This window comes from Myotis daubentonii, chromosome 7 (genome assembly GCF_963259705.1).
Source record: "Myotis daubentonii chromosome 7, mMyoDau2.1, whole genome shotgun sequence".
In the NCBI taxonomy this organism is placed as follows: Eukaryota; Metazoa; Chordata; class Mammalia; order Chiroptera; family Vespertilionidae; genus Myotis; species Myotis daubentonii.
The window spans coordinates 27,156,046-27,444,403 of record NC_081846.1 but is presented as its reverse complement, the minus strand read 5'-3'; the positions used below and the strand labels follow the sequence as shown (position 1 = coordinate 27,444,403).

Genomic DNA, 288,358 nt, shown 5'->3' with positions numbered 1-288,358 from the left:
ATAGAATAGTTTATATGATGATCGCAAATGCAGATGCATATGTCATTGATTAATAAAGTGACCTTGACTAAGATCTCATGCCTCTATGGTATGAGTGTCATAGACTAGAGTCATATTTTGGAAGGGTGGGAATCTGTAACCATGCCAGAATGTGGGTCTACTGTTACTTACCTCTTCTACTATTTGCATGAGCTTCTAAATATCTGATTTTACATTTAATCTTTACATTTTCAAGTTCTGATTCAAATTTATAAAGCCCCATAACATTAAAAAACGTATCTTAAGCTCAGATTTGCTCCTCAATCTGTCATTTTTTTCAAACTCTAAATATTTTCATGGGCTAAGTCCACTTAAGTATTTACCATGTTGTTTATTGTGCATATCCCCAGGTAAAAATTATGTTGCTGCCATATAAATAAAACTACTTTTTTCATATTAATTTATTTTCTGTCATTACAGAAAATTAAGAATATAAGTCCTGGTTATCCTAAATTGAGTAGGAATGCTAAAAAGTGACTATAGTAAGTGTCTCTTACTTATTGCTCCTTTAAGAAGGAAGAAAGTGGGGAAAGAAAGAAGGGAAGGAAGAAGGGCCACCTTGACAGAGAATGCTAATCTTCAGAAAGCTCTCAAAGATAGTCAGAAGCAAGTAGCTCTTTGATGAGACTGTATATGACAGCATGGTCTTAAGGTTGCAGGTTACTTAGCCTCAGGACATGGGCTGACTATGCCAAAGCCAGGGGTGATTCCTCTTCTCTTAGCAAGGGTGACCTTGGGGGTAGCTCACTTCCACCACCCATGGCAGGTAATCACATAAGCATAAGATTATTTTCCCTTCTTCCTATTTTTTTCCCAATATGCCCATAACTTTAAAAAGCCCCAGGTTATAAACACAATAAAGACATTAATTAAAACATTTAGTTGAACTGATAGCAACATAATACAGTATATTTCATACTGCCTCTTCATCTTGGCAGGGCAATTAATAAGGTAAGTTTGTTTTATGTCCTGAAGATTAATAATCTGGGGTTATAGCAATGTAATACTCAAAGGTGGTTTGTATTAGAAATTGTTTTGTTTCTGTTTCCCCAAAAGTATGCATAGGCTGCCTCAAATCTATTTCAAAAAGTAGGCAGAACAGATGTGAATCAATAAACAAAATAAACAGAATAAGCCAGGGAATTATTTGTAGGGTACAAGTCAATCAACTGTCTTGAAAGAACAAAGAGAATGAATGTATCTTCTGGAATCCAAGAATTAAACCACATGGAGTCTTAGTGACATCTTTCTTTTAAGAGCATCTGTGGGTATGCAGAAACTAAGCAATAAAAGGTAGAAGTAACAGGCACAGTGCGATGTGGAGGCCAGTGCCACCCTCTGGTATGCTAGTCTGGTTTTGATCCTCACACGGTGGCTGATGGAAGTCTGCATTTCCTGGAGGTGTACAGATCACTTTGATGCTGGGATCTGCCTTCCCCGATGGCTCCTCCGGCCTCAATCAGGAGCAGACTCTGCTATAAGTCAAAATTGTGATCAGAGACAGAATTGGTTAACCAAAAGTGATACTTGGGATAGAAAGAGAAATGTCTGACACTCCTTTGTAATCTTACAATGTTTTGTTTTTCATTTATACTATCTCAAAAGCTGCATGTGACCATAGTAGTGTCATCCTATAAATGAGGATCTGAGGCTCAGAGGGCTAAAAGGACTTGTTCACAACCATGGAGACAGCAGCTGAGTCAGATGTTGGGCTTTCTGACTTCAATTTCTATGTGTGTGTGTTTCAACTCCCCAAATCTATCTGTCCAAAAACTGAGGTAAAAAACAACAACACTGTTATTGAAATAATGGTCCCTCAGGGTCTCCAATGCCCTGTCCCTGTATCATTTTATCACTTCCATGTCTTTGCTCCATAATACACAGGAGCATGTTGTTATGTAAACACACCAGCTTCCTTAATCAGAAAGGAAGGAGTATGTTTCTGAGAAGAGGGAAAGTAAACTGTCCAAAGTGAATTAATCTGGGAATTAATGGAAGTTGGGGGGCTTGCCTAGCCATGGGGATTTGGGCACTAAGGACTCTGAGATACAGCATGTAACTTAGGTGCTGGGAGACTTTTTAAATTAAATCCCTTATTCTGACTTTGTGCTCTGAATAGATGGATTAGCCATTTGCTGATTTCCAGACAGAAGCCCCATCACTATGGTAAACATCCACTCATTCACACAACAAGCTTGTCTTTACAACTCATAACACTAAATACTTCCAGGTCTGTGACAGACACTGATGCTACAGAATTGACAAGGACAAGGAACTCTCAATCTGATAGGACAAGGAACACTTCGACAGGACAGCTTGTAAGAAGCCAAGCTTCAGTGCATTCATCCCCAATTAATCTGATAACATGTTCCCATTTCACATGCTAATCAATCAAGGGCAGCAACCATATTTTAATTATCTATAGTCACCAAACTCGCATGGAATTGTTGTAAAATTAAGCGGGAAAAGTTGATCTAACTATAACTCACATAGTATTGCAATCTACTCCAGCAAACTAGGAGTCACTCCAATACTATGTGTACACATCACATAGAACAAACACTCACTTCTTCACAGTTTTAGCACTTTTCCTGAGCTTGTGGTTAGTATGAAGGGGAGGTTTGTAATCACAGTAGCCTCACAAGGTGAACTTCCCCACAGACGATTCCCTCTGGCTAATCTTATCATTATTTGGTGTAGTGTTGAATGGTCATCCCCCAAAAGATAAGTCTACATTCTAATTCCCGGAGCCTATGAATGTGATCTTATTTGGGAAAAGGGTCTTTGCAGGTGTAATCAAGTTAAGGATCTTGAGATGAGGGAGCTCTGGATTATCTGGGTGGTCCTAAGTCAAATTACAAGTGACCTTAAAGGAAAAAGGCAGAGGGAGGTTTGAGTCAGACACAAAGGGATAAGACACAGACAAAGGGGAGGAGACAGCATGACCACAGAGGGGGAGATTAGAGTGATGCAGCCACAACTCAAGGAGTGCCAGCAACCACCAGAAACTGGAAGAAGCAAAGAATGGATTTTCCCCTAGAGACTCCAGAGGGAGTGTAGCCCTGCCAACACTGACTCGGACTTCTGGCCTCCAGAACTGTGAGAATAAATGTCTCTTGTTTGAAGCCACCCAATTTGTGGTCACTTGTTAGAACAGCCACAAGAAACTAATACACTTGGTTTTATTCTCTGGTTTCACCTCATGATGATGCCAGTGCATTTCTGTCCTTTCAGAGCAATGAACTTAAGAGTCTATGAGTTTTGTCTTAGTTTGCTAGTGATGCCATAACAAAATTCCATAGACTGTGTGGCTTAAATAACAGTCGTTTCCTTCTCACAGTTCTAGAGGCTGGGAAGCCCAATATCAAGTTGCTGGCCAATGAGGCTCACAAGGAGAGTCTTCTTCTTGGCTTGGAGACAGCCACCTTCTTCCTGTGTCTTCATATAGCAGATAGTGGGAGCTCTGGTGTCCCTTTCTCCTCTTATAAGGAGGCTAACCCAATGATGGAAGCACACCCCCCCCCACCTTTATGACCTCATTTAAACTGAATTACCTATCAAAAGCTCCACCTTCTAATACCATCCTATGGAGTTTTGGGTTTCATCACATCAATTGGAGCTAGGAACACAAATATTCAGTCCATAACATGTCCCATATTCCAACTCACATCTATGCAAACTACATTCACTAAGATCTTTTATTCTTAGTGTTCAGAGTTGTCATTGTTTCTTTGGGGAATGCACATTTAGCTTACAAGAACCTTGCCCAATGCTCAGCAGATAGCCACTCTGGGAAACAAATTTCTTGCTTTTTCATGATTTGAGAGTTACTCTAATAATTCCTAGTAGACACCCACATCCATGGATGCAGTTTTGAACCATCATTGTACACTTTCACTTGAATAGATATCTGGCACAGTGTTTGCTTATTTCTTTTAGTGAAGGGGCACATATTGTAGAAGCCTCTATGAGATATTCAGTCCATTATTGACAGAATGACATAATAAACAAATGAATATTTACACAAGCAGTGTCTACTCCATGGGAGAGCATACTTTTTCAACACTCCTCTATAAAAGGCAACTTTGTTTAGATGCTGGAAGTGGTCTCCAACACTCAGGTAGCAAGATTAAGTCTCTGCTTCACCACCAACCATCTGTGTAATCCTGCTTATGTTACTTAAACTCCCCTTGCCTCAGTTTCCCCTTCAAGAAAATGAGTGTAACAATAAGAGAACCCATAATAAGACTAGCAGCACTGTCAGGATTAAAGGTATTAATCCATGTGAAGAGCTTAGAAAAATATTTGGCACAGAGGAATATATATATATATATATATATATATATATATATATATATATCCTATCTAATAAAAGAGAAACATGGTAATTGGCGTACGACCGATACCCTTTTCATTGGCTAATCAGTGAGATATGCAAATTAACTGTCAGCCAAGATGGCGGCCGGCAGCCAGGCAGCTTGAAACTAACATGAGGCTTGGTTGCTTCAGTGACGGAGGAAACCAACGTTCCCCGCCTGCCGCTGCCTCTGAACTGGCAGTTTAAGAAACATTGTAACAAACATGCCCAACTTCAGCCAGCAGATTCGCAACATTGTAAGCAAAGGCCAGAAACCTACTTTCAGCCGGAGGCCTAAGAGCTGGAGCCAAGCCTCAAGCTAAAGCTGGCCCAGAATTAAAAAAAAAAAAAAAAAAAAAAGGAAAAAAGGAGCGGTTGGGAACTTCAGTCACTCCCAGCCTGAAAACAGCCCTCAGCCCCTCATCCCCTCACCCAGACTGGCCAGGCACCCCAGTGGGGACCCCCACCCTGATCCAGGACACCCTTCAGGGCAAACCAGCCGGCCCCACCCGTGCACCAACCCTCTACCCTATATAGTAAAAGGGTAATATGCCTCCTGGCACCGGGATCAGCGTGACAGGGGGGCAGCACCCAAACCCCCTGATCGCCCTGCGGCTCTGTGTGTGACAGGGTGCGGCGCCCCAACCCCCCCGCCCCCGGCCCTGCTCTGTGTGTGACAGGGTAGAGCCATAACCTCCCCATCAGCCCTGCCCTGAGTGTGAGAGTGGCGGCGCCCCAACCCCCTGATCCGCCTGCTCTGTGTGTGACAGGGTACAGAGCCCCAACCCCCCTGATTGGCCCTGCTCTGTGTGTGACAGGGGGTTGCTCCACAACCTCCCCATCGACCCTGCCTTGAGTGTGACAGGGGATGGCGCCCCAACTCCCCAATCGGCCCTGCTCTGAGCCCGACCAGGGGCTGCACCTAGGGATTGGGCCTGCCCTCTGCCACCCGGGAGCAGGCCTAAGCCAGCAGGTCGTTATCTCCCGAGGGGTCCCAGACTGCGAGAGGGCACAGGCCAGGCTGAGGGACGCCCCCTTCCCCCCCGAGTGCACAAATTTTTGTGCACCGGGCCTCTAGTATATATATATATATATATATATATATATATATATATATATATATATATATATATATATATATATATATATATATGTCAGAATCAGTTGCTACTACCCATTATGGAGATTTTATTTCCCACAATCTGTAATTTTAAAAGACTACTTCTATTGGGTCAGTACAGTAGACATGGAATCATATGGGATCGCATCCTCCAAGAATGGACACACTTCATTTTACCACCCCATACTGAGAGTTAACTAGAGGCTGAGAAGCCCAATATCAACCTGTGATCTGCTTGGCATTCAGGCCACTTTGAAAAGTTAAAAATGATCTGAGGAAAAATATCGCCTCTTTGTTATTTTGTACCCCTCTGTCAAGTATAGGACCCTGTCCCCAGTTGCTTTGAATAGATAGATCTTGAAATGAATGTATGGATTAGATGAATTCTTCTTGAAAGTTTTTTCTAGTAATTGTCCCAAAAACTTGTTGTAACTTCCTGGGTTTTTTAAAAAGACGAGTGGTGAGTGGTAATGATGACTGCTTTTGAAAGGCCGGTTCCTTGCCTGTGCTCAAAAAATGTGACTTGGGGCTAGTGGGGAAGTACTTTGAAGTGAGACAGAATAACTTGAAAGCTATGATTAAAGAAGACTTGTTTACAAAATAAACTTCAAGATTATAGGAAAACTTCCTCAGTGACTTTTTTAGGTCTTTGATTCAATGAACCAGATCCTGCTTTTCTCCCATGGGGTGAAGCTGACCTAGCCCACAACAGAGAAAGTCTGGCAGATAAGCTTGCCAACTCCATGCCAGAGACAATTAGTGGGTAACAAACGATTGCCTTTAAAGAGCAGGTGGAGGAATGAGGAACAAAAACAAAATCAGTCCCTGGGTCTATCTCCTTTCTCACTGACCATTCATGATTTTTTGCAAGCATCTAATTAAAGAGAAGCCTTTTTTATTTTTCATCCTGGAGCTATAAATAGGACCCTATCAATCATAGAGGTTGTTGGGGCAGGTGATGAAACTGAAATGTCTAACCAAAGAGGAAAGCCTTTGAGTGTCATATAATTTTGAGTCCTCTCCTCTCTCACTTTTGTTATTTTTGTTCTTTGTTTTTAACTTCTGCCTTGTTTCAAAGATGGTATTCGTCACTGAACCACACTCTCCATTCCTGAGGGTCAAGGATCCTCGAAGGCTGTTCTCAGAGGCAACTGAGAAGGATGTTTTGCTTGGAATTGTGTTTCCAGCTTCTAGCTCACAGCATGAAATATTATTAGCACTTAGTAATTGTTGAATAAGTAAAATAAAAGCCGTTAGGCTTTTATCTTCAAACTAGAAGCCGGGTGCACAAAAATTTGTGCACTCGGGGGTGGGGGGAGGGGGTCCCTCAGCCTGGCCTGTGCCCACTCGCAGTCTGAGACCCCTCAGGAGATAACGACCTGCTGGCTTAGGCCTGCTCCCGGGTGGCAGAGGGCAGGCCCAATCCCTAGGTGCAGCCCCTGGTCGGGCTCAGAGCAGGGCCGATTGGGGAGTTGGGGCGCCGCCCCCTGTCATGCACAGAGCAGGGCGGATCTGGAGGTTGCGATGCCACCCTCAGTCACACTCAGGGTAGGGCCGATTGGGGGGGTTGGGGCACCGCCCCCTGTCACACTTAAGGCAGGGTCGATGGGGAGGTTGCGGCGCCACCCCCTGTCACGCACAGAGCAGGGCCAATCCGGGGGTTGGGGCGCTGCCCCCTGTCAAGCACAGAGCAGGGCCCATCAGGGGGTTGAGGAGCTCCCCCCTGTCACTCAGAGAGTAGGGCCGATAGGGGAGTTGGGGCACCGCCCCCTGTCACGCACAGAACAGGGCGGATCAGGGGGTTGGGACGCCACCACTGTCACACTCAGGGCAGGGCCGATGGGGAGGTTATGGCTCTACCCCATCACACACAGAGCAGGGCCCGTGGGAGGGGTGGGGGTTATGGCGCCGCCCTCTATCACCCACAGAGCAGGGCCGATCAGGGGGTTGGGGCGCCGCCACTCTCACACTCAAGGCAGGGCTGATGGGGAGGTTATGGCTCTACCCTGTCACACACAGAGCAGGGCCCGTGGGGGGGGGGGGGGTTGGGGCGCCGCACCCTGTCACACACAGAGCCGCAGGGCAATCAGAAGTTGGGGAGCTCCCCTGTATCAGGCACAGAGCAGGGCTGATCAGAAGGTTGGGGTGCCTTCCCCTGTCATGAATAGAGCAGGGCGGATAGGAAGGTTGTGGCCCTGCCCCCTGTCACACACAGAGCTGCAGGGTGATCAGGGGGTTTGGGCGCTGCCCCCTGTCACGTTGATCCCAGTGCCGGGAGGCCTCTCGGCTCTGCTGATCCCGGTGCCGGGAGGCATATTACCCTTTTACTATATAGGATAGAGGCCTGGTGCATGGGTGGGGCTGGCTGGTTTGCCCTGAAGGGTGTCCTGGATCAGGGTGGGGGTCCCCACTGGGGTGCCTGGCCAGCCTGGGTGAGGGGATGATGGCTGTTTGCAGCTGGTCACACACCCTTCAGGGTTAGGGTCCCCACTGGGGTGCCTGGCCACTGTGGGTGAGGGGCTGAGGGCTGTTTGCAGCTGGTCACACACTCTTCAGGGTGGGGTTCCCCACTGGGGTGCCTGGCCAGTCTGGGTGAAGGGCTGAGGGCTGTTTGCAGCTGGTCACACACCCTTCAGGGTTGGGGTCCCCACTGGGGTGCCTGGCCAGTGTGGGTGAGGGGCTGAGGGCTGTTTGCAGCTGGTCACACACCCTTCAGGGTGGGGGTCCCCACTGGGGTGCCTGGCCAGTCTGGGTGAGGGGCTGAGGGCTGTTTTCAGGCTGGTGGGTGACGGAAGCTCCCAACCGCTCCTTTTTTTCTTTTTTTTTTTTAATTCTTGGCCAGCTTTAGCTCTGAGGCTCCAGCTCTTAGGCCTCCACTGCTGAAAGTAGATAATCGAAACAATGTATAACTCCAGCTCTGACTCCAGCTCTGAGATCCCAGCTTGCTGAAAGCTGGTTTCTGGTGTTTTGTTTACCTTCTATATTCGTTACAATGTTTTTTAAACTGCAGGCTCAGAGGCCTGCAGCGGCAGGTGGGGAACGTTGGTTTCCTCCATCACTGAAGCAAGCAAGCCTCATGTTAGTTTCAAGCTGCCTGGCTGCCGGCCGCCATCTTGGCTGACAGTTAATTTGCATATCTCCTTGATTAGCCAATGGGAAGGGTAGCGGTCGTACGCCAATTACCATGTTTCTCTTTTATTAGATTAGATGCAACCCATTTTATTTGTTTCCTTTCCATCTGATAGATATAATGACATATGAGTAAAGCTGTGAATAGATATACTTTAAAATTAGCGCATGTAAAAATCTTTCCAAGGGTGTCTTACACTAGCTTCCTCCACCTTGAAATCTTGTCAATCAACAAGATTTCTCTGATTACTCTATGCACTGCTGTTCATGTTCACTCCACTTATTCTCTACTGTATGCATTAGCTTTTTGTCTTCATCATACTTATCGTATCACTATCAAATTTACATGCTTATTGTCTGTTTCTACCTTTAGAAAACAAATCACAAGGCCTAGGTGGCAGGGACCGGGCCTCCCTCATTCAGGGCTCTACTCCCAATACTTATCATAGCACCAAGCCTATATAAGAGCTTACTAAGTATTTGTTTAACATTAATTACTAAATATAAAGAGAACTGCATGTTTAAACTCATTATAATTTAGAATTCATTTTTAATTTTAAGACAACTTTTTGAAAACAAATTTTAGTTCACATGATATCATATATTCACATGATATCAATTATGCCATGTAAGGTATAGGGACTGCAGAACAGGAAAGAAACATGTGATATCATTTCAACTGATCTATTTGATTTTGAATTGAGGTTTGTTTCAATTAATAAAACTTTATTCTGTTACATGTACTATGTTCACATTGTCAGCTAAAATAGTCCCATATTAGGAATTTGCTTTACGGTAGAAATATCGGGGATGAACTGTCAATTACATTTGCCTTAATACTTATTGACACAAAATTTCTATGAGTAGGTATCATTATAAGTTTTGGTGTGGTGAAAATAACATGAGAAAAGATAAAATGCCAGAAGTTACACCTAAAATCAGAAAGGGAAAGAGGAATCATATTTTTAAATGTTTCACTTTTTTGGCAGTTTTTGTGCTTTTTGGTGTGTCAAACTAGACCATTAGCCTTATATAATATGATTTTATTTAAATGTAATAATTATATAAATAGTAAGATGACTTATCTAAATCATCAACTTTTAACATTTTGTAATGTTAAGTTGTTTTTAAATTGAATTGAAACTATTCCTTTGTAAGTCTTGGGACTAGATGTTTGTAGAGTTTATAGGAAGCAGTGAGTGAAAGGCTCCTTAGAGTGAACCATGGTAGTAATAACAAAACTTTCTTTCTTGCCATGTAATTTCACTCTTTTTCACCCACCAAAGAGTTTACTTTTCCAAAATTACTACCCCATTAGCCACACTCCTTTATGTTATTTTCCTTTCCCAGTAAACATTACACATTTTAACTGGAGATAGTAAAGGCCAGTACTGCCCAGCTGGTGTGACTCAGTGGTTGAGCATTGACCCGTGAACCAGGAAGGCACAGTTCGATTTCCCCTCAGGGCACATGGTCAGGTTGTGGGCTCGCTGCCCAGTAGGGGGCTTGCAGAAGGCAGCCGATCAGATCAATGATTTCTTTCTCTCTCTCTTTCTCCCTTCCTCTCTGTGAAATCAATAAAAAAATTAAAAAAGAAAAAGAGCAGTGCCACCTACGGAACATTCAGCAAAATTTTTTAAAAATTCTTCTTTGCCCAATATGGTGGTCAACAGCCACATGTAGCTATAGAACACTTGAAACGTGATGAGTGTAACTAAGAAAATTAATTTTTAATGTTATTTAAATTCATGTTAAACACATGGCTAGTGGCTACCAGATTGGACAGCAAAGCTATATATTATGCATTTGAAATACTTTCCTTGTTTTCCTTTTTCAAACCCACAAAGGGTAAGTTTCAAAAGACCCAAGGACAGTGGCAGCTCTCAGCATACTAGCATCTGGAGTTCACCTGGTATAAAGGCTGATCTATGTCAAGTTACAAACCAACCATATTTCCCACCTAAGGTTTCCCGGGCTTCTCTCTTTTCTTTACTTTCGCTCTTCAGTTTTGCTGAATGTGGAGCACAGGGCCTGATTTCTCAGGATTCCCAGCTGGGGGTGGAAATGTTCCTATGAGCACCAGAGAGCTCCTGACACAGCCAGCACTCAGGAGAGCCACTGCCAGATGCACCAGGCGACGAAGGGACAGAAAGACAGAGACAGAATGTCAGACAGAGTCAGACTAATAACAATCTTGTTTAGCCATCTCTGCAAGTTCGATTGAAAAAAAATTGATCTGAGGTTTAAATTGGGCAGTCATTTCACTGTGTAGCAGACATTTTTTGGAGTTTGAGAGTGGGAAAATGTATAGGCAGGAAAAAATAGGATGTGAACTATAAAGATTTTTGGAGATCTGGGGAAAAAATTTGTCTTTTTTTTTTCCTTCCAGCAGACATAACTGTTATTTTAGTTTCCTGTAAATCATAAGGCTTGGAATATAACACATTATATTCCAAATTGAACTACATGCATTTCAAATTGCTTATTTTCCTAAGTATCATTACCCATTTATTATGCCCCTGAAACAGAAACAAATTAAATTTGTGGATTTTCCATCACTATAAAACACATGTATTTCTAATAAGGCTCAACTCACCAGAGGGGTACCAAATATCTACCCCATTGGACTTCAAGCACCCATTAATTTCTTTCGTGTTTTAGCAGATTACACAGCTGTAAACTATGTCTAGCAGGTTTGTTATGCAACAAAGGAACACATTTTTCAAGAAAGAAACATCTTTTGAAGCCGCTTTCATCTTTTTCTCATGAACACCTTTTCCTTCAAGCTTGCTTTTGGAGTTTGGAACTCCAAATGATGGAAAGAGAGCTGTCTGCTATTGTGTAATGTAGCTAATCCATAGGGGGAAGTAGAGTGAAATCAGAACCTCGGAAGCCAGCTTCCTGCACTTCATCACTCTGCAAAGGAAACAGATTATATATAATGCATGCAATAAAGTCTTGGGGGCCAGAGACAAATAGCTTGTGCTGTATATCCCATTTTCACTGGAAACATTATGTTAGAAATACCACCACATGAGCAAACATTTTAAATGCCTTAAACAGAAATCAAGGAAAAGTGGACATCTTCAAAGATAGAGCTCTCTAGTAGATGCATGAATGAAATACTCATTGAAAGGGATTATAGAAAAGGCCTTCAAAAGTCAGAAACCACCTAATTCATCATCCAAGCTGAAATGCATTGGAGAGTGAAAGTTGGTGCTATTAATAATTAAGTTATATTTCCGGAACAGCCAGGACTTGTGGTTGCCTTAGCGTGAGTCTCCTTTTGTTCGCCAGTTATTCACCCACCGGATACATCTCCATTATCCAAACACCACGCAAATTTTAAGACCTTGTTTTATTCCCAATGTCTCAATAATACTTTCATGACCTCTTAAGACCTCTATTCCTACATTAATTTGGCACTTGTAATTGGTGTCATATATTACATTTATCATTCTCGTGTGTTAGTTTTCTCTCAAAGCCTAAATCAATCCCTTGGAAATAATTGCTCAAAACATTGAATTATCTGCTTGTTTCCTATATTTTGGAAGCCAGGCTCAGGTCTTTTCTCCACCATGTGTTCTTCCTGAATCAAAGCAGCAGTAGTAAGCACCCCTCCTCTGATTGACTGTGGATGTTACTGACTGCAATACTCAGCCTCATAAGGCATCATCTTATTAATACCGATCACTCTATATAATATACTATCTTCCAGCTGGATCACACGGCTATTGAAGATAGGCATCATCTTGCTCCTTTCTACACCTCCAGCATCTAGCATTGTACTTATATTGAGCATGGCTAGTACAACATCTGGTACTGGACCCTGTACCATATCATAGTCTCTTACCATGTTCCACCTCATTACAGGTCACAACGCAGCAGTACCTGGCTAGGCCAGATTAAGGACAGATTGCCCAGATACCATAGAAACAAATGCATCTTGAGTTGTATATCTAGCTCCTGCAGTAAAGGAGAAGCTCTGGTCTGAGGTGCACTGGGATAAGCAATGAGTAAGGCAGGAAGCTAGTAGTTCTAGGTAGACGTGCAGTTCTTCCCTTTTATCCCCTATACTTACCTCAGCACAGGGCTAAGGGCAATCCATACGCTTGTCTAGTCTGATTCTGAAGTGAGGATGTAGGTGGTCCAGGGCAAGCTCAAGCATGGCTCAGGCAAGTGCAGTACAAAGTGGTCCCATGGTGATCAAGTTAAGATCCCATGAGGGACTAGTCACTAGGAGGAAGGGCATTGCATGAAGAAGGGATGAGAGAAAGTACTTCACACAAGTGAGTGATTGCCAGTAACATTCTCATTATGTAGAGTGAATAAGAATTAATAACCTTGAAATTATTTAGGAAATTTACAATTTTGAAAAAATTCCCACTCACTCAATTTACTATTTCCCTCTCCTAAATACACATAACATTTCAAAGCACAAAGATCTTAACCAATAGAAAAACAATGTGCAAAGATCAAATCAAACTCCAGACTTAAAATAAGGAAGAAATGACCACATGAAAAGGAACTCGTCCCTGTACTGAGAGGAATAGAATGCTTTCTCTCACTCTAAGAATGTGTTAAAGAGAAACCACCCACAGTTTTCCATCGTTTTTTTAACCTGACTTCACCATGAAGCCATCCAGTCAAAATATAAAGTTATGGCAACGTGATTTTCAGCTACACCCTAACCCTGGAGAAATAAATGTTATTCTAAATGTATTATCTCATTAAGGACAAGGACTACCTAACAGGTCCAGCCAAATGATCTGGTCTTAGAGGCCCTATTACTGACAGCAATGTTGTTTACTCCCTCCACAGTCAGCAAAGTATCCACATGGGTTCTGGTTCACTCCACTGTAATCCAAAGAACACAGCTTGAGCAAAGAAATCACCCTGAACCACAGCTACAGATTACTAAAATTAAAAAATAAAACTTGTGAAGAACAAATATGAGCACTGGATTTTCTGATGAACTGTAGGTAAATGAAAACATGGTAAAATGAAAACACATAGCTGATCATCTGAACTTTGGGTTCAGAGGCCCAAATCATTAGATGTAGTGATGTTCCCTGGATTCCTTCAGGTGTTTTTGCGGTTGAATTGAAAAGAGTGGTTGGCAGTAGGTCTGCAACTCAGACCTTAGTTCATGCAGTAATCAGCTAAAGATGAAGTACTTTATTTCTCTAACATTGAACTTCATGTACAGCTTTGATTTCTTTTAACTTCAGTGAAGACATAATGAATAGGGAAAGTAGAATAATGTTCTAGTTACTCTTCCAACTAAAAAAAGGGTTATAAAAATACTAAATATTATTTTTTAAAATTCCAAACCAAAATATGCAGATATTCTCTCTCTCTCTCTCTCTCTCTCTCTCTCTCTCTCTCTCTCTCTCTCACACACACACACACACACCTCCGTCTAAAGTAAAAATGAATATAGAAACCACAGGTGTTGGATTATTTGAAATATAAAAAGAAAGCCCCAGGTTAAAAGTCAGACACTCACTAATGTTACTATAGTCCCTGTTAGCTTCCTTAATTAATAAATGAGGATAATAACACCTATTTCAAAATGATGTTGGAAAATAAAGAGCACAAGCTTTGTGGTCAAAAGGCTGGGTTAAACCCTGGTGCTAACAGGGGTGGGCAAACTTTTTGACTCGAGGGCCGCAATGGGTTCTTAAACTGGACTGGAGGGCCGGAACAAAAGCATGGATGGAGTGTTTGTGTGAACTAATATAAAGTCAAAGTAAACATCATTACATAAAAGGGTACGGTCTTTGTTTTTTTTTAGTTTTATTCATTTCAAATGGGCCGGATCCAGCCTGCGGGCCGTAGTTTGCCCACGGCTGTGCTAGCCACTTCAAACCTGATTCTCCCCTCTGCTTTCTAGGATAGTGACAGGATAATAATACCAACACATGTAACACAAGGTCTGGAACAGGCACTCTGGTCTCTTGCTGCCACCTTGACATTGCCAGTGCCAAGTCAACACTCACAGGCCTCATGAAAAGGAATTCTTGTTGAGATCCAGCATTATCAGGTTTAGATGACAAACACCCTACAGTCTTCATGACATTTTCTGAATCTTCTGATTTATAGAGATTTTCACCTGTGTGCTTCTACCAAAGCTCTCATGCCCACCCTGCATTGCATTCTTCTGGTGTCTTCTTCCAGGTTGACCGCCCAGGCACTGCTCTTATTGGTGATGATCCCACATATTTGCATACAAAGATGCTCTGGGACAGAAATCTCATTCAAAGAAATGATTTATATTGGAGCCGCATATTGGTCAGTTGTTCAATACAGTTCTTCCTTGTTTTGGACTGACCTGTACCTGCCACTTAGCATTCCTGGTCCCAGTTTAATAAATGCCAGGAGCTGTACCCACCCCTAAATCTGGGGACAACTAAAAATGTCTATCCCTATCCAGTCCTAAGTGCCTATAGGATCATGAAGTAACTGTCACCCAAAGTTAAGAAACACTGATTAATTGTGGCTCAAAGCCTTAGCACCTTGAGGGATGTTACTATTTTAGAATATAAATTAGAAAGAGCAACCTTGATGCCCATGATAAGCAGAAGTTAAAGCTTGCCAATTTTTTTAAGCATTCCATTCTGCAATTAGCCCTCAACAATGCCCCCTGAATTTATAAAGTATTTCATAAGTACTGTCAGAGAGAACACACATAATAATGTTTGGCTTAGGGTGTGTGTCTCTGATCCAGTTCCTCAGAGTGTGGTCCAAGACCCCATGCATCAGAATCACTGGGCATGTTCAATAAAAACTGATAGCTGGGCTACTTTTTTCTGCATTATTTATGCATTCTGTGTCTTATTCAAGAAATATTTTTCTATACTGTTAAGAGGTAAACTAAGCCGCATTAAATTTTTCAAGAGTTGCCTAGCTGGAGTGGCTCAGTGGTTGAGCATCATTCTATGAACCAGGAGGTCACAGGTTCGATTCCCGATTGGGGCACATGCCCATGTAGCAGGCTCAATCCCCCGTAGAAAGCCTGCAGGAGGCAACTGATTAATGATTCTCTCTCAATATATATATATTTTTTTCCTTCCTCTCTGAAATCAATAAAAATAAATTTTTAAAAAATGTTTTTAAGAGTTTATTTGAGTATACATTGCTTCAAATAGGGCAGTGCCAGACCATAGGTGGTTAGGAATGCTCCACAGATAGGAGCTAAGGAAGAGGTTTTTACAGAAAAGACTCAGAAACAAAGAAAGAAAATTATTCGTTGGCTGTAGCTTAAGCACTTGCCTTATTTGGGAAAGCCTAGTTGGCTGTATGTGAATGGTTGGTCTTATGTTTTATTTTCTCAGATATGAGGGCATTGATGCTGGCTTAGGTTTCTGTTTGCCTGTTGTAGGCTACTGAGGTCCTTAGTGACACCTCAGTCTAATGGTCTCCTTGTTTCATTACTGTAACAATCATTAAATTAAATACATTCTCTGTATTTTCTTCTATGATTTAAAAATTCTGCATTTCATACTTAGGCCGTGAATCCATCTTGAATTTATGTGCTGGTGTGAAGTAGAAATCACACTTTACTCCCAATGGAAACATAGAGTTGATGGGTGCTATTCACTGAATGTCTGTGCGTGCCTCCCCCGCAACCAAAAAAAAAATGTGTATGTTAAAACCTATTTTTCAAGGTGATGCTTTTTGAAGGTGTAATCAATAAAATCCCTAAAATGTCCATTTAAAAATCCTAACATATAACCTTTCACATTTCCTTCAGAATTCCATGGGCTTCTAGTATAATTCATTCTCCTTGATTTCCTAAACATTTACAGTCTGTCTAAAGTTCCTTATTCTAAGTCTCAAAAGGGAATTTTGCTCTTTAACTGTCTGTACTATACTAAAAATTAATTCAAAGAATTGACCGCTGTGTTCTCAAGAATTGAGTAATAAACCCTCTTGTATCCATTAAGGCCCTTTCAGAGTGAGAGTTCCCCCAAAGCACCAAGGGGCAATTATTGTAAATCTGCCTAGACAGGGCTTCCAGCATAGAGAAAATTTAATTCTCAAAGCCTACTCAGAGACAAAAAAAATAGGCTGACTCCGAGGAATAGCCTTTCTGAGAGTGCCAGCCTGTGTTGCAGCAGCCTTCACCTGACAACTGAGCATGGTGTTTGAAACGAAGACCCTCCCTGAAAATGTGTTCACTGTGGTTTCCATTCAGCAGTGCTTAGCCTATTTATTGCCTGAGTGAAAACATGAATAATTGAGTGAATTAAAAATCATCTAGTTCCATGGTTCATGAACTAGATTTAAAGATGAATAAACAGCAGTTCAGCAAAGCTGGCGGCTCTCTCAGAGTTAACTTTACCCCAGTCAGTCCCAACTGAAGGGCGGAGATTTCAAGAATGAAGCAGCATTGAATCCATTATGTTTAGAACTTAGCTCAATTCATCTCAAACTTGAACAGGTAAAAGGCTGCTTAAAGTTCACATTCTCACTGAGTGAATCCTGTGAGTCCAGGGATCAGTTTTTCTTGCACATCCCAGGTGATTCTGATGCGCATGGTCTTGGACCACACTCTGAGGAACTGCATCAGAGGTACATATACTAAGCCAGCAGTCACAGTTCTATCTACTCACAATGAAAAGATTCACCACATGCTATTAGAGAAACCCTGTGTGTTAGCTTCATTCTCATGACAGATATACTTGCTTGCCATTAGTCCCTACACATGAACCCTCTTGCTGAGCTAGCTGACTCTTTAAACAGTTTTTGCAGTTCATTCAGGTACTAACCAGTGGTTCTAAATGCTTTCCTGTCTCCATACACCTTAAGGATGTAACACTCTCACACTACTTGCAGGGACTCTTTCCTGCAGAAAATCACAAACAGGGATTGTCCAGCCTTGGACAATCTTAGGTGACCAGGAAGAGGGGTAGATGGCATTTGAAAGAAACTCACAGTTTATTCTAATACCCATTAAACTTTACTTGGATTACTGTTGTGAACTAAGAGTTAGAACATGCTTCTCATGCTTCTAACATTTACAAGGATTCCCTTCTTTTTAAGTGTTTCTAATCTCTCTTCAATACCCTGCTTAAATTTTGCCTCCTCTGTGATATCATTTCTGATTCTTATCTGTGAAATTATTCTCTTCATTTATGTTCTACAGAACTTTGACCAAACCTCTGTATAGCATGATCGAAATTGGAACATTTGTTCACACGTTGTTATAGACTGACTGTATGTGTATCTCCAAAATTCATGTTAAAATCTAATCTTGATGTGATGGCAGGCATTTGGAGGTGATGCCTTTGGGAGGTGATTAGGTCATGAGGGCACTGCCCTAATAAAAGTCCCGTTCCTCCATTCAAGGACACTGAGAAGTTTCTGTCTATGAACCAGGAAGCAGAACTGAACCTTTTAGTGCCTTGAACTTGGACTTCTTAGCCTCGAGAATTGTGAGAAACGCATTCTGTTGTTTATATGCCTCCTCAGTTTGTGGGATTCTGATACAGCAGCCCTAACTAAGACACATGCACACTTCCTCATAGGATCTAAGAGAAGCCTGTCTTACTCATCTTTATATCATCTTTTAGCAAATTACCTGGCTAGAACAGGCTATCGGTAAATATTTATGGAAAAAGGAAAATAGGCAAGCAAGCACACATACATGTCTTAGTACTGATGTTAATAAATCTCTGCCCATGTTTTTTAGTCAGTGAACATAGACAAGGAGACCTGAAAGAAAGATTCCTCTTAATGTAATCATCAAGAATTTTTATTTTGATAACATTATATATTTACCTGACTTCTCATGTTTTAATTTAAAATATATTTTGTAAAATTAAGAGAGCATTGAATTACAATAATGAAGGACATGTTGGATAAATTACAATGTTACTGGATAAAAGACTATAGTTTCAGAATTTTACTTTAACATTTTTAAGATCGGGAGCATTTTAAAAATGATATTTCAGAACAACAAAAAGCCTTCTCAAACTTGTACAATTGTTGGCACTTATCTCGCCATCATGTAAAAACTCTGCAAATGTGTTTGTATTGTTTAAAGTCTGTAAAGAAAACACATTATTTAGATTGAGTCATCAAACTGGTTGCAGTAATGGAATACTGTACTACTTGTTTCAGTATTGGGCCCTGAAAATCAATTACAGGGCACTGAGGCCATTATTTCCCTGTTGTGAACAAAGGTTCTTTAAATTCCAGTACTTGCACCCCATATTGGAGATGATGGACCGAAGCATTGCATTTAAAGAGGGTATGCCAGCATTTGTCCATTTGGATTATCTGAAAGCCATAAAATTAACATTGGCTCATTCTGAATTTTCTACTTATACTCAAATGAATACATTATTTTTGGAGAGAAACAAAACGAGTCTTATGTTTACAATGGCATTGAATTGCATGCCAATTCCTAAAATAAGGCTTTTACTAAAGTTGTTTCAAAGAAAATCTAAATTGTATGAAGTATCTTAGTCCAAATGGTTTAGAACTAGAAAGGCGTCTCTCCTCCATGGGTGCTACTTGGCTGCAGTTAAAGAATGTTTGGGCCTTGTGGAATTTCCAGTTTTAGCCACTTAGCGTCTGACCAACCTGCCATCACACAGGTTTCAGTAGTACTTACCAGATTCTTTCAAAACAGAGTTGTTCTTTTTCTGGAAAGATCACTTACAATTATATCCAAGAAACAATGCTTAGAGCTTATTTTTAAAAGGAAGAGGAAGTTTAGGTCAAGATTAAAGTATATACCACCATGAAATCTCTACCCAAAAAGACCTTTTAAATCAAAGTTCTAGGCTTTTAAACTACATTTACTCAGAGGGTGATTTGGAGTCCTTGGTTTCTTCCTCTACAAAGAATAAAAGGAACTTGATGGCAAAATTAGGCTGAAAACCCAAACATTAAATCTTCAAAATCTTCAGGGACATAAACCATGGAAAAGGCGAATGTTTAATTAGGTTTTAAGATTCTTAAAAATCAATCATATGTTTGGATAAAGAGTTATAAGTAAGGAGTAATGCCTCCACATATTAGAGTTAACTCCAAAAGGAATGATCATTGGTAATAAGAGTATAACTTGATAGAGAATGCCTTTACTGTCTCAATAGAGTAAGCAACCATGTGGACAGGAACTGCTGGTAGCCTCTAGGAATTATGGCCTCTGGGAGCTGAGGGTGACCTTTATCCAACAGCCCTCATAAGCCAGGACCTTCAGTCTTACAAACGAAAGAAATTAATTTTGTCAGCAACTTGAGTAGCCATGATTGCAGATTCTTCTCTAAATGAGCCTATCTATGAGAATTAGCTCACCCAAACTTCACTGTAGCCTTATGAGACCCTGAGTAGAATACCTAACTAAGCAGTGACTGGACTCCCAACTCACAGAAACTGTGAGGTAATAAATGTCTATTGTTGTAAGCTACTGAGTTTGTGGTTATTTGTTACACAACTTGGAAAACTAATACAGAGGTCTACCATATTTTTTCCTGCTACATAGCATTGTCTTCTACACATATGACATATACAATTTTTAAATTTTTAAATTTTACTGTTGATAGATATTGATTATACATGTCCATTTGGACATAGTATACATGTACTTGTAGGATTGTCAATAGTAAGATTATATGTTAAATATATGCTTGTTAATATTTTCATTGATATTGCCAGTATACTTCTAATAAAAAAGTATATAATTTTATGCTTTCTCCAGCAACATGTGAAAGTTCCATTCATCTTAATGGAACTTTCTTGCTGTTTTTATTTTATTTTTCTAATTTTGAAAATACTAATAATATATTTTTACCGTTATAATACTAATAATGTAGTACATTTTAAAAATAAAATTAGATGGCTAATTATCTAACACATGATATATCAATAAATTGTTTTTCCAAATTATCTGTCTAAAGCCATGGTTACACCCAATCAAAAGCTCTAAAACTTAGCAAAATGACTTGATTTGTATAATTGTTCTGTTCTTATAAGATATTGCTAAATCTATCTGGTCTATTGAACTACAATGGCTTCAAAGAAAGAGGCATAGTGTTTCACTAAACTATTGCCATCTTCTATACTATTGCAGGTAGAAATGTCAAACAGTGCTGATACATATAACTCAAGACCACAATTTCATTGAGCAGTTTCCCTGAAGATGTACAAAAACCCAGTATATTTTCAATGAACTTGTCTTTTAACTTTCAAGAGCAAGAGAGGGCAAAAAAAGTCTTGGACAAATGCCCAGAATCATTAAGGTGACAAGAGTCAGGAATCTCAAGATAACACCTCATAGACCAACGTGCACAAAGAACTTATTATTTTTTTTTAAACCTAGAAGTTTACTGTATGCTCAAAGGACTTATGTTAGAAAATGATTATGATAATGAAGAATAGAAAATGGTATTATATATGTGTGTATGTATTTACATGCAGTTTTGCTCAAATAAACTCGTAAAAATTCTCTTAAAAAATGCAAATGAAGAAGACCTTAGAGTCAAAATTAAAAACAAAATTATAGGCAATTTTGACTGTTTGCATTTTGTCCATAATGACATTACAGAGAAATATTATAAAGTTTGTTAATGTTTGGGAGTCTCTGCATAGGTAGTTGTTACATTGGACACTGATAATTATAATCCCAAATTTCTATATTGATATAAAGCATTCATGAGTTATCTCACTTGTATAAATTATATGTGTACAGTGAAAATATAAAGATTCTGAGAGTCTAAAATATAAAAGGAGTGAGTTTGACTTTCCATTTCAAGTCCTTTAACCAATTATCTGCCTCATTTACTTAATATAAATGTAATTTCAGATTAATGTGATTTTAAAGCTCTTGTTAAGTGGGATTTGTCTTCAGAAGAGTTTTTTCCCTTCTGTAAGTTTGAAGGTGGTAATGATTTTTAATCTATTTTGAAGGCATGTAAGTTTTATTTTTATCAAAGAGTTAAAGAAGAAAACAAAACAGGTGGCAAGCTATGCATTCAATAGGTTCCATACTTCTCCTCCATCCTTTCCAAGTTCCAGCTGCTATGGTTTTGGCACAAGGTAAGAGGACCAATTCCTTGTTGCCATTACTTGCTGTATGAGTTGTGAAGCAAGAAGAAAATGAAGGGCCATTTGTATATATGCTGTGCATAAATTCTGCCCTGATAACACATTGTGGTCCTGGGTGGCTCCCTGATGCTAATGTTTAGATTTTACTTGGCTCCATATACAGACTTGAAGACAGGATCAAGCTTCTTTTGAACCTCAATAAATTGATGAATTTTTGTTTAATGAATTCTGAAAGATGATAATAGATGGGATTCTGTATGCTAATGATTCCAAAAGTCTAGCTTTTGATATAAAAACATAAGGAGCTTAGTAAAATGCAGATCCCTAGGCTTTAACAAGTGATATTTCAAACCAGCAGGCTTGGGTCTTGACAGGGAATCTGTACTATGAGCACCCCAGGTGATCCTAATACTAACAGTTCAACGATCACAACATATGGCATTGTGAGGAAGTCATGAGTGGGAAGAAGTGAGATGCTGTTTGTTTTTTCCTAAAATGTTTCTGACTCCTTCTAGACCACCAGCCTATCAAATGACAAAACTCTCTCACTTTGGCCAAAATCCAGAAGCAAGTTATGTTAGATTCCTATGGATACTGTAACAAAGTACCAGAACCTGGGTGGCTTACAGATACAGTGGGGCCTTGACTTACGAGTTTAATTCATTCCAAGACCGAGCTCGTTAAGGAGCTCATTAACTCAAATTACTCTATCAACTCAATGCAAAAAATCGGCGGAGAGACAGCTGGTATCTCAAAAAACTCGTTAGTCGGGACACTCATAAGTCAAGGCCCCACTGTATGTTGTCAGACAGTTCTGAAGGTCACAGTTCAAGATCAAGGTGTTGGCAGGGCCATGTTCCCTCCTCAGCCTGTAGAGGAGGATCTTCCGTTGCCTCTTCCAGCTTATGGAGCCCCAGGCATTCTTCAGGTTTGGCTGTATAACTCCAACCTCTGCTTCAGTCTTCACGTGGCTTTCTTCCCTCTGTGTCTCTGTGTCCCTTCTCTGCGTCTTACAAGGACATTAGTCATACTGGACTCAGAGCCTGTCCTACTCAAGTGTGACAGTTGCTTAACTAATTATGTCTGCAATGACACTATTTCCAAATAAGGTCACCTATTGAGGTTCCAGGAAGGGCATGAATTTTGAGGGGACACCATTTAACCAAGCACACAAGTCTTAAACTATTTAATTAGATTACCTTGAAATAATACATTATTTGTAAGCAAATGAGAAAATACCCTCCCTGTCCTAATTTTCTTTCATTTCATTAAGATTCTCTTTTATTCCTGTTTAAAGGTTTTTCCCATTTGTAAAAGGAAACAACTACCATCCACTGTAGAATTACCTCATTGCTACCTTGGCAAGATTTGGCACCAGAGATTCCTTCAATAATATTTCCACAAGTGCATGTATGTTAGGAGAGCAGAATAAAAATTTGCTAGGCAATCAATGCTTCATTTTCCTTTGATATTCAAACTAAAGACCTCTAGCAATGAGTTGAATGAAATGACTTGCAAAGGAATAAGGAATACGTTTCTAACCTTTTTAAAAAAACAATTCAAATCCGATGGGTAGCACCTATTAACTTGCAAATAATAAAAAACAAAGTTGATGGATAGCAATTTTAGAAAGGATTTTTTTTATTGTTGACAATATTTCGGATGTCCCTCATTTTCCCTCTCTTTGCTCTCCTCCGCCAGCTTCTGCCCCTCCTTAGCCTTCACCACACAACTGTCTGAATCCGTGGGCTATGCTTGAAGGGGAAGGCAAGAGAGACCCTAGAAATTCCAGCTGACATTTTGGCTTCCTGAGTCCAAGAGATTATAATAATTATGGACTGTGTCAGACCCAAAGGGCTGGGCTCTCCATGGTAGCATTTTTAGGGTGGAAAGAACATCAGTGAATAATTACTCATAAGTCGGCTTTTCCTTGATCTTGCCTCATTATCACATAACTTCATTCTTTTTAAAGAATAAAGTTCAAGTTTGACATAACTCAGAAAAATTCCCCAAATGGTGTTTCAATTTCTGTAAGCCAAATTCAATCCTTTGATCTCAAGCAAGTACATTTCTTGCACAAGTCTCCATGAAGTCTTCGAGGCCCCCAGCTGTCTTGTTGGGACTTAGTCCGGTTATGTATCCAATTTCACTATAATCTACTAAATTACATCCATTAAAAAGCTGTCTCAGAAACTCAATTTTTAAAAAATGCACTGACATATATATGCAATGTAATACTACTCAGCCATAAAAAAAGTTAAAAAATTGCCATTTGTGACAATATGGATAATCTTGAAAGTATTATGCTAAGTGAAATGTCAGACAGAAAAGGACAACAACCATACAATTTCACTCACATGTGAAATATAAAACAAAAAGGAACAAACCAAACAAAAACAAATTCACAGACACAGACAGCAGTATGGTGGTCAGCAGAGGGGAAGGGGTGTTCGGGGAATGACAAAGTGGGTAAAGGGGTCAAATATATGGTAATGGAAGGAAGCTATACTTTAGGTGGGAAGCCTGCAATCGAGGATACAGATGTCACATAATCTTCTATGCCTAACAATTATATAACATTATTAGTAAATGTTACCTCAATAAATTTAATTTTTTAAACACAGAAATTATACTTAAACAACTTTCTCTTGCTTGGATTTCTCACTAATGGCTTCAGTAAATCTTTTATATCTATTTATTCTTTTAAAAATGCACTGACAAATACACTATTTCATTGTGATGTTGAAGTTTCCATGCTATTTCTGATCCTATTGCTGCCAACTGTTGCTGTTTATCAACTGGATCGGCACTGATTAACTGCCACAACCAAGCATTTATGAAAGACATGGATGTGCCCTTGTAAATTGTTTTTAATAATAATTTATAGACTTGGATACTGAAATACTCTTATAATATTTGCCAAGTGGTCAGAAATATGTGCATGTTAGATAGTTTAATGATCATGGCTCCTAAAACTACTCTCTCTTTATGGACAAGAATTTTCCATTTATGGGTAAGAAAAGATGATCTGGAATGTGAACAATTTTTTTTTTATAAAAGAAAATCTTCCACCAAAATGTTCAGACCTTATCAAGAACAGGAAGAGTCTGATGTGAATGATAATAATTCACTATGCTTTTGAAAAATACATACATTTTTAGGTAATATCAAGTAGAAAATAATTGTTAATCAGATATAATCCAAAGTTCCTATGGCCATCAGTTTGTGGTGTATACTCCAGCTACTAGTAAATATACCTTCTTCCACATATTGAGTGCAAGGATGCTACCTGAGGCATGACTTGGTTAAAATATCAGGTAATATTCATATTGAAGGTTCTTTGGGTTAGTACTTCTGAACCCTTGCTATGCTTTATACTCAACTGGGAAGCTTTTAAGAAGTTCAACTGGCCCCGTCAACTAAGGAATAAAGGAAAAATTGTGGACCTTTCTATATAATACTGCTCAGTATTCTTCATACATTACATCTGCCACTACAATGAATCTCAAAAATATTGTGCTATGTGAAAGAAGCCAGGCACAAAAGCCTAAAGAAATCTTTGATTGCATTTACATAACATTCTGGGAAAAGTACAACTATAGAGATATAAATTACTTCAAAGTGGATGAATTTTATTGTATGTTAATTGGAACGTGAAGCTTGGGAAAATTTTAGATACCCATAACTCACCCCCAGAGAGTCTAATTCAGTAGTGGTCGAACTCAGGCAAGGGCAATTTTTAAACTCTCCTAGGTGAGTCTAAGAAAGGACGTGAAAACTACCACTCCAGCATGTTCATATTAGAAGCCCCAATCCCCCTCAATTTTGACATGACAATCCTATGCAATCAAAGATTGCTACCCCAAATAGTAATGTTACAAGCATCCTCTCTTTTCTACAAATAGAACCACAATGCAATTTTCCTTATCAATGAACATCTTTTACTGACTTGTAATGCACTCATGGTGCAATAAGTGGTCTCTCTGTGTTTTTTCCTCTGTGAAGAGCTCATTCAGTCATTTAACTTCATTCATGAGCATTGGTGAACATAGGCAGCCCATAGAGACTTATTAAGTCTATTTCTTTTATTACAACATATAGTTTCAGTTAAAATCAGACTAAGGTTTCTATGTGAGTCCAGATTATGATGTGCATATTCATGAGCTAAGGCAAATTCAGTTTAACAGGAAGGATATATTAAACATCTACTATTGAAAAGGCACCACCACTTCAAAGGACTTTTCATGTCAGTATAAGAAAGAGGGCATGTGCATTCAAAATTAGAACACAGGACAGGTATCTACAGCCAGGCGATGGAGGTAAAAGATCTCCCACCTGTAATGCTCAGACCTGCTTACCCTCCTTTCTTTTTCTCTTGCATTAAATCCACCCATCTCCTTCACAACAAATCTGTTCCTATAACATCACTTGAAATCATTCAAAGGTGCTTCTTCACTCATAGGCTAAACATCAAATTACAACATGTTGTAGGAAGGTTTGCATGGTCTGAGCCCTGCCTGCCTCTGACCCCAGCTTCTTCTCACCTTGGCCCACCCCCTCTCCCCTGCCACAATTAATTTGTGTTCCAAGTCCAATTAACAGTAAATTTGGGGATAAAAGAGGGAAAACCTGAATGCTTGTTGGCAGCATGCACATTACTCTGCAGTGAGAATTGCACTAACGCAGAGCTGAATTCATGGACATACACCTGTGCAGTAGTACCACAGGTCCTCCTCTGAGAAGACCCCACATTTGGTTTAACGATCTCTTGTTGCCATCTTGAAATTCTTAATACTTTTATTTTTTACTTTTTAGTTTGGACTTGACATCCCACAAGACAAAGGAGCATGTGTATGAGTAGAGGCGATAACCCGGGCAGGTGGCAGTGTGTGCACTTCGTGTGGCCCAGCAGCCATGGGCACACATGCAGACATAAGTAGTCTTGGTTCTGTGTGCTCACTAGACCTTGGGGTAGTCCTGGGTGTCACGGTGTTTGTGCAATGACGTTCCTTCTGTTTGGGATGCTCATCTGTAACCCCCTTCTTACTTGCTAAGTTACCTTCCATTACCTAAATATTGGAGAAACTCCTATGCATACTTCAAGACTCAACTGAATGATCAGTTCTTATATGAAACTTTCCCAAGCCCTGCAAGAGTTCATTATTTCCTTCTTAAGCCACTATCAGTCTTTCACTAACCTCAATTCTAGCATATATACTGACTATCACACAATTATTCACAGATATTTCAGTCATCACTAAGTTATAGATTCCTAAAGGAAAAAAACAAAACAAAACTCTTTTATTAATCTCTGTATATCCCTGATGGCATTTAGCAAATGAGCTTCCTGCTGATGGAAAGTCAGTGTGGGCCAAGGCCATCTTTTTTATAAGTTGGGAAGAGTGTAGGAAGAAGGAAGGCTCTATATATTGGGGGGGGGGGGTCCTAAGCTTTCTAATAACCCATTAATACCTACCGTGATGAGCCATGTCTGGTTCTGCAATATAAGCCTCTTTTTTCATCTGCTCTTTCCTCATTGTTTGCCACTTATTCTCCATCTCTTTTATGTGAAATTAGACCCTCTATGAAATACACTTGGGGGTAGTTTTTCCCAGATGATTGAGTTTAATATAGCACTGTTTACTTTCTGGCTTTTTGTTAAGTATTTCAATCCAGGTGTTTACAATATAGTGTTCTTTTGCAACTTTCGTTTTTTTCCAAATCCATTTTTCTGAAACAGCTGGTGGTGCATATGTAAACAAAATCAAAATATTTGTTTAGGTTTTCCTAGGGTTTTGCATCTACTGGACCTAGTGACAGAAGATGTTTACTTTACCGTTGATTGTGGATGATGTCATTGAAATTGTACTGCCTGGGAAATAAAAAAAAAACACACTGAGATGAAATTTATAAAAGCACATTCACTATTAGGATATATTGGTATAAAACAGAGAATAATTATTGGAGTAGATCTTAAAGCTAAAAGAAAAGACATGGATATTGCTATAGGTGATACATTTTATTGAGCAACTATTATGAAATACATACTAAGTTCAAACCAAGAAAATGTATTATGTGTTTTGTGGGATTAAGAAAACCATGCATTTGGGGTCAGATTGTACATTTGTAATTTATTTTTGTCATCTAGATATCATTGATCTTAAATGATACCTTCTCATCATAACTGATTTTCTTAAAATGTAATGATCAAATCCTCTTTTAAGAGAAATTTTTTCTTAGGAGAAAGGATAGGTAGCAGCCAAAGAGACAGGAGAGGGATATGTGTAGGCAGATGGGTGGGAATGAGCCAGACTTCTTAGACATTATCTGAATATAACCATTAACTTAGCTATGTCCCAGGCACAGCGCTAGACCCTAGAGCACAGTGAAGAATGAAACAGACGTGGTTCTTGCCTCTGAGTGTCTAGAATAGTATTAACAACCACATAGTTCTATGTAAAATTGCACCTGGGGAAATGCAATGAAAGAGAGTTATATGAGATGAAAGCCTGTGCTAGAAAGAATGGCTATAATCAAGAAATCTGAGTGAGGAAATCAAATAAAGGGAACAGCACATACAAAGAAGAACAGGTTTAAGGACTAGGGTTAGACTATGGGGGAGCATCTTGTAGAGGGAGGCAGGGGCCTGTAGGACACAGATAATTGTGGTCTTTATGTGAAAAGTAATGGGAAACTTTGCATTTAGCAGCAAAGTAAGCTGATCAGACTTGATAAAGTCTGCAGAGGAGGAAAAAGATTGGAGAAAAGTGGGCAAGAGAAGCCTCTCCACTATTCCTTGTTCTCCTCAATAGCCCCCATCTAAACCCAGAGTCAAAATGTAATAGATAGTGAAAGGGTCAATGTTGGATACTATCATACATATAAGATGGATGGATGGATGGATAGATAGATGAATAGACAAACACATAATTTATTATCATTATTAATTATTCAGCTTTCCCTTCCTCTAATATATATATACACACATACACTAGAGGCCTCATGCATGAAATTTGTGCATGGGCGGGGGGGTCCCCTCAGCCCAGGCAGCACCCTCTTCAATCCGAGACCCCTTGGGGGATGTCCAACTGCCGGTTTAGGCCCAAACCCAGGGATTGGGCCTAAACTGGCAGTCGGACATCCCTCTCACAATCCTGGACTGCTGGCTCCTAATCGCTCACCTGCCTGCCTACCTGGTCGCTCCTAATGGCGCCTCCCCACCAGCCTGGTCACCCCCAATGTCCCCCCTGCCAGCCTAGTCGCCCCTCACTGCCCCCCTGCCAGCCTAATTGCCCCCAACTGCCCCCCCTGCTGGCCTGGTTGTCCCCAACTGCACCCCCCTGCCAACCTGGTTACCCCTAACTGCCCCCCCTCCACCAGCCTGGTTGCTCTTAATGCCCCCTCCATTGCTGGCCTGGTCACTCCCAAATGCCCCCCACCCCTGCTGGCCTGGTCATCCCTCACTAACCCCCCTGCTGGCCTGGTCACCCCACGCAGCCTGCTGTTCAATCATTTGGTCATCCCTCATTAACCCTCCTGCTGGCCTGGTCGTAGGAAGCCATCTTGTGAAGGTGTGAGGGTTAATTTGCATATTACCTCTTTATTATATAGGATATTATTTTTAGAGAGAGAGGAAGAACAAGGGATAGAGAGATAGAAACATCAATGAGAGAGTAATATCATTGATTGGCTGCCCCACCCTCTACTGGGGATTGAGCCCACAACCTGGGCATGTGCTCTGACTAGGAATAGAACATGGGACCTCTTGGTTCCTGGGTTTATGCTCAACCTCTGAGCCACATCAGCAGGTTCACACTTACAATTTTAAAGCAACCCCAAGGACCATAGGGCCAGGGCCTTGTAAAGTCACACAGCTGCTCAGTGGACTGTTTCTATCCTATAGAGGCCCCAGTTTAAGAAACAAAAACAATGTTGGCTGTTCCTTAGTTAGACTTGTGGAGTTTGGCAGCAATGTACAAGGATAGGCCAGCCAGGTTCAAGACGCATCTGTGTTTTAAGGAATGTATAGAAATGTAAGCCAGCTGAGCACTTGATTAGCTTTTGTAGGTTCTGACTGAGGGAGCACATTTCTGTGTGACTGCATATTTTTGCTTCAAGCTAATCAAAGGCACTTGAGTGGGAGAAACACAGAAGTCATTTCCTAATTGAAAACAGTTTGAGAATCTAAACACTGGAGTTGATCCACCCCACCCTCCCTAATGAAGTACTCGAAGTTTTCCTGGCATACAGAATAAAGAGTGGCTGTATGATAACCTTATGCTGGGTGAAATGTCAAACATCACACTGGGAAGGAAGGATGCAACTCATTCCTCATCCTGAATTGCACAGATTGAGGTCTTTCTGAGTGAATTACTAAAGATGCTGATAATGTCAACATGAAAAATATTACTATATTTCTTTGTATAGATCTTTGGGACATTTTAGTCAATCTGGTAATAAAAAAAATTATTACCAGATTTATCTGTTGAGTTCTTTCGTTCAGCCAACATTTCTTGTATACCACATTGAAAACCAGATTCTATGCTATGTTCTGGAAACAAAAGCCCAATGACACACAGACCTTGCCCTTATGGAGCTTTTAGACTAATGGTGGAGACAGACTGGTAAACAAGTAGGACATGTGAGAGTAGGCGATGGTTGTGTTGAGTAGAAAGAAGCACAAGTGAGAGGACTGTACACTGTATCTGAACCTGGTCTTTCCATTGTTTTCTGTTCTCATTATCTACTTGTCCTTTTGGATCAGTGGCCTTATTGCAGATATACACTCTTTCATTTCATCAGGGCTCTGTTTGCTAGGCAGATCAACGTGCAGCAACCTCAGGTGAGAAGACCCCTTTCCATCACCCTTGTAATAAAGTCCAAGAGATGACCCCAGTTTCTCTCAACCCTTCTAATTTTGGAATTTCTCAACTCCAAGGATGACAGGCATTATTTTTAAAAAGGAAGCAAACTCATGCCAAGAGAAAGTAAATTTATAGCTTCTTTCTCATATTTTATAGGCTGTAAAAATTCTGTCTGGCCAAAAACTGAAGAGGACATAATCCCAACTTTCTATTTTAATTGTTTATATAATTTCATACCCATATTGAGTCTTTTTTTATTTGTCACTGTATGCACAGGACCTAGAAAAGACAAATGGAATAACCTCATTAATACATAATCACATTAATAATAATAATATAAAACATTATTGCAAATGAATACTGACTTAAAAATAATTAAGAAAAAGTAGAATGGTACCATATAAACATTACTTGGAAATAAAATATGAATGTCATTGATGTAGAAGAATTAATAATCATGTATATTTATGTGTATGTTTTATGTTCCATTTTTTATTACTTCAACTCTCTTGGCCTTTGACTTTTATGCAAATATGTCAATCCTTCAGCCCATTGTCTTTACTCCTACGTCTTAAAAATAGTGGTGCTAGAGTAGATGGCATTACTGTGAAATTTGGTACTAATATATCATGGTTTTCACTTTCATCTGAGTCCTCAATACCACTTGCCAATCTTTTGTCTCATTGCAAAGACCAGTGTCCCTCTTACGATGAGCTGCAAATACTCTGCCAAATCCTCTCATGGCACTCTATGCCAATATACCTACCCAAAAATAAATGGAACATTTCAGGTGAAAGTCAACCCATCTTATAATATTGCTGTCTCTGAACCAGTCCCTTCCTTTTCAAGCTTTTCTACTTTCTTACACCTATTCCTTTCCTCTTTCTTCATCTTAAAAATTAGCGATATAGAGAGTTCTGTTCTCTCTTTTCTTCTCAATTGTCACTGGGTAGCTTCCCTGGAAAGAAAACTCTGAAATGGAAGTGAGTATTCAGGGACTTCATTAGGACATGATATTGGACTCAATTTTTGTGGAAGAGAAGGGAACATGAGTGGGCAAAGGGATCTTTAAGACCTTCCTAAATTGCCGAAACCAGTTTGGCTCAGTGGATAGAGCATCGGTTTGTGGACTGAAAGGTCCCAGGTTCGATTCCGGTCAAGGGCATGTACCTGGGCTGCGGGCACATCCCCAGTAGGAGATGTGCAGAAGGCAGCTGTTCGATGTTTCTCTATCATCGATGTTTCTAACTCTCTATCTCTCTCCCTTCCTCTCTGTAAAAAATCAATAAAATATATTTAAAAAAAAATACCTTCCTAAATGGAGTAGGAGGGATAGGCTTTTATATCTTCTGGTCAATCTTCATCAGATGCTGGTGCTCTCTGACCTATGAAGGGAATGTGATCTTGCTAGAGCTAGGTTTCTGCAGTAAAGGCAATCTTCAGAGGAGGGTGCGGTGGAAGGTGCCAACACCACTCCTAGAAGTTGGATCATGAGTGTTTATACATGGAGACAGATCTAGGTCATGTGTCACATCATCATGTCATAACATATTACCCCCTGGACAAACATCTGTGTGCTCCCCAACACACACACCAAGTCCTTGTGACTTTACCTCCTGTCTGTATCTCAAATATGAACTACTCTACCATGCCTTTATCCTGTGAAGATGGAAGATATAAGATGTAGGAGCTGATTTTACTGTTCTCCTCATTAGGGAAGATTAATCCATGAGAATGAACACTATGTTCAGAGAGAAGCAGAGATCAGAGTCTGAACCAGTGGTCTGACAGTGTTTACATACTTTATCATGATCCAGGTCTCCCTCAAGTCCAGCTTCCTTCTCATAGTGACAGAAAACTTCCAGTATGTTCTTCTCTTTTTCTTAGCTAATGCAAGTAGTGCTTCTGATGCTTACAGTGCAAGGAGCTCTGACTAATACATAAGGTGACCAATGACTGACCTAAGCCAGATCCTGGTGGATCATCATGTCCTTCAGGTTAGGCGCACTAGCACCTGCCCTGAAACATGTCTTGGTTTTTGTTATGCCTGCCTCACTTGTGCCAATGTGATTAATCCCTACCATATTTTATCTGCCTAAACACTTTTAAAAATATATTTCTTTATTGATTTCAGAGAGGAAGGGAGAAGGAGAGAGAGATGGAAACATCAATGATGAGAGAGAATCATTGATTGGCTGCCTCCAGCACGCCCCCCACTGGGGATCAAGCCCGCAACCCAGGCATATGCCCCTGGCTGGAATCGAACCCGGGACCCCTCAGTCCGCAGGCTGACACTCTATCCACAGAGCCAAGTCAGCCAGGGCTATCTGCCTAAACACTTTTTTCCTTTTACTTTATTTTAATATGCTAGGTTTAAATAAGGAACTGTCTGCATTCCTCATGCAGATGACAGGATGATTCATTTCCCAGAGATGTTTATACCTCTTATCAGAAAGTAAAGAAAATCTTTTGAATTACTTTTAGACACCTCCTTTTCCACTCCCAACATTTAATTACTCACAAAACCCTTAAAGATATATTCTCTATCAGCACATATCTTGCACACAGCACAGCTGAAGGGGCAGTAAGAAGAACACAACTGACTCATCTTTTACAAGATGAAAATTAAGGGAAACACTGCATGTATCTACCTGTGCATGTAAGTTTGCATAGTAATAGGGGCTTTTCAAAGTGGGGAGGCTCAGAAGTGGACTGGATATCTTAACAAGCTTTATCCAGCCAAGAGATCATCCAGTTTCTTGTTAGAGATCAATTGACCCCTATGGGACCTGTGTAGCCATTGTCTTTAAAGCCAAGCTAACATTAAAAGTATCTAATGACTCAATGTTGATTATTGAAAAAACAAAGCAAAAAGATGTAGGGAAGGTAGGACTTTAACTCGCTGACAAATATTTCACTTGCATTCACTTTAATCTGGCTTTCCTCCAGCCACTGAGAAAAACACATTTTCCTAGAGCTTGGGGATCGACAAAAGCACCTCATTGCCACTGCCTCTGTCATTCAATTTTGAACCGCAGCTTAGAACTGGTTTCTAGGAATCATAAAATAAGTGACTCTAGTAAAATATTTTATACTGCATTTTTCACATATATTATTTTCCTTTTTTGGAGCTATGTGATAATTTAAAAAGAAATCACTAACATTCCCAGGGTACAAATTTAAGGCCAAGGGACTTCAAATAAGTGTCCAAGGTCACATTATGAGGAAAAGAAAGGGTTTACATAACTTGAGTTTCCTGATGCCAGAGACTAAAATTCATCTAACAGAAAGTGGTGAATAAATGTGGAAGAGTTGAGTTTCTCTAAAATAACATATTTAAGCCGAAACCGGTTTGGCTCAGTGGATAGAGCGTCGGCCTGTGGACTGAAAGGTCCCGGGTTCGATTCCGGTCAAGGACATGTACCTGGGTTGCGGGCACATCCCCAGTGGGAGATGTGCAGGAGGCAGCTGATCGATGTTTCTCTCTCATCGATCTTTCTAACTCTCTATCTCTCTCCTTCCTCTCTGTGAAAAATCAATAAAATATATTTAAAAAATAAAAATAAAAAAGTAAAAGTTTGCGTTCATAAAAGATATCTCATAAAATAACATATTTAAGTAAGCCCATCAGCAATCCACTCAAAAAATAAGCACAAAAAAAGCCTTTGTTTCTAGGGAAAGAGCTGGGGATAATTCTTTCAACAAATACTTAATAAGTACTTACCATGCACCCAGATATTTTTCCACTGCTCCAAAATCTTTAGATGAAAACTTTGACAGCATTTTTGTAAAGTTGAGTCCACAGACCACTTACACAGAAAGAAAACCTGTAAAAAATTCCTGGTCCGTCAAAAAACTTGGGAGTGAGAGAATTTCACTTTTACCATGTATTCTGGATGATTCTTATGGATGGTAAAGCTTGAAAATCCTGGTTTACAAATCTTGACTCAGATTCCCAAAAAGTTTTGAATGTATCCTATTCTTATTTCCAGTACACAAGGTAAATACTCCCAGAGAAGTGAGTGGCACTTTCTCTTTCTACATTTTCTCATAAATGACCCCTCTCTGAAGCAATGAAGTGATAGGCGCTGGTAATTCAGGACCACAGGATCAGGTCACTGACGGCAGGAGTATTTGAGTTATTTGGAGACACCTATAGGGCGGCCCACCTGTGGGAGTTTTTGTTTGATAGCAGGCCCATCAGTTTGTCTGATTAAACTTTGTGCCTATATCTGAATGACTCATCCTCTCCTTCTGCTCTGTCCTATGAATAGCTTGGCAGAATTTATGCTAACTTGGAACACATATGTCAATGGGGCAGGTATTAGATTGTGAACATGTATATTTCAAGATGAGCATATGCAAACATTTGAACTATTTGTTCTTTTACAGACCTCTCAGGATGAACTGCTTTTCCCACCATCTTAAATTGAAAATCATAACTCAGACATCATATTCTTTAATATCAACTTTAATCTTAAATTTTCCAAATAATGAAATGATATAGTAATAAGCATTGACAGAGATTCAGAGTGACAAAATTTTGTGTACATCAAGAAAGAATACCAGGCTTGCAAAAAAAGATTTTACTGTCTAACTTGAGACCATTGCTACTATCTGACCTGTGCATTCTGCCTTCCAGGGATCCGTTTCCCTGGGATATGAGTCCTTGTAGGGTCCATGTAGAGAAAACAGTGCAAGAACAACTTGGGTCAAGAACTCATTGAGTATATAAAAAAGTCAAATTCTTACCATCAATATGAGACAGAAGTTCCAGACTATTTATACCCCTGACCTTCACCCCTAATGAAATTATCACATCTTCACTCAATACAGATGTTCCTCCACTTATGATGGGTTTGCATCTTGATAAACCCATTGTTAAGTTGAAATAATGTAAGTTGAAAACATTTGACACACCTCACCTACCGAACATCATAGCTTCACCTAGTCTACTTTAAAAGTGTTCACACACTTACATTATCCAGCAGTTGGGCAGAATCATCTCATTGACACTGTCCAGCATCTCCAAAGGGTATGGCCCTGCATATGCTAGCCCAGAAAAAGATCAATATTTATAATTTAAAGTATGGTTTCTACTGAATGGATACCACTTTTGCACCATCATCAAGTCAAAAATTGTAAGTCAAACAACCATAAGTCAGGAACTATCTGATGTCTCAGGCAAATATTCTTCTCTCAAGCAGGGGAAATGTCAGACGTAAAGGAACAAGAGGTAATTGTCCTAGTTCCATCAGTGTGGCAGGTGGGTTTTTATCCCCTTCTACACTTAACCCTCAATCTACCCAGAATAAGCTAATAAAAGTAAAGGAAGCAGACACACTTCTGTAGCCTAATAAGGAAGGGGCACTAGGCAACCAGGTTAATTCTCACTGTGTACAAGTCTGATTGCCACTTGTATCAAAGTCAGGCTATTAGAACTTAGTAAGGTCCTCACACCTTTTCCTTCTTCATATCAAGTTCCAAGGCACCCCTTCCTCCCATGGAGCAGCAACTCTGGATGACCAGGAAATGCCTCGCACACTATATGCTGGCTACAAAAGGGGGTGGACCTCACAGAGGAGAAAGAGGCCAAGGAGAAAGATGGAGACATGCAGAAGAGATGACTCTGCACACCACAGAGTCACTGCAAATGGTTCTTCTATGATCAAATATTCAAACAACAAGCCAGGAGAAGTAAAATATAAAAATGAATATAGTAGAATAAAAAAAAACAACACAGGCTTTGTATTGATTGAAATATTGCCTAGACTGAAATACAACACTGATTAATCAGTCTCCAAATTTTACCTGCAACGCCATTTTTTTTGAGCAATATGAAACCCTACTTTCCATAAGTAGGGGATTATCAACAACTAGAATATCCCAGGCTAATATGCACTTTCTTGTGCTATATTGAACTATCCAAGAGCTGGAACATTAATGTCAGTCCTCATATCACAGATGAGTAATTAAGCTAAGAAATAAGGGACTTGGATAATTTTAGATGATGCCTATAATAAATCCAAAATGTGACACCCCTTTTAGCAGAATCTAATGACCTTTGTTTAGGTTGTATTTTTATTTTAAATAATTTTGCATTTGAAATTGTGCAAGAAAAATTTCTATGCAAAATAATAAAATGTATAGAACAATAGAAAGGGATGTGTTTTAGACAAAGGAGACAGAATCATGTCAAGGGATGTGAATTAGCTTTGCAGGTTGCTCTCAGAAGTATGCTTGTATTTTTTTCAAATTAATCTTTATTATTGAAAGTATTACAGGTGCCCCCCTTTTTTCCCATTGACCCCCTCCATTCTGCACCTGCCCTTACCAGGCCTTCACCACACTATTGTCTGTGTCCATTGGGCCCTGCATAGTTATTTCATCTCCTTGTTTAGCAGATTATAATTGTTACATTTGGATTCTACACAGTCCCAAATGTCCAAATATCCCTTATTGGTGTTGAAGAGGAAACCCCATGGTATATTTGGAAGAATATCACAAGTAAACTCTGTCTCAGACTAATTCACAGGAGGTCATTGCTCTACACTACTCATGGCTCAATAAATACACATTTAGTAATATATTATAATTGCAAGTAGATATATTTATCCCATCCACTAAGTTATGAGGTGCATGAATTACTTTGTCCTATTAATCTTTCAAATATCTCCTCCAGTACCTGGTGGATTTTCAATAAATATTCATAGGAGAAAAACATACTAGTTATTGCATTTTGTTTCAGTTTGGTTTTTGACTATAAGTTAATGAAAGCTTCTTTTTTATAAATTAAGTTTGATTTTTATGGTGTCATGGCAGGGGAAATTTTCCTAGCACCCCTAAATCCCACCAGCGTGCAGACCCATTGATGACAAGAAGAGTTCTGGTAACTCTCACTGTTCTTCAAGTGGCATTGATTCTCCACTTGAGGCCAGGGAATCCTAAGTGCTCATGCTCCCCTTGTAGATATTCCAAAAGCACACCTGAAACTGGATTTTTGCCATATCTACTTCATCTGGTTTCTGGGGTTTGATTTAAATCTTTCAATATTCTAAGAGTCAAGTGTAAATGACATTATGCAATGTGTACCTGGGTGAATTCAAGGAAGCATTTGTTCCCAAGCATATGTAGGCAACATCTTTGTTCTGACAACCTACAAATCTCAGCATAGCCCAATTATTTATGTGAAAAAATAATCTTCTAGTTTCTAGTGATAGTGATTTTTATCTGTCCCTTTATAGAAGAAATGTATCTTTGAACTCTCTTAAAACTTAGTCCTGATGCTAAATTTTCTTCCCTAATTTATAGCATGAGCCCATGCCCAATTATCTAATATCCACTGAAATATATAAATATTAATTATATTGAATTATGTTTACTGTACATCTTTGGTATCATCTATCATGTTAAAGTGATGTAATTTAAACCTATGGTAAATTATCAACAGCCTTACTTCAAGATGAAGGTTTTTCTGGATGAGATCATGAATGCATGATCAGAGCAAAATATCTATATAATCCATCCTTACATAATTTGTATAGTTATAAATAAATAAATACCCAACTTAAAACATTGGAAGTGGGGTGAAAGTGAGAATTCCCTGAGTGAAATTCAGTAGTGTAAAAAGAAAAAGAAAGATGACCATACACTCCGTATTATTCTCAAATGCCAGTTTTGAGGGTTTTTCTGGAAAGCCTTCACAACATGATTTACATATGATCTATTTGTTCACACAAGCCTCCCTCTTACAACTTGTCAAGTTATTTCCCAGGAAGTGAGAATATAGCCATAAACAAGACAGACAAGGTCCCTGCTCCCCTGGGATTTGAATTCTAATGTGGAGAGTCAGAGAAATAAATGCAGAAGAATATTTCTGACAAGTGCATTGAAGATAATAAACACAGTGATACAGAGAGTGTTACTTGGAGCAGAAGGGAAGGAACACATATCAAATGAAGTTCTCAGAGGAGCCATGAAGGTGACTTCTGAGCTCAGATCTGAAAGATGAAAACAAAGGACACTTGCTAAAGAGCAGTTGAAGAAGAGGAAACAGCAAGTGAAATGCACTGAAGAAGAATAAACTTGGCAGAAATAGCATCAGGAAGATGAAACCTTAGTGATCAGAATTTATAGATTAAAAAAGGAATTTATAGATTAAAAAAGGAAATTGGATTTTATGCCAAAGGCAAGAGGTCATTGGTGAATTTTAAGGCATAGAATGCCATGTTCTTACTAATATTTTTAAAATATCTCTCTTTCTGCCAATGTTTAAGTCCAAACAGAACATCCATAGCAATCATAGTTCTTACTCTGGCTGGCTAATTGTCTAACCCATAGCACATTAAGAGTAATTAGCCACTTTAACTGTGGCTTAGTTTTTAAAGGCTATTTTTTTTTGTTTTTTTCTTTTTAGTCATCATCATAATCATTAATGTCATCTGTAATTATTAGGGTATTCCTTCTATACTGCTAAAAACTGGATTCTTAGTAACTGGAGCTTGACTGGACGTTTGTCCCTCAAAAGATAAGCCAAACCAATGGACACGGACAACAGGGGGATGAAAGCATGAGTGTGGAGGGGCGGCGGCAGGGAGGTTACAGGCTGGGGTGAGGACACATTTTGTGCACCGGGCCTCTAGTCTATAATAATAAAAGTGTAATATGCTAATTAGGCCAGACATCCTTCCGGATGAATCCAAGGCTGTGAGGGAAGCCTGGGTCCTGGGTGAAAGAGGGAAGACAGTGCCAGCAGCCAGTGGAAGGAAGGCCTATTCTTGCATGAAATTCATGCATTTGGGACTCTAGTGTCCTATATAAAAAAAGAAAATATCAGGGGAATTAGGAAGTCAGAGAAAAAAGAGATTCCAGGTTATTTTGTTTTGACAATTAAGTGATATACTAATCAGCATTTTCTAAAGGAACAGAACCAGTAGAATTTATATGTATAGATATATAGATATATATATATATATAGATATTTATAACAAATTGGCTCACATGATTATGGAGCCTGACAAGTTCTAAGATCTGAAGTTGGTAAACTGGAGGGAGACCCAGGAATGCCAATGTTTCAGTTTAAATCTGAAGCTGAAGCTAGAAAATTAAATTGCTGTCCCAACTCCAAGTTAGTCAGACAGATGAATTATCTTTCATTTGAGGGAGGGTCTGCCCTTTTGTTCTATTCAAGACTTTAACTTATTGGACAAGGCCCACACCTCCAGAGAGAGTAATCTGCTTTACTCAGTCTATCAATTTAAATGTTAAGATCATTCAAAAACACCCTCACAGAAACACTCAGAGTAATGTTTGAGGAAATATCTGGACACCCATGATCCAGTTAAGTTGTCATATAAAATTAACCATCACAAGTAGTAATGCACCTTTGAAAGCTCACACCAGAATTTATTTACCAGTTGCTTCTACCAATGTTTATTGATCCCCTGATAAGCATTAGGTCTACTCTAGATGGAGGGATCCAAAGAGATTTAAGAAATAATTTTTGTCTTCAGGGCATCATGGCCCTCATACATAAACTAAATGCAGTGAGTCAGTTACCAAAGGGAATGGGTTAGAAGGAGAGAATGAGGTCACAAGCACTGAGTGGGCATTCAAAAGTTTAATTCTAATATTTAGAGAATGGTGATGATGTTATCTTCAAAGAACAGAAAAGCATTCAAGAGAGAGGGAGTGTCCTAAAGGACACATTAGGAAGTGTAAGTGGACTGGGAAACCAACAGAAGCCTGATTGGTTGGTAGAAGCCCAAGTGACAATGAGGGTTGTGCCATAAAAGACTTTGTAGTTTTTGCTTGAGTTTTGACAAAATCTTTTATTTTTTTTTCTGTCCTCTATGACTTTTTAGTATTCATATTCAAATCATCATTTCTTTTTTGAATGCCTGTTAATTAAGCACCACTCATGTCAGGCACCATGCAATGAGCTGGTAACTTACAGTGAAGAGAAAGAGGTGGCCCTTGACTCATGAAGCTGAAGGACTCCTCGGGAGGGAAAAATATAGATAATCATAAATGAAAATATATGGTATTTATATATTTTTATTGATTTCAGAGAAGAACAGAGAGAGAGAGAGAGAAACATCAATTATGAAAGAGAATCATTGATTGACTGCCTCCTACATGCTCCACACTGGGGATTGAGCCTGCAATCCAGGCATGTCCCCTGACTGGGAATTGAACCATGGCTTCCTGGTTTATAGGTTGATTCTCAGCCACTGATCCATGCCAGTTGGGTGAAAATATGATTTTTAAATGTGATTATTGCAATGAATATAAAGTGTAGACTACCTGGTTGTCAAAGCTAAAGTAGAAATCATGCCTAGACTAAAGCATCAAGAGAGACATGGAAATCTTGGGCTATTTTATCTTAGAGAACCAGTGACACCATCACTAGGGGCCAAACCAACTCACAGTTCTGATTTAAAGTACACATAAGCCTATAGTCTTGCCCAGGCATATACCTATTATTTTAACTGTCATCTCCTTCTAGAAACAAGAAAAAAAATTTGTTATTTCTTGACCTCATAATCTGATTCACTCATACATTGTTTCTACCACTGACTAATTTAACCACTCCTTGTCAGTATTGTTGTTTATTTGACATAGAAATCATACCTTGAGCTTATGCTGTCAAAATCCCAGAAGTGACATAAGAAATAAGAATAAGGTTTGTCACAATTTTTGGTCTATAGGCAATTAGATTTTTATAGCATCTTCTTAAAACTAAATGGGAAACACAAATCCTTCAATCAAAATGAGATGAACTCATTTGTTTACCTGAGGATCAAGCTACTTTACATCCCACCCACTTCACTCAGAGGCTCCCAACATCCTCCCCTCAAACAGAAAGCAACAGATGTGTGTCTCCAGTCTTTGGTAAATCATAACCAAAATAGTTATAATTCTGAAAGGGTGAGAAGGAATAAAAGAATCCCAGAAGTAAGATGAAAGCTGATTCGTATCCACCAAGTTCTGGTCCAATTCTCTTGGTTGGCCCATGTATTTAAAACATTTGCAAGCTGCAGTAATTGCAGCCCAAGCAATTTATGGAGAGCTTTTCTTATCTGCCTCATACCCATAGTCAGGTCTTCCCACTGAGTTTTGCTCCTAGTCCTCCTTTTGGTTGGATCCTAGCCATTATCCTTCACCATCCTGCATTAATCACACACCTGTTCAAACTGCCTGGGCCACCATTCACTCTGCTTTACAAAGGCCTGCCTTCACAGCATCCTTGCTCACAGGTGGTGACTAAGGCCTTTATAATTTCTGTCTAGCTGAGATCCTCTGTAGAAAGAACAAATAAAGGCTGAAAAGGAAACTAATGTTTGGCAGTGAAAACTTTTAGTAGAAAGAAAGGTTGTGCATCAGTGGGGTCCCTCGGCCTGGCCTACGGGATTGGGCCAAATCCAGCTCTCTGACATCCCCTGAGGGGTCCTGGATTGCAAGAGGGCTCAGGCCAGGCTGAGGGACCCCACTGGTGCATTATCAGGGCCAGGGAGGGACACAGGAGGTTGGCCAGCCAGGAAGGGACCACAGGAGGGCTCCAGTGTGTGTCTGGGCTATCTTGCTCAGTCCTGATTGACTGGACCCCAGCAGCAAGCTAACCTACTGGTTGGAGTGTCTGTCTCCTGGTGGTCAGTGCACATCATAGCGAGTGGTTGAGCAGCCCTAGCTATCATCAGCATATTACACTTTGATTGGTTGAATGGCCAACTGGTCGACCGGCCACTTAGCATATTAGGCTTTTATTATATAGGATAAAACATTGAAGAACCAAATTTTGGCTCTAATTTTGCATTTACATATCACCTATTTTAAGAATATCTAGACATTTAACTAGACTATGAATTGAAGATTTTAATTCTAAAGTGAGAAAACTCATATACAGCCGGCAGTTAAATTCACTAATTGTATTTAATAGGAGTTCTTTGGCTCAGAATGAACACACATTAATTCATTCATCTGTTTAGCCATTCATGTATTAACTCACTCAACAAATATGTATTTAAAATCAACTCTCAATAATATTCTATTCTAATTGGAGCCCCAAACATAAAGAAAAAGATTGGGTTTTATTTTCTTATCATATTGGATTTGTATGGCAAAGAAAAAAATTGTATAATGTATTTTTGAGATCTTTAGGAGAGAATAAATATCTATTTCTGGTATCAAACAACAGGGTTATTATAGTTTTATAATCTTGTTTATTTATTTATTCATTTGATAAACATATGTTGAAATTCTACTACCTATACTGGATAAAGCTAAGTTCCTTTAGAGATAAATAATTAACTCAATATATTATGCTGGAAAGAACAAGTTTAGCATGACTTGGTCAAGAAATGTTAATGGGGAATGGACTATTTGTTGCTTTCCAAATAAGTGGAGACTTCCTCCTTAGGCCATTGGGAAGCACTGAGGATTTTTATGCATGATGAGGAGGTAACCCATTCAGAAGAGACTTTATGTCTCCATCAACATATAGATTAAAAGCCTAAATATAACAAATATTTACATTTGTGTCACCATTAAATAGGCAAATATAAATCTGTAAAGGATCAGAAATATTGGGGAGTATAACCCAATATTTACATAGCACTTACCATGGCACACAGATTCATTTTCAGAAATTACACCCACATATTAAATGCTTGCAACACTTAAAGGAGGAAGTTACAAGAGAGAGTAAAGAAAATTTCCCAAGCCTCTGAGCCACTAAGTCATTAAGTACTAGATTTAAAATCCAGGTATGCCAACATCCATGGACTTAACCACTACACTAAAAGGCATTATTGCTACTGTCATTAAATCTCTATTATAGTAATTCTTCCTCAGAGTAATATCAAGTTGTACAGAAAAAATGATAATAAAGTTCTGAAATTCTTTCTTTTCTAATCCCATGCTCTACAGACCTTTTAAAATTTCTATTGTTTTTATTTATTTTTATAATGGTTATATTTATTTTTTAATATATTTTTTACTAGAGGCCCAGTGCACAAAAATTGGTGCACTTGGGGGGGTCCCTCAGCCCGACCTGTGCCCTCTTGCAATCTGGGACCCCTTGGGGGATGTCCACCTGCTGACTTAGGCTCGCTCCCCGGGGGATCGGGCCTAACCTGGCAGTCAGACATCCCTCTGGCAGCCCGGGAGCCCTCAGGGATTTCCACTTGCCAGCGGGGAGCAGGCCTAAGCTGCAGTCGGACATCTTTAGTGCTGCTGAGGAGGTGGGAGAGGTTCCCACCACCACCGCTGTGCTGGCAGCTATCAGCCTGGCTTGGGGCTGAGCAGAGCTCCCTCTGTTGGAGCGCACTGACCACCAGGGGGCAGCTCCTGCATTGAGCATCTGCCCCTTGGTGGTCAGTGTGTGTCATAGTGACCAGTCATTCCCAATCGTTCTGCTGTTAGGGTCAATTTGCATATTACCTTCTTTATGTAGGATTGATTTCAGAGAGGAAGGGAGAAGGAGAGAGAGAGAGAGAGAGAGAGAGAGAGAGAGAGAGAGAGAGAGAGAGAGAGAAACATCAATGATGAGAGAATATCATTGATCAGTTGACAGGGATCAGCCCCACACTGGGATTGAGCCTGCAACCTGGCATGTGCCCTGACCGGAATCAAACCATGACCTCCTGGTTCATAGGTTGACGCTCAATTACTAAACCATGCCAACTGGACTGTTTTTAAAAAATATATATTTTTATTGATTTCAGAGAGGAAGGGCGAGGGAGAGAGAGAGATAGAAACATCAATGATGAGAGAGAATAATTGGTCTGCTGCCTCCTTCATATGCCCTTAACCCAAATCAAAACCTCGCAAAACAGGGACCCTTCAGTCCACAGGCTGACACTGTATCCACTGAGCAAAACCAGCTAGGGCTGATTGTTTTTAGATGTAATGGTGGGTACCTTCATAATTTTAGACAACATGCTTATTGATATTTTTAAATAAAAACAGTATCATTTTTTGTCACTATGACAGAATGATTTAGCTTAAATGCATTTTGACCATCCATTGATCTCATTGCGTTTAGCTTTTATATTGCCCCTTTATGACATTAACTAGGGGCCTGGTGCACAAAATTTGTGCACTGGGTGTGTGTGGGGAGGGGAGTGTCCCTCAGCCCAGCCTGCCCCCTCTCACATACTGGGAGCCCTCAGGCGTTGACCCCCATCACCCTCCAATCGCAGGATCGGCCCCTTGCCCAGGCCTGATGCCTCAGCCAGAGGCGTAGACCCCCATCACCCTCCGATCGCCTGATCGGCCCCTTGCCCAGGCCTGACGCCTCCGCCAGAGGCATAGACCCCCATCACCCTCCGATCACCTGATCAGCCCCTTGCCCAGGCCTGACGCCTCCGCCAGAGGTGTCAGGCTTGGACAGGGGACCCCCATCTTCCCCTGATCATTGGCTCTGGCCCCCGCCCAGGCCTGAGGCCTCTGGCCAAGGAATCATGCCTGGGCAGGGGACCCCCATCTCCCTCTGATCGCTTTCTCCACCCCCCGCCCAAGCCTGACGCCTCTGACCCAGGCTTCAGGCCTGGGCAAGGGGACCATCATATCCCCCAATCCCCGGCTCAGCCCCCCGCCCAGGCCTGATGCCTCGGCCAGAGGAGTTGACCCTCATCACCCTCTGATCACCAATCACTGGATCGGCCCCTTGACCAGGCCTGAGGCCTCTGGCAGATGTGTCAGGCCTGGGCAGGGGACCCCCAGCTCCCCGTGGTTGCAGGCTCCGCCCCTGCCCAGGCCTAACGCCTCTGGCCTAGGTGTCCGGCCTGGGCAGCGGGGACCCACAGCTGCAGCGGCCCCGCAATCGTGGGCTCTGCTTTAGGCCCAGGCAAGGGACCCCTAGCTCCCGGGACTGCCAGCTTCGACCGTGCCCAGCTCCCATCGCTGGCTCCACCCCTACTTCCTGCTATCACTGGCCAGGGCGGCAAAGGCACTTGATTCTCTGATCATGGCTGGGGGGCAGGGCCGCCGTTGCCCTGCCCCCCAGCTCTTAGCTCCCCCCTGGGTTTCCGATCACTGTCAGTGGCAGGGGGCTTCTTCCTGCTTTCCCTTTTGCCTCCCTGCATTGTGCCTACATATGCAAATTAGCCGCCATCTTGTTGGCAGTTAACTGCCAATCTTAATTGGCAGTTAACTGCCAATCATAGTTGGCAGTTAACTGCCAATCATAGTTGGCAGTTAACTGCCAATCATAGTTGGCAGTTAATTTGCATATAGCCCTGATTAGCCAATGAAAAGGGTATCGTCGTACGCCAATTACCATTTTTCTCTTTTATTAGATAGGATAAGATACATAAATCCCTATTTCTTATTCCATAGAATTTATATGGTATCATTTTCCCCTTCCCCCCACTAAGATAAGTTGTCACTACTCTTACCTATTACTTATACATATTCTTCACAGTTCCCTTCTTATTTCTTCTCCCACTTTGCCATTGAAATTTTGCCTTTTTAAGTAATTAACTTTATCAACTTTTACACTCTGTTCTACACCCACAACCAAGTTGGCCATTATTTGTCCATTGACTGTAGAGATTCCAGCATCTATATGCCTACATTTTTATTGCATGCCAGTAGTGGTTTTTTGTGGGGGTTTTTCCCCCTCAAACAGTGCATTAGAATTAAATTTTCATCTTAGAAACTTAATCTTAACAACTGTGAAAGATGAAAGAGATTGTTTCTAGTATCACAGTTAAGTTGATTTTATTCTATAATACTAAACCATACTGTATTTTAATTTGCTTCTATGTAGACTATAACTTCTTGTACATTTTAGTTTTATCATTTCCAATTTTCTATTCCTTTTCTATTTCATTCTTTCCCTTCCTTTCTTCTTTTGTTCCTCTCTCTTGTTTCCCTTCCTCTCTCCCTCCTTCTTCTACCCCTGCTCCCTCTCTTCAAATTATGTGCCTGGATACTATCCTGTGAGTTTCCAAATCTCTCATTCAGAGAAGTAGCAGCTACTTCAGGACATTTTTGGGTAGTTTGGGATTCCCCTCTCACTCCCTTTCTAATAGAACACCAATAATCTGGGGACTGCAGGGATGCTCAAAGCATGGAAGAGGGAGGAGATGTGCTAGTCCTTTGTCCACACCTACCCCTCAGCTGAGATGACACAGCCCTATTTGGACCTCCTCTCAGCATGTCAGCGGCAGGTCTCTCATCCTGGGTACTGGCGACGTTCAGACTTCTGCTGCACTCTGTGGTCAGGAAAACTTGGTAGTCCATCCACGTCTGCCTTGAATATCTTCACATCCCCATCATACTCTTCTATTCCTGAATCAAGCATGAGGGTTTCTGTGAAGCTAGACATTAGGGGTTTAGATAGAAATGCTATAAAAAAATGTCTTCTTTTTTTGAGTTTCCCAGACTCTGTGGGAAATTTATCTTAAGCCCAACCCCTCTCACTTCCCATCCTTCTACCCCCACCCCATGTATCCCTAACCCAACCCCACTACACTCAAGAGTTTGGCTTTAGGGAAGAGTAGACAGCATGAGTACCTTTATCAGACCACTAAACAGTAGATTTACTGTTTGCCTTTTTTTCTGAAATTTCACCTTTCTCCCCAACTCAAAGAATTACCTCCTCTACAGCTAGAAAGACCCAAATACACACTAATTTCCCCCAGTCTCTCATTGGTCCAGGACTTCAATAATTAGCTTCATTGATTACTCTTGCCTTTCCCCCCCTTTTAATCCTGCCCTATGTGTAGCTTTGGGCCAAACTTCTCCTGAAAACTGATTCTTCAAATGAATTCTTGGTGATCTCTAGGCTGCCCGCCAGGAACATCTGAATGTCAGTTCAGACTCAAGCTGGAAAACAGTTATATAGACTAGTAAATTTTACCAAACATTAAATGTACACATATTTTTTAAGTAAAACAGGCCAATAAAAATATTTTCAAAATTGAACTTGACCCAAACTGATAAATCTTCCTGGTTCAATTCCAGAAATAAAATTGTTTTGATTTTCAACCTCATCTCAAGATGTTTAAAGATGAAACTAGTTAAAGACACCCATATCTATTAGTTCTATCTTCAAGTCTCTGGCAGATTCTGGGCACTGGAAACCCTGCTGTGTTTATGCCATCACTTTTATCTCAGCCCCTCAGAGATAGGCTCAAAAAACGAAGGGGCTGTTAGAGGAGACTGGGTGGCAGCCTTTCTGGCACCTGGGAGGCTGGGTTCCCAAGAACTACTAACTCCCAAAGGCCCTTCAGAGTAGTGGTCAACCCTCAGGGGCCAGCAAATATCAGACATTGTTTTGTTTCCTCTCATTGGAAGAGCATTTAAGTGGGTTATGGAGGAGCTGTAGTTGTATTTACATTGACATTCTAACAGTTCTCATTAAAATTTAAAGAATCTCCTCAAAATAAGAAAGTACTTATTAGCAGGTATTATATAAATTTTTGAAGTGAAGAGAAAGATGAATCTTTGAAGTGCCTAATTCTTATGCTTAAAAATAGCAAGTACATATTTTATTATTGCTACACATTGCCATACAATAGCCCTTTTGTAATAAATCCTTAGGGAATCCTGAGGAATTTTAAAATAGCATATATTCTTACAACCTGGAACCATTAAGATCAAAACACAGGAAGAGTGCTGGCCAGGTAATCTTGAAAATCCTTCTAATCTTTTAATGCTTTGATTGATGAGTCTGATATGACTTTGCTTCAAGCTTCATAGGTCCAATGGCTACTAATCAGGTTTAATAAATGTAATTCCATTTGAAAATATTAAATACTGTAAATTACTACCTTGATGATTTTTAACAAAGTGCAACCATAAAAATTTCTGACAGTCTTCATGAGCAGTGGTCATTGAACAAAAGTGTTTCCCAGATGGAATATACCACATCCAATTTACTTAAAATTGTATTTTGAGAAGTTTTCCCAGTTCATATGTAATACAGGATGAAGAATTAACCAGGCAATGAACAGTTTTTATAATTCCTTATAATATAGAAATTAACAAAGAAAAATCAATAAGGACTATTTATTCTCTAAAATGAAAATGGAATTTAAAAAGTAAGATGATAGATCGGTTTTTGATAAATTTATCTTTGATAACTTGGTAGCCTATGGGTAAAAATAACCTGACTTTAATAAAAACTTAAGGAATCAATTAACATCCTTAGTGCTTAATGCCACCCAGAGAAATTTCAGAAAAAAGGTTCTTGAAGATTTTCACAATTTATTTAAGAACGGGGTTAATCACTGCAAGATAAATAAAATTCGGTGTAAAGAGAGTTGTCATAACATAAAATATAGCTTCTGAAAAATACACATATAATACATTTTGAGAAGATAAGAATGGTGGCTTATAACACAGTTACACAATCTAATTTTTGGAGAGTTAACATCTAGAAAAACTGGCAGTTTCAGTTGCAAGTTTGTTGTACTGTAAGGTTTCTATGATGGCTAATCTTATGTGTTAAATTCATGGGTCCATGAGTGCACAGATATTTTATCAAATATTGTTCTGGGTATTTCTTTGAGGGTGTTTTTGGATTAGAATAGCGTTTGAATCAGTAGAGAGAGTAACAGATTGCCCTTCCTAATGTAGGTGAGCTGCATTCAATCAGGTGAAGGCCTGAATGAAACAAAAAGGCTGACACTCTCTTAAGAAATAGAGAATTTCTTTTGCCTGACAGCTTTTGCACTGGGACATCAGATTTTTGCCTGCTTTCAGACTCTAATTAAAACACTGACTCTTCCTGGGTCTCAAGCCTGCCAGCCTTCCAACTGTAACACCATCAGCTCTATTGGTTATCCATTCTTTGAACCATCAGCTCTCCTGAGTCTCAAGCTGGACTATTCACTCTGCAGATCTTGGGACTTGTCAGCCTCCATAATTTCATGAGATAATCTCTCTCTCTCTCTCTCTCTCTCTCTCTCTCTCTCTCTCTCTCTCTCTTTCCAATATAAAAACTTATTGGTTCTCTTTCTCTGGAGAACCCCGACTAATACAGTTCCCATTCACAAGTGTGTACCCTGTGAAAATTTACATTCTCATGATTTTAAAGTAATGCCCAGTGCCATTTGGCATTTACTTAAATTAGTATTCACTATGGGTAAAACAAGGTGGTAGAAAGTGAGTTGGTTTTAAAGACATATTTAAATTCCTTGCTCTGCCACTAAATACATAAGTGGTCCTGGGCAGATTATTCTACCACTCTGAAAAATGTGTTTCCTTGTTTATAAAATAAACATTAAAAAATTAAAATTGAAAACTAAACTCCTCCAAGATTGTGTGGTTTAAATGGACAATATATGTGTGTGGTAGAACTTTGCAGATGACCCCAAAAGGTAGGATAGCTCCCTGAGTCCTGCCCATGCACAGCAACTGGTCTGACAGGCTAGCTTTAGTCCCTAAAGATGATAGAAGGCAAAGACTTATGGAAATTAATTTGGCCCCAAATTTTACTGACTTGCTACATTGGTTATTATATTGAGATGGAAGCAAACCTGAATTAGAGGCAGATGAGACAATGTCAAAGGGCTCTGCTTTAGCAAGCATATCCTCCTAAGGCCGTGTATATTATGTTTCTGGTGAAAGCAAAAGGATTGAACTAAAGAAATGGTAACGTTTTCAGTATCTGTAACAAGTGAAGAGCCCATCAGAATACTTCTCCTTCTGTGACCTCAATCTCTAGTGCCTGGCCCTGGAGATAAGGGGATAATATTTGGGAGAAAGTCTTAGCAAAGGTCCCAGGAGTGGAGGGCTGTGTGATGTGTTGGGAATAAGTATAAAGGGCAGAGGAAATTTCAGAATGATAAATGAGTACGTGTGTGTGTGAGTGTGTATGTTATAATCAGTACCTAATATATGTGTTTTCTTTTTTAATCTGGAGTGAAATAGGCTTTTTACAATTTATCTTTATTTTTTAAAGTATTACAGATGTCCCCCTTGTTCCCCCACATTGACCCCCTCTATCCCCTCCTGCCCCTTCTCCAGGCCTTTACTGCACTATTGTCTGTCCATGAGCTATGTATATATGCATACTAGAGGCCCAGTGCAAGGATTCGTGCACCGGTGGGGTCCCTCTGCTTGGCCTGTGGGGATCTGGCTGAAACCAGATCTCCGACATCCCCTAAAAGGTCCTGGATTGTGAGAGGGTGGCTCTCGGGTGATGCACCCTGGAATCGGGCTTGCTCCTCTCTGGTTCTAGGTGGATCACCTGAGGACCACAGCTGCCAAGCCACCGCAGCTCAGCAGCTCCTGCGTTGAGTGTCTGCCCCCTGGTGGTCATTGCAAGTCATAGCTACCGGTCAGCCCATTGCTTAGGCTTTTGTATATATATATAGATAAGTTCTTTGGTTAATCACTTCTCAACCCACTCCCCCCTTCCCTCTGAAATATGTCAGTCTGTTGCATACTTCCAGGTTACTCTTATTTAGTAGATCACCTATTTGTTTGTCAGTTTATCTTTTGCAGTTTTTAATATCCACCCTATGTAGAAAAAATGTTTTCAGTAATACTTATGAAATAAAACTAATAAAAATAATAGCCAGAAAAGTAATGCAGATAGTAAAAAGATTCTCCGATTGAATTTTGCATACATAATTATGTTAGTAAACATAAAGTGAAAAAAATAATTTTTCAGTATAAAAACAAAAATGCACAACTATTTATTCAGTAGTTATGCTTGTTAGGACAGGTTAGGATGAGTGCTAGGGACTGAATATTTGAAAGTCATTCTTCCACATCAATATCTACTCTACCTATGTTCAACATTTTAAAACAACAAAAGGGTTAAATTTAATTTTAAATTAATATTAATAAAACACAATAAAACTGGGAGGAATAAAATCAGACAAGTTGCTAAATTTCAAAAAAAGTCTTCTTTTAATAGCAAGAGATTAAGAATATCTGAATAAAATATATAGGTATTTTATTAAGCTATTTATAACAAGTGACTGGGACCAAACTTGACCAATATTAATTTTGGCTCATAAAGGCCATCACCAATTTCAACGCTTTGCTGTCATCAATATTAAAATGCTGCTATAACATTTTTGAAGCATATATTTATCTTATTGGGGCACTAGACAATAGTTCAGGAAAGTGCTCCTAAAAATGAAAAACAATAATAATAGTAAAAAAAGAATAAAAATTATTGTGTATTTGTTAAGATCCAATCAGCAGATAGAAACCACACAATAATTTAAACAGGGAGTGTTTGATGTAAAGAATTATTCCCTATTACAAGAAAAAAATCTGCACAGTATTAGAGAGAATCCTAAAAATTACCCTGGTGCTGAGGGAGATTGCCCAAGGAATGAACAATTATGGAAGGTACAATTCCTCAATGCTGGAATTCAGTCCTCATTAGAAAGGGTAAGGTTGTGGTCCCCTGGAAGGCAGAGTAGATTGCTGAGTTGCCTTGGGTGAGAGCTGGTCCAGGGGAAAACTGGAGACACCCCTTGGGATGCCACTGAAACTCATGGAGTGGGAATTGCTTGGATCATCCACACACATCCTGCTGGAGGATTAGAGAGACAGTCCCTTCTTCAGGCAGTCTCTCTTCTTCAGGAAGACTCTCTCCATCACCTCTGCTGACAAATCTTAAAAAACAAGTTGCAAAGGAAAACTATAAAAACGGTCCAGATCCATTTTAACACAACAGGCCATGGGGGAAGGGGGGCGGGGGGTGAGGGAGAAGATTTGGAGCTGAGAGGGTATACATTGATTATTTTCACAGTTACATTTAACTTTCTATTATCTACCTACTCATTTCCATGTGGACATATGTGCCTACATTTTCACGAAGTTTAATTTTATTAAAATATAATATACCCCAAACAGCCTATGGACCCATGTGTTTTCTAAAAATCTAAATCACACGTCTCTGAGACGGTTGATAACGTGACTCCAATCTCTTAACTATATATTGATTGATGTATATTTTCTTTTGTTTGAAGAGATGAGGGAAGGGCACGATGATGGAATAGTTCATATATTACTGAGAGGTTTTTTACTGATTTCTAGCAATAATAATAGTAAACAATTTAACATACTAACTTACTATTTGAAGTATAGAAGTATAACTGCATAAATCAGCATGCTAAATACCCCTCCAATAAATATTCTGTCTGCATGCACAGGTCTAGGACTGATGGAAATTTTTCTTTAATGCCTCCAGCACACTTTAGATACATGCTGAGTCATTTAATTGGAATTAGGTGCATACTGAAACACAAGAAATGTCCAGATTCCTCTTATTTAGTAGTTCACCTATTTCACACAGAAGCCAAGTGGTGATTGAGGACAATTGGGGGTCACATAACTAAATTGAAGACCAGGCTCTCAGTGCTCACCCACGCCATCATCCATAATGCACACACTCTCATGAGCAGCTGCAGAAGTTGAAAAATGTGTGCAGTTTTCTTTGAAAGAGTTCTTACTAATCTTGTTTCTTTTTCTTTTTTCTAATCCTCACCCGAGGATATTTTTCTATTGATTTTTAGAGAGAGGGGAAGAGAGAGGGAAAGACAGAAGGAAACTTCAATGTGAGAGAAACACATTGATTGGTTGTCTCCTGCACAGCCCCAACCAGGGCCCAGGCCTGGGAGGAGCCTGCAACTGCAACCTGGGTGTGGTGCCTTTGACCAGAATCGAACCCAGGACCCTTGGGTTCACAGGCCAACACTCTATCCACTTTGCCAAACTGGCTAGGACATAATCTTGTTTCTGGATGAATAAATACCAGCCACAACAAAGTCAATTAATTTAAACTATTGCTTTTATTATAATTACACGGGAGCACAAATAAATAAGCACAAAAGTATTTAAAATATTGTCAATGCACTAAAGAAAACAATTTGTTTTTAAACAACATCTGGTTACTTCAGTAGTATCAAAGTACATTTATAATTACATGTTACCTAAAAAACCAAGTACAAAACTTAAGAGAAATTAAAACATCAATGTTTGTATTATTATGTATATAGAAATGGCTAACAACACACGAGTAGAGAAATCTGTTATCTAATGCTTATTTGCACATTTTTTTCAGGCACATACCTGACAAGTTTATGAAAAATTCAATATGACATTCAGGTTTTTAGATATGGTAAACATGTCATTTTGGAATGGATGGTAAATGGTTTCCTTTAAAAACCCTGTCTTTTAAAAATGTAGTGCCATTACCCACTAAAAAACATATTATTTTATATAATTTTCTTAATAGCTATTTGTTTCAATTTCTTGAAAAAAGCAAGAAAGTAAACATACACTTGCTAAATACGTAAACACATTTTTAGTGCAAGATAACAAGACCTGTGACTTTACTGTGCTTTGATTTGTATAATCACAGTGCACTTTACACGAACTGCTACACTACAAATGTTAAGGAGTTCCAAACCAAAGAATTACTAAACATTTCCCTATATATTATATACAGTATGTATACTGTATGTGGCTGTATACACGAGTAAATGTAAATGCTTTTAGGGTAGGCAAACCCAGTCACATTTGGGAACAACTGAACACTTCAAAAAATGTGTCATATATACTTGGGAGATAAATCCAACAATATCTCTGTAAAGATGTTTCCCCTTAAATTTGAATTTATATAACACTTAAATGGAAATGTACAGACATTATTTTTCCAGATTAAACACCTTTGCTATGCTGTGATTGACCCAAATATCAAAAGGTTATAAATTAATCTAAATCCCAAGCAATAGTGTTCAATTCCAACATAGCAAAACTTGCTATCATCTTACTGATTTTCTGATAGACAGTGGTACATATCCTATGTGCACACATAGAGGCTTACACATAAACATTTTATACTTAGACATTGACTTTACTATGTTTTAATAGTTTATTTTGACTGTACATTGGATTTGAAAGAAAAGAGAATACCATATATAAGCACATAAGTGATGTCAAGCACATGTGATATTGTATATCTTCTTAAAAACAATTGACTTTGTTTTGAAAATATTAATGATTGCATAATTAAGCTTATTAAAGGCAGGGCCACATCTTTTGAATATTTAATGCCAAATACTTCACAAATTTTTTAAATAACTGATACATAAGTTGCTCAACTGTGAACTGTTAAATGAGTAATGGATTAATAAATTGTCCACATTCTACAGTTAACTATCTTAAATACTATAAGTACCATTTTTCTTTCACTTCCATTTAAGTTTGGGACATAATGAGTTACAAATTGCTATTTTATTCTACATCTATTCCTTCACAAAGGTGAATTATTTCTCATCTCAGATTACTGCTTAAATCATAGGACTCTGCTTATTTTCATAGGTAGCCATAATTAGCTTACGGGCTCTTTTCTATAGGCAAGTGGCTCACCTTAACATGTAAGTAATAGAAAAACTGCATTTTATGTGCACTGTTTAGATGTCTTGTTTACTTAGTTAAAATGATATCGTAACAGGGTTGTTCAGTGTTTTTGACTTGCTCATTAACCTCACTCAAAAGGGTCAACCCAAAAGGTGTGTGAGAATGAGGCTAAAGCCAGAATGTAGTAAGAAAAAGGTTTCTCTCCTCTCCAAAGCAAAGACAACTTTCTGGAACCTCAGTGTCTCTGAAGTTCCGGTGTCATTATTTTGAAAAGTGAAGTTCTGTCTGGTTGTATCCACACAATGGCTGTGTATTTGAAGATGTATATTCTGTAAAACTACAAATGTTAACCTCCCACTGTTTTATTTGTTTCACTCTCCCAGCAATTTTATATGGGAGGATAGCAATGCTCATTGACACAGATCAGTCACTTTTCACTCCACACTTGCTTCGACAGCGTGAACACGGGGCAAGGGGGGTAGTGTTCCCATAAAGAACTCTTGAGAGACCTCCAAGTGTGCTGGCTACTGGGACTGGGCAGAAATTCAGGATTTGATTTGTCTCTTCTCAGATAGGAAGTTTCTCACATATAAAAGCATCTGGCTGACAGCCAATAAAATTCTGTGTCTCCAAAATTTGCTGTGAAAAGACCATGTTTTCGTAGGTCTGAGTGCTTTCCACCTGCTAAACATACCAGGATAAGATCTGTTCTTTGGCACTGCGAAAAAGATGAGCATTGCCATTCAATGCTGTTCTGGCTGAAGGTGGATTTTTGTCATAATCTAACCAAATTCATAGACTAAAGTGTCCTAATTGATGACCATGAGAAAGTAAGCTCTTTTTCTTTGTCCTATCCTCCTTTTCCCTCCACATAAAGAAGCATATACCAAGAGGAAATCCATTATAGATTTGCTATTGCCATACAGGCTAAGCCAGAGTAGACAGTAGGATAGGCACATAATAACAGTTCCTGAGCCAAAATCCATGAAACCACTTCTCCAGATCTTTCCATTACTCCCCATTGAAAGCAAGATTGAGAGAAATTAAATGGAAACCATTGCCTAAGATCAGAATTTCAAACAAGTTACCTTTCTAGAAAATAGCTTATTTTAAAAAGGAGTATCTGATGTCCAACCAGTGTTGCTCAGTGGTTGAGCATGGAACCAGGAGGTCACGGTTTGATTCCTGGTTAGGGCACATGCCCCAGTTGCAGGCTTCATCCCCAGTGTGGGGGGTGCAGGAGACAGCCGATCAATGATTCTCTCTCATCATTGATGTTTCTATCTCTCTCCCTCTCCCTTCCTCTCTGGAATCAATAAAATGTATTTAAAAAATAAAAAAAATAAAAAGGATTTCATGAAACTCGGCAACAAGTTGGGCAGAATAAATGGGAATGGCTAAATCCAGCCCAAATCATGTCAGTACCCCTATTTCCTTCTTGACAAATGGCCAGCATTAAAAAAGTCTTCTGCTTAAGTCAGAGAAATATGGAGAAGATCAGCATCTGAAAACGTGCTTACACATGTTACCTAAATATAAGTTCCAGGGAATTATCCAATCATGACCCTATGGAGCCTGAATATAATAAATAAACCAAGATCATAATCAAGATGCTAAGAACTGATGTCTGATGTCTGATTGATTGGCTTGAGTGTATGTGGTCCTAATGACTTGAATCAGTATAACAACTTGGGTTATTAATACATTTTATTTTAATTATGATTTTATCTTAACACATTTTTATCACTCAGATTTGTGTCCCATGAGTTATTGGGTTTCATAACTGGTGAAATATGGCAACAGGGTTTATTTAAGCTCCTTAAGATCCCTCCAAGATTTCCTGAACTTGTGGTTCTGCTTTTTATTTGTTTTTACCACCTCAAGTATACAAGCAAAACCTAAAACTTTAGAAAGCATTTTATGTACACAGTTCTCCCACTGAGTCCTCATTCACACACACATGACAAATACACATGCTCCCACTTACCTTTTCCTTATTTTTTTTCAGAATTCTAATTGGACATCAAAATATACATTAATTATAAAATCTTAAAAAATTATAAGATTTCAAAGGCTTGAAAGGAACTATTACTGATAAAGTATTACTAGATTTTTTAGGAATATAGATTACAAAAGTTCCCTAACTCCTGCTATATTTGGTTTTATTGAGCAACACTGCACTATTGCTGTCAAAACCCTTACAAGGAAAACCACTATGACAATAACTTCAAACACATACCTTGTCTCTCAGAAATATAATACTCAATTGATTGTTAAAGAACCACATACTGTCAATTTTAAGAAGCATAAATAGTAATTTAAATATACAAAATATATGTGATAGTTGCCTTTTTATTCATTTGTGGCAATATTTATATTCAACTAACAAGCTATTCTTAAAAGATATATATAATTTGTTTAACATAAATTTTACCACCTCATAAAGTTCAATCCACCCCGTCCCCGATCCCCTGCATTTCCTGTTTCTCTCTTGAAAGAAAATGAAATAAACAAGTGGTCATAATTCTTTGGTCACGGTGTCATAATTAGTGGGAATGGGTGTGATACTCATGCACAGAAGACTGTGACCCAAAAATGTGGTAATAACTAGGGTGAAAAAATGTACAAGAAATACCATTTTGTTACTAGACCTAAATTTTGAGGAGGATTGACATTTAGTGTACTAAAATCTGTAAACGCACCTGGTTAAATATTTATTTCTCATCTTCTTGGGGGAAGGGGGGTAACGGGGGAGGGGACAGACACATGAGAATTTACTTAGAAATAGTGATTACAGTGGCTGCAATGCCACAGGTCCCAGCTTCTTGAATGTCGTCTCACTATTTATTTAACTTTTGATTCCTTGTTGCTTCCCTTGTCACAGTGAACCCTGGTCTCCTCCAATCAGATCAATGATGCATGGATGGACATCCTTAATGTCATTTCTGAAGGAAAGTTTTACTGCTGGGATGTCCAAAGATACCCTAATAACTTTATGTGGAGTCTGACTAAATATTGTTTAGTATCAAGATGATATTCAATAGAAATTCTTAGAAAGCCAGTGTAGCAAAAATGTTGGTGTCGATGTAATGTGAACACCCAAATTAAGCATCGCATTAAGCATCACACTCACATGCATTCCCTGTCCAACTCTTAAAAACATATGAAACAACATGTGTTCTTAATGATTATGATATTCAACTTATACTTTACTAGCACCAGATCATATATTGTGTGATTGAACATGATTTATAGCTGTGAGCTCTTGTACAGAAGACAAATATGGGCAGAAAAAGGTAGTTTAACTGCAAAATTAATAATAAAAGGCATCAAGGGATTACATATATAAAAGAGAAGATAACAAACCAGTTAATACCAAAATTATATCATATAGTAAAACTCTTGATATTTCTGTCATTTATATACGTATATTGTGTATTATTTCAGGTGTCACCCATAAACTAGTAAAATATGTACATCTTAATCTCTTCCTGGATTCAAAATAATCCGTGATAAATAAGTGTGCCTTAATTGCAAGGAAATATACATTTTATTTTGCACTTGCCATGAGTAAGCGCAGCTTCCCATGAGTTTTTCAGGGAAGTGCTGATGTTCCATTCCAACAGAAAAGATACTGAACAGTTACTTAGCACATAATGAGTCGACTTCCCTCTTCACATTAAGTCATGTGGAACTCAAACCATCCTGTACAAAGTCATATGGCAGTATCCCAGAATACCGTTTGCTGTTTAGAATAGGGTGGAGGGCTGTACTTCTTTGCACCTGCATTCTTCTTCCAGCTGGGCAGGATGGGCATGCTATCCTGTTTGCAAAGACCCTTTTCCGTTTTCTGTCTAGCCTTTATTTCCTTGCACAAGCAACGCTTTTTCTCAATCATCTCAAGCATTGTATGGTCTCCATGAACCCACTGCATGCATGCCACCTAGCAAAAAAGAAAGAGTGAATACAGAACAAAAAAAATGGAATGAAAGCAGGTTTTTGTTGTTGTTTGCACTGTGCTAGTAGTTGTTTTGAAAAATGTCAGCTGCTTGAATGTCTTACAAAGCAAAATTAAAGTATGGAAACTATAAATACATTTTCTACTTAAATTAGTAAACATTATGATATTATTATACAACTAGAGGCCCGATGCACAAAATTTGTGCAAGGGTAGGCTTTCCATCCCCCAGCTGTCAGCACTGGCTTCCCTCTGGCACCCGGGACCCGGGCTTCCCTCTGGCTGCCGGCTTCGTCTGGAAGGATGCCTGGAATGATGTCCAGAAAGATGTCTGGTCTAATTAGCATATTGCCCTTTTATTATTATAGATAACTTAGGCATAGATATTTTCCAGTATATTGTAAAAGTCCACTATATAGAAATAAAACTGTTTTTATCCTTTTAAGCAATTTGCCAAATATTCTATGTTGACTCCATTGTCTTTTAGGTCCCAATATGTCTATGTTTTATAGATTTTAATGAACATTTGCATTCTTGAAATAAAACATGGGCTTGTTTATAAATAGCATAAAGAATTAAAGACAGCAATGTAATTAAGCCATTAATCCAGGATGGGGAAGTTTTCACTTAATTATGTAGCAAATCTACTTTATAACTAGAAAGGGTTAAATAGTTCACTTGGAGTTTCTGAATTGGATGTTACAATTTTAGCATAATAATCAGAGAAAATACTTACCTATTGCTTACTCTATACCATATCCCATTCTAAGTACTATGCATAGCATAATTCATTTATTCCTCACAATGATGATGCTCTGAAGAAAGTACTATTTATTAATCCACAGTGATAAGTAAAATGAAACAGAGAGATATAGTAACTTGACTGAGGTCACAAAGCCAAGAAATGGCAGTTAGGATTGGAACCCCAAAGTTCATCTCCAACACCATGCCTTTGACAACTACACTACACTGACTCAATATACACAGAACTGAAAAGGATTTGGAAGGTAAATTAGCACAATGCCCTCATTGTACTAAGATGAGGACGTTAAGGCTTCAAAAAGTTATGTCCTTACAAATCAAGCACATAGGTTTTGGTGTGAACAAGGCAATAACAAATACCGAATCTTTTATGGAGAGGGCAGGACCGAGAGCTAAAGGACCAGGATCCAGATCTCAGGTGTGTCGAATTTCCTCTATGCACGCCACTTATTGGCTTCTCTATCTAAGGAACTGAATTGATAATATCTCGATTACAGAAGTGCTGTAAGGATTAAATTGCACAATAAAAGTGAAGTGGCTTTTTTGTTTTTATTTATTGATTTTGAGAGAGAGAGAGAGAGAGAGAGAGAGAGAGAGAGAGAGAGAGAGAGGCTTTGTTGTTTCACTCATTTATGTATTCATTAGTTGATTCTTGCATGTGCCCTGACTGGGGATTGAACCCACAACCTTAGCATATTGGGACAATGAGGGCTGAAGTCACTTTTGAAAACAGTAAGGCATTGCTCAGGAATTATTATTTTAATACTGACAAATACCTAGTTTTCCACACTTGCTTTCTGCCAAGCATGTGCAAAGAGCTCTATATGTGTCACATTAAACCCTCCCAGATCCATTGAAAGTTACGGTTTATCTACATACCACAAATGAGCAAACTGACTCAGAAAATTTAAGGCACTAGATCAAGGTCACAGCTTATTAGTTGTGATATAGACATATGATATGTTTGACTGGAAAATTAATATTCTTTCTACTACATCATGCTCTTATCTCCTGGATATTCTTTAGAAATTATAATAATAACTATTGTTGTATGTACTACTGTTCCCAGATGCTACTCAGAATGCAAATATATTTCTGGCTTTATGAGTCAGTAAAAAAGTGCTTATCAAATAAAACAAAATCAAGCAATTTAGCAGAATCCCCAAAATAATACTCTTAGATAAAGTTCTTGTATGTGCCTAGCTTAATATAAAATTCCTTGAAAGGATGAGCTGTATTTTATGCCTTTTGATGTCCTCTGACTCCTAGCTCAGGACCTTGGCCATGGGGGTTCACTTTCTAAATGCAATCCTATGTGTTTGAAGAGTTAATATAACGAACAGGCTTTTGTCCCAATAGGAGATTGCCAAAGCTGCTTGGAAATTTTTCAAAAAGGTTGTAATATTTTATGAATTAATAATCTATGCAATAAAAATACAGCAACTCTAAAATGGTGGAAATACAAACAAAATTTATTATGACAATAAGCTGTTATAAATGGAATTGGTAACACCTGATTCCCAGAAGGTAGGCCCCAAATCTCATTCAGCTCAGTAGCCCCAACATGCTGAAAAGTGATTGAGCTCTCTGAAAAAATTTTATGCATGAGTAGATGCCAACATCACTAACAGTTTCTGTTGCCTCTTAGAAAACACTACGGGTAAGATATTTATAGCACTTCTTCAATATTTGCATTGTATTTACTGCTCCACACAAACATTCACTCATTTATTACTTATTTTTTAATACTTTAGGCTGCAAATTATTATATGTCACTGCAAAATAATTTTCCTGGATTAATTCTCACACCAATATATTTCACAGTTGTCATAATATTTCATATGTGCATAACCATATCACCTTACCTATAATAAGTATGTGTTTTTAGTCCATGAGAAGTTTATGCTGTATAAGTATGTCAATTTGTTAAGAATAATCTATTCTTTAAAATCTCAAAAGAAGTTTAAGTGTGAATTTATAAGGTATAGTTTTTTATATTATTTATATGTTTACTTTAGAATACTTATATATTCATTTGGTTGATTTCATTTAAAATATTAATAGAAGAAAAGCAACCACTTTTTCTTTTTCAGACAACCCTGTCATATTAACCTACTCTCTTTTGGTGGCCAAATTTCAATACAAATTCCACAAGAAAGCATAGTCCAACCCATGAAAGAGAGATACTAGTAAACATTTTAAGAATTCAAAGACAGGTTGTTAGAAAGTAGCCAATTACATTTTTCAACATTTTAAATATTTTTACAAATATATCAAGTGTGATACAGAATTTACTTTTAAATACTACATATTTTTAAAGTATTATTTCCTGGAGGGTACACTTACTTTTTAATTCACCCAAGTTGAACTCCAATGTTACTACTATGGCCATTTACATGGCCAAATCCTCTATAATGTGTCTAAAAATTACATTTCATTCTGATAGTAAGATGTTACTCTTTAATTCATTTATTTAGACAAAATAAATAGTATGTTTAGAAATTATATGAAGTGTATTAAGAATGCTACCCAGGAAATATTTCAGACTTTCTTTTTTTTTGTTTTATTATCAAATTCTTCATATCCAATTTAAATTTAGCCATATAATCCCATTCGACTTCCCCCTGGAGTTAAGAGAACTCTGGGAGTAGATTTACAACTAATTTGAAACTAAGCCCAGCAAATAAACTCTTCTAGTTTAGCTATTTAATCAAGTGGTCTTGTTTCTTGTCTTTAATCCAAATGTGTTTATTATGTACACCATGAAGGAATGAAATAAAAACATACACAGGCAAGTAAGTATACCTTGAGAGGCGATCACAAACAATTGTTCAATTAATATTAACACATACCTCTTGGACAAGATTTTCATATTAACATGATTCATCAGAGGCAATATTCTTGACTCATAAGTCCATAGACATAAAGTCAAATGGAGCTCCTCCTCAAGGAGATGAAAAATAGATCTACGCCCCTTAAGAATAGGCTACACACTGACTTCTTTCCAAAGAGCACAGCATGAAAGGGGGAACAGAGTACCTTCATAGTCGAGAAACCTGGCAGACACAACCTACCCCACACCAGGTGATCAACAATAACAAGTGATATTGAGAGTATGCACCCTTATTGATGTGTTGAGAAAGGCATGTTAGCTCTGTGGTCTTCTTCTCCCAAACCACAACTCTATATAACCATGAGAAAAACACCCAACATACCTAACTGGAAGGATACCCTACAAAACATCAGTCCAACAATCCTCAAAACACTCAAGGTCATACAAAATATGCAAAGTCCAAGAAGCTGCCATAGTCTAGAGAAGGAAAGGAGACATGCTGACTAAAATTAATTGATGTGGCATCCTATAAAAGGAAATCCGAATAAAGTACTATGTATGGGCTTTAGCAATAATTCATCAATACTGATGCATTAGTTGTAACAAATGCATCATGGTAATGTACCATATTAACAATAGTGGAAACTGGGTGTGAGGTATACAGAACCCTCTGTACATTCTTTGAGATATTTTTATAAATTTAAAATTTTATAAATTTTATATATATATATTAAAACCACATTATAGGATTCAATTCTTTCCAAAGAATATATAACTGTAGCTTTCATTCTTTAGGTGGAAAAACATAGTGTAATAGGAAGAGTTAAATGACTTTGAGATCTCGATTGTTTTGTGACATTCTAGTCATATATCTCTCTGAACTTGTAGGTACTTTATACAGCCCTTGTATACATATATTTCACATATACATATACTTATGTATACTTTATAGACTTCACATATATATTTCATGTATACTGTACATACTTCACATGTATATTATGTCAATTGGCACATCATACTTCACATGGCTGTAGGAAGCAGAGAAGTAAAATGTGCAAAGAGACTGAGAAACTGTAAAGTCCGACACATTGTTAATGACTTGTCTCCTGGTCCTTTCACCTCTCAGGAACAGCACAAGTGAGGAGTCTTGAAATTATTTCAATAATTACTTTCCCTAAAAAATAAACTAAGTACTTCCCAATACCAAGGTAAACACCATCCAGAGGACAAAGGAACAGTAATATTGTCCAAAAATAAATCTACATAGTATTTATTTAAATTATTCAATTTTCCAAAATATGTAAATAATAAAGAGAAAATATATACTGAAATAAGCAGTTGGAGCATTTCAGTATTAAAAATGAAACCAGAATAGAGTTACTACAAGCATGCTTGTCTCTGTTGGCTTTGACTTTCTTTTTTTAAATATATTTTATTGATTTTTTACAGAGAGAAAGGGAGAGGGATAGAGAGTTAGAAACATTGATGAGAGAGAGATGAGAGAGAAACATGGATCAGCTGCCTCCTGCACACCTCCTACTGGGAATGTGCTCACAACCAAGGTGCATGCCCTTCACTGGAGTCAAACCTGGGACCCTTCAGTCCGCAGTCTGACACTCTATCCACTGAGCCAAACCGGTTAGGGCTGTTGGCTTTGACTTTCATGCCCCATGAGGTCGCATGTAAACAATAATCCTTCATTCAGAGATTTGGAAGACAGGGGCAATATCAAGCATGTGCCTTGTTGGCCTCAGAATAAGCTCAGCTGTGAGCCTTGATAGTTGTGAATAAAATGTAATGTCTTAAGCAATAGACACGCATCAATATTAATTTCCAGGTGCTCTGAGGGGAAAAGTCTATCAGTTCCATGCTCTCTCCTGTGCCAACTTCTCCCACCTGGATACCCCATTTTAGGAGAAATTATCATTTTCAGCAAGTGAGGAGGGGGGTGGGGGGATGTAAACTTTACTCTGGCTGAAAATGAAACAGGAGTTACCAAATTTCACTGAAATTTTCCCTTATCCTACAGAAAATGTATCCAGGAAATGGCATAAAGGCCAGCTGGTGTAATTCGAGAAGGGGAAGCCACTTCTTCAAGAATTAAGGGAGACAGTGAGTCACCTACATCAGGGCTGTCCCTATCATTAAGGGTCATGAGGCTAGATAGCCAGAGGTGTTAACACTCTCACTGAAAATGTTCTCCCTCTCCCATTTAGTGGGCAGAGAAATTGATTCATTATTAACCAAAAGTACATAAAGAACAAACATATAAGCACCACAGCGTTTTTACAGAGATTGTCAAGGTAACAGACAGAGATTGACAACATACAACCCAGTTCCCAAATACCACTGCCTATTTTTGCAAGAATTTTTATGGTTGGGGGGAAAAAAACAAAATACTATTTTGTGACACATGAAAATTATATGAAATTCAAATGTCAGGGTATATAAAGTTTTACCTAGCACACAGACATGCCCATTTGTTGATGTTTATGGCTATTTGATGCTATTGAATTTAGTAGTTGGGGCAGAGACTATAGAGCCCACAAAGCCTAAAATATTTACTGTCTTCCCCTATACTAAATAAGTTTGCTAACCTACCAAGTAAATATAATTCACCTTTAAAATATGTATCTACTAAAACTGCCTGATTGAAGACAAAAAAAGTAGTGTCACTATTGGTATTATAAAAAGGGCTCTAAAACTAAACCCAGAGCACTGCTTTATATGCCCTCATATATTTTTCATATCAAATTTGGCTCATTAGATAAATTATAAAGAGGAGACTTAGATTTCAAATCAGCTCCGACAATTAGTGTAGACAAATTATTTGGCATGCTAACTATACATTTTATGATTCCATCATTGTAAGGAAATAGAGGTACTGGAATTAAAGAAATAAGTGGATAACCTGGCTTAAATTCTCTAGATTAGGGGTTTGGTCAACCCCTTGTTTCAATAACCCTGTAGTGGTTTTTTGCTCCATAGAACATTTGTTTCAAAAACTTTTTTAAAAAATAATTTTTGTGAATTATTTTTCTTTTCTCTTCGAACTATATTTTGAAAAGGAGTCAACTTTATATAATATAGACCCTCAAAAATCCTTTTGAAATTGACAAAACATTGAAATGGAAGGGTTATAATTAACTGAACAGGTCAGCAAATTCACAATCATGTTATTACTTAATTGTCAAATAAAAAGTGATTAAATCCATATTATTTGATCATTACACAGGAAAAAAAAGTCTTTTGGTTTGAATGAATAAGGCTTTCTCTTTGTATTGGTTATATAATAATTGATATTTTGAAAGCACATACAGGTGACCCAATATCATAATATTTTATATGGCAAACATTTAAAAGGCCCACTTAAATAATCCATATGACTTTATAATTATTATAAACACCACTTATTGAACTTTTAAAAGCATAAATCCAAAGCCAGGAAGATGAGTGGACACTTAACGATTTTTTCCCCTTTTTATCAAGGTCAGAATGAAGCTATTTGAACAGATAACGTAAGTGTGCACATTTGGTCCTGGCTTTCAATCTCACTTTTGTGATGTTGTATAAGTTATTTACCATTTTCTCATGCCTGAGATAGTATGAGAATTAAAGATTATGTAGGAAATGCCCCTAACTTTTAGACATTGATGATATTGCTTGAAATAATAGCACCTTTGGTATAGCTTTTGCTTTTAGCATAGATTTTTGCATTATTTTTTCACCTTTAAGACTGCTATATTGATTAAATATTTTTAAGTATTCTCTTATGATCCTTGCTCATTTATCAGCAATGTTGACTCAGAACCTATGTTTTATGAAATAATTGTTAGACAAGTTTACACCTGAGGCATGTACTGGAATTTCACTTCTAAATTTAGCTTTTAGAGATAGATATATTGATAACATGAGAAGCATGTCTTGAGTGCAGAGTTGCTTTTGAATGTAACACTATGAGTATGTATTAACTCCCTCCTTTCTTTTTCTACATGTTAAGACCCCCTCCTCAGTGTGCCACCTCTGATCAATTACTAGACATGTAATGAAAAACATTATGTGTTGGTATTTTAGACCATATATGTTATTTGTTTTTACACATCTGTGCTTGTTTGCATGATCAATTATGTAAAACTCACCCATCAAAAGATTTTAAACATAAATTAGTAAGTCTTACAATTGCATGGATATAAAGACAAATTAGAGTTTCGAGTTCACATAGCTTGCTCATTTTCTCTGTCTGAAAAATGAAGAAAATACCTAACTCTTCGGTTTTAAAGTGACATCCTTTAATCAAGCCCTGGGTCACAAGTCACTTTCAAGGGCAGACGTTGGTTTTAACTTCCCTGCTAAGCAGTGACAATTACAGCTGATGCCAAGGTCTTCCAATACCATCCCTCTTTAATAACAACAATCCTATTTTTGTGTGCATGTTTTATTTCCTTCTTTCTTAGGAGACAGTAAAGGTGGATACAATGGATAACATGAACTGGTTTTACCACCTAGTTGTGATATCTGGGCTAAGTTGCCTAACCTTCCTGACACCTTGTTTCTTTATCTGTAAAATGAAAACAGTAACACCTCATGTTTGTTGGGAGGACTAATAATTTAGATCAACTACAAAGCAGACACAAAAATATATAACTCCTCTACTCCCTGTAGATTGTAAGTTTTTTGAAGATGGGGCTCTGTTGTTAATTCTCACTTTTTTAGCCTTTAGCACAGTGGAAGTATGAAATAGATGTTCATGGAATGAATGAAAAAAATAAACAAAGAGAAGACTAGAAGTGCAATGCTCTCTGAGTGTTTTCAGGAAAGGGGCTTGAAAATTTTGTATTTAATAAATGCTTTGATTTCACTTTGGTTCAATTGAATCCAACATCCTAACATGTACAAGGTGATTATATATATATATAAAATCTCCTGGGATTTTTGAACCCAAGAGGCATCCACCTTCAAACACAGCCCTCAATGCCATGGGAGTCATAGTATGGATGTTCTGCAGCTGAAAACACCTCCCGCTCAGACATGGGGGTCTTTGAGTCCGTGGGGTCTCAAGGATTCAAAGCCTTTGAATTCTGTGGTCTCAGAATTCTTAGCCCTTTGACTCCGGTTCAGTGACAAGCTGATGCTCCCTAAACCTTAGTATGCATTCAGCCTCTCTTGAGAGTTGGCTGAAATATGAATTCTTGGGCATTATGTGAGTATGTGTGTTCATGTGTGCCTGTGTATGTGCACATGGTAGGCTTCCAGACAGCCTTCAAAAAAAGGTTTTTATATTTGTTTAATGAAACATAATGATTATTCAGTTTGATGGTAACAAACAATACAGTAATCCCCAAACATACTTATGCTTCTGCAAGAATATTCACAAGTATGGTGAGATGTTAGTCTCTTGACTGGGTGGCACAAAAGTGTTAGCTTACTGAGTTGCATTAGGGGGAAAATCCCAAGACAAAGGCTGTATAAGTGCAAAAGGTCATGCCTAGTTTTCACACCACCATGAAAGAAGATGTTAATTGCAGCAAACTGTCATTTTACAAGTTCCTGGTGGTAGCACAATTTTTAAGAATAAAATCTCAACTAGAAAAATGAAGGTTTTAAACAATTAAAATGCAGCACATTTGCCTGTAACAAGATGACCACTAAATGCACAAGCAAATTGTCAAAATAGCATGTTAATTTTGTATCCACAAATGCAAATTGGCAGTTTAATATGATTTAGCCCATGCTTTCTGGTGAAAGACCAGGATCAAACCTCTCTACCCAACAATACATTGTCCATCCAGATGGGAGCAACATGCTGTTTGCATCTTTATACATGCACACAAAGCAGACACACAGATGTAATACATGGATTCTTCTGTGTAAAGAGACAGAAAAACGCACTGACTGAGAAATAATGATAATATTGTGTGAGAAATAGTTGATTTGTGTTATAACTCTCAAATGTCTGAAATTGACTTAAAGTTGCTGCATTAAAATTTGTATAAAGTTGTGAAGGACATCTAATATAAGCATTAGTAATATGTGATATGAAATATGACATCCATGTATCAAAATGCAGCATGGGGCTTTTCAGAGGAAAGATGTCCAAATACAAAAAAAAATATATATATATATATCATGTCTATTTTCCCTAGTCACTACCATGTGTAATCTTAAAAATCATTATGTATATGTGTACATGTATGTAGGTATACGTTCTTGATTTGGCTTTTACTATATTATTAAGAAGTGTTTGCCCTTGGGAAGTAAAAAGGCTGTAAGAAAATTGTGATACATTTTTCCCAATAAAGAAGACATGACATATTTCTCAGCAATTAAACCTAATGACTACAGATATAATTTCAGCTGTTAATTGATTAAGCTAATTGTTTGTAATAAAGGAAGATAAAAAACCTCTGAGCAGGTTTCAGAATTAATTTATGTCTTTAAATGAGCAAGGAGTTTATAAGTAGAATGCCTTAAAGAGACATTCCCTAAAGGAGCAAACAGTATTACAAGATAAAATTCAATTACAACACATGTATTGATGTTTTCCACTAAGTATATTCTGTTAATCACTTAGATTAGCATTAATTTAATTTCAAGTTTAATTTTATTACAAAATATTGGTTTTTAATAGTGCATATAAACTTGACCACAGATAAATTAGGAAGAGACACATTGCAGTAAACATTTGTTTTATCTAGCAAAAGAGAGGGAGGCAAGCAGGATATTCTAATCCTCAAGGAAGAAACTTTAATAATAATCTCTGGAACAACTAACAATCTTCTTTAGTTCTTATAGCTTTGGATATAGCTGGGAAAGTACATGGAATACATTTTTTCTCCAGTATAAGTGCATTGCCCTATATGAGCATAACATGGCTACAGAACCAGAAACACACTGGCCATCAAAGTGATTCGGTTCTGAAGCAGCTTTGCTATTTACTAATTTGGGGCAAGTCACTTCACTTGCCTGGGCCTCAGGTTAGAAAAGACCAGAAGGCGTGAACTGTGGAATGCAGGGCTGAGTCAGGGTCGCCGTTATACTGTGCATAAAGTACACAATATTTAAAATTTTTGAACCAATGTAAAAAAAAACAAATAATTAAATTATACGAGAGAGAGAGAGACAGAGAGAGAGAGAGAGAGAGAGAGAGAGAGAGAGAGAGAGAGAGAGGAGAGGGAGTAAGAGGTAAGAGGAGGCAAAAACATCTAGATTTTGGCCTTTCTTAACAAATAGAGAAGCCTGGGGCCTGGGACAGCAATGGACTGGAGCGGAGTTCCTTTGCCCTCTTTCAGTAAGTTGGTCTTTCCAGTTCAATCTGGTCGCCATTGTCATTCATTGCTGATGCAAAGTGCCACTTGCCATTTTTCATTTCACTGGTAATGCAGCTTTTCATATAATAGGAAAATATGTCCTGTACTATGGACTCTATCAAAATGAGAAAGTGCTCATTTCCAGTGACCCCCAGGCAGCTGCTGGCACCGCAGGCTGTGCTTCCCTAACTGCTCCATCTAAGTTCATGTCCTTTCCTTCTGTGGTTTCAAGTCCAGCTACTGTTACTTAACCCTTGAGACCTTTCATCCCAACTCAAACTCAGCACTTACTGTCTAGGAATCAAAATAACCTTTGTAATGTTGACCATATATTAATTGGACTTTTAGTGTGACTAGATTTCCTCAAAAGAAGCTGGACTCTTTTTTTAGCCAAATTTATTCAGATCTTCATTGGGTCAATGTGGAAAGGCAGGAAGAAATGAACACTTTGCATGAGAAAACCAAAATCAACTTAGGAGCAGCAGCTATTGTAGCCCGTGATCAACCAAGTCAAGAGTGCAACACATGGTCCCTTTCCTTGCCGCCTTGAGGTCCTCGGTCTTGGTCTCGCTTTCTTCCCTCCTGCTTCCCAGGCTGTTTACTTATTGACAAAGAGGATATCCCTTCAAGCAGCAAAAAACAAGGGGTGATAGGCTCACCTAACTGTTGTCTGGGAGAGGCAGGTCCTATGCGCAGTGTTCTGTGCTCAACGGAGAAACTAAAGCCTTCCTGCCAGTGGGATGGCTTAAAGTGCCATTTTCCAGTAATTTGCCTTCTGTTTTTGAAAAGGCTTCTGAGGAGACATACATGTCTAATTAGGGACATGCCCAATATCAGTGCTGAGATTTTCTCTTTACACCAGTTTCTAAATGAGTGTGTGGGTTTGGAACTACAAAACACACCTACCCTTTTAGCAGTCCAAATAGTCCATTTCCCATTTTCAGGGAATAGAACCGCATTGGAGGGACATTGAGGAGGTTATAAAATGCTTCAGATTTCCACTTCATAAAATTAAAATACTAGCCTCTATAAAAATATGATTTTGTGGGGCCCATGAAATATACCGTAGCCTTATAATAAAGTTCTATAAATATAAGATGTTATCTCTGTTATTTAAAGATTTATGTTTCCCATATAATTCCCTGGATTAAAGGATTTTGAAGCTCCTGAGAAAATTGAGCATTAGAACTCTAGAAAAACACAAATTATTGCTGGTAGAATAATGCAGGGAGCAATGCCATAGTTGGCAGTGATATTAAGGCGGACTCTCAGAAAGAGTTGCAAACCCTCCTTGCTGGTGTAATGAAGTCCCAGAATCAGCTCCACACTCTTGCTCTCTCTAAGGCAGGACCTTAAGAGAGCTAGAGTTTTTCCCCATAGTTCTAAACTTGAGCAACAGCTTTTTCTCTGCTCAAAATGCCTATAGAAAGTAAGGAAAATACGTCGTTGTTTGGTCAAACTTTGTGGAAACAACTTTTAGAGGTTTCCATTCACATTCTGATTGGAACCATTGAAGCTTATAGTGGCTGTACTGAGGAATCCAAGCATTCATGGAGTGTGGCAGGGTCTCACACAGCAAGGGAAAGAGCCAGGAGGTCAACTGAACATCGCAGTGTGGTAAAGACTGTGCGGACACCTTATACACCATCTCATCTCGTGTCTCCATCCATAGTCACTAACACAGTTGTGAATGTGTCTCTACTACAGGTGAACACTGAGGTTCCAGAGCTGGGTGGTAAAAGACAGTCCAAAGCCAAGGCTGATTGATTCTACATCCTGCCATATAATTCAATATAATTATCAAATGCTCTAATGAACACTGTGGACAAAATTGTAAAAAATAAAAATAAAAAACACCAAGGCACTCTCTGTATCATATATTATAATTAGTGCAAAACATCTCACTTACTAGCTAGTGTTATTTTTTCAAAGACCATGATTTCCAAATATGCAGTGTTGTTCATAGTCTCATTTTAACCTTTTTTTCTGACATAAAGTACTTGCTTTTTTAAAGCATTCCTTAAAAATGAGAACATGCTTCCAAAAGCAATTTGCAATTATGTCCATACTTGTTAAGCTATGTTTTCCCCTGAATATACATGCCAAGTTTCTCATACAATATATTTAATATCATCCTCTTAGCTGGAAGAGGAATACAATAATTTATTCATTGTCCTTTGAGGGTTGGGAAATGATAACAAAACCGATGATGTTTTCAAAACCATTTTATCATAAATTACCATTACTGTACACTCTTTAGGACTATAATTACAGCTCACCTTAATTACCATCATTTTTTAGATAAGACACCTGAGTCAAACAGGTTAAATAATTTGTCTATGGAACTCAGCAAGAGGATAATTGAGCCAGGATTGAACCCAGAGATTCTGTACATCTGCACATTAACATCCAATCTCACCACGGTCATGAGCAACACCTCTCATAAATCAGTATGTTCCTGCTGAGATTACCCTGGGTCCCCCATGCTTATATCTGACACCTTATTATGCAATTCAAAATATATAATATTCTGGAAAGAAATAAGTGGTCTTTATTTTTATTTTTACTCTCTTTGGTTAAGTTTCACAAATTGCAGGAAAGGTTGCCTCTTTCCCAGGAAATTTTAGAAAAAGTTCCGAAAGAACTTGACCTCTGAAGATAGAAGCCATTAATCTGTTCTAAGGTTTTCGAAAAGCAATTGAAACTGTTTCACCATTAGTAAACATTGAGTAATGCAAATCATTAACTAATCTATGGGGGCCTTGAAAAAAAATTATATTGAGAAGCTGGTAATACATAATCATTCATTTTTCTATAGAAAATAAGAATCCCGTTGTTCTCTCCTTTTACCACATAAAACTAGAATTTTGTCCCTTACTTTTCTAAAACTTAATTTACTCTAAAATCAGTATGTTACTGGAAATATACCTCATGTTCAAGGTCTCTGAACCCCAGTGACACCCATGCCCTTGGCAAACATCAACAAATCTTCAAGACGCTGCAGTGGGACCAGATGTAACCTTTGGTTCTCTCTCAATGCACTGCTCCCGGAAGCTGCAGGGAGGTCAGAGTTAGATACACATGGGGTGTAACAAGCATCCTGCTTGTCAATTTACTAATGGCAAACGTGGAGGGCTCCCTGGTCTCAAACAGAGAAAGGAGACAATTCAACAGAGCAATGACAGGCCAGGGGTCACGGTCATAGGGCAGTACTTCTGGGCTGAGGGCAGGTCTCCATCCTGGCCCTGCTCTGATTCACTTTGCTCACCTCTCATTCCTCTGAGAATCACTATAGCACCATCACTCCTGGCTGCCCTCTGCATGCTCACCAGTAACAGCCCCAGGAGCACACGTGCACACAAATGCTCCTTGTCAATTGTTCCAAACGAACTCTTTCCCCACTCCCACCAAAGCTTCTATATAAAGATAAACTCTTCTCAGAGGGAGTAATAAGCTCTCTGACTATTTTTATCTTAATTTCAAAAAGCATTTCATTTGCAAACACGAGAACATGTAGCCCTCCTAAGCATGGCAGGTCAGAATGCTTTCTAAACCTCCAAATCCATACACCACAATCCTATATAATAAAAGGCTAGTATGCAAATTGTCCCCTCGGCCAGGAATTCGACTGGGAGTTCGACCAGGGGGCGGGGCCGGCCAGCCGACCTCCTGAGTCCCCTCCCCCCAGCCAGCCCAGCCCAATAGGCCCCAATTGGGGCGGGCCAGCCAGACCCCACCAGTGCACAGATTCGTGTACCGGGCCTCTAATCTAATATACATTCAAAGCCTAATATGTCTTCAAGTCACACTCTCTTCAGGACACTGGTCTTCTCATGAAAGTCTTGGTAGAAAAAATGGAAGGGTTTCATTCACCTTTGCTTCTTCTCTGCACCCAGTGGCCCTCAGAGCAGAGAGCTCATTACTGAAACTCTTACTGGACCCAACTCAGGAAAACTGAGACCCTAAGCTTTGTGGCTTCCCCTGACGTCCTCAGTTCACCCACAGCAAATCTATGAGCCTAAGTTCAGTTCATTAGGTAGCGAGCACCTACTTTGTCATCATGCCCAAGATTAAGGGTTAGCAGAGGACTGTGGGTAATGAGGACAGCGAGGGCTGAAGATTGCTTTGGCATTTGCACCCTCTCTGCTAAGAACAGCAGGAGAAGGTTATGCTGCTGGTGTCCCACACTGTCCCTGTTCCACCACGTGTCATTTCTTAAAGGAAACTGAGCTTTCTGACTAATTGCTCAGAAGCACCAGAATTCTGTTACTGGGAAAGTCCCTTGACCATAGCATAGAACATTAATTTGATGCATATATCTCCTCTCACGACTACCTGGAAAATGTTTAGTTTATTATTGATGGAGAGTAATAATCCAATGATCATGTTTATTTTTCTAAAGAAATGGTTATGAAGAGTCCAAATAAATTTTAGGAAATTCGACTTTAATCCCGATCACTGTCATTCCGAAATATACACAAACACTTTTGAATTATTTGGTGCTTCCCAAATAATTGCTGAAATCCTATAGTAGGATTTTTAAGGAAAATACTGAAAGCATTTTCTGTGGAAGGGATAAACTAGGTGAATAGCACCCCTTTGTGGTCATAGGAGGTATACACACTATAGTTAAGACCATTATTTTAGAAGGGTCTTTAGAAAAATTTCCATTATATTCAGAGGCCTAGAGACTCCTGCCGCCCTTTCCCTGGCTTCAGGCAGAGCCACCAGGCATCACCTCCCCAGTTTGGCATTCCGCTGTGGTCTCCGAAGGGACGATTGCATGACCTCTCCCGGCACAACATTCCAGGATTTCACTCTCAGGCCTAATAAAAATACTTTATACACCTGCACGCACCCGTTTCCTCAAGTTAAACCTGCCTCTCATGCGGGGATGAGAACCAGATGGTCTCTCTCCTTCATTCCTGGCGTCTGTGCACATGGTTCAGGCCACCTCCGCAGCAAGATCGTCTGAAATGGATTCAGTCAGAGGAACTCATAGCGGCCTGTCCATAAACCTTTCAAGCAGCAGAGGGTGTGTTTAACAGCCGGGGTGTGCAAAGTCAGGATCTTCCCTTGAAGAGTGTTTCCGCTTTCCCAGGCAAATTACTGCACCCTCCGACCTCGTACACTTCCACACCAACCCCACCTTTCTCCCAGGTGATGTTCACACGGGTTTTAACAAGATATTTCTGAATAATAGTGTTTATGAATATCACCTTTGCACATGAGCAGACTATATAACAGAACTAGGATTTAAATTTTATTTTTTTCTCTTGAAAGTCTAACATAATTATACCTTTCCTATTACTGAACTGAAGGTTACTTTAACTTTTCCCCATTTGACACTTAAAATATTTAAATATATATTTATATATTCATATACACTGAGTGGCCAGATTATTATGACCACCTGATGTTTGTAGACAAATTAGCTATAATTTCATGCTGAAGTTGCTAGAGGGCCAAACCATTATAAATAGGGAAGCAGGCTGTTGACCACGACAGTAGAAGTGATTTTTTTCTGAAGATATGGGTAAACAACATGATTTAACAGCCTTTGAAAGTGAGAGATATTTGAACGTGAGTGGCCAGATTATTATGACCACCCCATCAGTACTTCGTTGGGCCACCTTTTGCCTTCAATACTGTGGCGATTCTTCTTGACATTGACTCCACGAGACGTTGAAAGGTGATGTGAGGAATCTGGCACCATGCCTGATGAATAGCACTGTCCAGTTCTGTGAGATTTGATGGTTGTGGAACCAGCTGCCTGATGGCTCTTTTAACTTCGTCCCACAGATGCTCAATTGGGTTGAGATCTGGTGATTGTGGGGGCCACCTAAGCAAGGTAAAGTCTCCCTCATGTTCTTGAAACGACTCCTGCACAATACGAGCACCATAGCATGGCGCATTGTCTTGTTGGAAGAAACCATCTCAATTGGGATACGTCATCAACATGATAAGATGAACCTGATCAGCAATGATCCTTAGGTATGTTGTGCTATTCAGACGTTGTTCCACATGAATTAAAGGGCCCAAATCATGCCAGAAAACATGCCTCAAACCATAACACTGCCCTCATCAGCTTGAAGAGTTGTACTCATGCATGTGGGGTGCATGCTTTCATGCTGTTTCCGCCAAAATCTCACTCTGCCATCTGCATGATGCAACTGGAAACATGATTCATCGGACCACATGACTTTTTTCCAATGCTTGACTGTCCAATCCTTGTGTTCCTGTGCGAATTGGAGACGTGTTATCTTGGTAACTGCAGACAGCAAAGGTGTTCGAACAGGCCTTCGGCTTCCATATCCCATATGATGCAGTGTACTGCTAATTTGCCTACAAACGTCAGGTGGTCATAATAATCTGGCCACTCAGTATGTATGTGTATATATATATATATATATATATATATATATATATATATATATAGTACCTATATTAATAAAAAGGTAATATGCTAATTAGACTGGACATCTTCTGAACGTTCTTCCTGACAAAGCCGGGGCATGGCCAGCCTGCAAACTGCCCCAGGCCCCTCGCCCAGGCCAGCCCTGCCCCCCAGCGTGGACCCTCTGCCCCAGTCCGGGGTTCCCTTCAGGGCAGGCCAGCTGGCCCCACCCATGCACCAGGCCTCTATCCTATATAATAAAAGGGTAATATGCAAATTGACCATAACAGCAGAACAACCAGAACGACCACTGGACCAGTCACTATGAGGCGGACTAACCATCTCTTGGTCCCTTTCCCTGGCTGGCAGGCTCCGATTGCCTGATGGCCACCCACTGCGGGGGCAGGGCCGGTGAGCGGGCAGGAGCAGCCAACCTCTCGGTCCCTTCCCCTGGCTGTCAGGCACCAATCACCCGATGGTGAACAGGGAACCGGGGGTGGATGGCAGTGGGGGGCAGGACTGGCTCCAGGCAGCTGGGACAGTTGGCCCTGATTGCAGGCCAGGCCTAGGGACCATATCTGTGCACAAATTTTGTGTGCCGGGCCTCTAGTGTGTGTGTGTGTGTGTGTGTATCTCAGAGAGGAAGGGAGAAAGAAAGAGCAAAACATCAGTAATGAGAGGGAATAATTAATTGGCTGCCTCCTGCACTCCTCCTACTGGGATGGAGCCTGCAACCCAAGCATGTGCGCTGACAGGGAACTAAATGGTGATCTCCTGGTTTATAGGTTGAGGCTCAACCATTGAGGCCCCACCAGTTGGGCATACACTTCAAATATTAATATAGTTTTAATTTGTTAATGTCATTCTCTTTAGCACTTTGCAACAATATTTTAAAGTATAGAACAAAGTGAGGTCTGCCCAGTATATCCTGGACACCTGTTTTCTTAGGGTGGACATGAGAGGACTGTGTTTCTGGTTTCTGTCCCCCCCCCACACATACTAAATATAGCATTTCCACTAAATAAACAGTAGGAATAGTAATCCTATTATTTTATTAGTATTGTTACTTTGGGTAATTAAAAATGTAGGCATCTACTTATGTCTGTACATAGGGTTTGTTTTTGTAGCCGTCAGTGTAAAGATTACCTTTGGCCCAAATATTTCCATGGAAGCGAGTTTTAAAGGATTAATTAAACACAGTGATGTTTTATCTGTGGTAGGTAAATATGTGATATGCAGAGACATATTCTGGAGCTTTAATTTTAAAACACTGCATTGTAAGAAAGGCCAAATTCACATTTCATCATGACTTTCCATCTTTTCTCTAGAGAGGAAAAGACACATTCATGAAAAGTACCCATTCCATAAGCACATGTACTATGTTTTATGCTTTAAAATAGGCAATATATACAGTAAACAAAAATCAAGTGCATATTCTTGCCTGAAACCTCACTACAAATTAAATAGGGCTCATATATTCATTTTGTAGTGTGTCGGTTTTTATACTTATCCTTAATCTTATTCTATAATGTATGCAGTCAATTCATATTTAATCTATTTCTATTTTAATCTAAAATTAGCAAACAAAAAGGAGGGCACCAGTTGGGACACAGTAGATTTGTTTATTTCTTATTCATTCAGGAGAAAGGATTGCCCAGCATTGAACTTGGTGACTGTCAAAAGATTTCTAGTCCTCTTCCCCCGACTAGTGGTGATGAATAGTATAAACATTTGTTGTAGGTATTTGCTCTTAAACATCCAGGGAATTCACAGCACATGTCTGCAGGAAAGAGCATCAAGAGTGGGGTTCAAGCCGAAACCGGTTTGGCTCAGTGGATAGAGCGTCAGCCTGCGGACTGAAGGGTCCCAGGTTTGATTCCGGTCAAGGGCATGTACCTCGGTTGCGGGCACATCCCCAGTAGGAGATGTGCAGAAGGCAGCTGATCAATGTTTCTCTCTCATCGATATTTCTAACTCTCGATCTCTCTCCCTTCCTCTCTGTAAAAAATCAATAAAATATATTTTTAAAAAAGAGTGGGTTCAAGTCCCAGATCTGCTATTTCTAACTATGTGAACTTGAGACTTCACTTGACCTTTGTTTTTCAGTTCTTTCCATCAGGCATAGAGTAATGATTACGACTTGTAAGATTATTGCAATTGGTCACAAGAGAAAATGTTAAGTCAAATCTATTTAAAAATTGATGAAACAAAATTAGTGGGTTTTTTAAAAAAAAGAAAATGCAAGAGGCACACTAAATACTGAATTGACTTGATCCTGCAGTGAGACTCAAGCCTCCCCTGACCCTCCTCTTGGTACACAGACTATTTAGAGTGGAGAAACAGCCTTTACCAAGTGATCAAATATCATGTTCCCAGTGACAAAATGTTACACGCCATCTGAGAAGGCCTCTTTCACTTAATCTTTTTGCTGAAAATGTTTAATTCTAATATAACCACAAAGAACCATCAGACAAATCAAAACTAAGGGTTGATCTGAAAAACACACACACACATACACCCATAAAACAACTGTTCTGGACTCTGGACATATCAATGTCTTACAAAAATCAATGAGGATGAGAAATATTTATGATAAAAACTAAGAAGGAAATGTTACATATGATATTTGATTGGATCCTAGATTGGGAAGAGGCATAGTAGTGGGCACTTGTGGAAATTTAAAAATGGACTTTCTGTGAGAACATAGTATTGAATCATTATAATTTGAGTGTGATTGTTTAGAAGAATGTCCTGGCTCTTAGAAGACACATCTTTAAATCTTTAAATATTTGGAGATGAAGTGCCATGGTTAAAATATATTGCCACATGTGCCTGTGTGTGTGTGTGTGTGTGTGTGTGTGTGTGTGTAAAAGTATATAGGTGTGCTAGCTTGCTGATCTTTTTATGATTAAAATTTTTTCAAAATAAAATAAAACAAATAAAAGCTCTTGGACATTCCATCAATTAAAGATTCCTTTGGATTTATAATATTTGTTAATGCTAATTGGCCAGGAAAGTAAGCTCTAGCATAATCTCCACCTTCATAAGAGGCTAAATAGAAATAGGATCAGGTAATCAGTGTTTAAATTATAGAGAAACAGCTCCTGAGCAAATTTCCGCTAATATATTAGATGGATCATTTTCCCTATTTGTAAAATGGGAATAGCAATAATGATCATGTTTACAGTACCTAGTTCTCCATGAACTAGTTCTCCATTTGTTCTTCATCCCCTTATAACTTCCTTCCAATATTTCCCACCTCAACATTTGTTACCACGAGTGTAATGCTAAATTGCTTACATTTCTGTACAAATTGTATGGTTTTAGACTCCTCACTCCTTTGCAAATCATCTTACCTCTAAAAAGGCCTTCTGCCCTCTTATTAAAACACTAGAGGCCCCGTGCACGAAATTTGTGCACAGGGTGGGGGGTGTCCCTCACCCCAGCCTGCACACTTTCCAATTTGGGACCCCTCGGGGGATGTCAGACTGCTGGTTTAGCCCTCTCACTATCCAAGATTGCTGGCTCCTAACCACTCGCCTGCCTGCCTGCTTGATTGCCCCTAACCACTTCTGCCTGCCAGCCTGATCACCCCCAACTGCCCTCCCCTGCCACAACCCGCCTCCTCCACCGGGACCCCGCTTCCTCCACGTGAGGCAATGGAGACGCCAGGACCGGCCTCCTCCACACAGCGCAGAGACGCAGGTCCCCAAGGCCTCATTGCAGGGAGCAGCCACCAGGCCCCGCCTCTGCTGTGTGTGTGGTCATCTTGTGACAATGTGAGGGCATGATGCCACCTAGGCTATTATTAATATAGATTGGTCAAATGTGACATCCTGGTCTATAAAATCATGCCATCAAGACTCACTAAGTTAATTTCTCTGTCTTCTGTACTCTCCTCTAATTACACTAATTGCTAGTGTGTGTACATGTGTGTCCTTTACTAGGCTGAAATTCCTTGGAATTCAATGAGTTTTTATTAAACATTGTGCCTCTATCGGAGACCCTGGCCCTTATCAGGTGGACAATGAAAGTTTTGAGAACTCTCCTGCTGGGACCTCTATGAAAGCAACTTGCACGTTCTAAAGTGCTAATGCTAATTACTGCAAAGTGTCGACAGTCACACCGGCTAGTTATTAGTAAGGACAATTACACTACATGCTACTTAGTTGGCTGATGGTGCAAGAGACGGTGGAATAATGAGGGACATGGCACACACAGGCTGGGTAAGTTTGTGTAAGGTGGAGGCTGGAGGCTTCAGAAAGAGAAGGATAAGGTAAAATGGCCAGAAATTAATTTTATCCACACTGTCTTTTTGGCCAGGACTATTTGCAAGACTAAGACATATAAACTTATCAAATCACTATTGGAAAGTTTGCACCTAGCCATGCCATCCAGTGAATCGTTTCCCTTGGGTCCAGCCACAGCACCCAAAGCTTCCTGGAATAACTGGGAGGCAGAGGAAAGATGATGGATGAGGAGGGAAGAAAAGACCTGATGTGCTTTACTCCAGACCAGATGATAAGGGGGCCTGCTGGGACTTCTACAATCCACCCCTCCTTTTAAAGGAGATAGAAAAAGACGAAATGCTGCCCTCTTCTGGCAGCTTTGGCAAATCTTCACACACAGTTCATTTTACAGGAGAGTAAAAACAGTCCCATTCGGCGACTCATTTTGAGAAGGCATCATAGCATGGACATAGACTTTCTTTTAATATAATATACTGTAGTAGCAAATAGCTCTTTGTCACTGAGAGTTTTCACACTTTTTTTTTAAATTAACTTTGCTCTGCATTTATATTTGGCTGCAGGAGTAGTTTTAGAAATTCTGTGTGCTGAATCAGCCAAGAGACAAGTTATCATGTGCTTAGGGCACCGTCTCAGCAAAACAATAGCCCGGGCTGGGGAGGAGCCTGCAACCAAGGTATGTGCCCTTGACCAGAATCAAACCTGAGACCCTTCGGTCTACTGGCTGACACTCTATCCCCTGAGCCAAACCGACTAGGGCATCTCTACTCTAACTTTTCTCTCTCCTCCCCAACAGCCAGTAAAACTAGTTAATGAACTACCTGATGTGGGCATAGGTGATGACTAAATACAGATTCACCTGTGATTTGTTCTTTTCCCCCTCCCAAAAGTATAGAGAGGTATATTCAAAAGTTAGACAGCCGAAAACTGCAGGAATAAAACAATGGAAAGGATACAAAACAAATATCATCAAAAAACATTTGTTGTGGGTTTCAGTGAGCATGCTGCTTATTATGCCAAGAAGCATATCTTTTCTGCCATAAAGCAGTTTTCTTACATTCAGTTACATATTTTTAAAATCCTCTTACAGATTGCAAGGCTCACTTTAGACGCTAGGTGGCGGTAAGTGTCCACCTAATGCTGTGCTACTTTCCCCAAGCCAGGTTCGCCAGCCCCATCTACAGCTTGACATTGGTTTCAATCCTTACAGACTAACGGGAAGGTTTCTAGAATGTGGACTTCTGCTAATATCTGGCAGCCGAGCACTACCATCGCTTATAGCTCTCAGATGGCATTATCAATCTGTAAAGCTTTAATGCTACTTCAACAGCTATTTGTGTACAACTCAAGCAAGATCTACTGCAATAAATTGGTAACTTGACCTCTAGACTGAGGCAAAGCTTCACTTTTGACAATACTGACATTTGTAATAAACCTAGCAGCTATTTTTGGAGTCTCTATTTTCTAAGTGTTTGATAAAATTGATATGGAATTGGAAACCACAAGGAGTAAACTGTAAGCGAAGTTAAAATCCTCAGCTTTATTTTCCCAGACACACCTATATTATAAGTTTAGTAAACTAGACCACTGTTGGCATTTGCAGAGGAATATATGAGGGCCTGAAAGATATTTTTAAATATATATTCCTTTTACTCTGACTTTGCTTAAGAAATACAAAGGAGAGAGAACAGGTACCCACGTACTAGCTCACATACACTTGGCAAGACTGAATGCTGTTAAAATTCAGGCCTCAATATTACATAACAATTTATAATGCATTACCCTTATTCTTTCTTCATTAAAAGGAAAAATAAAAAACAAAAATGTTAAATTAATGTAATGGGATATAAAATTATCCTGAACATGCTTGTGGGTAAATACATGTGCATATCAGAAAATAAGGCATTTAAAACAGTGGTCTGGGGATGCTCTAAGTAAATGCTGACACTGTTGACAAACTTATCTTGCATCTCCACATCCTTTGTCCTGACCCTTGCAGATAACAGCTTCCTATGCAGCCTTAATATTTCATCAGGTTCATTCATACGTTAACTAAAATAGGAGAGTAAGTTGTATTAGAGAGCAGGAGGCATTTCTGAAATGATACCTTAGTTGATTTCATCTCACTTTGCTTCAAAGCCACACCTGAGACCTACAAGGTGAGAAGAAATGCAGATAGACTTCCTGTTATATGGTAAATAACTGAGTGTCTAATTCCCTATTTGGAAAATAAATAATGAAATAATCATACCAAGGAGGGGATATGAGAAACCATTCTTTCTCAGATGATGGGAAAATGAGATACACTCTCTAGAGAATTTAAAATCAAGTAATTAAATGGACTAAAAAGCTTTTTATTATTACCATGAGCTAGCCGTTCCATACAAGGTCAGTGATATTGGGTGGGTGGAACCACCCCTCTGTGTTCACCTCTTTTGGAATTCCATGGTATAGAATGACACTCACACTTAGGATATTTCGGCCAGCAAGAATGTTGAATTTTTGGAAGAAGGGAAAGAAGTAGAAAGAACTATTATTTTTCTAACAGGTAATGTCCATCCAGGACTTTATGCACATATGTCATTAACCCTCAACAACAATGATGCAAGACAGATAACACTGCCCTCATTTGAGAGTAGGAAAACAGACTTTGAGAAATTAAAGAATGTATTCAAGGTCACATAGCTAATAACTGGTGGAGCCAGGATTTGAACAGAAGTCTTACTTCCTCTAAATCTCATGTGTTCATCCAGCTGAGTAGTTAAGCTTCTAGACTTTGGTATTTAATAGGTAGTCCATGTCCCTTTGGTATCCTCAGTTGTGAGGTTGGATGGTGATTGTACCCACGGGGAAGGACAGGGCAATAGAGCACACCTGCAATGAGGTAGGGAAACTCTCAGCAGGTCCTGGCACAGAGATGACAATAAATGGTGCATGGTTTTCAGCACGCGGACTTCATGTAGGACCCTAAAGAACTTAGTATCCCTTCCACGTGTTAAGGGATGCTAACTACATACTTAAGCTACCTCACACTTTGACTTGTAACCCTGGTGTGTTACGCTGACAACTCTGATTCTGAGAGAGGGACACAGGCAGGTTTTGGAGACAGCAAAGTCAGATGGAGCATACCCTCAAGGTCCATCTGCCCCACCCCAACTCTTGTCTGTCAGTTGGTGTGAGACTTCTTAGAGAACATCCTCATGTGTATTACACCCTGCCTCCTACTCCTAATGAATAAACGGCAAGATTATTGGATTGGAGGGCGGGGGCAGAGGGTTGCAATGAGGACAACGGGATGGTTTGCTTAATTTCATTCTACTCAGTATTGGCGTTATTGAAAGACTGGGACTATTGCACTTTAAAAAGTGAACGACTATTCTGCCACTTGAATTATACAAAAGTTAACAAGCACACAATGCCAACTAACATGTCGGAATTTCTCAGCCCATACTGTAGTCAGTTGTAGAAAGCAAGCTGAGTTCCTGAATTCTTGGCATGAAAGTGCAAATAATGGCCACATTTCATTACACTACTGGGTTTGGCTGCTACTTAAAGGTAATAACACAATCTTGCTTTCCCTTTAAATAGGGCACTAAGTAGAGAGAAACCCACAAAGCACTAAAGCCTCACAATTTTATAAAGGAATTGGACGGGACTGTTGAGAGCACACATAGGTAATGCTTTGGGCTGGTTGACTGGCTGGTTGGTTGGTTGGTTGGTTGGACACCTGCATTATTTCAATGCAACTCTGCCATCATATGTGGCAATAAATCAGCATAACCACTGGCATTCCATTTGTAACATGAATTTATTCCATCTGACACAGGGCTAAATCTAATCTCTGTGATAAATATCATTCCTATAACAAATAACTACAATTTCTCTGTAACGTAATCTTTGTGAACATAGCACTTTATTTCACAATGGGCAGTGCAGGCAAACCCTTCTCCACCATGATGCTGACACTCATTGTAAACTTTGTGGCATTTTCCACATCCCCCAGTTGGGGTTTTTCATACTGGGAATGCTTGCCAGGTTATTTCTACGTGGAATGAAGGAAAAGGGAGTCATTGGACAATCTATGTGTAACCTGTGAGGTGGGAAGCTATGTTGTTGATGTGAGTCAGCTTTTGCTGACTGGCTGTGTGCTGTTTCTGCTCACCCCCTTCCCCATTTCCATTATATCTTATAACCCTGGGCATCTAATCAAGCCAGCTGGGAAAGGTCCAAACACAGTGCCCTCACTTCAGGTCTGAGAGGAGGACCTGGAACATCACAGGGTCTCAACAACAACAAAAATGTCTGCTCAGCACTTGCATGTGGGGTGGTAGGAAAGGGGCCTCTTGGTCAGGTTAAGTTGGGTGGTACATGCCCCCTCAAACATAGATCCCACTCCTTCCTCTTCCTGGTACTGTTTTCTTCCTCCACCACCAAACCTGAACTTCTGGATGGAAGCATTTGAAAATGTACAGTATATACAACTGGTCGATGAAGCCGTGTAATACACTTGTTCTAGCTGTACTGGGTTTAGGGCTGGGATAGAGCACTCGGAACCTTGCAAAACAAATCATATCATCGATGCTATGAGTAACCTAAGAATTCTAAAGAGAACGTACATTTGAAGCTTCTCTATTCCTAATATTTGGCTTTGCTTTTCTACTTGATCCTATGCATTGAAGGTGAAATTAAATAAGAAAACACCCTTTAAGGTTACATTATTCAGCCACGTGGACAGACATTGAGGAGATGACATTAGAATCCCTGTATTTATGTTAATATACTTAGTCTCTCCCTTTGTTTGGAGTCTTCCTCCTGCTCTCCAGACCCCTACAAGTTTCATGTGCAAACATCCTGGCTATCTGGGAAATGAAAGCCCAGAACTCACACGTCAGTGGTCTTAGTAGTCTTCTCAAAGCTTCCGGGCAGTGTGACTGATCAATCAAAGCATCTCACTGTTCTAGAGAGATTAAGAACTAAGGTGGCAATGTCAGCCTGTGTGAGAAAAACACTTTTTCAGGCGTAAAGAGAGAGACATCTACCGAGAGAGTTATCTAGTAAATCAGCAAAAGATCACGAATGTCATACACTGTCTGGGCATTAGACCTGCACCTGTATGCTGGGCCCCGTCCTCGTCACAGAATCCACCTAAGTTCTAACTCTTAGTCTTTCACATGGACTGATCCTTAATCCCTATTTTTTGGATGATTTATCTTCCTTTTTAAAAATGTATCTAGGAAACAATTTTCCCATCACATCCAGAAACACACTCTGGACACGTGTTCAGCGACAGACACTCATGTGTTCTCTCATTATCCGGGAGAGCTGGCCTGATGCTGGTGCGTGGACAGAGCTACGGGGCCTGCAGGAAGACAGAATTGAATTCTGCTCTGCAGGCAGCCCAGGCAGGTGGGGTTGCACCCCAGAGGGGTCATCAAGCTCAGGGGGGTGTTCGGAGCTTGGAGAGAGTTTAAAGAGCTGCCATCGAAAGAAATCAGCGTTTGAGAAATAATCCTAAAGGGCAGGTTGGAAGGAGTTGGGATTGTTCACCTGGATAACAGCTTCTCAGTACCCCGAGGGGACCAGCCCGGGTGAGGCCTGTCCTGGGGGCATGCAGAGGCTGCTCTCACAACACTTAAGGCAACCAGAATAAGAGATAATGGCGAGTTTTAGATTTCTAAAGAGATTTGGGTCTGTCAGACTGGGAAATGTAAGTCCAAAGGAAATTACAGATGGCCTTTTCAACCCTCTCCCCCAAATTAAGGATAACCAGTGTAGAATGATAAGCAAGCCTCGGGGAGCAAATGAAGGGCTTTCAGTTCAACACTAGGTCACTTTTAGCTCTGTGGTTCCTTGATTGGACATGGGGAGCTGTTATTTAAAAAGGTAAAGTGTTTGTGCGTGAGTGTGAAAGTGAGCTAGTATGCATGTGTGTGTGTGAGAGAGAGTTGTGTATATGAGTGTCCATAAGTGTATTGTGAGTGTGTGTATGTGGGTGTGTGTGCGCACGTGTCAGATGATGTGGCTCTCATCTCCTTCCTTCCCAGAAAAGCCAATGCAAACAATTCCTGGAAACATTTCTCCCGGAGAGCTTAGCACTTCTGTTTAGACATACACCCTGGCTGCTCCATTCTTGAATGAAAACTTGGCTTTCATAAGGCCAAATGCATTAGCTGCCAGTCCCTCACCTGCTGCAGGGAGACCATAGATGGTGCCACCCCCAGTGGGATGGGAGTCACTGTAGAGGTAGGCTTTTCTCGGCCAGAGATAGTGGAATCATGGGACCATCACCTGCTATCTATAAAAGCACACACGCCTCTTTCTTTACTACAGAAGAAAAAAAGGAGAAAGTGACATGCTCCAAGTTCAATACATGACTTCTATAGAGTGTTGTTTCTATAACAAAGAAAAGCAAATAGCTTTCTTTCATCAGGCCCAGAAATTCAGTCTAATTTCCAAAGACCTGCATTATAACAAATACCCAAAATAGGCAGCTGCATTGCAGTAAAATTCCAAGGAAATGTCACTTTCCCCTAATTGCCTGTGTCTCTGTTATTTATTCAGACGTGAAGGAATAGAGAGAAAAATCTGCTTCCATCTCTCTGAGTTTCAGAGAGTGCTGCAGATTGTGGAGCAATCTCTAATTGCTTTAGAACTTGTACTTCTTTCCTGAGCTGCTCATTTTCTCTTACAGATTATGAAGTTCTGGTCAGATGAGATTATAGATTTCTACAAATTTTGTGCCTGCTATAGTGAACAGAAGCCAGAACAGATTGCAAAGGCCAGCAAACGTTACCTTCACCTTTGTTTATACACAAATGGCTATGGCCTGACACTATGAATTCCAGCACCCCGCCCCCTCTCCCCTGCCCCCGCCCACCCATGGTCAGTCAGTAACAACTGCCTCTAGGTTCTTTGGGGAGGGCAATGATTATTGGCCTGGGCGCCTGGGGTGAGCGTCAGTCGCCTTTGGCCACCTGTGCACCTCTGCTGGAGCATGTCAGGCACTTCTGCTATTCCCCCTGCAAAGCTTCTTAGCAAGCTCCAGCCATGACATGGAGAGATAAGTGAAAAACTTGAACTGAAAAGAGATAAGAGGTGAACAATCTGAAAGGAAACACAGTCCCTTCTCTGTAATCAGTCATAATGTGGCCAAATGGCTCGGCTTCCCTAAAGCCCGATGCTTCATTAGTTAGCACCACTGGAATTATTTAGGGGTCAGCGATTGGTTTTGCTTTCAACAGGTCATGGAGTTTTTCAATAATTAACTAGTAATAAGTCTATTAACCTGATAGTAAGCATCCTGAGTTTTAATATTTAATGGGAATCCCGGCATTGGAAAAACTGCTTAAAAAGTGATGAGGGTGATTGCTTGCTTGTTTGAAAACACTAGGTGTCCCATATTCTGGTTGGTGTAGGAATAGTCACTCTTAGAATCAACATGTTTACATATCTTTCACCATTGCCTTGGGTTACTGAGGAAAGGGCAGTGCCACCCTGGCGGTAATTTAAAGAGATATCTCAGATAAAAGCATGAGTTGGGTGAGAAGAGGTTCATCAGTAAGTAGCCATTGACCTTAGTTCAATGAGAAGTCATGGGAATGCAGAGCAAGGTTCTTCTGAGCCATGCTGACCCCTTTAGCTCCAGGATATAGGGTTAGGTGAATAGTGCAACTCTCACAAGCCACAGATGAGAGACTCAGAGTCCAGTCTGCTACTTCAGAGCCCTGACAGCCTGTCTACAGTGTGACTGTGGGCCAGCATTTCTGCTGTTCAGAGAGGAAAATCATCGCTTACAAGCAACGTGAGGAGTTTTCCCATGTTGCTATAATTTAAAGAATGAAGAACATTCCACCAGGCAAGGGAAGAGTTGATAATGTAGAGGCACAAAGATTGTATCTTTTTTCTGTTCTGGAAGTTTAAGCCTTTGTAGCCTGCTTTCATTGAGAGTTAAAGGGGCTCAGGATAAAACAAAAATAAAGATAATTAGAAAAAGATAAAAGAACACAAAACCTCTCTATGACACCAAGGGTAATGAGAGGTACACATACTTGGATAATTACTTGTATAATGCAATCCTCTACCAACTAGTAAAAGTTCTATCCTTTCTGTAATTCAATTTTTTAAACACTAAAAATTGGTAAATATGATATTTTTAGAATATTTTTAGTCAAATAAGTTGGTAGTTTATCTTAGTGAAGTTAATTGTGCTATTTGTTTATTAATTCACTAGAGGCCTGGGGCACGAATTTGTGCATGGGTGGAATCCAGCCAGCCTGCCCCAGTGAGGGTCCATCAGGTCAGGCTGGCTGAGGGGAGGGACCATGGGTGGTTGGCTGGCCAGCCCTGCCCCCGATCGGGGTGTTGAGGATGGATCGGGGGCCAGATCAGGCTGGTTGGCTGTTGCAGTGCGTGTCATAGCCACCAGTTGTCCTGGTCATTCTGGTCATTCCGCTGTCTGGTCACTGGGTTTTTATATATATAGATTGTCTTATTGTTTCTACTTCTTTTATACCCAACAAATGTTTGAGCCAGAAACATTTAGTTATGACAACATTTAACATTTTAAATTAAGATGCAAGGAATTGTAGGTGATACTTGAGATGCCCCTGAGAGAAGCTTCTTGTCTCTGTGTTGGTAAATGTCTCATATATTCATAAACCAAATCCTGTGCACATTTAAGCCAGACCAAATTACTAAAAAGCTCCATTTCTCCCATTAGAAAAAAATGCAAATATTTTGCTTATGTTTTAAAAATAGCTTGACATTTTAAATAATTGATGAATATGCAATTTGATCCTCTTTAATGGACAGTTTCCATAGAGGTATTCTCCCTAGTTTTATAATTTACTATTTCAGGAGAGTTTTATGAATGCAAAGATAAAATCTGGGGAGCAGAGAGATACCACTCAGGGTGACAATATCCTATTTAGAACCAATAACAACTAAAGGTCAAAACATTAAGTCAAGTTATTTGAATTCCTATGACATGAGTTACAGATAGCAACATGTAGTAATTTCCCCCCATAATAAATTCCCCATATACGATGATGTACCCAAATGAATATCAGAGCAACATATTGTATTGTGAAGGATTAAATGATATTTCAGCTCATGTCTTTATTTTTTTGTCTCTTTTCCTCAGGTGATAATAGAGATCTCATTTACCATGCATGAATACTTATATCCCTTTCTGAGAACATTTCTGATATTATTGGTATAAGAGAAAAATGTCATTTATTTAAAGATTGCCTTATTAACCTATAGGTCTTGGTAAATACCTAGAATATCTGGTCAGTCAATTTGTCTTTATGGCCTAAGAAAGAGGACTAGCTGCCATGTTCAGTCCAAATCAGTATACGGTATATGAATATTCATAAGGACATCAATAGTCACAGTGTCTTACAATCATGCTCCAAGCTAAATAAAAATAAAAGCAAAATGGCCACAAATATTACAGTATAATAGGATAAGTGCTAAAAGATATGTACAAATTCATTAACAACATCTGTGAAAGTGTCATAGACAAAACATTTAAAAGGAAATCTACATAAAACAAAGTAGATAAATTTATCAAATGTTGATAAATTTCCAGAGACAGTATAAAAGTACACAAAATATGGAAGAGAGAAAGACTTTTTAAAAAGAACCACTAAGCCAATACAGATAGTACAGGTTTACTACATTTATGTTACAGAATGATGGAAACCAGAGACACAAAACGATTTGGTAACAGCAAAGGGAGTTTCACCCATCGCAGGGAAGAGAGACTCTTGTTCGGATGAGAACACAGACCGCCACACTCCTCCCCCGGACCCATACACACAGAGAAAAAGAAAAGCAATGCAAACGTCGTCTACAGCAACACAGGACAGACAGAGGTGGAAGCGTTTGGCATGTTGCATCACAGGAAGTCAATCACGATTGGCTAACGATGATGGTACCTGGCTCTGTTGCAGGTCACTGGCTTGCCTGAGAGGAGTAACTGACGGAGGGGGCACACCTGATGTGGACGCAGACCGGCCTAGTTTGCAGCTTATTTTCGGTTCTGTGGACAAAGGGGAAAGAAAGACCAACTGTTAGTGGAGCAGCGTGGGCAGTGATGACAGTGCTTGCAGACGCCCGTTTTGTGTTGCTAAGGATTCTTTCAATACACGAAATCCTTCCTTCCGATGTTTGCTAATCACTGGCAGGTGACCAGTGTCCTAACAGTTGACTCTAAAACAGAGGCTTGATTTGAAGCTGAGCTCCTGAGCGTGAAGAGCAAATCATGACGTGAAGCCCAAGGCCTCATTCCCTTGCACATTTTAGCCAATTATGGTTAGTTTATATGGAGTGATTACTGGAGCAACAACACCTCTTTAGGGGAAAAGCGAGCGGCATGACGATTTTTGGTGCTTTATTTTCACTTTGGTCCATAGGGCTCCCAGCTCCTAAAACGCCCTTTCACCCTCTCCAAAATGTATCCTCCCTTTCTCCCCTCCTTTCTTCCTGCTCTTTCATTGTGTCTTTGTCTTTCTGATTTTGAAGTCTATATCATTGTGCTTGTGTTGACTACTTCCATCATGTCTTCGATGTAACATTTCTCTCACTTATCTCAATTTGTTTTACATTTTATAACCATGTTCTAAGACTTTTGCACTCTTTCATAACAATAGCATTTTTCAAAATTAAAAGCATTGCCCTAACTCTTCCTCTATTTAAGAAGCACAAATGAGCTGCCTAGACAATTGAGAGGAGACTTTGAAGATTAGAATTTGGAGATGGAAAGAGTTCTCTTTATCCAAGAAACAGAATTTATAGTAAACAGAGACTGTTGAGTTTCAGATCTACCAGAGGATATTTGATAAAGGAGAAGAAAAGAGGGCATAAAAAATTGACATCTTTGCTTTCATTACAAACTTTTATATTAACTGTCAGTTTGGAGTGCCTGGTATAGTCCAGCTTCTGTTTGAACTACACTTAAATTGTCTCTAATCCCAAAGACACTCTTTGGAATTACAGAGTTAGCTGTAAATGCTCCCAATTTATAAATTAGAAACCTGAGTGTTTTCTCTGTTGGTCAGTGGACTTATAACTCTCACTAAGGTGGGGAGGAGATCTAATGTGGAGAGACCCCACATTAGAGGCTATCAGCTTACAGTCTGGGAAAGGGCTAAGCCTGAATCCCTCATTAGGTAGTCAACCACTCATTCTTCAAACCACAAGCATTTCTTGAGCCCCTCTGGGAAACAGGACCCCTTGTCTACAGAAGAAATGAGTGCAGAAACAGCTGTGATAGGGAGGCAGCGGAAGGAACTTCAAGCTCTAGCTTTTAATGAGGATCATCATTTTCGGGGGGGGGGGGGAGAATAAAGGGAGCCTATTGCTTTAAGGAAGACAATTGACAATATTTGTTGACAATGATACATTTGAGCTTTTAAGTAAAATTAAAATTTTGAAAAACTTGCACCCACCATTGTGTGCTTGACAACAACCTAACACTTAAAAGATGTTTCTTATGAGATCAGTGGTGATATTAATAAGTGTGCTGTATTGATTTTTATAACAGAATGTGTCAACATATGGAAGAGTTGCATGAGTTAGTGAACCAATATTTTCTAAAAGCATGATGTTATAAATCATGTATGGGTAAATGTCCATTTAAAGTTCAAGATAGACCGACAGATTCTAATGTAACAGAACATGATGAGTTTATTGATGTGTAACTAACTTCTATGAAGCTGATATTTGTTGACTTTTAGAAGAGTATTAAAGAACACCTACAATTATATGATATGCCTATTAAAATATTTCTTCCTTTTCAACTACCTATATGTATGAGGCCAGATTTCCTTCATATATTTAAATAAAAGCAACATATCACAACAGATTGAATCCAAAGCAGATATGAGAATCTATGTTCCATTGAATTAGACATTAGATGTGCAAAAATGTAAAACAATGTCAATCTGTTCACCATTTCTTATAGTTTTGAAAAATATAGTTTTATGAAAGGTGTTATATATGTTAATATATAATGGTTTTATTTTTAACGAATAATTTTTTCATTCTCAAGTTTAATATGATAAATATTAAGGAAAGCTTTTTTGCTTTCTCAATACTTTTTAAGAACATAAGGGATCCTAAGACTGAAGAGTTTGTGGACTGTTTATGTGTATTGTCTCTGAGTCCCCAATAGTTCTCTTTTTAGAGGTGTAACATTTGATACAGTTAATTTTCCAATGGAGAGTTTTGTTTTGTTTTAATTTGAAACAGGGAAATACTATGTTAAAAACTCCAAGGAATTTGGGAACTGCCAGTTGGGAAATTTTCTCCTAGAAAAACCTCTATGGCAATGTCCAAAAAAAAGCTATTACCTGCCTAAGACCTGAGGGAAGCCAAGAAAATTCTCAAGGAACTTTTTCAACATTTATAATAAAAAGCAAGCTTTAAGGTTCATTCATTGATCCTTTTTTTAAATATATTTTTATTGATTTCAGAGAAGAAGGGAAAGGGAAAGAGAGAGAAACATCAATGATGAGAGAATCATTGATCAGCTGCCTTCTGCTTACCCCCTACTGGAGATCGAGCCCACAACCTGGGCATATGCCCTGACCAGGAATCAAACTGGTGACCTCTTGGTTCCTGAGTTGATGCTCAACCACTGAGCCACATCTGACTGGGCTATTGATTCTTTGATGTTCATAAATGAAATGTGTTGTAGTAATGAAATGACCTCAAAAATCCTCTTAACCCTATATAATAAAAGCCTAATATGCAAATTGACCAGTTGCTATGACGTTCACTGACCACCAGGGACAGACGCTCAATGCAGGAGCTGCCCCCTGGTGGTCAGTGCGCTCCCACAGGGGGAGCTCCATTCAGCCAGAAGCCAGGCTCATGACTGGTGAGCACAGCGGTGGTGGCAGGAGCCTCTCCCGCCTCCACGGCAGCATTAAGGATGTCTGACTGCTGGTTTAGGCCCACTCCCTGCAGGCCTAAGCCATCAGTCGGACATTATCTGAGGGATCCCAGAGTGCGAGAGGGTGTAGGCTGGGCTGAGGGACACCCCCCCCCCATGAGTGATCGAATTTCGTGCACTGGGCCTCTAGCTAATCATAAGATTACTGCTTTACTCTTCCTTTCTGGTCTGCTTTTTATGTTTTAATTTTGTAACAATGTCAATAAGATCTTGCATAGCTCAAGTTTGCTGTTTGCTAAAATTTTCTAAAATTGTCAGCAAAGTTTTGGTTGTAAATGTTTTAAAAATAAAACAAAAATTTATTTAAAAATAAAATTCAGGAGGAGTAATGGCCATCTTTCATTTTTGCCTGTCCAGAATCCATTTCCCCTTTTTCTGGAATAGCAGTTGAATTTCCTTTGGAGAACAATACCACTAGTATTCTTAGCTCTTATGGTTCCACATTAGGAGCTGCCCCCAACACTAGCTCCAGAAGTGGCCTTGTGACTGAGATTTGTGCAATCATTCCATCTCCTTGGCCTCACTGATTGGTTCAGGAATGGACATGTGACCCAAGTCAGTCAATGAGAACTGCCTTCATACTTTTTCTGGAGCTTTTCATGAGAGCTACTAAATTCATATCTTATCAGCTGAATGACAATGGACAAATTACTGGATCTTTTTAAGATTGCTCACAGATAAAATGGGAGAAGTAATGGTTACCTACTTCATGAAATTATTGTAAAAATTAAATAAGATAATAAGTGTAAAGATGTTACCTCATGTAAAAAGTGACCACCATGTAATAAGGTCTCAAGAAATGTTTGCTGTTTTTACTATTTAAAGGCCCCTTTGATCTTTCCGCTCCTCTGCTTATACTATAATGGAGTCTACACTGCTTTCTCTCAGCTGACACAGGCAACCTCATCGACAGTCTCGCCCCTGCCACACAGCATCCTTCCCTCCCCTCCTCTACTAAACTGTGTGTTCTGTGAGGACAGGCATCCTGTCTATCTCGTTCCTTCCCATGAGTGACATGATAACTGATACCTGAGGACTTGAAGTATTTATTGAATGAATTATTTTAAACCATAGTTTAAAGACAAAAGCCATTGTAAAAGAAGATAAATTATTTTTACATTTCTTAGTAATATAAAGAAATTTCCCTCATTTCTTCACCTTTCCTATGTTTCCAATAAAAAGACAAAAATACATTCACCAGTCTTCATTTGAATTTAACAACAAAATCAGGTAGGGGAAATTGCAGTGCCTGTTATGGACAGTAGATGGCAGTGCAAATATTAATTGATAGGTAGTCCAGTCAGTCCACAGAGCTTCCCAGAACTAGTCTCTGTAACAGGCCAGCATAAGTCAGAAAAAAACCTCCTTTTTTTGTAATGTCTTCAATGGCTTTTCACAGAAAAAGAAAGGGCATTCTTTGTGACTATAAGGCCTTTCCAAAGAAAGCCAACTTCTGCCAACTGGGAGCAATGTCAGGGCGAACTCCTCTGAGAGAGGGCAGAGGGTGGGGCCCTGTTCCCTGCAGTGGAGGACTGGGGGAGCTGGCAGACAGTCAAAACTCATGCCAACGTGTTGTCATGTTTTCAAACAGGACTGGATTGAGAGCCTAGTAAGGTGAAGGCACCTTCTGCATTATCTAAATTTGTATGCTTGGTTAATTATTTTTCCCCAGTAGAATCAGAAAAGAGTTGAAAATCCAGAATTTCTCTAATACAAAATGAAATTAGTGTCAAGTTGAATTTTTTTTCCAGTAGTTTTCAGGGTATCTGTGTAATATACAGTGTCATGATTTAGGCATATGTTTAGTAGAAATCAAATTTAAAGGAATATATATATATATATATATACACACACATATATATTTACATATATCATATACATACTGTAGTATATAATAATTTAACTGACTTTGCAAATCTGATCATATAAGACCTTAACCTAAAACCTATAAGTAGTTTCATATGTATATGCATGCAAACACACACACACACACACACACACACACACCCGTCAGTTACTATCACCAAATTCTTTGACTCCAGACATCTCCCATTATGTTGACCATTTTGCTAATAACATAAAGTGGAATAAGAATATACATGGTTTAGAGAAAAGCCTACAACTACTGGACCACCGAGTTCAACCCTATCTCAGTGAATTAGGGGCAACAATGGCTCTGGAGGTGAGATTAAGTGCTTCCATGGGCAGGTAGGCATAAGCTCCTGAGGGCAGAGGTTATCTGTCATCCCCTCATCTGTTCAATCAGGTATCTTCACAGGTTTGCTGAATGAATAATCAACTGAACCAAAGAACAGCAAGCATCTACAATATTGCTATGTTTTAGGAAAAAAACACCACATGTGTAACATGCTTGCTCAGGTGCTTGAAATGGACTTTTAGATCTATCAGATAATCAGTCAAAAACATCTCTTAGGTACAGAAACAGAGAAATTTCATGACTAGAGAGTGGAGAAACACTTCTTTGGATTTATAAGGAAGGTTATGTGTGACAGCATGTATCTTCCTAACTCTGTTTCCCTGGGTTTAGGATGGTAATATATTTACTGACTTTTATAAATCTGGTCCCTGAGTTTAAAATCCCAGGAGTTCAAAGTATAGTTAAAATATGGGTAGAGAACTGTGCTATGGATCAGAAACCCCAAGTCCATTTCTTGATTTGTCTACTACTTTTACCAATGAGTTTGGATAATTTACTGGATTCTTTGGAGCTGAGTTTTGGTGACCTAAATAATCAGTTCATAACACCAGCCCACAGATATACAGGTTTTTGTGAAGATAAAATGAGATAGCACTTATAAAAGTATTTTAAAAGTGAACAGATGGCATCTAAATATAAGACATTATTTTAAACTAGTAACCCAGCGCGCAAAATCACGTGAGACCCAGACCTGTGGAAAATTGCGAGAGACCCAGGACCCCCAAGTCCCAGCGCGCCGCAGGACCCAGAGTCAAGTCCCCGTCCATCCGCACACGCTTCACTGCACATGAAGCCCCATCCACCCTCACGTGCCTCACCACACACGCAGTCTCCTGGTGACTGGTCTTTGGTCGTTATGGCATTACAACCACTGGGTTTTTATTATATAGATGGGGCATAGATGATTTACAAAGGTGAAACATTTAAATTCCATAATTCAGATTAAATGTCATTTGCCATCATCTTAGAGCAAATTTTGTAATTATATCAGGTTCTGTTTTCCTTAAATGTGTGCATTTAACTGTTAACTTCAACACAGTGGACCTTAGTGCCATCAGAAAACAATGTGATTCTCCTCTTCCCCAAAGCAGCCATCAGTGACTCTGAAAATGGTTCACTATTCACTAGACCCAGAAAACCCCACAAAATCATGCAAATCAAGAAACTCAAATCTCCGCATTCACTTTAAGAACACTCGTAAGACTGCCCAGGCCATTAAGGGTATGCATATTCGAAAAGCCCCCAAGTATCTGAAGGACATCACTTTAAAGAAGCAGTGTGTGCCATTCTGTCGTTCCAATGGTGGAGCTGGTAGGTGTGCCCAGGCAAAACAGTGGGGCTGGACACAGGGTCAGTGGCCCAAAAAGAGTGCTGAATGTTTGCTGCACATGCTTAAAAATACTGAGAGCAATGCTGAATTTAAGGGTTTAGATGTAGACTCTCTGGTCATTGAGCACATTCAGGTGCTCAAAGCTCCCAAGATGTGGTGTTGAGCCTACCGAGCTCATGGGTGGATTAACCCATACATGAGCTCTCCCTGCCACACTGAGATGATCCTTACTGAAAAGGAGCAGATTGTTCCTTAACCAGAAGAGGAGGTTGCACAGAAGAAAAGGATACCTGAAAAGAAACTGAATAAACAAAAACTTAAGGCCCGGGAGTAAATTCAGCATAAAATAAATCTAAATAAAAGTAAAAAACAAACAAACAAAAAACCAAAAAAACAATGTAATTCTTATCTCTCCACAAACCAGTTCCAAAGTCTCTGTAAAATCTGGTCTCTAGCCTTTGAGCACCCATGTTCCCAAGCTACAGGCTAGAGATGAGAGTTCAGTTAAGGACAGCAAAACTCATTTTGATCACTTCCTTCGCAGGTTCTGCTTCTGTGGTCTTGCCTTTTGCTTTGGAATGGGAGAGCAATTACCTTCTATTATTTTGTAACTGTCTTTTATAAACAAACACTTTTGTTATTTATATTGGTTAATTCACTCCAAGTCCTCCTTTTCTGGTTTGTTTCTCAAAGCCCGACCACCAGTATTAGGAGAAACATAGATAAAACAATTTCTCTGGGAAGACAAATTCTAGCAGACAGAGGGCAGTTTTCCACGGAGAAATGAAAGTGGGGCTACTGGGAACCTGACCCACACTGCTCGCCAAAGATTCTCCAAGTGAGAATTCTGCCACATGTTTACTCCTACAATGCAGAAAGGGAGCGTTAAGCTCTAGAGTGTGAAAATAGTGGGCAGAGCCTAGCAACAGGGCGTGGCCAATGCTCCCAGAGGAAATAACCAAGCTCCCAGTTAGGCCTGGGGAGGAGAGCAGATGTGAGAACTGCCTGCTGATTCCTGAGCCCACTGTGCTGAATGACAGCCTTGCGGGCCATAAATGACACTCAAGTCCACAGCTGCCTGGGGCCAGAGGAAGCAAATTATTCAATTCAATGCTTTTTTAAAAATTGAGCTATATTTAAAAATTGTGAGACTTCACAGAATGGAACTTCAATCTGGGAGTGTTGAGCGTTTCTCATGGTGAGCATCAGCTGGCACTAGTAGCTTCTGTCCCCTAGAGGGCGCTGTGCCTTCCAGGTCACCTGCACTTCTATCACTCCGTCCTGATGTTGTCAGTTTCCAATAAAATGTCCTTGCAATGCAGAAATATGTCTCCACACCTATGCTTCTAACAGATGTGGACATACATCACTTAGGCCAAAATAACTTCAAGTTTTAAGAAAAATTGCGAAAATCACTTTCTTTGTGAGAGCAAAGGGCATTCCTAGGTATGTAATGTACCAGCTCAACCTGTCTGCCTTGAAGGAGGCACTCTCCTGAGGCACTTGTTCATATCACCTGCCTGTCCTCCAGGCGCCTCAGTTCTCAGCCCGTTGGGACCTTCTTCTCAGAACAGCAGAAACACACAAGGTTGCACACACAGAGGCGGAGGTCTTTTTTAGATTGTTCCACATAGGATTAAGCCAAGGCCTTCTGAGTTAACTTCCAGAAACGATTCTTCAGTCCAGCTGGACAGGCAGGACCAAGTCAGGAGAGATCTATCTCAGCTTTTGTTCGCCTCCCTCATCCCATATGGAAAGTTCCCTCTAAATATTTCTACTCAGTTAATAATCATGAGTTTTTCAAAGACCTGATATAACCTTGGTTTAAGGTTCAAGTCCTCCATTTCTTTCAAGTCCAAACTAATTTTTGTTATTTGAATGATAATACAGTACATCCATAGTCAACAGTAGAGATAATACAGTATATAATAATGATGAAAATAACATTTAATTGTAATCTAATTTTCATTCTATAGTTTTGCTTCATAAAGAAGCATAGTAAGGTCTTTGAGTGACAGAGGCCAGGTTTCATATAGATTATGATGTGTGTGTGTGTGTCCCTCAAAACCATTACAGAGCTAGATATAAGCTGCCTGGAAACTATTTGTTGAGTGACCCAATGGTTGAATTCTGAATTTTTGTCAATACCATACTTACTTGTATAATTTTCACTTTCCCCCATTATTTTCATGAGCATTTGAGCCCCCAGTCCACCATTGCCCCCAAGAATCACCCTTCAGGGAATCCCTCACTTACTTACTAACTACAGTGACTTTAATAATGTGCCACAGCAACCAGTGGCAATGTTAATTAGAATTGAGATCTGACACACTCATTTGTTTTACTTCAGCAATTCCTCCATTCCTCAAAAGAGCTGTTATGAACAACATTATCAAGTGGCTAAACCACTTTTGCTAAAGCACTAGTCTGTGACTGAGAGCAGTTTGTGTGTGTGTGTGTGTGTGTGTGTGTGTGTGTGTGTGAGGGAGAGAGAGAGAGAGAGAGAGAGAGAGAGAGAGAGAGAGAGAGAGAGAGAGATGCCAGGAGCCAGTCCATGCTTGCTGTTTCAAGGGACCTGGCATATATGGCATACTGTTCTTAATATGTTTGCTCACCTTCTTGGCACTATGTGTTTTAACCAAGGTCTCTGAGAAAGGTTGTTTCCCCAGGTAGGGATTTTCCCCTGAAGTTAGGGAGGGAATAAAACCTCTTAACTAAGTGCCAGGCGGGTAATTAATCACTTTAACTACGAACAATCATGCTTAAGCTACATAATCTTTATTCCCTGGAATGGAGATAAGAAACGCCCTAACCTTTGGAGTAGAGATTGATAGGATTGGAATCAACTGGTATAAATACAGATGAAACAAGACAGGACTTAGAAGACAGAACCTACACAGAACCTAGAGACAGAAGAACTTCGCTGGAGAGAACATGGCAAAAGATCCTGGACAGAAACTGGCAACAGAACCTAGAGACAGAACCTAGCGAGAGAACATGGCAAAAGATCCTGGACTGAACCTGACTATAGAACATGGCAAGAGAACCTGACTAGAACCTGGACAGAACCTGGCTGGAGAATCTAGCGAGGGGACATGGCTACAGAACCTGGCTGGAGAACCTGGAGAACCTGGCTGGAGAACCTAGCAAGAGAACATGGACACAGAACCTGGCTGGTGATCCTAACCAGAACTTGGCTAGAGTTCCTGGCTAGGCTGCTGATCAACTGAACGCTGTCTCCGTGTCATTCCTTCTTCGCCGACTCCGTCCACACCTTTGGGGACCCCTGGACCTGCTGGGGTTGGACCCCGGCATATGGCGCCCGAACAGGGACCCCTAGGTAAGCCCCACTCTCGGGATGGATAGGACTCCACCGTAGGAAGAGGGTGGATAGTCTTCGCCGACTCCGTCCACACCTTTGGGGACCCCTGGACCCGCTGGGTTTGGACCCCAGCAGAGAGAGGAGAGAGAGAGAGAGAGAGAGAGAGAGAGAGAGAGAGAGAGAGAGAGATGAAATGCAAGTGTCAGAAGCAAAGTTGACAGACAGGTGGGGATTTATAGGTAGAATAGGTGGAATCTCCTTGCCCTCCAGTGTAAGGTATGGAGTTGAGTTCCTCTGTTGTTTTGGGAGGAGGGCTGTCTGTTCCAGCGCCAGTGTATTTCACTAGGAGACTAGTAGTTCAGTGGCCCAGTGGCAAGGAGACAATAATGACCAGGAAGTGTGAAGAGAAGGAGGAGGAAGAGTAAATGACTCTTTCCCTTCTGTTCCAAAAGAGCCCCGGAAGCACAGAATTCCATATTCACATAGTTGTTTGTTCTAGACAAAGACCCTCTGATGAGCACTCTTCAAGTACATTTTAAGTAATATCCAAGGTGTGTGAACTTCAGATATTTTATTTTATACATTTTTGCTAGTGGAACTATGGCATTTTTTAGAATAGAATTGGCACATATTCGTTTTTTTCTTTTCAGAGAAACAAAAGCTGCAAAACAAACATTTTTTCATTTTCTCCTTTTCCCCCTCAAAACTGGTATAAGGGTAGACTCGATAGATATAAATGTGATGCTATATTTGGGAGCCACTGACTTGTTCTAAAAGTTCAAGTAAGTAATAAAGTAAGTGTGATGCACACTTACTTTTGAGTGGTCATGTCAATGGTTTCACTTTCATGTAAGAAACCCTGACTTGCACTGACATTATGTAAATGACTATACTTTTGCCCCTACTTTTCATATTTCTTTGAATGTGGACTCAAAAACATCTTTATCAAAAATACAACAAAAATATGCCCTTCCTTCCCCTTTGTTTACCACCTTCATAATCTCAGGTGGAGAATGTGAGGGACTCCAGAAATTTATGTCATTTCTTCTGGTCATGAGATGATTTACTGCTCTACAAACAGAGCTGAAAAGACTCAGGAGAGATTTAAAGGCCATAAAGCCAAAAAAAAATGCTTCTGGAGTTTCCGGTGGGAGAAAGTCAAAGTTCATTATAAATTCTGTTTACTGTCTGAATTTCTTGAAAGATTCATGTCACAGACCTATTACCCATTTTTATGCAACTTACTAAGTGTTCAGTAAAAGTGAATTGGGGACCGTATTCATTATTTCATTTCCATTTATTACACAAGTTCTTCATCCTTTGCTCACACATTAAAGTGTTTGGATTCCCCAGGTCTAATCTCAGTTCCCTTCACCTCTGTTTCCTGTTCTTCTAGTTTAGAATCAGCTAGTCTTATGGTGTTAACCATTCCAAATGTCTCTAGTCTCAATCTCTAATTCCACTTAATCTTTTCAGCTCCAGATGTGTAATTCCAACTGTCTGCTCTCTTATCAATCAGATGTCCCAGAGCACTTCCAACTTAACATAGTCAAAATAGAAGTGCTGGCTTTCCCATCTAAACCCTGCTCAGCATCTCATATTAACCACCTCTGTCTCAGCACGTGGCCTCCCAGTCACCCAGGCTTGGAGCTGTGAAGTCATCACTGGATCTATCATCATGGAAACGGAATCACATTATACCTATCTTAAAAATATTTAAATGAATACAAAATTCCACCACATAATGTTCAAAACCTAAACATGATGTGGCAGGTACTGTCCATTGCTTATGCAATGTAATCTCCCCTTACCTTTGCAAATAGTCTGTGGATTTCGTTTCTAGGTATCAGGCAGAGGCCCCTTGCTTTAAGGGAAAGAAGGGCCTTTTCTAAGCCCATGGAAATACCATTTCCTTTCACAAAGTGATTGGTCCAGAGAACATATTTCCCAGTTCCGACCAACTAAATGAAAGGGGCATGATGCCCAGAACTGTCATAGCCAGTTTGTGGTTATGAAAAAAAATCATCAAGGGCATCAGAACAGGAGAGTTAGAAAGCTAGAAAGTTCCTAGGTCCTCAATGACTCCCTGAATAGTGGCAAACACTTGAAGCTCCCTGCCTCCAGATTGGGTGCTACAGAAGGTAACAAAGATCATTATTACTTAAGCCACTGCTAATTGGTACTTTGTGGTTAAAAGCATTTCCAATATACAAGGCCCTTCAAGATTCTTACTACCTGGTCCCAACCTACTTTACAGTTTCTTTAGTCAACCTTCCTCAACCTTTCACACCAAACACACATTCCATCCGTTGCATTTAAGGTTTTCATGCAGAAGGCAGACTTCTTTCTTCTGTCATTTTATAAGCAGCTCTTGATATTTCAAGCTCTAGCTCAAATGTAGCATCCTTAAGCAATTATTAGTTAATCTGCCAAAAGCCCCCGATTGTTCTTGCCAAAATCATACCTGCCATGAAAAATTAACTTCTTATCTGTTTTGCATGTTATTTGTATATAATACATTATATTGCAACGATCCATCTGTCTGTCTTTCACTTGAATTTGAGCACCTAAATGTGAGATGTCTTACTTATCATTGCCAGCTCAGATCTTACAACAATGGTGGTTACATAATATACACTCAGGTAATGCTTTGGTTTTTATAAAATATATCGTTGGTCACAATAACAGATATTGTGCATGTTTTTTGGTTAGAACTTGTATAAATTTATATAATTTAGAAATGCTAATAAGAAACCTAAAACTAATCATAATTCCCAATTAAAGTATGATATTAACCTTCTTTAGGAGTGGCCTTTTTCCCTACAAAATACAATTTGTTCTCTACTTTTCTTTTTCTTTTTAACAAAATGCACAAAATATATTTTTCTCATACACCTATATATTTATTTATACTTTATTATAAAAATATTTCTTTTCAAATTTCTGCTAAATTCCCATAATATTCCTTCCCCCAGGTTTGAACTCATGTTGCTCAAGTTAGTTATAGAGCTGCATCACTAAAGCTGTAAGTTACATTTTAAGTATGGGGAAGCTATTGTTCTGCTTTTCCTGCGTACTCTTCTAGAAATATCCCTTCCCCCGAAACTATTCATCCTGTTTCAATTTTAACTTGTGCATGACCCTCAGAGAGACCACATGCTAAATTAATGTAAATTGCTTTCCAAGGTGAGTATCAGAGTTGAAAAGAACATTAAAGATTGGTCATTTCTTCAGGACCCTAACACTGTTAAGGAATGGAAACCTGAAAACTACAGGCGGCTGCCTGATTATTTGTTGTTTATTTCAATTGACAGTTTTTCGTAAGTCTATCACATAGATGAATCAGTTCAAAGCACGTATATGCTGCTTTTTAAAAATTGAAGTTTCATAACATTTATCTATTGACAATGCAAATTGCATTGCAAATTTTAATTTCACCTTTGAAATTTAAAGGTATATTAGATTATAGTTTTCTATTTTTGACTTAGACTTGGAAACATAGTCCCAGGTAAAATTCTTCAGCTCACCATTTCAAATGCCTCTTAATGTCTACTCCCTCAATTGCCTTCAGATCATCTTTATTACATTTTTTAAAAATATATTTTTTATTAATTTCAGAGAGGAAGGGAGAGGAAGAGAGAGAGATAGAAATATGAATGATGAGAGAGAATCATTGATCAGCTGCCTCCTGCATGCCCCCTATTGGGGATGGAGCCCACAACCTGGGTATGTGCACTTGATAGGAATCAAACCTGGGACCCTTCAGTCCGCAGGCCGAAGCTATATCCACTCAGCCAAACCAACTAGCATGTCTCTGTTACATTTTCATCCTCAATTTTACTTTCTGCTAATTTCCTAGTTTCTTAAAATCTATTTTGAAACAAAAGAGGCATAAACTTTAAATCCCTTGAACTTTATAAATAAATAAATAAATAAATAACTGCTTTAGGTGATGACTCTAGATAAAATTTAGTATGAGATGTTTTGAGTTTTCAAGGCTGCCACATCACACGGCTCCAAGAAACACCATTCACTACTCTGTTGTCCATGTGAATGATGGTCCCTGGAGTGGTCCAATATATTATTACCTCCTGTTATGTGAAGGGCTATTCATGCTGTCTCTATGAGTAGAAAGACATATCTGTGGCTATGGTTCTCCAAGTGATAATTGCATAAGAGCAGTTTCCAGAGACATGAGGCGTTACCATCTATCTGGGAGATCATCTTTCTTACCTGAGCTGTGGTTTCCTGCTAACAAGGTGGGGCTCACAGAGCATCTTCCCAGTCTACTGGTGACCACAGGTGGCCCTGGTGTTCCGTCCCATTCCTGAGCTTTGACAGGCTCTCTGGAAGATGCCCCATGGTGTCCTTTCTCTTTGCTGTCCAGCTTTGGCAGTGGCTCTGTGCTGTGGCTTCGCACTTTCAGCTCCTCTGTTGATTCTGTGTGTTAACCAAAATTGCACACGGTTAAACAAGAGTCAAATACTTCCTAGATTCCTTTAAAATGCTGAAGAACAATTTCTAAATGCTTTCAATATATTTTTAGAAACCTATATGTGTATTAGATATTACAACATTTCAATATAACAGGGAGGAGCTCAGGTTAGTATCGCTGGCAAAGAGCTTTCTCTTGGGAAGAGAAGCTCAGTGAATCTTGAGACTCCTTTAGTAACTCTTCCCTGAGCTCATTTTGAAGAAAATATCTTAAAGTGTTCTTTATATTCACTGTCTTTACTGTCTCATCTTTTTTTACTCCACTGCTCACTGTGACATAATTCATTCCAGCCACACTACTAAACTGCACTTGCTAATATCGCCTTGACCTTTGAGGAGGCAGATTTAGAAGACACTTTAAAGCCATTTGAAAACTCCTTGATACTCTCTAATTTACATCTTCAATTCTCTTAGCTTCCTGATGGCCCATCTTCCTGTGTTGTGTTCTATGTCTCACACCATTTCTGTGTCATCCATAACTTGTCTTCCAATACGCATCCCTTATATGATGGTTGTCCCCATGGTACTAGCTTACCACTGTTTCCTTCATTCTATCTTTTTGTTATTTTTATCCTCCAGGATTCAACTAGCAATTGTCTGGTTGTTAGTGATTTCTAAATATCTTATCATAAGCCTGGACCATTCTCTGGAGCTTTAGACTAAAAACTTCCTGCTGGATAAGTGCCCATGGAAAACACAAGTTCGGCATTTCATACACTGTCTGGCACCATTTTTTACTAAACTATTAGGTCCTGTTGTCCAGCCAACCATCCAGCTTGAAGCTCGCTCTCCTTTTCTTTAATTGCTATTCCCCAAATCCATCATTCAGCTGATTCTACACATTTTATTTCTGAATATCATGCTCTCTTTTCTGTTCCACTTTGTATCATGTCTACTTCAATTTCTATGGTTCAAGCTTGATCATTGCCCTTGAACTATTGCTTTGACTCCTTAAAATATAAACTCCAAATTGCCAATGTGATCTGTTTAAAGTAAAAATATTATCAAGTGTTATTTCAGGGAATGGTTGTGATAGTCATTCTGTAATGCATGTACAGAAGTATTTAAAAAATACATGTAATAAAGATGGTTTTAAGAGTGCTGTTACCTTGCTACTATGAGAAAAATGTTATTTCAGGGAATAGCAATTTATAAAAGACATAGAGAAGTGTTTGAAAAGAAAAACAACCCCAAAAATGCAAATCTACTCATAATGTACCCCTGACCAAAATCCTCCCAGAAGATTCTTGCTACCCACAGAATTATGTTGAAACTCTTTGGTATGACCCAAAAGATTCTCCACCATCTCTCTCTTTCTTTCCTTTCTAAGTTTATCACTTTCCCATAAACAGTGTATTCAAAAAACAACACTAAGTATGTTGTAATGTCTTCTCCATCCCAGCTCTAGCAAAAATAATGCTGGTTTTTTTTTAATGCCCTTATATCCTGTCTTTATTCAGTTAACTCTCCACAGGCCTGGTTACTCAATTTAAGTACTGTCTAAGCCTTCCCCACCCATATGCCACCCTGTGCTGGGGTATCATTTTTCTATGTATTTGCTCTTATCAAAAGGCCCTGTGTTCTTTAAAAGCAGGGTCTGATTTTTTTCTGATTTTTTTTTTTCATTTGGTACCTCCAGCACCCCTAGCATATTGGTCCACAGGCATTTAATGAATTAATTAATTTAGTAGGTTTCTCAACTCCTCCAGCATCTTTCCCATGTGTGTAGGAAATACAACATTCCTAATGGAACAAGAGAATCAAGAGAGTGTTATAAGTGTATTAAAGTGGCACAGAGCTGGTTGCAGTTTCAAAATCTGATTATCTAACAGTCACAAATTGTAAAATTTACTATATTTAAAGTTTCATTCCAATAAAGGATCTTTGAGAAAGACTGAAGTGAAAAAAAATTCACAGAAATGATTCAGAGGATCAGCATTTTGTTTCTTGCTGTGTAGGTTCAAATGCCCATGAACTTTCAGCTATGGGATAGAAATGTCACACTCTGTTTCCCTATTACCTGTCTGTATGGCAGAGCTGCTTACATGGTTTACTAACCCAAGACCATGGTCAGGGCTACAAAGCCGGGCATCTGGGTAAGGAACCAAGATGCCCGGCTTTGCAGCCCTGGCCATGGTCTTGGGTTGGTAAACCATGTCACTGAACACTCAGTTTCTCCTTTTGGAGTCTCATATTTCTTATCTAAAAACTAGAGGCCTGGTGCACAAAATTTGTGCCCAGGTAGGGTCCCTAGGCCTGCCCAGTGATCAGGGCCAATCTGTGGGGTTACTGGCGGGACAATGGGGGCCCCCCCACTGTCATCCACCTTGGCTGGCCTGGGGCCTGTGAACTGGAGGAAGCTCCTGCATTGAGCATCTGACCCCTGCTGGTCAGTGTACATCATAGTGACCCGTAGTTCTGCCGGTCATTCCACCATTTGGTCGATTTGCATATTAAGCATTTATTATATAGGATGGAGATAATACCAGCTCTGCCTAACTTTCCCACTTTAATTAGAAGGATCTAATGATATTCTACATTTTAAGATTTTTTCAAAATAAAGTGCCATACACAGTTAAAAGCAATATTGAATTTAAATAAATTATAGCCATTTGTCTTTTATGAATTTTTAAAATCTTTCTACATTTAGACTAGATGATCACTGAGAGACTGAATATACACATGGAAAACTGCCAGTAACATATAAAAATGGATCTCTAAGCTATTATCTAGAGTAGTAGTGCAGGAAGCCAACCTGCTATCTACAAGTCAGGCTATCTCTCTAGCAACCAAGTCAGGAAGCCATACTGTGTAACAATTGGCCCAAAACAGCCAGGATTTTGGACCCAGTTTCCAATGAAGAGCCAAACAGAGAAAGTCAAATATATACCCAAAATTAATCACATAGGATGCCTTGCTTTTAGTTAGCCTGCCTACAGCTTCCCCAGGCCAACAGTCTCCAACTGGGGCATGTCTGAAACTCTTCTCTTTTTCCCACTATAAAGATTTCTCACTCTTTTCCCTGCCTTTGAGTGCCTGCCAAGTGTAAGTGCTGGTGGCTGACTGCCTTGGTATCACAAGCTCTGAATAAATAGCCTTTGCCTATGCTCATTTTTTGGTCTTTATTTACCTCCACATTGTTATAGTCTCTTCCAACTCCAAGATGCTATACAGCTGTGAAAGCACATGCCATGAGTATCATTCTATGAGCTAGAACTTAAACCAGGAGGGTCATCTCATAGCAATAACCTCAAAACCTGGTCTTTAAATGTGCCTGTATATAAGCCTATGTCCCAGTTACACTGAAATCAAATGTAAGTCAAAATATTTTTAAAGTAATGCACTGCAGCATAACAATTACAGCAAAATAATTTAGCCAGAACTTGCTTTTCAGTGCCCTCAGTCAACTGAAATAAAACAAGGATCATAAAGGAACATCTTAGATTATTTCCAAGCTGTTTATTCACAATTTCAAAGAAAAATGTACTCTGGCTTCCAAGTGTCACAGCCTCAAAGCCTAATGTTTCACCTCACATCTCTTCCAGACTCTAAACAAACCATTGGGATGCTTACGTTTTTACTGACTTCTGTATTTGTTTCCACTATCATTAATAAATATTCCCCATTTTACACACACACACAAACACACACACACACACACGCACGCAACACAGAGTCTTCTATCACTGGACTTAAAACTAATCAAACTAAAAAAAATACCCAAACATTGGGTCCAATATTGTATTTACAGATTAGGACAATTTTGTGTGTGTGTGTGTGTGTGTTAATCCTCACCCTAGGATATTTTTCTGTTGAATTTTAAAAAGAGTGGAAAGGAGAGGGAGAAACAGAGAAAAACATCCATGTGGGCTGGGGAACCTGCAACCAAGGCACGTGCCGTTGACTGGAATCAGGACCCCTCGGTCTGCAGGCCTATGCTCTATCCACAGAGCCAAACCAGCTACGGCTAGGACAACATTTTAAATACAAAAGGCTGAGAATATGTGTCAAGACACCTCCATCAACATCAGTTTCTTTGTTTTCATTCAAATTACTGGCATATACATACCAGGGAGGTGCACTTAGGTCTCAAACCTCAACTAAGTAAAATCCCAACACAGCCATGGAAACAAAATGGAGTCTTTCTTTTTTCTTCTTTGTTTTTAAGTCCCAGGGATTGAATTTTGGTAGACATATTTAGAACAAAAAGATCAAAGAAAGCATGCTACTCAGACTTATACCTAAACATCTGCCTCCTAAATAGAAGGACAAACTGAAAAATCTGTAAGAAAGTCATTAATGTATTTATTGAGCACTTGATTTGAGAATGAATCTGGTTTCCTATATATTTAGGTACAGCTTTCTACATTATGCATTTTCTAATTAAAATAAATAAGAAAATCTTCAAAATAACTGTTGAAAAGAAACAAATGGAAAGTAGACAAATAGTCTAAGAAATATATACAATAAAACATATTGACAGCTCAAAGACATCTATTCAGAGGAATAAGGACATATTTATCCATGTCCATCTATTTTGATATGGGAAAACATATTTGCCAATGTCATATCTGATAAGGGCCTCATCTCCAAAATTTATAGGGAACTCATACAACTTAACAAAAGGAAGATAAACAATCCAATCAAAAAATGGGCAAAGGACTTAAATAGACACCTTTCAAAAGAGGACATTCAGAAAGCCAACAGACATATGAAAACATGCTCAAAGTCACTAATCATCCGAGAGATGCAAATCAAAACAACAATGAGGTACCATCTCACACCTGTCAGATTGGCTATCATCAACAAATCAACAAACGACAAGTGCTGGAGAGGATGTGGAGAAAAAGGAACACTCGTGCACTGCTGGTGGGAATGCAGTCTGGTGCAGCCACTATGGAAGACAGTATGGAGTTTCCTCAAAAAACTAAAAATGGAACTCCCATTTGACCCTGTGATCCCACTTCTAGGAATATATTCCAAGAAACCAGAAACACCAATCAGAAAGGATATATGCACCCCTATGTTCATAGCAGCACAATTCATCATAGCTAGAATCTGGAAACAGCCTAAGTGCCCATCAGTAGATGAATGGATTAGAAAACTGTGGTACATCTACATGATGGAATATTATGCTGCTGTAAAAAAGAAGGAACTCTTACCATTTGCAACGGCATGGATGGAACTGGAGAGCATTATGCTAAGTGAAATAAGCCAGTCAATGAAGGAAAAATACCACATGATGTCACTCATTTCTGGATAATAGAGACCATTATAAACTTTTGAACAATAATAGATACAGAGGCAGAGCTGCCTCAAACAGATTGTTAAACTGCAGCGGGTAGGCCGGGGAGGGGTGGGGGGCAAGAGGGAGGGGGGTAAGAGATCAACCAAAGGACTTGTATGCATGCATATAAGTATAACCAATGGACATAAGACACTGGGGGGTAGGGGAAGCCAGGGGATTGTCAAGGGCGGGGGGAAAAAGGGACACATATGTAATACCCTTTGTAATACTGTAAGCAATAAAAAAAAAACCAACATATTGACAGCTCAAAGACATCTATTCAGAGGAATAAGGACATATTTATCCATGTCCATCTATTTTGATGTTTTCTTAAAGCCTGTTAGAAAAAAATTTGTTTTAGTAACATAAACCTTCCTGGACAAGATAAATCTTAGGTACTGTGGTAGAGTTTTGTGTGAAATCTAAGTTATTTTCACAGTTAAAGCCCCAGTGTGTAGCACAGGGCCAACTACATAGATTGAGCTCTTTCTCTGCTCATCAATGAATGACTGAATGTTGCCTATTCATCTAAACCCTGATTCTCACATTGAAGATGGATCTTGAATTGAAATCTTGCTGTGAAAAATGCATGCATTATTGTATTACATTTGTCAATAAGCTTGTGTGTTCTGCACTTTATTGTCTTAAACTTTTCACAGTGTTTAAGTTTAAAAACCATAAATAAAAATAAGAGACCAGGAACAATCTATTCATGACTGAAATACTCTCCCCAGGATTCCAATCTATCACACCTCATGCTGCTAACTCTGAAGTTCCTTCTCAAAATTTTCCCATTTTATGCATTTTTTTTCTGTCTGTCTCTGGGTCTACATTTGTCTCTCCATCTTCTAACTCAGTCCTCTCACTCTCTTCCCGCCCTGGACCCTGGGCCACTATAACTACTTGGCTCCCTGGTCTGATAGCTTTCATCATCGGGCCTGAACCACATCTGATACTGAGCTTTCCCAGAATCTTTAATCCACTCTTCCTCATCAACATTCACTCCCTCAACAATGAAATCATAGTGAGGATTCTTAAAATCTCCACAACCTAAAGATCCCTCCCAAGCTCTATAGACAAAGAAAATAAAATAGCATATATGGACCTTTACTTAGGTCTCTCTGGGAAACTCCAATATGTTGAAACTGGCAGCATTATCCTTTTCCCAAAGTTCTTTTTTTGGTTGGAAAGGTCATGTGATTGCTGATTTATATGTCTGTTCTTGCCATGTGACTCTAAGGCTCTTAAGACTAAAGACTCAATATCTAATAGAGTCCACAGTGAGAACAGACTGGGTGAATGAACTCATGAATTCCTGATCCGGAAAAGTTAAAGTTAGCTCATCATCTTTCACTCTTGGACCTAACCATACTTTTGGCCCTGACTCACAGGCTTTCTTCCCACCTCTCCAATCTCACAGCACATGGGCCATGGCATGAACAAATAACCCTCACTGACAAACATGAATTCACTACTATAACCAGCATTATTTCCTTTGTTAACCCAGAATGTTTCTAATTAACTTGCTAATGATAGAGCAGAAAACAAAATATTCCCTGAAGAAAATAAGTATTATTTGGAAATATTACCAGCAACACCATTTTTATAGAGGAACATAAGATCCTATTTTTTTTCATTTTTTTTGCACTAAATGTTTAAAAGGATTAATTTGTCATATTATTTAACTGTTTCTTTAACATCTCGATGATTCAGATAATTTAGACAAGAGGCTTTTATATCTGTGGTTTACGACTGCTATTGTTTTTGAAATTTAACACTCTCACAATAGGAATCCCTTGGTTACAAAATATGGGCTCTAATTGTGCCTGGCAATACAGATATCAAAGCTCATGTTGCTGATGAGTATTTGAACTTCCTGTGGAAACAATGAATGCTCCTGAATTGTCCCCTCTTATTGGCATAATCAGCAGGATAAAAGTCCTATTCCAACTGCTGAGCAATGAAAATAATGAAAGGTGATCAAGGTGGATTAATTGGGCAGAAAAGACAATACATTTGAAGTGCTGAAGAAGGCACTGAACTAAATTGCATTATCAGATGGGTATTAGATTCAGTCATCACATTTTAGAGCTGAAAGGGAGCTAGGAAGCCCACAATAGCAACGTGAAAAGCAAGGTGTGTGTATATGTCTTTGCTGAGATGGTGTCCTGCCTTTGGGAGGATAGCTCCAGGGAGAGAGGAGCTCCCACCTCGTGGGAAAGCTTGGCCAACTATGAACATCTTTAATTGCTAAAACCTCTTATACAGAGCTCCAGTCAGCCGCCCTCCAGGAACCACCATTTGCTGGTTGTTGGTATGGTAGTCCTGTTTCTGCAGCAACTCAGAACTAGTCTTTCTATTTTTAAGTAAACGCCCTTCAGAATCCACAGGGGGGGGAGACTGTCTCTCCTTAGCCAAGTCTTCTTCAGAATACAGATGTAGAACTTTCATTTTCCCGGTCACCCTGGCCCAGACACTAATTGAATGTCATGGTGTCTTTTCAAACTATACTGTCTGGAGCTGATCGTAGCCAGACAACCTACAAGTCCAGGTGAACACTGGAGTCCTCTCCCGTATGTCTATTATTCCATCTCCTGAGTCTCCAGGGAAAATAGGGCAAAGTCTCCATGTTTCCATCGTGAAAGGGCACCAGGGAGCAGAGGCAATTTTTAGTTGTTGGTGTTTTTTTTTTAATTATTGCTTCTCTCTCATATGAACTCTGTCATTCGGGTCAGTTATGTCAATTCTAACATCTAAGGGATGCCTTCTCTAAATATAAATAGAGAAAGAATAATAGCTCAGGCATCTGAAAAGTTCATGATTTTAAATAAAATTGGAAAGCAAGTCCATGTTTATGTTCAGAAGGCACATAGGGTAAATCCCTGGTTTTAATAATTAGGTGTGGCACAATATTTAATAAGATAACAAAATAGATGAGGCACATTGAAGTATAATAGAATATGCAAAGAATCCTAATAATTTTACAGGTATAAAAAAGTTCAGATTCTTTACACAACTTGCTCAAGGTCACACAAATGGCAATTAGTAAAGCTCTGATAAAAAGACAGGTTTCCTGGCCAAGCATAGCATTTGCCTCTCACCATAAGTCAGTGGAACTTCCTACTTATATTCAACAGTTCTATTTTGTGGTTGTAAGAAATAACACTCATTCATAGTCATGGAACAATAATTAGAATTCCAAAGACCATGTTTGGTCTTTAAAAACTCTCTATTAAGTGCCCAGATATTTTAATTATTCCCTCCTTTTCATCAAGATGTGTGAGGATTGTAGAGATACAGCCAAATGATCTTTACCTAAACAACCGTCACTGAAGTCATCAGGCATAGCTCCACTGTTGACCTGTTCTAATAACATGCTCTTGAAGAATTCTAGTACTTCAGGGAAAAGAAACAATTTGCTCAGAGAATATGATTTACATTTTCATTTTTTCTTATAATGCAGAAACCAAGAGGACTGTGGACAGAGACTAGACAGAGGCTGACCAAATCTGTTTGTCTCTCTGGCCACCTTGTTAAACCATACTTCCCAGCATTCCTGGCAGTTAAAGGCAGTCATAAAACTGAGGTCTGGCTGTGAGAATGTGGGTGAAAAAGGTGTATAGCATCTGCATCCTCCTCCTGCTTGCTGGGATTTTTTGAGGTTTCAGGTGCTGGAAGAGTCACCAGGTAGAAACTTCCCAATAACTGTGGGGAGAATTACCCATCCTCCACTAAACCCCCTAATTGATTGTCACATGACAGTAACATAGGTCATGGCCTATGGCATAAAGCAGCGGTTCTCAACCTGTGGGTCGCGAACAATGAAAGTACATCCTGCTATCAGATATTTACATTACGATTCATAACAGTAGCAAAGTTACAATTATGAAGTAGCAACGAAAATAATTTTATGGTTGGGCGTCACCACAACATGAGGAACTGTATTAAAGGGTCGCAGGAGTAGGAAGGTTGAGAACCACTGAAAGTCATAGTATGTTAATCCACTGAGGTTTTGGAGTTGTTTGGTATAGTAGTTGGACCCTCAGATTTTTACACATATCATTTCTCTTTTTTTCCCCCTGTAAAATAGTCTAAATATAAAATCCTTGAGTTTCTAATGATGACAATATTTTTATTGGTATACGGACAGAAAAATAAACAGCAGAGAGATTAATTAAATTGCCAAATAGAGTATAAGGATTCAGCAAGCAATGCTTCTCTCTTAACTCTAGTTGTAATAAAAATACTTTACAAAACTGATGAATACATCTTTACTGATTATTTATTTATTTATTTATTTATTTTTAAATATATTTTATTGATTTTTTACAGAGAGGAAGGGAGAGAGATAGAGAGTTAGAAACATCGATGAGAGACTAGGGGGTGCACCAAGGAAGCATAACAAAATGCGGAGACAAAGAAACAGGACAAAATTGTCAATGGAAGAAATAGAGTTCAGAACCACACTTTTAAGGTCTCTCAAGAACTGTTTAGAAGCTGCCGATAAACTTAATGAGATCTACACGAAAACTAATAAGACCCTCGATCTTATATTTGGGAACCAACTAGAAATTAAGCACACACGGACTGAAATAACGAATATTATACAGACTCCCGACAGCAGACCAGAGGAGCGCAAGAATCAAGTCAATGATTTGAAATGCGAGGAAGCAAAAAACATCCAACTGGAAAAGCAAAATGAAAAAAGAATCCAAAAATGCGAGGATAGTGTAAGGAGCCTCTGGGACAGCTTCAAGCGTACCAACATCAGAATTATAGGGGTGCCAGAAGACGAGAGAGAGCAAGATATTGAAAACCTATTTGAAGAAATAATGACAGAAAACTTCCCCAACCTGGTGAAAGAAATGGACTTACAGGTCCAAGAAGCGCGAAGAACCCCAAACAAAAGGAATCCAAAGAGGACCACACCAAGACACATCATAATTAAAATGCCAAGAGCAAAAGATAAAGAGAGAATCTTAAAAACAGCAAGAGAAAGAAACTCAGTTACCTACAAGGGAATACCCATACGACTGTCAGCTGATTTCTCAACAGAAACTTGGCAGGCCAGAAGGGAGTGGCAAGAAATATTCAAAGTGATGAATACCAAGAACCTACAACCAAGATTACTTTATCCAGCAAAGCTATCATTCAGAATTGAAGGTCAGATAAGGAGCTTCACAGATAAGGAAAAGCTAAAGGAGTTCATCACCACCAAACCAGCATTATATGAAATGCTGAAAGGTATCCTTTAAGAAGAGGAAGAGGAAGAAAAAGGTAAAGATACAAATTATGAACAACAAATATGCATCTATCAACAAGTGAATCTAAGAATCAAGTGAATAAATAATCTGATGAACAGAATGAACTGTTGATTATAATAGAATCAGGGACATAGAAAGGGAATGGACTGACTATTCTTGGGGGGGAAAGGAGTGTGGGAGATGTGGGAAGAGACTGGACAAAAATCGTGCACCTATGGATGAGGACAGTGGGTGGGGAGAGAGGGCGGAGGGTGGGGCGGGAACTGGGAGGAGGGGAGTTATGGGGGGGGGAAAAAAAGGAACAAATGTAATAATCTGAACAATAAAGATTTAATTTAAAAAAAAAAAAGAAAGAAACATCGATGAGAGAGAAACATCGATCAGCTGCCTCCTGCACATCTCCCACCGGGGATGTGCCCACAACCCAGGTACATGCCCTTGACCGGAATCGAACCTGGGACCTTTCAGTCGGCAGGCTGATGCTCTATCCACTGAGCCAAACCGGTTTCGGCATCTTTACTGATTATTTAATAAATATATTAAATCCTATGTCTTCAATAAGTATGTGCTTAATATGGAAGTGGATGAGCCTCTGAAGTGGCCATGCAAACAGCTGATATACTTTACTATTCAGTTCAATGAAGACAATGAAATCCAATTTTTTTCCCAAATACTATTCTTCTAAAATAATAGCAAAGAAGAAAATCCCAAGAAATAATTAAAAAATAAGACTAAAACTTTTTCACAAAGAAAATGTTGATGATTTATTTAAAATAAAAAAAATTTAGATATAAATTAGATATATTTGGGGGGAAATTCAAAATAAAATACTTTCCAGAAATATCAAAACAGCAGAGCATTCTGGGATGGGGTTGAGGTGATCTGGGGTTCCTTCTTAGATCAATTCAATAAAACATCTCTTCCTGAGCCTTAGTTTTCTCAGATAAAATTATAAATTTGAAATAAATTATTTCTAAGCATCCTCCGAATGCTAAAATTTAATACCTCTACAATACAAAGCTTGGACAGAAGGAAAATAGATCAATAACATTGTTATGTCTATTCGAATCTATACTTCCACTGTAAATTTCAGAATAAATACCTTCAAAAGAGGGGTGGAGAGGAACAATGGTTTAGGCTGCATAATAAATTTAGCCTGTCTGGAAGGAAGGCTTTATATTAGGAAAGAATAGGGCCAGAATTTACATTAAAAAGGAGAGACAAATTAAGGAAGGTTTTAAGTGACAAGCTACAGTGTTTGTATTTGTTTTTGAGGAGCAGGCATGGTGAGGTCATCAGTATTAAAGGAAGATTCTCCTAGGAAAAAATGTGTAAAAAAGGCCAGGAGGAAGATGTCTGAGGAGTTATCCCAGGTCAAACGCTTATGATTAGCACCATCTTGAAATCCACAAAAGTCCAGATAACACCATCTCCACATTATGATGTCATCAGCTTCTTAAACATCCTTTTCAATGGGGTCTGCTGACATAGACACAAAGATTTGGAAATACAAAATATTTTGAGGCATATTTTTTATAAACAACTAGAGACCCTGTGCACAAATTCATGCATGGTGGGGTCTGGCCAGCCCACTCCAATCGTGGCAGATTGGGCCGGGCCTGCCTGGGGGAGGGGCCTTGGGCAGTTGGCCGGCTGGTCCTGTTCCCTGGTTAAACTCCCTGTTGAACTCTTGGTGAAAGGGACAACTTGAATATAAGCCTTTTAATATATAGGATTTCTAGTGTTTGTATCCAATACAGATGAACTTGAGACTATTTACCAGATGAAGATAACTTTCTGACATTCAAAATCTATCCTCTGTTCAATGATGAGATAATTATTATTTTTAAATTATTAACCAGCCTCTTGTCTGGTCTTAACCCTATGTCAAGATGTAGAGAAATACTAAGCAAGATTATATTGCGAATTCATTAAATAACTACCCTGAACTCATAGTAAATTCTCTGCATGTTAAAAAATAGAATATAATTATGGAAAATGTCCTTATTGTTTAACAATCCTTTTTACTTCAAAATAGTGCATAAAAAATGCAAATGTGCCCCCATAATATACCACATTAAATATTTATGCCCACAGCTCTCCTCAGCCCCTATAATGCCAATGGCTGCCTTTCAGTTTTCTTTCTTATTTAGGACCTGACATTACTGAAGCTTATCTATTCTCTCTACATCAAATTCTTCACATATTTGATAGAGAAACTGCTGATAAAAATCTCTGAGGGGGGACAAATAGAATTCTAAAATACTTTACACACAGAGTTTTAAGGTTATAAAACCTTTATAACCTAGGCCAGGCACACATTTTGACTTAGGATATTTTAAGATATCTGCATCTTTGACAAACTCCAAAATCATATGCCAACAGTTATAGAAGACCTGACAATGGAATCCCATTCTTAAGTAGGACACCAGGTAGCAAATTACAATACTAATAAAGCCAACAATCTAAAAAAGAATCTTCCCAAAGAAAGGAGGCCATAGGGACTCACACATATGTGATTTTTATATTTTCCCTCCTCCCTACAGCCCCAGTCATAGTAATGCTGAAATGAGACCAGCATAGCACAAAGACCTCTGGATTTAATTGTTGGGGAAACTTGACCCTGGTAATGGTTCTGCCATCATCTGGGTGACATTGGGTATGTTTTTTTTTTTTACTTTGTGTGCTTCTTTGTACTCATCTCTCTAATAAGGGACTTAGACCACCACATCTCTAAGATGCCTTCTGGATTTTAAAGTCTGTATATAAAAAACAAACAAACACAAGAAGGGGCTAAATCTTAAAATCAAATACTTAGTTCCCTCAGTTGAAAGTAAAATGGGATTCATGTGCACCTAAATAGCTACATTACAGAAATGGTATTTGGTCAAAATGTCCAAACACAGCCCTAATTGGTTTGGCTCAGTGGATAGAGTGTTGGCCTGGGGACTGAAGGGTCCCGGGTTCGATTATGGCCAAGGGCATGTACCTTGGTTGCGGGCACATCTCCAGTAGGCGGTGTGCAGGAGGCAGCTAATCGATGTTTCTCTCTCATTGATGTTTCTGACTCTCTGTCCCTCTCCCTTCCTCTCCATAAAAAATCAATAAAAATATATATTTTTTAAAATGTCCAAACACAGAAGCCTGATATTCCTAAAACTACAACCCTATCCTGTTTTAAGGAGACTTTCAAACTAATTATTGATACCATAGGACAGAAGAGGGGTAGTTTTACATACAAAATATCCATAGGCAGCCAACAGCATGAACACAAAATATCCTTAGGCAGCCAACAGCATGAACACAGCCAAAATACAAAAGAAAAGATGCCAAGTTCAAGGAGGAGCAACAATGGTATAAGGAGAATAAAGAAACCATGACTATAATTTCAGTTGCCCTTTTGTGAGATATTCAAGGGAATTTGGCTTCACGAGCAGAATCACTGCTTACTAAGGCCATTGGGAGAAAGTAACCAATTATCTATCAGATGCAAAAAATTAATATTAGCTTTTTCTTTTCTGGGGGAAAAAAAGTGGAATTCTATAGATACCTCTAAACATTTCTGTTTTTACCTATTTTTTAAGGGGTGATGTCAGAATAACCCTTTGAACAATAGGAGAGAAAGAATGACTAGAAGATCAAAGCAATATTCTGTTACTAGCCTTTTATAAATTGAGAAGACTTTGTAATGCAGGACATTTTTACATATCCTCAAGACTGAGTTAATGTGCATAGGAAATTACTATTAGGCATTTGGGATCAAAATTGAAGTTCCTGTTGCATGGCATATTGCCACATTTTTATAGAAATGGCTTAGATGCTGTTTGAGGACATAAAACTGTGCTAATAATGCAGTGTATGGATTCATACCAGCAATTTAGCAACCAAGTGCTGAGGGTTCATACTTCTGAGTGCTGTGATCTGGGAAGTCCCAGCCACAGCATGTACAGTGTAAACAGAGCTGTCTTAGGGGTAGTGAGACCCTGGGTACCAGTGCAGACTTAGCCCCTAATTAGCAATGAGGCCTTGGGCAAATCGCTTTCCCCTTCTGAGCCTTCATTGGTTTATCTTTAAATGAAGCATCTGGGATCAAGGATCCTCAAGTTTAAGATTTTACTGATAAATAGCAGAATAGGTTTCATACTAGAGTTTCTCAGTCCGAAATGCTTATTAGAAACAACTGGAGAGCCTTCAAACAGCGCCCACGTCAGGGCCACAATATTACTGAACTGAAGGTGAGGCCTTGACTAGTACACTTGTGGTTTCAAAAGGCTCCCACAAGTTTTGAAAATAAAGATAGGGTTCAGATCCACTTTTCTATTCTTAATGAAACATTTTTAATAGCATTTAATATACTACTCATTATTCTTTTTGTAGACTGGCTTTATTTCCATGGTTTTTCCTATTTTAGCTGAAAGCATCTTAATAATCCTTTCTTAAGAGAAAGGAAAAAGAGTAAAATAAAATAAAAACTAATCTATCTTTTTACTTATTAGAATTCCTTGAAAAAAAAATTTTATTGTTGATGAAAAATGTTTGACTACATCAAATTTTAAAATGACCTTCATAAATGAGAAAAGATTAAACTGCCAAAGCTAAGGAACACACACAGCAACCATTGAGTGGGTGGGTGAAAATTTGTTGTTGAATTTTGATTCTTTTACTTGGCTTCCTCAGCAAGGCTGCCTTAAAAATGACAAGGAAACTAACCATTTAAGAACTATAACCGAGGAGAAACTAAGATGGCGGCATAGATAAACACCGGGAAATTGCTGCTTCCCACAACAATTGATAAATGCATCAAAAACACAAGCCGGACTCATCCAGAACTACAGGAGAGCTGGCTGAGTGTAAATTCTACAACTAGAAGGAAAGAAAAGCACACTGAGAGCCAGAGGAGCTGCAGAGGTGGAGTGCAGAGGTACGGGGGCTCCCGCGCGTGGAAAGGGTCTGGCACCTGAGGACGCGGCTGTCTTTTTGAATCCGGAGGGAGACACAAGCTCCCCACGGCTCTGAAATCCGGTTCCGGGAAGTCTCTGGGGACCCAGCACTCATACGGGGAGAAACTGGTCTCTCTGGCAGCGGGCGATCTTGAGGGCGGCTTTCCCTCAGAGGTGCTTGCAGCCATTGCCGGGACACTGGGACTCGCGACTCCTTAGGGCGGGGCTGAGGCTCCGCCATAGCTGCTTCCTCCGCCCTTTGATTCCTCGAGACCCCGCCCCACCCAGGCTGCAGCAGAGGCTTTTGCATATGAATGCCCCGGCCATTTGCAACCTGTAACTACCTAACCGCAGCCGGGCCAGATAGACCCAGAGCTTCCAAGAGAAGGCCCAAGGCCCCACAGCGGCTTGCATTGCTACACAGCTGAGCATCATCAGGGCACTTCCAAACTCCAAAAAAAGGAAGGGGAATCTGCAGTTCTCTTCGTAGTTCCTGCTGTGTAACCTCAGGCAGAGGTTAAATTAGCACTTCCTTAGATCCAAGAGCCACTGTACCCAGTGGTCAGAGGGGGACCATCCAGATCACAACTCCTCAGATCCATAAGGGACACACTCAGGGTGCAGTCTCAGTGAGCACCAAAGCCCCACTGAAGCAAGTCTTGCCCCAGAAGGGTGTCTTCAGCACAGAAGTTCTCCCACTGCAGACACAGCTGATTCTCACTGCCAATTGCCCTGGAGGTCAATTCCTCCCAGTGAGCCTACAACAACCAAGGCATAGCTACAACAAGACTGTGCACAAAGCCCATAAGGGGGGACACCAAGAGTGTCCACCTCAGGTAACTGGGGAGGCTGAGCCACTGGGCCCTACAGGACACCTAGCACACAAAGCCATTCTATCAACACAGGGAAGCAGCCAAAATGCGGAGACAAAGAAACAGGTCACAAATGGCAGAAATGGAGGAAAGCAAACGACTGGATATAGAGTTCAAGGCCACGTTTATAAGGTTTTTCAAGAATTTTATGGAAACCGCGGATAAATTTAATGAGTCCCTCAATAAGTATAGTGAGACCATGGAGGACATGAAAAAGGACCAACTAGAAATTAAGCATACACTGACTGAAATAAAGAATAATTTACAGAGATCCAACAGCAGACAAGAGGATCCCAAGAATCAAGTCAAAGATTTGAAATACAAAGAAACAAAAAATACCCAACTGAAAAAGAAAAAAGAAAAGAGATTCCAAAAATATGAAGATAGTGTAAGGAGCCTCTGGGACAACTTCAAGCGTACCAACATCAGAATTATAGGGGTACCAGAAGAAGAGAGAGGGCAAGATATTGAAAACCTATTTGAAGAAATAATGACAGAAAACTTCCCCCACCTGGTGAAAGAAATAGACTTACAAGTCCAGGAAGCGCAGAGAACCCCAAACAAAAGGAATCCAAAGAGGACCACACCAAGACACATCATAATTAAAATGCCAAGAGCAAAAGACAAAGAGAGAATCTTAAAAGCAGCAAGAGAAAGACAGTCAGTTACCTACAAGGGAGTACCCATACGACTGTCAGCTGATTTCTCAACAGAAACCATGCAGGCCAGAAGAGAGTGGCAAGAAATATTCAAAGTGATGAATAGCAAGAACCTGCAACCAAGATTACTTTATTCAGCAAAGCTATCATTCAGAATAGAAGGTCAGATAAAGAGCTTCATGGATAAGAAAAAGCTAAAGGAGTTCATCACCACCAAACCAGCATTATATGAAATGCTGAAAGGTATCCTTTAAGAAGAGGAAGAAGAAAAAGGAACTCTTACCATTTGCCACAGCATGGATGGAACTGGAGAGTGGATAAATACCACATGATCTCACTCATTTGTGGAATATAATGAACAACATAAACTGATGAACAAGGACTGATTCAGAGACGGAGAGGCATTGATTGGACTGTCGGGCTTTGGAGGGAGGGTAGGGGAGGGTGGTGGAAAGGGGGAAAGATCAACCAAAGGACTTACATGCAGGCATATAGGCCTAACCAATGGACTCGGACAACGGGGGGGGGGGGTGAGGGCACGAGCAGGGGGGGGGGGGTAGAGGGTAACGTGGGGACAAGGACACATATGTAATATCTTAATCAATAAAAATATATTAAAAAAAGAACTATAACCAATTTTTAATAATAATTAGAAGATAAAAAGTCATTGATCTAAGATAAAAAAAATCATACTTCTCGGTATTGTCTGTTTTCTATGTCTATGAGGTTTTTTAAAGGTCATAGTTCCCTCTTTTAATTTTTGAAGGAATGACAAGCTTTCCAACTAGTAGGTGGGAGCTGTGTGGGTAGTTGAATATATGCACAGGTGCAATCAACTTTAATTAAAACTCAAATCATTTTAACAGGCAGATGGAAAAAATGCTTTAATCTTCTTTAAAAGCAACAGAGACATTCAGGCACTAAAAATATTAATGCATAGGAAGAAAAATATAATTTCCATTCTTCCTAAAAGATTTAATTCTTAAAATACATTCATAAATGTTTCTGAAGCAAATACTGAATGCTAAGAAAAATAATTCCTTCATCATGAAGGGTAATAAGAACATTTCATTTCAATCAAAGTAAATGCAAACTTAGATGCTATAATTACAGTTACTAATAGCTGTATTTGGTGGCTGGTGAAAGAAGTCATAGCTATTATGGCTTTATAAGAAAAGCAGAGCAGGAATATTTAGCCTTCGGGGAAAATATACTGATGGCTACAGAACTGAATATATACAGTACTACATTTCTATTTTTTAATATTTTTAAATTGATTTTAGAGAGGAAGGGAGAGGGAGAAAGAGATAGAAACATCAATGATGAGAGAAAATCATTGATCGGCTGCCTCCTGCACACCCCCCACTGGGGATCGAGCCCACAACCTAGGCATGTGCCCTTGGCCAGAATTGAACCTGGGACCCTTCAGTCCGCAGGCCAATGCTCTTATCCACTGAGCCAAACCAGCCAGGGCAGTACTACATTTCTTGATTATTTTAATTCTCCAATTCTCTAGAGAAATATAGTTAGAGAAATAAAAGATGTCCGGGACTCATTGTTGGCCAATCTGAAAATTTTTATAGCATTCTTTGGGAAAATATATGTATAAATTTGAAGGAAAAAAATAAGAGTTGTTAAGGTAAAGTCTCCAATGAGTGATATTTTATTTTTCTCCCCCAAATGGTATTTTAAATGGTTAGTCAAGAAGGTTAAGTAAAGCTATAGGTAAAATCAATAGAAATATATTTAAATGTTGATATTTAGAGGGGACTTAGGAGAACTAGAACTTGCTTCAGATTGTGCTATTACATAACATTACTTTTTGCTCAAGTAATTGAAGCTCTTTGGATTTCACTTTGTAAATATGGAGTTAAACAGAACTATTTCTAAGGTGTAGCAAATATTTATTGACCTCCTACTATGAGATTCATGGTCTTAGAACAGAAAGTAGGGAGCCAATGACCTTATCCTCCACATTTTTTTTTTTCTGGAGCCAAGGAAGGTAAGATACAAGAGTTCTTCTCTTAGAAATTTAATGTGGCAACATAATTCACTTCTCCATCTCTTCTTCCTTCTCTTTCTTCCTCCCTTCCTTCTTTTGTTATCATGTTTTTTCAGCTTCCTGTCCCCTTATTTCAACTCCTGTCATTCTTTTTTTCTTCATGGTCTTTTATATATATACACATACAAAATGCATGTATGAACTGTATAATCATAAAGTGACTCAGGAATAAAGGTGTTTCTTTTTCTTTTTTTTTTTTTTTTTTTACAAGTTAAGTGAAAACAAAACCAGGGCCTGAATTAGATGTTATTTCTTATTTCTGACATTACTGAGACTTTTTATTACTCTGATATCTTGTTCATAACTTATCTGGTAGCAGACTTTGTGGCCAAATCAATCTGAATGATGAATAAGGCCACAGAGAATTACAAAACCCATTGTTTTGCATTAGGCTTATGGATTAAAGAATAGGAAGAAAAGCAGAAAAAAAATAAAAATAAATAGGTGGAGGATGAAGAGAGAGAAGTACTGTATGTAATACAAGATTTGTAAGATGAAGCTATGATTATGTCTCAAACAAAAAAGCAATCATCTTCTAAGAGTCTCTGAACCCAGGCATTGTAAGCTTCAGAATGTAAGACAGTGTTGTGACACAGTTTAGCAGGGCCGGAATGGCAAGGTATAGAGGCGAGGGAGTAAGAAAAACAGAACACCTTGCTAAAATGCTCAGTTCTAAATCTGCTAGTCTTCTTTCCTACTCACTAGTATATCTTTGTAATAATATTGCTGACTGCCAAGTCTGCCCTCAGAAGGTGCTCTCTCTATTAATAAGTGTACCTCACATCTTCATTTGAATTCTTGACTGGCATTTCAAAATAAAGATTCTGGCCTCTGGGATAGTACCTGGCATTATTTCATAGGTATTTTATCAACATCCATTGAGTGACTAAAAAACTGAATGTGTGCATATACATAGTTAAAATACGTATGTGTCCGTAACATTAAAAAGGATAAAATGAGTGGAAATAAACTTAACCAAGGACATGTGCACACTGAACAGCACTTCTCTTAATTTTACAGGCTCACCCACTCTAGCATCGTACCCTAGAATTTAACATAAGGCTGACCCTCCTCTTCCATCAGGTACACATGGCCCCCTGTGTGGCTGCATGTGACCACCTGCAGGGAACTTGCTTGCTCTTTAATAGGAGCCCCTCACCAGATGGGGACCCTGCATGCTCTTCCCAGCCCTGAGGACTCCTCTGTCTCTCTGGTTTTGTGTTCCTATTTCATGCCCTACAATTCAGGTACCGGACATACAAGTCTTTAGAAAGCTTTGCCAAATACTATATGTTCTTACTTTCAAAAGCCTTGAAACACAGGTGTCTGAAAACCTTATTCTGACGGATTCCGTTTTGTAGGTTGTATTTGAATGCAAGTGGATGCCTTTTCGGCCTTTCTTTTCCTTCCTCGGCTCCAGACCTAGGGGTGTCTGTTAATTGGAAGCCACTACAAATGCAGCTGACACATGAGCTCACAAACCGCAGGGGCACAAAATTCAGGTATGAGTTCCCTCATCAGGCTCCATAGCCTTCAAGGTCTTCTCTATTCTTAGGACTTTTAAAATTCATAAAGACAGAATGCGGAGGCCCAGGGAAACCACACATTTTGCACCAACATAGATTAGGAGCCAACCTTAAATGCCAGCTGCTTGTGCGCCTTTGTCAGTCTCCCATTGATTTCACAGGGAAGTAGGTCAGGCTGCTTTTCACAGGAGAAGCCTCGTGCTGCAGGTTTCACTTAACTATGAGGGGGGAATATTAAAAATTGATGTGCAAGGCAAACCTCTGCTTGATTAGCATCTGGGTAAAGACTTTACTAGGAAAGCCATGGAAGTTAATAACAAATGAGAAAATTGACAATGAAGTATTTCAACAGCTATTTCTGTGCCTGTAGCCTTCCATTTATGAGAAATATTATGGACGTTCACTTCATGCTTTTCTTACTTAGCCTAGCTAATCTGTATTTAGGGGGTTAGCATGCTTTCTATATCTCTGGTTGCACACATGTTTTTATACAACATTTCAGCCTTGTTGTTTTCTGATGTTGAATTTTTCAAATGCTAACTTTAATATTCTTTATCATGAGGACTAACCACTTTAGAAGGAAAGGAGATTTAATTGGAATCTGCTTAGAAGCAACACTTTACACATCACCCTTTTAACCACTCTCCGTCTACATACTAAGTATTTTTTTATAGTAGGTACTTTGGGTCATCCTGGTTTCCACCTTATTCATTAGTTAATACCTCTACCTTTATGGAAGCAAAGCCTTTATTTAAAAATAAATCACTCGTACTAAAAAAAATAGTCATTATATTTGAAAATCACAGTGCCAACCCAGTTACATAGAATTTTTTTTTTTTTTTTTTGCTGATAAATCACCATATTCTCATCTTGTCCACCCTTTTGTACAATGAAGGTGGCCTCTCTGTTCTCAGAGCTATACTTTATAGGGAAAGGGCAGCTGTGCTCCATCAGGTGTGATGTCCCTCCTCCTCCAAGGCTTGTGTATCATCCAGCAACATTAAAACAGTCTGCCTCCTGTGGGAATGGAGAATGCTTACATTCTCACCAGTGCTTCATGCTCCTCACGCCACATATCGGATAATCCACTTAAGATGTCAGATCCTTTACCCAAACTTAACTGAAGAGAGTTGCGTAGACAGCGTGGAATCTGAAAATTTAATTCATATCTGACCTTCCTTCATTTTAAATAAGCTATTTATTCATTCCACAGATATCAAAAAGTCAATCACCCCTTAGAATTGCAATACATTTTACAAGGTTTTTCTCTATAGACAATTTTTCTCGAATGTTTTGCATAAATCCTTTGAGGCAAGTATGGAAATAAAACAAGTGAGACTTGGAGACTTTGTCTTGGCTTAAAAGCTGTTTGGAGGCAAATGCATCTTTGGACCCAAGGACATTTGACTCCCAAGCCTTTCTCCATATTGTTATCTCCAGTGACTCCCCAATCTACCATCCATTACAATGAGACTGTTTTTTAAGCTGGTCAAGCAAAGGACTTTTTAAAATCAAATGAATAGAAATGATGATACATTTTTATTCTCCTTATCATCTTATGAAAATTAAACAGCAGAAGGGCCATACACAATACCATGCACAATCTAGCTGATAGTGTTTCTATATCTAACTTACTATTGGTTCCAGAATCATGGAGTGAAAATCTATGCCATGCTATTTTTCATGGACCTTATTTTAATTATTTCATAAAATATTTAGATTAGATTATGAATACTTGCTTTCATTTTTTCTTGCTAAGTGATGTCTGGTTTCTCCAATCAGTAACAAGACTGATTTCCCTACTGATTATTTTATATGAAAACTAGAGGCCTAGTGCATGAAATTCATGCATGGGGGGCAGTGTGTGTCCCTCAACCTGGCCTGTACCCTCTCCAATCTGGGACCCCTCGGGAGATGTCCAACTGCCAGTTTCCGGCAGTTGGAAATCCCTCTTACAACCCGGGACCACTGGCTCCTAACCGCTCGCCTGCCTGCCAGCCTGATCGCCCCCTAACCATTCCCCTGACAGCCTGATTTATGCCTACCTACTCCCCTGCTGGCCTGATCACCCCCAATTGCCCTCCCCTGCCATGACCCGCCTCCTCTGCCAGGACTGGCCTCCTCTGCATTGTGCAGAGCCACAGGACCCCCAGGCCTCACTGTGTGGAGCGGCCACTAAGCCCCTCCTCCGCTGTGCATGTGGCCATCTTGTGGTGACCATCTTGTGATGACGTTGTGCAAGGGCATCGCTCAAGGGCGTGACACCACCTAGGCTATTATTATATTGGATTATCTAAACCCAGGTTCTTCATTGATATTCCTTAGAGCAGTTGATTCTGAAACATCTAACTAGTGTTGATTTTGGTATCCTGTCCACAACTTAGATTATTTTCAATATTTGGAATTGTGGTAGTTCTATTAGACTTTGCTATTAAAAAATCTTAGCTTTGGCTAAAATAATAAATCCACAAGTATAAATTATGCAAAACACAATCATAGGAGACTATGGACACTTAAAATATATATAGTCTTTGCTCCCAAAAACTTGCCATTTAATTGTGGAGGTTAGATACACACTCATCCATTTTAGTCAAACAGTTCTTGAGCATTCAAGGAATACACATTAAGTGGACTTTGTGCCAGAGAATGTGCACATTGCTGCAATAAAAAGACTCAATGTTGTGTGCTGACAATTTAGTTGGGGAGGCAAACATTTAAATACTATCACAGCCCTGTATCAGTGGTATAGCTAGAAGAGTATACCACTGCTCCTCAAAAAGCAAGCAGAAGTGACAGAGCCCCCAAAGGATTACTAATGAAGATGCCATATTGCACAAAATCAAGAGAAATGTCCTCAGATAGATTAACCAACAATGTCAGACATTCTGTGACATTTAAGAGAACCAAGAGTGGGAAGAGACCAGGGTGAGAGACAAATTAGGAATCCCTGGGTGACTTTGAAGTGAGCAGAAGAGTAAGCTGGGTTGTAAGAAATTAAGGATGGACTAAGAGACAAGAAATGAAGGCAGCAAGTCCAGAATATTCACCTCAGTGGTTTAGCCATAAAAGGGAAGTGGAAAATCATGGTTGGGTGTAGAATCTGCTTTTGCTGAAACATCATGGACAATTTTATTACAGTTTATGTTAAATGGTAATTTATATAACTTGGTTTACAAGCCAAAGTGAATTCTGCAGGCTTAAAGTAAGATCATCAATCAACCAAGGAAGGACTGCTGTGAGGCAATCTGTTTTAATTTTTTAGGTTTGAAATTTCTCTTAGACCAAATTAACAAAAGCTCATCACTTTGACATATCTCTTTTGTCATTAATCCTTGGTAAGGGGTTAATAACTAATCAATGGAAGAATGGAACTAGATTGTAAATATAAAGGCAACTTTGATATTCAGAATGTGATGACTTAAAGAGAGCAATCCTTCACTTCGGCGCTGATCATTTTGTTAGAAGATGCTGACATCTCAATCTTTTCCCAGCCTTCAATTTCTTGGGAACCTAGGGTTTTTATTTGTGTCATAAGAACAAAATCACATTAAAATCACCATCCAATAGTATATAGGGCTGGACAACACATGAATGCCCCATTCTCTACTTGCTGATTCTTTCTACCTATTGTTTTCTATTTTTCTTTCTTCATTTAATCATATCATTTCACATCTATAACAAGGGAATTGATACAAATAGAAAGAAAATGCTATTTTATTTAATGTAACTGAAAGTTGACCAGAAGAAAACATAGGAGGAAGTTTTCCCTCTATCATCAATTGTCCAAAAATATTACAGACTTCTGGATTTAATTTTTTCCCTTTAAGTTCAGCAGTTCTGGGTATACCCAGCTAGACAAAATATGCTGTTTCAAAATCCATGTTACTAACACTCTTTCCTCCCCTCTTAGATTCTCCTAAGTATTTTTACTCCTTTCATTTGGGAATAGCAATGGCCCAGATTCTCCAGTTGATTGGTTAGTCTACCAGGAGTGAAACACTTAATTAACCTAGCTCCCATCAGCTAACAACAATAATGAGTTTGCTTCAACCGAGAAACACCATGCACCACTTCAGACACTTCATTAAATCTGGAATTGCTACCCATTTATTGAGTTCTGAAAAAAGAATATTTTTAGAGTAAAAAAAAAAGTATTTTCAAATGTGTTATAACTTAAATCCATTTTTACCCAGAGCACATGCATTTAAGATCACCAGTCACATAATAGCTCCCTGGATTTACGCAGTGCCTTTCCATCAAAGAGGCAAAATGACTTAGTTGAGTAGGTTTTTCACTCTCTTTGCTAATTGAGTTCTGTGGTGAATAATGTCACTTAGATTGAAATTCCTTCCTTAAAATGTTGGTTTCTATTATTTTCTTTTTTAAATATATTTTTATTGATTTCAGAGAGGAAAGGAAAGGGAGAGATAGAAACATCAGTGATGAGAGAGAATCTTAGATCAGCTGCCTCCTGCACACCCCCTACTGGGGATTGAGCCTACAACCCTGGCTTGTGCCCTGACTGAGAATCAAACCATGACCTCCTGTTTCCTAGCTCAATGCTCAACCACTGAGCCACACCAGCTGGGCTCTATTATTTTCTTTTTAAAATGCGTCTTTTTTTCTTCAAACATTGAGAAATGATCCACTTTCAGAGCTTAATCACTTTTACAGAAACTGTGACAATCGGACACCTGCAAAATGGTCTACATTTAAATGTCTTATGGCTATATCCTTTATATCTTTCCCCTAATAAGTCTGCCTAGGATAGAATGGGCATTCTTTTAAACAGAACACTTCAGAACACAAGCAATGAATTTAGCATTCAGCACAGTTCCTTTTTGGCTAAATAACTATATTGATTTCAGTGTAGAATTTTCTAACTCATAGAATCTGATCTTTTTTTTTTTCATTTAATTGTCAAACATATCACATAGGCTTTTATTTCCTCAAATTCAATAGCCCTCAAAAGTCATTTTCCCTATTAAATCAATAAGTTCAATAAATACTTATCATATATCAACTTTAAGAAACCTTATATTGGGCCATATGTTACATGAAATAAAATAATAAAAAAGGTATGCTTTTGTCCTCCCTGGTCACTTGTCTTAATGGTGAATAAGACAGAACAAACTTTTTGAGACACATACCCTTAGTACAAAGTCCTCCCAGAATTTGAAGGAGAGATTATTTATTTGTAGACAATAGCATTAAAAAACTCTATAAAACAGTAGATAGACTCAGCAGGGGTCCCAGAATTATATTTTGTTTTATAGAGTTATTGGGAAGTTCTTTCATCAAAAGAGAACATCAGTTAAAAAGCCTGAAAGGCAGGTCAGGGTCACTTATTTGGGGATCTAGAGGTCATCCAGATGCATCCAGATGCATCAAAAACAGCCAGAAGAGACTCACAGTTTTAGCATCAAATATTTTTCATTTGAAAGGTGAGAAAAATGAGGCATGAAGAGATGAACTGACTAAACTAAAGTCTCAAAGCTTTTTAGTGGTTGAGCTAAGATGAAAGCCACCTCTTGTGACATCAGCCTCTGTCCTAGCCTCCTACATCATATTAGTCAGAATGTAGGGTAAACATGGGATGCGGGAGATATGGACAATAGATACCCTACTTATAGCTAATATTTAATTATAGGTGTAAAAGTGTGGGAGACACATGACATTAAATATAAATCAGAAATTGAATTTTCTGTTTGAGGTATTCAATAGGAGGAAGAGAAATCTGTCCTACTATATTTCATGTATGCAAAATTAAACTGAGGGAATCTTGATTTAAAAATATAGATTGCTATAGCTTTATTTCTGAATTGAAAATCCTTCTGCATTTTATAAATCTGAAATAGAGAGGCTTCTTCTTAATGGAGAGAATTGCTGATTAAATTGCTGACAAGCAATTGCACTTACAGATTCAGCAGCCAGAGAATGTAAACACAAGGGATAAACACGTCTGCCCGCATCAATCAAAGGCAGCTGCAGTCTCCCCCCAGAAAGGTGAGCAATTATTTATGAAATTATGTCTTCTTCAGTGATTCTATATTTCAATCCTGGGAGGAACTGAATGGGGGGAAACAGACAATGTCATGGTCCCAATTAACCAAGGAGTCAGATGTATTTTCAAAATCAAGTGATTTTGCACATACTCTAGTTAACCCCACCATTCTGAAATGAATTTATTTAGCTTTAAAAATATTAATATTTAAATAGGCCAGGGTGTTTTTGCAGAACTGTTTGTGTTGTGTGGGGTTTTTTTTTTTTTTAAATTTTAACGGTAAGTGCTTGATTCTATCAACTACACATGAACAAAACCTGAGAAAAGAGGCAATACTCAAAAGCATTTTGCATGGGGCTTCTTTTGGAGTTTTTGGCTCCATTTTCTTTCTGAGTGCTGGAAGGAGCCTTGAGGGAGGCAACCAGCAAACATAAGGAGAGGGCCTGACAAAGGTGATGTTTCACAGGTCCTATAGGCCTGGGTCTTGTCAGGCCTTCTGGAATCCTCCTCCTCATGATATCCTATGAGATATCTTCAGGGGTTCTGGGTGTAGCTCAAGTCCCAAATGCCTGTAAAGAATCCCAGCACTCCAGAGGTTCAAGATCCAGCCCTCATCGCTGACCGTGTAGTTCCAAGTTGCCATACACATGGAAGTTCTGCCCAAAGTCAACATGCTTCTCAGTGGGCAGTCACAGGCTGAGGGCTCACCCACTGTCCAGAGCAAATGAGAAATACCAAGTTGTGGGCTCTATTCTCCACCTTTCTCTTTGGTTTCTCTGTACAGTTGGCCCTCTGTGTCCATGGATCCCCCATCCACATATTCAAAAGAATATGGGGCTCATGTTTACTATGTATTTAAGTCTACAATGGCTGTGTCTGTGCTAAACATGTACAGCCTTTTTTTCTTGTCATTATTCCCTAAAAATTACAGTATAGCAACTATTTACATAGCATTTACATTGCACAGGGTCCAGCAAAGTAGGTTTACAGTTGTGAGTAGCAAAACATAAAGTGTATTCTTGTGTTATTATTTACTAACTAGAGGCCCGGTGCACAAAAATTTGTGCACTCGGGTGGGTCCCTCAGCCCACCCTGTGCCCTCTCGCAATCTGGGGCCCCTTCCCCTGGCTGCTGGCACCAGTTTTCCTCCGGTGCCCGGAACCCAGGCCTTCGCTCTTCGCTGGGAGGGGCCCACATGGTGGGCGAGGGGCTTAGCTCTTTTAAAAATACTTCTGAATGTTTGGTAAATAACCCTGTAGGAATCTACTTTCTGAAACATGCTGGTTGTTAAGGGCTGATTTGGGTAATCAACAAAATGTATGTTAAAATCCTAATCCCCAGAACCTCAGAATGTACCTGTATATGGAGATAAGATCTTTAAAGAGGGGATTACATTAAATTGTGGCAGTTCCAGTGGGACCCTTAGCCCATCTCACTCAAGTCCTTATAAGAAGAGGAATGTTGGGGTCCAGCCCCAGCAGGTCCAGGGGTTCCCAAAGAAGGAATGACACAGAGGCAGCATTCAGGTTATCATCATAGCCAGGTTCTCTTTTTATTGTCCTGTTACATCTATATTTATACTATTTGATCCTATAAACATGCCTCTATAAGCTTTTTTTTTTTTTTGCATCGGGTCCATTTATTGGGGGGTCAGTCAAAGGGGGAGCTGGCTAGGGTGGGGTAGGGCAGCAGCTCGTCTGGCCCCTGAGAAACCCAACTTAAGTCCAGAGCCTCGAGGGCTTAGAAGCCAAAGTCTTCCTCCACCTTTATCTGCACGGGGGCCAGCTCCGGAGTCAGTGGGACTCCTGCCCAGTGCCCTTCCTATGGCACTCACCGCCTCTTCCAACTGCTGGGCCCCTCGCCAGGGGCTGGGCTGCTGGCTTCTGTGGGCGCTGGCATCCTCCTGGGCGGGGACAGCCCCTCTTTCTCTGGAGGCTCGTTCTCAGCGTTGCCTGGGCTGGGGGCGTCTCTGCCCTGGCTGCCCTCGTCCTCCAGTAAGATGGTGAACTGGCTGGCCCGGTAGTTGTCACCGTAGGAGTCCAGCACCTTCATGAGGAACCTCCGCTCCTGCTGGAGTCTCCATGTTATCCTCTATATCTGATGGAGCCTGTTCAGGATCCGCTCCTTCGCCTGCTCAATCTCCCTGCAGCGCCGATCCAGCGCCTGGTACTTCCTGCGATTGAGTTCCTGTTGGCGCCGCCCTTGCTGGCCTCAGGCTGCCTCCTCCTCTTCATCTCGCTCCTGGAGGCTGGAGCTGCCCAGACCCCCAGACACGAACTCCACTTCGGTCTCAAGCTCGCTCTCCAGGATGTGACCACCTTCAGCGGAGGCAGCGCCAGCTCCCAGCCGGGAGGTGCTGAGAACTCCTCAAAGCCCACAGCTGCCATGGACCCCTCTCTCTGCTCCAGCTCCATTTCTCCCTGGCTCCCGACGCAGAACTTCCAACCTTGCAAGCCTCTAGTTTAAAGTGGCTTGCGAAACTACAGCCCATCCGATTTCACAGCCAGGCACCCAGACCCTGGCCGCTAAGCCTCCTGGGAGTTGTAGTTCTCTATTTCCGGCTTGCCTCCCTCTCCCCACCCCCACCCCAGTCCCAACTGAAATGCCCTGCTAGCTGGTCTAACCCTGTGGCCAGGCATCTGAGTTACCTCGGGTCTTTATTCCTGTCCCAACACCACGCCATCTGACCATGGAGACTCTCCTCTTGCGAGGCCCCTGGGTCTCCTTCTGGGTCTCCTCAGCCCAGGTACTGGATCGCGTGCCCCAGGTACTGGATCGCGTGCCCCAGCAGCGATACAGCCCTGGTGCCTGGGTCTCCTTCTGGGGCCTGGCTGTATCGCCCCCGGACCGGATGGCGTGCCCCAGCTGCGAAGCAGCCCCGGGCCCTGGGTCTCCTCAGCCTGGGCGCCGGATTGCGTGCCCCAGCAGCAAAAACAGCCCCAGAGCCTGGGTCTCCTTCTGGGTCTCCTCAGCCCAGGCACTGGATTGCGTACCACAGCTGCAACTCAGCCCCGGGCCCTGGGTCTCCTTCTGGGGCCTGGCTGCGTAGCCCCTGGGGTCCAGATGGTGTCCCCAGGCAGCTATGCAGCCTGGCCTCTGGCCCCGCCTCTGGGTGTTCTCCCATCACTGGTGATCAGTGATCTGAGAAGCCAGGCAGACATCCGCCTCTTCCCTGCCCCACCCAGCTTCTCCCATTACTGGCCCAGGGCCGGCAAAGGCGGCCAGGTTCTCTTATCACAGAAGCCGGCAAAGGAGGCCTGGCTTCTCCGAGCAAAGGCAGCTCGGTTCTCTGGCTCTTGGCTGCCGCCTGGGTTTCCGATTGCAGTCAGCGGCAGGCAGCTTCTTCCCTCCTTCCCCTTTCGCCTCCCAGCATTGCGCCTATGTTGGCAGTTAACTGCCAATCTTAGTTGGCAGTTAATTTGCATATAGCCCTGATTAGCCAATGAAAAGGGTATCGTCGTACGCCAATTACCATTTTTCTCTTTTATTAGATAGGATTATTATATTATTTTCCATAGAAACAACTGTAAATGTATTTTTGCCCTACCATGTATTTGGAGACTATTTAAAGTATGAGGGAGGGTGTTCATAGGTTATATGTAACTACTACACCATTACTATATAAGGGACTTGAGTTTCCTTTTGGTATCTGAGGGAGGTCCCTCTGAGATATTGAGGGAGAACTATATCTGCTTTTCCCTACCCACTCTTTGTCAGCCCCTAGTTTCACAGGAATGAAAAGGAAGACAGATAAATTCCTTAATTATTTTGTTTGCTGATTTTATTTTAAAAGAATATTTTAATTAAGCTAAACAAAATATGTAGGTTCTCCTAAAATAAAATAGCATTCACTCTGTGTTTCCCAGGACAGATCAGTTCTTGGAAAGTTGATATTTCTTAAATGAGAGAATTTTTAAAAGGCTGAAAAATGAAACTTAACAGTAGAAAACTCTGTATCTCCATTAATGTGAACTATTGTTGAGTATGAGGAAGCTCTCTGGCAATGCCAGCCCACCATTTTTACATTTTATTCATAACAATACCAGATGAATGGGCCTACATCATTTCTTTTCTTTACACCTTCTTTAGCTCTATTCATGACCGAGGTGTTCTAAAAATTCGAATACAAAGATATATAAAATAAAACCATGCAAAAGAAAGATAAAAATTACAGGTAGAGCCCTGGCTGGTGTGGCTTAGTTCCTTGGAGCATTGTCCCCAAAACCAAAAGGTTACAGGTTTGATACCCAGTCGGGCACATACCCAGGTTGTGGGTTCAATCCCCAGTCAGGGCTCATGTGGGCGGCAATTGATGGATGTTTCTCTATCTCTCCATCTAACTTCCTCTCTCTCTAAAATAAATAATAACATGTCATCAGGTGAAGATTAAAAAAATAATAGGTAGAAAATTATCATTTGAGCCTCCGAATTCACTTTAAATCATGTTTATACTTCACTTACTTTTCGTGTATTCACACAAAAACTCACAGCAATAAAATGCAAGTTAATCACTTCTTACATGCCTCATATCCTTCATCTCTCTGCACAAATTTAAAAAATATTAATAACCAATTCAAATCAAAATTATTATAATTAACAAGACTATCAAATGCCCTCCTATATAGTTAAAGAACATTACAATGTCCTATCAACTTGGAAAAAATGCTTCTGAGAACAATTAATGTGAAGGCTGTATGTAGAAAATTTTAAAGTGAAATGAACTTGATTCATAATCTCCCCACATTGTCTCATTTTATTTCTTCCTTTTGCCCTATACCCGTTAAGAATTGTAAGCTTTTAAGATATGAAATTATTAAATTAGCTTTGTCTTTCACAGTTGATTAAAAATAAGAGTTGAAACCACAAATTTTATTTGACACAGATTTTTAAAAATTTAAAAAGGAGTAAATGTACTTTAAATTGGATACTATAAAATTATCAAAATTGACATTTCCAGTAAAGCCAGAGAGGTATAGAGAATAGACATACCAGTCTAACTCTTATTCCTGAAATGTAAAAAAAAAAAAAAAAAATACCACTTGAGACTCAGGAGTCATGAATGTTATGCTGCTTCATATCATTTATTCTGTCCCTATGGTGTTAGCAGGCGTCTACAAATCCTATCTGGCAAAGGTGAAGAGGAGAGTTGTATCACTGCAACAGTAATTATAGGTTAACTCTCAATTATCATTAATTTTGGATCTACTTTTTGGATTACAGAGGGAATCTGGGAGCCCCTATGATTTTGTTAGCCTCTGATAGTCTTTCTTTTATCTTCCAGAGTCAAAAGTAAATACCATTAGATTATACACTTGTGTTATCAGCATTTTCCCCCCTTCCATTTATGTAAAATTGAAGTTAAAAATAACCCAGGGCATGCCCTTTCTCTGAAGAGCCCACCCATACATGGCTAGCAGCACATGGGAAGAAATTCAATCCTCGAATCCCTAAAAGCTATAAAGGGCCTGGATCATTTTTCCACGTGCAAGCTTTGTTTTAGAAGCATACAAAGCTCATTTTGGAGTCAACTGGAGAAGTCTGTGACATACAACACACAGACTGATTCTAACAGATGGATTTTTCTTGAAATAACTCCATTAGTTAATCACTTCTTTTACATATACTTTTTCTAGCTAATTGGTGTAGCTGCCAGCTGGAGCTATGAAGAATCTTGCAAAGAAGCTGGTAGGTAAGGAGAAAATTCAATAATTTCACCAATTTTAGGATGAAACTTCTATTAATGTCACTATTACATATTTGAAAGTAAAATTGTTTTCTTTATTTTTTCTCTCCACCTTATTCCAAAAACCTTACCTGATCTGTGTTTAAACCAAGTTAATCACCTATAAGAAACTTTAATAAATATAGATCATGTTTTCCCAAACCTGACACTATTGACTATTGTCTTTGTGGACCAGATAACTATATGTGCCGTGGTGTGGTGTGTGTGTGTGTGTGTGTGTGTGTGTGTGTGTGTGTGTGTGTTTGTGTGTGTGTGTGTTTGTCCTGTGCACTGTAGGCCATTAAGCAGCATACCTGGCTTCTACCCACAGGATTTCAGTAGCATCCCCAGTTCTGACAACCAAAAAAGTTCTCCAGACATTGTCAAATGGTCCTGGGGGCAAAACTGCTCCAGCTGAGAACCACTCTTCTAGAAATGGGTTGTTCCTAAATTTTAATTCAATTTTTAAAATAATTTTTAAAATAATTGGATGTACACATGTAATTGTGTATCTAATACCAGACATGTCTAACATAATACGAATTGTTGCCTTTAGTCAGGTAAATGAAATGGGTTTTGAGGGAGGGGGCAGGGGATTATTTAAGCTGCTAACACTTTCATAAATATCTCTGGGTAAAGAAAAAAATAGATAAAATAAGTGGTTTATAAGTACCAATGAATATTAATTATCTAAGGAGTATCATCTTCATCATCAACATTATTAAGGATTTCTTTTTCTTTAAGGAAGGTCCTCAGTCTACATGAATAGATAAATAACAAAATCCTGTGCTGGGATCATTTGAGGTATAAATGGTAAATTATCAACATAGTCGCCTAAGGCATTTTTAAATTCAGGAAAGCAGTGCATTTTTAATGAAATGGACGTTGGGAAAACTGTGTCTGTTTTGACTTTACTCTGAACTTATGGAGTAATTTCAGGTTCACAAAAGGATTAGACATTCAGATACGGACATTTCCGGGTCTTTGAAATTCAGTGGTAAATATAATGTTCCCTACCTATTTACCCTTTAGTGATTTTTCCCTGGTTTATATATGCATGGATCCAGGAAGAGAACCAGAGAAATAAGGTGCTAATTAGCCTGCCTTTAAAAGGGAAACAACCGGCAGTGGTTCTCAACCTTCCTAATGCCGTGACCCTTTAATACAGTTCCTCATGTTGTGGTGACCCCCAATTTCATTGTTACAAATTGAACATAATTAAAGCATAGTGATTAATCACAAAAACAATATGTATTATATATGTTTTTCCAATGGTCTTAGGCAACCCCTGTGAAAGGGTCATTTGACCCCCAAAGGGGTCGCGACCCACAGGTTGAGAACCACTGGTTTAGAGTGAAGGTCAGACTATAACAACATAAAGTATGCAGACAGAATCATTCTTTATGTTTAAAAAGTACTAAGTTCCATCTGAACTGCTATCTTGCCAGCAAATGTTTGCTAACACAGATTAGCTCAAGCAGGCTTTTAATATAGGATAAATTTAACCTTTATCAATTCCATGTTTGAATGTATAACTTCTCCCTCCACCTCAAGAGAGCTACCTAAACATTTCAGTGTCTGTTTTCTTTAGACTTTCCAGAGCCACTGTAAGAATTGAGACTTTCCATTTCATTAAAAAAAAAAAAATCATTCTTCATTTTAAATGAATAGGTTATATTGTGCAGATTTTCCCTTTGGGTTCTAGAGCACACTATTTTCTGTCCCACCAACACGTTTTGAGAATTCAACTAAAAGGACTGGCGAGCAGGTACTACCTCTGTGCGTGATGTGTGCCTAAGAGCTTCGTGTAATTTTAAGCCACACACTGACCCTTAGACTAGCAGCGGATCTGCACAACTTACTCTCTGCGGGTTCCTTTGACTTGCGGCCGCTGGACGACTTCCTCAGCAGGCTTCGCCCCGAGGTAAAGAGGCTGGTTAGTTCTTCCAAAGGACTCGTGGGCGTCCTGGAGCGGGAGCCGCTGGAAGCCGCCCCGTAGGTGCTGACGGAGGCGTTGACCATCTTGCTCCCATCCTGTGACACTGGCCTGGGGGTCGAATGAGGCACTGATGGAGAGCTCCTGGAGAGGCTGCCAGAATGCAGGGCGTCGTAGGGGGGAGGCCTTTTGAGGCTGAGGGGGGTGAGGGACCTCCCCATGCTCACAGGGGACGGGGAGGCCGAGTGACTTTTCGGGTAGCCGTGGGGGGACTGCGTTCGGTACAGAGTGGACGGCGGGGGAGGGGACGAGGAGAGCACGGCGGCGGCGGCGGCAGGTCCCAGGGCCCCGCTCTGGTCCTTGTCCAGTTTAGGGTGGCTGGAGGCGTGGGGGGGCAGCGAGGATGGAGACGCTCCGGCCTGTTTCATGTAAGACACGTTTTCCAGCACCGGGAGCTTGGTGACCTCCAGCGGGGTGAGCGGAGACTCGTCAGAATTGGGGGAGCACTGCACGGGGGCAGGTGGGAACACCAGCAGGGGGGGTCTATGGGAAAGCAGGTTGGGGAAGGGCGGGGGGATGTCACAAAGCAAACCCTTTGGAGTGCATGGCACTGAGGACTTGGCGAAGTCCAAGTCAGGCACGGTGGGAGTAGCACACTGCGAAGAACAACTGTGATGGTCAAGGTCACATCTGGAGTCTGGGCCCAAGTCGTCAAAAATGGGGTATTTCATTTCCTCGTAGACAGCCTCGCTCTGGTCGTCATCCTCTTTCCTGAAGTCTCGGAGGATGTTCCCCACCATCTCGATGTACACGGGCTCCTCGTCCTCGGGGTCCCCCGCGGGGCTGCTCATCTGGGAGAGGGAGGCGTCCCGCGTGAGCGAGGTCCTCCGGGGCGCGTGCTTTTTCATGTACGTTTCATCAAAAGACGTGCTGAGCTGGGTGTTCGGATTCCGTTTCGGTTTTGGAGGAGGAATCTTCTTGGAATACTCGTCACTGTTGGGTCTCGGTTTGGCTGAAACTAAAAAAAAGGGGGGGGGGATAAAATCCATGAATACAACGGGAAAGTTTTCAAAAGTAATTTGCACTTGGGCTTACTATTACACACTTGGGATGGGAGGGGTAGTCTTCTTCATTCCTAGCTTGAGACTTAGCTGGTGTGGCTCAGGGATTGAGCCTTGACCTATGAACCAGGGGGTCACGGTTCGATTCCCAGTCAAGGCACATCAACTGGGTTGTGGGCTTGATCCCCAGTAGGGACAGTGTAGAAGGCAGCTCATCATTGATATTTCTCTCTCTCTCTCCCTCTCCTTTCTTCTCTGAAATCAATAAAAAATATATATCTTTTTAAAAAATCAAGCAAAAGTCCAATATATCCCACAGTTAGGAAAAAAAACAAAACTGGTAATAGAATAATCGTAATATTTATCTTCAAACTCATATTAATAATCCTGCACTACTAAATGCATTGTAACCAGGACTACTTGTCCCTCTGTCTCAGAATTTCTAAATAGAAACCTTCAGATGAAACACTTGGATAAAAACAATCACAAATGTCATAAAAATTCATCTTGAAGAATTAAGGGAGAAACAGAAAAAAAATAGAGTTTCTGTTAGCACAAATAGTCAAAAAATTATGGGGACTGAGTCCTTTTAATGATGTGGCTATTGCACATAATCACATCTTGCTTTCATTTAGGATAAAAATGTTTCAGCATGCTAGACTTAATCTCTGCCTTGGTTCAGACAAATAACTTCTATAGAGATGGGTCTGATACTTCAGGGGAAATTGATGTGAAAACCTTATGAGTCTAGACAAGTTAATCTCCAAATCTTCAGGTATTGTTGATTATGGTGTATTTGTCTGTGTTTGTTCATAAGACTTCTTATGATATCCCAAATGCTATCTTGGAATGAATTTATTAGATATGTCTGGACACATAAAAACCCCATCAAGAGTTTTGCCAGAGAATAATCCAGAGGAGACATGTAAGTTTCAGGAATAATTTTTGGAAGTTCACAGATATGGGGACTAGTGCATCCCACAGCCTGCTGGAATCCCCTACACCCCCCTTGTCTTTGTGATGGAACATAAACTTCTGACACCATACAGTGGGGTGGAACGGGCTGGCTGAACATGTCTGTGACTGAAATTAATTGTTTAGCACACAGGGAAGGTACTGGAGTCTTGTTATCATCTCATTATCTCATTGTGTTGATATATGATTACAGTGATTATCATTATTATGCAATGTGGCAGAATGTAGTTGTTTGTGGTAAATGGTAGCATATAATGTAAGGTGACAGTAGAGTTTCTAAGTGTAAAACTATAAGAAAATTACAGGCTTATTTCTCTATAATTGCAGCCTTAAGGGGGGAAGGTCTCAAGGCACAAATCAGGAAATACCTGAAATCGCTTTTGTTTTTATTGACTAGCATGCTTAAGACATGGGAACTTTTCTAAAACTTACTGAAGGAGAAGCAAAGATTAGTTAGGCAGCTGCTTTATATATCAGTCATGTCTTCAGATAAAGGTAACCAATCAAATATTCTAAAAGTGTATATGTCTCTCACTTTTCTAGAACATACCTGCTTTCAAATATTCTGTTCCATTGTGTCCATGATGTTTATTTTACTGACTACAACCAAAAAATTTTTGAACTGAAGGTTCTTAATGTGTCTAGACATTTTCTTTAACTCATAGTAGAAAAAAAAACAAACACCAAACTAGATGACATTTTCCAGGGGGTATAGCAGTGGAGTCTTTTGGTGCCAAAAGGGAAAAACCTAGAGACATAATTGGGTAAAAGATACTCAAATAATTCTTTAGGAGGGTCATACTGGTTTAAGTTATTATTTTTGGAAATCATTGTATATTTTAATTTTCACAATTGAAATAAGTCATCAGATTATGTACAAAAATCTGAACCCACAAGTAAAGTTATCCTTGAGCAGGGTTGACTTAGTTCTGGAAGGACTTTGAAAGAATCAGAACTGAGAAGAACAAATGCCCACCCAGACTATTCTTCTGAAGCTTGTTTCCTGCTCTTTTCTATCTCTTACCCTAAACTGAGTAATTTGTGCTCTGAAAAAATGTTTGCCTTTGACTACTGGGTTCCAGAGATTGAAAGGTTTGGGATTGGGGGAAACCACAGAGGAAGGGAGTCTGAATAGTGAGGTGATTTATGAATGGAGGTATCCATGTAATGGATAACTTCATTACATGGGAATAATTAAACTTAGAATAACATTTTCATTTATCTCCCTCCTAAATTACAATTCACTTTTGTTTTCTTTGACCCTTCACTAAACTCAGACATTCCAACTTAGATGTGAGTAGTTGCGTGGAGAGAAATAAGGGGACAAACAGAATTTAAACATCTACTGAGCCCAAGCCTAGGTAACAGAACTACATTAGGGAGAGGTCATAGTCCAGAGTCCCAGGCAGTGAGGGGGTCAATGGTAGAGCTAGGAATCACATGATACTCAGGAAAACAGCTTCCTCATAAATAACCCTACATAGACTAGAAGGTGGCCTTTGGAATGAGCAAGACCAATGCTTGGGTTACAGTCAAAATGTCAGCAATTTACATTCACCCTTTTTTGCCAAAAGAAACAGAAAAAATGAAGTAAAGACCCTTCTTACTTATAAAATGATTGAAAAAATAGAAGGTTCTTTTCTAGAACACAATGTAGTTAGAATTAAGGTAGAACAATTATTCATTAGAAAGTAATTTAGAGAATACATTTGTACTGTGAGGATAATATCAATGCCCAACCAAATACAGATATTATCTAAGGGGAATAAAATATAATATGTAACTCTGAGATAATCAAAACTGACAATTGCTATGGATTGAATTGTGTTCCCCCAAATTCATGTTGAAGTCCTAGCTCCCAATGTTATGGTTCTTGGGGATGGGGTATGTAGGGGATAATTAGATTTAGATGGGATCATAAGGGTTCAGTTCTCATAATGGATGGGATTAGAGCCCTTATGAGAAGAGACACCAAAGAGTTTGCTTGCTCTCTCATTCTCTCACCATGTGAGAACATAGCAAAGAGACAGCCATCTACAAGCCAGGAAGAGAGTTCTAACCACAAACCAACCATGTTGTCACCTTGATCTTAGACTTCTGGCCTCAAAAACTGAGAAAATAAATCTCTGTTGTTTAAGCCACCCAGTCTTTGGTAGTTTATTAAGGAAGCTCAAGTTGACTTAAATAGCTGTGTATTTATTGAGCCTTCCATAAAGACCCTGTAAAGCTGAGTGACAAGTGATCGTTTGTGAAAAATCAGAGGAAAATATTTATTTTTCTAATGATCTGATTTTTCTCTCTACTTGCCATTTATCATCTGGTTTTACCTTAGTCCAAATACAGAGTAAATAATTTAGGGAGCAAAAAATTTTTATTTCAAGTGTTTAAAAATATATGCTATTTTAAAAATTATGCATATAAGGCAAAGTCTGAAATTTTAAGCAACATTGTCACAAAATTAATTGTACTTAACCCTCACTCTAGGAATTAATAATTAAAGAAAAATTCATGTTTAGAAAGCTGTTTCTTTATAAGGCATTTAAAATATTCTTGAGATTATATATATATATATATATATATATATATATATATATATATACACATATACATATATATATATAGAAATGCTACTAATATGCAAATTTTAACATTCAACCATAAGTAAAGGTTATTTTTATTGCTATTGAATGAATTTTAAATTTTTTCTAATAAGCCAGAAGATAGAAGCAATAATTCCCCTTCAGCTCCAGAACACGAATTTTAATGCTTAAAATAATAGAATGACAGTAACATTGAATAAGCAGAAAGTGACATTTTTGAAAGGCGATATCTGGGAACAAAGGTTAGGCATGGCTTTCAGTCAGGCCCAGATGATCTGTTTTTCACAGTTAATTTTGGAAAGCTACTATGTTCCTTGTCAGCCAAGCCTTCTGAAATAAAATTTTCCTTATTTTAAAAAAGTGTAGCCCTGGCAGGTGTAATTCAATTGATTGAATGTTGTCACTTGCACCAAAAATTTGTGGGTTCATTTCCAGGCCAAGGCACATACCTAGGTTTCAGGTTTGCTCCCTAGTCATGGTTCCTAAGAGAGGCAACCAGTCAGCCAGTCAATCAATGTTCCCTCTCAAACATTTCTCTCTCTCTCTCTCTCTCTCTCTCTCTCTCTCTCTCTCTCTCTCTCTCTCCCTCCCCCCTTTCTCTCTCTCTAAAATCAATTAAAATATATCCTCAGGTGAGGATTTTAAAAAAGTGTAATTCAAAACTAGACTATTGTATCTGTGGATGTTTTTGAGCCAAGAAGTGATAAGAGACAAAACACAGTGATCACCATACTGTTGTTTGTGTCTATGAGTTTGTTTGTTTTTTGATTAATACCTTCACCTTTTCACCCTTCCTCCCAACACACTCCCCAGTCCTTTATATCTTTAAAAACAAAGGAAAAAGGCTGTGGTTGCATTATTTTGATCTCATTATGTGGCATAAAGTATTATTTTAAAAGATCTTCTCTGCCCACGCAATGATGATGGAACCACAGCTTTTAGCTCTATTTATAAAGGTATATTGAAAGAGATCATTCAAATCAGGAAATAGAGTCCAATGGAGAGAAGTAAGGTCCACACTGTTGGATACTAGAACTGGCTGATTCTGGAAAGTGAGAGACACGTTTCCCACTTTTCAGCAGAATTGTGCTCACAATAACTCTTGTTTCACAACTCATGATTCCAAGGGTCTCAGGAATGTTTTCATTTTCACAGTCACAAGTCCCACAATGCCATCTGCAAAATAATTTCTTTTCTTTTTTTAAATGAAAGTGTTTGTGAAAGGATGGAACTTGCAGATGCCCTTAGTCTATTACAGAAGGAACAAGAAAGTGTGATAATTGGGTTTGCAGTTGTAGGACTTTTGTTTTTGTCCTGGACCTAGTGACAATATAAACAGAGAACTCCCATCAAAGTTTGGGTGGAAACAAGGTAAGACATGGAATGTGCTTAACAATGTGGTTTTAAAGTCCAGTGGAACTGAAAAAGTCTTGGCCTGAGCTAGAAAACATGATTATCTCTTCTTTGCCTCAGTCAAGCTGTAAAATTTGGCAAATTATTATGGAGTATACTTTTATTGATATTCACTTTTATCATATAGACAGTAAGAAACTTTAATTAGAACCACTGTGTTTTGAATTACTCATCTCAATAGTTATAAAATAAATTTTGAGTTTTATAACCAACATTTTGAAAAAATGAATTAAAATAGGTTAGAGAATATGAGTGCATTTCATGTGATAAGGGTAAATTTTGTTTCTTGAAATATTATAATTTACAAGTAGAGAGATATTTCTAGGTCTCACATATCTCTTATTGCAGGTTATGATGAGGAATGTTTGAACAATCCCAAAGCAGAAAAATCTGTGGTTGATAGTCTTCTGCAAGCTCCATCCATTCTTCCCCTCTCTGCGCATGCATACTTTTCCATCCCTCCAGTGGTAGAGTCTATTTCTTCTCCCTTCAGTTTGGCAGCTTTCATCTTCCCCCAAAGGAAGCCAGGCACCATGAAAGAAGTCTGCCTACTCTGAGATCACCAAGTTGTGAGGAAGCCCCAGATAACCATGGAAAAGAACAACAAAAACAAAACAAACAAACAAAGAAAACCCTCAGTCACCTGGCTGGCATGGCTCAGTGGTTGAGTGTTGACTTATGAACCAGGAGGTCAAGGTTTGATTCCTGTTCAGGGCACATTCCTGGGTTGCAGGCTCGATCCCCAGTGCAGGGCGTGCAGGAGGCAGCCGATTGATGATTCTCTCTCATCATTGATATTTCTATCTCTCCCTCTCTGAAATCAATAAAAATATATTTTAAAAAGTCACACCTCAATCAATCATGAAAATGAAACTGCAGAATATGACCCCAGTTAAGTTGAAACAGTCACTCTCCAGCTGTCTGGGACTCTCAGGTGACCGAGCAGACACTTTTGATCAGTGACATGTCATCCCCACCATACTGTACTAAATTCTTAACCCACAGAATTATGAACAAATATGATCATTGATTTTGTGTCTCTAAATTTGGAGGTAGTTTGTAATTCGTGTATACCCATCTGAAACTGGTGGTGGCAGGTTGGTGCTCCCATAAAAAAAATCTAAAACTTGTGCTTTGACTTTGAGACTGGGCAGTGGCAGAAGCCTGAAAGACAGCGAGGACACTGTTCGGAGGCAGAAATTTGATGAGGAAATTGCTATGATCCAAAGCTGAAAAGAAGGAGAGCTATGTCATACTTCATTAAGAAAAAAAAAAAAAAAGGGCAAGACAATTATCTGTGTACTGTAGAGACTGTAAAATGTACCCAGTGAAATTGTGGACCCAACTAAGGAGGGTTCTGGAAGAATGTGAGTGTGTTCGCTGGCTTGTTTGAGCCATGCATGATAAAGGATTGCAAGATAGAAAGGGGGATTAAGGGAGCAGCTATTCAGTTCTCAAGCAAAAATGAAAGGAAATAGTTTCAACACAGGACTTGCCATGAAGCCTTCTCTGAGCAGCTAAAGGTTTTCAAAGTGAAAAATAGCCACATGACAAGGGTCAAATCCAGAGCTCAGCCAGTAAAATGTAATCTTGGAGTAATAATCAAGCTAAGGGTATGGCTATTAGAGACCTTATTGAGAACTCTGACTTTTAAGAAGCTAACAAATGTTCCCCAACACCCTGACCACAATCCTAAGAGACAGGCCTGACTCAACATAATTTCTGTTTCTGACTTTTGTCTAATGAAAAACAGAGTATAACTTGACTCACAGGAAAACCACAAAAATTATAAAAGGGCTTTGGCAACTTTGACTAAAAGGGGCAGAAAAGGTTCAAATTTAAATTTTAAAAAAGCCTTTGGGGCCCTTTCAAGGGCTGGAAAAGAACTAAGAAAAATCCTCAGATTCAGCTCAGATACAGGTCATTTCTTATGGCCAAGAAAGGATAGCTTGGAGAGCAGATCTAAGATCTCAGAGAGCAAAGCCAAGAGCCACAAAGAATCAAAACTAGGGAGCAGAACTGAGCCTTCATCAGTAACTATTCTCTGTCCTTGCAATAGGCAGAACTGGGTACAGGTGTGCAAATGAGCTGGTGACTTCTATGTGCCTCCCTGATCTCCAGCCCCCACTTTGAACTGTACATTGCAGTTTCCCTGTTCCTGACCCACTAGTCTATGTCAGATTTGCAGAGCAGGTAAATTGTACTTTTAGTTCAAACACCTTTGCCACAGAAGCCTTGTGGCACATGAACATGATTTAGATGATGAAATACCAGATGTTAAGCTGATGTTGTAATGCAAAGAGACATGTCCACAAAGGGTGACAGTATTGTGCTTGTTGGAAATATTGTGGCTTGGAGCCAAATTGTGATAGACAGTCTTTGAAGAAAGCCACCCTCTAATTCTTCCCTCCTGGTATGCATGCTAGCTAGAGTCTATCTTGCTCTCCTCAAATCAGGGATGGCCTTGACCAATAGAATGTGGCATAAGTGATACTGAGTCTTACATTTAAGAGAACTGACAGCTTTCACTCCTTTTATCTTCAAAGCCAATTGCCAAGATCTCTTAGACCAACATCCTATGATGAAGCTCAACTTAGACATCTGAAGAGGCCATATGGTGGTTAAAGGCAGGCCAGACACATAAGTGAAGACTTCTTGGAACTTCCAACTAATCCAACTACCAGCTGAATGCAGCCAAATAACAGACCTCAACCAATGTCACACAGATTGGAAGAGCCACCCATACAAGACAAGTCAATTCACAGAATGATAAGAAATAATAAATTGTTGCTGTTTTAAAACCATAGCATTTGGGGCTGGTTTATTACACAGCAATAGATAGCTGGAAAAAAATCCCTAAATTAATTTCCTGTTTTCCTGGATATCGCATAGAAAATGCCATTGTTATTTTCATAGAGCTACAGTGTGCACCCCAAGGAAACAGAAAGCATCCTTCCAGAATGGAGAAATTAAGGAAGTAAGATTTCCTTCTGAGTATTATAAAATCACCCCAGAATGACTCAGAGAAGAGATATAAAAAAAGAGTATGTACTTTCTAGTCAAAAAGACTGAATTGAAAGCAGATCAAAGATATTAACATATGTAAAGGAAGAAAATCCAGGGGGGAGCTTTCCAGTTCAGAGACTCAGAGCAAAACATGATCCCACTCCCAGTAGTGCCCAGAGGATGAGGTCCTCTGTTATAAGTCAGTTGTGCAGGACCCCACATGCTAGTAGAGCCTGAAACCTCTACATATATGATTCTTATGAATTTGTTTTCTAAGTTCAGATCCACCAAAAAGCCTTCTATTGATTGATTGATAGATTGAATGGTTGATTTGTAGAGAGAGGGGAAGGAGAGGGAGAGAGAGAAAGAGAAACATCAATGTGAGAGGGAAATATTGAACAGGTGCCTCCTGCATGCCCCCTATCATGAATGGAGCCCACAACCAGGCATGTGCCCTGACTGGAGAATCAAATCTTCAGTGCACTGGACTATGCCCAACCAACTAAGCCGCACTGGCCAGGGCAATAAATCTTTTAATAATTTTCCAAAATATTATACATGTCTTCTGTATGAATATTTTCATTAGAAACAAGCAAAGTAGAATTCAATTTTATATACTGCTTTGACCTGAATGTTTGAATCCCTCCCAAATTCACAGGGACATTGGGGAAGTGATTAGATCATAAGGGTGTGGCCCTCATGAATGAATTAATTCTCTAATAAAAGAGACCCCAAGAGCTTCCTATTCCCTCCACCGTGAGGACACAGTGAGATTTCAACAATTTAAAGCCTGGAAGCAAACTCTCATCAGAACCCAACTGTGCTGGCACCTGATCTAGGACTTCCAACTTCCAGAATTGTAAGAAATAAATTTCTGTTGTATATAAGTTACCCAGTATCGTATTCTGTTATAGCAGTCTAAACAGACCAAGACCTGTGCCCATCTCTTTTGAGCTGGTTATTGTGACATCTTAGATACTCTAGATACCTGATGAAATGTAGTTTCTGAGCTTATAGATTGAAGGCCAGTCCTGTACCAGGGCAAATTCACCACAGCAACACCATCTCATGGGAGCCTGTCTGGGAAAGTAGCAAGCATTCCTAAGGAGACACAGCCCTTTGTTCACAATGTTTATCATAATGTCTAGTTTGATATTTCCATGCCAAGGCAGTATCATATTTCCAGATCACTTCCCTCCTGCACTGGTGGGATTCTCTTTAGACATTGTAAAGGACAGAAATAGTAGCTGGGTTGTGGGAATTTCCTTGACTACACTCAGATTCCACCTGCCATTACATATTTTACGTAAGTATAGAGGGAGTAGAGAAAATATCTGGAGGTAATGTGTCTATCAAGCAGAGGAATGTTGTGCAGGGATGATCCCTACTGGTCAATGTGTTAAAATATTAGGTTCCATAAATGACAAAAAAATATTTGTTTGACCAAACTTTAGTCAGGGTTCTGAACCTTCCTGTAGGTCCATCAGTGTAAAATCCAGTCTTAGCAATAACCTTGCTAAGTAAGTTTAACCAGAAACCCTCACCCTCTCTATTTGATCACCTTCTATATCCGATCCAGGTCTTCTTGCTCCACCATCCCACTGGTGATGTCTGATCACACTGGCATGTCTTCAGCAAGGATCCCATTAAGTTGGTTTAGCCAGAACCCCCATACACCTGATGTTTCCTTTTAGTAATTTTCTATCTACTGATCCCCTCCTGTTGCTTGGCTATAAATCCCCATTTGCTCATCCTGTATTTGGAATTGAGCCATTTCTATACTGAGATGTATTTTCCCCTATAGCAATTGTCCTAAATAAAATATATGTTCTTACTGCTTTATGATATAGCTCTATTTTTTTTGTATGATATTGATAAACTATAACTAGCTGGCACTCACATAAGCATAAAAGTCACTTCTTTGGACAAGTCTTTCATGACCGCCCAGTTTGCTTTTATTACACTGGGCATTTCTCTTGTCTGTTTCTCAATTGCTTTATGTAAGCTTGTAGGTGCCAGTGTATGTATTTTCCCCACTTGAGAGCAGTGGTTTCCTGTTTGTTTTTAATCTTTGCTAAATTATCTGTATAAAGTGACTAGAAACTCACAGGTTCTCAATAAATACTCATTCACTGTCCAGTGAATTGGTAGACTTTTGCATTCTCTGAGTCAGCATTCAGTATTTCAGATATCCTCCAGTGACTATAAAGAGTCAAGAGCATACCCATAATTTGCCATTTCTGTAGGCATTATTTGAATTAAGAGGGAGGAAAATGATGAGGCATCTGAGGGATAATAACAAAAGAAATGAAGGTAAGGGTGAGAGAGGGGTCAATGGACCAATTTTCAACATTACTCATGAATTGACATTGAGGCAGGTTAAATATTTTACCTGCCAAAAAAGAAGTCCAGAAAAATTAACTGAGGCATTAAATGGTCCTCTTTTAAGTTCCCTCACACTAAGGAAATATCCAAAGGGGACATGAAGGAACACAGGGCAGACAGAATTCACAAGTTAGATCCTTCAAGGTATAACACTTAGGTTTAATGACTTTGTAAACATTATCCTAGACCATTAATTTTGAGGTTATAACAATTATTTACTGAAAAAAAGAGAACATTTTTGTTGTTGATGATGCAAAGCTTAATATAGCAAAGCCATTTAAAACAATGTCACGAGTGTAGGAAATAAGAAACAAACATACCTTAAAACTTTATACCCTCATCCTCGGTGTGTGTGAAACAGACACCATACTGGGATGTCTCTGTGGTAGTAAAGAACTGCTATAGTAGCGTGCCAGACATCCTATCACAGCCAAACATAATCTCCATGCTTTTCTCCCTTGGCATTCTTCATACTCTTTCTTCTGGCCAAACCAAACCACCACCGTTTCCCACACTTCTCAGATGTGTACATGTTCAGACTTTGCTCTGACACTTTCCTCTCCTCTTCCATCACCTGACCGATACAAAAACCTCCCCAGCTTTAAAGGCCCTATTAAGGTGTCACTGCTTCCTTTCCTCATAGTATTCTTTTTATTTCATTTGTGCTTCATTTCTTTCTTTCTTGTAACCTTCCTCGTTTTGTATCTTGTCCTTGGTTATCAGCGTCTCTCTTTATTAAAGACTATATGGCAGAATCGGCTCATCTTTCTAAAACCCCAAACAAACTTAATAGAAAAAGTTGTTCCCAATAGGCATTTGTTCAGTAATTACTATATATAATTGCCTATAAACAATAAACTACCAATACATAATGATTTACATTTTTTGATGCTTTCTCATATATTCCTTCAGATTTTTTCCTTCTCTCCATTTTCTTTTTTTAATGTATTTTACTATTCCAGGAAGGAAGGGAGAGGGAGAGAGAGATAGAAATATCAATGATGAGAAAAAAATCATTGATTGGTTGCCACCTGCACTCCCCCCATGGGGATCAAGCCCACAACCTGGACATTTGCCTTTGACCGGAATGGAACCCAGGACCCTTCAGTCTGCAGGCCAACGCTCTATCCACTGAGCCAAATTGGCTAGTGCTCTTCTCTCCATTTTCAATGTTTTTCTTTTTAAATGAAAATTGATCTCTGTAGAGTCTTTAGCAATATTTAATCTTAAAGACTAGCTTTATTTAGGAAAATAACCTAAATAAAGTTATATGTCTACAGTACTACAAGTTCCCCAAACTTAGAACTCTCTTGGTTTTATCTCTGTGTACCAATCACCTCCACCTAGTGGTCAATCAAATGATACTTAGGAAGTCCAAGCCAGGGAAAGCAATATACTTATTTAAACCTTAGAGATAGTTGAGTTATTAAACCACTGGCTATAACTCTTTCTCCCTTTGCACAAATTTTAAATCCATCAGTACATAGTAGCTATCACTCACAGCATCACTACCTACAGAGAAAGGAAATTACCAAATAAGCTAATTTTCTGAGTCATGAGGGAAAAACATTTGACAACAAAAAAAGTAGCCATGGAAAATGCAGGATGCTGAGCACCCAACAGAAGCTCATTTAATTTGGATTCTACCCAGGAGGATATTATGTTGACGGAAAGTAAGTTGGGAGAAAAATCCGATTAATGATTGGAACATTTCCCCTGTCCCTGAGCAGTCAGGTCTGTAGAAGCTGGATTCCTGCAGTGCCTTAGATCCTGTCTACTGGGGATTATCCCCTGTAAGTTTGTCCTGGTGGAGCTATAAAGATAGAAATGTTTGTGATCTTTTAAAGTATTTGAGAACACAGAGGAAGCAGCATGGAATTACAGAGCCAGAAAACATTTCATTCAGCTTCATTGAGGTTGTGCTGATGTGGGCTTACATCTTCTCTAATGGAAATACAGTAATAATAATAGTAGAAGTAGTAATAAAAATAATAATCTACACTAATAAAAGAGAAACATGCAAATTGGTGTCACTCCACTACACCCACAAGCCAATCAGGATGAGTATGCAAATTAACCCAACAAAGATGGCAGTTAATTTGCATATGCAGGCATGGAGCAAAGACTGAAGGCTCCAGCCCGAGTGACGACTGAAGACAACTGAAGACTAAAGATGACTGAAGACTGAAGAGGCTTGGCTTCTCCGCTGCGGCCTGGGTCTCAGGTGCCAGAGGAAAACTGGTGCCGGCAGCCAGGGGAAGGAAGGCCTATTGCATGAATTTCTTCATGCAATGGGCCTCTAATCCTATATAACAAAAGGCTAATATGCAAATAGACTAAACAACCAAACAACCAGTAGCTTTGATGTGCACTGACTACCAGGGGGTGCACACAGAACATGGTGGGCTTCAGCAGCAGATGGCAGAGCGCAGAACATGGTGGGCATTGGCCGCTGCGGGATGGTGGAGCAGGTGAGCAGGGGTGCCAGACCAAGGTGGGGTGCCAGTTGCTGTCAACGGGGTGAGCCTCTGGTGGTTACTGAAAATTCTTTGCTGCCATGCACCGCAGTCCCGCCCAGCACTCGCACCTGCTGAAGGCGCTGACCCCGCTCACATCTGCTGCCAGTGCCGGAGCCGCTGCTTGCACCCACTGCCAGGGCCCAGTGCCAGTCCCAATTGCTTGGCACTGTCAGAGGGTGCAATCAGGGCCGGCACCATCAGTGAGTGGGAGCTGTGGCAGTGGGAGCAGGACTGCCGGCAGACAGGGGACCAGAGGCCGTGGTGGAAGGGGCCAGGCGGGGGTGCAGAGGATGAGCTGAGACCTGCACCTGTGCCCACTGCAGCCTCGTAGCCCACAGTTCCTTTCAAGGTGCACAAATTCATGCACTGACCCCCTAGTAGTAGTAATAATAATAGCTACCATGTATGGAATACATTACTTTTGGGAGATTATTTCATTTAATCCCCATAATATCCCTATGAGTTAATACTACTATAAATCCCATTCTATAAGCATTTTAATTACATTATAGAGAAATTGAATTATTTGTTTATGTGGTAGAAGCTGGCTTTGAACCCAGGTGATCTGACTCTGGTAGCCATACTATCAAAGAATTAATTTGTCTTTATAGACGGTGCTTATTTATTTTACAAATATATAGTAAGGGTGTTTTACCTATTAAAAAAAACAACACACGCACACATTACCCATATTCTTCCATGGGTCAAATTAGCCTAAATTTCAATCCTGATTTATTAGCTATATAACCATGGGAAGGTAAACTCTAACCTTTTTAAGTCTCTTTGAACTCAACTGTTTAATGGGTATAAAGATGCCTATTCACAGGATGTCATGAGGATTTAAAAGACACTACACATGAAGTATTTGAGTACTACCTGGGCCACAGAAAGGGCTTAATATGTAAAAGCAATATCATTATCAATTATCATTAGTATTCATAAAAAATATCTCTATGTTGGAAGACAGGCAATGAAAGCATAAGCTTTCACACATACTTAACATTTAATACTAGCTATAAAAATTAATGGTGCCAATGCTAGAGACCATACCAGTACTGGGGAATTATAAAATGAGTGATTGCCTAAATATACATAGATTTTATGTTCACTGAACTATGAGATCGATATTTCAATTTCCTTTTGTATTAAGTTTGTATCCTATGTATAGCCACATAATAAAATTTATTTTGAAAGATGGCAATCTTTCCTTTAAAATCATATAGGGTTTGGAATTTTCTGAATATTACCATTTCATATTAACATTGGCATTCTTTGTTTCTTATCAGCTTACGTTGGAAAAAAAAAGATTATTTTCCTTGGGTGAGTTTTAATTTTAAAATACAATTAAAATCAAAACAAAAGAGAAAATGAAAGATGTAGATCACAGCATATATATGCCAAGGCAGAAAACTCAACAGATTAACTCCCTTTTTTCCAAACCTTAAGTTTTGCCAAGTGACATTTGGGGGTTATTTTCTAGGCTTCTCAAATTTAGGAAAAGTGTGACTAGATTGAGAGAGAGAGAGAGAGAGAGAGAGAGAGAGAGAGAGAGAGAGAGAGAATATTTCCAGAACATGAGGTGGCTCATCTTAAAGATATCCTTAAGTTTTATGCCATATGCATGTAATGAACATTTAGAGTTTTTAAATGTTTTTTATGTTTATGTGATTGGATATTATAGCAATCCCATTATGCTCGTATAATGTACCCTCCATTTTTTGTAGAGCATGCTTGGAAAGAGAAAGGATTTCCTTTTATTTGAGCACAATTTGTACTTAGTCCTAATAATACTATAATTCGTCTTTTGTAAGTTATATAGATTCCACTTATCTCTAAATTCAGATGAGGAAAATGCCCCCATCAAAGCCAGGGTAGTTTGAACCTCACTGACCAGGAGGAATAGACACTGATCTTTTGGTTCTGAGTTCTTTGAGAATACAAGCAAAGCAGCACTGGACAATGAGAGAGCATAGCTTAACTTTTGAACCTAAGAGGCCTCAGGTCAGCTTTGCTCTTTTTCTTTCTCATATTATTCGGCAGTTCTTTTTAATCCACAGGCATTTCAGAGATGGGGCTCTGAACAAGCAGGCCCATGGTGGGCCACATGAGCAATCCTGGAGCCTTCCTTACCTTGCATGAATTCATGAGCCAGTTAAGATTTAGCCTTTTATTATTCAAGCAGTTAGGAAAATGCAGAGGTTACTATTTGGCTTCAGTTTTAAACCTAGGTTTGTTTTCCTTTCTTTATAATAAAAGTCATTAGGATAACATGAATTCTGAGCCAATAATGTAAACATACGAGAGGTTATCCAGTCTGTATTTCCCTAGATTATTCCCTACAAGTATTTTCCTACTCAGACCTGAAACATCTACCTCAACATAAGCTTGGAATCTTAACCTAACAGTTAATCTTAAACTTGCAGACGTTTTGAGTAACAAAAATGGGAATGTAGATAAATGCTCTAAACCTAACCTCAAAGTATATTTAAATTTCTATTTCTACATGTATACACATATTCCTGTATGTGTGTATAAATGCATAGGAAGATATATACTAGAGGCCCGGTGCACAAAAATTTGTGCACTCGGGGTGGGGAGAGGAGGTCCCTCAGCCCGGCCTGTGCCCTCTTGCAGTCTGGAACCCATCAGGAGATAATGACCTGCTGGCTTAGGCCTGCTCCCGGGTGGCAGAGGGCAGGCCTAATCCCTAGGTGCAGCCCCTGGTCGGGCTCAGAGCAGGGACGATTGGGGAGTTGGGGCGCCGTCCCCTGTCATGCACAGAGCAGGGCGGATTGGGAGGTTGTGATGCCACCCTCAGTCATGCTCAGGGTAGGGCCCATCAGGGGGGTTGGGGCTCCGTACCCTGTCACACACAGAGCAGGGCCCATCAGGGGGTTGGGGAGCTCCCTCCTGTCACGCACAGAGCAGGGCCGATCAGAGGGTTGGGGCTCCGCACCCTGTCACACCCAGAGCCCGCAGGGCGATCAGGGGTTTGGTCGCTGCCCCCTGTCACACTGATCCCGGGGCCGGGAGGCCTCACAGCTCCGCTGATCCCGGGTGGGAGGCCTGTCGGCTCCGCTGATCCCGGGTCCCTGAGGCCTCTCTGCCCTGCTGCTTCAGGGCTGTTTGGCTTCGCTCTGCTTGGAGCCTGAGTATGCAAATTAACCGCCATCTTTTAGCTTCTATAATTGAAACATTGTACCTTTTGGAGTTGTTGCTTCAGGAGCTCAGAGCCCCGCAGCTGCAGACGGGGAACCTTGGCTTCCTCCATCGCTGGGGCAACCAAGCCTCCTGTTCTCAGCTGCCTGGCTGCCGGCCGCCATCTTGGCTGACAGTTAATTTGCATATCTCGTTGATTAGCCAATGGGAAGGGTAGTGGTCGTACACCAATTACCATGTTTCTCTTTTATCAGTGTAGATATATATATGGATATGTATATACAAACATAAAATGTATAGCATATGTATTATGTATACATTCATATATCTGTCTATTTATTTCCTACACACCCAGAAATACCCTGCTTTGTGATAATAAAATGGTTAGGATGCCTGATCAGACCCTTCATACATAAAGTTGTAATTACTATAATGAATTAGCTCTGACCATATCATGAACCCACTCCACCTCTGCTCAAAACCTGGCAAGGCTTCCTCATAATTACTAGAAAAATTAAGGCCTTCCATCATGAGGCTCAAATCTCTTTTTTTCAGCCACAACTTACAATACTCATCCCTTTGATAACTCTGTGATTCCAGAAGCTTCTCTTTCAGTGATTCAGACCAAAAAAGCAATTTTCCAGACCCCTTCACACTCCTCATTGCCTCCTAGTTATCCTTAGGTCTTGGTTATATTTTCATTAAGGGATCTCTTTCCCAGAAATTCAATCTAAAAATATTCTCCCCTGGCATCCTCCCCTTTTTTGTGGCACCATTTCTAGGGGCATGTGCACTGGTGTGACTAATTGTTGAATGTCCTTCTCCTCCCCTAGATTGGAAAATCACATTTGTCTTCCTCAGTTTTGAAGCCCAGCTCCAAGCACAGTGCGTGTTTTCAAATACAGTTAGAATGTTACCGTTACAAATAAAAGGATTCAAGCTTTCATATTGCTCATTCATTCTGAACACCTTTGTAAATTTCATTTCAGAAATATTTTGCACTGAAGCTAAATGGGTTGACCCTGTCTGACCATCAGACATCTTATCTGTTTATCTGTGATCCATGTAGAAAAAACTCATTGTAGTATGAAAAGCAGCAAAAGCTTGTCATTAAAATAGGAGATAAGATGCAGTCCTAGTTCACTCAAGCCACGCTGGTAGTTTAGGCAGAGAAAGTAACTACAAAAAACCTTGGTGCTGGAAATGTACAAGCAGGCAGGCCACAGGAGGGGACTCTAATCTTAATAGGAACAAGGTTTGGGGTGTGTCCTGGGTGCTCTGCAGGTTCAAACCATACAGAACAAGCATACAGGTAATTGGGAACAGTACTGCCTCTTCCATCTCCCCAACTCTGAATGTCCTCAAGTAAATTTGCTCCCATAATGCTTTTCAAATAGCAGAAAGGCCCACACAGGGCAGACAAACTGTTCTCTGCCAATAGGAACGTCGGGTGTTACCTTGGAGATAAGGATCCTTTGCAATCAAACCCATGTTCTAAAAACATCAGATAATCACCCTACAATGCACAGTGCTTAGATCAGAAAATAAGAGCTTTCCAATGGCCTACAGCCGCCAAGCTGCTTAAAACAAAACCCCAAATTCCTGCGTCCTGGAGATCATTGAGACATTGGATGCATATGGTAATGCTCTTAGAATGAGGAGGAAGCCACAGGAAAATTTTCTCGTTTTATTTCTATGTATTTCTGTAAACAGATTTGAATGGGAAGATTGTTTTCCTCATTCATGTATCATTTGTCATACACCCACGCAAAGGAATGAGAGACTGTTCCTTCCCCCAGTGAATTTACCATTGAAAGGAGAACCAAAACACATGCAATTTCTAACTATCTACCAACAAGTGAGACTCACGACTGACAAAACAAGTAGGAAAAAGCACCAGTAACCCACATGCCCACCGCCACTCCTTCCCGCCCATCTGAACTACTGCAACCAAGAGAGGAAGGACTTTCAATTCGGACCAGACTGTTTGAATTCCGAAAATAAAATTGGACCGCAAAGGGTTAACAGGACTAAGGAAGGGAATAAATCAGTAAAACCCCTTAACTAAGTGCCAGGAGGGTAGTTAATCACCTTAACTATGAACAATCACGATTAAGCTACATAATCGCCTTCAGTTACTTCCTTGTAGCTTAATAGAACAATAGAGTAACCTTGGAATGGAGATAAGAAACGCCCTAACCTTTGGAATAGAATGGATAGGATTAAAATCAACAGAACTAGATGGAGATGGGATTTGTCAAGGGAGGACCCAAAACATACCATGATGTGATTATAGAGGCATGTTTAGAGGATCAAATGGTATAAATACAGATGTAACAGGAGAACAGAGAGAGAACCTGACTACGCTGCCTCCGAGTCATTCCTTCTTCGCTGACTCCTTCCACACCTTTGGGAACCCCTGGTCATGCTGGGGCTGGACCCCGGCATCTCAGCATCTCGGAAGCTGCACAGGGAAGAACAGAAAGGAAGCCCTCGACATAGCCCGGCAATTTCCGGCGGTTCTGGGCCTAGAGGCCACGGGATTAGACGGTGAGAGAAGCGCAGAGCACTTGGTGTGGGGAAGCGTAGGGGAGCCTCGGCGGAGGCGGTGAAGTCCCCCCTGGTGGTGGCGGTGGCCTGCAAAGGAAAGCCTGTCCTCCTCAGACCGCGAGTTTGGGCCAAGGCCGAGGTGCCAAGGCCTCCGTGGAGCCTGAGCCGGGGTGTGGGGGGGCCGGCCTGGGCCTGGGAGCCACGCTGGTCGTCCGCAAGCCAGGAGGAGGCAAGAGGCTGCTGGCAGACCGCAGGCCTAGGCCCTCTCCCCTCGGCCTTCTCGCAGGGCCTGGGCACCCCAAACCACGGAGAGAGCCACCGGGAGGTGCAGCTGCTCTCTGGACCCCTGACCCCGCTGGGTCACTGGGACTTGTAACGTGTGAACTGACCCCTACTGACTGCACCGCCTGCCGGCCCTTCACAGGAGCGAGGGGCACCCAGAGGGGGACCCAGCCAGGTGACGCGGTGCCTGTGGGCAGAGCCCCTGGCCCTCCTGCCCTTGGCCATCCTCCTGCACATGCAGTGACTCCGCGGTTGGGGTCTGGATTGTGGTTCTCACGCCCCTGCGGTGGGGGAAAGGGTGTTTAACCCGAGGCTTTCGGTCCTTCGGTGTCTTGTGAGTGTTCCGTGTATGTACATATTCTGCTCTTAAGTTGATAAATAGACATATATTGAGCATGTCCACATCTCCTCGCCGATGCTTAGGAGTCCTTTGGCACCATGTCCTGTGTGCATTATAAATTCTCTTCCAGCCGAAACCGGTTTGGCTCAGTGGATAGAGCGTCGGCCTGCGGACTGAAAGGTCCCGGGTTCGATTCTGGTCAAGGGCATGTACCTTGGTTGTGGGCACATCCTCAGTGGGGAGTGTGCAGGAGGCAGCTGATCGGTGTTTCTCTCTCATCGATGTTTCTAACTATCTCTCTCCTTTCCTCTCTGTAAAAACTCAATAAAATATATTAAAAAAAAAATTCTCTTCCAAACTCAACTATGACACCGTCACCTTTGATGGGCTGCGCATCTCCCTCTGCGACCTAAAGAAGCAGATTATGGGGAGAGAGAAGCTGAAAGCTGCCAACTGCGACCTGCAGATCACCAACGCGCAGACCAAGGAAGAATATACTGATGATAATGCTCTGATTCCTAAGAATTCATCTGTAATTGTTAGAAGAATTCCTATTGGAGGTGTTAAATCTACAAGCAAGAGGCATTTTATAAGTCGAACTGAACCAGTGATGGGAACTTCAAAAGCAATTGATAACTCTTCTGCATCTATTTCTCTGGCCCGGCTTACAAAGACTGCCCATCTGGCTGAGGCCAATGCTTCTGAAGAAGATAAAATTAAAGCAATGATGTCGCAATCTGGCCATGAATACAACCCAATCAATTACATGAAGAGGCCTCTAGGTCCACCACCTCCATCTTATACCTGTTTCCGCTGTGGTAAACCTAGCCATTCTATTAAGAATTGCCCAACAAATGGGGATAAGAACTTCGAAACTGGTCCTAGGATTAAAAAGAGCACTGGAATTCCCAGAAGTTTTATGATGGAAGTGAAAGATCCTAACATGAAAGGTGCAATGCTCACCAACACTGGAAAATACACAATGCCAACTATAGATGCAGAAGCATATGCAATTGGGAAGAAAGAAAAGCCACCTTTCTTACCAGAGAAGCCCTCTCCAACTTCTGAAGAGGACAACCCTATCCCAGATGAGTTGCTGTGTCTCATCTGCAAAGACATCATGACTGATGCCGTTGTCATTCCCTGCTGTGGAAACAGCTACTGTGATGAGTGTATAAGAACAGCACTCTTGGAATCAGAGGACCATACATGCCCAACGTGTCATCAAAATTATTTCTCTCCTGATGCTTTAGTTGCCAATAAATTCTTGTGACGGGCTGTTAATAACTTCAACATGAAACTGATTATACAAAAAGACTACGGAAACAATTACCCCCATCACCGCCTCCGAGACCACTCCTTCAGCAGAATCTACAACCTCTGATGAGATCTCCAATATCAAGACAACAAGATCCTCTGATGATTCCAGTGACATCTTCATCAGGCCACCTGGCTCCCTCTATATCTTCATTAACTTCTAATCAGTCTTCCCTAGCCCCTGCTGTGCCTGGAAATTCATCTACCCCAGCACCTGTACCTGATATAACTGCAACGGTCTCCATATCAGTCCACTCAGAAAAATCAGATGGGCCTTTCCGGGATTCCGATAATAAAATATTGCCAGCTGCAGCCCTTGCCCTGTCACCTCCATACCCCAGAAGAGGCAGAGGCAAGAGTCGAAATTACCGCTCAAGGTCTAGATCTCATGGATATTATCAATCTAGGTCAAGGTCACCACTATATAGACGATACCATTCATGATCAAGGTCCCTCAAGCATTTAGGGAACAGTCTCCAAATACATGTACTGTACCACAAGGGGAAACAGAACGTGAATATTTTAATAGATACAGAGAAGGTCCACCACCATATGACATAAAAGCTTATTATGGGAGGAGTGTTGACTTTAGAGACCCATTTGAAAAAGAGTGTTACCGAGAATGGGGGAGAAAATGCAGAGAGTGGTATGAAAAATACTACAAAGGTTATGCTGCTGGAGCACAGCCTCGACCATCAGAGAGAACTTCTCTCCAGAGAGGCTTTTACCACTTAATATCAGGAATTCTCCCTTTACAAGGGGCCGCAGAGAGGATTATTCAGGTGTATTAGCTGCCTCCCCCCACAATAGAAGGGACTTGTTTTTAGCCACTGTTATATACGTCCCAGGACTGTTCTAGTGCCTGTCATCTAGTAGTTGCTCAATAAATATTTGCTGAATTAATACAAAAAACAAACAGTTTTTGGAAAGTACTTCTTTTGTTGCCTGCATCTCTGTCTTCTCAGACTTTATCCAAAGCTGTGATGAAATGTGTGGACAATTTTAAAATGATAAAACATCAGAAAGAGAATCAAAATGGATCAAACAGAAACAACTTGGATGATAACTATTTTTCCAGCCCCTCTGCAAACACCCCATCATTTTGCTGAGCCAAGTTATGCACATAAAATTCTGACCACATCACAAATTTCTTTCCAGTCCCTGCTTTATCCAGAGAGTTTCTATTCAAATTGAACAATTACACCCTCTAAAAATATGCCCAATCATCTGGATGCAAATGCAATATTTTATTGGTAGAAGAGATACCATGCAATTACTCAGGTATCATTCAAATTTTGCTACGATTATGGCTTTTTGAAAGGAACCATGCTGTTTGGGCGGCAATTTCGCATCATGTGTCAAAAGCCTTGAAAAATGCATTTCCTTTGCCTGGAAGATTGCGCTTCTAGGCATGCATCCCAAGGAAATATTCAGTCATGTATGAAAAGATACATATACGAATCTATATCACAGTCTTGTTTCTCTCAAAATAAGTCAGAAACAACATCAATATCTGCCAAAGTATTGTGTACCAAATGATGAAACATTACAACTATATAATTTAGTACTCTGCAAATATAATGATAATGTTGTGATAATATACCTATTGACATAGAAAGATGGCCATGTTTATAAAATTATATATTTATGTTTCTCTGACTTGGGGGAATATAAGTATTCTTTATCCCTGTTTTGCATATATAATTTCATAATCAATTTTCACTTTTAAAAACTGTAATTATAATATCATGAAAATGGAAAGAAGATAAAATCAAGTGTGTTCCTTTAATTTATATCACATATTCACAATAGGACAATATCTTCCTCAAGGGGGTGAAAATTTGTTCTTGGAGCAGGTGCAGAATATTACTCCTTTTGTGTAGAAAGCACAGATATACATACAGCACATCAGCAGATATACAGTAATACAGTATATTCAGTGCTCAGTGGTTAGAATGTCAGCCCTGGCACCGAAAGGTTGTGGGTTCAATTCTGGTAAAAGTCACATACCTGGTTGCAGGTTTGATCCCCAGCCCTGCTCAGGGTGTGTGTGGTAGGCAACCAATCAACATGTCTCTCTCTCTCCCTCTCCCTCTCTTCCTCTCCCCCTCCTTTCCACTCTTTCTAAAAATCAATGGAAAAAAATATCCTCGGGTGAAGATTAAAAATAAAATGTCATAGGAGAGTGATTCAGAAAAATATATCTAAAAAGATTCCTTTTGGACGTAATAATAAAGAAATGGTTGAGCAACCTTGCTCATTCCAATTTAAACATTTTTATCTTATGCTTACATGTCTTGCAGAGATATTATAATTTCTTTCATTTATTTTGCACATAATTACTCCTGCTTACTTCTGGTAAATTCAGGTTTAAATCTAACCATTTATGCTGACAGCCCTTACAAACATTTATGAGGAGTTTCTGAAGGGAAGTCAAGGAATGAGGTTACTAGTTCACTAATGGCAAAGAACTTCAGTTTAGGAGTTAACTCCAACATCCAGGAAGCCACTTTAGGCATCTCAGAAGCAATCCTTAGAAATATTTCTGCTTTTTCTAATTGAGGTCAGACAATGAGAAGCTTTCACTAATCCCTAGACATAGCACTTTTTTTTTCTTTTTTGGCATTTGTACAATGACTTCATTTAAGACCTTCCTTAAAAGCATCTTCTCAGTGATAAATGAGCGATGGAGTTGGCGAGCCTTTTTCTCTACTGACAGTAATATTTCAGAAGTCAGGATTATGATTAGAGAAGCACAATATCACAGACAAGACCCAAATCAGTCCCCAGAGTATGAGCTGCTGAAAATAGAATTATCACCAGTTTCCTTCCAGGAACAATTTGGAATCCATCAAAAAGGACGGAAAGGGATGATACTTGAACATAGACAATAAGGCAGGGGAGAGAGACAGCCTTCAATTTCTAATATAATAAAAAAAAAGTTTCTACAGGTTGTCATAGAGCAACTTCAAAAGGTGACTCAAATTCTAGCTACAGAAACAGAACAGGCTAGAGCAGTTCTGGAACATGTCACAAGGAGTGCCCAGGTCTCAGATGGACCGAGTTCTTGGTCAGAAGCTGAGTGCTGTCACAGTTCTAAGAAAAATCTTTTGTTCTCCTTACCCATTCCCAGGAATCAATTTGGTCTCATTAAGGAGTGGCCCTGTCTGGTGAGACTTCCCCCATTCTTGGAAGTCACAGTCACCAATTTAAAGAGCCATGGAAGGGAGAATCATGGCAGATCCTAAGATGCTCAAGATGTCCTAAAACCTGGAACCTGTGACTACACGACCTTCCATGACAAAGGGAACTTTGCAGATGCGATTGGCACCTTGATTTTAGCTCTGGGAGACTGGTATTAGTCAAAATGATCACGTGGTATGTTTGTGTTGTTTTAACCACTAAGTCTCTGGGACTTTGTTACAGCAGCAATTGGAAGCTAATATAAAGACAAGGGTGGAAATCTCAAATCCACATTTTATTTTTTTATCCACATCAATAGTTCTTACTCATAATCCAAAACACCTTGACTATTGGTGTGGTGAGGTTAGTCCTCTGTCCTTGGATTACCCCTCCTGGAGATTAACAGCAGGAAATCAAACCAGTTCTCAAAGCAATGCAAAGGCACAGAAGTAAAATGAAGGTAAGAAAGTCATCTTTTCAAAGACTCTTGTTCTCTGGATCTTTTCAATTAGCACTGTATTGCACTAGGCAATATTATTACTCCATATTTGCTCAATTTGGTCTTTGTTAGAAAAATAAAGGCCCTTCAAACAAAATATAATTCCAACTAATCTTAAAATAGCAGAGCAAATTATAGACCCTAGCAATCAGCTTAGCTGATTCTACTTGGCTCTTTTTGTATTCACCCAACAACTTAAATATGATAAGTGGATTCCAGTGGGGGGTTGGAGGGGAGAGGAAAAGATTTACAGGTCCTTTTGTTATGGGGACTCTGATTAGAAATACATCTTTGACTCTATAGCTGCATGGACTGTTTTGTTTTCATCACTTTGTTCTCTGCTCAAATATTGAGAAGGCCATCCCTGTCCACCTATTTCATGCTGCTCATTCCCCTCACCTAGGCATATTTCCCTGCTTTCATTTATTCACAGTACTAGCACTATCTGAAATCATATTTACATTTTGGCTTATGTATCTATGTTCTCCACTGAAATATAAACTCCATGACATTGGAGAGTTTCTTTATCTGATTCATGGAACATCCCCATTTTATAAAAAAATTCTTGATATATACTAGGCAATCATTAAATATTGTTGAAAGGACAGATGGATGGATACATGACTGGATAGATGGAGCAGAGAATAATAAAAGGTAGCCTTGGCCCAGAAGGTAAAGAAACCTTCAAAGAAATGGTGAAAATTCATAAATCCTCAATGGGTGGCTATTAATTAGAGAGATGGAGGGAAGCAAAGATTCCAGATGATGTTCCTCATGCAGGGCATAACAATAACCAAAATCCAGAGAGGAGAATGGCATTGGTGAATGAAGAGCACAGAAAATTGCCTTGAAAGAGTGGAGCACCAAGGCAGTATCATACAGAAGATGAATTTGGATTGTTGCACATTAAGGGATCAAACAGCTTTGTCCAGTAAGTGTGAATAAATTAAAGAGAGGGAAATAAAAAGATGGCTCTGGAGATTGGTATTTCAAAATAGCCTCTCCTTACCTTGAACTCTGAGTACTGAGCATCCCTCACTTTAGTGGCTCCTGTATTTTAGATGAGACCATTTGAAATAGCATATTGAACTACCACTCTATGTTTGAATATGTTCAAAATTGTCATCAGATATTCACTCTCCCACACATGTCACGGGGAAGGGGGTATTATTGTTGAGCTTAGCTATGTGACTTGTGTCAGCTGATGAAATTAGTGTTGACCCTATCTCTTTTTTATCTAAGAAGAGAATTTAGATATGTATGGTTTGACTTGGCCTCTTTCAATCATGCTCATGAGAAAAGCCTGCTCCAAATGCTGCTGCTGATGACTACTATACATCCCAGATCAGAGATGAGACATTGGAGGAGACTTGGAACTGACTCATTGTCTGAAGTTGAACACAGCCAATGACAAGGTGCTCCACCATTATATCCTTCAAGTTATTATTATGCATTATTATGACAGTAAACCTTATTCATACAGCCTGTCTGTGGGAATGCATGCTACAGAAGTTGGTCATAAAATGTAACAGATACAGTAAACAATCCATCAAAATGCATTCTGCCTCTCCCATAGTGTAGAGCTGTCCCTGAGAAGTAGCTATCTAATCAGAGATTGCATATTGTATTGCACTCAGGTGGAGCCATGTGACAGTTCTGATCAAAGAAATAGATCAATGGAAGTGATGTGTGTCTCTTCAAGACCCAGGTGATTAAGAAGCCATCTCTTTTCCATTCAGCCCGTGAGACAGTGATGATTGAGTTGCCCCACAACTGGGAGACCCATCACACTGGAGAATTTTGCATGCCTGAATTCTCAAATGGGAAAAGGTCACTCCAGGCCAAAAACACCCACATTTGGATAGTTATCGTGAGCAAGAACAAAATTCTTATTTTGTTAAAGCCACTAAAATTTAGTTTGCAGTAGATGGTATTAACCTATGCAATATTTTGCACATAATAAAATTATATGTACAACATGATTAAGTATACACATAGGGTTATTTCAGAATCAGAAAACGTTTATGTTCACTTAAGAGAATATTCCCCAAAGGAGAATGTTCACTTTTCAAAAGCTAGTTTTCCAATATGGTAACATCTTAAATTTACTCTGGTAAATAAACTTAACAAATCTTTAGGTGTTCCAGCTGATGAAGAAAGATCAGTGGAAAGATCCCTGTTTTCAGAGAGTTTATGTACTAGTGGGAGTCAGACAATAAGTAATCACAAAAAATAAGCAAATTATATGCTATGGTAGGAGGTAATACTATTCATAGGAAAAAGGAGCAGGATAAGAACTGCTGGGGTGTGTTGTCAGGGTGTGTGTGTGTGTGTGTGTGTGTGTGAAACCACTATTGTCTTCACTAGCAGAGAGGTGTGGACAAGGACCCCAGAATGCTGGTGACCCTTGAGCCCTGGCAAAGGTCAGAGCTATGTACCCACTGTTTAGTCGAGACAATGGTAGCTGAAGCAACTTCCCCACCAGATAGTCATGTAAATCCTTACTGATTTGCTTGGCCAATGGGGATATTAGGAAGGACAACATAAGCATATGATTGATAAATACTTGAATATTAGGTGTGTCCTTTTGGAAATGCATGCTCTTGGCAGCCAGCTTCCATGCTGCAGAGATAGACTACTGGGTCATGAGAACTCAGATGAAGAGAGACCCTGGAGGTTGAAAGACCATCTTCCAGCCAAGCTCCCAGCTGAATACAGCAGCATGAGAAAAACTACCGAGCTGAGTCCAGTCAAACCCCACAATATTGAGAAATGGTAAATCATTAAGCCACAGAGTCATAGGATGGTTTGTTGCATAGCCACAGATAACTGGAATACCACTAGAAGAACTTTCTTCATATTCCTATGACCAAATTAAGACATAACCCAGATTTTATACCAATTTCTTCATTTACTTTTCTTTGAGCACAAAGGAAAAAGCCCTAGTCTTATCCAATGCCAAGATGAGCTTTAAATCTCTGTCAGTTTGTCGGGAACTTTTCTCCTTTGGTCATCTATCTCATCTTCATCATCATCATCACCATCATCATCAGTCTTTCCCTCTCTTCCGGATCTTTCTCATTAGGCTACTATAAGTTCTTGTTCCTCCCATAATTCACAGAAGTACGTACCTACATGCTTTACCCTAGGCTTCATCTCTTTCCCATTACCACCCCATTTCTCTACTACTTTTTTAAAAAATTCTTTATTGATTAAAGTATTACATATGTCTCCACTTTCCCCATTGACCTCTCCCAGCCACTCTCACCCCCTAGCTAAACATCTCAAAAATAACATTTGCCATATCTCCATTTCCTTATAGTCTGTCTTTTCTTCAATCCCCCTTCAATTTGGCTTCTGCCTCCACCAAATTATTGTGCTGATCACCAATGACTTCTATATTGCCAGATCAAATAGGCACATTTCTGCCCTCAATCTAGTTAAACTCTCAATAACTTTGCACCATTCATCACTATATATTTTTCTATTGGCTTTTAAAGTATCTCATGTTTTCCTTCTAACTTACTGGCTACTTTTTCTCAGTTTCTCATCTTTACTTCTTCACTTATACTTGACTTAATCTGAGTTACTTTTTCTGCAATAAGCTTATGCTTCATTGAGGTAAGTTAAAGGGTTGTTTCTAGACCCTCTGATCTTCCTCTGCTTTCTCTTCTAAGTGATTCTACCTATTTTATTGGCTAATGACATCTTTATTATAATAAAGTGACATCCAAAGCTATGTCACTAACTCATTCTCCAGAGGACTAAATACCATTGTTTACTTTTTGTCTCTGCCGAAATAGCTGCTAAGCATCTCAAGTATAACAATGTGAAACTCAGTTCTCTCCTAATCTTTCCCATCTCATGATTCCATCAGACATTCACTTGTTCAATCCAGAAGCATGGGGTGCCAGAAGCCGATCCACCCTTGCTGCTTGACACAGTCACTGCAGAGAAGAAACATCTGCACAGCTTATGTTTCAAGGGACCTGGCGTATATGGCATATGTTTGCTCCCCCTCTTAAAGCTTTGTGTTTTAAACAGGACCACCTCCCTGAGAAAGGTTGTTTCCCCAGGTAAGGATTTTTCCCTGGAGTTAGGGAGGGAATAAAACCCCTTAACTAAGTGCCAGGCGGGCAATTAATCACTTTAACTACCAACAATAATGCTTAAGTTACATAATCTTTACTTAGGATAATCTCCTTCAGATACTCCCTTGTACCTTAATAGAACAATAGAGTAACCTTGGAATGGAGATAAGAAACGCCCTAACCTTTGGAATAGAATTGACAGGATTAAAATCAACTGGTATAAATACAGATGTAACCGGACAAAAAAAATACAGAACTTCGCTGGAAATCCAGACTAGAGAACCTCACTATGCTGATCAACTGAACGCTGCCTCCATCCACACCTTTGGGAACCCCTGAACCTGCTTGGGCTGGACCCCAACAATAGGGGTTATATTTGATTCTCTTATTCGTTCTTTAAATATTTAATTGAGCATTTACTAGCACCAAACATACATTAGAGTAATATTTTTGTTTTAGAGGTGTTTACTGCTCAGTGTTGGAAAATAGGCACATGAATGGTTAATTACAATACAACTGGGAAAATGGTATAGTAAAGACCAGATCAAACATGCCCATATGCAAACAGTTAGGATTCAGGTACCATTCTAAGAAATGGGGAAAACATTTATTTCAAATACCAGAGTTAAGAGACATTTTGCTTTAATTACAGGAACCATTCAAAATCTCATTTGCCTTATTGAAGATAACCAAACAAGTTAACTCACAATTATCCCTTAGAAGAAGAGTTCTCAGGTTTTAAATAAATGTTTTCAGAAGCACTTCCTAATGTAGACATCTTGTGGAACTGCAGACTTTGATTTTTCCTTGTCAGATGTCTTCAAGTTACTGTCTCCTCAGTGTTTCCACAGAACATGGTTATAAAACCCACTTTATTTCTTTCTCTCAACATTATTTTTATTTTTTTTAATCCTCACCCAAGGATATTTTTCCCATTGATTAGTAGAAAGGAGGGGGAGAGGAGAAAGAGAGAAACATCAATATGAGAGAGACATGTTGATTGGTTGCCTCCCACACACACCCCAACTGAGGCTGGGGATCAAACCTTGTGGGAAGCTGCCTATTGTCTTCACTATCAGAGAGGTGTGGACAAGGAACCCGGAAGGCTGGTGATCCTTGAAGCCCTGGCAAAGGTCAGAGCTGTGCACCCACTGTTAGTTCAGACAATGGTGGCTGAAGCAACTTCCCCATTTATTATTATGTAAATCCTTGCAGATGGGCTAGTCTGCCTGTTATTGGAAATTGCCTGCCTAAGGGCTATGGGTGTATCCCAAACCAATAAAAGTTTGGCCAGGCCTGAGCACCAGTGGAAGTCCTTCCCCTTGAGTTGGACTTGTCTGCCTGGCCCCCCAGCATTTCCAAATTATCTCTTGTCTCCTCTTTCATTTGTGTGTGGCTCCTCTTCCAGATCCTGAACCACGCAGGATGTGGGGGGAACAAACATTTACAACGAAACCTGCAACCCAGGTACATGCCCTTGGCCGGTAATCGAACCCAAGACTCTTCAGTTTGTAGGCCAAGGCTCTAACCACTGAAAAACACCTGGAAGGGCTCAACATTCTTGTTTTGCTCCTCTTTAGCATAATTTTAGAGTTTCAGGGAACTTGACATCCCCAGTAAAATCCCAACTCTTCAGAGAAACATGAGTATTATGTAATACTAGGGGCCAGGTGCACGAAATTCGTGCACTGGGTGTGTGTGGGGGGGAGTGTCCCTCAGCCCAGGCTGCCCCCTCTCACATACTTGGAGCCCTCAGGCATTGACCCCATCACCCTCCAATCGCAGGATCGGCCCCTTGCCCAGGCCTGATGCCTCTGGCCTAGGCGTCCGGCCCGGGCAGCGGGGACCTGCAGTGGCAGCGGGGGGTGCCGCGATCGCGCGGGCTCTGCCCCTGCCCCTGCCCCTGCAGGACGCCTCTGGCTGAAGCGTCCGGCCGGGGCAGCGGGGACCCGCAGCTGCAGCGGCCCCACGATCGTGGGCTTCGCTTTAGGCCCAGGCAAGGGACCCCTAGCTCCCGGGACTGCCAGCTTCGACCGTGCCCAGCTCCCATCGCTGGCTCCACCCCTACTTCCTGCTATCACTGGCCAGGGCGGAAAAGGCACCTGATTCTCCGATCATGGCTGGGGGGCAGGGCAAAGGCGGCCCCAGGGCCGCCTTTGCCCTGCCCCCCAGCTCTTAGCTCCCCCCTGGGTTTCCAATCACTGTCAGTGGCAGGGGGCTTCTTCCTGCTTTCCCTTTCGCCTCCCTGCATTGTGCCTACATATGCAAATTAACTGCCATCTTGTTGACAGTTAACTGCCAATCTTAGTTGGCAGTTAATTTGCATATAGCCCTGATTAGCCAATGAAAAGGGTAGCTCGTACGCCAATTACCATTTTTCTCTTTTATTAGTGTTGATAGTATTAAGGTACATCGCCTAATAAACAGACATTTTTATTTTAAGCACATTTGGTAACAACTCAAGTATTAAAAAACTATATGTAGCTTTCACATATCATATTTCACTGAGGAAATTTTAGGAAAAGACTAAGAATCATAGACAATTTCACCTATCTAGTGTAATACAGACAATCTAGTGATAGTCTCTGGAAGTACAAGAGTTAAAGGAAAATAATTATGCTTCATTTGAAAAAGTTTTAGGAAGTATTAATAAAGTGCTCTTCTTGCATCTATAAGGGTTGGGAAATGTCACAGGTAGTATTAAATATTGTGAAGAATTTCTCCCCAATTCAATAAACACTCCAGTAGAATAAACAATCACTGGTAACAGACTTAATTTGGTATAAAATGGTGAAAGCCAGTTTGTACAAATGATCTCAACTATTATTAGATAATGTATCTCTAATGAGTAAACGTAATATTCCTCTCTGCAGCTTTATTTCCATATAAATAAATGTCAACTTCAATATATATTTATTAAACATAGCATGCTTCAGGACATTTAGAAAGGATATAAAGAGTAAGATCTTTAAGAATACACAGCTTAAAGGAAAATATAGTCTCACCAAAAATCTCCCAAGAAATAGCAATGTCAAGTGTGGCAACCTACTGTGGAAGAGAGCGTATAGAAAGAATGCTTAATTCTGGAAAAGCACCGGCTTAGGAGGAGTTGGCCAAATCTCCACTGAAGGAGGTTTGGAGCAGGAATGAGAAGAATGTGAGAAGTTTTCCAAGAGCACAAGACTATGTGCAATGGCAAGGGGCAAGGAAGGATGCATTTGGGCTGAGAGGGAGAAGCACGGCTGGACTGGTCCAGGTCTATAGAGCAAGCTGAGTGCTTGGGGTACTCTGGAAGAGGGGAGCTTTATTTCATATACATATGCTACACTTGAGTTTTGGAAACATGGAAGTTAAATACAACCTTTTCCATTTATTTACTTGATGAAATAGTTGTGGCTGCTATGTTTATAATTTAGGATCTATAGACCTTTCACTAGATCTCATTCTTGGCTTATAATTCTCCAGATTGCAATAAAAAAGTCAATGTAATCAACAGCACACATTTAATGAGTTTTAATCTATAAAGGGTGCTAGGATCCTTTTCTCACAGATAAGTTTTCACAGATAAGACATGTATATTCTAAATATATATATTTATATATATCTGTCTATATCTATATATCTATATCACTATAGCAATATCTCATAAGAAAGGACTAAAAGTGGGATTATGAGTAACTGCTCCAACTGAAAAGGTAATATTTTTCTGACTTTTTCTCACCAATTCCGCTTCTATCTTCATCTGAGCAACCTTGGTGTAAGCAATCATCTCACGTCTGAAATACTGCAGTAGCTCCCTGAATGTTCCCCCTGAATCTTTATCTGACCTATCTGAGTTATCCTCACCACAGTCACCACAATGAATAATGTCACTTCTTTCTTCCCCACCCCTCACAATGGCTCCCTAGGATGTAAAGCCCTAGGATGGACTTCAAGAAAGGTCCTACAGGGTTCCTCATCTTCTTTGCCCTCCCTGACCACATTTCCTCCTCTTGTTCTTTTTACCCACAATGCCCCCTGACACAGACCTCCTTACTATGCACTTCCTGCCTTTGGAACTTTGAAGCAACTCTTTTCTCCACTTGGAACACTCTATGTCAAGATATCCACCTAAGTCATATCCTCACCTCCTTACTGTCTGTGCAAGTTACCAATTGACCCTAAATTCATCCTGTTATCCTGCTAATGACAAGGGATCTAGGTCCTTTAAATATGTTCTCTTGGGTCATCTAGCACAACGCTGAGCTTTGTCAGTAGAGGAGATTGGAGAGGCACTGCGATGGAAAAGGGTTTTACTTCCCAGCTCCAGCGGCTCACTAGCCAAGCTCCTGCAGAGCAGGCGGCTTCCTCACGTCCAGCTCTGCAGAGAAGACGGCTTCTCTAGCACTTGGCTCCTAAAACCCCGAAAAGCCATCCGCTGCCTTCAGCAACCCTCCCACCGAGGGTGGTCTTGCAGTGAACTACCTCTGATGAGAAACTACTGTGAACAGTTTGCACTAGCACCATAGAGGGTGGTTTTCCAGCAAGTTAAAAGAAAAACAATCCCTGCAATTGATATTCTGTAAAATTCATTGGGCCTTAAGAAGTACAAGAAGGATTTTGACTCTGCTAAGCTCTTTTATATTCTCCTTAGTTTTCAGCTGTTCTCATTGGATGAAGTTGTCAGAAAGCAGAGATTTCCAAAGGGTGATGTGTTCTCATGTTCTGCTCCATAAAATCAATGTAATTGGATATTTATTGATGTCATTGGATAACCTAGCTTTATTTAACAGGAAAGGAGGAAAGGGAAGACTAGATAGAGGCATGCCATTTACAGCTTTGCCAAAAAGCTGCATTGAACACTCTCCAAGCCTGGTCCCCGCTTATTGATGGGGGAAGGGACTGGACAAGACAGTTCAGATGCTTGCCCAGTAAAGGTCTGAGTAACTGGGATGGTGCCTACCTGTCTGCCTGCTAGTCATACCTGGGAACAAATTAGTGGCTAGGATGGGCATGGCCACTGCAAGCAAGAGAAACCTAAATATTTAAACTTCCAAACAATAGAAGTTCTCTCTCTCTCTCTCTCTCTCTCTCTCTCTCTCTCTCTCTCTCTCTTCCCTCTGGCACTCCGGGTTCCTGGCTCTCCTGTGGCAGGAGGGTGCACTCCCCTGTGCCCACATGGCACAGGTCCCTGCTGGACTCCACATATGGACTAATGGACTTTAAATAGTTTGGATACTGAACTTCACCCTGCCACAACATGGAACAGAAGCTCTGGACACTGGCCTTGTTTCTGGCTTTGCTGAACTCCCCGCTGCCCCTCTTTTAGGACTAGCTTGGGGTAAAGAGGACATTGGAAACAGGAATGTAACCCCATGCCAATAAAATCTCCTACCACCTCTCATCCTTCCATGAGGGCTTCTGAAAATTCTTACTTGAGCAGCACCTCTAGAACCCCACTCTCACAAGCAATGAAGGAGTCCCACTTGTGTTCTTCTAGCAGCAATATTAATAGCAAAAAAAGAAAAAAAATTAAGAAGAGCTTGCCTTAAATCACTGCCTTCCCACTTAAGAGGGAAAATCACAGAAAGCAATATGTATTATAAAAGCTGTCAGAGCAGACACAGGGCCATAAAATGAAAGCACTCATTCTGCAATAAGTGTATGCTTCATTGAGGTCAATTAAAGGCAAGATTTATGTACACATGCAGTCACTCTGCCTTAAAAAGTGGCTTTATGCAGTCTTATAGGAGGTAGAGTGAAATACTGCTCAGAAGCTGGATGCCTATAGAATAGTAAAACAGAATTAATCTGGGAGAATATGCCTGGCTGGTAGGACTATGGCAGAGTTGGCTTAGGAAAACTCAGAAATACAGAAAAATAAGAAAGATTAAAGCTAACTGCCAAAAGTCATTTAAGGAAAGAAATCTCAGCTCTCTATTGTCTTAATTGAGAAACTTGGATTTTAAACCTTATTAAATGGCGTAAGTTGAACATTGTGTGATTTATAGCATGAAGATAAACTGTAAGTTACCCAATAACACATCACAGCCAGCCAACAGTATTCTTTGCCACCACCCATAATTAATTTGTGTCCTCCTAGGATTCGGAAATGTAAAGCAATGGAAGAAATATAGTATGAGGTTTTACAAACCTAAGAGCAAGCAGACAACCCTCTCATCTTTTAAATCATTCAGAGCGGTTACTGTATTGTAAACAAAGCCAGGACTGTGGTGATGGATGGATGGCCGATGCACTAGCTCTCTGAGGGTCATAAATCACTGTGCTTTTCTTCTAAGCTCTCCAAATGCCTGAACTTCTTTCTGCATTAAAGATGCTTGAAAGTGCATTAACTCTTTGTATCAATTAGTCTCCTGGAAGACTCATTGGTAAAATAGCATGTTTAGGGGCCATATTGAAGTAAAAAGAAATAGACGAAAGGCAGGGGCTTTGTAGAGAAGTAAAGGAAGAAGAGGATGTGTAAGAAAAGCAGGCTGTCAACTCATTTCCTCCATTTTCCTTACAAAATCTTAGTAATGTAATAACTTACTACATTACTCCTTAATGCTTTAGTATAAATTGCATAGATAAATCCCTATCCAAGCTTGGGGCCAGACAAAAACAGAGACCATGGGAAAGTTGCAATGAGGGTTACAGTAGTAATTTTCACTTCATTTGCAGACCCATGCTTTCTGATGTCCATTTATCCGTAAGTGGAAGTTGATGTGCTATTGCAGTTCAGAAGTTGCATAACTTGGGAACATGTGGTCTCCTCTTTATTTGTCATCAAAATGCTACTCAACAGGCATAAGGTAGAGGTACTTAGTATAAATTATTATCACCAATCCCTGCAATCATTGGATTCTGGTAAATCCACAGGCCAAAGCACTGGGGAGCACCATAGCAATGTCAAGGCTGCTGTACGTTATCTAGCCCACATCCACCAGGTGTTTTAGGGAACAGAAACCGTGCTGGGCCAAGCTAGCCCACTAGGTCCACAAGAGAATCACAAACTAGGAATGGTCACAGCAAGTATCAAATAGACAGACATTTATTTATCCTATAATTTTAAATATTTGCACCATTTTGATGTCAATATTTTACTTGAATCTTTCCATTCTAGGAGTTCTTTGGCATATGGCTGCTGGACTAAGGAATGTATTTTCTCATGTCTCATAGGTAAGCTGAAACAAACAAACAAAATTCCCACTTTCAACTCAATAAAATAATCCAGGCATTTTGCAGCAGGAGTAACTTCAATTAGTTGGGAAAAAGAAAAGTCAAAGAGAGAACTAGAGAGGGGAGTTATAGATTGCCCTATTTGCTTACCTATTATTTAGATTGGCTTGTGATATTTATATTATTCTATTGAATTATAGTATACTTCTTGCATTGCTAATTTACTTTCCACCAATTGGCTTCTGAAATATTCAATCACATAGTTGAATAGTTTCCAGGAAAGCAATATATACATCTCCTTTGTATCTGAGTAGGCAGATTTTGAAGCTGGCCCACTAGAGTCCTGCCCTCTGGGACTCTTATAAATCTCTTTCCTTGAGTGCAAGTAGAACTGTGAATATGATGGTATTTTTCTCCTGTGATTAAGTTACAGCCTATGGAAAAAAGGTGAAGGGATTTTCCAGTTATAATTAAGTTTCCTAATCTGTTGACTCTGAGCTCACCAAAAGGCAGGTTATCCGGGACAAGCTATTTCAAAGAAGATCCAGGCCTTCCCTGGAGGGAGCAAAGCCAAGGGAGAGAGTCTCTCTCCTTTTGTCCTTGAAGAAGCAAGCTGTCATGTATTCCACAACCTCAGGGACATGAATTCTGCCAACAAGTAGGTGAGCATGGGAAAGACCCGGACCCGGCCTCAGCCAGCACTTGGACCACAGCCTTGGGCAACCCTAGGAAGACTCTTCACTCACAGAAACTGTGAGATAATAAAAATGGGGTATTTTAAGGGACTACATTTGTGTCAATTTGTTGCACAGCAATTGAACACCATCCAAATCAATGCCTTGATCACAATAGACGCTCAGGAAATTTGGGTTTATTGGTTTTTCATGGAAATATCCATCTGAGCCAACAACTTGGACAAAAATCCTCTTGTGAATTTAAACACTAAGACAAGTGAGGTCAAACCCAGTCACTTAATAGAAGCCAGTAATGAGGCAGGGTAGTTTTTGGACTAGAACCAACAACCATGGCAAGGTCTGGGAGATGTGTTACATCATGATTTGACTTACAAACTGTTTCATTCATGGGCCTCAGGGTACATTTAGAAAAAGATCATACAGTGTAGATGTGCAACTCTGTCTCCATCTGAGCAGCGCCTGGTTTGACAGATGGCTTTGACTCTAGGAAGCCTGGCGGCTTCTGATTCTGTCAACCTGGAAAGAGAAACCCAGGAATGTGGGCCTTCGATGATAATCGCCTACCTTTCCCATAAAACAAGCAAGAATGCACACTAGGACACTACCAAATGCCCAAACAATGAAGACGGGCCCAGCTTGTTTTCCACTCTCCTTGTGTTTTATTAGCACCGTGCTGAATGGGGATTTGCGCACTTCTTGAGCACATCCAGGGAAATACAATTGCCACTTGGGATGTGAAAAAGGACCCAGAGCAGACACGTAGTCATCTACACGAGCCATTCAAATAGCCACCCGAAAAGTGAACGCTGAGCCCTTTGAAAGAACAAAAAGCCTTGACGAGAAAGGAAAGACCCTTTTAGGAAAAGATCCAAACAAATTCAGAAAGTGCTAAGCAGATACTGGAAAGGCTTAATGGTCAGCATTTTTTTGAGGGCCCATCATTCTGTTCACTTTTTATTTATTATTTTGCTCATGTATTTTACCCCATGGATTCTGCCTAACAACTTGGTAAGATGGATTACTTCCCCACTCCTCCTTAACAAGTTGTCACAACATGGCACCTTGAACATCAATATTCCTCACCAGCTCACAGTTCTACAGATCACAAGTCTAGGCACAACCAGAACCCCTAAAACTAAGCAGGTACCACATGGAGGCAATGGAAAAGGGCAATCATGACCAGTTTATCTTCTCTACTGTATTATATATAATTTCAAAAGATATTATTGTAAAGATTCCTAAAATAGAGTTGTAAATGTTTATTTTTAATGTGGCAAGATTACATTTTTTAAAAACTAAATTATACCTTTCTTGGTATGTGATTTTTATTCTGCTTGTGCTCATTACACCATTTTATTTCTTACTCTGAAAAGCTGTTTTGCTACAAGTCCATTTCTTTTTAACTTTTATCCACAGGGAAGTCATAATCCCTTACTTAAATAGAAGCCGGTAACCATGGAAATCATTCTAATGCCACTGAATCAATATTTTGACTTTGCTGACATTTAAGGTAAAAAGAAAAGACAGACTAAGATTTGTAAAAGTCACTTTTTATCTTTTTTATAATTTTGATAGCCAGAAAAATTGTAAAGAAAACATATGCTCTGTAATGAACTCCAGTTAACTTATGATTATAAAGAACTAAGAATTCATAAAAGAACAATCTACATATTTATATAATTTTGGCTTTGAGTACACACATATGAATGCATCCATTTGGACTCAATACTTTTTACCCATCTCTGAACTGAGCCTTAATTTCTGTTGTTACAAAAGTCATGACTTGAAAGAAGAGATTGAACATATCCAGTTTTGCAATTTCCTTCTTATTAAGTGTTCTGAAGAGAAGGTGAAATTTGCATTGAGAATCACTCTTCAATAGAAATAGACCTTTTCTGCACCAGATTCTAACAGTCCATCTGGTCCACTGAGTATTCTTAAAGACACAATACAGCTGAAGGCTCTTCAGCCCATGTTTAGAGCTCTGTTTGAAGACAGTTGTTGAAGTTGGGCCTAGCATTTAATAAACCTCACTGCCCACCCAGTAGTTTTCCAAGTCTAACTTACTGGTAAGTCTTTGCTGCTGCTGTTATTGTGACCTCTGAAGAAATGAGGGTAATGGAGCCTCTGTTCTGTTTGATAACTAGTTATTTGGAACCCTAGGTCCTTAGATGCTGAAGGGATCTGAAAGACTTAGGAGCTTCTCTGTCTCAGGAATTATTTACCAGAGTGCATCCTAAATGAATGGTAATCAGTTCTATTATTTAAGACAATTGAATCAGGACTCAAATGTTTCTTCTAGGGGAAAATCATTATGATTCTCAGCTTGTTTTTACTATGAATACCCTGCCCTGAGGGGTCTATTCTAAAGTGTATATTTGACACTGATTCCAGGAATGTTTCTGGAGCTTATACTGCTTGATAACAGCTCCTTACTGGCTATTTTCCTTGTCTGTTTCATCTCTTCAGTCCCCTCTGGCTGACTTTTTATTCCCTTTTATTCTTGAACTAGAGGCCCAGTGCACAAAAATTTGTGCAATCAGGGGGCAGGGGGAGAGTCCCCTCAGCCTGGCCTGTGCCCTCTCGCAGTCTGGGACCCCTCAGGGGATGACCACCTGCTGGCTTATGCCAGCTCCCCAGGGGATTGGGCCTAAGCTGGCAGTCAGCCATCCCTCTGGCAGCCCAGGAGGGGGATGTCCACTTGCCAGTGGGGAGCAGGCCTAAGCTGCAGTTGGACATCCTTAGCAGCGCTACTGAGGAGGTGGGAGAGGCTCCCACCACCACAACTGTACTGGCAGCCATCAGCCTGGCTTGTGGCTGAGCAGAGCTCCCCCTGTGGGAGTGCACTGACCACCAGGGGGCAGCTCCTGCATTGAGCATCTGGCCCCTGGTGGTCAGTGTGTGTCATAGTGACCAGTCATTCCCAGTTGTTCTGCTGTTAGGGTCAGTTTGCATATTACGCTTTTATTATATAGGATAGAGGCCTGCTGCATGGGTGGGGGCCAGCTGGTTTGCCCTGAAGGGTGTCCCAGATCAGGGTGGGGGTCCCACTGGGGTGCCTGGCCAGCCTGGGTGAGGGGCTGACGGTTGTTTGCAGGCCAGTTACACTCCCTTCAGGGTGGGGATCCCCACTGGGGTGCCTGGCCAGTCTGGGTGAGGGGCTGAGGGCCATTTTCAGGCTGGCCAAGCCCCCCGGCAACGGAAGCTCCCGGCCTCTCCTTTTTATCTATTTTTTTATTCTGGGATTTATTTACCTTCTATAATTGAAACTTTGTAGCCTTGAGAGGAGCTCAGAGCCAGCCAGGGTGGGCGTTAGGGAAGCTTGGCTTCCTCCATCGCCAGGGCCAACCCAAGCCTCCTGCTCACTCCAGCTCCATGGCCACAGCAGGCTGAAAGCAGGTATCTGGGATTTATTTACCTTCTATAATTAAAACTTTGTTGCTTTGAGTGGAGCTCAGAGCTGGCTGCGGCAGGCGGGAAGCTTGGCTTCCTCCATCATTGGGGCAACCAAGCCTCCTGCTTGCTCCAGCTCCGTGGCTGCCGGCCACCATCTTGGTTGTGTTAATATGCATGTAGTTGCTCTGATTGGCTGGTGAGCATGGCTTAAGGCATAGCAAAGGTACAGTCAATTTGCATGTTTGTCTTTTATTAGTGTAGATAATTCTAGATTATGTTCAGGCCCTCTTCATTCAGAGACCTCTCTTCTAAATCAGTAAACTTCTTTTGCAAATAACCTAATGTAATTGATGATATAGTTTTCTGGCAAGAAAAGCAGGAGAGAGGTAACCTCTGGAAACAAGACCATAAAAAACAAACAGAAATGAAAGGGACCATGTACAGTGGGGCCTTGACTTATGAGTTTAATTCATTCTGTGACAGAGCTCATAACTCAAATTACTCGTATGTCAAATCACAAAGTGAACGAGTGAGACACGTGATGCTGGGCTGATGTTGTGGCGTTCATTGTGATGTTCGCTGGGCCAACTAGCAGTGGGGTATCTGAAGCTGGCTCATAACCCGAATTTTAGCTCAAAGCAAAAAATAGGCCGAGAGACGGCTCGTATCTCGAAAAACTCGTTAGTTGGGACACTTGTAAGTCAAGGCCCCACTGTATCAGTATCAGATGAAACCTGAGAACAATATTTAATATGCTCCAGGGCCCTTTAGTGTATTAACAAGTAAACCAAAGACTTAAATTGTTTCTAAAAGCACCAGTGTGTTAAAAGTTAAAAAACATACTAATGATCTTGAATCATGAGAAAAAAAAATCAAATACTCTAAGGCAGCAGAAAAAAATAGTTACATAGATACACAGACATACACAATCTTTGCTGTGCTTTTCATCATAGCAAACCAAACTGAAACCAAATAAGTATTCATCAAGGAGGTGATGATTAAATAAATTATTATGATATTTACTTCTCTTCTTAAAAATGGTGTTTCTTAACAAACTGAATGCCATGAAAAATAGTCACAAAAGAGTAAGTGAAAATACAAGCACACAACTCTATTCACAATGATTTCAATGTTGTAAATACACATACACATACATGTTATGTGTACTCTCACACACATACACCTAGTCATGATATAGTTTTGCATATTTGGGTAATAGGAAACACTGAGCATAAGTGGAGATTTTCCAAGTAGAACGGAGGGGTTAGCTTTACCTCTAGGCATTTATTCGTATTTTTCAGTATGCACTAAAGCTTTGGTTTTTTGGTTAAACAGGCACTTGGGCACCAATAAGGGGAGATGAGAGTAATGGAAAATATAGCATATGCCGAATGGGCACCCCATCTCATGGACTAGATTTGAGCTTCTGTGGAAAGATTAGGCCAGAAAAAGAGGGAGATTCCATGAGGGACTGGGGAGCCTAGGTGACAAAGAAATCTGCCCAGTTGAGGAAAGGACCACCTGGCTTCCACTCTGCAACAAACCACTGTGAAACCCGGTGTGCTGGGGGATGCTGTGGACAATGTCAGGGACAAACAGGGTGGGAGAAAGGCTACAGGGCCTCGTATAGCCATGCTCTCAAGCTGGCCACTGGCAGTACTGGGAACCTTAAAGTGTTTTCCACAACTTATATACAAAACTGTAAATGGGCTTCCATCTAAGCACACTAGAGACCACTCCTCCACCAAGGGACTCTCAGGAAAAACTCAGGAAAACCAAGAATTGTTGACTCAAGTGAGGACTAAAGAGCTGAACAGATCTGGGGGTAGCCTGACCTAATTTATATTCATAAAGCAGATAGGAGGCTGAGACATATTTGATCTATGTGTTTCATCATCAGGAAAAATATAGACATGGAAATTTATGTACACACACACGCACATTCACTGGAAGTACACCAAAATGTAAAAAATAATTATTTTTAAAAACGACTACATTTTTTTCTTCTTTATATTTTTCTGCATTATAAGTTTATCCTAACAACCACATGCTACTTCTTTAGTCATATCAATAATACTTCTAAACTCAAGACACTATAAATATCATGTATATTTCTAGGCAAAATAATTTCCTAATAACGCAAAGCTTTAAGGGGGTGAGAACACACATATTGCCTTCCCTTTCCAATAAATCAAATATCCTTATCTGTTTGTCTTTTGACATCATATCAATAAATAGCCCCCCACCGCCCCGCCAGATTCTTCTTTTCTGGGACCTGAGGGAGATGGACCAGGGAGGAAGGCAGATGCTCATCAGTGACCTGTTGCCTGAAATCTTTTTCTAGGTGAAGTGGGTGAGGGGTGTGTTACCTTCGGAGCGCTCGGGGGCTTTCCCGCTCTTACTGGTGGCTGCGCTGTTGACTGTCTCCGATGAGGTGCTCAGCTTGGTGCTCGGGTCTCGCTTGGGCTTGGGGGGTGGTTGTCTTCGGGAGCCACAGCTGCGGTCATCATCTGTGCCCCCCACCGAGTGCAGGGACTGTGACCTCACGGAGAAGCCGCTGGAGCAAGGATGGGGAAGTCGGTCCTGAGGAGCAGGCATCGTCATGAATCCCATGCGGAAATGTTTGCCGGCGTAACTTCCTTCGTGGCCTCGTCCTCCTTCTCCACCTATGCTGTAAAAGAAAGCAGACCTCAATCCATGGAGAGAAACTGAGCCAGGATATGCCATATGGGATCTGCTTCTGGGGCAGAGAGAGAAAAGGACTCACTGAACTACACAGTGTCTCCTAAAGCTTCTGCTCAAACGCTGCATATCATTTTTCACTCACATTTCATTGGCTAAAAGGAATCTTACCTCTAAGCTTGATGTCAATGGGTGGGGATATATTCTCCTACAACAGGAAAGCACTGCAGGTGACATGACAATATGTGGGGCTGCATGATCCTTTTACAGGTAGGAGACCAAATACCAGTATAGCAGTTGAGGAATGAAGTTAATGACTCATCAGGGGACTTTGTACTTCTTGTCCCCATACGTCTCAGCTCTACAGGGTTGGAGGTCCTTGTCTCCAAATGAATCACACACTTTCTAGAAGATACAGCAAGGGTCCCATTGAACAACCATCTATCGCTGCCTCCTGGGCAGTTTGAACTTCCTTTGTATAGTGGCCAACAGGCAACAAGATGAGTCTCTGTGTGGAAGAGATCATTGACCCAGTCAGCAGGAGGAGGCAGGGCTGCTGCCATGTGATGGGGCAGAGATAAATATGTGTGGAACCCCTCTTGATAGCCTCTTGCCCAATTGTGATTTTGAAACATCATATGCAGCAACCCTGACCTGAGAAGGTTTTAGTTACTAGGGGTTCCAACCTCTCATGAAAGAAGAATGAGTCTCACCACCAAGTAAGCCCAGCAGAGGTGTTAGAAAAGAATGAGAGTGAGTATCAACCACAGCCCCCATATAAATTGTAGTGATGAGAGCTATAGTCTATCACACTAGCTGTCCCCTTGTATGGTTCCCCGCAGGAAGTCTCTTGGAAACCATGAAAAAGCTGCTCCCCAACCTGTAAGAGAGGTACAGCTGCTGAACTTGAGGTAAATTATGGCAGCCATCAGATCTCCATCAGGAGAGAAACTTCTCTAAGGATAGGAGTTAGCTGACAGCCACCAACACCAGAGTCTTCAAATCTAGTGCAGTATCTTAGTCAAGGGCACTCTCCCTGAAAGGCTTGTAGCCAATAGCTGAGCATGTTGTGCTGTGGTTCCTGACTATTTCTGCCCAGTGTGGGAGTCCTCTATGGACAATGTTTGTGTCTAAGTTCCCCTATTGGGCTGGCTGAGACTTTCCCATAACTATACCTTGCTCTGCTTTGAGGATCTTCCTATCCGATCAATTTTCCACCCCAGTCTTCTTTTATAGCTGTCAACCCTGCATTGTGGCCTGAGGCTTGTTCTGCCTATTTCTGCATTCTCCCTATCCCAGACACCCTCCTCAATAAATCTCTCACACTTTTAACCCCATATAGCTTGGTGTCTGCTTTCTAGAGGACATGAACTGACAGGCTTGGGAACAATCATACAGTCCATGGTATTCAGAAACCAAATAAGATGTAACAGAAAGCCTAAAAACAAACTGGAGACCCTAGAAATAAGAAATGTGTTTGAAAATAGGACATTCTCTGGCTTTAGACTGAGCATTTAAATGGTGGTTGCGGAGGGCAGGGGGCGGGGGGAGGGGGGAACTAGCTCCACTGTAGGAATACTTGGCTTGGAATGAAATGCATGGGGGCTGCAGAGTCTTTTTGCAGTAAGACTCTAACACTGAAGCTAGATTAAGCCTGACACATCTCATGTTATAAATATAAAAATGTTTCATAATCTTGAATTTAAACAAGTATGCTTTTTCTCACACAATGTAGGCAATGTTGCAAGATCTAGTTGTGTTGAGTAGTTTTTCTATTATAAAACACACAAAATAAGACTGTATTCCCAGAAGTAATTGGTAAAATATTTGTAAACTTCTCACCCAAACAACTTAATGGCTAATGGACAGACCCCGGCTATCGTGTTCTGGATTCATTGAGTTGTAGGCTCCATCTCCAGTTCCCTCATTGAGCAGCTGTTCAACATTAGTTACTGACCCCTAAGAATATTTCTGTATCTGTTGAATAGTAGGACTGGCCTCGTGGAATTGTTCTTAAGTTTGCCTGAGATATTATATACCAAGCACTTAGCACAGAGTCTGACATAATATGCAGTCAATAATTTTTGCTTTGAAATTCCTATTTTTTAAATCCTATCCTCCTGAATTGTGTTTATGGAATTGTCATATGCATTGTAAGACCATGTCTCTAAAGTGTGGTATACATAAAGTGTAACCTCAAAAAACTGCACACAGAGTCAAAACAAAATCCTATATTTAACTCGAAATATTATGATCATCTAAGCAAATATGTTCCTTATATTTGCTCTTAATTTTTTTTCAATACTTGCTTCAGTTTTTCAAAGCACCTGTTGATCAGGACTGACAAGGAAAGCTACAAAACAAGTATTTCAAAAATGCTTTGACACTGCTATTCAACAGAGGTTGTTATTTGTCTTGCTGTCATCTTGAAAATCCATCAGCATTAATGTTGTGTCTCTCTCTTCCTGAGAACTATCTCCCTTTAGAGATGAAAACACAACCCCTGAGAAGGGTGAGCTACCAAGGTGAGATGTCATCTTTTGAAGTGACGAGGCTGTAGCTTCTGTGTGTAATTTTGAAGCAAGCATGACAATATTTTATAGTAGAGTTTTCCTTAAGAACCACTGCAGAAAAACAGAATCCCATTCCAAATAGATAGATAATAGATTCAGCATGTCAAACTCAAAGGCTAACACAGGACAAATAAAAAAGGTTTAAGTTTATGTGGGCCGCAAAAAAAAAAAAAAAAAAAAGCTTCAATTTTCAATGTATAAGCTTGGTACACTAATATCATTACTACATATCAAGCAGATTATATTATTTTTTACTTCACAGCAAAAATACTCCAATTCCCACTTTTCTTGGAAAGTTTGATGTTTGTCAGCAATTTTTGTTTATTTTTACTACCATTTAATTTCAATAGAGACATTCTGAATACAAAGGGCTGAAATAAATGAGTTATCATTAACATAAAATAATAGAACATTTTAATAAAAATTAATATTTTTTTCTTGAACATTAACTTACTAGGCACTGAATAACTTCACAAATTAATAAGTGTAACACAAATAAACTTATTTTTCTTGTTCTCTGAAAGTGAAATATTTCCTGTTGCGCCCACCAAACAAGTCAGTCCAAGACTAAGGATGTGGCAGTCAGCTGCTAAAATATTCGCTGCTAGTATTAGTGGAGAGAAAAGGTGCACCTGTGTGTAAGGCGCATAAGGGAAATGAATGCTACATGATTATTGTAATCAGTTATTAGCGAACATTGTAGTTCTTTATTAATGATTATGAATAAGAGGATATTGTAAAAATTAAGTCATGACATTTTTATTAAAATGTTTCTTACATATCATTTTATTGGCTGGGCCGCAAAAATATTTGTTGTTGTAGCCCCTGGGCCACGAGTTTGACATGCTTGTAACAGATAGATAGATGAGATAGATGATAGATAGACAGATAGATAGATAACAGATCCTCCTTTAAGCATAAGTAGGAAGTTTGTATATAAAATGAAGGGTTATGTAGGAGTAGTTACTAGCTTGAATATTTGCTTTTTCTGGAACAATTCTGTGAAGCTGAGTTCAAAAATCCATCTGTGACATTGATGTGTAATCCAGTGTATTTCTAACTACAAATTTGTAAACCACCTGGAATTTTTCTGTTGATTTTTCAAGGAAAAGTGCTTATCTGGCATCAGGGAACAGGCACATTTAATTGTGAAGTAAATGGGTAACTATCTGAAAGGAAAATGGAGGCTACAACTGTAAAGGAGTTAATGAAATTTGCCTGTGAGCAAGGTGATGGCTGTCATCTGCTACCTATTCAAATCTTTCATGTTAGGCATTTTACTGTAATGAATGAAAGGAAATAAATATTTAGAGTTTATTCATAAAACTTTTTTATGACTTTAAAAGTTTATACTTGGCGTTGCCCCCTTCTTGTCATCTCTTCAGATAAATTAGGCCAAATGTCAGGGACCCTGTTCTGCCCAGTGAGTGCCTCCAGCCCACCCCACCCGAGGGACTCCTGCTCTAGAACTTGTCCCCTTTCTCCTTCAACATTCGCCTCTTCTAGGTGTCATTTCCAGCTAAAGCAATCTATTCTTTTGAAAAATTGTACATAGTAAGAGCCAAGAGATTAATGGGTTATACCTTTTCCTATCTTGACAGGCAATATGCCTCAACCAAAAGTGAGACTTTTAAGAGTCATAATTGATTATATCTGCCATGATTTTTGGCATATGAAACTCATCATCCAATTCATCACATTTGCACTCATTCCATCCCCATGAGGCCTTTATGAGTACAAGTGGCTGTTTACCTCTCCTTGATCTTCATGAGGGCAGATATCCTGTCCTCTTGCTCGCTGCAATAGTCACTAGCACATTATCCATGCTCAAACATATTTGTTTTATGAAGGAAAAATGAAAAAAGGAAGTATGTCCATTTTGGAGATAGACAGATAGAGGGCTCAGTTACAGAATTTCCTGGGCATTAATCATCTGTGCTTCCCAAAATGTCATTCTCCCTACTCCTGGTAATGAAAATGCCTGTGTGGAGACCAACCTTCTGCCTCTTAGTCCGGTGTGTTACTCAGACCCAGTCAACCAACTGCTAGACCCCTGTGGCCACCGTGACTATTGTAGGAACTGGCAAATGATTCAAGTCGGTCCAACACAGTGAACACCATGTATCATATAGGAGCCCAGACTCACTGCATGCCTCTCACTACCAGGAAGGGACACTAGTGGGACCAGGTCTGTGTCATTGTACAAGAACTGGATCTATTAATGCCTGCAGCTAGGCCAGTCCTGGGACCCTTCAGTGTGTCAACTCCTAAATTCCATTTAGTTGAAGCCAAATATAATTGGGCTTACTGGCACTTGCATTGGAAAAAGTCATAAAGAAACCAATATAATGCAGCAATTACTAAATAAGTATTTTGGCTAAGTGACATCGGAAAATGCAGTTGAAGCTAGGTAAGGACTAGGAATGATCCAGAGCAAGAAATGAATGAATCATACTAAAAACTGCTTGAAAATATTTTTTTTAATCTAACATTATAAATTAAAATAATTAACTGCTTTGTACACTTGCTCAATATACATAATTTTACTTATGGAGTACACTTTGATGTGGAAACTTGGCTCCAGTAAAATTAAACTGTGTTCACATTTTCTTCCAAATTGTTCACTCACCATTACCCTTAATGGCGTCTCTGAGCCCCATTTGCTCATTCAAAGTCTTGATCTGTGGATATTTTGCCTTAGGCTCAAACATTCTTTTCACCAATTCATATCCTCAGTGATATCTATTTCCTACTTTTGTGCTCCTAATATCTTATCACGCTGAGCTTTTTTTTCAGACATGAATTTCCTGTCTGGCTGCTTATTGATGTTTCTGGCATCTTAAGGTCAAGTGTTTAAAATGGAAACTTTATACATCTTTTTATTAACTGCTGTGGTAAACTGTTATTGAAAGAATAAAGAAAACAAAACAACAGAGTAAAAAAAAAAAAAACTGTCCCAAAGATAGGGAATGCAGATTCCATTAGCTGCACATTGATACTCTTAAGCATTGAATATATTATTTCTCCTTACTAGGATATTTTAATTCTTACCTAAAATTGGGTATCTCAGAAAGAATCTGAGATATGTAATCCACCACTAACTAGCTATCTAATTTTAGGTAAAAGGCACATCATTTCTGAGCCTCAGTTACTTTTATAATGAAGGGCATACTTCCCAGGGTTGTTACAAGAAATTAAAATAAGATAAAAACTTTCAAAAGCACCTAGCAAAGTGGCTGGTAAAAGTAAAGGCTAGACAAATATTAGTTTACCTTCCCTACCTTTCTGGTTGGCCAGGGAACTCCGTATCAGTTTTCATCTTTCAGCTATGAAATAGGCATTTTAGTAAGTTTCCACTCTAGGAGACTTACTAAAGGAAAATACTTTAACAATATAAATGAGTTTTGCTTATTTCTGTAAGAGAGCTTTCACAGTAATTACCAGGCAATATACTTCCAAATCCAATTTAGGGGGGAAAGATCTTGCTGGAAAGTAAGGGGAAAGGAACATATTTTTTCTGCCATAATCACTAGTTGGGTATTGTCTAGAGTTAAGCAAATCGACTGGATGAATTCCATGCTTATTTCTGTCAAAACCCCATGATATTTCAAGATTTTTATGAACATTAGGGCTCAGGGTAATCATGGCTGGGGAATTATGTTTGAAAAACAAATGTGCCATTATTTATTACAAAGTACTTATCACCTAGAGTTTGAGGGGATATTGCTGTCCATTAATTTGATGCTTAGTCATAACAATAAAGTGAGGAGATTGGAATGGGGCATTGAGAGGTATTTCTAACCTTTATCAAAGTCCTATTATTCACTTCTGAGGTTCTAAAGAGGCAGGACTGAAATATAATGCTTATTAAGCTCAGAACAAATTCTGTGGAACATTTTCAAGTGACTTATTTCTACTTGAAACATGACAAGTGCTTTTAAGATTAACATATGTTATTATCTATAGTACTTCAGAATCTAAAATTAAAACATCCCGTATATCTATACATAAATATGACTCCTCTACCCCTTGGAGTGTTATGGCTTGAAGAAGAGAGAGTATATGAAAAATTCAAATCAAATCATGATATTCAGATTCGACTTAGAATATAGTTTACAGAAGTTCACATCGTGGGAGATCTTTTCCAAAAATTCAACCAAAGAAAGGAAGGTTTGGGAAAATATATTTTATTTGTGTCTTTAAAAATGATATAAGTTTTGAATATATTTTGAGAACATGCCAAGTTTTAAAAATGAGTTGGGCTAACCATATGTGGCCTTTTTTTTTTTTTTTTTTTTCAAGCCAGAAGTAGAAACTAGAAATACAGAAGATTAACTTTTATGGCCTTGAAGTTCTTCAACAGAAAGGGTTAACTTAATGCCAATTTAAAGAAAAAAAATTGGTTTGTCTTTTGAAAAGTGTAATTGTCATGGTGAAAGAAACAACTCTGTGTGAAGCATTTAATTCGTTTACTCACTATTTGTTCACAAATATGAGTGCCTACCCTTTGTCATTGACCAACGTAGAGTGGTCCTTGTCCTCAGGGAATTGCAGGTTATTAAACCAGCATGACTTCAGCACCATGTGGTCAGATGTTCACCCAGAGGAAGTAAGGGGCAGATGCAAAGGAGCCCTAACCAGACTGAAGTTCTGGGAAGTCCCCTGGGAGGAAGTGGCTTTTCCAGCTGATGCAGAACATGAGTAAGACTTAATCAGATAAGGGAGGGAAGGAGGGAGAAGAGAATTTGTGTGCTGACAGTTGAAATCTAGAGAAACGGAGATATTACAAAGTATTTGAGCAGAACTTGATGGGACCTTGTTTGTCTTGAATTTACAAAGGCTAGAACAATGCTTGGCTCAAAGAGGGCACCCAACATGTACTTATTGATCCAATAAATGAAGAAATATGTGATTGAAAGAGTTCAGAAATAACTCTCAGGTTTTTAAAGCACCAGATGAATGATTGTGATATTTAATAATATTGTGCTCCAGTTCGCCTTTAATTTAGTTGCTATTTTTTATTGTTGACACTTATAGATGTCCCCATTTCCCCCCCACTTTGCCCACCTCCACCCAGTCCCCACTACCCTTTCCCCCATCCATCACCACACTCAATTGCCATTTTCTTAATTTATAATGGAAAAGGAAAATTTTGTGAATACTCATGCACTCTTAATTCTCATTCTTGTTATAAGAGTTAGTAAATTGAATGCAGAAATCAGCTTAATCCCCTCCTCTCCATCTCCACTGGCCTGCTTTGGTTTAGGTACTCATCAGTTCTTGGCTAAATTAATGCAATTGCCTCTTAGCTGATCTTTTTCCATAGTGCTGCCAGATTTATCTTTGTAAATGCAGATTTGCTCTTGTCACTCTCTAAATTAAAGCCCTTTGATAGCTTTTCCCGTTCTCCAGACTAAAAACCCTCACTTGTATGTGACACTCAAGGTTTTTTAAGGTTTAAGTCCTATAACAAGTCTCATCTGCAGCACATTTTGTCCTTGACCTTAAGAGTCCTCTAATATAACATGCTATGCCAAGTGTGGCGATGAGCCTAAGGACACAGGATAAATCATGACCTCAGCCAATAGTCATGCTGCTATTGCTGCCTGAACTAAAATTAAAACATCCCTTTAGTTAAATCAGGTTTTAGGACCTAATTCAGATGTGGTTTTTTTGAGGAAGATTTCCATGATCAGCAAGGCTTTCTTAAGACTAACCCCAGCGCCACTCCTCTGGGCTGTTGCAGGGGTCTCTGTTTCACCAGACCAGAGCACCTCCTGGAGGGCATTCTACAAGCATCACCTGTGAATCGATCCCCTCTACTTGTCAGACCCCAGAAATATGTTGCAGTTTAAAGAGTATGAGGGTGACTGGAAAAATACACTTAAGAAAGATCTAGACATTTATAGAATTATTGTAAAAGGTGAGCTGTCAATGAACTAAAACACACTGCTGTTTGATCTTCAATCTCAAAGCAAAAATCCTTCAATGTCTTTCTAAATAATGTTTTAAAATTATCTGAATGCAACTTAAGTTGACCCTCCTTAAAAGTTAAGATAGAAAAAACCTCCCTGCAGGGCTTGGGCGGGTCCCATGGAATCAACAGGACGGGGCTAGCAGTTACGGCTGCTCTCAGAGGCTCTGCTTCTCAGTGTCTCGGTAATTGCTGCAAGCCCTTTCGAGAGAAAGCTGCCCTCGAGTTCCGACCGATGCCAGAGAGTCCCGCTTCTCCCGTATGAGTCTGGGTCCCCAGAGACTCGCCTGGATCTGGTGCTCAGAGCCTGAGACTCCCTCCCGATTGAAAACGACAACTGCGCCCTCAGCCGCCAGCCCGCTCTGTGTGCGCCTCTTTATCTTAGTATTTTATTTCCACACTGCGCCTCCTCTGAGTCTCGGGAGTTACAGGAGAAGTTTGTGTCCATCTTTGGGCTGGATTATTACACCAATTGGAACCATATTACAGAACAGCCTGAATGGACTAAGACAAGCACCCATGGCACCAGGTGGTGATGGAGAACTGCTTTACATAGTGTGATCAAAGAAGGCCTCTTTGGTTATCATTTGTTGAGGTGTAGATGTCTAAGATAAAAGAGCCTGGAATGCTGAGCCATCATATGCACAGCATATGTTTCAAGGGACCTGGCGTATATGGCATACTGTTCTTAATATGTTTGCTCCCCTTCTTGGTGCTATGTGTTTTAACCAAGGTCACCTCTCCCAGAAAGGTTGTTTCCCCAGGTAGGGTTTTTCCCTGAAGTTAGGGAGGGAATAAAACCCCTTAACTAAGTGCCAGGTGGGTAGTTAATCACTTTAACTATGAACAATCACGCTTAAACTACATAATCTTTACTCCCTGGAATGGAGATTAGACACGCCCTAACCTTTGGAATAGAGATTGATAGGATTGGAATCAACTGGTATAAATACAGATGTAACAAGACAATAAAACACAGACCTTGGAACCTTCTCCAGAACAGAGTGTCTTGGGAACTCACCTGGCTGGGGAGACTTCTGGAAGAGGCTGCAACCACACATCAAGGCTTGATCCTTGAGCTGACCTCTTCCTATTTTTCCTGCTATGGAAAGCCCTGGATCTGCTCCTTAGGTGAGTGCACGATTGCCCATTTGCACTATTCTAAAGAGAAACAGCGGCCGCCGCGGCCCCAGAGAAGAACAAGAGGGCAAGCGAGCGCAGCGCTCCCGGCCGGCCTGGCCCCCTCTCCTCATCATCGCCAGCCCTCTGCCGCCTTTCTCCGCTTCTGCCTTTTCTCCTCTCCCGCCTTTTCTCCTCTCCCCCCCAAGTGGAGGCCCCCTCCGGGGCGGGGAGGACTGGGAGTGAATTCCCCTAACTCCTTCACCCTCTCCCTGCACCTGGCCCCCTTGTGAGGAGAAGGCCCGGCCCTGTCCGGCCCACCTGGTGTGTGAAGACCAGGGCCAGGTGCGGCCTCGCCCGAGGGCGAGCCGAGGGGAGGGGCCTGGTCCAGCCCGGCTGGTGTGCGAGGACTGGGGCCCCGGCCAGGCGCCGCCACCGCCGCAATGGCCAGCTCCCAGAAGGCCCTGATGCTGGAGCTCAAGTCCCTGCAGGAGGAGCCGGTGGAGGGCTCCCGGATCACCCTGGTGGATGAGTCCGACCTCTACAACTGGCAGGTGGCCATCTTCGGACCCCCCAACACCCTCTACGAAGGCGGCTACTTCAAGGCGCATATAAAATTTCCTATTGACTACCCATATTCACCACCTACCTTCAGATTCTTGACCAAAATGTGGCACCCCAACATTTATGAGAGTGGACATGTATGTATTTCAATTCTTCATCCACCCGTAGATGCCCCACAGAGTGATCAACTGAACTCCGAAAGGTGGAATCCTACTCAGAATGTCAGGACTATCCTGTTAAGTATAATCTTATTGCTTAATGAGCCCAACATCTTCTCCGCAGCCAATGCGGATGCTTCAGTTATGTTCAGGAAATGGAGGGACAGTCAAGGGAAAGACAAAGAATATGCTGAAATCATTAGAAAACAGGTTTCAGTCACTAAAGCCGAAGCAGAAAAGGATGGAGTGAAAGTACCCACCACCCTGGCAGAATATTGCATCAAAACTAAAGTGCCTTCCAATGACAACAGCTCAGATTGGCTTTATGACGACTTGTACGACCTTGACATTGAGGATGAAGAGGAGGAGGAGGAGGAAGATGCTGACTGTGATGACCATGATGATTCTGGGAATGAGGAGTCATGACCTGCTCCTTCGAAGCCCCTGTACTGCCCTGCCATCTCAGGCCAAAGGGAGAGGAGCAAGGGGGTACCTAGCAGTGGCCCCTCAGCAAAACCCTATCACAGGGGGTGGGGAAAACAAACATGGCTCCTGCTGACTCCCCTTGTGGATCTCAGTTGGCTCCTTTTTATGGACCTCTTAATGGAGGCAAGGTAATTGTGAATGAAAGGGGCCACATGCTGACCTGACAAGCTCAGGGGAGGCCTGCATGGCAGTCTAAAAGACCTAAAGTAACCACAATGATGGACTGAAATTAAACTAACTCAGAGCAGTTATGGTGGGCAGTTACGTCCTAGACCGGTATCTTCACTGACAAGGTCAACCTTTACCTTAACTGAGCCTATCTGTCTTTTTGCATCTATGATAACACACCGTTGAAATGTCTGGGTAACTTGTAACTTCCCTTTTTCTGGAGCCCCTGGGGCACAACCAAATGTGCTGGGCGCTAGGACAGATACCACAAATTCCTTCATTGTTATGTTAATTGATCCTGCACCCACCTAAGTATGTGTCCATCATTTTACTTTTATCCAATCCCAGGGATTTCCCTGCTTTGCTTTATCCCTCCTCCTTAATCTATCACCAATGAATTTCATGTAACCCACTTACGTCCCTCCTTTGATTGCAAATGTATAAATACAAATGTAACCCCGCCATTCTCCGGAGCATTATCTCAATTCCTTGAGGTTCTGCTTCCTGGCATATGTCGACAGTTTGGCTCAAATAAACTCACAAAAATTCTAAAAAAAAAGTTAAGATAATGCTATACTTAAAATGGCACACAACTCATAATGACTGTTTCAACACTTTAAGACACCTCAGTTTTGGTAAATCTGAGTTCTTCAACAGAGCACCTCAAGGTCCTTTTTCTTTTTTTAAATCCTCACCAGAGGATATTTTTCCATTGATTTTACAGAGAGTGGAAAAGAGAGGGAAAGACAGAGAGAAATATCCATGTGAGAGAAATACATTGACTGGTTGCCTCCTGCAGGAGCCCTGACCAGGGCAGCGGCCGGGGAGGAGCCTGCAATCAAGGTTCATGCCCTTGACTAGAATCAAACCCGAGACCCTTTCGTCAACAGGTTGATGCTCTATCCAATGAGCCAAACTGGCTAGGGCCTCAAGGTCTTTTTCACAGAGAAGATTGTCACTCTCCAAGGAGAGGTCCCTTTGTCTTTTTTCTCCTCTCCAGTTTTGAAGTTTTTACACATTATCTAGCTAATCTCGTTTTCTGACTCAATCTCTTTCACCATGATTTTTTAATATATATTTATTGTTCCACTTTATTATCTATTGACTTATTCTTATCAGCAATCAAAACCATTGCAAAACATTTCAGGCACCTCTGTCTTTAGAAACACTTTCTCTCATACACATGTGAACTCCTGCCCCATCTCTCTCATTCTTTCTCTCTTCCTTTCACTCTCCCTCCCTTCCTTCTTCCCTTTTAGTCTTCCTTCCCTCTCATTCATTTACTAAATCAGTCATTTATCTTTAATTCACAAATATTTATTGAGTACATCTTGTGTGTCTCAAACATTGTTAGCTGCTTGAGATTTTTTTTAAATAAGACATTGGGTTCTCAAAAGTCTGGTCTCACTGTGACTGGTCCACAAATCACATCCTCTATCTGTAGTATTCTGATTTCTACCATCAAAGACTCAACTAAAATATTATTTTTTAAAGTCACTTCTTCTTTCTAATTCCATAACCTAGGAGATTTGGGGTTTTTTTCTCTGTTTAGATGCCTCTTGGTCTTATTTAAACCACAGCTTCTTGCTGAGATGACCCATTTTCCTTGGCTTCCATGACATTGTCTTCTCTTATTTTCCATCTATTTGATTGTTCCGACTTGGCATCTTTACTGACTTATCTTCTTGCCCTTCATGCTTCAGGATAGGCCAGGGTTCGGTTTCCACTATTCTCTTTTCTCTGTACTTGTCCTAGACCAGTGGTTGGCAAACTCATTAGTCAACAGAGCCAAATATCAACAGTACAATGATTGAAATTTCTTTTGAGAGCCAAATTTTTTAAACTTAAACTATATAGGTAGGTACATTGTTATTAACTTAATTAGAGTACTCCTAAGGCTTAGGAAAAGCCACACTCAAGGGGCCAAAGAGCTGCATGTGGCTCGCCAGCCGCAGTTTGCCGACCACTGTCCTAGACATATATGAAATTTTAAGACTTCACAGCTTTATGTTATTTACATGATTTCTCAAGCTAATATTCCACTGTTTCTGCATCCTGAGGCATATATTTGCCCTTCCAACAAAATGGTGGATAGTTTCAAATGGATGTTACTTTGACACTCAAGATTAATATGTTTCAAAACAAACTCAGCATCATCTCCCTGTTCCCTCTATTGTAACTTTGTCTTCAAGAGCATCCTCATTATCTCACCCACAGAGGCCAAAATCTTCCAAGTTAACTTGACACTTATATTATTCCTAGGTACACATATTCAGCTGGTCAATAAATCCTCCCTCATCACCCTGGATCTCAAATCTGTCTTCTATTTTTCAAGTCATGTACAAATAGTTTACTACCTTTTTTGGTCTTGACTACTAGATGATACCTCATTTAGAGTCTCTATCTTAATTTCCCCTTGCACTAATCATTAACCTGAAAAAAAATAGTCCTAAAAAGGGAATAAGATTATTTTATTTCCCTTTAGAATCTTCAGGATTACCCATAATAATTACCCAGTTACTCTGTAAAGCAACTGAAGCTTTGCATGACTTGACCCAACCTCCTTTCCAGTCTTGTCATATTACCCACTCACATAGTTCTGTCCCAATAAGACAAATTTCCTCTTCAAATTACACCTCCAAATAAATAAATAAATAAATAAATAAATAAATAAATAAATAAATAAAACATTTCAAGTTCACCTGGGCCTAAATTGATTTCCACTTCCTTCCTGAATCTTTCATCAATACAGTCTCTCTTCATTAGCTTGAATATATTTTATATTATTTTTTACTTTCTGCCTTATATTATAGCTACTATATATATAAACATAAGATTTAAAATTTTTGAGGATAGGTTTTATATTTTGTACATTCCTTTATCTCCCGTGCCTAGTATACTTCTTTGAGCATAAAAAGTAACATGTAAGTGTTCAGAAATTTAAATCAAATTTAGACATTAATTCAAAGGGATACATAATTATTCTACCTTATTATTTCTAGGTATATATTAAATTATAGGGTTACAACTGTCTAGAAAAGTTTGCTTCACTAAAATAAATCTGGAAGGTGAAGCCTATTTAAAATAGAAGTTTAGTTTGGAAGGAAGTGAAGAAATAAAGTAAAACAAAGAATAAGTACACGTCATCCAGAAATCCCCAGTGTCTAAAGAGGACTGAGCTCAAGATCCACAATTAACTAGTTAGCCCACTTTTTTTCCAGGAAGCACCTGCAAAGTGGAAAAAAAATCTATAATCTGTGCATCTACAGAAAAGACTATAAATCTTACACATACACACATTCTGCACCCACACCTTTTATCCACCCTACTTAGGAGATTCTGCTTCTAAATCATGTGACCAGTGGAGAATTCATTTCCAAATAGATTCATTTATTTATCAAGTGGAGTGGTAACACATAACCCAATGATCCCTAAGGATATTTGTGGGTTAAAATGAGAATGTAAAAAAAGGTTATATTCATGACGTGTTTTTTCTGTTTAACAACAATGAAAAAAAATTTTTTTTTTTTTATTGAACACACTACCTTGGCAAACTGGTAAAGCTGAGAACTGCACCCTTTGGTATTTTTAAGTTTATTGAAAAAAAAAAAAAAACAGAAAAAAACAAAAACAACAAACACATACCCACAGTTCTAAAAACCAACTTTTCATCCCTCATCCATATAACCAGAATGACATGTAAATATGAATCGCTAGAGATACTACTTAAGAACCAAATACTCATTCATAGATGCATTAGTTCTTCTAAATGGAGTGGCCAGTGTGCTATCTGTATGCACAACAGGTTATGCATCAGCTTAATGCACCCAAATGTAATAACATGATAGATTGAATTATAGATGCCATTGACTGCCTGTGCAGAGGCCAGAAGCCTGGCTCCCTATTTTTCTAGAATGACTTTCCTGGAACAGCTCACTTTCTCTGATTGGTTTTCTTCATACAAAATAATTGAATCTAATGCTCTGTGTCAATGCATGTACTTGGATTATTTGCTTTATGGTGCAGCCCTTAGGGGCTTCAGAGTCTGGTGTTAAAATTTGCCTTTGATCAAACCTCACCCTCTCCTACACATCTTTATTCATAACAAATTAGAAGCTATTACCACAACATATTAGCAACAGTTTTAATACCTACAGTGCATCCTAAAATAAAAACAAGCAATGTTCCTATTAAATGAAAGCAGTATCTTTGTTGGCCTCCTTATAATATTTATAATCTGTTATTTGTTGCACGTGACAGCATTGTGAACCTGTGCAGTGCAATAGTGAGAGATATACACCCCTTAGGGTTTACAGTTTAATGAAGAGCATATTTCAATTTAAGATCTATCCTGTTAGAATAAACCATTCTCATGCACAGGTAAAGGGATCACAGAAATGCAACTGCAGGGCTGCCCCTTTGAAAAGGGAGCTTCTTATTTACTGAAGAATGGTTCAACCTAAGGAGGACAATTTACTTAATTGTTCTTTGGCAAAAGTTGGGGTCCCCTCCCATTTATAACTGTCTTTTGTGGACATCTGTTTCAATCTTCTGTTAAAGAATTTGCAAGCCTTGGGAAATATAGGTTTGAATCCAGATTTGAGTCACCAAAAGAGCTTTTCATGAAACTCATGTAGTTTTAAAAAATGAAGCATGGAAAATTGTAACTTTTCGGTTAAGATAGGAATACTACATAAGAACCAGAGTTAAATATACATACATTTCCCGACCACTCCCTTTCATGAAATCATCACAAAGAGATCTTTATTTGCCTATCTCAGTTCCTGCTCTCATGATCAGAACCTGGACCTTTTGATTACCAATAACTTCATTCCCTCCATAACCTAAATCTTAAGCATTTGTATCATTGAAAACTGATATTTATCTTTCCAGCTCTCTACCTCTGTTTGCTTAACCTTAAGACTCCTCTGAAATTTTTTGCAACATCCTATCCATTGGTCTTGCAATATTCTCTGTGTTCCTCCTCAATTGCTGTGCATCTTGTCTTTCTGTGTGTAGCTTAAGTTTTATGATCAGTCTATGTTATAAATCCCTTCAAATACCATCAACACCCTTGTCCTTGTATGCAGTGTTAATGTGATGAGCATGGCTGTGTCAAACGCAAGGTCGTGATCTGGAAATTCAGGATAATAGAAGGAGAGGCTGTCATCATCACATGCACAGATGACCTCAAGCAACAAACCAGATTTGGTCAGTAGCCTTCTAAGCCTCTCGTCTTTCTGTCATAGTATTACTACATGAGTCTACTGAAGATCCACTTAAGGGAAAACTCCCTTGTTCAAATGCCCACAAAAGCATTTGATTTTAAAATATTTTATAATGTGACATCACATATATTTAATTACATTTTCTGCTACTAAATTCACCAATATCCCATTCTTTGCTGATGATCTCCATAAAAAACACAGATACTGATTAATTAAGACATATTCAATTAATTAAATCTGTAATTATTGAAGACCTATCTGTGCTAAGTAAGATGCTAAGTCCAGTCATTCAACAGATATCAAGATATTTATCTTCCCAAAACTTAGAGTCAAGGAGTGGAGACAGGTTTTAAAACTGAAACAATGAAAAAAATAGAGTGATGTAAAAGAAAGAAAGAGGGAGAACTTTCTTCAGATGAGGGGATGAATGAATAATTCATTCTTCTGTAGAAAGTATTTTTCCATTTCTTCAAATTCTACCTGCACTTTGAAATCCAGCATCAATTCACCCTCCAACAGGGATCAACCTGCTCTCACTGGTGGTTGATTTCTATAAACTTTTCTAATTCCTAAAACCACATAAGCGCAAATAGAACAGATATTTTTACTAATTCATTTCATAATTTTAATTTTTTGTTTCCAAATAAAGTAAAATTGTTTGCAGCGGGGTGGGAATGTTATATCTTATATTTCTTTTAAACTATTACAGACCCTGGTATAGTCCTGAACATTAGAAAACTGTTTCAACAGAAAAACTGAACTATGAATACTTTTTATGAAACAGAAAAATAAGCACGTGTGTAAATTTTATGCAATAAATGAGTTACATGAGCACCATTAATTTAATTATGCATGATAAGCATAAGTATTTTTAATTTTTTGGCCAAATTTGGAGTTTTCATAAAGTTAATTCATTGTTTCAGATTTGTATTATTAGTTTTTAGTAATAATAGAAAAAGAAACACAGACATAAACAGGTTTCATGGTTTTCTCTTGTCTTACATTGAACATTTTTATAAAATCCAGGCAGACAAGACCCTCCCATAAGGATGGGGAGAAAAATGCAATCGCATTGTATACATGACCTCTATGAGCAGAAATCAATCTAGTCCATCTCTTCTTCCCATTCTACCTTAACCCCTAAAACATCATTGACAGGAATAGTAAATAACATTTCCCTAGACAATACCACCAAGTTCAGAAAAAAAAAGCACAGAAGAACAAATCATACCTTGACAAATACATGTGGAACACTTATTTGCAAATCATTTCTTTCAAACTGTCCTTACCCTCTGTCGGGCAGAGTTTTCTGGAAGGAATGAAATTTCATATCTTGATATCTAGTACCTTCTTTCAAAAGCCACAGGCGGGCTAGGGAGCAGAAACGAATGGCTAGTTGGGACAAGAAGGTGAATTCAGCAGAACTGGTCACCTCGGAGTCAAGCATTAGTGACTGAACCTACCACAATGGACAGGATTTGATGAGACTAAATGCATCAGGGCAACTGATTCATTCTTCCCTTTTAAAGTCACCCTCAAACTCAAGCCAATACTTCCCAGTTCCCTGCATAGATAAAGAGACTCTTCACAGTAAGTCAGGTGACAGAAACTTTGGCTCACATCCAGTTTTGTGGGGAAACACAGTCATTGAGTAGTTTGTCTAGCTCAATGAAATTCAGTGATCTATGTGTCACATTCCTTCCCATTGGGGAACTGCCAGTGTTCCCACTACTTGATTAATAAAATATTTTTCTTCTTAAGAGTACTGAATGCTGTCAGACATTTCATATGATGTGTGGCTACAAACAAATCCCCATTTTACAAAGTAAGTAACTGAGTAATAAAAGAATGAAACTAGCAAGAACAGAGCAGAATGGAAATGAGATGAAAGAGGTGACTGAAAATGTGGGCTTGATTCCTAGTCCTTGGAAGGACTGTGCTTTGAGTGGCTTGAGAAGTCATTAAGTTTTTTACTTGTATGCTGGAACCGGGGCGTCCTGGCTTGACAGAGCCTCCTGTACACATGCCTTTCCACCTCCAAGCTGACTTCACTTTGGTAGCTTGAAATTGGCCACAGTGGAAATATTTACATGGGGGAATCAGCAAATGCCACAAACTGAGGCTTTTCCTTCTTTTCTTATAAAGGTGATTGTTCAACTTTCTGCTGTTTTGAACAAAAGAGTAACATGGTATGAGCTAAGTTCCCAGTTAATGATGGGAGTTGGAAGGTGAGAACACAGGGGGAGGGATAATTTGGAGGATACTACACTAATCCAGATGAGAGCCCAGTGACTTGGGTAGTAACCATGGAGATAGTGAGAACAATTTCCTTGTACACCGGATGTCAGGAAAATAACTTGACCAGTTGGTTTGAGGAAAGTAGAAAAATCCACACATTTGCATAGAATTTCCCATTATTTTTATGTTGGCTGCATTGCATATATATACAAACATGGCTATAAGCGGATTTTACCCTACAGCTCCTGGTGCATGGTCCTGCACCAGCCCTGGCATCATCCTGAGACCTGGCATGGTGACCTCACTCTTTACCAGTATATGGCCAGGAAATTCATTTTAAACACACTTTTTAAAAATGATAAAAGTTGCTATAAAAATGTCTATATTTCAGCAAACCCTACTTTACTGTGCACCAAACTGTCAGGATACATCATGGAAGTAACATCTAAATTATCAGTCTTTTACATTCATACAAAATACATTTATTCCTCAAGTAATAGGTTTGTCCTTGTGAATATGCAGTACAGTCTGATTACCCATTTTACAAATGAGAAAACACACTCTGGTAGTAAATTGACTAAAAGAGTCAATTCCAAATGTTTCACTTTCACAACGATCTGCCTCTTTGTACTATGCTACATGGCTGACATTTGAACTGGGGATTGATGACTCTGGATACTTCCTTTAAGGAGTTGGCACAATGCATGGATTGAATTACTCATAATAATAATGACAGTGATAATAAAATTATGCATACTTTGGGGATATTTCAAGTTCAGTTTCAAATCACCAAAATAAAGCAAATATCAAAATAAAGTGAGTCAATCAAGTTTTGGTTTCCTATTATATATAAAAGTTATGTTTACACTGTACTGCAGTATATTAAATCACAGTATGTCAAAAATGTATATAACTTAATTAAAAAATACTTCGTTGTTAAAAATATGCTAAACATCACCTGAGCTTTTAGTGAATCATAATTTTTTGCTACTGAAGGGTCTTGCTTCCATGTTGATGGCTGTTAACTGATCACAGATCACAATAATAAACATAATATTAATAAAAGAGCTTGAAATATTGTGAGAATTGCCAAAATGTAACACAAAGACACAGAATGAGCAAATGCTGTGGGGAAAACAGTGCCGACAGACAATGCCACAAACCTTCAATTTGTAAAGTGCAATATCTGCAAAGAACAATAAAGCAAAGAGCAATGAAATGAGGATGTGCCTTTAATCACCTATGTTTAAGGCACTCTCCTATACATGAATCATCTTCCAACAGCCCTAGGAATTTGGGACTATTATTGTCCCTGTTTTGCAGATGGAAAGATGGATATAAGGATCCTTAGTAACTTGTCCAAGGTCTCACAGCTTGAGACTAAATTGGTTTTGAACCAGGCCTGCCTACCCCCAGAGTTTGTGCACAGTCTTATGACTCATAGATCACAGGGATTTATTTTAAGAAAAAAATTTCAAGAAGAGTCTTAGAATATAAATATAATGCTTGACAAGTTAACTTGGTTAAAACTGTGTTGCTTCTTATGTCCCTAACATAGATGCTTCTATCCATCAGCAGGCAAAGGAATAGTCACTGTGACCTATGGACATATAAGGACTTCACTCTTCCTAATATGCATCAGTCCTATGGGCCATGGAGTCACCAACATTTGAGGGGGAACATGAACCTTCTCCTGGCCTTTGCTACCTAGGGACACATCTCTGCCCCTGACCTGTTCCACACAGATCCTAGACTCAACCCACATCCATTGATATATGTCAGCACCTCCTATACAATTTCTGTCCATCATCTCCTGTTCCACAACCAGATAGAATATAGGTTTCCAATCTTTTATTACTTGAGAATGTGCAGCCAATGAATAACAAAAGAATATAAAGGCTAAGATCATAAGCTTTCACAGCCCGGACAATCTTTGATTGTTTTAAAGGAAGTGTCATAGAATCAATGACTTTGATAGTGAAGATGAACTTTTCTGAGATCATACTAAAAATGTCTGCTACCAACAGCCAGGGCTATAAGTAGGTCTCATCACTTGAAATGTCACTAACTACAGAGTAAAGACAGCCCCATTCTCACCAGCCCAACCCATTAGAAAGAAGTCATCTGAAGTAGACAGCATTGTAGTACATGTACTGAGGAAGGGAAAACTTACTAAGTTCTTTCCAAAGACAAATAATTATAATAAAAACTATAGAAATACATGTGATGAGGATTCTATAGTCAAGTCTGAATTTCAGGAAGTTGCTGAGAGATTGCAAATTCACAGACATTTAAATTATCTGATTCAAAGTCTATAATGAAACATAGAAAATATTTCAACAGATGTGTGGAATGATAGTGTTCAACACAAAATAAGATTTGTGTGTAATAAAGCATGGTAGGGCTGAGATGCCTAAAGAAGTAGATATGTTTTTAACCACCAAAGGAACATTTCTTTTCATCATAACCTGACTAAGGAAATCACTGGTTCTTTAGAGAGCCAATTGATAGAAATTTGGTTCTTACATTGTATTTCATACAATGTGTTATCACTTATATAATTACTAGAGGCTTGATGCATGAAATTCGTGCAAGGGGCTCTGCCCTTGCAGCCCCAGCTTCATCCTGAAGGTTGTCCAGAAGGTCATTTGGCTGTCCAGTCTAATTAGCATATTACACTTTTATTATTATAGATGCTACAGGGTAATAAACTATATGTGGTACTCTTCCTATAATGTGGCATTTTTATTTTAACTTTTCTCTTGCCGTTTTCAAATCTGGTTTTAAGAGCTCTTAGAGCAGGGGTTCTCAAACTTTTTAAACAGGGGGCTAGTTCACTGTCCCTCAGACCATTGGAGGGCCGGACTATAGTTAAAAAAAAAAACTATGAACAAATTCCTATACACACTGCACATATTTATTTTGAAGTAAAAAAACAAAACGGGAACAAATACAATATTTGTATTTGCATTTGGCCCGCGGGCCATAGTTTGAGGACCCCTGTCTTAGAGTATCATTAGCAAGGGATACTGGATGGACTAGATCACATTCAGAAGGCTCTAAGGCAGCGGTTCTCAACCTGTGAGTCGCGACCCCTTTGGGGGTCAAACGACCCTTTCACAGGGGTTGCCTAAGACCGTCGGAAAACACATATATAATTACATATTGTTTTTGTGATTAATCACTATGCTTTAATTATGTTCAATTTGTAACAATGAAAATACATCCTGCATATCAGATATTTACATTACAATTCATAATAGTAGCAAAATTACAGTTATGAAGTAGCAACAAAAATAATTTTATGGTTGGGGTCACCACAACATGAGAAACTGTATTAAAGGGTCGCAGCATTAAGAAGGTTGAGAACCACTGCTCTAAGTTTTGTCCATCTTGATCCTCATTCTGTCCCCAGAATCTAGTGCATTACTTAGAACCTGAACACCTTCAAGAAGTACTAGTTATAACAAACCAAACAAATCATTTCATAAAAGCAGGCAAGAGTGTAATGCTCCAGGTGGGCAAATCTAAAAATCAACACAACTCCACAGTAACTAGTCCTGCAAATCAATACATAAGTGCCCAGATTTGAGATTGTCTTGGCTAATAGCAAACTTTAGGACAATGTTTGGCAAGTCCACATTTGCAGAAAAGACAAAGGGATATTGAAATTTTGATTTACATAATTACTAGTAGTTATCTCTGTTCTATCAGGACCCATATAGTCCTCTTAGAGTCAGGCCTGAATAAACTCCCATTTTAGCCTCTGGATTGCTAATCCTGGTTTTGGATTACCAAATCCTCTGAGGCACTATGCCTTCCTCAATCTCCTTGACATCTTCCTCACCCTGGGGACTTTGCTGGAGAACAGTAGGTACTCCCTGTAAAATTTAATTCACAAAGAGGCTCAGAGAGCCTCCCATTCTTCCTCAAAACTAGTCTCCAGCTTCATTTAGCAACAAGCATCCACAATCACTACTCCAAAGCATTGTTCATGGAAACGACTTGAACATTTCTCTTCAAAGGATAATGATTATGGGTCTCATGTGTTGCTGAGAGTCTTTATGTTGTAAGTAATCAAAGGAATACCTTTGGGACAGCATTGCATGTTGAATGGTATAGAATAGAACAGAATAGGATGGAAATTGAATCTGAGAGCTAGAAGCTGCTCTAATTCCCTAGGGTATTTAGTTCAGTGTTTCTTAAAGTTTTCTAACAAATAGCAGCTGCTCCAATGGGTGGAATGTGAACTTAAAAAGTTTCATAGTCAAGTTATCAAAAACAGCTACACTGAAGACAGTTCAGCAGGTTTCTTAACTTCAGGTCACAAGGATGAACAATATTCAAATGTGCACCCTGACTATCCAAGAAACTGCCACAGTTTGGAATGGTCCCCTAACTCTTTCACCAGGAATCTCACAGAGCTATGAGCATCCTTTGGGGAATGGACTTATAGTTAGTGATTTTCAACCCTGGCTGCGTATCAGATCCATCTTCAGAGAGAGCTATTATTTGGCTTGGGTCAAGGTCCCAGATACTGATGTTTGAAAAACTCCCATAACAGTCAGTCAGGGTCTCATAACAGTCAGCCAGGGTTGAGAAGACTTGTACTGTATGTGAGTTCAACCCCAATGTTTTGGGTGTGAGAAAACCCTGCTTACTTACGCACCCAGGTCCTGGCTGCACAACCCCATATTGCTTTCATGATCTCCATAATGGTTGAGGCTTTCAGGCACAGTAAACACTGGTACTTGTTTTATCTCTAAAGAAGGCATTACATCATTTATTATATGTTTAATCAGGAAGGGAAACAGGAAGGTGTTGTCTGATTTTATGATTAATTACCAGCTTCTGGAGAATGTTTGAAAGAAAAAGGAGAACCTCTAATCTACGACAAAAATGACTACAAAAACATAACTGTGATGTGGACTTTGGAGTGAGTATGCAGCTGAATGAGTGAAAGCTTTCATTTCAATTGAGAGAGGATGTCACCAGCCATCGAATGCTTTTGTAGATGAAGTAGGAACTGCTCTTCCCCCTGGATTCTTAGCAAAGCTATATTGGAAAACATTCATTTCCTTACCTGGGCAGCCCACTTCCCTATCTACTAGGTGGTTTTCAGTGGGCTTGTTCTTTAAGGGAAGTTCTTGTTTCGATACTACTGATAGACTCACACTCAGCCGCCATCAGAACGAAATTCATTTTATGACAACTATCTCCCTGGACTGCGTAGGCCCTTGTGGAAACTGGATAAAACCTGCTCTGAAAGAGTGTCCCTTAAGAGAGGGACAAAGGGGGCAATGGCCTACTCAGAAAGTTTGAAAAGGAAAGTTGTATCAAAGAGCTGAAATAAAAATTCCTTTGAACTCACATGACTGATTTACAAAATGAGCAGTGCAATTTTTGTCTTACATTAAATAAACAAAATCTGTTTACTATATTTTCAAAGGCCAAGGATTATCATTCTTTTCCTGGCACTTATGACTTCATTAGGCATATGCTACCAGGCATATTTGTTCTCCTCTAATCTCTGTGGGAGAACAATTAAGATTTTTCTCTGTCATTTTTTTTTTCCTAAGCAGCAGCAGGTTTATGAACTAGAAGCACATAAATTTTGATTAAAACCCTATTATGGTCAATCGATATGGGCCAGCAGGAACTTCTTAAGAAACAAAGAGAGCTTTGTGGATGCTGAGTCCAAATTTACTTTTGTTTTAAATGGGACCTTGCCTTTCCTCTTATTCTAAGTACCCTGGGAATGTCAGGATGTCAATGCTTCCAACAGCTACGCCACAGTACACAGAAAATGACAGTGGAGGATTTATTGAAAATACTTCCTGTGTAATTGTTTCCTGTGGGTGTAGGGAAAGTGTGTGCATGGGAGGGTGATGAAAAAAAATAGAAAATTATTGCCGCCCTAGCCAGTTTGGCTCAGAGGATAGAGTGTCACCTGTGGACCAAAGGGTCCTTCCTGATTTTGATTCTGGTCAGGGGCACGTACTTTGGTTGTAGGCTCCTCCCTGGCCCGGGACCTGGTCAGGTCTCCTGCAGGAGGCAACCAATTGATGTGTTTCTCTCACATTGATATTTCTCTCTGTCTTTCCTTCTCTCTTCTACTCTCTCTAAAAATCATTGGAAACATATCCTTGAGTGAGGATTTTTTTTTAAAAAAAGAAAATGATTGCTAACATATCTGATATCTGTCAATGCCCATAAATAAACAGCACCATCAGAACTACTGTAGGTTACCTCGTAGTGTGGGTTAAGCTGCTCTAGCAAAGCTAATTCAGAATCTGTATCCTGTCAAGTTGAAAGTTATCTATGAGAAAACAGAAAATAGGCTCTAGAATAAAGCAGAAAAGGTTAAGGTGAGCTGTGGGGACCAAAGTGGGCCCAGAGGCCAGCACCACTGAAGGAGCCCACCTTCGTGTATTGTCCCCTCCCATCACTTCTTACCCAAATACACATCTGTGGCCAGGGCCAGGCCAAAACTTTTTATGGCTGAGAACATACCAAGATTCTTCCTGAGGAAGATGAGCCAGGCAAAGGCCACTCAGCCTCCAGAGTGTGTCCAAGAAGACAGAAACCGGAGGAGATAGACGTGAGAGGCTGGCCTTACTTACCAGATAGCACTGGATGATTTTTGTCTTATGTGTGATTTCTGAAGTGCTGGTCACTTCTGACCCTAGTGTTATTCGTCTCCTGGCTAATGTTCCTTTAACTAGTAAGGCTCTTCCTATCGAAAAAATTTTAATGTACAGCTTTCTGGGGAAGAGCTGGAACTCAGATGTGCATGGAAAATGAGTTAATGGCTATAATCAGATAATTTTCACAAAGGGAAGGGTGAGCTGTGAAGAGAGAAGGAGAGGAAAATGTGGGTGAGAATAGCAAGGTCTGCAGCCAACTCACCTCCAGTGTGGGCCCTGATGGGGTTTAATCTTCTGTATTTTAGAACAGCTATGACTATTTATACTGAGGACAATGAATTTACATGAACAGTGGCCCAAAATAAACCCAGAGGTTATTTCAAACACTATTTATATGAAGCAAAGGTCTCTGTGGAGAAAATCAGTGGCATTTGGAATCAGAGATCACATCTACCTAATACCATAAGCCCAGCTCAGCAGTAGACAAGGCTCCTTGCCTGTGCCTGCTTGCTCCTCTGGCTTATGCATGGTGCTGTTTGCACAGGCCTTCAGAGAATTCTCTGTAGCATCAAAGCTTGGAACATTTACCTCCTACAGAAACGCTAATAGCTGGCAGTTTTCTTTTCAGCTCATCTAGTTCTATAGCTCCCACCCTTGGCTAGTCTTTCAAAGTCAGCTGTTGCTGGGAGCCTAAGAGCTGCGAATGCCTTCTTGTCTGTACTGTCTACCTCTCCCTCCTGATTTATTTCCCATGCACAGCTACAACGTTTTTCAAGATTCTGAATCTCCCCTTATGACATTGGTCCTGAAGTAAGAGCCAGGAGAAGGAAGGCTCAGAAGTGAATGGCTATTCTAATCAGGACACTTTGCACTTTGCTCAAAGTTGGCCTAGGGCACTAGTTAGTTCTCAATCAAGGTGGGGGCAGTTTTGCTCCCCAGGGGACATTTAACAACTCAGGCAGGGATGGCTCCTGGCATCTAGAGAGTAGAGACCAGAGATGCTGCTAACATCCTACAGTGCATGGGACAGCTGCCTCAGCAGAGAGGCACCCAGTCCAAAATGTCAATGGTACCACAGCTGGAAAACCCTGAGCAAGAGGCTTCTGAAACTCTGCCAGGTGATGACATGTCACTCTCCACTTATGCCCATCATTTCCTCGTTTCAGCAATTTGTAAAATATCCATCTTCTTCCCTACATTGCCCTGAGTGTGGGGTTGTGGGGTTTAATTATAGAGAGCTAAGTCCGAATGTAACCCTATGTACTTTTCCTGGCCAAACGAATACCCCATAAACTGACACAACACTACTGTCCAACACCGTGTCTCTTTTAACCGGTACTCGGGAAAATATTAAGCCAGAGGCTAAAGAGAGTAATTTCATCTTAGAGACATTGCTCCCTGACTCCATCTCCAGTAACCTTTTCTAAAATGTTGCTGGGTCAATGCAAACACAAACCTAACTTAGGAGGGAGTCAATGGCTCATGGTTGGAAACACATCAGTGCCAATCTGAATAGAACAGGCTGGTGATCCTGACCTTCAGAGGGCCTCAAAATCACCTGCAGGGTTTGTTAAAATTCAAATTAATGGGACCTACCCTTAGGATCGATTAATGGTCGACCTGGCATGAGGCCTGGGAACCTTCATTTCTAGCCAAGTTCCAGTAGATGCTTATGCTGCTGGTTGGGGATCTCACATTGAGAACTACTGACCAAGTTTGATTCCAAAGCTCATGTTTAAGCAGGAAGAGTCACAAATAGCTTTTAGAGCAGGGATTAACCTTAGAGATAATTCTATCCCCTCCTCCTACAATGAGGAAAGGATGTCTTATCATAACATCTGGATTCCAGGTATAGGGCCCCTTAGCCTAATGGTTAGTTGAGCTAAGTAGTATTTAGAGAATCTTTTAATTCCTGGTCCTTAGCCCCTCATCAGTAATAGAAAATACTGGCCTTACCTACGTCACAATGTCATAGAGTTATAAATAACATTTTATAAGATGATAAATGGTATTAACAACAGATGCAAATGGATGTAAGAATGTCTATTATTCAGCAACTAGCCTGAAGCCACAGAAGCAAGAGGTCAAGCCCTGGTGGGGGGCTCTGCTCTAGCCTAGTACTGTTGCTCGTTTGGAATGTATAAACTAGAAAAGTATATCCTGAAACATCATCCTTTCTATAATCCTATAGTGTGTGTCCTACTCTCAGGACTAAGGTAAAAGAGCGATGCTTCTTCCAATCTATGACAGAGCTCCTTAGAAAATGGGGGCTCCCTTATCTCCCATAGCAAACTGGGATACCAAGACGTGTAAAGCACCTGTAGGAAAGCTGAGCTCTGTAAATACTTGGTGAACTCTTAGTATGGTTGTGGGGGAAACATCACTGCTTTTAACTTTGGAAATTCCCAAGACCTTCAAATTTTCCCTCCAAACTACAACCCCAAACACATGGAAGTTGTGAGTCCTTTGATTTTAAAAATTGCATTCATTTTTAAATATATTTATTTAAAAATTTGAAACTAAATTTCCTACATGTATTTATACTTTACCTGATTTCTTAAGCAAAAGAAAGAGTTTACTTCTTGATAACATTTGAAACCATTTAAAGTATACTGTTCAAGACAGTTATTTTCCTGTGCCTGAGAGAAAGTGCATTAACATTTTTTCATCACTTAGCATTTGTGTTATCAAATTAGTTCCATATAAGCCTTTTAGTTAGGGACTCAAACATAAATAAAATTATGTTAATTATCCATGCGAACTTAAAATTAACAAATATTTTGAGCACTAAGTTAAATAATCATCTAGAGGCAATTTTATTCTTAGGTGAGCTATTACTCTTATTAAATAGTGTGTGTATGTGTATGTGTTTATATATACTTCATGCTCTTTCTATGAGTGGCTCTTGTGAAAATTAGAAATAATTACAAAGGAAGTATGACCAATGTTTTCCCCTAGTGTTTACTAGTTTCATCAATAGCTCTGGAACTAACCATAAAACAAACACTTTCTTTTTAAAGTCTCTCCTCAAACCAGGACAGGAATTTTAGACAATGGTGGATTCACTTAATTTTTAAACAAAAATAAATGACAAACTGGGAGGAGGGGAGGTATGGGGGGGGAAAAAGAGGAACAAATGTAATAATCTGAACAATAAAGATTTAATTTAAAAAAAAATAAAAAAATAAATGACAGATTTTCCCATTAGTCATCATCTGCTTAGGAATTACCAGTGTGGAACATTCACACAGGTACACTGGAGCAATGCATTTGTTAGGAATACAGAAGCTAGTCTCTTCCCAATAAAAACATGAGATATTTACCAGCTGTCAGAAGAAGTCCTGACCAGTCCATCGAATCCCTGAAATAATGAGTCCACAGGCTTCTTCCTTTCTCTCCACACCATTCCATCCATTTCTCTCACTCTATTGTTCTTCCCATTTGTAGCAAGACTGCACAGTTGTTTACCTAAGTCATTTGCTCTCCTGGTAGAGCAGGCTGGGGAAAAGAGGCACCTTAGGGATTCCTGCTTAGAGACCTGGAGGAGGGAATTTGAGTTTTAAAGAACTGATGATCCTAGAAGGGGAGGAAGGAGGTGGGCGTGGTGGTAGTGAATGAAGTAGTAAGAACACGGAACTTTTTTGTTTCTGCCACCGCTAAGTAAAGAGGAAATGAGAAAATGAGTAAGGTATACACAATGGAACACTATTCAGCAATAAAACAGATATGGACTACTGATGCATGTTCCAATATGGATGAACCTCAAAATAATTTTGCTACGAATCAGATGCAAGGCTACATAGCATAAGATTCCATTCATTTGAAGCAAAAAAGGCAAGGAGATATGGACACCAAACAGGAAAAAGGGATATTTTTCAGGTATTGGAAATATTCTAAAAACAATGTGTTTAGATTTGTTTATGGTTGCAAGACTTCCTACATGTACTAAAATCATCACATTGTACACTTAAAATGGATAATAATCTTAGTATGTTAATTATATCACAATAAAGTTATTATTTTTAAAAAGGAAGAGGGAATGAGGAAGGGGCATATAGGTGCATTCGTGAAGCATTCGGGAAACTCCAGAGCTTCTTTTCCTGTAAATGACTCATTTATCTATCACTAGGGACTGCATGTTCCTTTTATATTCCCGTAAACTCTTGCAGACATAGTGAAGCAGGATAAGATATTAACTAGTTCATAGTTGATATGATCCATCATGACAGCAGCAAAGGCCAGGATGGGGGAAAACACTATGGCAGAGCCAGAAAATGGTGGGGATGGGCAACTGTATACTGAGCTGACCGGCAGCCTTGGGTATGCCCACCTCTTCTCTCTTGGACCAGTTACCATGTTGCCCACATACATCATTTAAGGACAGCCAAACAAAACTGCCCAAAACTCTTACATGCAGAAACAGGTAGAAAGATGTTTTTATAATGAAAACAATTTTAATGGATCTTTTTCTGTCAAATCGTAGGCAGGGACACTTAGCAGGTTGTATGATCAATTTAGTAGGTCACTTTTTGAATTAACTTTTGGAGGGATAGAATACAATGGAATCAGAATTATAATTATGCTTTCTGTGTAAAGATGAGAGGTTTGTGTATATTGTTGCTTTCTTTAATTGTATTCCCCTTACTCTGCCTCATAATTCTATGTATCATTGCTTTTCATCAGTTACAACAGTTGTCATTCTATATGTGTGTGTGTATTGGTTGTTATTATTTTGATGTCTTTCTCTGACAACTAAATTACAAACTGCAGGTTCTGTGTATTTGCCTCATTCTTATCTCCAGCACTTAGCACAATGGTTGGCCAAACCAGGAATCAAAAATATTTATTGAGGAAGTAATAAATGAATGCTTAAGAGAGTGGATCCTTGCTTTCTGAAGGCCCACACTGAAGTACCACATTGCACACTTTCTCTATTTTATATATTTGATTCCCTATGTATAATACTTAATGATTTTTAAATTTTTGAGAAATATTGCTTTATGTTATTGCTTAGGGCGGTGGCTCACAAGTAAACACTAATTTAAATCAGTCAGACAAGATTGAAAATAAATAAATTAAAAACTGGCCCCAAACTTCATTCTCAATGTTCTTATTCTTAAACAATTCAATTCATCTTTAGGACATCACAAAATTTTGCATTCTAAAATTCATATTGAAGTTTAGAACAAAAACATAAACACAATAAAATATTAATTTCACTAGGTTTAAAATCATATTTTCATTCTAAAACATTTGCTAATGAACAGTGGTAATTAGATGAATTGACAATAAATTGAAGAAAAGAAGTAATGATCCTAATTCACCAATTTAGTGCAGAGAGTTTGACCATTGATAAAAACAAAGTAACAAGAAAGACACAGATAACTTTATTGCTTCTTGAGAGATTAATTGTATAAGGCAATACTTTTAATTGACAAATTTTTTTTAATAAAAAGCTTTCTTAAAGAAAGGAAAACCAAAGATCAATAGCCATCATCCAATTTCCCCCTGATTTCTCCCTTTGATTTCATGGTACCTAGATTTAGAATGATTCTTATAATAATTTCAATTTCAAAGAGATGTCAACTTAAGGAAGAAATAGAAAGAAAAAGACAAATTTCTGTTTGGGAGTCTCTCGTTGAATTGTAAGTCCTACATCAAAGAAGTTGTAAATAACAGGATGGTTATTTGTTCTAAATTTAAAATAGTTGATGATGAAATTTAATACCTAGACCATGTTATTGAGCTAAATTACAGCAACTCTTTTTTTAACAAAATTACATTTATTGTTGAAAGTATTACAGATGTCTCTTCCCCTCCTCTTTAACTCTGTCCTAACTACTCCTGCCCTCTCCCCAGGCCTTCATCACATTATTGTCTGTGTCCATGGGTTATGCATATATTCAGATAAGCTCTTTTTTTAAACTTCATTATAATTTTTAAAAATCAATATATTATAGAAATAAGAAAACCACGTTGTCTTTTTATTGTTCTAATCACACCAAATTCATTTTGTCATCTTAAAGACATCCTATATATGCAATTCTCTGTTTAAATATCTTCAGTGGGTCTATTTTAACATTTTTTTGTAGTTTTGCATTCAGGAAGCTCCTTGATATTATCTGTCATTGCTGTCAGGTATAGTCTCACAACACATCCTATGCATCCATCGTACAAACTACTTGACCTTCTACAAAACTTGCATTCTTATACCTCAATATTTTTTTTGCACATTTCCTCTCCCCTGCAAGGTCACCTTGAATGACATGTACCCATCCTATTGAAAATATATGTTTACTTAAGGGATAACTCAAATGCCCCTTTATCTGAGAAATATCACTTAAACTCATCTAGTTGACCTCCATCTTTCTTTCCTCCATGTTTCCACTCTGACTCCAATTTTTAATAGTACATTTTATTTTGTACATTTATGCATCTTAGAAGGAAGATACAATACATTCTTAATTTCTAGAATCTCTCTGCACTCACTCTTCAAAAAACTACTATAATTGCTGTTACATAGTAGACATTAAAAAATGTTTGTTGAATTGAAAAATAGTTTTAACAAGGACATATCTTTCAGAAAATAATTTTCTAAAATTTAATGTCTCCAACTCACAGATTTCATTGTCTAAGTTCGGCATTTTCATCTTTATAGCAACATGGATTTTCTGAAAAAGTAATACATATTTTGATTGCTTCAACTTTTACCAAGGTTGCATGGCTGATGAAGTTCAATAGACAGGTAAAGAAGTAAAATTTCTTAATATAGAGTCACCTTTGGGATTGGTTGGAAATTGAAGAGAGAAACATGGAGGTGGAATAATGTTTTGCATTAAGAAGGATGGTTTGTAGAAAACAGGATTGGGTCAAGGAAATCACTTTGGGGAAAATTTGATGAAACTCAATAACATAGCCTGAAAATTTGAGATGCTTTTCATATACTAACACCCCAGCTGAATTTAACTTTTGAATCGTCTAAAGTTTACCCTTGAGGAAATGCTGATCATACTACAAGACATATAAGGTCACTGCATAAGCAAATAAGCATTGGTCATTACTGGTGGATTAAAAAAAGAGAAAAGAATGGCACTGGAATTCTAAGGGTTTTCATAATGCATTGTACCAGATCCAAAAAAGCTGTTAGAGGTTATTATTTATGCTGGACGACCAGAACCCATCGAAATTCAACCTTTGGCATGCCCTGCTGTTTTATGAAGGGACTTTTGTTATGCATATGCAACAGTGCCTTTATCACAATGGGTCATTAAGGGTGGTTCAAATTGTCTGGTATTTTCAATAAGTATTCTCTCTGAGATTCGCTTAATACGTAGATCACATTGGTATATACTAATGCACCAAGGTAGAGTATTAATTTAGGACAACTTGCATTTTCAATTAAGAATAACTGACCTGATTTTGCAAGAATTAGAAATTCCCATGCAAATTATACTGAATTCAAAGGGATGGATTTGATGACTATGAATTTATTTAACTGAATCGCTCTTTGGGCTGGAAGGTAAAGAGAAGCTCTCCTGCCTAAATCCTTACTCCTCCTCCACATAACACCCATTAATTCTTCCTTCTTTTTTAATGATTTTTTCCCCCCTTTGGCTCCTGTGTATAGAATGTTCCCTGAATCACCTATGGAGGTGTTTCTCTCCCACAATATTCCATCAGATCTGCTATCATAATGTGAAAACATATTCACACCCTAATGCCAGATCTTTAATCTCTTTACATTAATTAGATTCTCTAATGACATCTAAAATTCAACAAGTTAAAGTTCTTTTCTTTCACTATTTAAACACTTTTTGTGTGAACTGTTCATGAAAGGTTATCTTCTCTCCTACTATTTGCAGACCCTGTTTCTGTACTAATATGGCAAAATAGATATTTTGAAATTTCTTGTATATTGTTTGAAAAATACTTTCTATATTAGGGTTTAAAATATGCTTTTCTTCTCCAGCTTCCAACAAGGTCTTTGGTTGCCTTTTTCTGAATCACTCTAGTCTTTAGTTTCATCTTCCCAAACCTAGCTTTCAGGACCACTGCTTTCATGAAAATTTATTATCACCTATTTTTATATCCAAAATACTCCTGAAAAAATCTTAAGGTCAGACTGCTACAATAATATAAACAAGGAAATGATTAGAAATAAATATTCTCCACATCCAGGCTAAAGCTGTAACTCATTGTTGAGTTTGGTTTTAGCAAATGTGTCTTGTAGTCAAAGGTAAAAAGGTAGCATATATAAGATTTCTTCTAAGCTTAGAGGGTTTATGACCATCAACTTCCTGATTACCATGTTACTAATCTTTTGAATAGGTATGCCTTTGAATTACTTTAACTTTAAGAAAAATGAATTAATAATAAACACAGTTATATCGTTCACCTTATTTTCAACTGAAAACAGAGGGAAAAGAAACGAGACTGGCTTCTTCTCTGCCCAGGACTCCTACAATGCTCCCCATGACTCTGCTTTAGCACCTCAAAATCCTCATCTCCATGTGCAAAACCCAAATTCTTCCTGGATGCTTTCACCCTCTCGCACACACATTTATCACTACTGCTAACTTTTCATAAACAACCTCTCGGTATCAAATTTACTTTGTCTACAATTTGGACAACACCAGATTAAAGTTCCTAGAGCATAGTATTTGTTTATTACTGACTTATGTCTCTATAAATGCCTACAGGATAAATTTCAAATGTACTTGGCTGAAATTCCAGATTTTTGTATCCCCTCTCCACCCCAATGTCCTAAGAGCCCATAGAGTTTGAATTGATTTGAAATTTCTTTTTTTTTTTTTTTTTTTAAATGTAGAGAGCCTTTATTGACTGGCCAGGGTCTGAGCCTCCACTCGGGAAGCCCAAGAGAGAAGCGGCCCCGACCATCTGCAGAGTCCAATGTTTTTTTTTTGTTTTTTTTTTTTAAATATATTTTTTATTGATTAAGATATTACATATGTGTCCTTGTCCCCACGTTACCCTCTATCCCCCCCCCACTCATGCCCTCACCCCCCCCGCCCCCCGTTGTCCGTGTCCATTGGTTAGGCCTATATGCCTGCATGTAAGTCCTTTGGTTGATCTTTCCCCCTTTCCCCCACCCTCCCCTACCCTCCCTCCAAAGCCCGACAGTCCAATCAATGCCTCTCCATCTCTGGATCAGTCCTTGTTCATCAGTTTATGTTGTTCATTATATTCCACAAATGAGTGAGATCATGTGGTATTTATCCGCTCTCCAGTTCCATCCATGCTGTGGCAAATGGTAAGAGTTCCTTTTTCTTCTTCCTCTTCTTAAAGAATACCTTTCAGCATTTCATATAATGCTGGTTTGGTGGTGATGAACTCCTTTAGCTTTTTCTTATCTGTGAAGCTCTTTATCTGACCTTCTATTCTGAATGATAGCTTTGCTGGATAAAGTAATCTTGGTTGCAGGTTCTTGCTATTCATTACTTTGAATATTTCTTGCCACTCTCTTCTGGCCTGCATGGTTTCTGTTGAGAAATCAGCTGACAGTCGTATGGGTACTCCCTTGTAGGTAACTGACTGTCTTTCTCTTGCTACTTGTAAGATTCTCTCTTTGTCTTTTGCTCTTGGCATTTTAATTATGATGTGTCTTGGTGTGGTCCTCTTTGGATTCCTTTTGTTTGGGGTTCTCTGCGCTTCCTGGACTTGTAAGTCTATTTCTTTCACCAGGTGGGGGAAGTTTTCTGTCATTATTTCTTCAAATAGGTTTTCAATATCTTGCCCTCTCTCTTCTTCTGGTACCCCTATAATTCTGATGTTGGTACGCTTGAAGATGTCCCAGAGGCTCCTTACACTATCTTCATATTTTTGGAATCTCTTTTCTTTTTTCTTTTTCAGTTGGGTATTTTTTGTTTCTTTGTATTTCAAATCTTTGACTTGATTCTTGGGATCCTCTTGTCTGCTGTTGGATCTCTGTAAATTATTCTTTATTTCAGTCAGTGTATGCTTAATTTCTAGTTGGTCCTTTTTCATGTCCTCCATGGTCTCACTATACTTATTGAGGGACTCATTAAATTTATCCGCGGTTTCCATAAAATTCTTGAAAAACCTTATAAACGTGGCCTTGAAATCTATATCCAGTAGTTTGCTTTCCTCCGTTTCTGCCATTTGTGACCTGTTTCTTTGTCTCCGCATTTTGACTGCTTCCCTGTGTTGATAGAGTGGCTTTGTGTGCTAGGTGTCCTGTAGGGCCCAGTGGCTCAGCCTCCCCAGTTACCTGAGGTGGACACTCTTGGTGCACCCCCTTATGGGCTTTGTGCACAGTCTTGTTGTAGCTATGCCTTGGTTGTTGTAGGCTCACTGGGAGGAATTGACCTCCAGGCCAATTGGCAGTGAGAATCAGCTGTGTCTGCAGTGGGAGAACTTCTGTGCTGGAGACACCCTTCTGGGGCAAGACTTGCTTCAGTGGGGCTTTGGTGCTCACTGAGACTGCACCCTGAGTGTGTCCCTTATGGATCTGAGGAGTTGTGATCTGGATGGTCCCCCTCTGACCACTGGGTACAGTGGCTCTTGGATCTAAGGATGTGCTAATTTAGCCTCTGCCTGAGGTTACACAGCAGGAACTACGAAGAGAACTGCAGATTCCCCTTCCTTTTTTTGGAGTTTGGAAGTGCCCTGATGATGCTCAGCTGTGTAGTAATGCAAGCTGCTGTGGGGCCTTGGGCCTTCTCTTGGAAGCTCTGGGTCTATCTGGCCAGGCTGCGGTTAGGTAATTACAGGTTGCAAATGGCTGGGACATTCATATGCAAAAGCCTCTGCCGCAGCCTGGGTGGGGCGGGGTCTCAAGGAATCAAAGGGCGGAGCAAGCAGCTATGGTGGAGCCTCAGCCCCGCCCTAAGGAGTCGCGAGTCCCAGTGTCCCGGCAATGGCTGCAAGCACCTCTGAGGGAAAGCTGCCCTCAAGCTCGCCTGCTGCCAGAGAGACCAGTTTCTCCCCGTATGAGTCCTGGGTCCCCAGAGACTTCCCAGAGCCAGATTTCAGAGCCATCGGGAACTTGTGTCTCCCTCCGGATTCAAAAAGACAGCCGCGTCCTCAGGTGCCAGACCCTTTCCGGGCAGCACGAGCCCCCGTACCTCTGCACTCCACCTCCGCAGCTCCTCTGGCTCTCAGTGTGCTTTTCTTTCCTTCTAGTTGTAGAATTTACACTCAGCCAGCTCTCCTGTAGTTCTGGATGAGTCCAGCTTGTGTTTTTGATGCATTTATCAATTGTTGTGGGAAGCAGCAATTTCCCGGTGTTTATCTATGCCGCCATCTTAGTTTCTCCCTGATTTGAAATTTCTTAAACTTAAAAAATATATATATATATCAGAATTGAAAAACCTTGACTTTGGGCCATTAAATTTGATTTTCTAATTGTTTCTTGAATTTTTGTATCCAATTTGTCCTCAGTGACAGTTCCTCCTTCTCCACTAGGTCATCCCCAACTCTTCCAACTCCCATTTTTTTTTGCCTGTTTTCTCTACAGAATTACATACTGTTCTGTTTTGGGCAGATGGAGGGAGAAACCTTTCTCATATTACATTCATAGACACATTTCTCTCTCTCTCTCTCTCTCTCTCTCTCTCTCTCTCTCTCTCTCTCTAAATACTTTATATGTCAAGTAGAATTGTTTTCCTCTTGCCTCATAAGGAATGTATATTCATATGGTATAAATCAAAGAATGTTAGTTTCTCTTATTTTCTTTAGTTTTGTTTAGGTTTTCAACATCAGCACTACCATTAACTATAAGTGCCACTGGGAAGAAACAGAGAAGATGGTGTCATTTGAGAAGGCAGATACACTTGATCAGGGCACTGTACTGTGAGTGGTTCAGTTTGGTTTAGTTTATCAGCCTAGAACTTGGCTAGAAAAAACACCTGAAAAAGTGTCAGTTTGGGCAAGCTTATATTTTACAGTGACATATTGCAAAATGCAAATAGTGAATACATTTGTTTGGTTCATTTATAACTTTTTTCTTTATGTTTTTGCTATAATTTTCTATACTTAAAAAATTCTACAATAAGCATGTATATATTTATAATTTACAAAAAATGATTTTTTTTAGAGAATGGGAGTACTGATCTACCCAGAGCCAAAGTATCTGACAAGGAATTATAAATGCTTTGAGGGAAAAAATTTTTACATCTCTATTAGCCCTTCCACCTGTATATATTTTTAGAAAATAACAATCTTCTGAAACAGGTGACATATTGAAATACAAATGAGTAATACCATAATTACCAAGGAAAGAGAAATTCCATATAATTTCTTTCCAAAGAATTTATGTTGAAACATTTATGAGACAAATTTTAAGTGAAAAAAATTACTATTAAGGGCATCAATTTTGTAGCATGTTTGAAAACAGATGAATAAGTTTTAGGGACTACTTAATTTTGAAGGCTTCTTGCCTATATACCAAATGCTCTCCAATGCAATGCATATTTACAAATCCCTCACAATCAGCCAGTCAAGTCAATGACTTTCTTCTAGAGTCAGATTACTCCACTACTACCCTTTCCCTATCATCTCCTCTAATTTTCTACTCCTTATTTGCTCTCTGTTGAAAATGCATAGCCAAACATGTGATAATTATCTCCAAATGAAATTAAAGAGCAACCAAATAAGAGTCTGAACAGCTGAGTATACTGTATGATTCTCAGACATTATAACATCAAGTTTAGTTGATTCTGACCAGATTTCTTCTTCTTGGGCGGGACTATGATTCATTGGAGTTAGAATCTCAAGATTTAATTCCTTGCTCTACCCCTTGCTAGACATGTGACTTCAGTCACTTCATCTGCTTATACTTAGTTAATCCATCATAAAACAAGGGTGATATGAGTATTTCCCTCAAGGGGTGGTAGGGAGATTCAATCAGGTAATACATACCCAGCCAAGAAAACAATAAACACTCATTAAATGGTATTTCTTGTGACTGTTTTTGACCTCTTGGTTAAGTTCTGTATGTTAAAGTTAGCACCTAAGTGATGCTAGGTGCCCCTGGTGCTGTTATGCTGCATTTTAATGGGTTCCATTTTCCTTGCCACATAGAGATAACTAAGTCTGGCTTTGAAGGCACATAGAGCCAGATGCATTCTTGGCCTTGCTGCTTGCTGTGTGTGATCGTGAGCAACCCACCTTCTCTCAGCTTTTCTCCTGTCAAATGAGATACTATGTTTTACAGAGCCTGTTTGGCACTAAATAAGATAATTGGCACCTATATAATGCCTTTGCCCAAATCCTGGAACCTTCTAAAAACAGGCTTCATGTGTTCACCAAAATCAACTGTAGCCATGCAGGTATTTTGATGAAGTGATTGCCAGAAATATTTCTATTACTGCATTACTATAGTAGTTCATAAACACACTCCAAATTAGAGCAAGCTAAATCATCTACATACATAAAAGCCTAAGCAACTGTTGAGCCGTTGGACCATTGGACCATTGAACCATTGGACCATTGGACTGTTCAACCGGTAGCTATGATGCTCACTGACCACCAGGGGTTGCAGACGCTCAATGCACAGGCATGGGAACATGGAACAGACTGATGAATCTCAGAGGTAAGGGGGGAGGGGAGAGGATGGGAAGAAATTAACCAAAGATCTTATATGCATACTAGAGGCTGGGTGCACAGATTCGTGCACTGGTGGGGTCCCTTGGCCTGGCCTGTGGGGATTGGACCGAAACTGGAAGTCTGACATCCCGCAAGGGGTCCTGAATTGCAAGAGCATGCAGGCAAAGCCGAGGGACCCCCCAGGTTGCACAAATCCATGCACTGGGCCTCTAGTTTAAAAATATGTTTAAATACAACCATGCCTAATACTTTCTTGTAGATAGAGGATGAATAAACTATTTGAAAGAAAATTACTTTTAAAAAGTCTCAGATTTCTTTTTCTTAATCTATCACCTCAGCAATATTCAAGAATTGGCTCACAGAAGCAGGTTTTCTAAGCTGCCAAAAGATTACAATTCATCCCAACTGTTCTGCTTCCCATTCATACACATATGTGGAGACACACACACCAGGGCATGAAGCACTATTCAGGGCTGCTGTTTAAACTGACAGCTGCATCGTTTGGGAACATCCCTGTTCATAGCACATTCAAAAATACAGATGTTCTTTCTGGCAGACATTGTCTGCGGAGTGGTTGGAGTCTGTTGAATTTCCATGATCAAGGGAGGTTTGTTTAAATCTCTTTAGAATAAACTAATGGTTGATCCTCAACATTGCTTTAACATATATCATGGGCAAAATTTCAAATCTATGGATGCATATTAGTAAGATTCAAGATCTTTCTTATCACCTAAAAACATCACTCTTCATGTTAGAGGCATGTTAGATTATATATGTATGTGTGTGTGTGCATATATGCATACAGATATATGCCAAGTCTTAAAGAAACTATTTTTTAGTCTTTACAGAACAGTGTTATCACATGTGCTAGGTTTTTCTTCTTGTTTTCTATTTAAGTCCTAGGAAGGAAGACTTGGCTTTGAATATTTTAGAGTGTAAGTGGGACAGACACACAACACCCTGTATTTGTGTGGGTAAGAATTCCTCAGCAGGCACATCATGAGATGTTTTTGTTCAGGAGAAATGCTGAGTGCAACCTTCCTCAAGCGTGGCACAAATTTTAGCAAGACTCAACAGAAACTCAGAGGAGCCTGTACCATATGTGCCAGGTTGCACTTCTGTCCTGAAAGCTGGGGCTTCAAATTGTGCTAATGAAGAGGTCAAAGTGAAACCTAATGGGATTTTACTTTTATATATAGTAATTGGGGAAATGGATATCCATATGTTTGCATGCTATATAGGAATAAGCCAGATGTGGAGAAAATAGGGAATTGTAAGCATTTTCTATAGTAATATTTCAAGACAAGAATTTTACCAGATCTATTACTTTAGCCACAAAAAACTGGGTCACAATTGGAAAAACATACTTATTTTTTAAACTATGTGAGTTCTAAAAGGGAACATACAATGCAATCATTTACTGCTTATCCAGTGCCAGTGCCCAATAGAGAAAAAAGCTGTAATATTTTCTTTGTGAAATCTTCAGAATAACTTTATTAACCACTAATTAGTGTTTTTTCCCCTAATTTTGACCTACCAAAATCAATTTTGGTGTACCATCAGTGCAGTTGACAAAGAAAGTATTAATATCAAAGTTAAAATTCAGATGTGTAGTACAAAGGGTTAAACTTACTGGTTGCAAGAAACCAGTACTTGTCACAATTAGAAGAAACCGCCTCAATTTTATCTTCTTCATGTCCTCAGTGGCTCACTCTTCACCCTGCTATTGGGCTGGCGGATGTTGTCTAGGAGTTTGCTAGACTGACTGGGTCACTGAAGCCAATCAGCTTGTGTATTGCCCCTAGATTGTTTCTTTGCCATATTTCTTTTTCTCAATGATTTTCTATTGTTTAGGTCTAAGTTTCTGATGTCTTATTTAATCACTTCCTTAATCTGAATGCCAATAGTTTCTAGAATAAATTGCCCACTTGAATTGAACCTGAGGTTTCAATGAACTTATTTCTTTCTCCACTTGCTGATTCTGTTTCATTGTTTATGTTTCCTTTCTTGCTGTCCTATCTGTGTTCCCTGTACTCATGTCCTAAGGCTGCCATAACAAATAAAAATCACAAACTGGGTGGCTTAAATAACAGACATGTATTCTCTCTCAATTCTGGAGGCTAGAAGTCTGAAATCAAGGTGTTGGCCAGGCTCTCTGAGGCTCTCGAGCAGGATCTGTTCCGTGCCTTTCTCTTGGCTTCTGGTGTGTCTGGCAGTCCTTGGCTTGCAGACACACCACTCCAATCTTTACCTATGTATTCAAAAGGCTATCTTTCCTCTATGTCTGTCTGTGTCTCATCTCCTCTTCTTCTATGGATGTCAATCATATTGGACTTTGACCCACCTACTTCAGCATGACCTTATCTTAACTTGATTACATCTGCAAAAACCCTATTCCAATGAAGTCACATTCACAGGTGCCAAAGAATGAGGACTTCAATATGTCTTTTGGCAGGAAACAATTCAACCCATAACATAATGCTCATCTCTCAATGCCCGGCATATGCCCCAATTTCAATAAGAAGGCTCTTCTCATTTCTTCAGCTCATATTTTTCTGAACTTTCATAAACTGAATGACTCATTGCGGCACTAACTATGGCTTCTTTGTTCATCCCCGTATTTCAGGAGCCTGGTGTAGTGGCTGGTACATAGTAAGAAATCAATAAGTATTTGTTGAGTGAATGACTGTATTCAATTAAGTGAATTAATTTATACCATATAATTCAGTTAGTTTTTGCTGACACAGTGTTATTTGCTTTCTTTAAATTAGTTGTCCCTCTAAAAGAATGTGAAGGACACAGTTTCATCTCTGATTTCTATCCTAGACTAACAGAGTCCAGCATGAAATTCCCACATGGATGATAATCTGATAAATGCTTTGCAAATTAATTGGTCTAGAAAAATCTGATTGAAAGGAAGTAAGACATCAATAGTCTGTTCAGAGGAATTTTTTTTAAAAGCTAAGACTATTTCAGGCAGGAAAAAGACTACTGAGATTAAAGCAAAGCCAAATAGATTGGTGACTAATGTTTTGTTTATACCAAACACAAGTTTTCTGAATATTATAAAAGATTCCAGATATTTGGCTGGTCAGAATAGTTAAGACATCGTCTGGACATATCTTTCAGACTTCAAGTTGTGATACTTTGGTAATATGTATCTCTCTCCAATTGTACATTTTATTAGAAAAATGACATATAATGCATCTGTTAATAAACCCAGTTTACTGCTAAATAGCATTTTAAATGGGAAAATCTTAAGAACAACTCCTACAACCCCAACTGTTAACTTTGCAGAACTTCTAATCAGTCTCACAACGGGGAGCAGAGCAAGGCTCACACCTGGAGTCTTAAATATGACAAAGAATACTTGCAATAAGAGAATTAAGATAATTTCCCTCATTCTATTAATGTCATTACTTATCCAGTCCGTTTATCCCCAAAGTAAACTCAAATACTCATTTTATTCACCCTGAAGATAAAATATCTGCAAACTTAACAGGTGTCCATACCACCCACAGAAAATAAGCAGAATAAAAGAAACTGAACAAATCCCCATAAACCACAGATGGGAAGAGGTAAAACAGGGTTTGTCAAGAGAACATAAATCTTCTGCAAATGCTTAAAGGAAAAATGTTTTGGGGAAATGTTATATTCTGAAAACATGGTATAGTTATTATTTTGTTTTGTTCAATGTTGCGTAATAGCACACAAATAGGGGAGACTCCTCCATGTGTTACAAGGCACTCATGCTATTAAGTGCCTGGTTAAGGCCACTAGCTTCATATTTGCAATGCAAATTAACAGACAACATGGTGCTTTCAATCAGAGGTGATCCTTAATAAGCCTGCTGATTGCTTCTGGAGAGCACAGTTATTTTGTGCTTAAGAAATAGCTGAATAGTTAGGGAACTGAGCATTTATTTCACACACACACACAACCACACAATGGGCAGAAGTGTACAAATGATACTGTTTAATTAGCTTGTTATTAATTACAGAAAAGGAACAAAAGGAAGGCCAGACATTATAGGCATGGCCATTTGGGCAGCTTCACCAGGAAACTGCAATTTCACATTCCCCAGGGAATCGCCTGCCCATTCCCTGATGATGACTGGTGGAAGGGGCTGGACAAAGGAGAAGATGGGTGCATGTGCAGTGAGTCAGGGTGATACAGGGGAAGTTGTTTGTCAGTCAAACCTGGGAACAGAAATCATTGACTAGAAGGGGTGGAGCCAGGGCAAACCCATGGAATTTTGGGAATACATAATCCCCTGGACAAGGAGCTCTCTCTCTTGATTCTCTGGTTCCTTTGGCTTTGCTCCTGCCCATATTCCCTCCATAGCCATGTGGTCCTGAGGACCCCAATGAAATGAACTGATGGACTACAGCTGGGAACAAAAACTAAACTTGCTTAATTCTGGACTGGGCACTGCTTCAACATAGAACAAAACCTCTGGGCAATGGCTTTGATCTTAGCTTTTCAGAAGCCACAGCTACACTTTTTCTATGGTGAGATGGAGGGAAATGAGACCTTAGAAACTCAGGGATTTAATTCCATGCAAAGAAAAATTAAGTGTTCTCTCATGCAAGTCACAGAAAATTGTTTTTCTTGGCACATTGCAAGATGCCCGCTCCCACCAGCAATGAATAGAGACGAGGAGAGTTCCCCACTGATAACAGAACGAGTAAGTATAGAGATGTTGAGGAAAGAGTTCAGATTTTTGTCTGCTGAAATTCATTCATGAACATCAGACATGTTTTTTAACAAAGCCCTCAGACCCAGAGTGCAGTTTTAGAATGTGTATTGGTTTAGGAAGCACTCAATAATACATCAATTCCTTCATGGGTCTGACCCAGAGGTATAATACCACCATACATGTGGTGTCCCAGAGGTTGACATTATACAAATGGGCCTATCTGCATGAGAACAAGGCTCAGGCACATCCTGAAACCTACTCTGTTCAGACAAAGGAGACCCCTTTTCTCCCACTGGTGAAGAAAATAAGGCCTGAAAGGTCAGTCCACTCTTCAAACTTCTCATCCTTTTGCTCTTGATTTTATGGGGAAACCTAAGGAAATGTGTTATTCCCCCTTGGAACAGCTCTCTATGTGCTTAAAATGGTATCTTTCATTGCTTCTACGTATTGGATTCCTAAATTTGTACCCTATCCAATGGTTGAGACAGAAATAAAACTTCACAAATTTTGCCAGAAACTGGATTAAAAGTCTTTAAATAGCTCATCTCATGAAAGTTTACTGCATAAATAGTATTTCAAAATAAGCTAGAGCATTTCAGATAGCAAGCAGCATAGAGGGAAAGGAGTTTGCACTGCAGGTGCAAATCAGGCGGAATGGCTCCTTGTACATGCTCATCTCTTCCCCTTTGCAGAATGAGGGCATATCTGTGCCTCGTTGCCCAGGCTCTCACCATCTCCCAACACACCTATGGGGTTAAAAAATGCTAGACCAGAGGCTAAAACTGATCACTTTCTCATAACCTATATACCTAAAAGAATTAGAACATTTCGTATTACTGAAATGTTGGCTTTTCCTTAATTTGGAAGATATGGCAACTATGGATCCCATATTTCTATCACAGAAATAGGCTGGGCCTGAGTCTTGGCAGACCCTTCCGGGTGCATGTGCTCTCCCCATTTGACTACAGACAGTTGCCTTCCTATTGGATTAGAATTAGAATGTTCCCATTATTCATGATACTTTCCTGGCCCCTCAAAAAGTTTTCATTTTGTTTTATGTTGATGCTGATCCAAGAAATGTCTACTTCTTTCCCTTCGCCTTCTCCTTCCAGGCCAACACCAGTGGAAGGGGTAAAAGCCACAGAACTGGGCAGAGGGAGAGGTTCACATGTAATGAAGTCCTTAAGATAGCCTTGATCTATCCACAGGGAAGCTCTGGACAGATCAAATGACTGTCAAATTTTACACCCATGCCTTTACCATCTGCTGGATATGGCCGCCCCACTGCCAACCGCAAGTGCCAACAGCTGGAAAGATAAGTTTTCTTTGAAAGGGCTTTGAGTTGCCGTTCAAGTCTGTGTCCATCACACCTGAGAAGCTGGTTTGCTCCCTCTCCATCTACCCGAGTCCTTCCATCTGAAACAGCATTTAAAGAGTCACTGGCAGGTTTTTGCTGCACACTAGCTGTGTTAAGAAAACTTCCCTGAGGACTCACGATTCTTTAGACTGGAAAGTCATCAGAATGCCCCTCCATATAAGAATAGTCCTTTAGGATTCCTATAGTGTACGTTGCTTATAATCCAGAGCCAGATAAAATGCTGTGCTGACTTTGCTATACTGTCTGGCACTCTATCACCTGAGTGTGATCGGACTATCCTGGAAAAGATCTGCAGAGGGGTTTTCCCCACAGGTGTCAAGGAAAGAACATAGTGACATACGGAAGAAATGACTCCAAATTATGTGATTGAAAACAATTTGTCCATATGTCTGAATTAAACATTGATCTAATTACTTACTGGTAACTTTAGAGTCCATTGGAGGCAAGTTGTCCTGCCCTGAAGTGTTAGCTATTACAATAAAGCTCAATAACACATTTTTCAAAGTAGGAAGAATTCTGACTAATAGGCCAACTTATTAGCAAATAACATGCTAAACAAAGATATATCAAAGTTACAAATATGTAGAAAGAAACATGATTGATTGGTTGATGACCTATTCAATTTGACAAAATTATTTCTGCAAATTTGTTTACCATTTCGTAATCTACTGCAAAATGGTTCCAGAGCCTGAGCTGTAATTGGGCCAGTCCTCATCCTACATCTCAGCATTGACAGCAGGGCTGCCCAAGGTTTTGGTCTTGTGATGGCAGCTAAATAAATTTAAGTTCAGGCTGGTGGAGTGCAGGTTTAAGCCTGTCCTTAGCAATGCTTATTTGGAATTTACAGTACTAAAATGTATTATATATAGCTAGGGTTGAGAGACAGATGACAGACCTAAATAGGTCATCCTTTCTAGATGAGCAGTCTTCTCCTACTCATTTCTTACCTGGTCTTCTTTATGATGTAAGTTACATATCTAGTCCCAGTAGGTTATTCGAGTTTGAATCTCTTGCTAAAGATCACCAATAAATAGAAACTGGTTGATGATTTTAAAATATATAAATCACTAAAATGACCTGGATTAAAATTTCAATCAACATTTTTAAATGCTCTTGGTCTAGACCAGGGGTGGGCAAACTTTTTGACTCGAGGGCCACAATGGGTTCTTAAACTGGACCGGAGGGCCGGAACAAAAGCATGGATGGAGTGTTTGTGTGAACTAATATAAATTCAAAGTAAACATCATTACATAAAAGGGTACGGTCTTTTTTTTCAATAGTTTTATTCATTTCAAACGGGCCAGATCCGGCCCGTGGGCCATAGTTTGCCCATGGCTGGTCTAGACAGTCACATGCTATTAGAACATGAAATGGGTAATTCTTTTTTTAATGCAACAACTGAAGCTACTGGCAGGGGCGCTCTAAATAATATTCTGATCTGACTATAACTCAGCATTGCTAAAAATGCTTCTATTGTCTTATACATTCTGATCCAGGTCAACTGCATTTACAAAGTTAGGGATTTAAGTATGGGAATCACATTTCTTTGGTGCTGGTATCGAAATATTTGATCTAATAAAATCAAGAAGATGTGTAGCAAACATATTTCTCCTCTGACCCATGTATAATGTCATCAAAGTTATAAAGCCATTCTTTGGGATGGAAGAATTAAAAACAGGAGTTTTTTAGTGTGAATGGGTATATTTGGTCAGGAAAACAGCTAAAACTTATCAAGATACAAAAGAATGGTGAAGTCAGGTCTTGTTGAAATGATAATAACAGCAATAGAGGGATGACAGGAAGAGACTGCATAGCAAGAGAATGAAAAGAAAGTAGAGAAATGCAGCCTTCATTTCATTCTCTAAATCCAAATTTTAGTAGTTTTCATGACTTAAACCTTCAGACTTTTTTTGTTTTTCAAAGTTGGTAACAATCACTGCCATGTACATTTATTTAGAAATATTTAGAGAAATATATGTAGAATAGCAAATATAATTAACTACATATATATAGGTTATGCCTACATAGTAAACAAACTTATACAAAATATACAGCATGCATATATGTTCAAGTTTGTTTAACTAGATATTATATTTTTACATGACATACATACAGACATCAGGGGGGAAATCACTTTCTAATTAGGAACAAGCATTTTGAATATTTACATTTCTAACTAATCAGTGTTGCTATTGAGACAACCACATTTAATTATACTGCAATCTGTGACAGAAGAAGATACATGTTCTGACTCAAATAAATAATACTACAAAGGCTCATAAATTATTGTCTTTCCTAAATTACAGTGACATATTTAAGCTTTAAATTTTTTAAATTATATAATAATTGTTATTATCATTAATAACTCATAACCTTGTCAATTATCCCTAACTGATCTATTTATAATTAGTTATTAATAGAAATCATGACTTATTTGTTTTATTAATGAACTTTCTCCTATCTTTAGTCCATGTAGAGTGAAGGAATTTTAGAAGTATTCTTGGTAGAAAGAAGGTTCCTTGGATTCCCTTCCTGTTCTATGATATTCTCCTAAATAAAAATATGACTGAAGCAAAAAGAAGGACAGAGACATCTTGGGAACAATGATGAAAGGTGAAAGGTGGAAGTTGCAAGGACTTCCATCTCTATAAGCACTGAAAGAAACTAATATCTTCCAAATCTACTCAGCCTTCCACTCGCCAAAATTTATTCCAGTAACAGATTTTTCTCTTTTGGCCTATTGTTACCATATCTGGTGGTGGGCACAGTACTACATTAGCCATTGGGGAATACAAAGATGAACAGGACACTCCAACTCTACCTTAACCCACACCCTAATCTCAACATTATGTTGTACACAGGTTTTGGTGAGGAATATAACAAATAACAATAACACAATGTAAAATTCAAATAAACATTAAAAGTACACAATACTTAAAACCGTTTCTATCAACAAGTTAAATTGTTCAGCTATATAGATGAATCTTTCTTTTGTAGTGGGTATGATACAATGCAGTAGAAAACAGCTGTAGGTATCTCCCACTCTTCACTTGCTCAACTCACTTCCTGAAAATTTGAATGAATTAGATCTTTCTGTTTCTAAAAGGATAAAAAGAAAATCTAAAGAGATAAAATGTGAGATTATAAAATTAAATATAGAGATGACGAATGGCAAATTTAATAATGGAATTCAAATAATGTGTGCCATTTATATCTCAGAAAGGGACTGCTATTCACCATCTCCTGATAGGTCTGCAGAGAAATTAGTCAAGAAGGTAGTTTAGAACTGGATTGTAACTTCTTGACTAATTGGTAAGAAGGAATTAAATATTTACATTCCCAATGAACTCAATATTTGCAAATTTAAACTATAGCTACCATAGGTAGGGCATTTCAATCAAAGCATTTAGCTGAGCACTAGTTCCCAGAGCATGGGCATAGATGTGTGGCAACAGATGAAATGAAGTGTGGCTTCTGCTCTAGAAGAACATAAAATCTAGAATTTTCCTCTTTAGTTTGACTCAGAGGTCAGAGTTCTCTTTCCCCAGCACAAAGCAGCATTACTTTGTTGAAATCTAAGCCTTTGTTATATTCTACTAAAAGAGAAAAAGTTAAAATGACCTTCTATTCTACATAAAATATTAAAGTTATACTAACATTTAATTTGATTAAAAATTGCAATCAAATACAAAGTTGACTTTTATTGTGAAATCTTGTTCCACAGTGGGGACCCCTCAGAAGTTCTCAGACCTAAACCTCAACCCAGGGAGAAGCAACCCATGCAGGCCTTATCAGGGCCTATCTCAGTCCCAGGAGGCCAGACTCCCGAGCAGGGCTCTCACTTATTGTGAAATCTTAAACACAGCTAAAGAATGCCTCAATCCTGATACATTTTCAAAAATGATCCCTTAAGTGAACCTCATTTGTAATCTGCATATTGTTTATTTTCCCTTAAGTGGCAGTGGAGATTAGTTTAACATAATCAGGTGATGAAAGAAAAAGGAGAACAAAAACCCAACAAATTGGTTGCCAGAAAATCATCTTAGAAATGATTCCACATTATTTCTGCCTGATCAAACACTTTTGTTCTAGAAAACATCATAGATGATCACTGTTGCTATTGTGGACTCTTAGGCATTAAGATTTCTCTTGTGATGTTTAATACAGAAAAGCAAGTGTTTCATTAGACACTTTTTCCTACCTGTCTACCCTATGACCTTTGGTCTTTATTAACATAATAATGAATTGCATTTATCTTTGTACATTCACAATACATTCTTGGGGACAATAAAATGGCATAGTGTATAATTGAGTCATCTGTTCAATTATAATATTAGCAGAATGTAATATAAATACATTCGGCCTGGTGGAAGTTGACAAGTGACTATCTTGTTCTGTCTCTTTTTTATTATTGTTTTATTGCTTAAAGTATTACAAAGGGTATTACATATGTGTCCTTTTTTTTTTCTCCCCGCCCTTGACAATCCCCTGGCCTCCCCTACCCCCCAGTGTCTTATGTCCATTGGTTATGCTTATATGCAGCATACAAGTCCTTCGGTTGATCTCTCAGGGGTTAGGATGTTGCTCTGGTCCTTGTTTTAGATTAAATTACGTTTAGTTTTTTTCTATTCTTATAGCATATACATCAGCAGTTTCTGTAGTATAAGATTAGAGGGTTTTTTCTCCTTTTATTTGATACTCAAAGATAACCACAAAAGGAATTAAAGTAAAATTAGGTCACAGTTAATTTCTTTATTTTTATCAATAAAGAGGTGTGTTCTGGAAGAATTGGTGGACCTTTCTATACTAATAAACATTATTGTGCCTTCTAGCAATACATCTGGCATCCTGTTTAAAATAATGAAAACAATGGGCATGAAATCTATGTAATAAAACACTGTCCTGTGTTAATTTTGGAGATTAGTGGAGACCAACACAAAGAACATGACAATGATCAGAATAAGGAAAGTAAAGAATGTACACTGCATTCATTCTGAAATAGTGTTGCACCAGGCCTGGCACATAATACTGTATCAATAAAGGAAGAATGGAAGGCAATGGCAGAGATGGTACTCAAAGCCAAAATCATGTTCTCAGTCTAAAAGCAGATGTCAGGATGAAAATCAGATAAATATCACATCTTGGGCTATGAATTGGAGTCAATATGAGGAACTATTAGTGACAAATTGTTGATCAGGATATGTAATCTCCTGATGAAAATCTGGGCAAGAGTGACTCAAATTCATTGGACCATATCTGATTGACTTAGAATTTGCTTGTTTGTTTTTAAAGGAGAAGGCCAGGCCCTTTGCTAAATTAAATAGTAGATTTTTATGCAAATGCAATGTGTGGCAAATGCCTTTCATCTAAGAACTCCACCAACAAAGTAATGAAGTGAATGTTTTTGTACGCTTGGACTCTAAGAGGCCAACCTGCTGATAAAGGAATACATAGATTATCATATAGAGAACTGCTCTGGAAATTCCAGAACTACTCATGTGATTCTTGATTAAGAGAGTGAACCCATCACAAGGCTCTTTAAAAATTATTCTCTAATGATAAGTCTATGCATCTTTTAATCAATACTGAAATTTTAACAACCTGTTGATAATCTTAAATTAGTTCAGTGACCCTCTACCAAAGTGTAGAGAAGGAAAACAGTTTTCCTTAACCCTCTTAGGGTTCCTAGCTGCTTCTGAAAATTAAACTGACAGAGACAGATTCTTAGGAGAAAAGCATATACATTTATTTAATGTAACTTTTATGTGATATAGGAACCCTTGTAAGGAAATGAAGACGTCAAGAAATAAGAAAATTTTGACTTGCTTTTACATTAGCTTGAAAAAAGAGAGGCATGGAAAAGTGACTAAATTAAGTGGAAGGCTAAAAGAAGATAAAAATTATTTTAAAAAGATGCTTGTATAAAACTCTTTCATCCTAGATGGTAACAATGTCATTGATCAATTTTTTATCCTAGATGATAACAATGTCATTATTTCTCCCAGTACAGAAGGGCATCTTGCACTTGGGATTTGTATTTACTGATTTTAGGAAGAAAGAGGAAGGTCAGAGTGCCCTTCTGGAACCTGATGTTTCTTAAGTGCCCTAAACTCAAAATATACAATATGCCAAAGAGACATATTTTTGGATGACATGCTCTGAACTCCTTCAAAAACAATAATCTTCTCAAATGTTTCCACCAAATAAACCTAAAACTGGAGAAGTATGCAAATATAATAATAGAGAAAGGAACAAGTGCATAAGAAGACCCTGTAACCTACCAATGTTTTCTTTATTTCTCCTTAAAATCTATGGTAATGTTTTATCTTCATAACATATCCATTTGAAAATATAAAACTAATAAAATGCTTAAGGAAGATATGCCATGTTTATTCTCACTTTACAAACACTAGCCATTGACCATTTACTATCTGTCCCATTGCTGATAAAATCATATGATTAATTATGAGGAAACTTTCATTAGACTATACATTTAAGAGGATATGCAACTGATTGTTTCTCAGCATGAAATGGTGTCTTGAACAGATAATGGATAGCTGAGAATATAAATATGGATATGGAGACAAGTCAGAGGTTCATGTTTTTGGATGTGTGCTGCATGGCCAGGTGTTAAAATAATTATTCAGCCAAACACAGCGTATAAGTTTCCTGTTACTGCTGTAACAAAGGACCACAAATTTAAGTGGCTAAAACCACCTAAATTTATTTTCTTATACTTCTGGATTTAAGAAATCTGAAATGGGTCTCACTGGTTAAAATAAAAGGTCTGCGGATCTTTGTAGAGGCTCTAGGAGAGAATCTGTTTTCTTATCTTTTCCAACTTCTAGAGGCTGCCCATACCCTTTGGTTTCTGGCCCAATCCTCAATCTGCAAAATCTGCAATGGACAGTAGGACCCTCTCTTAATCTCATCACTCTGACTCTTCTGCCTCCTCCCTCTTTTCCACTTAAGGACATTTGTGATTAAATTGTGCTCACTCAATTTAGAATGAATAATCTCTATACTTTGTCATCAGCTTTTAGCAACCTTAATTCCTTCTGTAACCTCAATTCAACTGTCCTATATAATATCACATATTCACGAGTTCCAGGGATGAAGACATGGACATCTGGGGGAGCCATTATTCTGCCTACAATGCTCAAGTCCAAGCCAACATCACCATCAAAACTGAATCCCTGGGATAATAAGTAAATCTGTAATTTTATTTGAGAAAATTATTATTGAGATTTATTGTATAAAATCTATAAGTCAAATTTTAAAAGTCTTACTTTGTAATACAAAACACCAATGTCTTTGTTTAAACATTAATAAAGTAACACTTTTGGGGGGAGAACCAAGATGGCGGCATAGGTTAACGCCAGAGTTTGCTGCCTTGAACAACTACTTCAAAAGTGAAACTAAAAGACGGAACGGACATCACCCAGAACCACAGGAACGCTGGCTGAGTGGAAGTCCTACAACTAAGAGGAAAGAGAAACGCATACGGACACTCAGAGGAGGCGCAGTGCTGAAGTCCAATTCTGAGGTGCGGAGTGCGCGGAGTGGGCTGGCGGCGGAGGGCGCGGTTGGCGTTTTCAATCTGGAGGGAGTTGCAGACTCTGAGCTCCAGATACGGGTGAGTCCTTAGGGACCCAGACTCAAACGGGAGAAGCGGGACTGTCTGGCTTCGGTCAGAGCGAGTGCAGCTTTCTCTCCGAGGTTTGCAGCGGTTGCTGGGACTCAGAGAGGCAGAGCCCCTGGGGACAGGACTGAGAGCCGCCATAACTGCTCTCTCCCGCCCACCCTGTTGATCCCGTGAGACCCACCCCGCCCAAGCCCTGCACAGAGGCATTTGCCGGATAGCCTCAGGCAAAGGCTAGATTAGCACCTCCCTAGAGGACAGAAGTTCTCTCACTGCAGACACAGCTGATTCTCACAGCCACTTGGCCTGGAGGTCAAACCCTCCCTGGTATTAGCTACAACAATCAAGGCTTAACTACAAAACTGCGCACAAAGACCACTAGGGGGTGCACCAAGAAAGCATAACAAAATGCGGAGACAAAGAAACAGGACAAAATTGTCAATGGAAGATATAGAGTTCAGAACCACACTTTTAAGGTCTCTCAAGAACTGTTTAGAAGCCGCCGATAAACTTAATGAGATCTACAAGAAAACTAATGAGACCCTCGATGTTATATTGGGGAACCAACTAGAAATTAAGCATACACGGACTGAAATAAAGAATATTATACAGACTCCCGACAGCAGACCAGAGGAGCGCAAGAATCAAGTCAATGATTTGAAATGCGAGGAAGCAAAAAACACCCAACCGGAAAAGCAAAATGAAAAAAGAATCCAAAAATGCGAGGATAGTGTAAGGAGCCTCTGGGACAGCTTCAAGCGTACCAACATCAGAATTATAGGGGTGCCAGAAGATGAGAGAGAGCAAGATATTGAAAACCAATTTGAAGAAATAATGACAGAAAATTTCCCCCACCTGGTGAAAGAAATGGACTTACAGGTCCAAGAAGCGCGGAGAACCCCAAACAAAAGGAATCCAAAGAGGACCACACCAAGACACATCATAATTAAAATGCCAAGAGCAAAAGACAAAGAGAGAATCTTAAAAGCAGCAAGAGAAAGAAACTCAGTTACCTACAAGGGAATACCCATACGACTGTCAGCTGATTTCTCAACAGAAACTTTGCAGGCCAGAAGGGAGTGGCAAGAAATATTCAAAGTGATGAATACCAAGAACCTACAACCAAGATTACTTTATCCAGCAAAGCTATCATTCAGAATTGAAGGTCAGATAAAGAGCTTCACAGATAAGGAAAAGCTAACGGAGTTCATCACCACCAAACCAGGATTATATGAAATGCTGAAAGGTATCCTTTAAGAAGAGGAAGAGGAAGAAAAAGGTAAAGACACAAATTATGAACAACAAATATGCATCTATCAACAAGTGAATCTAAGAATCAAGTGAATAAATAATCTCATGAACAGAATGAACTGGTGATTATAATAGAATCAGGGACATAGAAAGGGAATGGACTGACTATTCTTGGGGGGGGGAAAGGGGTGTGGGAGATGCGGGAACAGACTGGACAAAAGTTTTGCACCTATGGATGAGGACAGTGGGTGGGGAGTGAGGGTGGAGGGTGGGGCGGGAACTGGGAGGAGGGGAGTTATGGGGGGAAAAAAGAGGAACAAATGTAATAATCTGAACAATAAAGATTTAATTTAAAAAAAAAGTAACACTTTTTCTGAAAAGTGTCCTATCTGGTTCTTTAAAAATTACATACCTGGATTTTTTAAAATATATTTTTATTGATTTCAAAGAGGAAGGGAAAGGGAGATAGAAACATCAATGATGAGCGAAAAATCATTGATTGGCTGCCTCCTGCACACCCCCTACTGGGGATAGAGCCTGCAACCAGGCATGTGCCCTTGACCAGAATGGAACCTGGGACCCTTCAGTCCACATGCTGATGCTCTATCTACTGAACCAAACAACCCAGGGCCATACCTGGAATTTTAAAACAGTAATTTAAAACTACTTTATTGGGTGTGATGTTAGAATAACTCTCTTAGAACTATGGTAAGTAATTCTGTTTTTCTGCTATGTATTTATATTTATAAGCATTAATTGTGGCAAGATTTAATAATCTTCAAGATAGGTATCACCTGGAAGCTTGCTACAAAAAACAGAATCTTCATGCCAACCCCACTGAATTAGAATCTGAACTTTCACCAGATCCCTGGCTGATTTGTGAGCAGACTGAAGCATGAGAAGCACTGATAGAGTAGTCTCTTACTTAATGTAAACATTTATATTAGCTGTCATTATTTCCTTGTTTATGTAAAATTGTTTAAAAGGCCTTCATTAATGTTTTGTGTATAAAAGTAATAGCTTCCACAATCACAGTTTTATTTGTACAACAAAAAACCAACAGTTATATTTTACACCATTAATAGAATTTTCAATCTATAAAGAAAGAAAAGGACACTCCCAGCTATACCTAGAATGCTCACCTAGATTTGAAAATGAATATCCAAAGGTAGTTACACTGGAAAGCTGAGTGGCATGCTTTGTTTTATTACTCAGATGGGTATGCTGGCTATTTTTGAAAGTATCCTAAATAATCTCATGATAGTTGATTATACAAACTTAGCGATTCAGAGTGTTAATGTAAAAATCATTCAAACCTGTAAAAAATTTTGTGAGTTTATTTGAGCCAAACTGTTGACAATTGCCAGGAAGCAGAATCTCAATGTATTCGGATAATGCTCTGGATAATGGCACTTTTTCACCTTGTTTCATACATTACAATCAAAGGAGGAGACGTAACTTACATGAAATTCACTGGTGATAGATTAGAGAGGCAGGAGAAAGCAAAGTAGGGAAACCTCTGAGGTTGGATAAAAAGTGAAATGATAGACACATACTTCTTTTACTTAGGTGGGTATAGGGTAGTAAACAGCCAACAATTAACAAGATAACAGTAAAAATGAAGGGATTTGTGGTCTCCATCCTGGCACCCAGGGCATTTGGTTGTGCCCTGAGGTGTCTGGAAAAAGGGAAGTTACAAGTCACCCTGACATTTCACAGGTATGTTATTTTAGATGCAAAAAGACAATAGGCTCAGTTAAGGTAAAGATTGCCGGGAGCCGGTCCATCCTTGCTGTTTCAAGGGACCTGGCATATATGGCATACGGTTCTTAATATGTTTGCTCACCTTCTTGGCGCTGTGTTTTAACCAAGGTCACCTCTCCGAGAAAGGTTGAATCCCCAGGTAGGGATTTTCCCCTGAAGTTAGGGAGGGAATAAAACCCCTCAACTAAGTGCCAGGCAGGTAATTAATCCCTTTAACTACGAACAATCATGCTTAAACTACATAATCTTTTCTCCCTGGAATGGAGATAAGAAACGCCCTAACCTTTGTAATAGAGATTGATAGGATTGAATCAACTGGTATAAATACAGTTGTAACAAGACAGAAACAGACAGAACTCAGAACTCATGACACAGATCTCAGAACACAGAACTAAGGACACAGGGCTTGGAAGACAGGACCAAGAGAGACAGAGCCTAGGCACAGAACCTACACAGAAAGTTCTCTAGAGACAGAAGAACTTCGCTGGCGAGAGCATGCCTGAGGATCCTGGAGAGGGACTGGCCTCGGAGCCTAGAGACAGAGCCTAGCAGGAGAACATGGCAAGGGATCCTGGACTGAACCTGACTACAGAGATTGGCAGGAGAACCTGACTGGAACCTGGACACTGAACCTGACTGGAGAGCCTGGACAGAACCTGGCTGGAGAACCTAGCGAGGGAACATGGCTACAGAACCTCGCTGGAGATCCGAAGCAGAACCTCTCTGGAGATCCGGGCTAGAGATCCTGGCTAGGTTGCTGATCAACTGAACACTGTCCCCGTGTCATTCCTTCTTCGCCGACTCCGTCCACACCTTTGGGGACCCCTGGACCCGCTGGGGTTGGACCCCGGCAAAAGATTAACTTTGTCAGGGAAGATAACAGCCTAGGATGTGATTACCCACCATAAACTACTTTATAATTAAAGGTTTTTCATTTCAGACCATCCTTTGTGGTTACTTTAGGGCTCTTGAGTGTGCAAGGCTGCCATGCAGGCCTTCCCTGAGTTGGTCAGGTTAGCATGTGGTCCCTTTTTGTCGACATGGGAATTACATTGGAACAGGCATTTTGGTTACTTCACCTTCCAAGGCCAAGGATAAAGTCAAAGCTAAAGAATAGATTGTGTCATTACACTAAGGCTGAACCTGAACTGTGTGTGTGTGTGTGTGTGTGTGTGTGTGTGTGTGTGTGTGTGTCTTGGTAGATTTTATTACCATTTTGCATTGTTTTAGAAAGAAAACAAATAAAAAGAAACAATAACCGAAGACTGGTCAACATAACACCCCAGGCATTCTTTGGCTGCTTATCTTAGAATGAATCAAATTCAATAGGAGACATTAAAGTTGTCTTTACATATTAGAGGGGCTGTCAAATAAAAGCAGATTATAGAGTTACAAGACACTTTGAATAAAGCAGGATATATTTAGACCCTCATCATCTCCTTAACTGAAGGATTACTCTAACTTTTAAGAATGACACTTTACATTTTACTGCTTCCAACTTATTTGACATGGGTAAATAACTTAGCATTTCTCAATACAATTAATGTATACATGTGTGTATATAAAGAAAGAGATCTACAGACATAGATTTAGAGAGGAGAAAGTGAAGGTTGGCCTACCTACTGCACAGTTATTGAGAGGATGAAGCAAGTTACTACAAAATAACTCAAGAACATGCGGTTTAAGAGTAATTCAAGGAACATTTCTTGAATGAATGTACGAATAAATGAACTTTCCATTCTTACTAGCACAGCATATAACAGAGTTTTGAAGCTAAGAAAAACATTATTTGGCCCATTATTTTTCTCTTACATTAATAAATGCCACAGAAATTTGTACCTGAGTAAAATGAGAAATGTGGGCTGAGTGAGGTTTTGTGATCAATTTGAGCTGAAATTAGCGAGCAGTTCCTATCAGCTCCAAAGTGGTCCAACTGTTACTTTAAATTACAGTCTCCGTAATGGTTTCCGTGAAGTATACATCATCTGTTAGGTCTGGTAAATGCATTCATCCTCTATTATATTTCAAAAAGGGCAGAGCAATAATTTCCAGCCTCTAAATTACACTTAGAGATGATGATGGAGTTTTGCCAGATCTAAATCATCTAGGTATAATAAAACACCTCCCTTGTTTCATTTATCTGCAATGAAATAATTCTCTGAATAAAAACAAGTACATTTAGTGTTCCTACATATATAATTATTAAAACAAAGAAATATTTAGTTATCCTTTATGTAGCCATGGCATCCATTTTACTTTTTGAAAACGTCCTTTCCCTCCTAGCCTGGCCTGCGTGGCTCAGTGGTTGAACATTGACCTATGAACCAGGAGGTCTCCATTCGAGCCATGGTTCGATTCACGGTCAGGGCACATGCCCGGTTGCAGTCTTGATCCCCAGTGTGGGGTCTGCAGGAGGCAGCCAATCAATGATTCTCTCTTATCATTGATCTTTCTATCTCTCTCTCCCTCTCTCTTCCTCTCTGAAATCAATAATATATATATAAAAGAAAACTTCCCTTCCCTCCTCCAAGTGGTGTTTTCTCACCTATTCCAAGGATATTCCATGCAGAGCATTTAGGCTTCATCAGAACATGGGAGTTTTCTGGGCATAGTGATTGGTTTTAGGATGACCTCTCAGAGCCATCACCTGAAGGAAGACATACTCTTTCTACTATCCTCAACTGGGAGGTTGTAGATACCCCTGGTGGGGAAAGATGGTAGAGATCTAGAGAGACTAGGTGCTAACACTTGTGGAGTGTTGACCATGTGATATTAGGCACCATTGTAGGCACTATACCAGTGATGGCGAACCTTTTGAGCTCGGCGTGCCAGCATTTTGAAAAACCCTAACTTAACTCTGGTGCCATGTCACATATAGAAATTTTTTGATATTTGCAACAATAGTAAAACAAAGACTTATATTTTTGATATTTATTTTATATATTTAAATGCCACTTAACAAAGAAAAATCAACCAAAAAAAATGAGTTCGCGTGTCACCTCTGACACACGTGTCATAGGTTTGCCATCACTGCACTATACACATGGATATACATTGTTGTTGTTTTTTGGTTGCAACAATAATATTCCTGTTTTACAGTTGAGAAAAACTGAATCACACAGCTTTTAAGGGGTAACAAGGGACACACAGTTATCAAGGGGCAGAATGGGGGTTTGAACCTGAGAAGTATGGCTCCAGGAAGTATAACCATAACCACTATCATCTTTGTCTCTTTCAATGCCATCATTTGAGTTGAAGCCAGTGGTTTTGCTATGAATTTCATTTTATTAAATTAAAACCTCCCACTACGACATTTTGAGTTGGGTTTGCCATCACTGCTAAAAAACAGACCAGTCTTCTAGGAAATAAAAACATGTCTCATGAGTTTTATTCTTCACATTTACTGACTTTAGAAATACTGCACTAAATCTACTCTTTCCAGGCGAGTATTTCCTACTGAAGTCACATTTCCAGCATGAAGCCTTCCTCACCCACTCCAGTCTCCAGGACTGTTCCCCACTCTACACCCATCAACCTATGCTGAAGTAGGTCATGTAGTACTGTCTCCTGACAGTGTTGAATTCTTGTTATTTCTAACATCTGCATTATCTTTTTTTCTAAAAAGAAATATACATTCTTAAGGAGGTGAAGGCCAAGACCATGTATTATCTTTCTCTGATTTTGCAGGTTACATCCTGTAATATTGGTACCTAATTAATATTTATTAGGCATCAGATTATCAGAACTAGTTATGGTGCATAGAAAATTGGGGATATGGCTTAGGTGCTATGTAGTATTGAGGCCTATCTTCTTTCTTTGGGTACAAGGCAGAAAATGAAAATGCATTTTATAAAAAAGAAAAAATTAGTTTGGGTTTATTCTGCACTTGTGTTATTTACATACATTTAATAGTCTCATAATATAGTACATGACTGCTTAAATTTAACTATATCAAGAAAAAACTCTCATGTCTTCAAACACATAGTAAAGTATTCCTTTTGTTGGGCTATGCCTCATCTTTTCAGCATTGTAAGCGTTCTTCATATTTGCATAATATTTTAGAGTTTACACTCTATAGAATATGTATTGTTTCATTTGACCCTCACAACAAACTTGTGAAGTCAGTACTATTGCTTCTCTTATATAATCAAGGGATATTAGATTCAAGAATAAATGACTGCTAGTGAGTGAACATCTACTATTACAATACAAACCTTTGACACCAACACCTAAACTCATTCCACCCTTCTATTTTATTATTTTATAGCCAGTAGAGTATCTGCCAAATAGCAGATGCTCAATAAATATGCATTTATTTGACTCTTATCTTTACTCATTATCAAAAATATATTCATCTATGGTTATCAGAAATTTTGGCTTTTATTTCTTGCATACAATGAAATTCTACTCAGCCATTAAAAAAAAATGAAATCTTGCCTTTGTGACAACATAGATGGAACTGGAGGGTATTATGCTAAGTGAAATAAGTCAGAAAGAGAAAGACAAATACCATGGGATTTCACTTATATGTAGAATTTTAAAAAAAATAAATGAACAACCAAAACAAACTCATAGATACAGAGAACCTTTGTCAGGGAAAAGGTTTGGAAGGATGGGTAAAAAAGCTGAAAGGGATTAAGAAGTACAAATTGCTAGTTATAAAAATAGTCACAAGGATGGAAAGTATAGCATAGGGAGTTTAGTCAATGATATTATAAGAACTAGGTATGGTGTCAGATGGGTATTTGACTTGACAGGGTGAGCACTTTGTAACAAATATCAATGTCTAACCACTATGTTGTACACCTGAAATTAATATAATATTATATGTCAATAGTAATTGAAAAGTACTTTTTTTAAAAAGTAAAACAATATTGCAAGAACATGAAAAAAATCTCATTATAATAACCTAGATAAGGCAATGCTGGTTTAGATCCATTGGGAGTGGGCAAAAAGAATGTATCTGGATTGGTCTCTGACAGAGAAGGAAAAGGTTGCTTTGATGCTTTCAAAACAGAAGGTATTCTTGACTGGTTAAACAATATAAACAAGTACAGAAGATTTTTAAAATGGCATTCGAGACCCTTATTAACAGTGACAAATTTGTGGGATGGCAGATACTTCTGCCATAAGAACAGGTTAGCTAGCAAAAGTAAGATGACACTGACACATTTTATTTGCTGTTGGCTGACCTCTTTAAAAAATGCGGATGGTTTTTGTGCAAATAAGTTTACTTATATAAATGATTCACATTTAGTTTTAAACATCAGTTTTTACTAAAACTGTTTTAAGCTAATAGTTTTATATATATATTCAGTGTGTTACGCTGAATGCTACAAGATACAATGAGTGCTGTAATGAACAGACATTTGTATGTTTCTTATGCAGGTTGTTCAGAAATGCTCTATCCTAAACACATTTGTGTCCTTTCCACGCACCGGAATTGATTCAGGCCTGAATATATACCAACCAGGAGGGCAATGAGCAGAACCAAAGCTCACAGTTTGCAAACCAATCTGAAATTAATAGCCTCAACTTAGAATTTGCTCATTGAATCCCTGCTGGCTCATTTTGATTCTGGAGCATGACAAAGACAATGGCTTGTCACCACTCAGTGCTTCTAAATAGTGATGATGATTTGAAAGCTTGGAAGATGTAGCTTAAAGCGGGAGCCTCCTGGGAGGAGAGGAAATCAGCATTACTGGGGTGTTTAGGGCTGGCTGCAACTATGTGCACCCGCAGAGCTATAAACATGGGTACTGAGTTCCAAAAATCAACAGTTCAGAAGCATTCATGACCCATCACGTTAGTACAAAAAGGTTTCTTTAAGGACTAATACATTCACCTACTCTTTTTAAAATTAATAAGTAGAAATGAGCACATTAATTCAGATATTTTTCATTAAAAGAGAGGTATCAACTTAAACAATCTAGCATCTTTCACCACTCCCATCCCTAATTATCTTTATTTAAATAAATCTTCCTGTTTCCTATAATTCCTCTGGATCTTGCAGAGCGAACCCCCACAACCACAGCCATGCACTTTCTACTGATCTTTGATGGTTATTGGTAACTGTTGCTGGATTACAGCGTGTGTCCTCAAAACCAGGAGATGGTGTGTTCATTGACTGAAAAGATTCCAACTCTTCCACTTGGCTCTCTCTTCTCTCTCTCTCTCTCTCTCTCTCTCTCTCTCTCTCTCTCTCTCTCTCTCTCTCTCTTCTTTCTTTACTCCGCTTTCATAGAGCTGGATCTCCCAGCAACCAGCATGGCTGTGCACTTGTATTTTGCCAGCAAAGCTGAAAAGACCAATCTCAGGTGGCCACAAACTGGGACAGCTTCCCAGGTTCATTTGTTTTTCCATCACATGTTCAATCTTCCTAAATTCCATGTCAAATAAAATCCCCACCTGAGTTCCTTTTAAACGAAAGATCAGACCCAAGAACATCAAGAACAGTCACAGAAATTACATTTGTTTGAACAGCTGTTTGGAACTGCTCTCACTGTATTCAGAATCTTCTTTTATAAACTGTTAGTCTGGGAGCTACCAGTTCAGATTGCTCATATTGAATTAAGCAAATCTGATGCAGTGGAATGTAGAAGGCATTGATTTCACCATTCCCTGGCCATTTCCAAGTCCCTCCTAGATTAGTGCTCTATAGATTTATTGTATTTGATCTTTCAGCCCTTTTTATCTAATCATTATGTCTGATTCTTTTATCCATTCTATATTAATGTAAAGAATTGACAGTAGAACTGAGATTCTAACCTTCAAGTTTGGAATATATGCAGCATTGTTCTTATATTTTCTGATTTATGATTTATTTTCAGTGCTAGTATTCTACATCAGGTTCAAGGTTTGCAACTCAAATTATGTTATTCAAAGATAATTTAGATTGCCTTAATATCCAATTTTTCTAGGTCTATGGAGTTGGCATGCAGTTGATAGTAGTATCAAATATGTTAAGATGCTTAAATATATCTTATTGATTTTTTACAGAGATGAAGGGAGAGAGAGAGTTAGAAACATCGATGAGAAAGAAACATCCATCAGCTGCCTCCTGCACACCTCCTACTGGGGATGCGCCCGCAACCAAGGTACATGCCCTTGACCGGAATCGAACCTGGGACCCTTCAGTCCGCAGGCCGACGCTCTATCCACTGAGCTAAATCGGTTACGGCAAATATGTTAAGATACTTTAAGATGAACAAGTTTAATACGTAAATAATTTGTAAGTAGTAAAAAGAAAACATGTTTTTAACAAAACTAGAGGAAGGTTAAATGATCTGTTTTGGAAATCAAAGAACAAAAGGTCGAATGTAGGGATGAAGGGAACGGGTTTTACAGGTGCCCTGACGACCGTACCTGTCTCCATGGAGAGTGTGTGGGCAAGGCTGGACCACAGTCTCACGCAGTCTTGGCACAACGCCCTGCAATTTCTGTCGCAGCCAGTGGAGGTAAGCAGTCTGGTGAGGAGCTGCCATCAGGGCGTTTCTCCTACATCTTGCACCCACCTTAGGCTACAGCTGCAGGATTCCCTGTTAGTCTGCAAAAATGCTTGCCTCTAGTTTAGTGTCGGCTTTTCAGTGGAGGAGACTGTTCGCACTGTCTCTCACAGAGCAATCCTGTGGGACGGGGGATGTGGGGAGCAGACACCGCGCTGATCTTGCCTTCGCTGTCTGTGTAACTAATAAACTTTCTGAACCCATGTGGGCTCATTGCCTCCTAACAGCCAAACGTAGCAGCTGCAGCCATCATCCTCGCAGCCCTGTTAATCACACGGCTGCTCGGTACAGACTGCTTTACCATTTAACAGAGAAACCTCCATTGCCTTGAAGTAAATGTTGTTTTCAATAAATCAGAGTTGGATCTTCCAATGAAGTCCTAACTACTAAACACAGTTAACATTTGCAGGTGCCATAGTATTGGGGTCTTCTCATTCCAGTCCTTCTTCAGCTAGTATGTCCTGTGCTTCATATTTTCTCATGTTAAATGTAATCAGCAATGTCATTGTTTTTTCACATTCTCATCTACCCAGTGAAATTAGTTACTCATATTGGAGAGGATTATTTGAGTCTATAGATCAGAATCAGCAGAATTCAATGAATGAATGAAGGAAGGAAGGAAGGAATAATAGCAGCAGCTAGTACTCATTTAATGCTTCCTAAGTAACATAAACTTTCTAGTTTATCTGATTGCTTAATTATCACAATGCCATTTTCTCGATTAGGAAATTTAGACAAAGAAAGGTTACATAGCCCAAGGTAAGAGTGAATATCTTTACTAACAATTAATTAAGTAAATAAAACATTTTATTAAAAAATACTAAGAAAAAAATATTTGACTTGTACTTACATGTCTATATATCTCTGTAATTAAGACCCTTCATCCCTAATATCTTCTTTGCAGCATTTTATAGGATACTCTTACTCTACTTCACTTTTATTTTATACCCATACTAATGTAGGCTGCTCAGATTTTGTATTAAGTCATACATATGTATCTTTTAAGTTCCATCTTAAAAGGTATCACAGGTCACATACATCACACATTGACATTCACAATAGAATTCAGTTAATGAAAATTCCAACATACACATGACCAAGTGGAGTAAACTATATAAATATATACACATAGCGTCAAAAAGTGAAGTAAGAGATAAGTATTGTTTTTTCCAGATGGTACCCTGAAAACTTGGTTACTCTATAGTTTTAAGATCTGCTTTATGTCCTTATCGAAAATCCAAGCTCAAATTAAGCATAGAAATATCAGTGAATAACAGCCATTTTTATATTCAATTGACACAATTTTAATATCCTTTAAAATACTAAAAGAAACAGATTTTGATATATTTTAGCAATCTGGTGAAGGTAGTCCTTTGGCAAAATTGTGTATGGAAAATAAGTCAACATTTCTAATTAGAGTTATAGAAACATCTTCAGATGTTATGAGTAACTCAAACATGTTTTTAATGTTTTGCCACAGAAAATGTCTGATACACTTCTATGATTTTTTTTTAGCAAAATATACTTTCTATGGATTAAGTTATGTGAACATAATTAAAGTGCAATGTGACATTCCTCAAAGCTAGGTCAATAACATGCAATAGGAAATTACTTTTTTTCATTCCATATGTTTGTGCTATTAAGGAATATGAGGAAAATGTCCCATATTTTCAGTATTTCTTTCTTCAACCTTATGGAAGAAGCTGACAAATAATATAAATAAGTGGTATCAGCCTTTAGCATGTCATTAAATATGTTATTAGCATTACCCATCTGGATTGGAGAATATTGGTGTTTCTAAGGCATTGTGTCATGTTACCGTGACATCATAAGTTCAACCAAATGGTGGAAAGGTGATATCTTCCAAACAACTTGTCATTGATGACTGGAGTGAACCAAATCCACTTTCCCTCCCTCACCACAATACAAATTATAGCGATCCTTTATTATCAAAATAATCACACCCTTAAGAAGTTTACTCCAAGCAAATGAATTGAATATCTTTTGATTCCTATACTTTACCAGTATATTACCACATCATGTGTGTGTGTGTGTGTGTGTGTGTGTGTATTAAATAAATAAATAAATAAATAAATAAATAAATAAATAAATAACATAATTCGAGTGTGTATAGATTTCTATGAAAATCTTTATGGAAAGATTTTACCTTTTAGAAGCATGAGAGTCTACATCACAAGTTACATTTATGTATGTTCACAACACTTTAAAATACCACAGACTGGCCCTAGCCAGTTTGGCTTAGTGGATAGAGTTTCAGTCCTGCAGCCTGTGGACCAAAGGGTTCCAGTTTTGATTCTGGTCAAGGGCATGCACCTCGGTTGCAGGCTCCTCCCGGCCTGGGCCCTAGTCAAGGCTCGTGCAGGAGGCAACCAACCGATGTGTTTCTCTCACATCGATATTTCTCTTTGTCTTTCCCTCTCTCTTCTACACAGATGGCCTGTGTGCTAAGAGAAAGAAACACTGAACTCAGGGTCAGTGTAGTTGCCGGTGCCCATAACTTAACTCATATTGATTTTGGCTATGTTGGTATAGAACACATTAGACCACACATGATGAGTTTCTATAAGAAGTGTCAATGCCATAATGAAGAGAGGAAATAAATCTCTCAAGGAATCAATGGCTTGCACAGTAGTTCTGAGTAGTTGGCTGCCATTTGAATATATATAGTTTCAGCCTCTTAAAATAAGTCCAAGATTATCCAAAAATATGACATAAACAGATGATTACCACTAAGTGTTTAACTCATTCAATATGAAACTACACATTGAAATAATTTGAATCCAGCTAACAGGTGCCACAGGAGACCATGCAAAGGAATGTGTCAAAGTTCTTGGGGGCTGGCAGTTCACACAAGACCAAGAATGTGACTCTGCCAAAGTTCATTAATTCTCTTGGCCAGTGAGTGTTGCTTTTAAGTCTGAGCAGGCAGCTCACAAAAGTACTTCACCAGTCCAAGGGAAGGGGATCAAAATAGATACAGCCCTGCTTCAAAAGAAAACTCAAAACCTTGTGCAGAATATTTGTGTATAGTTCTAAGAACATATAGTTTGTCTAATGATTGATAGAGCCTTCTCATTATTTTACAGGGAGTTTCTCATAGGTGTAGTTCTATTTTTACCACAAATATACACTGAGTGGCCAGATTATTATGACCACCTGACATTTGTAGGCAAATTAGCAATAATTTCCCCCTGAAGTTGCTACAGGGCCAGACCATTATAAACGTCTGAATAGCACAACATACCTAAGTATTGTTGCTGATCAAGTTCATCCTATCATGTTGATGGCGTATCCCAATGGAGATGGATTCTTCCAACAAGACAATACGCCATGCCATGGTGCTCATATTGTGCAGAAGTGCTTTCAAGAACATGAGGGAGACTTTACCATGCTTAGGTGACCCCCACAATCACCAGATCTCAATCCAATTGAGCATTTGTGGGATGAAGTTAAAAGAGCCATCAGGCAGCTGGTTCCACAAACAACAAATCTCACAGAAGTGGACAGTGCTATTCATCAGGCCTGGTGTCAGATTCCTCACATCACCTTTCAACATCTTGTGGAGTCAATGCCAAGAAGAATTGCCGCAGTATTGAAAACGAAAGGTGGCCCAACAGAGTACTGATGGGGTGGTCATAATAATCTGGCTGTTCATAATAATCTGGCCACTCAGTGTACTTTTTGCCATGGAACCATATATGTATCAGAACCATTATTTTGTACCAGATCTGCTGGTAGTATTAGTATCTCTCTTACAAGTGAGAAAACTGAAGCTCAAATAGAGTGAGTGGTGGGGCAAAAAATTAAATCCTGATCTGTCTCTAGGGTCTAAACCAGCCGTGGGCAAACTACGGCCCACGGGCCGGATCCGGCCCGTTTGAAATGAATAAAACTAAAAAAAAAAAAAGACCGTACCCTTTTATGTAATGATGTTTACTTTGAATTTATATTAGTTCACACAAACACTCCATCCATGCTTTTGTTCCGGCCCTCCGGTCCAGTTTAAGAACCCACTGTGGCCCTCTAGTCAAAAAGTTTGCCCACCCCTGGTAAACCCTTTACCACTATGGCATATGTTCCTATAATAAATATATGTTTAATAACTGAATGAGAGTGTGTATATGCTTGTATTTGTATGTATGTGCAAAGTATGACTGAGAAATAAAGCCAAGAAGAGTAACCACTATGATATAAATTCATCCCTTTAAGTTACTGAAGTGGATACTTTACAAGGAAATTAATTAGTAAAAGGAATATCAAAGTATAGAAAATTCATAAGCATTTTAATTATTAGTAATGATAGATGACTCATTCTGCTAAAAGAAAACTAAATGAAGAAAGAGATTATAGCTATGGGCATAAGGAGATTTGAATATTTGACCATTTAAGCCAAATTTAAAAATCAAGCCCATTTAACCTCTACATTGTCTACTATTTTTGAAGACTTTAACTAATATGTAGCACATTTTTGACTCTCAGGAGTCTCCATTTGAATTCACCCTCACTTGTATTTATAATGCAAGTACAGATGAATTTCAGTCAACTTATTTTTTTACATAGGGCACCTTCCCTTTCTGACCTCATCCTTTACTTCTGTACAGACTGAATAAAATAAACAGATACATTCATTTAGTTATGCCTTTGCTTGGTTGTCTTTCAATGCTTATTTGGTTACTGAAGATTTTTGATGCTAAATAACAACTCTGATCTGTAAATTCAGAGAAGAAATTTCAACAAAAGGGGCAAAACAAAGAAAAAATGTATAAAAGGCTAGTAAAGATGTCACAAACTATGGGGTCAGGATGCAGGAAGAGCAATATCATGAGATAAAAATAACCTTCTCATATCCAAGATTACTTTTCAGGCTTGTCGCAGGGAGCACTCGGAGCTCATTGTACGAAAGCTCCGGAGAACAATAGTTTTCCTCCCAATGAAGGAATCGATTCAGCGTTGATGTCTGCCACAGATAAGCAAGACTGATTGTTTCTGAAGGGTCTCAAGTTGCTTTTTAGTCATACCATTATCGGTTTCCTATATGTGTGTGTATGTCACACACACATGAAAGTGTTTTGATTTACTTAAAGAAACACATCATATCTGTTAATTATCAGATACAGCCTTTTACCATTTTCAACAATGGCACAATCCATATAGATCTCTCTTATAAAATAAAATGGTGGGCTCAGAGCAGAAAGTTTACAGAGAAAATTTATTATCAAGAAGTACCAGCTGGTTTAATAGAGTACCTCCAAGTTCATGTTACACATCGTGATACCTATTACTTATGCAGGCACAGAATAGACAACCAATCAGTATTGGTTGAATGCATGAACATTTTCAGCATAAAGGAATTGTTTCCCCTATTATGGCAACCTAAAGCATGTGGGGTTTTTTTCCCCAAATTTCTTCTTTTAATTGAATAAGTATCACACTTTCTAACTCAAAGAACAGCCCTCTCTTACTCCCAAATATTCAAAGTTCTGCTTGAATTTAAGAAAGAAATACATTTATTCCTCTAATTTCTGCATGAAAATATTGGTACTATTCCTTAGAAGCTTTCAAGCACTTTAGGACGCTGTTGTAGCAGAGGGCAGAGTGGCAGCTGTCCCTGAGATCACTCTAGCTGCTCCCAATCCCACTCCTTGCAGAATCTCACTGGGTATTCAGTTGACTTCATGCAACGTCCTTTCCATCCCAGACAAATGTCCTTGCCACGTTCTCCCTAATTCTTGTAAAGGTTACACAAAGAGCACTTGCCTTCAGTGTTCACACAACCCTTCTTTATCACTGAGCAGGAGAAACTCAGAGGCAGTTGGATCTTTTTTATATTGGCCCATGTTTGATAATTACAAAGAAACATGTTATTCCCGTTCATTCTATTCACAGTCAGTTCTACATCCCATAAATACTGATCTTTTCAAAACACAGCTTAATGAAACAGCTGACATTTTATCACTTATACTGCTTGATTATAACAATTTTTTAAATCATATTTAAGACCATTTGAAGAAAAGCATTTGAAGACAAATCACTTAGTTATGGGACTTTCTTAGTTGATTTTATGGAACAAACTAAAATGTATAAACATAATGTCATTTAATATAATACTTGCTATAAAATTTTTAAATATTTTTATATTTGCCCTTTAAAATATTTAGCTGTACATTACTTGTTTAATTTATGATGGGCTATAATTTTTCAGCAATTTTGCATATTTTAGGATTTTTTACAATGGGAGGAAATCCAATACAAATATTGTTTGCAAAAGAAATGGCTTTTTATGACTACTTAATTAAACAAATTAATGAATTTTGTCAAAATACAAATCATAGACATGTTATTAGGTATTCATTAAATTATATTTTGGTACTTTGGAGCCAATAAACATTTTCCATTTTCAAATATTCTTTAGGGCTTGAGAAGCTTGTAGGTCCTAAGCACTGTGTAAGATGTCTTCCCTAGAAAATGGCAGTGGCAGACATGTCAAGATGCTCAATCAAAATCTGTTTTCTTGCCCATTTCAAGGCTACATTTTCCAATGTCTCTTGCAGCTAGGAATGGTCATGTTACTAGTCATGGCTCATGAGTTATGAGTGAATAGAAAGTATGCAATTTGGGGTGATTCATTGAAATAAAGGAACCGGGCTTCCCTTCTCCATACCAGTGGTTAAGAGGCAGATATAACAGGAGGAGCCAGAGCAGAGATAGATCTTAGGTCACAAAAGGGAATATGCATGGAGAAAATAGATGAGCAAAAACACAAAACCTCAAAGGGGTCTAGATCTAAAACATGGTGGAGATGCCATTATCAACCCCGAACATTTCTGCTTGGACTGTCACAGAGGGATTAATTGAGGGAAAGAGTCTTTTATCTTACTTTCATCAAGGTTATTTTGTTTTGTTTTTTTGTAATATAAGTTGAACTGGTAGCCTAAGTAGAATATCACAAGATGCAGAGCTGAATCAGAGCTGGCTCTAGCTCTAAAAATAATGGTCTGGTAGAGAAGATATATACATATAGACATAGACATAGATATATAGATATTTTAAAATAGGCACCAAAATGGCTTTATGTTAACTTTTTTTCTATTAACCAAATCTGAACAAACATGTATAACACCTACAAATGTGTATGTAGGATCAATGATCAGTCTCTGCAGTGAGACCTTTAAAATTATCATTATTATAAATTCTACAGCCTTACACATTTGCAATTTATATCTTAGCAATGTTGTTTATTATTATCTCACATTTGATTCTATTTTTTCAAACATCAGACTCTGATCACTATGGGAACTTTTGGAACTTCCTATGTTTAGTTCCTCAACCTTCCTGTTTTCACAGTAGATACAACATGGTCCTGCTTGTCTTATAAGTGGGCTTCTTAATGCATATGTGCATTTGCAAATGAGTTCCGGGAACATGCTAATGATATTTTGTTCTGGATCACTTCCAAAAGGGTTTCAAGCAAACAAGCTCATTTAAGGAGTGGGAGGAGGGAATGTGTGGTGTGTGTATGTGTGTGTGTAGAGAGAGAGAGGGGGGGGGGGAAGGAGGCAGGCAATTATTCAATGGCTGTTAATTAAAAACATTTGCACATAAACGTGATTACCTGGGAAATAGCATTGGAGGTTGATTGAATGGCATTTGAAAATGGACTTCCTTCAAGTTCAAAAGCTCTACCACAAATCACAAGATTCATTAATTATCATACATAGGATCTTGGGAGTTGCCTGTTTGTAAAATCTTGAGGCTAAACTAAAGAGGCAGAGTCAAGAGTCTACCCTTTGTTGCTATGGTTTGATTCTTCTATGGCAGTAGCATAAGGAAAACATTTAACTATGTGATTAATCCAAGTGGATTAAACACTACTCTGGTATTTGAAATAAATTTTTAAAAAGATGGAGCCATTGTATTTTTTATCACTATTTTTAAGAGAGAATTAATATGCATAACATGGTATAAAATTTTTGTTTTGTTTTGCTTTGCTTTGTTAGCTTTGTTTTCATACTTGTGACCTGTATTTATCTTTGTTTTAGTTGTAGTCAAATAGATAAAACTCTTTTTTACTAGATAACTTTGATCCTGTTAAAATAATGGCTAGGCACATACTTAAACTGAAGAAAAGAATCTAAATAATTTGTGAAAATTTCAATCATTTATGTTATAGACATTTATGACTTTTGTCAGTCTTTGGAAAGACACGGAAAAGGAAATTAATAAGATCCAATAAAATGCAAAACATTTGATTTCACAGTCATGGAGATTTCAATAGAAAGTATTATTTTGAGACAATCTAAGATGTTACTAAAACTATTGAGAAAATGAGGAAGAGAGGGTGGGAAGGTGGGAGAGAAAGAAGATGAGTGAACAGATCAAAGAAAGCAGAGAATTGCAGGAGTCAGTTTAAGCTGACACATTTCTTTGGCAAAGGCTGCTGACTGTAGGCAAAGTCACATGACTGGGAAGCTGGTGTGTATCTGCTTAAGAGCCCGGGAAGCTCTTTGCCTCCAGACTAGCATGTGCACCATGTGACGCTGGGGTTGCCATGGTAAGTACATAGTGTGAAACTGGGTTGTATTTTTTGTGTGTATGCTGCTCTAGCATAGATGCACCCGAATTCAAATTAATACTATAATAGAATCACTGGAAGAAGCAGCTTTCTGGGCTCTGGTTAAACATTCAGCAGTTACGTTAGATTCTGTAAGCAAATGTACTACATCCATTTATTATTTTTTTCAAATATAGAATTTACCTGAAATAGTCAATGGATTATTGGCATACAATTTAGAAATATATTAACCATAATTTCATTGTTTCCTCATTCACCATGTTGAGGCTTATGTTATAGAGACGTTTTTCGCTACCAGAATATTTTCTTTTTGTTGTTCTTCAAAATATCACCGGCATTGCAAGAAATTCCAGGTGTGTTGAAACTTTGTGAAAATTTAAATGCATCATTATGGATTGGATATAAAAGCTGCCGCAAGAACTAGATCATGGGTTTGTAACCTTTATGTCTGCAGTATCACTACGTGGAAGGCAAACTTAGCATCTTAATTATTAACTTAAATTCCTGTGGAAGCTGCCTAAGTAACCTGCCAGATCTACTTGACTCAAGTGGAAACAACTGATGGTCAGACTCTTTCTCATCCCCAAATCCCACCCCAAAGCAAGGCATTATTTCTCTCTCCTTATTCTCTTGTTTCCGAATTGCTCTTTGGAGTCAGATAACGCCTGAGCTCAGCCACACTCTGCCACTCACTATGTGACACTGGCAAACTTCTTAAAGTCACTAACACTCCAGTTCTCCATCTGTGAAAGGGGGCCAGTGATAGAATCTACCTCATGGAAATATCATCTGGATTAAATAGACGTAGCACATGAAAAATGTATAGTATCTGGCATGAAATAAGCACTAAATCAACGGTCTCTTCTCTTGTGATCTCTGAATGATTTTTCACATCTTTCTTTCTTACATTACACATGTTCTTGAAAACTGGCTCTCCTAGAACTTCAAAAAGTTCCTCCAAAGTTCTTTGAAGTTTTATTTTACATCTGGATCAATAATCCAGCTAGAGATCTCAACAGCAATTACAGTTCTAAAACTAAACTTTTTAATACTTTCCAGGTTCACATGTTTAAGGAAGGCAGATTACCAGTAAAATTCCCTTTAGAAGAATTGGCCTGGGTGGTGACCATCAGGCCAACACAACCAATAGATGGACTAACAGGGTTTGGACAACCGTGGCTTGCAGGCCAAATCTGTCGCCCCAGAGGTTTCTGTAAATAAAGTTTATTGGAACATTATCATGCTCCTTGGTTTAGGTATAGTCAGGGTGCTTTCACACTACAGCAGCAGGGTTAAGTTTTTTGCCACAGAGACTTTATGGTCTGCAGAGCCTTAAATAATCACTATTTGAAGATGTCTGCTGACCCGTAAGTTCAGGTAGAGGGAGCAGGTTCTTCAAAAGCAGAGCTGTGGAATAATGTTCAGAAATCCAATTTCAGTCATTTTTCCAAACTCCAGCCTTATACCTATGTTGAGAAGGAATTCAATCTAACAGTGAAGAGAAAGGAATAGTCAACTATGATTGGAACAAACAATGAATATTTAAAACTACAAATGATTAGGAATTTCATTCTCTTCTTCACTTCCCAAGGAAGAAGGCTATGTTGGTAAGCCAGCCCAGGGAGCTGCTCTCTTGTGCAGAGTTCAGGTGTTGCACGAAAACTGAAGGGAGAAAATCAACCTCTCTTGCCTCCCCATCAACTGCCACCCAAATCCAGAGAGGTTACCTTGATCTATACAATAAAGTGGTATATTTTTTCCACAGAGGGGAAAGGAAGGGAAAGCCTGAATTGCCCGGTATAGGGACTATTAGAAGTTTATAGATGGAAAGAGAATCATTGTGTTGGGTTTTCTAAATGAAATGACCCCTTGGCTATCCTTTGAGAGACTCCAGCAAAGAGCTGAATCACTTTACAAAAATTCCAAGTTATTAAACTCTCATTTTTTGAATGGGATTCTGTGCCAAGTCTGACCATTACTTGGTTCAGCTTTATTTGTATATATGAAAATTATTACAGAAGATACATTAAATATTAGAATGGAATTATAAAGAGTACTATGACAGCAAATAAGATAGAACAATCAATAATGTCTGAGAAGACCAGAGAAAGTTTCAGACAGATACCACTTGAGCTGCGTCCTGAAGGAAACATAGGAACTTGTCCAAGGCACAAGGTCACGAATGTTGGGAAGTTTATAAGCATGAGCAGATGTTGAACCTAAGGGGGAACCACACACCTTCTATGACTGGAGAGTAGTGGCTCATCTAGTAATATGAATATTCCATTTAATCCTCAATACCATCTGGCAAAGTGGGCTTATGTAAGGAAACTGAGATACTTTGAGGATAAATACATTTGATTAAGAATACACAGTTTAATGGAGGGCCATTATTTGCATCTCACCTGGTATTGTACAAAAATGACCCATTTGTTAACAATTCACTAGGTATTAAATAATGAATGGTGATTATCTTGGTAACACTGAAAATTTAGCCCATCTGCATGTTCCTTAACATTCATCCATCTAGTTAGAGTGTTGTGGAGGCAATTATTTGTTGAGAGATCTTTAGTAGTTTTTTTAAACTTTTCATTTCTTTTATGCAAAGATTCCCCATTTTATTACCCAACTGTTTGCTATGTCCAACAAAACCCTAAACTAAATGAAAGAATTTGGCTCAGTTATACCAGGAAACTAGTGTGTTTCTCTTTCTAAATTCAACAACTTGTTATATGATTTCAGAGAACCCACTTTCCTACTGGCTGAGATTATATATTAATATAAATCTGGGGAAAAGTATAAAATGGGGGTTTGTTGCCAGCCCATTGCCACTTGTTTCAGTTCCCAATCTCTTTGCTACTTAAATATTTCCCCCAAAATTCTGCTTTCTAACCTATTATCCAAAATGGGTTTAATAAATCATTCACAGTAAGGCAAAACTTACTGATACTAATTGATGTCTCTTTGTTTATCTTATAAAGAATGAAGCAATATACAATCCAAAAAAATTTTACACATTCGAGATTTATGTTAAATCATTCATTATTTTGTTAAAGCAAATGATATATTTTCAGAGTGAGGGTTTAGCATCCCCCATAATCACATTATATTGCTAACTTATTAATTCATAGATAAGGTCTCATAATATCAATTAGTTATTCAATTACATCAAGCAAATATACTAATTGGACAACTATTACTCTAGGACAGCAGTTCTCAACCTGTGGGTCACAACTCCTTTGGGGGTTGAACAACCCTTTCACAGGGGTCGCCTAAGACCATTGGAAAACACTTATATAATTACATATTGTTTTTGTGATTAATCACTATGCTTTAATTATGTTCAATTTGTAACAATGAAAATACATCCTGCATATCAGATATTTACATTACGATTCATAACAGTAGCAAAATTACAGTTATGAGTAGCAATGAAAATAATTTTATAGTTGGGGGTCACCACAACATGAGGAACTGTATTAAAGGGTCGCGGCATTAGGAAGTTTGAGAACCACTGCTCTAGGAGCTTAGGATAGAGCAGTGAGCAAAGCAAAGCCCCTGGCCTTCTGATGGATATATTTCGCTGAATAGGAGTTAATGCTCACTTAGCATTTGCTATGAGTGCTGTGTTAAGCCCTCTATTGGTCTGGGGTCATTGATTTGTTATAACAGCATAAACTGTAGGTACTATTATTATCACCACCGTTTTATCATGAAGAAAATCACAACCCAGAGGGTTTGAATAATTTGTTCATAGTTATAGGGCCAGAAAGAATTAGGAACAAAATTTGTCCTGGAAGGAAGTCTGATGCTGTCCACTAGACTTGCTATCCTCTACTACAGATTCAGATGAAAATACTGAACATGTAGAAAGCAATAAAAGAAGCAGAAAACAAGAGATACGTATACAATAAACTAATTTTCCAGAGGGCATTACCATTTTCTTTTTATTTTAGATATTATGAATGCATTCCTAACAAACTACCTTTTATACTTTCTTTATATGAATGTTGCCCACTCTAATAAATTTAAACTTGAGTTCAGACTTCAATATTCCTCTCTTTCACACACACATACATACATACACACACACACACACATGCATGCGCACACACACAATACTAGTAATTATTTCACTTTCTTGCAAACCAGTCATCAAACTGAAAATTAAACATTTATATAGCTTATATATTGAACTAGCCCAATTTCATTCATACTTTAATCCTCACCTGAGGATATCTTTCCATTGATTTTTTCAGAGAGAGTGGAAGAGAATGGGAAAGACAGAGAGGAACATGGATGTGAGAGAAACACATTGATTGATTGCCTACTACATGCACCCTGACCAGGACATGGGCTGGGGAGGAGCCTGCAACCAAGGTGCATGCCCTTGACTGGAAGTGAACCTGGGTCTTTTGGTCTGTAGGCCAATACTCTATCCACTGAGCTAAACTGGCTAGGCCCCCATTTCATTCTTTAAAATAAAAATATTTGCTACAAAATTATCTTCATTGAAGTGTCTGCTAAGATCTATTATAATATAACTTTTACTGGTGGTATAAAATCTAAAAATAAAACAAATGTTAAAACCACACCTTTGTTTCCGCTTGGATTATTCTTTACACAACAGGTAGTTTCTAACCTGCCATAGGGCAGAAGATATCAATTCTTAAATGTGTTAGATCGACCTCTGTTAAAAAGCCCATTTTCGAACATAAACTCAACAATAGAAAGCCCTCTTTAATTTTCTCCTTAACATTAAGTTTCCCGTTCCAAGTATGTGTCAAGAATTTAATTGCAGCATGAAATTAACCAGTTATAAAATACTGTACTTGTGCCCTTGCCTTCTAAACTAGAATGCACTAAATAATTTGCTTAATGGCTTCTAACATGACACCTCAATTTAATAACCAAAGTGCCCTGACTTGTTGGATAAATTCCTGGTGAGAAATGCTCTGTGTGTAATTTATCAATGGGACACACACACACACACACACACACACACTCACATACAAGAAAAGCAGTTGACTATACCTCTTTGTATGAATGGATGTGCTCCCTTATCCTGTAGCTGTGTTAGAGCCAGTTCTCATTGGCTCCATAGTGGAGAAGACAGGGACATCCCATAGACATGAATTTGCCAGGCTCCTACTTTGGCTCACTTTGTAAAACTGCATGTGTTCTTTTGTGATTACTCCTAACAAGCATTTGCCAACTAACTTATAAATCCAGGAACAGGATAAAAACTGAACAAAGTCTGGTATTTTAGTGACCTGGCTACATTTTTTTCTATCTCTACTCTCCCTTTCCACTTTTCTCCTTACTTTATATCTAATTTATTTCCATATAATGCTTTGGTTTTAGGTAGACTATGTCCTGACCAAAATTAAATATCTGCCATAGAAATACTGTAAGTGCATTAGTAGTGAATGTACTTACTTATATTTACCAGTCTACACTACAGAAGTCAAGCTTAAGGACTCTAGAATTCCCTCAAATTATAGTTTCTACTTTTTCAGTCTTATTTTATATTTATTCTATGACTCCAACAAAATAATGAGCTCTAGATCTCAAAAGACTTTAAAAGCTTTTTTTACATTTTTATGTTACTTTATAAGCTATAGACAATGGAAGATTTTTCCTACAGTATATTTAAGGGTGGGATGCATTTTTTAAATGGCTATATGCTTCATTCAAAGATGATAATCAGGATTTGAATAATACAAATTGAGGCTGAAGAATTTTTACAAAAAGTGTGCAAATGTGATGTTTGATTAAAATGAAGTACAAATATCTGAGAAAAAATATATTGATGAGAATTTTAATTCATTGCCCCACTATCAGTTCTATTACAAAAATAATATTTCCTATATTCATTTTTCCCCCAATCTGTCTTAACAGCTTTGAAAGGATTAAGGGAAATTCCCCTTGTCTCCAAAGTTCAGGCATAAATGTAAACAACAATTAAACAAAATGTTGACTTGAAGATATATCAAGTCTTATCTGAAATGCATGACATGGCATTTCATCAAGTATCTTAGAAACTATATTGTCTCCAATGTTCACCTGAGACAATTGTATAAAAAGACCATTCATTTCCGTCATTGGTATTATCTTCATGATTCATGTCATAAAAGGATGAGGTTTTTAGTGACTAAACTGACTGCTCATGGAATTAAAAGTAGGAGGGCTTCCATTACACACAAGAACTTGTTTGCCAGAATACGTTGCATGCATGTCAGAAACTAACAAGAGCTCCTACTTGGCACATGGAGATAGTTTCACAACATCAGATTGATTGTCTGAGCTTGTCCATTAAAACAAAGTTTTATCTGTGTGACTGAGGTAACATAACATGCTTACATTATTAAAGCACTTCTTTGAAAAATAAACAGGCATATATTTGTCTAGGAGAAGATCAGGCCATGATACACAGGATCTGTCCATTCACCAGAAGTTCACTAAGGCCATTTCATTCTGTTCCCAGGCTATTGATCCTGCAATAGTTCATACATGTCATCCAGCCTGAACTGAGCTCTCATTCAACTCCAGGTGACAGAGGTCAATCTGTTTCCATGTTAACTAAGTCACAGTCTGTCTCTCACCAAGATTGCCAATTGTGCTAAATTAAAGATAGAGGTTATAGCTGAAGGCAACTTACACAGGGGATTGTGTTGACACCTTTAAGCTGGCTTCTTTTTAGAATTCTAAGTCACATTGAAATGGAAAGGCTTGGGCAGATAGGGTCACTGCATTAATGATAAATCCACAAGCGACACGGCTTCCTAAAACCCAATACCATCCTAATCTTTATTCCTCCACTTCAATGCAATCATAGAACAACAGAACAGGCTTAGTGTCTCCACCTCTTTTCAAATGCTCCCTTACATGCATGTCATCTCCTTGAAGATTTTTAATCTTGTAAGAAGTGATAGAAAACTTCCCATTCCACTGCAGGTTCAAAAGCAGGTGCTTTCATGTTAAGGTCGTATGTGAAACCAATGGACTTCCTTAGAAAAATCACATGGTGTCAACTCAAACCCTTGAATTTCACAAAGGCATATTATATTGCAACTTTAAAAAGTATCTCTTTATAATAATGAACGCTTCCGACAGTACCCCTGGGGAAGAAAATTAGTCATGGTATCTGTCACAAAATAGAATTGTTCGTGGGTAGAAACCAAACTAAGATACTGTAATTTAAATATTCACGGAAGTATTTAGTTACTCTGTTTCCCCCTCCCCTTTATATTCCTTGCCCTGTGCCTATTTTCCCATGACTGGTCTCTCCACACCACAGTAATGCTCTCATCTGACATTGCAAGCTCTGTATTGATTACACTTTTCTGGCTGTTTTTAGCTGACACTTTGGAGTATCGTGGCTGAATTACACGATATTTTTGGTAGATTGGTTCCCAATGTCCTTGTCTATTGCTTACCCCTCCAATTATCAATTGTTTTTGTTTTGTTTTGCTGTGATGGTGTTCATTCAGACAGACATCATTCCTCCTCTTTACCTGTGAAAAAATTCCTTCTGAGTCAAGGGACATTCAGCATGGCACATATTATTAGTATTGTGATTTGAGTGGCAGCCGACCAACACTAAGGGAACAATTTATCTACTGGAATTGGACTACACATCACTAATGCACATGGCAGATTGATGGGGCAGCTTTAGTGGATGTATTCTTTATTAATGAGATTCAGTATGATTTTCTAAAAAGGCTTTTACTGGGTAGTCCTTTTCTGTCCCTCTCCCCCATCTCTTTTATCCCATATAATCTGTTGAACCATGTACCATGTTTTGAAAATGTGTTTCTCTGTTTTTATTTCAAATACCTAGGCTTTTTGAATAATTGAGCACAAGATAAATAGAGCGTATGTGTGTGTGCATGCACACACACACACACACACATACACACACACCAGATTGGAATTGAAGAGTATCACAGAAGATAGGAAATAAGGAAATGAATTAGAATCTGATGTTATTAAGAAGAAGTAAAAGTAAAATTATATGGAAAAGAAGAAAAAAATCTAAGAATAAAATTTGATATTTGAAATAATTTCTAGAGATGAACGACTGTGTCTATCGTTTTTTAGGGTTATTTATTTATTTATTATTTTTTTATTTTTTTATTGTTTAAAGTGTTACAAATAGTAGTACACATGTCTCCTTTTTTCCAATTGACCTTCCCCCAGCCTCCCCCCTCTCCCCCCTCACCCCGTCCCCCGGCACATGCCCTCTATCTTAACAGGTAGTCTAAAGCACAGTGATTTTTTTTTTCTAAATGGGATATTTTATTTGTATTGATCTGCTGAGAGTTTGGAGTTGCTGAGGTCTGGGGGCTTCAAACAGGGCTCAGTAAAAAATCCAGAGAAAATCACAAGCTACTCATCTTTTAACCCTTTGTTTAATTACCCAGAGGCCAATACGCAAAAGAGAATGGTTTACATTAATTACAATGAGTTTTTTCTAAAACACTTTAAAAGTAACATAAGGGTAAATTATTTCAGATTCTAGTCTCACCCTGATCAAACACTCACTACTCTATAATTTCATACCTGGTCGGGGAGAAGGATAAAAAAGAAAACATCCCCTTTCTCCCGGGAGAAGAATCCATATGTACTCCGATCACTATAAAGACATTTCCTCATTATCTTGTGTTTCTTTTTCATTTCTCTATTACTGTTATTTTTTGGTAAAAAATATCACATCTCCCTCAAATTAAATAAAATATTAGCCTCTGAAAGAATATTTACTTAAAATGATCTATGCAATGACTTACTTGGGAAGTGATTTCCAGTCCTGTTTTGTCATTTATCTTCTAAACAAATACTATTTCTATGGTATATTATAAAAGGCATTCAAGCAATTTTTAAAGTGTATGTGACAATCAAACATCAAGCATCCTAGGAGATTAAGGATCACTCTAGGAAAGTTCTTAAAGGCTCAAGTTTCTCCATGCACTTTGGTTCCCTTTGAAAGAAGAGCTGGATAGAGAGTTACAGTGACCACATTGAGCAGTATGTAAGAAAGAAGCACACTTTCCATACAAAGTGTTAGAAATTATTGTGGGCCCAGCCTTTCTCAGTATCCTCAAACCAATACAAAGCTGAAACTTAAATAGCATTTACACCACGGAGAGGAAATCAAGAAGAAAAGTCAAGCCACACAGCATATTTCTTTAAAAAATCATTTTAGACTGTTATCTCGTGTGTGTGTGTGTGTGTGTGTGTGTGTGTGTGTGTGTGTGGTGGTAGTAGATTTGATTCATTATTTCTTTCTCTGTTTACTTTTAGCTTAAATGTCATGGCATGTTCACAGAAAGCATGCATTTCCATGAGAAGAATAAAAATTTAGCAGCTCCAATGCCAAGAGGGAGACCTTGCAGGATAGTTCCATGAACATATCTGGAAATGGTTTAATGAATTGCATTTGTAATATCACATGCTGTGCCAGCCTGTTTCCTTTTCCCTCGGGACACCCAATGACAGTGCACTAAGTGAGGTGATGCAATCTGATTGGACAAATGTTGTAAAACTTGCTATGCACAAGAGACAGCTTCTCTGCTCTTGGAAGCCAGTTTAATCATTAAGAGTAAAATGACCAATTACTGCATTTTTTTCATCTGTTCATATGCCAAAATTCTCTCAGCCCTTGTATAATTTTAACTGTTTTAGCAGACAAAAACAAAAATATGTGTACATGGAGAAAATGACAGAATGATAAAATAAGAAATACACCGTTGAGGACTGAATACACACGTTATTTTCAAATGCTTAAAGCAAATAATCCCATTTCTTTCCTTGTGTTGGTTTCTATCCAAAATGAAGGTAAAATATTTTTGGACATGGTGCCCTATGTCATTATTAATATAAACACACTGTGTGATGAAGATAAAGGTAATAAAGACAATGACAGTAAAAGCAATACTAGTAATAATAATAACAGCTACCGATTCTAACAAGCTATACTTGTTGGCTAGTCCACTAGTTGATCCACATGTGTTGCACCATTTTTTTCTCTTAATGCAACAAAATGCATATTATTTCTAATTGAAAAATGATTAAACTTAACTTTAAAAATTAAGGCACATTTTATGGGTCTCACTGAAGCTAAGAGGTAAAAGAAACTGATCCCACCTTTTGCCCAGACACCAGGATTCTCTCACTACTCAGTTATACTCCCCTGTACCCCCACAAATACTGTTCTTCCCAATTTCCACTTTATTATTGGGCAATAATCTACAGGGTTTTGGAATACTCAACTACAGAAATGATGTCCAATATGTATTAATTAGAAAATGATATCTCCATCATTACAAAAAGACCATAAGTGAATATTATCAATGCTAATAGTTACATCTACCCATTGTCAGAACATTTTTTTTAAAATGTCAAGTGTTCTATGGGCCTACCTCTGCCTTTTACCATGATTATCAGATTCCAGGACTAAGACTGTTATCTTTGCCCTACACTGGAAAGTGTCTATGAGTGTGGATCGTGTAGCCTCTTCGAAATAAGAGCACTGACTCTACTAGCTGGGCGAAGAGGCAGAGACCTCCAGGCACTTGTTCATTTGCTGTGATTAATCTACATGCTTGCCCCACTCTGGATAAATATTTATTTAAAAATATTTCTCCAATCTTAAAATGTGTGCATAACCTTTAGGGTCTTAAAAAGTGTTTCACATTTCTATGAAATTATTCAACCTTATACCTACAAATTATCAAACACAAAACATTAAATTCTTACAAATCACAAAGCATTGGAAGCCTAAGAGACATCTCAGACTCTAAAATGTGCAAAACTTTTGTCACCAAAGCCCTCCTTCTGCTGTCTTTCCCATCTGTTATTGGAATGCCATGCTTTTATCTTGCTCTCACACCTCACATCCAATCCATCACCAAATGCTGTCATCTCTACCTTTAAAATGTCTCTCCAATTCCACCACACACTTCCCCACCCAGTGCTGCTGCTTTGGTCCATGCCACCGTCTTCCCTCCGAACCATTGTTCTTATAACCTCACAACCCAAGTCCCTTGCCCTTGATGCTCCACACAGCAACCAGAATGATCTGCCTTCTACTTACAGAAGTCACATTATAGCATTCTTCCTCTCCAAACTGAGTGACTTCTCATCTCAGTTGAGTGACAGCCAGTGACTGCCATGACCTGACAAGATCTGACCCCATTTGTTCTGACCTGATCTTCTAACCCTCTCTGCTCATTTTCTACCTCCAGCCACATGACCTTGCATTTCCTCAAACATTCCAGGAATACTCCCACCTAGGACCTCTTCCCTGGACATTCCCCTTCCTGGGCATTTGTCATCTGGACATCTGCATGGTTCTTTCCTTGCTTACTTCAGGTCTTTACTCAAATATCACATCCTCACTGAGCCTATTCTTCACCAAACCTATCAAAAGTTAAACTCTCTCCCCACCCCTGACTCCCATTCCCTAGTTTAGTTTTTTTCATAAAAACTCATCACATTTTAACCTATGATATACTTTACTTGTTTGTTTATTGTCTGTCTCCCTAACCCCACCCTCACCAGTTGTAAATCCTACAAAGGCAAGCAAACATTATTTATTCCTTTGTTCATTGCTTTATCCTAAGCACCTACAATGCCTGATGTATAATAAATTGTGAAAAAATGCATAACTTTATATGGAAACAAAAGAGCTATACAACACCTATAAACCTCAGCCTAATAGAAAATTAAGAAGTCTCCTTGGTAATGCTTATCTTCATTGTTGAACCACTTAATTTCTTATTCAAAAGTCAGGATATGCTGAGTGGTACACTTAGCCTCCAATCAAAGACTAAAATGCAATTTACTAATTAAAGTAATGGATTTTAAATGCTGGTCTTTCTCTTTTTAAAGCATTTTCCTTGTACAGTTTATCAAAAGTGCTTTTGATAAATAGAGTTATTTTCCCCCTGCTTCCTGGAAGGCTGGTTATATTCATATTCTAGCATGGACATGAATATTCTGTCATGCATTTCCAAATATGAATGTTTTTAAGAGCAACTTTCAACCAGAGACATGTGTTTTGAGCAGAGATTCATTTGGGGAGGGAGTTTGATTTTCCTTTTATCAATTCATGATTAAAATTAATTTCAAGGTGACCCATAAATTTAGGATGACGATGTTTTCTCCAGGCTACCTCAAAGTTGGACAGAGACCTTGGAGCTATTTCATTAGCATGCTCAGCCTCTACTCCAGCAGCTTCATTTGTTACATTAGACGTGTTCTCTGAGCCATACTGCATTTTTAGTAGTTTAAAAAAAAAATCCCCTGACTCATCGTCTTGCTCCATAATAATTCCTTCCCCTTATCTGGGTTTTTTAACATCTTACAAAGGCCATGTTTAAAGATTGAAAATATCTTCTCATAGCCTGCAGAGTATAAGAAACAGCCCTAGATGGAAAACTATAGCTCCATTGATTTATAACCATCTCTAAATATTTAACACTACTTCTAAAAGAAACATTACCTTTTCCAATGGGCTTCTTTTCAATCATTCACGTTGTCAAACGTTCCGATGTTTAGAATTTCCATTCTTTGCTGCGATTTCTTCAGCATAAAAAGAGCTTAATTCTGATGCTGACTGACAGCCCATATGGGGTTATGTTCTGAAAAGCCCCTCCTCTTGCCAACATCTGTCTATTTCAGCTACGGAACAGACACGGAGCTTCTTAAAATGAAAAGGTCAATGCTAGGTCTGGGATGTAATTAAAGTGGAAACATGCAAAAGTGTAAACAGCTCTCAAAAAAGCTCCATGAAAAGAAGCAAGAGCCTTACGTCAACCTGAGCCATTAAAGGTCCCTCCACAGGTGGCCTCTACTCTGTCCTGGCAGGTGACTGGATGAAAAGCCTAAAATCACCCCGATTCCAAATATAGACGCAATGGGAATTGTCAATGGATGAATGCTAGTTTGTATTAAATATATTAGCACTGAAGTGACCCTTACTGAAAACCACAGGCCAGGGACAGGCTTCGTTTTGATTTACAAGGTGAAATGGCACAACAACAAAAATGGACAAATGTCGTGTCCTGAGGCTTAGTGGAGAAAGTTAATATTTATGAGCATAAGTGGTGTCCTTAGATATATGCTCATTAATATTAACTTTCCCCACCAGCACTGGAAAAAATAGAACACTTTTAATAAATCAATTCATTTAGGATCAGCCTGCTACATTTGGCTTCTGGCTTAATAAAGAGCAGTTAGTGAGGGATGGACAACATGAGTTATTGAATTCTCTCTTCTAATCATATGGTTCTATGATTAAAAATCTCCCCATGCATTTGCTATTGCAACCAATATTACTGCAATACCTAGATATCTTGTTTAGTTTGGGGGGAAAAAGAAAATTCAGATGCACAATTTTCACATCAAAACAAGCGAAGCAGCTTGTGGTCCTCTGAAATGACTAATAGAAAAGTGATTGGAATTAATCACAAACACAAGAGGAAGCTGAAATTAGAGAGGTTTGTTAAAATACTGTCTGCTGTTTAATCTCGCCCACTTATCAGCACATTAACCTTGTTTTCTCTGCCTAAGCACTGAGTCCTACAGCAAAATTAGGTCAGAAATTCACATCAGATCAGATCAGCTGATTCATTCCAGCAAGACCCTGGCATGCAGCAGATTTGAGTTTAGTTCTACATACAAGTATGGTTGAAGGCTTTTAGGGTTTGTTTTCTGTGCTCTAAGCATAGGAACTATGGTAAATGTATGGTATTTCTAAAAGTTGACGAAGTTGTGTTTCTGAATGCTGGTTCATCTAACTGTCCTCACTTAACCTGAGTAATGGTGCTTTACCATTTCTTTTCATATACAAATAGGGTGTTTAATTTTTCTGCATGCCTCCAATTAACACAAACCCAATGATATTATCTATTTGTGACCAAAGTAGCTATTCATGCTGCACTGAATGGATACATCTAAAATGCACTTGAATAAGTTTTTGTTCCCCCATAAATTCTCTGTAACAATGAGTATGATTCTAGAAGCCATCACTATCTAAAGAGGATTTATACCACTGTTAACCTCTTTCACCCGAGCTCTTTGTAACTGTGTTTTGAGTAATCACTTAAAATATTAACCAATTCAAACCTTGGTATCATAAAAATTGACTTTTTAGGTAGCAATGTTTTAATAAAGGATAAGTAAACACTTTATTTTTATGTTTACTTCTTTTCCTCTATGGTCTGACCAATGGACTCTAGTTATCCTTTGTTTCTCTTTGAATAAAGCAAATACTGAAACCTTCTAGTATAAATAGCTTCAAAGTATCCATACTAATATACAAGTGCATGTATATTTAAAGGAGCTGTACATAATCTAATTCCATTTCTGACTGTCACTTTTAAAGAGGAAATATAACCTCATATAGATCCCTTGAGGGTATCCACAGGGAATAGAGACATTCCTAATCAGCCTAAGTAGTCCTTTGTGTCAGAACCACTTTGCTAAAGTCAAGAGCTGTCTTCCAGACTTGCAATGTTTGAGAGAATTTCACTAATGTAGCATTTGTTTCACTAGAAAAATTAAATGCAGCACCTCCCTATATTAGAAAACATATTCAGAAAGACATGTACTGGGAACAAATTTTATAGCTATTTTTTAAGAATTTTTTTTTGTATTTTTATTGTCTTTTTATTTTTAATATATTTTTATTTTATTTTCATAAAGGAAGGGAGAGGGAAGGAGAAATAGAAACATCAATGATGAGAGAGAATCATTGATCGGCTGCCTCTTGCACACCCCCTACTGTGGATCCAGCCTGTAACCCAGGCATGTGCCCTGACCAGGAATCAAACCATGACCTGGTTCATAGGTCGATGATCAAACACTGAACCATACTGACTGGGCTCCATATTTTTAAAATTTTATTAAATTTATTGGGATTGACATTGGTTAATAAAGTTAGGAAAATCTTGTCTACCTCCCTCCACCCCTCTTTCCCTTTGCTAACCACCGTATAGTTTTTAAGATACAGTGGGGCCTTGACTTACGAGTGTCCCGACTAACGAGTTTTTCGAGATACAAGCAGTCTCTCAGCCAATTTTTTGCTTTGAGTTGTGGGCTAAAATTCGGGTTACGAGCCAGCTTCAGATACCCCACTGCTTGTTGGCACAGAGAATGTCACAGTGAACGCCGCCACAACATCAGCCTAGCATCACGTGTCATTGTAATGGTGAAAATTGATTTGACATACGAGCAATTTGAGTTACGAGCTCTGTCACGGAACGAATTAAACTCATAAGTCAAGGCCCCACTCTACTATGGCACATGGTAAAATGAAACAGTGAAGAGACTAGTTTCAGAATCCAGAAAGAAAAACTTACTTTAAAGGAAACCTCAAACTTAAGCATGTTTTGGTATACCAGATGGTCTTTTGATTGCCCATCCTCCTCAGTGAACATCCTTATTTGATAATGTAAACAAGGCGTTACCTGTAAATAGTGAACCTCTACATCAGGCCTTATGTTCACAGGCGCACACAGATATTGCCTTACAGGTTGTTTGTGGCCAGACTCTGTACTTGTTGGCCAGTTGCTTCCTTTTTAATGACTGGTGCTTGTGCTGAGTTCATGGTTCAATATACCCATCTTCCCTTTTTCTTAAACATCCCTTTTCACCCAGATACATCCAACAAACCAGGGTTTTGTAACCCATATAAAAGGAGCTCACTTGTTGGAAGCTGTATGTTATGTGCATTTGTTTTCGTATAGGCTTTTAATAAAAAGTAATCTCATTTAACAGTGCCTGCACAAAACAATTAGGATTTAAAATAGCAGAAATGATGAGCTATTGAAACAAGTTTTTATTCTCCATTAACTTTTCTCTTTTAAGCCTTTCTCTCTCTTTCTCGCCAATTTTTATTTGGAGTTGTTAAGGAAAATACTAACAGTGTCTTCTTATTTATTTAGAATTTTTCACCCAGTCTTTTTGGTAAAATCTCATCTGAGAAGTGAAAGTGAAGAAACAAGAAGGTTCATATTGACATGTGGCTCAAATTAGTTCAGAAATAAGGAATTGGGTTTAGAAAGCCTAAGTGACTTAGAACACTGAGGATATTCTTTTTTAAAATATATACTTTTCATTGATTTCAGAGAGGAAGGTAGAGGGAAAGAGAGAGATAGAAACATCAATGATGAGAGAGAATCATTGATTGGCTGTCTCCTGCCTGCATGCCACTGGGGATCCAGCCAGAAACCCGGGCATGTGCCCTTGACTGGAATCAAACCTGGGACCCTTTAGTCCACAGGCTGACACTCTATCCACTGAGCCAAACCAGCTATGGCAGGATATTCTTTTTCTAAGAGCTCAGTGTTCTAAGCTTCTCAGCTTCAGCACAAAAGGCATTTCAGCACATATGTGATCCAGAAGGTCAATCATACGAAATCCTATTTCCATTTTTTAAGCAATCCTTGGCAGTCTGCACATTTCTGAAATTGCAACTGGCATATTTCACAGAGAATTATCATCAATGCCTTTTCAAGGTCAAACATGCCCATCCTTACATTTCCAGCATTTGTATCCTATATATTAAATCATACTATATACTAAAGAAGGCATTTGCAGACATGGTAAAGAATTTTAATTGATTAGACTGTGTTCATTAATGTCACATTGAATTTCCTCTACAACTTGACATAAATTGTGTGTTAAAAATATTAAAATACCTGTGGAATTTAGATGAGAATATCTGCTTCTGTTGTCATCCCCGAAACCCTAAAATGCCTGTGTGACCAGAATCTTGTTATGGGGTTTTAAAAAATATTAAAAATAAATTTCTTATTGGGAATGTTGAAGCAATTCTAAAAATATACTGTGAAGATTTCTATAATATAGACGATTATTATATATTTTAACATATTATTTTATGCCAGAACCTCAGAATACTGGCCACCATATGAACAAAATTAAATTGAATTTGGACATTGCAATGGCTACTGAGATGGGACAACTTGAGTACACACCGCCAGGCCTGTTATAAAACATGCACTTTAGTCTTCTCCTCCTGTCCAATCACCAAACATTTGGCTCCTCTGACATTTTTCTCTGCAACCCCTCCCCCAACCATTCCAGAGGCTGCTATGTCCTCATGCTGTACATGGGTTCTGCTTTTAAAAATGAAAGACATTTAAAAAATTTCCACAATTTAAGAGGCTTTCCTAGTATTTTTTTCCCTTCCAAAGATATTTGCACTTTGAATTAGGCTTCCAGAAAAATATTTGAGGGAGATTATAGAAAACCATGGGAAGAGGTATTGATAGCAAAACACTACAGCATCCTTCAATTCCAGGCATATATAACAAGTATGAGTACAATAATAAAATGGTGTTTGGTATATGATGAGCCAGGTGTGGGGCCTTTCTATGCAGGGTTACTCATTCATGTTATCATCAGTCATCCACATATTGTGACATCAGTTCTCCCACAATGGCCAAATAGCCTATGCTCCTATCTGAGATACTATAGATCCCATCCTTTCCCAGCTACTCAAAGACATAATTACAATAATTTTCCTTTCCTCTCATAAATATTTAGTGTTTCCCTTTCTATTGCCATATTAGTATTTTAAATAAGGTGTTTTTCTTCTCTTGTTAAAGAAAAAACACTGGAAAAATTAGCTTTCACCATAAACCCCACTTCCTTCTTCAATTACCCTTCATGTTTTTTAAATATTTTTGAACTCAGTCTTCAAGGTAGTTCTTCATATTTTGTTTCAATTCCTTTCTTCCCACTTTTTCATGAACACAATCCCAGTATGATTTTCCCCCCAGCCCTCCAAAGAAATTGCTCCAGTCAACAACACCAATGTGGTAAAAGGCAGTGGTCAATTATCAGGCTTCAACATATTTAGTCTATCTGTTACATCACACACACACACTCTCTTCTTTAATCACTTTTGTCATTTTACTCAGAAATGTCACTCCTTTGTGGTTCTTCTCCTCTCCACTGGCTGTTCTTACTGGATTCTTCTACTGTTCCTTTCAAGTAAGCAGTCAAGTGGCCCAAGGACCAATTCCTCTTGTCCTTATCCATATCTAATTTTTGGTCCTAGGTATTCTCTACTAGGCTCATGCTTGTTAGCTCTTTAGCATATGATGCTTATACACCAGCTTTGATCTCCATCATGAATCCTGGATCCAACTGCCTATTCAGAATTCTCCACTTGTATATATAAAAAGGCTTACAAAATTGGCTTGCCAGAGCTGAGCTCCTATTTCCCCACCATTTAACCCAAACTTACTTCTCTTCTAGCTCTGATTATTTCACTAAGTGGAAACATCATTCTTCTAATTGTTCAGGGGGGAAAACCACAACGCAGCAAAGTCAAAACAAACAAACTTGAGAACCATCTTTAATTTCTTTCTCTTCCTGAATACCTACATCTCATCAATTAGAAAATTCTGATGATGCCCACAATTTGATCATTTTATGTCACCTAGTCCAAACCATCATCATTTCTCACCCAAATTATTGCAAAGGCGTTCTCTTTGGATTTCTTGCATTCACCTATGCCCCACCCATCTATTCAATGCAAAGAAAGCAATAATCCTTGTAAAATATTCAGTTAGGTCATGTTACACCTCTGCTAAAAACTTCTATGAATGTTTTTTCCTTCAAAATAAAACATAAGAGTTTATAAGGCCACATTAGCTGGTGGCCCACTACCAGTCTGAACTTACATCCTTCCAATCTTTGCCTTGGTCCATACATTTTACCTTGTTCCTTTCATGGAATATATTGAACTCTGCTTAGAATTCTCTTCCAACAGGTAGTTATAAGGCTCACATCTCTGGCAGTACACTTCTCATAAACATTATTTGTAATTAAATAATCGAAGTGGTGTGTCCTTACATGGTTTCTTTATAAGCATGAACAGTTCCTTAAAATAATATTTTATTTTCCTAAATATCATAATGTTCACAGAGAGTAAGCAAAAGCATTAATGTTAAATTTGATATTTAAAAAACCCATTAACTATCAAAATAGCTTCACTATTATGATTCATTTATTCAGCTAATAGATATGGATTAATTATCTAAATTCTGCATCTATGCACTTAGTAAGTGGTCTCCATTGAAGAAATAGAACTCCATCAAACACATGTCTCTACCTCTACCCCTTAAAACACACACACACACACACACACACACACAGTAATATTCTTTTGAAAAATGAAAAGATGTCTATATTTCTTTTGGTCTCAGTGCCCTAGGAAACTTAGCCTCACTTTGAAAGCTGCAATCTAGTGCTCCCTGACTTGTAGCTGGTAGGTTTTGCAGCGCAAAAGTCATTTCATTTGAACAAACCTTGGATACTTGGTAGAAGGTGAGAGCTATAATAATCATAAAATTCTATACAGAGCACACACACTGAGTGTTTTACTGGTCTTCAGAGGCTCACATAATTCTAAACAATGATGAGTCTTTTTATCTTCTAGAGATAAGATGAACTCTATCATAAGGTAAGAACTATAAACAGAACCTGTTAAAGGTGGGAATTGTCATCAAGCATCAGCTATTGAAGTGTTGTGAGTTCTCTTTGGCTTTAATCAAGAGACTGTTCAGTATGAACTTTTATTTAGAAGAAACTGGATTATTTCCCCATCCCATCTGCATATCCACAAGCACAACACTCAAATTAATAACTTTTGGTAACTCATGAGGCTCCTGTCAGTAGGATGGATTATGCTTTTGTCATAGCTGAGGAGCCATTTTCACTTTGTCTCATAGAGTCTACCTTTGACAGTCCCTTTCTCACCCAGGTGATGACAACACAGCCTTTGCACAACTCACAGATTTTCTCACGTGTATAAAACTCAGAACACTTTTATTTATACTTACCGTTTTATTGCTTCTTCTTGTCTTCGTCGTTTTTCATTCTTTTCCTTCAAGTAGGCCAGGTTTGTTTCATTCCTCAAGCGATCATTCTCTCGAGCGATGTCCGATGCATTCTGAATAACCAAGCCATCATAGGCCTTCATCCCCATATCCTCAATATACTGGAGAAATGCGTCCAAAGGGTCTTCCTCGGGATTAGAACTCATCATCTTGGAAGATCTCATGTAAAAAGGAACACTCCCTGCAGCATGAGAAGACATGGGGACACAAGGTTCTGTTTATTGTCTTTAATATCATGTCAGCCCCCAAACTCCAATGATTATGGTAGAATCAATTTGGAGATAATGATTCATTAGAAATTATAAACCATCAGAATATTTGATTATAAATATGAAATGAATGTTGCCTGAGTGGCAAACAGTTCCTCAAAGTAACCAACTTAGCAGGAAAAACAACAAAGGTTTTGCACTGAAAGGTAACATAAGGCTGCAAATATAGTGAAGTACTTGAAGATAGACAATTGAAGATAAACAATTGGTTTATGTAATTAGAGTCATATCTTTCTTTCACAAAAATGTGTTTGTATACCAACAAGACATAGATGAACAAAGCTTCATTTATTTCTGATCACCGTAAAGACTTTACTGTTCAATTTAAAATAAAATTATATAATTATTTGGAAGAAACATTTTTTATCATGTGTGCTTTCCTTACATTTTAAATTAAGTTGACTTGAATCTGAACTATCCAAGAAAAAGATAGAAGTCATCAAAGATATGCACATTTCTAATATAATTTGTCTTGGCAACAATTCCTTTTGATGCTCATTATTTTTCAAAATGGCTCTCTATGATGGCCTGATATGACAACTCACGAGGCCCATGTTAATCCTGACCAGTCTGGAAATTCAAGCAGTGACAACTCTGATTATCATCTCTACATGAAGGTTTAAAAACCTCAGCCACAGAAAGGATTACTGAAAACCAAAATCAAATCAAAACAACATAAGACTTTGAACCAATATATATAACGCTTAGTTATAAAATGATAGGAATAAGCTCTCCTACCACGTGCTAATGGGAAGACTAAGAGATGTGATGGCTGTAAAGAACTTAGCATGGAGTTAAACAATAGTAAACATGTAATAATGTTAACTAATTTTATTCTAATAAAAGTGTAGGAGGAAGATTGGCAGCAATAGCAATTTCAAATGTATGTATGAGTATAGATGAATGAGTGGGTGGCTGACCAGCATGCTATGCAAATCATCATGCCTTGAAGATAGAGTATCCAATGAATCACAGAAATCAATAAAGCCAGGGAATGGAGAAATTATGCTTTAATCAATCAAAAACAGAACTTAAGTTTAATTAATTACATGCAAGGTAAGTATTCTACCTTTCTAGCTTAATAAAGCTTAATGTCCTCAATTGCATATTCATTGTAGTATAGGAAATTGGTGTCATTGAGTCAGTTTAAAACATCTAAAGCAAAAATCAATTAACAGGGGGAAAAGTTGGCCATTTAAAAATTATATGTTATCTTTACATCTTTTTACTTTCTTCAAAAGGCTACAAAATATTTGTAAAACATTAGCCCAACTATCTAATGCTGAAGTCATAGACTTTTATTTCTGCCATTACAAATCATTTTTATTCTGATTTTTTTAGGAGTATAATCATGTCCCATAACTGGATTGTAGCTATGGAAACTTCGCTTCTTATCACAGTTTATTAGAATTTTAGCTTCCAGTCAATCCATATGTTATTTGAAACGTACATTGAATTTGATGATATAGTCTCTAATTTCTATGACGTTGTTGAGTCTAGAGAATAGAAGAGCTATTGGTTGATTCATGATTTTTTATGTTAAATTTTACTATGTTTGATTTGGTTTTAAGCCATAATGGGCTGGCAAATAAAATGGTCTTTTAATTCCAACTATCTAACATAATTGTATTTTAATATCAGTCCATCAGATTAGATGCTTAAATGGTGGACACACAGAATAATAGAAAATTACTGCTACAGATGATTGCAATTTTCAGGGAAAAATACAAGAACATGTTTCTCAGGGAGTTAAAGCATAGCCATTATTGAAAATTCACTTCTACCAAGGACTTCAGCACTGGTGTGCCTGGATAAAAAAAAGGTATGCATAACATTATGGCAATTAATTCTACCATAGTTAAGCAAACCAAGTGAGTATTACAAGAATGCTATAGATAATGCCCTCAGGGCAGAAGATGATCACTCCCAAGCTGCCCTCGAACAAAATTATATATTTCTCATTGTGTAAGGATTTATCCAGAACTTTTTATTTCTTCCCTTAAATTTTCTTCACAATGCAAATGACAGCAGTGATTCTTCATACAGATTATATATACTACACATCAACAGGGTTAATTGTGTACCTCTGAAAATTAGTTATCTTTCTAAGTGGCCTTTCAAATTGGCTGGAGTTTAAATTATGTTTATACTGAGAAAATATTACATAATAGTATCATGAAATATTTATACTATGGAAAGTTGTATTATAAGATTTTTTTTCATTGAGATGAACATTTGGGGATGAAAATCAAACATAAAATCTAGTAAAACTTTAGAGTAATGAAAATTGAATCAATGTTTGTGAGAAGGCATACATCATCTAGTTCTAGAGAAGTATTTGATTCTATGATAATTCATTTATTCAAGTATGTGTTGAACACCTGTTGTGAATAAACCACTGATAAAGGCAGAATTGTCTTCCGCTATACTTTCACACTACAGTATAGGGACTCAATGAATGAACAATTTCAATACAGTGGGACAAGGGCACCAATTCAGGTGGCAGTGCTGATATTTACTAGTTTGTCATGGTGTATGGTCACTATTTTTGAGAATGCACAACAAAAACATTTTCAACAATTACATCTAGTGTTCAAAAATAAAAATTAAGATTAAAAATGAATTTGGACCCTCCCAATGTTTAAGCATCACAATCACACTTTTCTTCTTCCTTCTCTGCATATAAAACCTAGTTGGAGTGTAAGCAGGGTGGGCAGTGAGGCAGTCTTGAAGAGCAGTGCTGAAAAGTTGAGCAGCATGACCTGAAAATACCAACTAGACTACCTCTAGATCTCTGACTTAGTGCAAGTTAATTCACCTCTTTAAGCTTTAGTTTCCAAGTTTTGTAAATTGTGGAGGAATAACACTTATCTCCTTACATTATTGTGAGGATTCAGTTAAAAAATGCATGTTAAGTGTTCAAGAATGTGACCATAATTATTAGATATTTTTATAATTCTTAACCAAAATTGTGTTTAGTAATAAACACAATAAACATATTTTTACTTTGAAACTTTAGTCAATAGAATGTTTAGTGCAATTCAACTTTCTTAGTTACAGATATACATATGGAGGCCATAAAAGGCCTTAGCTGATTTGCTCACTAACCAAATACATGTAGACAGACCACTTATCCATTCTGCCCCATTTTCCACGTCAAGAAAATAAGAATCTGGGGGCACTTGAACCACAAAACTCATCCCATCTATCAAACATTTAGCCTCCACCTTTTCAAGTTAAAAGGTGTTTCTCATGTCTTTGAACTCTGAATGAGCAGATTCATGGCTTCACTAAAGAAAAGTGAACCGTATGTTAAGTATCTACCTCATTACAACTGCTACTATTTCCCTGAAATGAGAACCCAACAGACAAGTAGGGTCATAAATCTGTTTATCTTTCAAAAAGTTATATTTATGACAAGATAGATATTAAATAAGGTATGTTGTCTTTACCACTAAAAACTTGGCTGCATTTTGACTGTCGGATATTAAATCAAGTTCATTTCTAGCTTTTGAATGAAAATCCTATGTACAAGTATTTTATGAAGGTGTGACTTGGGCATCTAACTCCTAAAGTCAGCAACTTAGAAAACCATACTTAAAAAGCAAATGGACCCCTTTCTTCAGATAGCATCTTCAGATATAGCACAATCAGTCAGTCATTCAATCAATCTACCATACTAGACCTCAAATTATTTCATGGGATATTTGTGACAACAGAGTGGGCAAAATTCAATGAAATGGCTTGAGTTTCTATATTCAGCCTTTTTATTTGAACCAGTACATGTCTGCAGCCAATTCTGCTCACAACAAATTAGACATTTTAGCACCCCCTAGAGTACTGGTTGAAAGCTGACATCTGTAGTCATCATCCACAGGGCACATATGTTTTCTTTGGAATGTACAACATTGATTCAAATAGTGTAAGATTTTTTTTGTGTGGTTTTCTTTTTTTGGAAGTTGTGGCCAATATTTAAAATTAGTGTCAGGGACTCTCCTGGGAAAGCACCTAAAATGACAAAGATCAGAATTCCCATACAAATCACAGATAGCTTCACATCTTCACTTTACTCTTTTTTCTAGTTATAGTCTGGTCTGCATTTGTAAGATTCCTTTCATTTAATTTCTGAATTACTGTATTTAGAATCACTGCCATTCTTATAAAAGCTACAGATGTGGACTTAAGCACAACAGGCTCAGCTTTATTTTATTTTATTATTTCACGTTTGTATTTATTTCCTGTTGACCACACCCTTCCTAAACAAAACTTTGTATGATATCGTGACACTTTCCAAAATTTGAAATGTCACTCTACTCAGCTAAGATATATCAATTTACACTGGCTGGACTAGGGTTATATTAAAAACACTAAACATTTTACTTTTTTATTGAATTAACCATTTCTTTTTCTTTTTGTGTAAAACCATCACTATACCTTTCAATGCTGAGCTGAGAGCTGTAATCAAACTATCTAGAACATATACATGAGGAACATAAAATAAACATAAGGATATCTAAATGGAACCTATGGAAACATAAAAAATCAGTTATTTTATTCTCTTTCTGTAGCCACTATCTGCATCCAAGGAACTCAAGAAGCTAAGACACTACAAGATTTTGAGCATTAAAGAAAAAAAATAGGAGCACATTTTTAAAAAATCAGTGCATGCAAAAACTTAAAGATCATGCATGTATATGGGTTATTTCCTTTGTAGATTAAGGAATCACTTTTTTGTGGCCTCAGTTTACCAAAACATATTTAATGTGGCACTAACTGATGTCAAGATTGGCTTCCTCATAGTGCAGAAGATGTTTTACTAATTACAGGTTTTTGTTGAAGATGTGCAAAAGGGTCAAATAAATATTAAGATTTTTAAATAATTTTCTACAAAAATTCAGAACCAATTCCTCTGTCAGTGTAATTTTATGTATTGTGAGATCAACTACTCTTACTCCATAAGGACAGGCTTAGAGAGCTGTGTACACTCACTTCTCAGAGTGTGTACACCACCATTCACCACCATTTACCAAAAGCAGGCTCCTAGTACATCAGTATCATCTGTGAATTGGTCCATTGATCCCCATGGGTGCTGGTTCTTTTCTTCTTCTTAAAGTGTTTACTTGGAATTTCTGAAATTGAATGGCTCTCTGTCTAAAACTTTGGTTTTCCAAGACAATAAGTTATAAAATCTCCATTAATCCAGTTATGTTTCACATCCACTAAATGGTAGAGGGAGAAAAGCCACTTGTTTTGGGAGAGAACTGCTCTCCAATTCTTTGAGTTCTATGAAAAGCTTCTTAAATTTAAGGGGACAATGAACTCTATAAGTTAATATGATAGCTAAAATAAGGTGAAGTTTATTTTGTGCTATTATTATAATGCTATTATGTTTTATTATGAAAACAAGATACATACAGGGAATAAATTTCCTGGTTGAAAGCCTAGACATTTTACTTCCATTTCACATTTATGTGTTATATTTTATTTGCACAAGATAAAGTTTTCTGGTCTCCACCTCTTAGTTATTTCTGAAGTTTCCAAACCACACCTGTCTCAATGCTGTGAAGAAGTTATTACAATTTGAGTTATTAAAATTTGATTTTCCCTCCTACTCCAATAACTGAATCTTCTTTGAGATAAAGAATCCTACTTTGGCCAATAGTGCAAATTCATCCAAATAAAAGTTTTCCCAGGCAATTTTTAATGTATCTTTTGTTCATTAGGAGATAAAGACCTTTACAATTTTTGCATGTACTCAAACCAAGTTAAAAACACATTGTGAAAATATTGTAAGTGTTTAAATAATCAGGATACATATACATATGTAAATATGTATGCAAATGAATTTCTAAAATTTGCTGACTTCACATAAAACAAAATCAACCGACTAGATTGCCTGCTTATAATCTATAACCATGTAAACCATGTCAAAATTGTTTTTCTGCTCAAATCTTATAACCTGTCAAAATTATGTCCTGTAATTTCACTTTGACTGTGCTTGAAATCCTACCCTCAACCCCACAAACTTCCACACTCATTTTCTCATTCTCACTGTCATCAAAATGCAGCTGTTCTGCCCACAATGGCAAATGTTTGAGTTAAAACCAAGAGAGCTTGTGGAAGTAACTACAAAAACACTGATTGCTTTTTTCTCAGAAAGCAGATTCTTTGTAGTGAGTTTTTCACCACTGTCTCCCTTCCTAAAATGGGTAAAATGAGCATAGATGACGTTAATGCAGGAGCATCATAAATTGGAAATTCCTTCAGGTTGTCATGGTGCAACTTGCCCATCATTTAAAGATTGCACATTTCCAGGAATAGTAAGGATTCCTGTGAAATGTCAATGGCCAAGACACTTTGTTGAGACTTCAGCCAACAGTTTCCAGATGCATGCAAGGCAGTATTTGCTAAGTAGATATAGTCAGTATAATAAATTGCTGACTGGAGCTACAATGCACATCATCTAATTGAATTGGGAGTCTATGACTAATTTCTTATTTCGAACAATAGCCAGTCTCCTGGTGTAGAGGATTTCTACATATCCCCCTCTAAACTTTGCAGAGGTTTCAAGTCCTTGGGCTTCTCTATAGTTCCTTGTGAAGTTGTAATATTTTTCTCAGGTCTGTTTTCATTAATTTTCAGAAGTGTCAATTTCCCTCAGAGTTCCCTTCTTTTCTGAGTTGGCAAACATATGTTGCACTTTCCATAGAAAAATACAATAATTTCAGCTCACATGTTCTCATATTAATTTGCTTACTACTTGGCAATATAGAAAGCAAACTGGAGCATTGTTTTAAATGTGAAGAATTAGGAAAGGAGTTGATTTTCACTCTTGTCCTACAGTTACTATTCCACACCACTTGGTTATTAATTTTTGCATCTTAAAGGGACCAAAACTACATCGTGTAAACTCTCCAATTGGATTTCCTTATTCCTTGCCTATATTTAGAAAGAAAAATCCAGTTCTTTGTTAGCAAAGCAACTTTAAATGTTTCTTAAAAACATTTATGTCTAGTCAGTTAGGAAAAAGCAGTTTCAGCTTTAGTGTATGTCTAATAGTTTCTCTAATTTTTACTCGGTACAGTGTCTTTTTGAGAAAATAAATTTGGGCTGACACAAATATGCCAAGAGACTATTGTAAAATATTTATGATAAGGAATAGCAGATAAATAGCCAGCATGCACATGTGAATGTCAATTAATACCCTTGAAAATATTTTCCATGCTTTTAATAATTCAACATGGCTTATTTTACTAATGAATTTCTAGTTTAACCATTTCTGTGGTCTTGTAACTAAGTGGGCAAGAGGGCACAAAATAGCCTCTGGCTCATTAAAGCCCTGAATGCCTTTGCTGTGGCTTTATTTCTGCTCCACCTAATAAGACATGCAAACTTCAGCATTAAGTATCCCCAGCTAAAATCCATCCCATTTCATAATCAGATTGCTTGGTGTACTTAGTGCTGGATTCAATTAGCATGCTTAGAGAATCTGAAAAATGAGATACATACCAAAATGTAAGTCCCCAGGGAGAGTTAAGTGCAACAATCAGTAGGTGACTTGTGTCTGTCAGAGCCCTCTTGCACGGTGGATGTCAGGGCAGCTCTGGAGGAGTAATCCAGCACCATAGGAAATAGACTTGTAGTTCAGCTCAGTTTTTCTTCATTTAAAGTGCATTGTATCTGGATGGGGAAAGTCTCCACTCCCAGATTCTTCATCACTAGAGATCAGAGCATTCTTGAGGTTCTTCCTATCAGATAAAAATGGCCTTCAAAGTTTTCTAGGAAGGTATGGTGGCAGAAGACAGGTGTTTGCTTCCTTAAATCGACATTCAGAGAAAAGAGGGCATAGCTAATGGGTGGGGGTGAACACACAGCCCCTCTCCTTCCAGGTCCAGCAAGGAAGAAATTGAATGATTTTACCCACTTTGCTACACAGATGATTACAAGACTCGAAGCAATCACCCAGGCTGGCTAAGGTGTCTCATTTGATTATATTCTGTGAAGACAAAAATAAATAAAAACAAAAAATCAGCCACATCCTCTCTAAATGTCTCCTTTCAGCCAAAAAGATGCTCTTTCTCATTGCCACTTACATACAGAAGGTTTGGAGCAGCCTAGCTTGTGGCATGGTCCCTCCCCCGTGACAACCAGCTCTCTCATTCTCTCTCTCTTCCCTCCCCCCTCCCCCCTCCCTGCCCTGACTCCCTCCCTTCCTGCTTCTCTCTCTCTCTCTCTCTCTCTCTCTCTCTCTCTCTCTCTCTCTCCTCTCCAGCTGCCTTAGTCTGTTGATGCTGCTGCTGATTAATCAGGGATTCTGAAACAAAGAACCTACCTTCTGAAATAAGCAGTAATCTTTCTTCTCTGTTTCTGCAATCCGTCTGCATTGAACGGCAAAGCTGCCTGCTAGCATTCTAGCACCTTGGATAGTTCCTGCTCGCTAGGCCCATTGGAAAAGGGTGAAGAAGCGACTGGAGAAATGACAAGAAACCCGAAAGCAGCATCTTTCTACTTTGGATTTCGGCTCCCCGAGTCCTCCCCTCCTCATTAAAGAACTCACATCTAGGCAACAGGACCTCTCTCTCTTATCTGTCTGAGCTGAAGTGTGACTAGTAAATAATAAAATGAAAAGAGGATAAAGAAACCCCTTCATTTACATCCACTGCAACACTAGAAATCTATCAAAAATAAATGTTTTTACTACAGACGGTGTTTATAAGCTTTTCACCCCGGGCATGGCTGATGAAAATGGGCAACAACTTAAATGGAGCATCCAGATCTCAGTTTGAGACCCTTATTTGATATCAATTTTGCCTCCACCCTCCCTGCGCAGCCCAGCCAGGCACACAATTACTGCTGACGTACTTCAGGCTGCTGCTTGGGGAAAGAGGGGAGGAGCCTTTTCACCTCATCAAAACAGCTTCATGCCACCTGCTCCCATGGCATGAGAACAAAACTCGCCCACTTAGTAAGAACATGCACAGCTCACACGTATGACGGATAAAGGTCTCACTTGGAGAGTGTGCTTTTTAAAACAAAAATAAGATGTGATTAAGCTGTGGCCATGTGTGTCACTAACTCCTATAGACTCACAGTAGAAATTATTAAAAGTCATCGTATTCCCTAAATCTCCTGAGACTCTCCCCATTTTGTTTTTAATATTATATTGAATACAGACATATATATACCATAAGATGCAACCTATATATGTGCATATATTAAAAATACGTGTGTGTATGCACACACACATATCAAGTCCTAACCTGCTTTTGTTCACAGTAAAAAGTGGAATAAAGTGTAATGTAGCTGTTTTAATGTGTAGCTTGGTACTATGATAAAAGTAACAATAAGCCTTAAATTCCTGCTTAATATGGGTTAAATGATCAATTTTGAAAGAAAAAAATGAGCTTTTTATTCAATAGTGACCTGTAAATATTCTTCTGTCACATTTCTCTTAATAATTCTTATTGTAAATTACCTTAACTTACAAACTGGTTTTCCCTAAACATCTAAATTCATCACTAATTTCTTAGGGGGAAAAATTGTCCTAAATGTAATTTTTCATGCATCAAGAGAACATAAAAAAAACCCATAAACTTAAGTTCGCCTTATTGATTTTTAAATGCCATCTGGTACTGTACTATGATTTTGTGAATTTTATTTTTTTTAACTTGTTAGTATCTGGGGGAAAAATAAAATCAATACCTGATTTTACTGTAACGCTTTCAGTTTTCACATGTCCTAAAGTGCATTCCTAAAGTGAGTCACATGTGTCACTTAATTCCTGGTCCTTGTGCATCTACTTTTTGGTGGGACCAGGACATCTGTGTAATGCACTCTGGAATATTAGATAGATTGGATAGATGAAAAGAAGAAAGGGAAGTATAATTGGGAAAGACAACTGTCTCTCTCTCTCTCTCTCTCTCTCTCTCTCTCTCTCTCTCTCTCCTCCCTCCCTCCTTCTGTTGCTCCCTCACACCATCTATCACTAATAATTCTAAAAACTTAGCACATTTTAGAAAAGCAAAGTGCCTCAAGTACCACTTACAAACTAGTAGCAGCCACCATACTGTGAACAAGAGGTTGAGTAATGTATTGTTATTTTTGGTAATGAAGTTGTCTTTTAGCACATGACCAAAAGTGGGGAAGATTCCTTTTTTATTATTTTATTGTTTAAATTATTACAAATAGTAGTACATATGTTTCCTTTTATTCCCCATTGACCTTTCCCCGGCCTCCCTTACCCTCTGGCATGTGCCCTCACACCCCCTCCCCCCTCAGTGTCTTGCATCCATTGGTTATGCTTATATGCATGCATACAAGTCCTTCGGTTGATCTCTTATCTCCCTGCCCCAACCCTCCCCAGCCTTCCCACTGTAGTTTGACAGTCTGTTCGATGCTTCTTTGCCTCTGTACCTATTTTTGTTCATCAGTTTATAATGTTCTTTAGGAAAGATTCTTTATGATGAAATTACATGACAGTTAATACTGTATCATGGCTGATAATCCTATCAGGCTTGGAGGGCTATATTTTTGAACTACAGTGCACTTGCATAGAAACTAATGTAAAGCCTATTTCTACATATAAGAAAATTGATAGCAAGATAAGTATACAGACTTGCTCCAGGACTCACACTTATCGGCTCATTGGAATTAGAAGCCAAGGTCATTGGACTGACTGTGTACTCGTCATCTTTAGCCAACACAGTGGTTCTCAGTCACCTTGATTTCACTCACCAGGATAATTACAAATACTAAAGTGAGGAGGGACTAATACATGATTGCTAATTATAAAATGAAATTGTCTTTTTTTAACCATAAAAAATCCAAAAGTAGGGATTTTTATCTGAAAAGAGTCTGAAAAGCATATCCTATCTAATAATAGACAAATAGGGTAATTAACCATACCTCCGCTATGCTTCCCAACTAATCAGGGTGATATGCAAACTAACTGCCAACCAAGATGGCAGCCGGCAGCCGGCAGCCACGCAGCTGAAGTGAGCAGGAGGTTTGCTTGCTCCAGTGATGGAGGAAGCCAAGGTTCCTCACCTGCTGCATCCCGGCTCTGAGCTCCTGAAGCAACAGCTCCAAAAGCAACAATGTTTCAATTATAGAAGCTAAACAAACCCCAGATACCTGCTTTTAGCCAGCCACAGCCTCAGAGCTGGGAGCTCTGCTCAGCCACAAGCCAGGCTGATGGCTGCCAGTACAGTGGTGGTGGTGGGAGCCTCTCCCACCTCCTCAGCAGCGCTAAGGATGTCCTACTGCAGCTTAGGTCTGCTCCCCGCTGGCAAGTGGACATCCCTGGAGGGCTGCCGGGCTGCCAGAGGGATGTCTGATTACCATCTTAGGCCCAATCCCCCAGGAAGCAGGCCTAAACCAGCAAGTGGTCATCCCCCGAGGGGTCCCAGACTGCGAGAGGGCACAGGCCGGGCTGAGGGACTCCCCTCTCAAGTGCACAAATTTTTACAATAAATGTGTGGTCCTTTACATTTAATATTTTCAGTCTTAGGAAAATTTATGATTAGAGTGTTTATTTTCTCCTTCCTTTTCTCTCTCTCTCTCTCTCTCTCTCTCTCTCTCTCTCTCTCTCTCTTTTTTTTTTTTTTTTTGCAAAATGAGGATTGGGAACCATCAAATTATTCTAACCCCATCTTCTCAATCCCACTCTCTTCCCATTCCAGGCCATAATATCTATTGATCAGGCCATTTTTTTCCCTGGAAACACATAAGTGTGCAAGCGTTTATGACACATTTGAGGGTTGGTGTTGAGAAGGTCCCCAGAACTATTTCCTTGGTTTTACTGAATGAAACAGGAAAGGCTCTATATTTTTAAATGATCATAGATCCAAATGTAAAATTCATTTATACTTATTTTAATAATATCCAGAGAAAAATACATTGGACAAAAATAAGTTGAATTTTCTTATATTAAGTATAAAGACATAGAGAGGTCAACAAAGCACAAACTATAGTTATGTATTGATTTATTTATTATCTTCATAAAATATAAACATAGATATTTTTGTGTAAATAGAAAACCAGTCATTGAAATGCTTCATGACTTATTTCTTTTGAACTTCTTAAGTAAGGGTAGAGTTTGACTCTTTCTGTTATACTGACTCCCAGAGCTGATGCTATTGGGGTTAAATATGTCACTTCCATGAACTCAAACAGACAAGGGGAGTCAGAGCCCAGAAAGTGCTTTTTAGTCTATAAATCAGCCAGATGGCGGGGAGTGCTTTTTGTATAAAAGTGATGCAAATGAGAAAAGTGAGAATTAAAATTGATCAATCTAGTTACCTAAATTTTAAGGTTTTTATTTAAATATATCAAGATGTGCTCTCGAAGTCATGTCATAATTTAAAATAATGTCTTTTTAGGTTTTTTCCATGATCTGTAATCTTTCTATTATTCTTCCCACATTTAGCTCAAGGAGATGACACCTCTGTTATAATAAAATTATTCCACTAGGGAGAAAGCTAATCTCCTTTTCATCTAATCAGGATTTCTAAGCATTCTGATAGCAGCATGAAATGAAAGTCTTGGTAGAATGAGAACCATATGTTCCTCATGATTTTTGCCCACACAACAATACAGACGTCAGCAGACGTTGTATGTGTGATTTAGGGATCATGGAGCAGCAGATAACGACATGGTGCTCCTAGATCCAGAACACTGAGTAACTGGGGGGAAAAGATTTATTGTCTAGTAATGTGCACAGAAACTACATTTATACTGTCAAGGGAGCAAACTGGTAATAAATAAAATAGTCCCATGACAAGAAACATGTGAATTAACCCAGGTATCCTTTCTTGGTTTTATCAGCTGATATTTTCCAGTAAAGATTTCAGAAGTGGTTACGCTTATAATAAATGTCCTTATTGCTATTCTCAAAAACAATTTTAAAAATTGTTTAAAAAGGACCTGCACTCTCACTAGAATCAACCATCCCTTCCTTGAATGGACAAATTATATTCAGGTTTCAAAAATAAGGGTTATCTTACCCTGGTCGTCTTCTTTTTACCACATTCCAGATTTACCACCATCCAACTTGATGTTTTTTCTCTGTGTTATGAAATACTCTGCCAAATATGCCAATCACATTCCCCAAGTGTGCTAGTCTGAGATTCGTGGGAGAGCGGGACCCTTCTCTTCCATTCCCAGGCCCCATGTGTGGAACGCTCCGGGCCAGTGGCAGGGATCTGCTGAATGAATGCCTGACTCCAGGTCTGAATGCAGGGAGAAGATTCCAAAGTACCCATATACTGAGCAAGAAATCCTCTTTTTAAAAATAAAATTCTAAAACAAAATTTAAAAACACACATGGCCACATTAAAATTCAAATAGTTGAGGAAGGAAAATCTTTCCAAAGTGACTCCATATTTTTCTACCTGGAAAATCCATAACACACACTGTGAGATTGACTAGAAATAATGAGACAGCACCATAGGAAGGCCAATTGAATATAAAAACATAAGGATTATATTTAGAGGAAACATTTTTTTTTCCTCTAAGAGACCATCTTAAATCAACTCAGTCTTATGGAAAAAAATACCACAGTCTGGTTGGTTAAACTATAGACATTTATTTCTCACAGTCCCCACGGCTGGGAAGTCTAAGCTCGAGGTGCTGGTAGCTGAGGCCTTCTCCGGCTTGGAAGACACCCACTTTCTTGCTCTTCTTATAAGGACCCTAATGTCATCATGGAGGCTCCACCCTTATGACTTCAACTAATTACCTGCTAAGGTCCCACTTCCAAATACCATCAAATTGGAGGTTAGAGTTTCAACATACAAATCTGGGTGGTGGGGAACACACATTCAGTCCATAAAAGAGACATACAAGAAGATATGGGAAATAGAGAAATTCCTTCTTCTTGAATAGAAAGAATCAATTTTGTAAATAAATATTTCTTACTAAATTGATTTCAAAGTGAGTATAATTTAATATGATATTGTTTAGGCTGAAACATGAAAAGCTATTAATAAATATTTTCTTGACTAAATATTAAAATATTCTGCACAACTACATTGATTTCATTACAGTTCCCAACAGAGTTGACTGTGAATCAATAGTGAAGGTCAGAAAGTCCAGAAAAAGCATATATGGGTATTTAGCACATGATAAATATGCCAGTGCATATTAATAAGTAATAGAGTTAAATAAACAAAGAAATGTATACATACACATGTAATGAATTTTTATAATTCATTGCATAAAAACAAATCTAGATACTTGCTATTCTAAGTGTGG

The 288,358-nt window shown here is 39.1% G+C and overlaps 2 protein-coding genes and 1 pseudogene across 2 annotated transcripts; 2 read left to right on the top strand and 1 right to left on the bottom strand.

The window, feature by feature from the left end:
• Positions 1-53,318: 53,318 nt before the first annotated feature.
• NYAP2 (neuronal tyrosine-phosphorylated phosphoinositide-3-kinase adaptor 2) lies at positions 53,319-182,370 on the bottom strand. Its single transcript, XM_059704860.1, has 5 exons — positions 182,013-182,370; positions 138,941-140,032; positions 104,482-104,688; positions 90,359-90,462; positions 53,319-58,853 (listed from the first exon to the last, which is right to left on the bottom strand). The coding sequence occupies exons 1-5, from the start codon at positions 182,368-182,370 to the stop codon at positions 58,626-58,628; spliced, it is 1,989 nt and encodes a 662-aa protein (XP_059560843.1). The 3' UTR covers positions 53,319-58,625.
• LOC132237934 (large ribosomal subunit protein uL22-like) lies at positions 96,706-97,287 on the top strand (annotated as a pseudogene).
• A 9,173-nt stretch (positions 182,371-191,543) lies between the features above and the next one.
• LOC132238296 (ubiquitin-conjugating enzyme E2 R2-like) lies at positions 191,544-193,394 on the top strand. Its single transcript, XM_059703350.1, has one exon. The coding sequence runs from the start codon at positions 192,435-192,437 to the stop codon at positions 193,137-193,139; it is 705 nt and encodes a 234-aa protein (XP_059559333.1). The 5' UTR covers positions 191,544-192,434; the 3' UTR covers positions 193,140-193,394.
• The last annotated feature ends 94,964 nt before the right edge of the window (positions 193,395-288,358 follow it).

Excerpts from the sequence above, each read along its gene's own strand:
- LOC132238296 (XM_059703350.1), top strand. The coding sequence starts at position 192,435 with ATGGCCAGCTCCCAGAAGGCCCTGATGCTGGAGCTCAAGTCCCTGCAG.
- NYAP2 (XM_059704860.1), bottom strand. The coding sequence starts at position 182,370 with ATGGCATATCCTGGCTCAGTTTCTCTCCATGGATTGAGGTCTGCTTTC. Across the intron at positions 104,689-138,940 it reads GTCAAAGGAACCCGCAGAGA|AATCAACAGAGGAGCTGAAA; the intron begins GTAAGTTGTGCA and ends GTTAACACACAG. Across the intron at positions 58,854-90,358 it reads GTGACCTGCAACAGAGCCAG|GTGGCATGCATGCAGTGGGT; the intron begins GTACCATCATCG and ends CTTTTTTGCTAG.